The 288,358-nt window shown below is 39.5% G+C and overlaps 1 protein-coding gene and 1 pseudogene across 1 annotated transcript; both read right to left on the bottom strand.

Annotated features, from left to right (window-relative positions):
- Positions 1-57,896: 57,896 nt before the first annotated feature.
- On the bottom strand, positions 57,897-281,059 carry DENND5B (DENN domain containing 5B). The gene is made up of 21 exons (XM_068970701.1): positions 280,933-281,059; positions 170,853-170,962; positions 158,600-159,266; positions 134,001-134,188; positions 128,219-128,755; positions 125,284-125,515; positions 121,211-121,361; positions 101,821-101,914; positions 97,092-97,223; positions 95,662-95,814; positions 94,706-94,784; positions 86,335-86,416; positions 74,863-74,991; positions 72,131-72,252; positions 66,783-66,928; positions 65,119-65,237; positions 64,115-64,302; positions 61,959-62,041; positions 61,615-61,741; positions 59,585-59,759; positions 57,897-58,114 (listed from the first exon to the last, which is right to left on the bottom strand). The coding sequence occupies exons 1-21, from the start codon at positions 281,057-281,059 to the stop codon at positions 57,931-57,933; spliced, it is 3,825 nt and encodes a 1,274-aa protein (XP_068826802.1). The 3' UTR covers positions 57,897-57,930.
- Positions 77,732-79,239, bottom strand: LOC138077982 (glucose-6-phosphate 1-dehydrogenase-like; annotated as a pseudogene).
- Positions 281,060-288,358: the final 7,299 nt, after the last annotated feature.

Genomic DNA, 288,358 nt, shown 5'->3' with positions numbered 1-288,358 from the left:
TGGCCCAGGTTGTCTCGAGTACTTATTTGGTTTATGACAGATAGTCCAAAAGTTATTTTACATTAGTGTATGCTTCTGAAAGTATGGAATTTACAAGTATAGTAATATTTTTCAAACTTCAATTATTGTTTGTAGGATATATCTATATATTTTAATATATATGTTTAATATATATAATGTATATTCATGTAAAAAATATGTACTTCCAATGCCTTTTCTCTTAAAAATTTATGTAAAGAATATATATTGTAAGCCACTGGTTCGTAATAACTTGAAGCAGAGTATGATCTACAAAAATATTGAATTGCTATGTTGTACACCTGACATTAATATATTGTAAATCAACTATAGCTCAATACAAAAAAAAAGGATATACATTTTAATACAGGGATGAAATAGGTCCAAATGTGCAAGGAATGCAGGAACTACAGTATTTTGGGTATTTCGTGCTATGGAACTAATACTATACAGCAAGACTTCCTCTACTCTCAAAGTAGAGGTCAAGACGCAATCTAGGTAATTTCTGTAGGAAAGGTAGCAACAAAATTGTTAAAGAGAAATTTCAGTTCCTTAGAGTCTTGAAAAAAACCAACTACTATTTTTGAATAAGCTGGTGCATTCCAAAGGTTCTTTTGTTCCTTTCATTAGCTTGACCACGTTGTTATAGCTGGCTCTATCCAGGGCCAACTAATAGCTTCATTTATGAGCTACTTTTAAAATAACTATTTCTTAAATAGCCTAAGTAAATTTTTCATAAGGAAAGAAGGTAGGACGGAAGAAACTTATATAAGTTTAGATTATATTTGGATTATAGGAGATTGACTTATACCATGTTTGGGAAATATTTGAGTATTTTTAATGACTGTAGTGCTATTTTGAACTCATTCTGAGTTATCAAAAATATGGAAATTGAAAATGTAGTAAAAATTGAAATTGAAAATAAGTTACCAGATAAGCCAACTACCTTACTTATATGTTGTCCCCGTTGTAGGATTATGCCTATTGCCCAAATGTTTTCAATCATTTAGCAAGCACTAAATGATCATAACTATGTGCCAGACAGTAAAACCATTTAAGTAGAGAGACTTCTTGCCTCTTCTAATTTATTCCATTTTACTTGCTACTTTCTCTTCTGTAGCATTTGTTGTCTTGTTTTGAGGATTAAAAACAGTTATTATTATTATCAGCAACTTTGCAATTTATTATGATCTTGGAATGGAGGATAAATTCTATATAAATGACTGAAAAAGACAATTCATGCTTGGCAATGAAGGATATCATCAGCAATTTAGTAAGGTTTGTAATGACCACTGAAACTAATGATGATTTTTTAAATGAAAGCTGATACCCTCATCAGAGGCTGGTATGAACCCCATCAAAACATTTTTGTTGAGCCCAGGAAAGAGATGATTATTATTAACCGTTGGGTTTGGATCCTTAACAGGTAATAGCTATAAAACTAAACCTTTTCCTCACACCTAAACAAGCACAGTATTTTGTTACTCATTCATTTAAGTCTGTTTGAAGTTCAACTAGCCAGTGGACAGAGCAAGTCAGATAATTTTAAACAGTAAGTATAGAATTGGTTGTGTAATCTAACCAATCCTCCAGCAACTAACTGTTCACAGCTGCCAGAAAAGGTATCTATTACTTAATCAAAATTAACTTTTCAAATTTCTGAACTTAGACTTAAAGAACTGTCATAAATTTATTCTTAGAAAGAGCAACCTCTGAATTTATAGAAATTTTAAATATTATGATATTAGCATACTTAAAAATTTTTTTAATAATAATAATAATTAGGCTTCCCTGAGAGCTCAGTTGGTAAAGAATCTGCCTGCGATGCAGGAGACCCTCCTTCAATTCCTGGGTTGGGAAGATCTGCTGGAAAAGGGATAGGCTACCCACTCCAACATTCTTGGGTTTCCCTTGTGGCTCAGCTGGTAAAGAATCTGCCTGCAATGCGGAAGACCTGGGTTCAATCCCTGGGTTAGGAAGATCCCCTGGATAAGGGAAAAGGTAACCACTCCAGTATTCTGGCCTGGAGAATCCCATGAGTTGGACAGGGCTGAGTGACTAACCTTCAAAAAATAAGAATTTTTAAATTTAAAATAAAATTACTGGTAACAAAAGTAATTTTATTTCAAGAAGGACATTGACAAACTGGAATGAGTTCACAGAGAGGAAATCAGGATGATGAAAGAGTCCAAAAACCACAGCATAAAAGCAATAATTGAAGGAGGGGCTATGTTTTGATTGAGCAAGAGAGCAATCTTTGACTACCTGAAAGGACCATCATTAGAAGAGCAAATGGGCTTAGTCTTTTATGCTTAGGAGCCAAATTCATCTTGAAAAGCCCAAGAATGTCTTGCTAAATATAAGAAATATTTCTAAACATTTGAATAGTCCAAGGATGGTTCATGATACTTCAGAAGTCAAGTCCCCATCATTAATGATGGTGTTCACAAAAACTAAACCAAGACTTTTATTTCAGGGACTTACATTATTTATAGTAGAAAGCTTTCTATCTACTCCTACTGAATCTGTGCATCTGTGCTTCCTTAGTATAAATGAATGGCATCAACAAGATGAGTCTTAAGTTCAAGAAAGGAATTTGTCCATCACTGTGGCTGGAAAGGTGAGGAATGCCATTTTGGAGAATATGAGATTTGAGTTTGGACATGAATTCATTGATTCATTCAACAATGTAGTGGGTATCTACTAATTGCCAGGCTCTGACAGTAAAATGGTGAGCAATGCAGAAACAGTCTCTCATGGAATGTGGCAGGCATTCCAAATAACAGCACAAACATGATGACAGACCATGAGAAATAAAAGGAAAAAAGTACTATGAAACTAATCATGTATAGCAAGGAGATCTGATATAATCTGGAGGTAAAAGCATCTTTGAAGAGGGAAAGTTGAATTATCAGCAGGATTAGATGGTGGATTGGAGGGTGGAAAGAGTTGTTGAACCAATGGCAATTTTAGGAACAAGTTCTTAAAGACAGTCAGGCACTTGGGGTGGTGAGAAAAGACATGACCAGAAGAATCATAAGTTTGATTGAATAAAAATCACTCATGAATCTTGTCTGAGGGAAAAGATCATGTCAAATGTTGGAGTCTGGTAGAAATCAGAATGTAAGCCCTACGGATTTGGAAGTACCTACACTGAGTTGGAGTCGCAAAGAGTCAGACACGACTGAGCAACTGAACTGAACTGACACTGAGTTGGAAGTAGTTGCACTATGCAAGTGCAGAGACTCCAGAGACAAACCCCTGTGATTAGATTACAATTGGTATAATCAATATATATTTCTTCTGCAAATATTTTTTTTCTAAACGTCAATAGGAAATTGATCCCCCAAGCATAGAATCCACTTCCTGAAAGAATCCTTGTTCTAATTATTCAGATCACTGCTAAAGGCAAATATGCTACATCAGATGAACAACAGATGCTACAAAGATGAGTAGGTGAACAAGCAGTTACATAATACAAAAAAGTAAAAGATACATGCTGGGATGCCATTTCTAAAAACTTTGAATGTAGAAATTAGGAAGCTAGAAAATTTTAATATTTTGCTGACAGTTAATTTTTAAAAACATTTAAATATGTATTTTAAAAATTTGAATTTTGTGCATGAATAATAAAAAAAAAGAATGCAACTTCCTAGTTTAGCTCAGCAAATAAGAGATACTGGTTTCAAGGTTTCAGATGATGCAAGCATTAGTAGTTTATCCAGATATATTGCTAATTTGGCAGTGCTTTAGTGTTCCAGAAATGGAAATACAAAGCAGTGCAGATGAAACAGAGGTAATCAATGTACCATATTGCATCTGTGGCAATGGTTAGAGATGATGGTATCAGCAGAGAATAAAACATTACATACTGTTTTGCTAGCAGGCAAGGTTTAGACTTATGAACATAATTTAAATTTCTTTACAGTAATAAAATTAAAACATACCCTCAACCTTGTTGAAAATAGGGGGTATGTTAGTACTCAACTGTTGACGACTAAAACAATACTATAATGCCAGTAATGTGATCTATACTTAGACTAATAATTTACAGAATAATACTTTGTGGAGGAGAGTACAGGACTCCCAGATCTTTAAAACTATTTCTGAAAAAATGCATTCTTTAAAATTTTACCTGTCATTTCTTCAAATCAGAACAGTTGCCAGTGGGGCTAAAATAAATTTCATGTTTTGAATAATTAACTAATTTTGTCCAAAATCTTGATTTGAAAAACTGAACATAAATAAATCACATTCATTAACTTTTACCATAACTAATATAGTATAATCAGAAGATAAAATTTATAAACTTTTCCCTCTTTTTGTCATATTATGAATATTATTTTAATAGAATGTTGCAATTTAAGACTGGAATTTAAAGTGAAAGTGTTAGTTATTCAGTCATGTCCTACTCTTTGTGACCCCATAGGGTGTAGCCTGCAGGCTTCTCTGTCCATGGAATTCTCCAGGCAAGAATACTGGAGTGCATTGTCATTTCCTTCTCCAGGGGATCTTCCCAACCCAGGGATCAAACCTGGGTCTTCCACTTTGCAGGCAGATTCTTTACCAGCTAGCCACCAGGGAAGCCCTAGAATTTAAAATGTATATCATTTTTTTAAATCCTGGAATGAAGGAATTCAAAATACTTGAAAGATTAATAAATTTAACTACATAAAATTTAAAAATTTGTACATGGGGAAAGATATGACAGTGCCAATGAAAAAAAGTCAAACTGAAAAAATCTTGCAAAATAAAAATAATTTCTTAATATGAGTAAGAATATAAAAAGATAATTCACCTAAAAATATATAAATAGAAATAAACACATGGAAAGATGTTGAACTTTAGTCATACTTTATAATAAGATTGTTTATTTAAAAATCTTATAGTAACTTTATTAATAATTTTACTGTAAGGAAATCAACCACTTTTTATCTGAATTTGATTATAAATAAATTTGTTTGATAATATCCAGGGTTGATGAACATGTAGGGAAACAGCAACTGTCATATTCTTTTACTGGGAGTATACATTAGTCATTCCATTAAGATACCAGTTTAACATTATCTATTGAAATGTGGAAATTTTGTTTGGTTCCATTTCTGGGGATTTCCCCTTAAGATATATTTATACAAAGAACATAGATATGTCTAAGGATATTTATTCCAGCATTATTCATAATGGAAATAGCCAAAATGCTTATCAAAAGGTAACTAATTGAAGAAATGATGAAATGTAAATAAAATGGAATTCTATACTGTTATTTCAAAGAATGAGGTTGCTTTATATATATTGACTTAGTAAGATACTGGCACTCTATTTAAAGTGGATAAAAAGCAGTTTCCAGAACAGCAGGTAAGGTATGATTTCAAGAGGCAAAAAGAAATATATACATACTGTATTTGTATGTGCACAAAAAGTGATTTTAAGTAGACATACCACATGTTACGTCTGATGAAGACAGAATTGAGAAAGTGGGGGTAGTAATTTTTATATGATTTTTCCTCTTTGAACCTTTATGAACATCTATTATAGATACTTGTAAAATATTTTAAGGTAGAAAACACCTTTTAAAACATATGTGGCACATTAGGAATACAAGCAACATTACAAAAGAAAAAGTGTCTGTATCAGTTTAATGAATGAATTACTAAGGTGACTGTTAGCTTTTTGAACTAAAGATCTGTATCTGATTTGGCTCCAAAGCTTCCAAGTGTTTTGTATGGTGCAGACACATAAATAGCCATAAAACCATGCAGTACATAAAAACTCTTCCTTTTTTTTACTGGAAACATTTTCCCTCTCAGATCTGAATGTTTAAATCTTATCCATCCTTCAAGGCCTGACTCAAATACCAGCTCAGGTTCAGACATAATTATCATTTATTGATTGCCAGCTCTAGATCTGGCATTACTCTATGTGCTTCCACATGTTTTATCTCTCTTCATTGTTTAAAATCTTCATAAAAATTCTGTGACAGATGTGAGTCTTTGACACATTTTTATTTGCATATAAAAACTAGGCTTAGCAGTTATGAGGCTTACTAAGTGTCTCACATGTCATAGTAAGAAGCAACGGCAAAAGAGGAAACCAGGTCTCTGAGATCGAAATTCTGGATTCATTCTACTGTACTTCTTCATGGACTTCACCCTGATTCCTCAAACAGCAAGTGATATTTTCCAATATTTCAAGCCTTGCAGTGTGTAAAAATCACCAAAGAATATTTTTTCAGTTTTTTTATTGTGCTAAAATATACATAACATAAAAATTATCTTAACCATTTTAAGTATACAGTTCAATGGTACTAAATGCATTCATAATGTGCAACCATCGCTAGCATCCATCTCCATAACTATTTTCATCTTGTAAAACTGAAACTCTATACTCAAATAGTAACTGTCCATTCTTCCTTCCCTATAGCTCCTGGCAACCACCATTCTACTTCCTGTCTATGATTTTGACTAGTCTAAGTATTTCATATAAGTGGAGTCATTCCATATTTATCTTTTCATGACTGGTTTGTTTCCCTTAGGATAATGTCCCCAGGTTCACTCACATTGCAGCATATGTCAGAATATTCTTCCTTTTTGAGAATAAATAATATTCCATTATATGTATATTACCACATTTTGCTTACCCATTCATCCGTCAAGGGGCACTTGGGTTGCTTCCCTGTTTTAGCAGCTGTGAATGATGCTGCCGTGAACATGGACATACAAATATCTCTTCAAGTACCTCTTTTCATTTATTTTGGATATATATCCAGAAGTTGAATTGTTGAATCATCAGTTCAGTTCAGTTCAGTTCAGTCACTCAGTCACGTCTAACTCTTTGCAACCCCATGGACTTGCAGCACGCCAGGCTTCCCTGTCCTTCACCAACTCCCAGAGCTTGCTCAAACTCATATCCCTCAAGTCGGGATGCCATCTAACCATCTCATCCTCTGTTGCCCCCTTCTCCTCCTGCTTTCAATCTTTCCCAGCATCAGGGTCTTTTCCAATAAGTCAGTTCTTCACATCAGGTGGCCAAAGTATTGGAGCTTCAATTTCAACATCAGTCCTTCGATGAATATTCAGGATTCATTTCTTTTACAATTGACTGGTTTGATCTCCTTGCAGTACAGGGAACTCTCAAGAGTCTTCTCCAACACCACTGTTCAAAAGGATCAATTCTTAAGTGCTCAGATTTCTTTGTACTCTAACTCTCACAACCATACATGACTACTGGAAAAACCATAGCTTTGACTAGATGGACCTTTGTCGGCAAAGTAATGTCTCTGCTGTTGAATATGCTGTCTAGGTTGGTCATAGCTTTTCTTCCAAGGAGCAAGTGTCTTTTAATTTCATGGGTGAAGTCACCATCTGCAGTCATTTTGGAGCCCAAGAAAATAAAGTCTGTCACTGTTTCCATTGTTTCCCCATCTATTCGCCATGAAGTGATGGGACTGGTTGCCATGATCTTAGGTTTTGAATGTTGAGTTTTAAGCCAGCTTTTTCAGTCTCCTCTTTCACTTTCATAAAGAAGCTCTTCAGGTCCTCTTAACATTCTGCCATAAGGGTGGTGTCATCTGCATATCTGAGGTTATTGATATTCCTCCAAGCAATCTTGATACCAACTTGTGCTTCATCCAGCCAGGAATTTTGCATGATATACACTGAGTAGAAGTTAAATAAACAGGGTGACAATATACAGCCTTGACATATTCCTTACCCAGCTTTGAACCAGTCCATTGTTTTATGTCTGGGTTCTAAATGTTGCTTCCAACCTACATACAGGTTTCTCAGGAGGCAAGTAAGATGGTCTGGTACTCCCATCTCATGAAGAATTTTCCACAGTTTGTTGTGATCCACACAGTCAAAGGCTTTGGCACAGTCAATAAAGCAGAAGTAGCTGTTTTTCTGAAACTCTCTTGCTTTTTCAATGATCCAATGAATGATGGCAATTTGATCTCTGGTTCCTCTTCCTTTTTAAAATCCAGCTTGAACATCTGGATTCTCGGTTCACATACTATTGAAGACTCACCTGGAGAATTTTGAGCATTACTTTGCTAGTGTGTGAGATGAGTGCAATTGTGTGGTAGTTCGAACATTCTTTGGCATGACCTTTCTTTGGGATTGGAATGAAAACTGACCTTTTCCAGTCCTGTGGCCACTGTTTTCCAAATAGGCTGGCATATTGAGTGCAGCACTTTCACAGGATCATCTTTTAGGATTTCAAATAGCTCTGCTGGAATTTTATCACCTTCACTAGCTTTGTTCATAGTGATGCTTCCTAAGGTCCACTTGACTTTGCATTCCAGGATATCTGGCTCTAGGTGACTGATCACACCATCATAGTTATCTGGGTCATTAATATTTTTTTGTATAGTTCTTCTGTGTATTCTTGCCACCTCTTCTTAATATTTTCTCCTTCTGTTAGATCCATACCATTTCTGTCCTTTATTGTGCCTATCTTTGCATGAAATGTTCCCTTGGTATCTCTAGTTTTCTTGAAGAAATCTCTAGTCTTTCCCATTCTATTTTTTCCCTATTTCTTTGCATTGATCACCGAGGAAAGAAAAAAGTGAAAGTGAAAGTGAAAGTCTCTCTGCAGCTTCTGCTGCTAAGTCGCTTCAGTTGTGTCCGACTCTGTGCGACCCCATAGACAGCAGCCCACCAGACTCCCCCATCCCTGGGATTCTCCAGACAAGAACACTGGAGTCGGTTGCCATTTCTTTCTCCAATGCATGAAAGTGAAAAGTGAAAGTGAAGTCACTCAGTTGTGTCCAACTCTTTGTGACCCTGTGGACTATACAGTCCATGGAATTCTCCAGGCCAGAATACTGGAGTGGGTAGCTATTCCCTTCTCCAGAGAATCTTCCCAACCCAGGGATCAAACACAGGTCTCCCACATTGCAGGCGGATTCTTTACCAGCTGAGCCACAAGGGAAGCCCAAGAATACTGGAGTGGGTAGCCTATCCCTTCTCCAGCAGATCTTCCCGACCCAGGAATTGAACCGTGTCTCCTGCATTGCAGGTGGATTCTTTACCAGCTGAGCCACAAGGGAAGCCCAGAACACTGAGGAAGGCTTTTTTACCTCTCCTTGCTATTCTTTGGAACTGCATTCAGATGGGTATATCTTTCCTTTTCTCCTTTGCCTTTAGAGTCTCTGCTCAGCTATTTATAAGGCCTCCTCAGACAACCATTTTACACTTTTGCATTTCTTTTTCTTGGGGATGATCTCCTGTACAATGTCATGACCCTCCATCCATATTTTCAGGTACTCTATCAGATCTAATCCCTTGAATCTGCCTGTCACTTCCACTGTATAATCATAAGGGATTTGATTTAGGTCATACCTGAATAGTCTAGTGGTTTTTCCTACTTTCTTATATTTAAGTCTGAATTTGGCAATAAGGATTTCATGATCTGAGTCAGAGTTAGCTCCTGGTCTTATTTTTGTATACAGTATAGAGCTTTTCCATCTTCGGCTGTAAAGAATATAATCAATCTGATTTCAGTGTTGACCATCTGGTGCTGTCCATGTGTAAAGTCCTCTCTTGTGTTGTTAGAAGAATCATACGGTAATTCTATTTTTAATTTTTTGGGGAAAACACTGTACTGTTCCCCACAGTATACACCATTTTGCATCCCCACCAGTAGCACACAAGGGTTTCAATTTCTCCACATCCTCACCAACAATTGTTATATTCTGCCTTTTAGACAATAACTATTCCAACATATATCAGGTGATATCTCATCTCACTGCAGTTTTGATTTGCATTTCCCTGAAGATTGGTGCTATTGAGCATATTTTCAAGTGCTTATTGGCCATTTGTACATTTTCGTTGGGGAAATATCTATTTAAAGTTTTTGCCCATTTGGGGGGGGACTTCCATGGTGGTCCAGTGGTTAGGACTCTGCTTCTATTGCAGGGGGCACGGGTTCATCCCCTGGTCAGGGAATTAAGGTCCCACATACCACTTGATGTGGCCAAAAAGTAAAAAAAAAATTAAAACATAAAGTTTTTGCCCATTTTTGAATCAGGTTGCTTTGTTGTTTAGTTTTAGTAGTTCTCTTTATGTACTGGATATTAATCCCCCATATATGATATGCAAATATTTTCCCCCATTGTTTGAGTTGACCTTTTACTGTGTTGATAACTGTCTTTTGACGCAGAAAATGTTTTCATTTTTGTGAAGTGCAATTTGGCTATTTTTAATTTTGTTTCCTGTGGTTTGATGTCCTATCCAAGAATTCACCTCTAAATCCAGTGTTATGAAGCTTTTGTGCTATATTTCATCTAAGAGTTTTTTAATGGCCATTTTTTTTGGGGGGGGAGGGCCCACATGGCTTGTGGGTTCTTAGTTCCCTGTCTAGGGATTGAACCTGGGCCACAGCAGTGAAAGTGCTGAGTCCTAACCACTGGGCTGCCAGGGAATTCCTTTGTCTAAGAGTTTTTATAGTTTCAGGAATTATTTTAAGTATTACAGTCTTTAATGCCTTTTGAGTTAGTTTTTATGTATAGTATTGTATAAGTTCCAACTTCATTCTTTTGAATATGGATATCCAGTTTTCCCAGCACCATTTATTGCAAAGATTATCCTTTCCCCACTGAATGGTCTTGGCATTCTTGTCAAAAATAATTTAGCCATGGGTTAAATGCATCGGTTTGTTTCTGGGCTGTCAATTCTATTTCGCTGATCTATATGTGTCTGTCTTTATGCCTATAACAAACTGTTTTGACTGCTATAGTTTTCTGATGAGTTCTGAAGTCAGGAAGTATGATTTCATACTCCAGCTTTGTTCTTTTTAAATATCATTTGGCTATTCAGAGTCCTTTATGTTTTCACATAAATTTGGGTATGGATTTTTCTACTTCTGAAAAAAAAATCATTGGGATTTTTATAGGGATTGCATTGAATTTGTAGATCACTTTGAGTAGAATTGACATTTCTTAACAATATTAAGTCATCCAGTCTATAAACATGGGTTCATTCAGTTCAGTCACTCAGTCGTGTCCAACTCTTTGCGACCCCATGAACTGCAGCACGCCAGGCCTCCCTGTCTATCACCAACTCCCAGAGTTTACCCAAACCCATGTCCATTGAGTCAGTGATGCCATCCAACCATCTCATCCTCTGTCATCTGCTTCTCCTCCTGCCCTCAATCTTTCCCAGCATCAGGGTCTTTTCAAATGAGTCAGCTCTTCGCATCAGGTGGCCAAAGTATTGGAATTTTAGCTTCAATGTCAGTCCTTCCAATGAACACCCAGGACTTATCTCCTTTAGGATGGACTGGTTGGATCTCCTTGCAGTCCAAGGGACTCTCAAGAGTCTTCTCCAACACCACAGTTCGAAAGCATCAATTCTTCAGCGCTCAGCTTTCTTCACAGTCCAATTCTTACATGCATACATGACTACTGGAAAAACCATAGCCTTGACTAGACGGACCTTTGCTGACAAAGTGATGTCTCTTCTTTTCAATATGCTGTCTAGGTTGGTCATAACTTTCCTTCCAAGGAGTACATTTCCATTTATTTATATCTTCTTTAATTTGTTTCAACAATGTCTTGCAGTTTTCACTGTACAGGTTTTCTGTCACTGGTTAATTCCTCAGAATTTTATTCTTTCTGATGCTATTGTAAATGGAATTATTTTCATAAGTTTCTTTCCAGATTGTTTATTGTTTGTGTATAGAAATACAATGGATTTTTGCAGGTTAATTTTGTATCCTGCTACTTTGCTGATAACCTCAGATAAGCAGATGACAACACCCTTATGGCAGAAAATGAAGAGGAACTAAAAAGCCTCTTGATGAAAGTGAAAGAGGAGAGTGGAAAAGTTGGCTTAAAGCTCAACATTCAGAAAACGAAGATCATGGCATCTGGTTCCATCACTTAATGGCAAGTAGATGGGGAAACAGTGGAAACAGTGGTTGACTTTATTTTCTTGGGCTCCAAAATCACAGCAGATGGTGATTGTAGCCATGAAATTAAAAGACACTTACTCCTTGGAAGGAACATTATGACCAACCTAGATAGCATATTCAAAAGCAGAGACATTACTTTGCTAACAAAGGTCCGTCTAGTCACGGCTATGGTTTTTCCAGTAGTCATGTATGGATGTGAGAGTTGGACTATAAAGAAAGCTGAGCGCCGAAGAATTGATGCTTTCGAACTGTGGTGTTGGAGAAGACTCTTGAGAGTCCCTTGGACTGCAAGAAGATCCAGCCAGTCCATCCTAAAGGAGATCAGTTCTGAGTGTTCATTGGAAGGACTGATGTTGAGGCTGAAACTCCAATACTTTGGCCACCTGATGCAAAGAGCTGACTCATTTGAAAAGACCCTGATGCTGGGAAAGATTGAGGGCAGGAGGAGAAGCAGATGACAGAGGATGAGATGGTTGGATGCCATCACCAACTCAATGAACATGAGTTTGGGTAAACTCTGGGAGTTGGTGATGGACAGGGAGGTCTCGTGTGCTGCGGTCCCTGGGGTTGCAAAGAGTCAGACACTACTGGGCAACTGAACTGAACTTTGCTGAATTCATTAGTATTAACAGTTCTTTTTGTGGACTTTTTGGGTTTTCTACATATAAGATATAAATCTATAATGAGATTTAAGACACACTACCCCATAATATATGACTTCCCTGGTAGCTCAGTAGTTAAAGAATCTGTTTGCAGTGCAAGAGACCCGGGTTTGATCCCTGGGTGGGGAAGATCCCCTGGAGAGGGAAATGGCAAACCACTCCAGAATCCTTGCCTGGAAAATTCCATAGACAAAGGAGCCTGATGGGCTGCAGTCCATGGGGTCGCAAAGAGTTGGGCATGACTGAGTGACTAACACTTTCACCCCATAATATGGCACCTTGGTATGTTGGATATTTTTGGCTAAAGGAGTTTGAGAAAATGGTATGAACAGGAAAGTCATTTTCACCTTCCCCCACAAACTTTCTCCCCTGAAGCAAGTCACCTTGTTTCATGAGCAAGTTTCATGTCATGTGAGAAGATGCCCTCTGTTTACCAAGAGGAAATGAGCATGCTTATCTCCAAATAAAGGGTCACAAAGGGCTTCCCTGGTGGCTCAGCTGGTAAAGAATCCACTTGCAAAGAGGTAGACTTCAGTTCTCTTCCTAGGTTGGGGTAACGGCTACCCACTCAAGTATTCTGGCCTGGAGAATTCCATGGACTGTATAGTCCATGAGGTCACAAAGAGTTGGACATGATTGAATGAGTTTCACTAAGGAAAATCTAATCAAACTGGCCTTGCTAAGTTTCATTCAGTTTACTATACTTCATACTCTTTGAACTATGATTTCTCTTAATAACTCTCTATACTTTATCACGGAGAAGGCGATGACACCCCACTCCAGTACTCTTGCCTGGAAATCCCATAGATGGAGGAGCCTGGTGGGCTGCAGTCCATGGGGTCGCAAAGAGTCTGGACATGACTAAGTGACTTCACTATCACTTTTCACTTTCATGCATTGGAGAAGGAAATGGCAACCCACTCCAGTGTTCTTGCCTGGAGAATCCCAGGGACGGGGGAGCCTGGTGGGCTGCTGTTTATGGGGTCACACAGAGTCGGACACGACTGAAGTGACTTAGCAGCAGCAGCAGCATACTTTATCAAACTTGGCATAAAAATATTTAGGTTTAACTGTTTCTTTGGGTCTCTGTTTCTTTATGAAAGTTCTCATACCACATAAAACAACTAAGTTTTTATGGTTTTCTCCTGTTACTCTGTCTTTGCCCGTTTAATTTTCAGGTGCAACCAGGGATAAGAGGATTGAGGGATATCTTTTAGTTCTTTGCATCAGCAAGCGGAGATAATTTTATTTCTTCCTTTCCAATTTGGATATTTTGTATTCATTTTTCTTGCCTAATTGCTCTGGGTAGAACTTCTAGTGCTATGTTGAATGGAAGTGGCAAAAGTGAGCATCTTTGCCTTGTTCCTCATCTTAGAAAGAATACTTTCAATTTTTCATCACTGAGTATGATTTTCACTCTGTGATTTTCACAACATGGATTTTATTATATTGAGGGAATTTATTTATATTCCTTGGTTGTTGAAGGTTTTTATCATACTAGAGTGTTCAATTTACCAAATGCTTTTTCTGCCTCAATTGAGATAATCATATAAGTGAGGTTTATTTTATTTTTGTTTTTGTTTTTGTTTTGTATGTTGAACCATCCTCTTACTCCAGAAATGAGTCTTACTTGGTCATGGTGTATCATACTTTTAACATAATGATATATTTGTTTTGCTAGCATTTTATTAAGAATTTTTGTATCAACATTCATAAGGGATGTTGATCTGTAGTCTCTTCTTGCAGTGTCTTTGTCTGGCTTTGATATTAATAGATGTGTTAATTTTTAAAAGATGTTTAGATCACAGACCAACGGAATTAGAATTTCTGCAGCTGATACTTGCATATTAAAAAAAAAAAAACCACCAACTACATAAGCCATTCTGATGCATACCAAGGGTTGAGGACTGCTAGGCTTATCCACACCTTATTCATCTTTGAATTTCCCTAGTGCTTTGTGAAAAGCAGTTGCCTAATAATATTCGTTGTTATTCATAATCATTAATGATTTTGTAAATTCAAATGTAAAATTAGAGCTACATCTCTAGAAAGAAAAGTCCAAGTAATTTGGTGATATGAACACCGTGAAGATAAAATAGTATATGCTCTAGGGAGGTAGTGGACAATGAAGTTGAGAGGTGAAACAATTGGGGCACAAAGGTGTGCTCAAACACATCTTAGATGTTAACAGCCATAAAGAATAAGGAAAACAGGCTTATTAGGTCACTCCCTCAGACTACATTGGAGAAGGAAATGGCAACCCACTCCAGTATTCTTGCTTGGAAAATCCCACGGACAGAGGAGCCTGACGGGCTTGGAGGGCTACAGTCTATGGGGTCACAGAGTCAGACGTGACTGAACAACTAACACTTTCACTCAGGCTACATACTGCCTTTTTATGATGGCTTTGCTCTTCGTTTTCCTTTGAAAGGCACCCTTATGTTATCCAGATCACACATGCATAAAAATGTTTTGCTATCTTGGGAGAATAAGAGTTTGCCTTCATTCCTCTCCTTGTCCACAGTTGTGTCTCTTGTTTCAACAGTATTTGGTCAGAACAGACCCAGGGACACCCTTTCTTCCAGCCTCCTGTCATCCTCCAACCTTTTTTCCAGTCACAGTCTTCAGAACCAACCATTCAGCCATCCTCAACCTCCAGGACCAGCCAATGGTATGGAGCTCAGCTCCTTATTGCTGATCAACCATAAACTTCCAGATTCATAAGAATTATTCTGCCAAGGTGCAGGCCATTGCCATCCTACCTTTCTCTGGGCTTCTATTTCGAAGGCAGTGATGTGGCTCTGGAGGGTATGAGCCGCTTTTTTCGTGAATGGGCCAAGGAGAAGTGTATCTCTTGAAAATGCAAAACCAATGCAGTAGCTGACCTCTCTTCTAAGACAAGGAGAAGTGTTCTCAAGATGAATGGGGTATACCTAGGATGCTAGGTTTACAACCATCTCATGAACCAAGCTTTTTGGATTTGCGTGCCCTGGGTTCTACCCTTATAAACCCCCATCTCTGTGACTTCCTGGAGAGCCACTTTCTAGACGAAAAGGTGAAACTCATCAAGAAGTCGGCCACTATCTAACTAAACTCAACAGGCTGGAGGCCCCCAGACTGCACTAAGCGGGTATCTCTTCAAAAGAGGTCACCCTCAAGCATGCCAAGGAGCCTCTAGAATGGAGCCCAGTGTCATTTAAGGAGCCCTGGCATCCCCCTGCTTTTAGGGCATTGGCCTGAAGACTCCCTGCAGCCACTAAACAGCTTTTTTAAAAATTTATTTTATTGAAGGATAATTGATTTACAATGTTGTGTTAATTTCTGCTCTTTGGAAAAGTGATTCAGTTATACATATATATATATATACATTCTTTTTCATATTCTTTTCCATTATGTCTATCACAGGATATTGAATATAGTTCCATGTGCTATGCAGCAGTCCATTCTACATATAATAGTTTGCATCTGCTGATCCCAAATTTCCAGTCCACTCCTCTGCCACCTTCCCTCCCATGGGCAATGGTAAGTCTGTTTTCTATGTCTATGAGTCTGTTTCTGTTTTATAGGTAAGCTCACCTGTGTCAGATTTTAGATTCCATATGTAAGTGACATCGTATGGTATCTATCTTTCTCTTTCTGGCTCACTTCACTTAGTATGATAATCTCTAAGTCCATCCATGTTGCTGCAAATGGCATTATTTTATTCTTTTTACGGCTGAATAATATTCTGTTGTACATATTCCACATCTTCTTTACACCAGTCACCTGTTGATGGACATTCAGGTTGTTTCCATGTCTTGACTATTATAAATAGTGCTGCTATGAATATGGGGTGCATTATCTTTCAAATTATGGTTTTGTCTGTCTATATGCCCAGGAGTGGGATTGCTGAATCTTACAGCAACTCTATTTTTTACTATTTTTGAGCAACTTCCATACCATTTTCCATAGTGTCTGCACCAATTTACATTCCCACCAACAGTGTAGGAAGGTTCCCTTTTCTCCATACCCTTCTAGCATTTGTTATTTGTAGAAATTTTTTTTTCTCAAAATTGTCCTGAATCAGGATGGAATCCATGTCTTCTTCATTAGCAGGCAGATTCTTTACCTTTGAACTACTAAGGAAGCCCCCATTTTGTAGGATTTTTAATGATGGCTATTCTGACCCATTGTAGTTTAAATTTTCATTTCTCTAATAATTAGCAATGTTTAGTATCTTTTTATGTGTACTAGATAGCTTTCTAACCACCATGGAGCCACTCACAAGCAGTGGACCAAGTAGAAATAATATTTCTATGGAAAAAAAAAACGCTTGCCTTGACTCTCCCAAATTCCCTTAAACTTGTAAGAAAGCAAAATAAGACTAGAACATGCTGGCAGTGCTTTGAAAATGGATGAATTTGTCTAGGAGGAGAAGGGGACTTAGGGGACCACAGCAAGAATGTGGATGAACAGGACTGACTGCAAATGCCGCATAAAATATGGTGTTCCTTACCTAAGGAGTTATCTATTAAAGCAGCTCAATTTTGTTGATATCTCTGCCTGTCAGTTGGATACTTTTATAATAACACAAAAGTTTTTGTGTGTATGTATAATACATACTAACTGATGCTTTACTTTTCTCAGTCAATCTTTCATATTAACAATCAGTATAAGAGTTTAGAGGTCTTGTTAGAATCTGCTGTAATTAGATTTTCCCTGAAATGGGTTACTTTCTTTACATGATAGAGTTAAGATTGCCAGGCGAAATATCAACAGCCTCAGATAGTCAGATGATACCACTCTAATGGCAGAAAGTGAAGAGGAACTAAAGAACTTCTTGATGAGGGTGAAAGAGGAGTGAAAAAACTGGCTTAAAATTCAACATAAAACAAACCTAAGATCATGGCGTTTGGTCCCATTATTTCATTTTAAACAGAAGGGGAAAAAGTGGAAACAGTGACAGATTTGGGCTCCAAAACACTGTGAGTGGTGACTGCAGCCATGAAATGAAAAGACGCTTGCTCCTTGGAAGGAAAGCTATGACCAACCTAGACAGCGTATTTAAAACCAAAGGCATCACTTTGCCAACAAAGGTCCAGATAGTCAAACCTAAGGTGTTCCCAGTAGTCATGTATGGATGTGAGAGTTGGATCATAAGAAAACTGGATGCCAAAGAACGATGCTTTTGAACTGTGGTGCTGGAGAAGACTCTTGAGAGCTCCTGTGACAGTAATGAGATCAAACCAGTCAATCCTAAAGGAAATCAACCCTGAATATTCATTGGAAGGACTGATGCTGAAACTAAAGCTCTAATACTCTGGCCACCTAATGCGAAGAGCAGACTCATTGGAAAAGACCCTCATGCTAGGAAAGATGGAAGGCAAAAGGAAAGGGGGTGACAGAGGATGATATGGTTAGATTGTATCACCAACTCAGTGGACTTGATGTTGAGCAAACTCCAGGAGATAGTGAAGGACAGGGAAGCCTGGCATGCCACAGTCCATGGGATCGCAAAGAGCTGGAGACAACTTGGCAACTGAACAAATAGTAGAGTATATCCTTGAGGTGTTTTTCATAATCTTCACAATAATAATCATTAATGAATATCTTTAGAACATTAGCTATTTGATAAAGATACACACTATTATAAAATATAATTCCTACCCTTAATGGGCTTCCAGCCTCACAAGGGAGACATAACAGTTATATAAAAAGTAATTACCGAAATACACAAAGTAATATAAGTTCTGTATTAAATGAAATATACTCACCATATTACTTTATGAGTTCACATGGTCTGTGTCCTTAAGGAGCTTGTAAAGATCCTGGATAGGTAACAGATAATTTCAACATAACATGATAAAGTATGAACAAGGTACTAGGGAAACACAAGGCTGGAATGTTTAGCACAGCTTGTTGTTCAAAGATTTGGAGAAAATGCTGCTTGAGCAGATCTGGAAGGATGAATGTGAGACTGACAGATGAGCAAACATGGGCAGGCCTTTCAAAGTTACAGTAACTGCATAAACAAAAGCTCTTAAGTGGGAAAAAGCACGCCATGTTGAAGGAACATGCAGAATTATTACAGTGTCAAGTGCATGATTAGGATTTATGGGGGATAAGTTTGGTCAGGTCATGAAGGGCCTGTGAGCCATGCTAATGAAGAGCTCAAACTTAGGCTGTAAGCAGTGGGAGCCATTAAAAGCATTTAAGCAGGGGGATGACATAATTAGATTCATGTTTTTAAATATCTAAGTGCAGCATGGAGGACAGATTAAAGGAAATAAGGCCGCAGGCAGGCTGATTACTTAAGATTATAGTGCTGTAGTTTAGGTGAAATATCATTAAGGGCCATAATTGGATATAAATGAACTATCCAAAGAGGACAGATTGGGAGATTTCAAGGAGGAAAAATAAGAAGTACTTGGTTATTTATTGGATGTATATGAAGGAGAGCATAGAGTCTGGAATAAGTGGGTTGCTGTTGTTTTTTTTAATTTAGATAATAGTCACATGAACTGAGATTGAGAAAAGTGGGAAATCAACAGGTTTAGAGGAACAGATGAACAGATCTAATTTGAGGAAGGGAAGGAGAAAGTAGAAGCTAGAAAGGAATAAAAGCTCAAAGACAGTTTTTTGTTTATACATTTTGTTATGTTTTAGTGTGAATAACTTGATCGTGCTCGTAGGCTATGGGTCCCAGCATTGCATTTTATGCTGCATAGCACTCAATAAATTATTTGTTGAAAGCATGAAAAGAATGAGTTAAGAGGAAGATGTTGAAGATAGAGAGCATGACTGATAAAGCAAGGTCCTGGGAAAATAAGACATAGAAAACCCAAGGGCAGAGGTAGATGAGTTGGCCTGGAGCAACAGAAGGATGTCTCATCTTTTGAGATCCATGGGAAGGATGTGGCCATGGTGGGAAATGAAGCCACATTTCTAGGAGTGGGAGAAGTTTAGATATCTGGTGCTTGATGGCCTTGATTTTGTTAATGAAATGGAAGCAAGTTAGCCAGCTTAAGAGAAAAAGTCAAGTGCTTGAGTGGACTGAGAAGAATTGTGAGGGAACCATTGCTGACTGGAGTGGGAGAGAGTGCTTTCATCACAAGTAACCTTAGAAGTTGGCAGAGGGAGATTTTACTATGAGAGAGAAAGCCATTTGACAATGGCAGATGCAGGGACTAAGGTGATGTGCTTTAAAGATGGATGAAGGGGCCACAAGCCAAAGAATATAGGTGACTGCTAGAAACTGAAAAAAGCAAGTTAATATATTCCCACCTTCAGAAGAAACCAAATTTCCTGACATCTTGACCTTAGCCTAATGAAACTGATTTTTGACCCCTGACTTCCAGAACTGTAACAGAACAAATTTGTGTTGTTGTTTTAAGCTACTAAATTTGTAATAATTTGTTACAGTAGAAATAGAAATAGAGAAGGAAATGGCAATCCACTCCAGTACTCTTGCCTGGAAAATCCTATGGATGGAGGAGCCTGGTAGGCTACTGTCTGTGGGTTCGAAAAGAGTCGGACACGACTGAGCGAGAAACTAATATAAGTGGTAAAAGAAGGCTTGTCAGAAAAGCTAGACATTGGAGGGATGGTAGGACATCTATAAACGAAGACAAGGGAATGGGGAAATAGGTGATAAAAAAGGTAGATAGTAACAAGCTGACAGCGTCCACAGCGTACTCAGGACAAGAAGAAAAAGTGTGCTGGAAAAGGAGGCTGAATTGGTGGGGTCCATCAACTGCTGAGGACCTAGATTGCCTCCTTAATGAGTTGTGCTGTGCTCTGCAGGCTTAGGAGAGCAACCGAAGAAAGAAAAGTTGATGTATAAGACTTTACAGCAGAGAAATACTTCGAATAGGAAGACTACATAAGTTTCCATTAATATAAATATTAGATGATAAGATCCTTCATTAGTGGTAGTGGCACTATGTACCTCTCAGAGTTCTCCAGGGAAACAGAACCAATGTATGTATGTATATACAAAGAGACTGATTTTAAGGAATTGGCTTAATCATTTGTGGAGGCTGATAAGTCTGAAATGCTTAGGGCAGGCCCTCAGGCTGAAGACTTAGAATTTAGGCAGAAGTTGAGGAGACAAAATCACTTCCTCTCTGGGAAACCTCAGTTTTTGTCCACTCAGAACCAAACATTGGTATAAAGATTATCTTAAGCTGAAGATATTTGAAATTCAACAGATGGAGAAAAATCATTCTGAGAGCTCATCTTATCTGACTAAAAGCAGCAACTTCTGGGAAATTAGGCTACCATAAATTCTTCTTCAAGCTAGATCTATTCCCAGAAGGGAGACTATGAAAAAGAGCTACCCCTTCTACAAAGGAGGTTTCCTTATGGTCCTGAAGGAGCAGGAAAGACTACTCATACCTGTATAGACAAATATCATCACAACCTTTCTTATCTCCTGTTTGTTCTCTTGAAAATCCATTATCTTGCTTTTCCATAAATGCCTTTCTCCATCTTCCCTTCACCTAATATTAAGATGGTATGTAAATCCCAAATTCTAACCACTCCTGTGAGTTCTCACAGAGTTCTCCTGCTATATGCACATTGCATAAATAAACTCCATTTTCTCTTCCTGTTGATTGGTCTTGATCAGTTCAATTTGCAGCTCCCATTCACTTAACCTAAGAGGGCAGATAAAAAGTTTTCCTTCCCCTACAATTTCAGTTGATTGTATGAGGCCCACCCACATTAACAAGATAATCTCCCTTACTTAAAGTTAATTGATCGAAGATGTTAACACATCTATAAAATACCTTCAGTGTAACCCAAACTTAGGTTAGCGTATGATTAAATTTGGGTAGTATAGCCCAGCCAAGTTGACATATAAAACAAACCATCACACAAGGGAAAGAAAGGATGGATAATGTTTAAAAAAAAAAAAAATTTGAGAAAACATTAGGAGGATTTGGTGATTGGCTAGAATGTGGGGGTTGGGGGCTAAAGACATAGGAGGTCCAAGGTTTTAGGCTTGGATGCAATGGTTTGCAACTATCCTCACTGCTGGCCTACCCTTAAGAACAAGTACTCTTATTTCTACCCTTAACTTCCATCTCTTTTCCTACCCTGAACAATGGCACACACATTTCTCACAAGGATTGGGGTTAAGGACATAGTGTGTGGCAGTGTAACAGAGTTCTGCACAGGGAAGGTCAGTGACTGCGGCCCTATAGGAGTACTGCTTTAGGTAAAAGCAATCATGATGGGGACTTCCCTGGTGGTCTGGTAGCTAAGACTCCACACTCCCAATGCAGGGGGCCTGGGGTTCAATCCCTGGTGAACTAGATCCCATATGTTGCAACTAAAGATCCTACATGCTGCAACTAAGGTCTGGTGCAGCCAAATGAATATTATAAATAAAAAGTAATCACAATGGAAGTATTATCATGGCTGTTACAGAAAGAGCAGTCTGTTACCTAAGAACTGAATAATTGGACAGGAAGAAAAAAGAGCAAATGATTGTGAGAAAATTTTCTGAGGTAATTCTCTTGAATTGTCACTTTCCTCTGGGCAGTGACATACTGACTTGTTAATGCACTTGCTTTAATCAATTGAAATTTAACAATTAGTATAACCTTGAGCACAGTTTACAAGCTTTCTGCACTTAATATGAGATTCATTTATCTGGGTTGGTGTTTTCCTGAGTTTCATTTCTATTTTTAGGTTTGGGTTTCTTTCTAAGTGACACACGGGTAATACTTGTAAATTATAAGCTTGGCGTTTTGGCAACGGTAATAACGAAAACCTGAAGCATGGAGATTAAAAGCCCTGCCTGGCCAGGTTTTAAATTGAGTCTGGATGCACTTCACTTACTCTGTTAGACTGGTAACTTGTTGCCAACAGAAACCTAAAGAAGCGCTTTCTGCAATTAATATGTTAACTGACATTAATGGCTTTCTTTTCTCCAGACAAGCCTACAGCATAGGCATTAGTCTTTAGTCTTGACAAACTGGTTCTCAGAAATGAAAGCACCTGTGTTGGAAAACAAGCACACAAGCAACAGTGAAGCTAGCAGCAAAATGCTTTTTACCCTCCAAGGTGAGCTATAAAACCTTGAACTTAGAAGCCAATATGAAGGACTTGATTTAATGTGTCAGGAATGACACAAGCTTCATAGCCTCCAGTCCAAATCTGACTAAGCCAGCAGACCACTTTCTACAGCCCTCAGAGCACCAAGCCTCTGGCACACCCACCACCCACTTCTCCAGACCAGCCCTTCTTCACTCTGTAGCAGCTGTTCTCAAAACCTCACTTGATTCCTTATACTTTCCTCAAGATGTCTACAAACCCACTTTCTTACATTTCAGCTACAGTGTGAAAGTCGCTCAACCATGTCCGACTCTGTGACCCCATAGACTGTAGCCTGTCAGCTATAGACCAATGGCTGTAACACAAAACACCAAGCACTTTGCCTACTTTATCTGGTCTGTCACTTTATCTCTTCACTTTACACTGTTGCTGTGAACTAAGCATTATTATTGTTATCATATTCCTTGTGTCACTGAGCAAAGTGAGTTTGAGAGAAATAAAGTAAGACCTCACATCTTATAAGTGATAGAAATGAGACTGTACCCCAGTCCTTTTTTTTTTTAATTTATTTTTAATTGGAGGATAATTGCTTTACAATCTGTGCTGGTTTCTGCCATACATGAATCAGCCATAGGTATATGTATGTCTCCTCTGTCTTGAACCTCCCTCCCACCTCCCATCCCATCCCACCCCTGGTCCTTTTGAATCCAAATATTGCACCTATCATTTTACCTTCTTAGTTTATATAGGATCATTTTCTGAAAAAGGGATGGCTTTTCTCAGTTTGCCTATCAATAAGTGTGTGTGGAGGAGTCCTACAGCTTAACTACATGGTGGACATTTTCCAAAATCTTTCTTTTCTTTGCAGAAACAAAGAGTTGATTTAGGCTTCTGAACTGTCCTTATAGCTTTTAAAGGACACTGTCCATCTTCCATTTTGAATCGCTTGTGATGGAGGGGATTCCCTCGTAGCTCGGTTGGTAAAGAATCCGCTGGCAATGCGGGAGACCGTGGTTCAATTCCTGGGGGAAGATCTGCTGGAGAAGGGATAGCCTTCCCACTGCAGTGTTCGTGGGCTTCCCATGTGCTGGAAGAGCTAAGGTCCCATCAGTAAATGGAGCACCACAGTTGGGGGATTCAGGGAGGCTCCGTAGCTCTGCACTCGCTGGGAGGAGGAAGAGTCATTGGCTCACAGACCCTGAACTCTAGGGTAATGCCATGAGCTGCCAGTTACTTTCCCCCTCCACCATCACACAGCAATGTGAATGCACTGTTTTCAAGAGGATTTCATTTCCATTGTCTCATCCCAACTGCAAACACTATTCTCAGAAAATTAAGCTGTGAGAAACCTCTATTCTGCCCTCCACTTTGTGTGCTGCTACAAGAAAGGTAACAATATAAGCCTCCTCCTGATTAATTGCAGTTAATTCATGCCTGGTTCCAGGCTGATTGTCCACAGGAACCAGATCATTTCTCAATCACAGTTTTGCTTGTGAGGACATGAGCTGAATTCTGTGGAATGATGATTATCTGTGAAAGATTCCCAGGTGATAGGGTTCAGGGCACTCTCAAGGGGCTTTCAGAGCTGAACTTCAAACGTGGGCTTTTTGTTTCTACCCCCACTCCCTGTCCCTGTTCTTAGAGGCTGACAATTGAGGGCTATTGTCAGAATATCTGTGATTGTTTCATCATCTACATCTATCTCAAGGACAATGAAACTACATCTATAAAGATACAGTTAGAGCTTTTCTTGGGATTTTGGGTTTAAACTACCAAGGATCTGCCATTTATTGGCTCTAAAAAGTTATGAATTACTTAACTTCTCCTGGTCTCAGTTTCTTATTTTCCTAGTGGAGATAATAATAATAAACACTACATCAGAGTTTCTTATAAAATAGGTAAGTAATAAAGACCTGCTATCTTATTAGAGCACAGGGAACTCTACTCAATACTCTGTAATGACTTATATGGGAAAAGAATCTTAAAAAAATCATGAATATATGTATCTGTATAACTGATTTACTTTGGTGTCCACCTGAAACTAACACAACATTGTAAATCAACTATATGCCAATAAAAAAATTTTTTTAAGTGTAAAAAAATAAAAGATGAAAGCAGGGACCACTGGTGGTCCAGTGGTTAGGGCTCTGCACTTTCACTGTCAAGGGCCAGAACTCCATCCCCTGGTTGGGAAACTAAGATCCCACAAGCTGTGACGCATGGCTGGGGAAAAAAAAAAAAGATGAAAGGAGGTAATATCTGTGAAATTAAGATGCTCATTAAAGGTAACTCCAGTACTTGAGTTAATTATTATTAGTTCTTACTAAATGATACTTTGGGGCAAGGATAAATTTTACTAGGTATTCCAATCACACCACCCAGGCTACTTTGGGACAGAATGTTTCTCATTAGTACAGTATCTAAGGAAAATGGAAATTCTTTCCAAAGAACAAAACTATAAAACCAAAACACAACACAAAGACAGACGTAGACTCTGACTCACAGTTAAATGATTCACGAAAATGAAGCATTCTTCTGTCAACCAGGAGTAGGATAAGGAGGAAACGGTCATCAACAAAAGCAGCACACAGCTGGAGTCAGGTGTTACCTGCCCAGAGGAGAGTGCCTTCTCTCAGGCTACTTCCTGGACCCTGCCTCGTACCTCCCCTGTGCTTTATCTCCTGCTCAGTGGGAATAATTCTCATTTGCATTCAAATATGCTTTATTATGGAGGAGGAAATGGCAACTCACTCCAGTATTCTTGCCTGGAAAATCCCATGGACAGAGGAGCCTGGTGGGCTACAGTCCATGGGGTCCCATAGGGTTGGACATGACTAAGCGACTAGCACACATGCTGTATTATCTCTCATATTTAAATCCTGCCCCTGTTGACCCTGTATTCTCTCTTTGGTCACAGTACCATTTCTCTGCCTCCCATGGTGAAACTGAAGTGAAAGTGTCAGTCGTTAGCCATTCCCTTCTCCAGGGGATCTTCCTGACCCAGGGATCAAACCTGGGTCTCCGTCATTGCGGGCAGATTCTTTACCATCCTACCATCCGAGCCACCAGGGAAGCCCTAGAGGGTTTTGTTGTTACTGTTGTTTGGCTATGCCATGCAGTTTGTGGGATCTTAGTTCCCTGATGAGAGATTGAACCCAGGCCTCCTGGCAGTAGAAACACAGAGTCCTAACCACTGGACTGTCAGGGAATTCCCTAAAGTCCTAACCACTGGACTGTCAGGGAAATCCCTGAAAGCACTGTCTACACTTCTCCCTAACTCCATTGCCCACCTCCCATTGACCCTTCTACCCTTTCCAGTCTAGCTTACCCTCCCACTGCTCCATTGAGGAGGCTCTTGATGAGGCCACGAAATTCAATAAATACCTTTCCCTCCTCATCCTACTGGACTTCATGAGGAATGTCTCCTCGTAACACTCTCCTTGTGGAATCTGTGACACTAACTGCTCTTGGTTCTTCTGCCACCTGTCTGGTTGTGCCTTTTCAGTTCCCTTTGTTAACACGGTGGCTTATACCCAACAACTCATTGCAAAGAGTTCCTTCAGTCCTTAGGTTCTCCTCTCGCTCTATACTCTGTTCTTGGGCAGTCTCAACTATCCTACCCCAAGTGCTTTTTTCCAGTAATTCACAGATTTCTACCAGCAGTCCAGATCTTCCCTATATCACGAGACTGACTATCCAACTAGTATTTCCTATCTCCACCTGAAAGTCCTTCAAGACTCTTCAACTGAACATGTTAAACCTGAAATCACTCTTTGATTCTGCTTGCCTATCTCTTTGCAACATCCTTCTTTATTATTTCTCACTTCAGTTAGGCACTACCAACCATCAAAAGTTCAAGCCGGTAACCTGAAAGTCATTCTCAATGCCTCCCTCATGTCACCTATGATAGGTACACCAGGCCCAGACCTGTAAGTTCTGCCTTCAACAAGTGTCTCAAATGCAGACGTCTCTGCCATCACCCATAGTCTTCTTTCATCTGAACTACTGCAAACAACCTCCTAATTGGTCTCTCTTTGCTCTATGTCCTTCAATCACTTCTCTTTCTTAAGAGGTGCCTTGGAACATTAATTACTTGGGAGAGACTCTAGGATCTTTATATCAGGCCTTTGCCCATCTCTCTAGGCTCTTCTTAGGCCACGCTATGCCCACCCTAGTTATTCTTCAGCCATGCGTCTCTCTCATTTCTTGTCGAGCTCCTTCTGGACCTGTTTCCTGCATGTGGATTCTCCTGTTGTCTCCTGCCTTACCACCCTTCCCCATACCTGGCGAACTTCTATTCAAGTCTCAGTAGTCCCACAGAGGACTTTCTTGACCTTCTGATCTAAAATTCTCAATTCCCATAACTTTTCCATCACATTTACTACAATTTGTACATTTAGTAGTATATTTATTTGTTAAATATCTTTTTACCTCCATAGACTAAAAACTCCATGGGAGGGGAGTTCACATCTTTTGCATATCAGTATATAGTCATTCTTACAGCACTGCTTGGGACATCAAAGGCTCTTAATAAATATTTGTTGAATAATGAATAGATTAATATTCTTCTGACAGGTATGTGCTGTTATGGAAACAGATATCAGAGCCTGGTGCCAGTAAACAGTTAAGTCATTCAACTCATGTCAACATCCCTTGCTAGGATTCTAGGCTTATCAACCAGCCTTTTGATAACTTGGATTCTCATTTCTAATTCAAGTATCTTCAGGTCCCACAGGGTCATAACTGAGTCCACCTGAGTTTTGACACCAAGTTTTCTGATTCAGTGGCTCTCCTGTAGCAAGCCACCTGCCTCAGCCCACGAAGTGTCCCCAAGTATGTCTCAGAGTTCCCTTCTCTTCTGAAGAGAAGGGGTTCCAGCACCTCTGCTTCTCTGGGGGGTGTTATCCTTCCCAAGAGGCTCTCTCCAGGGTTTTCCCCAATGACACAACCCTCAAGGATCCACTTAATGCTCTTTATCTTTTGTCTTCTCCTGGGACTCTTTTCCTTCCAAATCATAGGTCCCAACTCAAACTTGTTTGAACACAAAGAAGGCCTGATTAGTTCTCATGACCCTGGAAGAGCTGAGGCTGAGCCTGGGGAAACTCCAAGCTCTGGCTCTCTGCCCCTCATCTCAGCTTCTTCCCTCTGGTGGCTTCATTGGCTCATCCTGTAAACAAGTTCTTTCCACTTATTTGGGAACATAGCACAGCAGGTCTAAAGGTTTCATGCCCAAGTACCACATACCAGTGGGGGAGGGCTTCTCCCACGCCGACTCTACTTAGAGAAATCTGAGGGAAGGGTGTTAGCTGACCAGCCACAGGCCTTGCTTGAGTCCTGTGTGGCCAGAGGTGTGGAATCTCAGGTTTGGAATGAGGGGACTGAAGGAGGATGGTGCACTACCGGAAGAAAGAATAAGAGTGTGGGAGGCAACATCAGAATGCCCACCATGCATTCTGGAGAAGTTGCCTGTTATGGGCTGAATTGTGTCCCAAAAGACACGCTGAAGTCCTAAACCCCAGAACCTCAGCTGTGACCTTATTTGGAAGTAAGGTCATTGCTGTTGTGTTACAGTTGATCTTTGAACAAAGGAGTTGGGATGGGGGTGGAGGGGTAGGGACAATGACTCAGTTGAAAATCTGCGTGTAACTTTGCAGTTTGCCCTCCATATCTTTGGTTCCACATCTGTGGACTCAGTCGACTGTAGATCATGTAGTACTGTGGACCCATGCAGTTTGAACCCGTGTTGTTTAAAAGTTCAGCTGTAGTTAAGATGGTGTCACACTGTGAGTCATTACCTCATATAACTTGTGTCCTTATAAGAATTATTCTCAACCTCATTAAAAAATGATGAGGGAGATTTTATTCAGGTACCATCACAGTAGGGGGTTTTTGCAAGTATGGAAGAGAGCTTGGGCTCGATTTTGAACACATCAAGGAAAAATGGAAATTTATAGCAAGAAATCAGGGTGGGAGATGGTCAGTGGATGGAAAATTAATAAGAGGAAAAGGCAACCTCTCTTACTGGCCAGAAGAGAGATTTTTGATTAGGTTCACTCAGTAACTGTTAAGTTGGGCCATTCTATTTCTCATTGGAAATGAATAATTTGGCATTCTCTTTTATACATTCCTGTTTTTGAGCTTTGTTAGTGAGTTAGTATCTGAGTTCTTTTAACTTGGGGCTACTGATTAAAGATTCCAAATCAGCAAAAGTGGAAGCCGAACTTCTTGGGCCTATATGGAAGGGCAATCAGAAAACCAGGTGATATCTGTCTCCGTGACATTACCTTATTCCTTTCCATTTGAATGCCTTTATGGATAAAATGGACTCTGCTCATAACACTCTTACTGCCCATGGACCCTGCCTCTCAGTCCTAATTGAGGATTAGAATTAAATGTGACAGTTTTTCCACTTATCCCTAAAAGCTGCTCTGATTTCATCTCTATTTTTATCCTATAAAAAGTAAAATGCTCCCAATAGATTAACTCTACTGTAATTTGGTGGTTGCATCAAATTCCCAAGGATATTTGTCCTTGGGCATAATTTTTTATACAACTAAGTAGTTATGAGCGTCTATAAGCAGGCATGGATACTTGACTTCCAATGAGATGCTTTACAACATGATAACCTTATGCCATATGTTAGGCAAATATCTTGGCTGTAATTCACAGGCAACTGACACATTAATAGATCCTCTACCGTTCTCATTGTGGAGACTCTGTGCTAGTGGCCTTTGTCTACTGTGAATCTGACAGAGGGGCAGGATTAGCTCACTGATGCTTGGAACACAGTTGACAAGGGATTTCATGAAAACAAAGCCAAACAAACGAGGCAGCTTCCACAGGCACCTGGCTGAATAAATTAAAGTTGATTGAATCCTCTGTTACAACGATGACAGAAAAGGAGGTAAAATATGCCTCTCTTAATGAGTTTCTTTATAATCATTAACTATTTAAGACTTGCTCTTCCAGGAAAGCAGCAACTTTGCACGACACTTTCTACTGATTCTGGGCCCCAGAGGTATTGCGCACGCTTTCGGCAAGCAGAGTCACTAGACAACATTGCTTCTAAGCTAGGGCTGGCAAAGAACCCAACACTCTCTTCCCCTTGGCCTGCCCTGCCCTACTGAGTGGCCACAAGGGTAGGGGCTCAATGAGGGAGAAACTAAATATGCCAGAAGGAAAAAAGACCGAATCAAAGTAACAGTCTATAAAGAACCATGAAAATAATGAAAAAAATAAGTACATCTTCTAAATGAAGAAGAAAAAATAATAGAATCAAAGTTTACTAATACAGTTCGCATTAATAAACACTCTGCCACTGGATTTAACATTATTTATAGATCTTTCATTTTCTATGAGTTGGCATTACCAGCCAGCATGAGGTACTCAAATGCAAAAGTACAAAGGAAAAGCCATTTTCACTTTGTAAAAATGAGCGCATGCAAGATTACACAAGTGCCCTGTGGAATGGTGAAAGTCTGCATAGTGTGGTTTTTAATGGAGTCACACCTATCCAGACAGAAATCCCCATCAACCTGCCATTGTGCTTGCCTCCACTGAGAATATCCACCAACAGTGTCCCTCAATAAGACAGCAAGGTCAGTTTCAGAAGAACTGGGTTCAAATACACTGAGATTTAAATGTCACCTGGGGCTGAAAGGAGGTTAGTTTTTGCCCATTAGTAAACTGTGGTTGGCCAGAGGATTAGCTACTACTCTTAGTGGACTCATGTTTGATTTTTATGTGGGATTGGGGTGCCAACCCCAAATAGGAAGTGATCAACGGTTGTAGAGAATAAACAAAGCATGTGAAACAGCAAGAGAGGTGCAGAGAGGCAGCATGTGTAGTAGGAATACTCACTAAACCAGCTCCAGAAAACTGGTATTACTGCCATTTGCTAAACTATATACTTTTTCAGCAAACTACCTTCATTTTGTGAGCCTCAGTTTCCTCATCTGTAAAACTGGTGTCATTGGACTATTGTCAAAATTAAATAGGATATATATGTAAACACAAACATATCAGACACAGTTTGCACATGAAAATACAAACTTCCCAACTACCTTGCTACAGGATAAGCAGTAATTGTCCAGGGGAGCAGGGTAGGGCGACCAGTGGAGCATGCAAGGAGCTTCTGAAGTGCGGCCAAAGTCAGAGACCACTGCTTTAACTGATTAATACTAGGCTTCATGTAACTATTATAATCCGTGCTAGACCTCACCTGGGGCTTTTGGCAAACTTTCTCTGTAAAGGGTCAGATAGTAAATATTTTAAGCTTTGCGGTTCAGGCTCTGTCTCAACTACTCATCCCAGCAGAGCAGAAAAGCATCCACAGACAAATAAGAATAAGCTTGATAGTGTTCCCGTAAAAGTTTATTTTTGGACCCTTAAATTTGAACTTCATGTAATTTTCACATGTCATGAAATACTATTCTCTTTCTGATTTGACTTTTCCCAACTATTTAAAACTGTGAAAACAATTCTTAGCTCACGGCTCATACAAAATACAAAACCAGGTGACAGGGCTGGATTTGGACGGTGGCTGAAGTTTGCTGATGCCCGTTATGGACGCTGGATTCTCTTCTTTATATTTGTTATCTTCTTGAATTCAAATATCAATCTGATGAGTTAATGTCAGGAAGGGAACTCATTTTATGGAAGAGAAGATTGACCTTGGGATCAGCTGGGTGACACTGGCAAGATTCTTCACGTTTCTCGGCCTCAGCTTTCTCACCTACCTTGCAAGCTTGGTACAGAATTAAGTGAGCTCAGACACATAAAGCACATGTACCTAACACATGGTAAGTGCCTCACAAATATTAACTGCTTTAATACTTCCTCAAGCATTGGAAACTCTTCTACAACATGATATTTAATGACAGCATAGCTTTCCATGTAGATTTTCATGATTTACTTAACAAAGACTTTAAAGTTGAACTTTTAACTTATCCTTTATTTTCTCTCTTCAAAAGGAACTCATAATTACTTTGTGGAAAAAATTTAAAGTGGAGATAAGAAAAATTAAAATTGCTCATAATGCCATTACAGAGAGATTATAACTGCTATTAAGACATCATGATGTATGTTTTTCCAGGTTTGTTTGTATTTTTAAACAAAGGTGGGGGAATTCCCTGGTGGTCCGGTGGTAAGTATGCCATGCTTTCACTCTCGAAGGCCTGGGTTTGATTTCTGATTGGGGAACTATGATCCCACAAGCCACACAGCACACCCAAAAAAGAAAAATAAATAATCAAAGTGGGGGCTACACTGGACATGCTGTTTTATAACACGGGCTTTCATTTATCACGATAGTGAAGGGCTTCTTGACCTCTCAGATCCTGATTGTGAGCTCCTGGTCTCTGTCTTCTATTATCCTAGACTAACACGTGGCTGCCCACTGCTTACGTCTATTCCCATAAGGGAGACTGGGCTGACCATTTGGTTCTCTTGGTATTACAGTTTCTTACTATGAACCTATAAATTGGCAGCTGGTTTTGCACATAAGTTTCTTAGGAGTTTAGTTACTGTTAGCTCCCACTGTAGGCCCTAGTGATTACCTCCAATACAGCAAAATAGGGAGTTTGGGGATCTTCAAAGCTGAGGATCTGGGCATTATGACTTAAATAAAGTCAGGCAGTCCTGTCTGAGCAACCAGTCAAATCCTGTCAGCCTCCTTCCCTGACATCTTTATTTTGCTTTCTTTAAGTGTCTTACCAATGATTATACGTGATGACTGGTATTTATCATTTTAAATGGCAAACGACTCTAAGTGGCTGTGGTGAAGAGCAAGTTCAGACACAGTTGCTAGGGACTAGGTGAGAGTAGATGCCCCTTTAGAGTATTATTTGAAGTGTGGACTTTATACAGAAATGCCAGATTTCCTCTCCACTGTTAAAATATCTTGTTATACTTCCCCTTCCTCTTTATGGTATCAAGGAAGTAAGTATGTTGACTTCAGGACTCAAATTTTGATCTGGTTTTGATTAAACCTAGGTTTACCACACTATGGTAACTTTTCACATTGTTGAGAAAAAGATGAACAATTACAATGAATTTTCTGTGGGTGTAGATGCTTCTATAGTCGATGTAAATATCTAAAAATCTCACCACAGTGTGTCTGACTCTTCTTCTCATCACACAGGCACTGGCATGCTCTAGACTTAAACTGGACTGATTTGAAAAGACTACTGACTTGTTATTCGACCCCGTGTATACTCTGGGCAGTGAAAAGAAAGTCGAATGCACTTAATTTTTGAAGTCAAGCTGTTTATTGATCTGGAAATTGAGTCTGTATACCTGCCTCTAATGGCTGAGTGTGTTTGCATGCTCTTAGTGACATGAGCAATTCCCTTTCATCTGTGACAGGGCCAAAGCAGAGGCACAGGGGCCTGAATACAAACACGAAAAACACCTTACCACCTGGGAGTCAGAGGCAGGTTCAGGCACATCCATTCCTTGTGCATTTGAGCAGCTGTTTCTACTGTATTGCCCAGAACAGCAGATGGGAGAGTCAGATTAGAAACCAGTAAAACAGTGGTCCCCTAACCCTTCAATCTTTTCCTACTCCACCTCCTGCCAAAAAAACAAACAGAAAACCTAAAGTGACACTTTGTCAACGAGACATCAACAATCTTCTTTAGCTTAATTTCCAAGGAAAAATTACAAGGATGGTTAAAGTCCTTTTAAAACACACAAGAAGCAATTATTGAACACTTATTACTACAGATGCCTTGCATAGTCATATTCATGGTTTATTTCATCTAATCACAGTACTGGGGCAAACAGCTTTTTAGCTGACCTCATCCAGAGTATGAGGCCTCGCTGGCTAGTAACACAATCAGGGTCAGATATCCTAAAGGACAGAATCCAGCTTTGAAAGCAGACCTGCGCCCTCAAACTTGTGTGCTTCCCATGACCACACTACCACATTCTAGAGCAGAACCTTTTTAGCCACAGACAGCAGCTAGCAGAAAGCCACTGCAGGAGGAAGGGCCCAGAGGAAAACTGCTGGGAGTGGGGCAGGGCAGAAGCCCACACCATGCATGCGTGCAGTGTTATTTAGAACCTTTTCTTTTGAAATGGAGAAGTGTTCATACCCAGGCATGTCTCTCAAACATTGATTCATCCAGCTTGGGCACAATAGAGATGTCGGCTGGTTAGCAGCAGGGGTGGGGGGCGGGGCCTCGGGAGATGCCACCTTCCTGGTACAGCAGGCATAGGGCCGGAAGTGCTGATACCTGCCCTGAGGCGGGTGCTGGGAACCAGGAACTGTATTCAGAGCTCAGGGATAGGTCTGAGATAGCGAGTGACCTGTGCCTTGAGTCACAGGAAAGTGAAAGGAGCAGGAAGCACCCTGGGCTAGTGGGGTTTTTGTTTTGTTTCGCTTTTGGCAGGGCCTCCCCACCACACCTGGAACAGTGTGACAGTTAAGTTGGCTGGAGGAATTGGGCGGCCCTCCTTCCCCACCTGCCATTTAGCTCCCCCTACTCAGATCCCTGGCAAAAGCATGGCCTGAGGCTGTGTGCGAAAGAGCAAAGAGAGACTCCATTCTCTACCCTCCTCCTCAGAGAGGGCAGTGTGCCCACAAAGGCCTGTGGGCCCAGTGTGTACTGGCCGGGAGGTGGGGACTGCAGGCGTGCCTCTGCTGCCTGAGCCTCTTCCTTGGGGCACGCGCTCTTTGTGATGCTGTGGTGTGCCAAGGTGTGGTAGGAGCAGGGTGGGATTCAGGGTCTCTGGAAGGAAATGGGACCTTCTTCCCTCCTATCCTACTTTTCCCCATAGTCTGCAGTTTGGAGGCAGAGATCAGGACAAATCCTAATTCTATTACTAAGGCTAAGTTCTGATCATGATAGGTGGAAACTGGAACTCAGAAGGACCCTGAAGTTGGTATGAAGGAAGGGCAGGGGTCCAGAGGTGGTAGTGGTTATCTATTTCTCTGTAATAAACTAACAAAAGCAGAGTTGCTTCACCAACAAACGTTTATTATCTCAGTTTCTTGGGGTCAGGAATCCAGGTGTGGCTTAGCCAGGTGCCCCCAGGCTTAAGGCCTTTCATTTATTATCTCAGTTTCTTGGGGTCAGGAATCCAGGTGTGGCTTAGCCAGGTGCCCCCAGGCTGAAGGCCTTTCATGGGGAGGCGGGGCACTACTGCCATTGGCCAAGGCCGTCCTCTCAGCTGAAGGCTCAACTGGTGGAGAATCCAGTTCTGAGCTCACTCTTGCAGTTACCGACAGGAGTCAGTTCCAGTCCAGTTGGCTGGAGCCCTCCCCTGCGTCACAGGGCATTTCAACAGGGCAACTAGCTTCCTACAGAGCAGGTAAGGTGGAGGAGGGTGCCTGAAAGGAGCAGCCTGTCACTTTGGCCATCTTCTCTTTTCCAGAATCACATCAGGAAGTCCAGCTCACACTCAAAGGCGTGAATAGCAGGAGGCCATCTCAAAGGCTGTCAGGGTCTAGGCTGGGACCTGAACAGTGAAGAGAAATTGACTAGAAGAGGGGGGGTGGGGGTGGGGAGTGGCCGGTAGGGGGTGCTGCAGCTGTAACTCAGTGTGGCTGTGGGGAAAGTGCCTTCCATGGGAGGAGAGGTGTGGTAGAGAGACCAGCAGGGCCCAGAGGGTGCGTAACCTTTTAACCCAGGTTTGTGAAGGTGAACTTTATCCTGGGAGGATGGAAAACTTAAAGCTGGAGACTAAAACTGATTACACTGTGGGGAGAATGAGGCAGGCCATTGGGGAATTTTGATCTAAGGAGTGACTGAAGGGACAAAATGGAGTCTAGAGATTCGAAGGAGCTGGAATTTGTGAGGCTGAGAGACTGACTGTCGCCACCTGGTAGGATGCAAGTTCAGCAGAGTCTCTGGTATCCCCAGGTTTCTCCTTGAAAAACTTGGGAGAGCCTTTCTCTGAGATATGAAACCATGGGACAAACATGGTGAGGAGCTCAATATTTGAAAAACAGGGAGTGTGAGGTGCTTTGTGAGAGTAGGTGCTCTCTAGGCAGCTGACGTGGGCATCTGGAGGGCTTCCCACAGAAAGAGTGAGAGATGCAGATTAGAGAACAGTAAGCACCCAAATGCTGATCAATGATCGATCGTGGGAGTGGATAATATGCCCACTAGAGTTTCCAGGATACCTTAAGCAGCAACAGTGCTTCAAAAGACAGTACAAGAAGAGAGGCCAGTGAACAACAGAAAGTCCCAAATATGCTGCCAGGAAGGAAAACCAGGAGTCATAGGAACCAGAGAGAACACAGGGCAGTAAGTGTCAAGCAAGGACTGCAGAGCCTGGAGAGCTGTAGCCTGGGCCAAGTGGGGAGAGAGGTGAAAAGGAATGTTCTCCAGAAATGCAAATTGATTTAATATTTTAGAAGTTAAAGCTGCCATTTCAAAATCCCATTTTAAAAGACAAACAGAATAGATAAACATTTAGGTATCAGTTCCCTAAAAGATCACCGAGGAGGCTTAAAAAAAAAACCAAAAACCAGTTCCAGGGGATGTCCCAACCCTATAAAATTAGTCTCTCAAAAAGGAGGCAGGGGCAACTGTAATTTTTTTTCTAAAAGTAGCGAAGTGATTTTGAAGTGTGACAAGATTTTGAAATCACTCATTTAAACCTCTAAGAACTGCTGGTTCATATTTGGCCTAAGCTCTTTCAGAAGAATTAAAGTGACAGAAAAATTCGTAGATTGCTGAACTGTGAGAAGCTGATTGTTAAATTTAAGACTTTAATAGGAAATTTAAAGCAATCAAGAAAATAAACTCCCCCACAAAGCTAATTAAAAAAAACAACCCCATCAACTATAAAACACATCTTGTATGTTTATTATCAAGAAAAATGCTAATGATGGCAATTAAGACTATAAATTTAGTTGCGAGTAAATGAGAGCTAGTTTAGTAAATAAAACTGCCTGTAAACATTTGTAAAATAGTTCTCCTCCTCCGTATGGTTTGTAAAAGAACCTGATGGACCTCTAAAGAGCTGGAGCTGGTTCCTGGCTCTAGCAGGGTGGGAAGTCCTCATTGTTTCATAAACCAAGAAAAGCTCCCCGGCTCGTGGTTGCCTCTTCTCTTGGAAAACCACAAGCTCCCTTCTCAGCACTCTGAGAGCAGCCTGGGTGCATGGCTCCCTCTACTTCCTTACCGCTTTCCTTTGTCCCTGGAGATTTAACTGTGAGCCTCCAAAGTGCTTTAAAAGCCCCTTCCAGGTCCTTTGGGGACCACTGTCCTCATAAGTTCCACAACCAAAGAGCAGCCTTTCACATACAAAGTCTCTAGACCCCACCTTGGGCCCCTCCAGACTGGCAACAGACCCCCAAGGACTTACCTCCCATCTTCTGGAAACATGTTTCACAGTTCACCACTCACCCCTCCCCTTTCTCCAGGACTTTAACTTAAAATAGTTTCCCCACTTCTACCTTCTCTTGCTGTCCTTAAAGACACATATATTGGTTTTTCATTAGTTTTAAAATATTAACTCATCAGGAAATGAAAGTAGCAGAGGGAAAGGCATAAATCGCAGCTCCCCTCCCTGGCCCAGGGGGAGCCTCTCTAGGAAGGCTCAGATGTTTACATCTTCAGGTCAAATTGCTCCAAACAATGGTTGCCCTTAGGTTTCCCCTCTCGGGGCAGAAGGTGCCTAATTTCACTGGTCGTCTACCGCACACCAGCTTGCTGGGAAGCTGACTCATTCTTGCACGGCTGGAGGGGTTCTGAATCTAGAGACTTAAATGTGTGCATACCCTTCACAGTAATCCCACATCGAGGAAAATATCCTAAGGAAATAATCGAGATGCAGCCAAAGATTTATGAACAAAGAATATTCAGGGCAAAGACATAACTGAGAAAAATTGGAAAAGACAGACGTACGTGCCTCCCAGGTGGGGCTTGGCTCCACAAACCTTCCAGCACCTCGATGGTGGATGGGGGCGCGCCCAGCCACGCGGTCATTCAGCTGGCAAACGTTTACTAGGTACTCTGCATTAGGCACTTGGCTGGGTAAATAAAACAGGTTAGGTTCCCGCCCCCTCCCCGCCCGAAGATGCACTCGACTAAAATTCATGAGCTAAAACAATTCTAAAATTATTTACACTGTGTTTTTTTGGGGGAAGCCGATTACACACTGTATCACCCCCGACTCTTTCAACCCCTGCCATAAGCAGTTACCAAATCCGAATATTTTTTCCTTCAGTGGCTCTCCCTAACCGACCTCTTCATTCCTTTTCAAAAGCAGATCCTAAGGCTCTGAGGTAACCTGATAACAGCGGAAAGAACACCCACATGGAAGTCTTCCGATTGGTTTCTAATTTCAGGAAGTTGCCGACTTTGGGCAAATCACGTCACCTCTGGGACTGTTTCTTTCTTTTTAACCTTGTATTTTGTATTGGTGTATAACCTGGTTAACAAACAGTGTTGTGATAGTTTCAGGTGAACAGCGAAGGAATTCAGCCTGACATATACATGTATCCATTCTCCCGGGATTGTTTCTAATCAAAATAAAAGGCTGGCCTTCATCTTTCTCGGAGTCCAGTAATTTTTGACTCTATGACAGAACCATCCGTAGATGAGGAAGTCTCAGCCCGTGGCTAAAAGGAGGGGGAGGCAGGGAACCCCTTGAGGATCTGCGCATTTCTGTCTAGGGAGTTCCAGAACACCGACAAGGTAAGGGGCCGCCTCCGTGGAAGGGGGGCGAAAGTCTAGAAGTAGGCGGGCCTGTGTCGGGGGAGGCCGGGAGGTTGCGCAGGCCCCGCCCAGGCCCCGCCCAGGCCAGCGCTCTGCGCGCCGCTCTCCTGCCTCTGAGCCGACTCCAGGCCCACGAGGTTGGTAAGCAGGCAACGTCCTTCCTTCCAGTTGTTATTTAATATTAATAAAGAACAGCTCATAATTATTGGGTGCTTCCAGGTGCAAAACAGTGTGTCGGTGGTTTAGTTACCTCACAACCAAAGTACCAGGTTCATTCTGCTAATTCCCATTCTTAGGGCAAAACGGAGGCTTAGGAAGTTTACAAGATTGATAGAAGTTACGCGGGTAGTCGTAGGGTCCAGGGCTCTTCACTTGCATACTGCCCAGTCTGCCTCTTTTCCCGAGAGGGCAGTAAGACAGTCTTCGTTTTACCCCTCTTTCCTGCTTGAGAAAACTGGAACTCGGGTCATTACGTTGGTGAGAATTTGTTGACTACCAACCCGGAGACTGGGTGGCCGAAGTTTAGGAAGTTTACGGCTCATCTTGGAATCTGTTGAAGCCCCCTGCTTTCAGTAAGAACCCCCTTCCTCCCGGCCCCTCGTCCCCCACAGCCTTTCCCTGTCCGGTTAAGGTGAAGGGTCAGCTCTGAAAGGACAGTCAGGAAGGAATAATCCTCATCTCTTCCAAAGGAGAAAGAAATTTGCAACCCAGAGGAGCTCTGCTCTCGCTCAGTTTGTGCTCTGACCCTTAAGATCTGGTCTGAGAAATTTCCTGTGACGTGTTACGGTTTGTTGCTACTAAGCAGTATGGAGTTTTGACATTAAGGTCTACATAATTCAGGAATCTAGATTCTATGAGCTCCTTGAAATTGTACTGAAAAGTAGCTTGTGCATAGGTGTTTTTTTCTAGGGGGAGTATTTATAGCTCTCCTTGGATTCTCAGAGGGGCTTACAGCTGCCCAAAGGTTAAGAACTCCAAGTGACATGTGGGTGCTGCTAAAGGGGAACAGTGATGCAAATCCTGCGGGAGTGGACAAGGGAGAAGGGAGGCTGGAGGAGAGGGGTATTCAGGTATTCGCAGAGGCAGGATTCTGGTATTGGGGATGGGGGAGCTGACATTTCTTGCACTCTTACTGTGTGCCAGGCATTGTTCTAGACCAAAATTTACAAGGATTAGTTCATTCTTATAACAACCTTATGAGGTAAATAAGATTATTGTTCTGGCTTTGGAGATTCATTCATTTAATAAATATTTATTGAGCGCTGTGTGTCAGGCACTGTTCCCAGAGCTACAGCAATTAACAAAACAGTCAAAAATGCTTCCTTTGTGGAGCTTGCATTCCTGTGGGGAGACAGATGAGGAAACCAGGTTCCCAGAGAGTTAAGTGATAAACAAGGGTCTTCAGCTAGTAAGCAGCAGAGATTTGAACTGAGGCAGTATGGCACCAGAAGCTGTACCACTTTATTTTTTTTAAAGGAATGGTTAATAATTTCAAACAATTGAAAGCTTAAATTTTCTGTGCAACAGAAAATCCCCAAACCTAAAAGGAAAGTGAGAAAATTCTGACATCATATAGAGCAAAGAATAGCTCCAAAATGTTTTTAAACTATAAGTCAAAGCCGCACATTAAAAATGAACGGGAAAAGGTTACTAAAATAACTCAGAAGAGGAAATACACAATCAATAATGTTGAACACTGGCTTCCTGAATTATCATCAAAACTTTCTGTTTATTGCTTGCACAGTAAGGAAGAGCTTTACTTTGGCAGAGTCTTAGTAACCTGTCAGAGGGCAAAGGGTGGAGACTGGATATTTACTGAAGTTTTGGAGATTGGTCTAAGGCAGAACTTTCCACGGGGAAAGGGGCTTGGTTAAGTTTGGGTAGGATCATGATACAGTAATTTGGGATTAATGGACACAGTCCTGCAAGGGTTTTAAGGAAAGAAGATTAAAGAGTCACTACAACATGCAAAGAGTCGGACACAACTGAGCGACTGAACTGGCTGACTGACACATGCCAGAGACATTACTTTGTCACCAAAGGTCTGTCTAGTCAAGGCTATGGTTTTTCCAGTAGTCATGTATGGATGTGACAGTTGGACTATAAAGAAAGCTGAGCGCCAAAGAATTGATGCTTTTGAACTGTGGTGTTGGAGAAGGCTCTTGAGAGTCCCTTGGATTGCAAGGAGATCCAACCAGTCCATCCTAAAGGAGATCAGTCCTGGATGTTGATTGGAAGAACTGATGTTGAAGCTGAAACTCCAAAAGTTTGGGCACATGATGTGAAGAGCTGACTCATCTGAAAAGACCCTGATGCTGGGAAAGATTGAGGGCACGAGGAGAACCAAACGACAGAGGATGAGATGATTGGATGGCATCACTGACTCAATGGACATGGGTTTGGGTGGACTCTGGGAGTTGGTGACGGACAGGGAGGCCTGGCGTGCTGTGGTTCATGGGTTTGCAAAGAGTCAGACACGACTGAGCAACTGAACTGAACTGACAACATGCCAAGTAGAAACTTAGAAGCAAAAATGCAGGTTGTCTTTTTTGAAAGAATGTATAACTGTGACTGCAATTGTATGCCTGCAATTCTTTATGCTAGTGCTTGTTGGGTTTGTCTAGATTTACCTGACCTCTTCTAGCCTTTGGCAACAATGCCTTCAGTGCTTGTGGATAAACAAGTGATGAAACTAAGAAGCTTATAGAATGAGGTAGAAGGGAATGACTGATAAATCAAGTTATTGGGTTTTTCCTTTGTTTAAAATCACATTTTAATTATATGTGTATTTTCAACTTTTCAGTTATATTTTTTTAAAAAAACCTTGAGGTGTCATTGACATTCAACAAGTTTCATATACTTAAAGTATGCAATTTTAACATGAGTATGTATTCATGAAACTTATCACTGCAATTAAGATTATGAATATATCTGTTACCTCCAAAGTCTCCTTGGGCTTCTGTCAACCCCTCCCTCCAGGCCCCTCTCCAAGCAGCAACTGATTGTCTTTTGTCCTACAGGTTATTTGCATGGCTTTTTTTTTTTAATTGTTTGCATCTGTGTTGTTGCATGTATTAATAGTTTACTGCTTTTTATTTCTGAATAGTATTTCATTGTATGGATATACCACAAATTATTTATCCACTCATTTGTTGATTATATGGTTGATTCCAGTTTTGGGCTATTACAAATGAAACTGTGATTAACATTCATGTGCAAGTGTTTTTGTAGACATATGATTTTATTTCCTTTCAGTAATTAATTACTTCTTAATAGAATGGCTGGATCATACTATTGGTATATGTCAAAGTTTTTAAGAAACTGTCAAACTGTTTTCCAATGTAGTTGTACTATTTTACATTGCTGTCAGCAGTCTATGAAAATTCCAGTTATTATACATCCTTTTCCATTATTTGGTCTGGCCAGTCCTTTTGATTTTAGCCATCCTCAGAGGCGTGCAATGGTATCTTATTTTAATTTGCATTTCTGAGATAATTAATGATGCTGAGCATCTTTTTGTGTGCTTTTTGCCATCAATATGTCAGGAGGGCTTCCTGGTGGGTCAGATGGTAAAGAATCTGTCTGCAGTTCTGGAGACTGGGGTTCAATCCCTGGGTCGGGAAGATCCCCTGGAGAAGGGAGTGGCAACCCACTCCAGTATTCTTGCCTGGAGAATTCTATGGACAGAGGAGCCTGGTGGGCTATAGTCCATGGGGTTGCAAAGAGTTGGGCACGACTGAACAATTAACACAAACAAAAAATATCTTCTTTGGTGAAGTATTCTTTCAAATCAGTTGTCACTTTTTGTTGTTGTTGGACTCTATTGCATTTTGAGAGTTCTTATGTATGTTGGATACAAGTCCTTTATCATATATGTGATTTGCTAATGTTCTCCTAACCTGTGGGTTATTTTTGCATTCTTCTAAAAGTATCTTCCAAAAAGTGTACATTTGGGCAGAGACTACTTAGTCTGGGGCCTGGCAGATTTGTTCTCATCTCCTTTCAGATCAAAGGCCTTTGCCACAAATATGCTCCTTGGTTAGCCCAAGAAACATACCGGGTTTCTTTCCTTGTATTTATTGGAGCTGGAGGTACTGTAGCAGCACTGTATGCCTTGTATCTGGCATTGTTCAATCAGTTGGAACAGAGAGAATAAGCCAGAAGAAACTGAATCCTAGTGATCAATGTAAGTTCTATTCAGTGAATGTGGATTACAGTAAGCTGAAGAAAGAAGGTCCAGACTTCCAAATGAAATGTTTGACTATAAAGCTGCTTAGAATGAAGGTCTTCCAGAAGCCATTTGTAAAATTTTCTATTTAACCAGGAAATATTTCCCCTTTAAATGTATGAAATCATGATTGTGTATTGTGTTGAGGGTTTACACTGATTAATACATGTCTGAAACTTGAACAAAAAGCATACAGACATTCTTAATTTTTGTTTAGTCAAATTTATCAGTTTTAAGGACTGTATTTATTTGTCATATCAGAAATCTTTGCCTAACCCAAGGTCATTTACTCTATATTCTATCAATTTTTTAATTTTAAAATTTACATTTATATCTGTGATCCATTTTGAGTTGATTTAAAATATATGCTGTGAGGTGTGGATCAAACTTCCATTTCTTTTGCATGTAGTTATTCAATTGTTCCAGGACCATTCACTGAAAAGACTATCCTTTCGACACTTAACAACCCTTATAACTTTGTTGAGCAATTGAGCATGTATGTGTGAGTGTGTTACCAGACTTTTTGTTCAGTTGACCTGAATTTGTCTAGCTTTACCTTAATTTCCCCCACACTGTATTAATCACTGTAGCTTTAAGTATAAGCACTAAAGGGTTCCCAGGTGGTGCTAGTGGTAAAGAATCCACCCACCAATGCAGGAGATGAATCCCTGGGTCTGGAAGATCCTCCGGAGTAGGAAATGGGACCCCACTCCAGTATTCTTGCCTGGAAAATTCCGTGGGCAGAGGAGCCTGGCAGCTTACAGTCCACTGGGCCGCAAAGAGTTGGACATGACTGAGTGACAGGGCACACACAAACAAGCCCCTACATATGAACCTTCAAGTTACAGACTTTCAAAGAAAGAGCGTTCTGTCAGCATCAGGCATGAGTGAAATGGCCCTTTCTCTCCTATTGCTGATGATCCTTCAGCTTTACCATCTCCCACCTTCTCTCCCTCCTATAGTCACTAACTCTTCTTGCTTATTCACTTAATGCCAGCCTCTGTATGCCAGCTATTGTACTGTACTACTGCACTTTTCAAAGTGCTGTACTGTAAGATTAATGTTTTATTTTTGTTTTTATGTATTATTTATGTTAAAAGTATTATAAACCTATTACAGTATAATACTATATAGCCAATTGTGTTAGCTGGGCACCTAGGCTAACTTTGTTGAACTTACAAACAAATTGGACTTATGAATGTGCTTTTAATATGGAACTCGTTCATATGTAGGGGATTCACTGTATTGAAATCAGGTAGTGTAAGTCTTCCAAGTTTTTTTTTTTTAATCAATTTCCATATTATTTAGGCTCTTTTAGGGCTTTCAAATTCCATAAATTTTAGGATCAGTTTAAGTTCTGTGAAAACGATTGCCGGGAGTTTGAATAGGTTGTGTTGACTCTATAGATCAATTTAGGGAGAATTGACATCTTAATGTATATTGAATCTTCTGATCTAGGACTACACTATAGTTTTACATGTATTTAGGACTTAAGCTTTCCTCAGTAGTTTTCAGTGAGTCTTGGCCATTTTTTGTAAAATTTATCCCCAAGTATCTCAGATTTGTAATGCTGTTGCATATAGAAATGCAATTGATTTTTGTACCTTGACTATGTATCTTCTGACCTTGCTAATCTTACTCACTAGCATCAGTAAGTTTTTAGTAAATTCCATAGGATTGTCTGTTGATAAATGGACAGTCATTAATCATCTGTGAATAAAGACAATTTTACTTCTTTCTTTCCAATCTTTATGCCTTTTCTTTTTATTTTATTGCACTGATTAGAAACTACATTACAATGTTGAATAGAAGTGTTAAGAGTGGATGTCTTTGCCTGTTCTTGATCTTATGGGGGAAGCACTCACTATTTACATAAAGGATGATGTTAGCTGTAGATTTTTGCAGATGACTTTCAGCATTTTCTAACCTATGAACCCAGTATGTCTGATGTGAGGAAGTCTGCTGAGTTTTTTTTCCTAAACCTTGAATTAACAGTAGAATTTGTCAGTTTTTTTGCCTCTATTGGGATGAGCCTATAACTTGCTTTTATTTTTTTAGTCTGTAAGTATGGTGAATTATATTGCTTGATTGAATGTTAACCCAACCTTGCTTTCCCTAATAGACCCCAATTAGTCATGACATATTATTTGTATCATAGAATTTGAATTAATATTTTGTTAAGAATTTTAACATCTACCTTCATAAGAGTTCTTGGTCTGTATTTTTCTTTTCTTGTAATTTGTTTGGTATTGGTATCAGGGCAATGCTGACTCATGGGATGTGTTGGGAAGTATTACCTTGTCCTGGGCTGAATTGTATCCTCTCAGAATTCATGTGTTGAAATCCTAACCCCCAGTACCTCAGATTCTGACAGTATTTGGAGATAAGGTCTTTAAAGAGGTAGGTTGAAATGAAGTCATTAGGGTTGGCCCTAATCCAATATGACTGGACTTAGAGGAAGAGGAAATTAGGACCCAGACATCTACTGAGAGAAGACCATATGAGGAGAGAGAGGACAGCCATCTGTAAGTCAAAGAGAAAGGCCGCGGAAGAAACCAGTCCTGCTGACACCATGCTCTCAGAATTCTAGCCTTCAGAATATTGAGAAAATAAATTTCTGTTGCTTAAGCCAACTAGTCTTTGTTATGGCAGCCCTAACAAACTAACACATACTTCTTTATCTATTTTCTGGAAGACTTTGTGTGGCATTTTCATTATTTATTTCTTAAATTTTGGATAGAATTCACTAGTAAAGTTATCTGGACATGGAGTTTTTCTTTGGGAGAAGGTTAATTTGTTGTTGTTCACGTGCTAAGTTGTATCTGACTATTTGTGACCCCATGAACTGCAGCACACCAGGCTTCCCTGTCCTTCACTATCTCCTGGAACTTGCTCAAACTCATGTTAGTGATGCCATCCAACCATCTCATCCTGTGTCACCCTCTTCTCTTGCTCACGATCTTTCCCAGAATCAAGGCTTTTTCTAATGAGTCAACTCTTTGCATCAGGTGGCCAAAGTACTAGAGTTTTAGCTTCAACATCAGTCCTTCCAGTGAATATTCAGAGTTGATTTCTTTTAGGACTGTTTTGATCTCATTGTCCAAGGGACTCTCAAGAGTCTTCTCCAGGACTACAGTTTGAAAGCATCAATTCTTTTTTTTTTTTTGAAGTATTTATCTTAATTGGAGGCTAATTACTTTACAATATTGTAGTGGTTTTTGCCATACATTAACATGAATCAGCCATAGGTGTACATGTGTTCCCCATCCTGAACCCCCCTCCCACATCCCTCCCCATCACATCCCTCAGGGTCATCCCAGTGCAGCAGCCCTGAGCACCCTGCCATGCATCGAACCTGGACTGGTGCTCTATTTCACATATGATAATATACATGTTATTATATTCTCTTAAATCATCCCACCCTTGCTTTCTCCCACAGAGTCCAAAAGTCTGTTCTTTACATCTGTGTCTCCTTTGCTGTCTCACATAGAGGGTCCTTATTATTTTTCTAAATTCCATATATATATATATGTGTTAATATACTGTATTGGTTCTTTCTGGCTTACTTCACTCTGTATAATAGGCTCCAGTTTCATCCACCTCATCAGAACTGATTAAAATGCACTCTTTTTAATAGCCAAGTAATATTCCATTGTGTATATGTACCACAGCTTTCTTATCCATTCATCTGCCAATGGACATCTAGATTGCTTCCATGTCCTGGCTATTGTAAACAGTGCTGCGATGAACACTGGGGTACACGTGTCTGTTGAAAGCATCAATTCTTCGGCACTTAACCTTCTTCATAGTCCAACTCTCACATCCATATACAACTACCAGAAAAGCTACCAAACTTAGCTTTGAGTATATGTACCTTTGTCAGTAAAATGATGTCTCCTTTTTAATACACTGTCTAGGTTTGTCATAGCTGTTCTTCCAAGAAGCAAGCGTCTTTTAATTTCAAGGCTGCAGTCACCATCTGCAGTGATTTTAGAACCCAAGGAAATGAAATCCGACACTCTTTCCACATTTTCCCCATCTATTTGCCTTTAAGTGATAGGACCGGATGGCATGATCTTAATTTTTTGAATATTGAGTTTTAAGCCAGCTTTTTCACTCTCCCATTTCACCTTCAAGAGGCTCTTTAGATCCTCTTCACTTTCTGCCATTAAAATGGTATCACCTACATATCTGAGGTTGTTATTTCTCCCAACAATCTTGATTCCAGCCTGTACTTCATCCAGCCTAGCATTTCGCATGATATACTCTGCATAGCAGTTAAATAAGCAGGGTGACAATATACAGCCTTGATGTACTTCTTTCCCAGTTTTGAACCAGTCCATTGTTTCATGTCCAGTTCTAACTGTTGCTTCTCATCTGCATGCACATTTCTCAGGAGGCAGGTAATGTGTTGTGGTATTCCCATCTCATTAAGAATCTTCCACAGTTTGTTGTGATCCACACAAAGACTTTAGCATAGTCAGTGAAGCAGAAGTGGATTTTTTTTTTTTTTAAATTCCCTTGCTTTTTCGATGATCTGGCATATGTTGGCAATTTGATCTCTGGTTCTTCTCCCTTTTCTAAATCTAACGTGTACATCTGGAAGTTCTCGATTCACATATTGCTGAAGCCTAGCTTGAAGGATTTTGAGCATAATCTTGCCGGCATGTGAAAAGAATGCAATTATAGAGTAATTTGAACATTCTTTGGCATTGCCCTTCTTTGGGATTGGAATGAAAATGACTTTTCCAGTCCTGTGGCCGCTGCTGAGTTTTCCAATTTTGCTGGCATACTGAGTGCAGCGCTTTCACAGCATCATCTCATTGTTTTCCTCTATCCCTTTGCCGTGATCACTGAGGAAGGCTTTCTTATCTCTCCGTGCTATTCTTTGGAAATCTGCATTCATTTGGGCATATCTTTCCCTTTCTCCATTCCTTTCATTTCTCTTTTCTCAACTATTTATAAGGCCTCCTCAGACAACCACCTTGCCTTCTTGCATTTCTTTTTCTTGGGGATGGTTTTGGTCACCACCCTCTGTACAATGTTACGAACCTTTGTCCCTATTTCTTCAGGCACTCTGTCTAACAGATCTAGTCCCTTAAATCTATTTGTCACCTCTACTATATAATCATAAGGGATTTGATTTAGGTCATACTTGAATGGCCTAGTGGTTTTCCCTACTTTCTTCAATGTAAGTCTGAGTTTTGCAATAAGGAGCTTATAATCTGAGCCACTGTCAGCTACTGGTCTTCTTTTGTCGACTGGATAGAGCTTCTCCATCTTTGGCTGTAAAGCATATAGTAAATCTGATTCGGTATTGACCATCTGGTGATGTCCAGGCATACAGTCGTCTCTTGTGCTGTTGGAAGAGGGTATTTGCGAAGACTAGTGTGTTCTCTTGGCAAAACTCTGTTAGCCTTTACCTTCATTTTGTACTCCAAGGCCAAACTTGCCTCTTATTCCAGGTTTCTTTTATCTTCTTACTTTTGCATTCCAGTCGCCTATAATGAAAAGGACATCTTTTTTTTGGTGTTAGTTCTAGGAGGTCTTATAGGTCTTCATAGAATTGTTCAACTTCAGCTTTTTTGGCATTAGTGGTTGGGGCATCGACTTGGATTACTGTGAGGTTGAATGTTTTGCCTTGGAAACAAACTCAGATGACAAAGATAAAAAAAGTTGAATAACAAATTCAATTTCTTTAATACATATAGGCTACTCATTTTATCTGTTTCTCAAGTGATCTTTGGTAGTTAATGTCTTTAAGAAATTTATCTACCATCTAAGATATAGAATTTCTTGCCAAAAAGATATTCATAATCTCTTATTATCCTTTTAATGTATGTAATGTCTGTATTTGCATCACCCCTCATTCTTATATGGCAATTTGTCTTTTTTTTTTTTCTGTAATCAGTCTGGCTAAAGGTTTATCAATTTTATTGGTTTCTCAAAGAACCACCTTCTGTTTTCACTGATTTTCTTTATCTGTTTTCTGTTTAATTGATTTCTGCTCTGATATTTATTTTTATTACTATTATTGTTTTTAGGTTTTTAAAGGTTGAAGTGTATGTCATTGATTTGAGATCTTTTTTTTTTTTCCTCACAGAGGTGTTCAATGCAATTAATTTCTTTTTAAGAGCTGCTTTTGATGTATCCCACAAATACTGATATGCTTTATTTTCATTCAGTTCAAAATACTTTCTGCTTTCAGTTTTGATTCATTTTTTGACCCTTGTGGCCAAAGAACATACTTTGCATTACTTAAATCTTTTTAAATTTGACATGTTTTATTGACCTGAAAATGGGCAATCTTGGTAAGTGTTCTTTGTGTACTTGAAAAGAATTTGTATTCTGGTGGTGTTGGACATTCTAATAATATCAATTAGGTCAGGTTGGTTGGTACTGTTGTGCAAGTCCTCTGTGTTTCTACTCATTTCCCATTTCTTTATCAATTATTGAGAAAGGAGAGCTTTATCTTACTGTAACTGAGACTTTGTCTATTTCTTATTGAGTCCATTGTTTTTGTGTCCAGGCATTATGAAGTTCTGCTGGTTTTGAACAGGATGTAAGTGGGAAATCAAGGAAGAGTTTTGGGGCACTTAACACAAGTAGATAGGTGGTATGAGTAGTAGATAGGTGGTATGAGTAGTAGGTAGGTAGTATGGGTAGGTAAAAGGCCTCCAGGTTATGTTGAGAATAAGGAACATCTGGCCCACATGTTGGCTCTGACTAGAGTGATTTATTTTTAGATTACTCTGCTCAGAGAGTAATTGCTCCATCTAGGTTACACTATCTATTTTCATCAAAGTAAAGCACATATCAGGATAAAGAACCACAGGAAGCATCAAAAATATTAGGTTGAATCATATGGAGTTGACATTTGTCTTTGACCTACAAAAATGGTAATTTCTCACAAAGCAAGGATGTTTATTCATTATAGTATTGTTCAGAATAGTGAAACACTGAGAGTAATGTAAATGTCAAGCAATAAATCATGTCACAATACTGGAAAATTAAAGTTTTGAGAGATTATTTAATAACTTACTCCTTTTGTGTCCTCATCCAATTTTATAAAATTAAATTCTGTCTATACATGCCAGCAACTCCAAAATGCATAAGTCCAATAGCTCAGAAGATCCAGACTCAGACATTCAGTTTCCTGTTCACCATTTTCACTCTGATGTCTAGTCAATATCTGAAATTTAACATGTCAAAACTGAACTCCTGATCTGTCTTTAAATCCTGTTCTCCCCACATCCTTACTCATCTCAGTTAGTAGAAATTCTAGCCTCTCCTTTCCCATTTGTTCAGGTCAAAATCCTTGAAGTCATTTTTGTTTTTGGTTTTCATGTTTTTATTGGGGGCCACCGGGGAGGGGCCCTGTCCCTGTCAACAGAGGAGCTCACAGTTCTTCAGCCATTTCAAGGCTCTGAAGGTCTGGGGGTGGCTAGGCATGTTGGGCATGTTCCCATCGTCTTGAAAGATCACTGGGTAAACAGATGTAGGTTGTGGCCTAGTTGATCATGTTGGTGTACTTAGTGCATGAGCTGAGTGTGGGCAGAATTAGAGTGAGGCCTCTGGTGGTGAAAGACGCCATCAGCCTGACATTCTTGAGGAAGGTGATGATTCTAGTGGCTCTCCTGGTTTCCCTTGGAGTCATTTTTTGACTCTTCCTCATCCCCGATATTCAATCCATCAGGAAACTTTCTGACTTTAGCTTCAAAATATACCCATACCCAATGCTTTTCACCATTGCGACCACTGAGGTCTTCTTTCCCTTACACTGCAAAAGCCTCCTGACCTTATTATAATAACTGCAGTTAGTCAATATTTTAAAGAGCACTGATGAAAACTGTATACATCTGGACTAAGTTCAAATGAACATGGCAGACAGTGTCCGCTCTAAATCAGTACGTCATAAAGTTTGGAGACATTTGCTCACTGTCTTCTTATCTTCTCCTGCGTTTTCCTACTTCCCTCCTTCGTTTACTCCTTAACTGAATATAAGGAACTAAACTGTTTGGAGCAGTTATCAATTTATTGCCCCATAGCAATAAAAATGTTGCTCTGCAACAATGGAGCTAGACCTTTTTGTAAACATTTCTCCTTTGACATGTGGCACAGTATTAATCTTTTTTAATAGAATGCACTGGAGAGGCACTGGAGGAGGGAGCTTCTCTTCCAGGTTCTGCTGTGCTCTCCTCTGTGAGCTCCTCCAGTGTGCAGCTCTTGGCTCTTGTGGAAAGTGAAAGTGAAAATCGCTCAGTGTCTGACTCTGCAACCCCATGGACTATATGGTCCACGGAATTCTCCAGGCCAGAATACTGGAGTGGGAAGCCTTTCCCTTCTCCAGGGGATCTTCCCAACCCAGGGATCGAACCCAGGTCTCCTGCACTGCAGGCGGATTCTTTACCAGCTGAGCCACAAGGGAAGCCCTTGTGGTCTCAGAGGCTAACCTCTTGTGGTAGGGAGGTTTGGGGGTCTCCGTAGTGAGCTTTACTGGTATCACACCTCTCCATGCAGGGCCTCCCTGGAACCTCCTTCTACCGTGGCTTCCCAGCAAGTTCTGGGCTATGCCAACTCTCCAAGGATGCTTCCCTGGCACCTGACAGCAGATTCTAAACAAGTGGCACTGGTGCAGCATCTCAATAAACTTCTCTGCCATCCAGTGGGCCATGGGTGTGGCCTCTCTAATATCAAAGTCTGAGCTCAGCCTAAGTGGGAGGGGGCTCTTTGAGGTTTACCTTACCTCAGCCCTAGAGTTAGTAGCTGCTCCCTATATGTGCTATTTTTGTATTCTTTAGAGTTCTTTTTATTGCTCAGTAGCAAATCCTTCATTATTTCAGTTTATTATAGTAGTCTGTGATGGTTAATTTTATGCATCAACTTAGCTGGGCCATGTTGCCCAGAAATTTAATCAGACATTATTCTGTAAGTTTCTGTGACGGTGTTCTTCAGATGAGACAAACATTTACATTGGTGGAGTTTGAGTAAAGCAGATTATCCTCCATAATGTATCCAATCTGTTGAAGGCCTTAATTCAGCATAGACTGACCTCCTTTGAGCAAGAAGAAATTCTGCCAGTCAGCGATCTTTGAACTTTAACTACAATTCTTCCCTTGGGTCTCCAGTCCACCAGCCTAATCTGCAGATTTTGGATTTACCATGGCTCCACAACTGTGTCAGTTGATTCCTAAAAATAAATCTCTCTCTATACATATACATACACACGCGCACACACACACACACACACACACACACACACACAGACATCTGTATACACCCTTAGCTCTGTTTCTCTGGATAATTCTAACTGTTCTAAACATTAAACTACCTCTCGTCAGATTGCTATGTAGTTTCTGTCTCTTGATTTGGATCCTGACAAATACACCATTATTTTCTCCTGAACTCCAAATCCATAGTGCAACTATCCAACATCTTTACTTCGATGTCTAACAGGCATGCCAAACTTACAGCCAAAAGTAAGCTCTTGATGTTCCTCCTGCAAACTTGTTTCTCTTATGCTTTTTCCAATCTCAGCTGAAGACAACTGCATTTTCAGTGAGGCTCTCCCTGGCTAACCCAATTTACAGTTACAGTCCATCTTTAAGCAGCCCCAACCATACTTCCCATCCTTCTTCTTTGCTTGTTATTACTGTTATCTAATTACTATATGTATTGGGCTTCCCAGGTGGCTCAGTTGGTAAAGAATCTGCCTGCCAATGCAGGAGATGTGAGTTTGGTCCCCGGGTCAGGAAGATTCCCCTGGAGAAAGAAATGGGAACCCACTCCAGTATTCTTGCCTGGGAAATTCCATGGACAGAGGAGCCTGGTGGGCCACAGACCATGGGGTCATAAAAGTGTTGGATATGACTCAGCAACTAAACATCAACTATATGTATTGTCATGTTTATTAGGTAATCTGCTCCATTAGAATATAAATTCCATAAAAGCAGGAATTTGATGCGTGTGTGTAAACTGCTGCATGGTCATAACCTAAAGTAATGCTTAACATGGTGAATAATCAATGCATCTCTGCCTTTCATTTTTAGTAAAGACTACAGTGCTAGTTATTTTTGAATGTCTTGTTTATCCCAAATTCATAAATAAATTCTACATTTTCTTTCAAAACTTGTTTTTGCTGTTTATGTTTAGATTGTTAAGCGAAGAATTGATTTTTTTGTATGGTGTGAGATAGGGTTCACATTTTTTTCTTTTCTTTTTACTGCTTCTGGAATAAGCAATTGCCCAGCAGATTATATTTCGTGTGTGTCTGTGTGTGTGTGTGTCTGTGCCTGCATGCATGTGTGTACGTTCTCTGTGGAATTCTTCAGGCAAGAATTGTAGAGCAGGTTGCCATTTCCTACTTCAGGAGATCTTCCCGACCCAGGGATTGAACCCGCATCTACACTTGTGCCTCTTGCACTGGCAGATGGATTCTTTACCACTGTGCCATCTGGGAAGCTTATATTTCTACTACATAATGGTTTCATGTAGCTTTCTCTCATGATGGTTTTATTGCTCTATTTTCTGGAGTCACTGGCCCTGTGCACTACTCAGTATTAAGGTTCTACAATAATGAAGCAAAACAAAGTATCAACCCCACAGTTTTATTTGTAAAGAACAAAGCATGAAAAGTCATATTTAAATGTACTCCAAAACCTGAAAAACCCACATCAGTTTCTCTGATACATATGTTAAAGTGCTTGATATCACAATACTTTTTAAATTTTAATTATGTTCAGATGAGAAAAAAAATCCAGTTCTGATGCATTTTGTTAACAATACAAAGAAAAAATATATAATTTAAATGCAGAAATGCTTACTTAAAAAAAAAGATACACAGGATACATTTATACATGATTCAAGTGTAACACAGAGAATTCTTTCTATATGTTTAACACCCTCATTTGATTGACAACAGGAACTCTCACCATACCTCTCTACTGTTAACAAGATCTGTCTGGTGTTTGGAATAAAGACTGGGCCACACACAAATACATTTAGGTAAATTTGTCAAGCATAATTCCCTCCCACATAACCCAACGATACCCTGGATTCATTCCAATGAGGAGAATGTTTTTGATGATTTTTTTTCACTCTGATATTAATTGCTCAGTGTGATACCTTTCTGGATCCAATCTTTATTTTGTCCGTGAGAGGACAATCAGGTCTGCTAAGATCTGAAAGGATGAGGTTCTCCTTGGATTATTCTGATCACACTCCATTGATACCCTCTTCAAAAAGCTTGGGAATCAGTTTGATTCAAGAGTTTTATAAATGGATTTTAATAGGAATAAGAGACCTAGTAGTTTATTATGTTTCTCCTTTTACACTAAAAGGTAATATAACAAATACTTATATAGAAACACTGACTTCAAATGACATGGATGATGTGGAAATAGAATTCACTTTATAAAAGTAGAGAAGATCTCAAGATTCCATTCTCAATCAATGAAGGTGTATTAATACTGAAATATAAATAGCTACGGTTCAGATTGTCCTTCCAAATGGTGAAAAAGATAGACTAGTTTCTATAAACCTCACAGAGAAAATACTCAACAGTTCTCAAAATAAAAATCTACTGAAAAATCATAATTCTTACCAGAAAGAAGCTATTTTATAATTAACAGCTACACTCCCAATGCTGTCAAATAAATATTTCCCTGGGCAATCCGAGGTCCTTGTCTGTTGCCTCATATTTCAAAGTATCTCAGAGGGGTCAGCATTTACTATACACAAACTGTAATGTATAGTCTCCATCCCTCTTTTACTTCCATTTACATATAACAGTGCTTTATTGCCAAAAAAGGAAATATGAGCAATTCAGTATTTCCCCTGTATATTCATACAGTGTGACAGAAGTTCATTAAAATGATTTCTTAAAAAGCCATGTTAAAGTAAATACCACAGGGTTATAAAAGGTACAAAATGTATGAAATATTTAAAATAAAATTGAGGGAAATCATAAATTTTGCAAGCTTTCAGTTTCTTCCCACAGTGGGAAAGAGGAAGGGAAGGTCGGGAAGCCTTCCTTCTGTTCTCAGTAGCCCCATTTTCTCCACTGACAACCCTACCTTATACTGCTCCACACTAAGCCTCGGTCATTTTAAGGTGCAGATGAGCCCCCAAACAGAACACAGCTTCAGGGTCTCACACATAATACCAACACTGGTGTAATGCTACTATATCAAAAAGGTTATTATTAGGAGTTTCAGAACGTTTGAAAAACACTTGGAAGATAAGTATTTCAGGAGGTAACATTTTTGGCAATTTAATTTTAAAATAATTTCTTCTTAAGCTATTTTGTGAAAATACTAATCATGACTCCAGACACAACTTTTAATTTATTTTGAAGAAAAAGTCAATTTTGATTTTGTATACTTTAACTTAGAAGTATGATGATATAGCAATATACTAATTTATTAACAGCAAAAAGTACACCTCTGAGTGACTTTCCAAACTTAGGTCGGAAGGCTATGAACACTTATGTACATTTATTCTAAGAATTTTGCTGCTTTCCTGCACAAAATACTTTGATACTCAATGACAATTATAAGCCATGTAAAAACTGTCTTACTTCTTTAGAACTCTATTTCTTACACGACCCCAAACTCTGCTTAAGTATCCTTTTCATTCAGCAACTTGGGTTCTAAGAACTTTTTGTTGTTTCCAAATATTAAATTTCTTCTGAAAAGCCAGCATTACCCATCACTAGAAATATTCAAAAGAATGGGCCATAGGGCATTCGGGCAGTTCATAAGGAGGTCCCCATGGGTCTGGAGCACAGGCTGTATTACTGGACTATGTATGGACTCCCAAGGTGATAACTCTATAAAGGGCACAGCATTCTAGAGGATGTGTTCATTCTGGTGTGATTTCTTCTGAAACTCGTCATTTCACTACTGTAGTCAGATAATAGAAAATGGGATGAAACTTAAGGTCAAACTCTTGGGGGTGGGTATTACTTTCTAAAGTAATGGTTTTACTCATAGGTCTAAAATCCAACTTTGCTCCTAGTTTTGTTTTTGGCTGTGCCATACGGCTTGTGAGATTTTAGTTCCCTGACCAGGGATCAAACCTAGGTGCTCAGCAGTAAAAGTGTGGAAACCTAACCACTGGACTGCCAGGGAATTTCTGCTCCTACTTTTTGTAACAGGTGTAATTTTCTATTACTTAAGGACAATTTGTTAAAATGAATATTAATCCCTATAAATTATTACTATAAATGAATATTAATCATTATCTGCTACTTGTAAAGGTGGATGGATTAAGATCCAAGGGTAGAAAAACTTATTATTAATATGAATGCCTTGAAGGGCAGTCTCATGTAGCCTGGTATAATTAAAAAATCATGAATTCTACACCCTGTGTTGCCACTGACCAGGTGTGCAGGTAAGTATTTAATCTCTCTGATCCTTAAGTCTTCCCGTCTGTAAAATGAGAAGGCTAGATGAGATGAGTCAGTTCTAGCATGCTAACCTAAGTCACCTCTCTGTTTGCCCAGAATGTGTCAGCAGCTAGGCCTTTGGAAAAGGTAACGAGACCGCCACCCTAGATTGGATCATTCGATGGTTTCTCATCATTGAAACAGTAAGCACCTGTGTGAAACAGGTTCTGGATATATCCCATAACTAGACTCTCCATGTCCCAGGGGTAGCCACACCACTGTGGACAAACGTTAGCTGCAGGCAAACAAATTTCTGGTCTACCCAGGTCACCCAGAACCATCTTAAACCCTTTCCGTGGGTTTCTAAATGCTGCCTTCAGTTCTCTCTTACCTCCTCAAGGACTCAGGCATGTATTAAAAGGGAGTGTGCCTTGGCTGAATACAGTGTTTGATAATGGGAGTGGGACACTTATTTCATTAGTTTCTTCCTCAAGAGCAAAAGGGAAGCAATACTATTGGCTAAAGCCCAGGACCCTCAGATGACACACGGGTCCTGAGAGGCCATGACTTTGCTTCTCAGTCACAACTGGGAATAAAACCTGGAGCTCTGCTAAGGCAATTTCACTGCTAACAACGTGCAAATGTCTAAATTACTTACAAGACCAACCGTAACATGAAGACTTAAGGTAACGTGCTAACACTGTATTTAACTTCCTTAAAAAACACCAAATTGGAAAGTTACTCACAACATTTGGTCTTCCAAATTGTTGCCTCTTGTTTTGCTTCCATTTTGCCAGTCTGCGCAGTACTGGCTTTTACCTTCCTGGGCCAGCAGTATTACATTTTCACCACTGCTTACAAAGGAACAGACAGCTGGCCCTGAAACACCCAGAAAGGGTTCATTCTTTCTCTTTTCTTCTGGTATTTGCATTATCATGGTCAACAAATACTTTCACAAAAACATTCCAAGCCACACAGAGTCCTCCTCCTTCTTAGACATTCTTTCCATTTCCTGAGGGGGGATGGGCACTGGAAGAGGGGAGGCGGGTGATTGGAACCAAACAAAGACAGTGTTTGTGGTTATTCTTGAGAGGTAAGGGACCACTGCAGGGTTGAGATGGCCAAATTAAAAGTATAGAATCAAACTGCTGTTTGCAGTTTTTAAGACTATGAGGCCAACACTCTGAAATTCACATCTCCCCAAAGTACCTCAAATAACAAGAATAAAAATGTCAAGGATGAAGTTAGTCTAGGCTAATCTTTCTAAAGTATAAAGAAGTTAATATAATCCCACAATTTCACACACTTCTCAGGGCTTTGTGTGTTCTCTTTTCAGTTCAGCCAAGCTCCTGGGGTCCAGTATTTAAAATATTTGAATTATATCTTTATCTTGTGCTGATGAAAAAAAATTTCCAAAAGACTGGAAGAGTGGCTCAATTCAAATTATGAAACCATCTGAAACTTAAAAGATGTAAATGAGGGCTACTCCCCTACAGTAGGTAACCTGTTTACATTCACAATATAAAGGGTAAGACACCAGGATGGCTGGCTAGTACATAACAATGCTTTCTGGATTCCTTTGTGGTACCTGGAGGAAAATAAAAAGCCTCAATGGGTTGTACTATATTTACATGTTTACTGGCTTCTTCCTGACTAGCACCACTCTCCCCACTACCCAACTCCCAATACTTTTAAGCTACTGATTTTAAGTTACAGGAGTATTCAATCTAAGAAAAGTATCTTATTAGAGTAATAGAATTTCTTGAAGAAGAGAGAATATTTACACACATCTAACACATGAAAATACTCTATTTTATACTAAATTCCAGGTTCAAATGAACTACAATACAGCATTTTGCCTTGTCTGCAGTGTGAGGACTGTTCACACTGGGGGACACACCGTGCCGCCCCTGCAGTGACTCACTGCCTTGTCAGACAAGTCCAAATCTGTCCCCATTGTTGGGGAAGGTTCAGGAACAGGGTTCTGGACTGAGTTTCTAGCTAATTGGGTTACACATCCACTCCTTTGATGAGTGAGCCTTCTAAGACTATGGTGAAGTCCTGGATGGTCTGCAGAATGCGGATGAGGGAGTTGACAGTCATGTGATCTCGCAGGAGGGCGTTCTCCTCATACATTCGGGTGATGGCAGGACACTCCGCTAACAGAGGAATCCACTGTGGGAGCAGGCGATCTCTGCAGACCCAAACAGAAACAAGTCCTGAGCACTGCTGCCCTGCTGCAGAACTACACACACACTGGAGCTTTGGACAGGAAGGTGCGAGGCTGAATGAGGCAAAATCTAGCCAAGCTCTGAGGTCACCAGAGAGAAAATCAAAGTCAAGTAGTTGGATAATTACTGGTTAAAAAGATACGCTAAGGGGGAAAGGAAACCTATCAGATTCTAAGAGTGAGTCTGCACAAGTTGGCCATAAAGACTTAGATGTGGTAAAGATATTCTCTATTCTGATTCTACCTCTTTTAAAAAGAAGCAGAATGTCATTTTCTTTGTTTAACAGAGATGTTATCCAGACATCTGTGACAAGCCATGCCACAGTAGACCTTTTGGGAAGAAAGACTCCATTAAATTGTAGGGACTAGCACTTAAAAAAAAATTTTACACAACATAAAAAGGTAAGGAACAAAATCAAAGCAGAAAAACATTAGATCTTATAAAAAAAAGAAGTGTTGCATTGATCTAATAAATCACAACAGTAAAGAGAAAAGGAGATAAGGATCATGCTCAAAAGGAACTTAAAAAGCACAGCTGAAGTTAGACAGCTTTTATTAAGAAAAAAATATACAATTTAGCTCAATAAACCAGCTGTTTCAGGAGGACAGGATCTCAATCTTTAACGTTTCCTGATTAAACTGACATTAGTATCTGCCACTAAGTTGCTTAGAGACCCTTGCTGAGCGGCTGTCAGTACACCTTCATGACAAGGCAGCTAGGCTATCCTACAAGAGGTGTTGGGGCATAGAAGAACAAACATTGCAAAGATAAAAAATCTTCTAAGGGTCTGTGTGGTTCATTTCTTACAATTCTGAGAGCTGTTTTAAAATTAATGGATTGTATAGCTCCTATGTGTCATTTTACAAAAATAAAGGGGTAGGAAACTGTCTTAAAGAGATTTTCCATAGTAAGAATTCTACAATGTCATCAAATTTAAGGCAGTATGGTACTGTATACATACCATACAAGCTCTGTACAGAAAATATGTATGTGTGAATGTGCTGGTGTGTCTATTACCTCCACCTGTCTATGGCGCAGCACTGTGTCACGGTTCAGAGCTTGGGGCTCTGGGGTGACACTGGGTATAAATCTTGGCTCTGCCTCTTTCTAGCTGTGTGACTTTGGGAAAGTCTGTTAACTTATCTGTGCCTCTTCTGCTTTCTATTTTCCCACCTATACAGTGGGGATATTGCTTGCTCCTTCATGCAGGGGTGGTGGTGAAGTGACAGGAGGGTTAAATGAGATAATACATGTGAAGTACTAAGCACAGTGCCCAACACACAGCAAACACCCAAAAAACAGGAGTCTCATAAAACCTGGAATGGAAGAAACCAACTGGAGAGCTTTGGAAGGGGCATGGTCTAGTATAAACCTTTCTAAATTCTTGTTCAACACATGACAAAGACAGGGAAAGTCAAGAACTAGCTTAATACCGTGTTCCAAGGCAAACTAAGATCTGGAATTTGCCATCCTTCCCAATATTCCGGGGTGCAGTATTAATAGCATTTACATAGTGGCAGAAGGTTTTGCAGGATGATTTCTGAATGAGGACATCGTCTTCATTATCTAGAATCTGGTCAGTGGTTTCAAAATAAGCAACTGCTCTTTCTGGGGAAGGAAATCAGAATCATATCACAATGCACATTAATACTTCATCTACAAAAAGATCAAACAATTTATTCTGGAAATACTAACAATGCTTTGCATTATAGCCAATCCTAAAACCCAAACCATTATTTTAACATTGGTTTCACAATAAATCCTAAAGGCCCATGTTTCCTGTAGAACAGTATGCTCCCAGGAATTTATTATCTAATCTAGACTACACTGTAGATGGTTGGAAAGCTTACTCTCTTTAGAATACCTTCAAAAATGGCAATTGATAGCAAAGAAAAAATAAACATGGTCTTGTCTGTTAAGACTGGATCCTTCTAGGAGTAAGCAGCAAAGACATGGTAGCCATTGAGATGGTCCCCTTTGATCTAGTTATAGAATGGCTGGCTAACACTTTGCAGCAAAATCTTGAAACAGAACTGTTTCAGTAAATCTGAGGAAGAGTTATTAATACATTTATCAGAAGCAGGACTAGTAAGATTCAGTGCATTCCAAAAGGAAAAAAATACCCCACTCTAGGGGCCTAGCTCTGTCCACTTTCCTTTCTTTGTCTAAAAGTTCAAATTTGGATAAAACCAACTATTTCATCCAGGTCTTATTTACAAAACATGAAACAATCACCCTGTTAAAGAGACTGTGAATTGTAGAAGAGGTGCATAGCAAAATAAAGAATACAAAGTTTAGGGAGCTAGAGAACCACAATCTAATCAAACTTTCCTGAAGATGGAAACATTCTATATCTGCAAGGTCCAATTCTATAGCCCCTTGTAGGGCCAGTATGACTAACGGAGTCAATTTAAAATTTGATTTATATTAAGTCAATTTAAATAGCCACATGTGACTAGTGGTTACCATACTGGATAGCACAGAACTAGAGTAATCTTTTTAAAACATAAATTATATATTCCTCAGCTCCCTGGTAGCTCAGACGGTAAAGAGTCCGCCTGTAATGCGAGAGACCTGGGTTTGATCCCTGGGTTGGGAAGATCCCCTAGAGAAGGGCATGGCAACCAACTCGAGTATTCTTGCCCGGAGAATCCAATCCCCATGGACAGAGAAGCCTGGCGGGCAACAGTCCATGGGGTCGCAAAGGAGTTGAACATGACTGAGTAACTAAGCACACCTTAGCTCCAATGACTTCCCATTCCATTCAGGATAAAGACCAACTGCTTCCAAAGACAGAAGGCCCTCCACAACCCGGCTCTAGCAATAAAAATCTTCTCTCCAAATACCCACCCTCTCTCCCTCTGTTCCAGTCACACTCACCTCCTTGCTGCTCTACAGAAAGCTAAGCACAGCCCCAACCTGCTCTGCCAGGGCACTTGTCTCAGCCTGGGGTACTCTCCTCCTGGTATTCACAAGCCTCACTTCCTCACGTCCTTAAAGTCTTTGCTCAACAGTACCTTATCAACAAGGTCTACAACCTTCCTAATTAAAAGAGTACTCCCACTCCGTTTCCTTTTGCCTTGCTCCATTTTTGTCTGCATCAATGATGACCTTCCAACATATCATATAAATTACATATCTGTTATGATTTTGTATATTGTTTGCCCTCCTGGCCCCACAAGATTGTAAGTTTGTCAGCCATAGGAATTTCTGTGTCTTGTTTACTTTTAACTTGAAGTGTATATCTTGAGCATCTAAAATAGTTTAGAATATTGTGAACACACACACACACACAGATATATTTGCTGACTGAATGAAAAGCACAGACACTGCTTATTTGATATTTACTTTGAAAAACATATACCCTTATCACTAACCCTTATTTGCTCAAATTCTTGGGTTTTTGAGTTTTCTAAGACACATTTCAATGACCTCACAACAATGTACACCAGCTTTAGTTTACCTATGAAGTCCCAGATGAAGACATTCTTGTGAAAGATGCGAGCTGATTTGAAGCCATGGTGGAAAACTTGCTCAAGTGCTGCAACTAAGCCACTCTCTCCACACAGCAACACAGTGAGGCTTCCTCTCTGTGGAGAGCAACACACAGTGCCAGAGAATAAGCTCCTGCATTGATGTTTAAGAGAAACAGTAGAGGAACAAGTGCTGAGGGTAGCTATGAAACATGTTTTTGCAGCTATTAGAAAGCTTACAAATGAAAATTAATGCACCTTTTTATTGCGTTATGTGTCATGTATAAAGGCCGCTTTAAAATCCTACCATAGGAAGTTTTATAGCCCATCATACCTCTTTTTCAGGTTTGTGAAAATGTTTCACAATGTTGTTCACAGCTTCTCCAATTCCTTCTTGGATCTGTCCTGCATTGGGTTCTAAAAAATAATGAATAATGGTGGAAATTTCAGGCAAGGAAAATAAACCAAGTACTACAGGGCATCAGCTGTGCCTGCCTGTGCAGGAAACACTTCACCAGGGCAGGCTGCCTTGTCAGGGATCCATGAAGCCTGCCTTGCCAGTTTGGTCAAGTGAGGCATATTGGCACAATGGAAAAGAACCTAAGAGACCCCCAAGACTCAAATCCCAACCTTATCACTCAAAATCTGTAACTATAGTCACCAGTTTTAAGTATGTAGTTTGATGAGTTTTGACAGATGTATAGACATTAACTACCACTATAATCAAAATACAGAAAATTTCCATCAACAGCAAAAGTTCCCCTGTTCCCCTTTTCAGTCAATTCCTTTCCCCAGCTTGTAACTTTGTAACCCCTGTCAACTACTGATCTGCTTTCCATCATTATTATATTGCCTTTTCTAGAATTTAATAAATAGAATTGTATAATGTCTGCTTTTTCTCACCTGGTACAATACTTTTGATTCATCTATGTATGATGTTAGCTATATGAACAGTATTGCTGAATACTATCCCACTGACTATATCACTATCTGCTTATCCACTTACCAGCTGGTGGATATTGCGGGTGTTTCCATTCTGGCTATTATGAATAGAGCTGCTTGCAAAATTTGAGTACGAGTCTTGGTACAGATATATGCATTCATTTCTCTAGGATATATACATCTAGATTGAGAGTTCTGGGTGAAGTGTATGGTTATTACATGTATATATCTTTATAAGAAATTGCCAAATGGTTTTTCCTTTTGCATTCCCATTGTAATATATGTGTATTCACTGTTGTCTATCCTCTTTTTTAGCTATTCTAGTGTATGTGTGGTATTAAGTTTACTTCTGGAGGCAGAAAAGAATTATGGATAAAGGGAATCATTTATTAAAGAATAAGGGAGATTGTTAAAGACCATATCATTCTAATAGTTAATATATCACTATATGCTAACAAATGGATATAGAATAATAATATCTAAGGAAATTGCTTTGTTAACTAAGGACCTCTTAGGTACCTCTTATTAATAAGGTACCTCCAATAACTCACGGTTATTGTCTATGAATTGGAATAAAACCACTTCTTCACTGTCTCTTTAGTTTTCTGTGGCTCCTATAATAGATGACCACAAATTTAGTAACTTAAAAAAAGGAGAAATTTCTTCTCTCACAATTCAGAAGAAGAAGTCAGAAATCAGTATCAATGGGTAGAAATCAAGTTGTGGACAGGGCTGTGCTTCCTCAGGAGGCTCAATGGAAGAAGCTGCTCCTTGCCTCTTCCAGCCCAGGCAGCATTCCTTGGCTTGCGTCCACATCACTCCAGTCTCTGCCTCCATCTATTTACTGTCTTCTCCTCTGTGTCTAATTTCCTTTTGCCTCTTATAACAATACATGTAATTGCATTTAGGGTCCACCTGGAAAACCCAGATAATTTCCCTATCTCAAGATCCTTAACTTACTCATATTTGCCTGCAAATAAAGTAACATTTACATATCCCAGGGATTAAAATTTGATATCCTTGGGAGACTAAAGACCACATTAGTATAAACTAGAAGTTTATTGTGCTATTAAAAATGGCATATGAACACAGTACCCTATCTGTAGAAGTCACTTTTTTATATATTTTGTCACTTCTACAGGAAGTTTGGGGGTGGGGTGGGGAGTGGAAGTTTTAGAATTCCTCTTAGAAAAAGGGGCTTTGGATAACTAGATATGAGAGTACTATAACTGTCCTTATTCTTCCTTGAAGTTTCAGGCAAAATATTATTTATTCATACTTTCAGAGCATAACTAAAACAGAGCAGGTGGTTTTTTTATTGGATTTTAACATCTAAATTCTTCAGGCTTTTAATTATTTGTAATTATCCTGCCTTATTTCCCCCCTTTTCTCTCTCCACTCTAAAGTCTTTCTCACAAATTAATTTTCCTCAGCTTTCTTTTTAATCTCCTTACCATAATTCATTTAACACAACAGTTTTTTATGAAATGACCACATGATGCCTAAAACATCTAAGACACGTTGGAAAATAAATAAACAACTAATTACTGGTAGTTTTTCCTGTCAGTGATGTGATGCTCAGCCTCCTGGCCACAGTGGGTGATTTCTGCTGGGGTGGAGTCCGACACTGCTTTACTAGATCCTCATCTGCTGCTGATGTCATCAATTCTCCAATGAGAATTCTCTCCAGACTTCCATCATCAATGCCTTTCCCCAGCCACCGTCCGCATGGGAACCTAGCAGGCCAGAAATAAACTTCAGAATCTCCAATATTTTACTAGCTTTAATCAGAATTTTAAAATGGTTCCAAGGGTGAAACCCATCATTTTAGTGGGTGATCAGCCTGTGGCTGATTTTTTTCATTATGAAAAATTGCAAACACTTAGACAAAAAAATAGACACCCATGTTCTTATGACTTAGTTATAACATTCTCCCATATACTTCATTTTTGTTTTTTGTTAAAAGTATTTTAAAGTAAATTACACACATCAGGACATTTTACTAATTACTTCAGTGAATCTCTGAAAAATAAAGAAATTCTCTCTGTATAGCCATAAATTATTTTCAAATTAAAGTAACTTTTAAATATTTTCTCATACCTCATCTATATCAAAATTCTGTAGTTAGTTTCAACAAGAGTATCTTCAAACTAGATGTTAATGTGGGAATAAAGTTCCAGGAAAAAAGAGGAGAATGTTCTCAAAGAGGAGTGCTGGCTGCAATCAGGAATGTCCAAAAGAGTCTTTTGTCTTACTGACATTATTTTAAGCTTCTTTTTTTCCTTTTCTTATCAGAGTTCCAATCTTTTTCAATATTTGTGGACTAAGTGTTAGCAGCAAACACAACCAGTCTTTTTGAGAAGTATTTTGGGGGCAATTTTGTATTTGGAACAAAATAACAGAACTTTGTTATTACATAAACAAGACAACGCAAAAAACTAAAGTAAAATTCAAAAGGCAGTGGGAAAGCTTTAGAATGAAAATAATTCTCAAACTTTTTCTTGTCTAAAAGGTATTAAAAGAAATTTGAACTCCCAAGGACATTTACTTACCTATATGTATGTCCTGTGATTTCATTTCTGACCATGACACAATCCACTAGCCATTTGGCTAACAGTCCTGAGTTATCGTGACCAATCTGGACAGTTGTCAGCTTCCCCAGGTTCTGGCACTGTAGGGACAGGACCATAGGGTACTCAGTTCCTGATCTTTTCCTGCCACCTCTCAGCTTTAGCAGTGGTTCCAAACAATCTACAAGTGCAGAGGACTGCATTATGTGTTCTGTTGTGCACTAGAGAAAAATATCCAAATAGATCCCTTCTAATGAGATAGGAGACATAGGAACATTATTAAATGAGAGGGACTACACAATGTCTGAGAGTAGCTATGTAAACAGGTGCTTGAAGAACACTTGGGAAAGAACAATGATTTCCAACTGGAGAATCCAGAAACATCACCGAGTCAGTAGATCTTTTTCCTTTGAAGGATGAGAAGAATTCCAAAAAATGGGAAAGGATGCTATTTAGATTTAGTTATAGGGAAGTCAGAAAAATAATTATAGACATAAAAATCACCAACTTTTTCTGCTTTAATAAATACTAAGGCAGAACTGACCTCAAACATCATCTAGAAGTCTCTGAAGCTACTGTTAAAAAAAGAAAAAAGCATAGTTATCGGCATCCTTCCTGACCCTTTGTGTGTAAGTACAAAAGACAGTGATGATAACAGAAATGGTAAAAATAAATGTCAACAAAATTCTGACTTAGAAATTCTGATCAAAGATCACAGACCCCAGCTGACTATGTATAGCTGGGAACCTCAGAGCTATGAGTTCTCAAAGCACTTGACATCTTTGAATCACAACGATCTAGGTGATGGAGGAGGGCATCTTGAATTAGTTGTGGCAGCAGAGATAGAAAGAAGCAGGCAAATGTGAGAGTCTAGAAACAGCAATTATGGGACTTATAATGCAGTTTATGCTCTATACTTGGTAGTCAAAGAAAAGCCAAGGATTTTAATCTTTTATATACAGATACCTGTGAGCCCACTGGTTAGATGGTGTCAAAATAAGCTCTTGGGCAGTGTCAAGATTCTGAGTGGAAACTGCCATTCTTAGACCCCAGGAACAGAATGTTCAGTTAGTAACACTTCCCTTCTGGAAGAACAGGTGTTTGTCTCCTTTCTGCATGCCAGCATCAACCAGCATGTGGGCTCAAAAGTATGGGGCCACTTCAGCAGGTAAGACTGGAAAACTGACTATCATAGTGAGGTATTTTCACAAGATCACTTTATAAATATCACCATGTGGTCTAAAGGCCAAAGCATGAACAGCAGCTCCCACTCCCTTTGTCCAGGTTCAGGCAGGGTGAATTTACAGTTTGGAAGAGAACCACTGTGGGGAAAGCATTCACCTGAATGTTCTCTACGTGCCAGGTTCTACAACACGGGTTGGGAATTATGGAAAAGGACCTGGCAAAGCCCCAGAGTGCACCACTACAAGTAGAAATACACATCTTAACAATTAAAAAAACAATAAAAATGCAAAACAAATCCATGTGTTCAAGACAACTTTAGGTGTATATTCCCCTAAATGATCCTGCATGCTTAATTACCCTCTATATTATCTGACTCAGGGAAAAATGAAAAACTGAAACTGGCATTGTTGTGTAGAACTAGTATGACACTTTGTGCTAAGAAAGCAATTAGCTGAACCTACTTCAAAAGTCATTTCAAGGAGGTTTTTGGGAATTTGCATTACTCCCGTGTCTCCTAGTTCTCCTGATACACAGATCCAAGGGTTCGACGTGATGATTGCGTTGCTCAGCTTTTTGATGGGAATGATCACTGACCTATATGGAATCACTGAAAGAAAAATGCTGAAATTAACACAAAATTACAGTGAAGTTCTCTTGAAGAAAACAAATACATATTCAGAATTCTGTTTGCTTTCACAGATAATTTGCTTTTTAATGATCTATCAAGATATACTTCAGCAACAGGATGAGATCATAACCTCCTCTAGTCTAGAAAGATGAGGTCTGGTTTATAAGCCACAAGTCCCAATACTTGTACTAGTTTCCATACTTATACATCATTATGTATACACGGCATTGTTGTTCAGTTGCTAAATTCTGCCCGACTCTTTGCAACCCCATGGACTGCAGCACACCAGGCTCCTCTGTCCTTCACTATTACCTGGAGTTTGCTCAAATTCTTATACATCGAGTCGGTGATAACTATCTAACCATCTCAACCTCTGTCGCCCTCTTATCCTTTTGCCCTCAATCTTTCTCAGTACCAGGGTCGTTTTCAATGAGTTGGCTATTTGCATCAGGTGGCCAAAGTATTGGAGCTTCAGCTGCAGCAACAGTCCTTTCAAGAAATATTCAGGGTTGATTCCCTTCAGGATTGACTGATTTGATCTCCATGCAGCCCAAGGGACTCTCAAGAGTCCTTCCCAGCACCACAATTAGAAAGCACCAATTCTTCAGCACTCAGCCTTCTTATGGTCCAACTCTCACACCCATAACATGGCATGCTTATCATTAGCACTACTTTATAAACAGTGTCAGGCATTAGCACCAGAATACCTGAGGACATAAACAGTGACTGTGTAGTATTTTCATTGCTTTGATGTTTTTATTCATTTTGTTCCAAGATGGAGTACAAATAAGCATGGTTACTGGCATGGTTTCATATAAAGAAGGTGGTTGGTGACTACTTGCCTAGTATCTGTTTGTTGCTGATTTTCTTGGGCAATGCTTCACAACACTTCACTTCAGAACTTTCTCATCCCAGTGTTACAGTCCTATATGCAAAGCCAGTAATAAACAACAGCACCTCCATTCCAGTTGTAATATGAAGTCTATTAGCTACAACTTGGAAATGGGGCTCTAGGGCAAGAGGTGCCTCAGGGAGAGACTCAGGATGCAGAAAGGAAATCTGTGAAATCGTTCCCTTTGAAGGCTCTTCAAAGGCAAGCCACTAGATGTCACTGGCCAAACACCATCGTTTGCTCAAATGTGGAGCCCACAGTTAGGCATTCCACATACCTCCCTTTCCTTTAAAACATGAGGATGGCTCAAACACATTAGCATATTTTTATCCCTCAGAGCCATACTTTTTTTTAAAAGAAAGGCAGGGTAGAATCAATATTTTGGTTGGTATTCTCTTCATCCAGTCACAAGAGAACTATTAAAAAGTCCTCTTTGAAAGAACTACACGTAGGATTAATACCAGTCACTGGACAAGGGGCTCAGATACTGCCTCACAGTAGGGGTTCATGTTTCAGTGTGCTCTTAGATGAGCAAAATGAATGGGATAAATGGCTCATTTCTCTAATTTTACATAGAGGACTTTCTTTCTGTTGGCTGAATAACCCCCCTTTCTGTCCTTTTATTTTGGCGGAAGGAAAGGAAAATGTCAGAGAAAAAGGCCATATTTTCACGGTTTAGTAATCATGAGAATCAAACGATTTTTGAAACTGAAAGCAGAAGAGGTTAGCGCAAGACGTTATTTTAGGTGCCAGAGGGTACTCATTTCTTTCACTGACAGGATTAGAAAAGATGTAGAAAAAGGCTTGTTTAGGGTCAGCAGTTCTGTTGGCTGCAAAGGGCTCACAGATACACAACAATGATTTCATAAAGCAGAAAAAGAGTAGTATTATTAAACTCAGAATATTTATTTCATGAAGTATTTCAATTCCCTAGTTGTAAGAGTTACACGGATAAAGAGAAATCTGCAGATATGGGGAGGAGCTTAGGAGTCCTAACTCCCTCTGCAATTTCTTCTCTTTCAAAATTGTATATAACACCGTAACTTCTAATTAACTAACAGTATCTTGACAGATATTACAGGCTAGCCTAATAACCATTCTAACTCCATTTTCTTTGTCTGCCTCTACCAGAGACTTAGAAGACCAAAACCTACACAACTCTGCCCAGTGAAATACTGGTCGTATTTATTGAAATTTCTTAGAAAACTATGTTCCTCTGGCACAGATTCTGACCCCTCTTCCTTGGCACTGCTTCCTTCTTCACGCTGGAGGATAAACTGAGAATAGCCATCTGACCATGAGGTGATTAGCACACACTGACAACTGTCACAGAGCTTGGGTCTGGGATAGCACTGCAGACTGCCTACCTCAAGACTTCTCACTGTGTAAGAGAAACAAAAGTACCCATTTGTTTAAACCATTGTTTTCTGATATTTGCAACTGAAAATAACTCCTAACTGATACAGGTAAAAATTCTCCAAAGTAGGAAAGGGGACCAATGCAACAGAATAAATGCTATAATTATCAAGAACACATCTTTAATCAGTATTTCCTCCCTCTTATTGTTGCTCAGTGGCTAAGCTGTGTCTGACTTTTTTTGATCCCCATGGACTGTAGCATGTCAGGTTTCCCTGTCCTTCACTATCTCCCAGAGTTTGCTCAAATTCATGTCCATTAGCATTCAGAATCAGTGAAGCTATTTAACCACCACATCCTCATTTTGCTCTTGATTGCAATCTTTCCCAGCATCAGGGTCTTTTTCAATGAGTTGAGTCTCCATCAAGTGGCCAAAGTATTGGAGCTTCAACTTCAGCATTAGTCCTTGCAGTGAATATTCAAGGCCGATTTCCTTTATATCGACTGGTATGATCTTGCAGCCCAAGGAACTCTCAAGAGTCTTCTTAACACCACAGTTTGAAAGCACCAGTTCCTTGGTGCTCAGCCTTCTTTATGGTCCAACTCTCACATCTATACATGACTACTGGAAAAACCATAGCTTTGAGTATACGGACCTTTGTCAGCAAAGTGATGTCTCTGCTTTTGAATACACTGTCTAGGTTTGTCCCAGCTCTCCTTCCATGGAGCAAGCACTTTAATTTCATGGCTGTATTCACTGTCCTCAGTGAGGTGACTTTGGAACTCAAGAAAATAAAATCTGTCACTGCTTCCACTTTTCCCCCTTCTATTTGCCATGAAGTGATGGGACTAGATGCCATAATTTTAGTTTTTTGAATGTTGAGTTTTACGCCAGCTTCTTCACTCTCCTCTTTCACCTTCACCAAGAGGCTCTTTAGATTAACTTTACTTTCTGCCATTAGAGTGGTATCATCTGCATATCTGAGTTTGTTGATATTTCTCCTGGCCATCTTGATTCCAACTTATAATTCATCCAGTCAGGCATTAACTTCTATACAAGAAGTTATAGAAGTTAAATAAACAGGGTGACAATTTACAACCTTGTCTTACTTCTTTCCCAATTTTAAACCAGTCAGTTGTTCCATGTAAGTTTCTAATTGCTTCTTAAGCCACATACAAGTTTCTCAGGAGACAAGTAAGGTGGTATGGTATTCCCATCTCTTGAAGAATTTTCCACAGTTTGTTGTGATCTACACAAAGGCTTTAGTATAGTCAATGAAGCAGATTTTTTTTTTTTAATTCCCTTGCTTTCTCTATGATCCAGCGGATATTGGTAATTTGATCTCTGGTTCCTCTGCCTTTTCTAAACCCAGCTTGTACATCTAGAAATTCGCAGTTCACGTACTGCTGAAGTCTGTCTAGCTTGAAGGATTTTGAGCATAGTCTTACTAGTATTCAAAATGAGTGCAATTGTATGGTAGTTTGAACATTCTTTGGCACTGCTATTCTTTGGGGTTGGAACGAAAATGGACCTTTTCCAGTCCTGTGGCTGCTATAGAATTTTTCGAATTTGCTGGTATATTGAATGTAGCACTTTCAAAGCATCATCCTTTAGGATCTGAGATAGCTCAGCTGGAATTCCGTCACCTCCACTACCTTTGTCTGTAGTCACATTTCCTAAGGCCCACTTTACACTCCAGGATATTGGGCTCTAGGTAAGTGACCACACCATCATGGTTATCTGGGTCATTGAGATCTGCAACATTCAGCAAGATTCTTAAGTCTTTCTGAATCATCAAAGTTTAATGATGTTCAGTTCAGTCACTCAGTTGTGTCCAGCTCTTTGCAACCCCATGGACTGCAGCACACCAGGCTTCCCTGGCCATCACCAACTCCTGGAGCTTGCTCAAACTCATGTCCAATGGGTTGGTGATGCCATCCAACCATTTCATCCTCTGTCGTCCCCTTCTCCTCCTGCCTTCAATCTTTCCCAGCTCCAGGGACTTTTTCAGTGAGTCAGTTCTTCACAACAGGTGGCCAAAGTATTGAGTTTCAGCTTTAGCATCAGTCCTTCCAATGAATATTCAGGACTGATTTCCTTTAGGGTTGACTGGTTTGATCCCCTTGCAGTCCCAGGGACTCTCAAGAGTCTTCACCACAGTTCTAAAGCATCAGTTCTTCGGCACTCAGTTTTCTTTATAGTCCAACTTTCACATCCACACATGACTACTGGAAAAACCATAGCTTTGACTAGACAGATCTTTGTTGGCAAAGTAATATCTCTGCTTTTTAATATGCTGTCTAGGTTGGTCATAGCTGTTCTTCCAAGGAGCAAGCATCTTTTAATTTCATGGCTGTTCAGTTACATGTTTATTATTATCATATACTGATTCTTTGAATTTATGTGTTTCAGATAAGACACTGCAATGTTTAATAAAACATTCCTCTTCACATCCACCCCATTTCCTACTGCAGGATGGGTTTTTTGGTAAGCAGACTCTGAGTCAGAAATTAGCATGAAGAATGCTGCTTCTGGGTTCAACATGTGAGGAAGAAAGGGTGGGCTGAGGCAGGAACTGAGCTCTGATGCTGTGAGTCCTCAGCTGATACTACAGTGAGTTCTGGGGCAGCCCAGGGATCAGGCAGGGATCCTGGCTGACTTTAGTAGGACGGACAGCCTCAGGGAAGGTAGTTTTTTTCTTTGGTGAGACATTCCCCAAATAGCCAGGGCTGTCTTCAGGAGGTGGGGCTGCTGGGGCATAACCTTTATTGCTAAATGGAGATGGGGTAGGGCAGGGAAGGTGGGGGGAGGGGTGGATGTTACAGTGTCTGTCTCACTGAACTGTGGTATGTCTCATTTTCAAAAATATAAACTCTTATTCCATTAGTCATCTGAGCAGCACTTCACTTAACATTCACTTCTCCAGACTTACTGATAGTGGTGAAGACACTGGTGAAGCAGAAATAGTCCACAGCATTGAGGGAAAGAAGATGGTAAAGAAACTGCTCTCTTTCTTCTTCACAACGGAGAAAAGCATAACGTTTATAAAGCTTCCTAGGAAAGGATAAGACAAACACAAAGTAATAGTACAGTGTATTTTTCTTTATGTCTTCCGCTAAAAAATACTTCCTCTTAGACAAACTATGAGTAGAAACTTCAATCTAGAAAGAACAGACAATTCATAAAAATGAATGTATATATGTTAATATTTTAACCTACTTAGTAATTAAAGAAACAACCTCCTGTGATTTCATTTTGTCTATCAAAGTAATAAAGATTTAAAATTATGATCAGTGCTGATGGGGGTGTATGTGGGCGGTGGCAGTGAATAACAGAAAGTGTAATCTTCTGAAAATTTCAGAAAAGCAATTTGTTGGTAATATTTAAGTAATTAAAAAATAATTATTCTTTGACTTATTAATTTTATTTTAAGGACTCAGTCCTAAGGATGTAATATGAAATGGCAAAGATTTACTCACAAATGTCCACTTGAATATTATTTGTAAAAAATAAAAATACTGAGTTGGCCAAAAAATTTCATTCAGGTTTTTCCAGAGGATGGTACAGAAAAACCAAACAAAGTTTTTGGCTAACCCAATATATCATAATTTAAAATAAAGTTTAGGACTTTCCTAGTGATACAATGGATAAGAATCCACCTGCCAATGCAGGGAACACAGCTTCAATCCCTGGGTCTGAGAAGATTTCACGTGTCACGGCGCAACTAAGCCCAGGCACCACAAGTACTGAGCCTGAGCTCTAGAGCCTGCAAGCTGCAACGAGAGAAGCAACAGCAGTGAGAAGCCCAGCCACCACAACTAGAGAGTAGCCCCCTGCTAATGGCAACTAGAGAAAGCCAGCATGCAGAATGAAGGCTCAGTGCAGCTAAAAACACATTTTAAAAAATTTGTTAAAAAAATAAAGTTTAAGAAGAGTTTTAACAATAACAAAACTACTACTCCCCACATCTGCTATTAATAGCCTATGGTGGATTTTTTTTTTCTCATCCTATGGCTGAAGGACATTACATTCACTTAAGATAAATTTTTAAAAATATTGACTAGTTGTAATATAATCATCTATATTATAGTGTTTGGGAGATATCTTACTGGAAAATTTAAACCACTCTGTGTTTCAGATGTTTCATTTCAAATAAGGATTTAATTTTAACTGAGTAAGAAAAAAACTACTGCTCCCTAAAACAGTAACTTTTTATTAAGCACTTACATTTAAGCATTTCTCAAGTATTTCATAGTTATTAATATATCTAATCCTCGTGATCACATGAGAGGTAAGTCTATTAGCATTCTCCTTTTACAGATGAGGAAAAGTGATAAAATGAAGTTAAGGATCTTGCCTAAGGCCATTCAAATAGTGAACAGTAAAGGCAGTATTTGAACTCAGGCATTCAGATTTCAGAGACTTTATGACATATAAAATGTTATGGTATAATATTAACCTGAAAAAAGGATGAACTAAATTGCAAATACAGTATAATCTTAACTAAGAGAACATGCATAGAAGAAAGTACAGTAGAAAACATGTAAGATACTTAGTAGTTACCTTTATGAGGTAACATTTTTAAACAATTATCATTTTCTCCTTTGTACTTTGGCCACAAAGGGCAGAAGACTTATCAGCAGGGATAAGGGGTGGGGAGTGTAGTCAGTTTTAAGAGGAGAAGGTCAGGTTCACAGGCTGTACTTCACATCATATACTCTTTATCTAATCCATTCTTTGGATATTAAGACTCATCCTAAAATGCTCCAAAGGATAATGAACTCGACAGTGATACATACAAATTTAAAAATCATAAAAAGAATTGGGTTATGGTACGATTCCAACACTCTCGTGTTTGAGGTCTCTGCTGAATCCTTTGCATGCCTTTGCTCTAGAGAACCCCAAAGCCCTTAATTTTCAAATTAATTCTACTATACGTATTATCTGGATGATGCATTTCATCCAGGTTTCTGATGGAGTGAAGGGAATCAATCAAAACAGTTAATAATTAACTAATACGCACTTGACTGGTTTACTGGCTCTACACTACTAAATGTAAGTATTGGTAAGACTCTCAGAGAAGCCGTTTACTATGGATCTTTTTTTTGCTACTTCTGGTTTTGTTGTGATGTTCACAATAGGATACAAGGTTTACATAAATTCAACCCATCTTTTGGATATTTCCCTTGTGGCTCAGCTGATAAAGCTTCCCTTGTGACTCAGCTGGTAAAGAATCTGCCTGCAATGTGGGAAACCTGGGTTCAATCCTTGCGTTGGGAAGATCCCCTGGAGAAGGGAAAGGTTACCCATTCCAGTATTCTGGCCTGGAGAATTCCATGGACTATACAGCCCATGGGGTCGCAAAGAATTGGACACAACTGAGCCATTTTCACTTTTTGGATGTTACCATCAACCTGTGGGACTGCTTAGCTTTTTTTTCTGAAAAAGGTAGCACCATCTGCCTCTGGCTATGAAATCTGTACCCTCCCATATACAATCAAACAGGAAGTCATGACATCTGAAACATGTACCTGTTAGAAAGGAAGACTGCATGTGCACAGGAGTGAACAACTCATGCTGAAGAAGGCAGCCTGTCAGTCTATGCAATTTATTTTGTAAGCACACAGGTCACAGAAACAGAAATGCCTCGAGGCCACCTCTTACTTTGTGAGCAGCTGGTTAGAGAGCAACTGCTTGAGATGCTGGGACAAGAGCTTCTTTTCTAGAGACAATCTTATCCATGCTCGAGCTCGTCCGACATCAGTCTTTATCTCACTCATGTTTTGAATATGCCTAAAGAATAGTAAAACAGCAAAGATGTAAATCCTAAGGCTAACGTTGAACTGGGAAAGAACTGAAGAATTACAGCACTTCGCACAGAAAAGTTATTTTCTACTTAGAGGAAACAATAGGCCACGCACCATTTATGCTGATTAAACTTTAAGTGTCCCATCTGAATCATGAAATTAGTCCCACATCAGAATTACCATTACAACATGACCATACAGACAATATCCTAAGATAAAGCATTTAACACTCATTTACTCTTTCAGGTTTTATTTTGTTCTTGTTTCATGCTTGCAGATACATATAAACTGGCAATTGGTTATCCCTGACCCTCAGAAAAATAAAAGTAATAAAACAGGCTGAATATTCATGCTCTTACTCAAAATAATTGTTCTACAGTTAAGTCTCTGCTACAACTTTAATTCACTGAATCATTTTTCAAATTGCCCTGACAACATCTGGAAAATATGAAATTTCATTTTCTATGGCATTAGAAGAAAAGCTGTATTATACTAATAAATTCAAAATTCTTCAAAATTTGAAAGACTTAGGATACTGTGTGCCCACAAATTGTGTGATCAACCTCCAAATGAATGTTACATATATGTATAAATTGGTATTCTATGTTGAAGTTGATGCTATGCCCAGCAGGACTGAATTAATCTTCCTAAATGATTCCCCTCCTAGGGGGAAAGAAGGATTGAGCAGGAAGGACAAACCTAAGGGACAGGGTAATTATAGAAACAGTACAATGAGTCACTGAAAAGTCTTTGTGATTGTGACCCACCATCCTTTCCTTTGATTTTTTTTTTTAAGTATAGAATGACTTATCTCAGCTGTAATAAATATTGCAGACTCTTTGATGATTCCAGCATTCGGAATAAGGAATAGCCTCCTTGTAAAACACCTCTCTCCCCCTGCCCAGTTTTATTGAGATATAATTGACACACAACATATAAGGTACACAACATAATGATTTGACTTATATAGATTATGAAATAATGATCACAATAGGTTTAGTGAACATCTACCATTTCTTATAGATACATTAAAGATATTTTTTTTCCTTGTGATTAGAATTTTTACGATTTACTCTTAACAACTTTCATTTACATCGTACAGCAGTGTTGTCTTGTCATGTTGCACGACACATTACATCCCTCAATTCATTTCAGTTGCTCAGTCGTGTCCGACTCTTTGCAACCCCATGAATCGCAGAACGCCAGGCCTCCCTGTCCATCACTAACTCCCGGAGTTCACTCAGACTCACGTCCATCGAGTCAGTGATGCCATCCAGTCATCTCATCCTATGTCGTCCCCTTCTCCTCCTGCCCCCAATCCCTCCCAGCATCAGAGTCTTTTTCAATGAGTCAACTCTTCGCATGAGGTGGCCAAAGTACTGGAGTTTCAGCTTTAGCATCACTCCTTCCAAAGAAATCCCAGGGCTGATCTCCTTCAGAATGGACTGGCTGGATCTCCTTGCAGTCCAAGGGACTCTCAAGATTCTTCTCCAACATATTACATCCCTACTAAGTACTTAAAACTCAGAGTTTACACTTTTTGACTGCCTTCAGACGATCTCCCTCCACCCCACGTTGGCCTCTGGTGAGCACAAACCTGATCTCTTTTTCTATGAACTTGTTTGTTTTTGCAGTATAACTGACCCACAACACTATGTTAGTTTCTGCTACACAACAGTGATATGATTTCTATACATTTCAAAAAGATCACTATAAGTCTAGCTGTCATTTGTCACCATACAACAGTATTACATAGTTATTGTCTATATTCCCCACACTACATTTCATACCTGTGACTAATTTATTTTGTTAACTGAAAGTTAGTACCTCAATCTTCCTCATTTATTTCTCTCCTCTCCCCAGACCCCTTTCCTCTTAGCAGCCACCTGTTTTCTGTATCTATGACTGATTATGTTTATTCATTCATTTTCTTTTTTAGATTCCACATATAAGTGACATCATGCAGGATTTCTCTTCACTTAGCATAATGTACTCTAGGTCCATCCATGTTATAATACACACATTCTTACTTCTCTCCTTCCCTCCTTCTCTCTCAATCCCTGGATGTAAAGATTTAGCCTCTCAATCCAGGGCACTGACATATGATCAAACACTCTTTTTTTATTCCTATTTGCTGGTTTAATGACAGGGGACTGAGGTGGGGCATCCTATCTGCTGCTTGGTTTCCAGTGGGGAGGACATTCAAGGGGGACATTTGAGAAAGCCAAGACATAGGGGGCGGGTGCTGGGCATCCTGGAAGTTCCTTCCAGGGGTGACCAGGAATATCAAATGGCACTGAGGCTGGTGCAGAAGCACTGGGCCTTCCTCCTGAGTTCTGAGGAGCCTGCTGACAGCCATGGCCCAGTGAGGCCTACCACTGCCCCTTCCTATGGTCCTCTAACTCCAGTCATCTGGAAAGAGCCAGGACAGATGAAGAGCCACTCTTCTTTCTTCCACTGGGGCTCAGTTTTGTGGACAGAAGCTGGCTCACTGGTTGCTGGGGATGGTCACAGTGTGATTCTCCAGCGCTCGTGGTTGAAGAATGTAACTGGGCCCAATGCAGCCATGGCACAGCACGGCCAGAGCCTTCAGCCGGTATTGTGATGCTGATGGTTATGGTCCCAAGGTCCTCCTGAAATGGGGTCAGACAGTGGGAAGGACAGGGAGACAGGCCAAGGTGGGTTGGGGTGGGGACCAGGTGCTCAGGGCTCAGAGCATGTGGCGTTCACCCACTGTCGGTCCCTTTGTACTGCAAGCCCACTCTCTTCATCAGCTCATCAGCCTCTGCGGGGCCTGGGCTACCATAGATGTAGGGGATGGGCTGGGGATTCTCGCGATCGATCTGGTGCAGCAGTGGGGTAAAGATGCGCCCGGCCTGCTGGAGCTTGCCACTGTGCACGAAGTGCATCTGGCTTCCACTGAAGATGTCCAGGATGAGGTGTGCTCATATGCATCAGGGAGCTTCATGTTCTTGTATCTTTTACTGTAAGTCAGGTCCAGCTCTGATTCCTCAGGGCTGAAGAACATGCCAGGCTTCTTGGTCATCACCTTGGCATACATGGCCTCCATGGGCTGCACATGGATTACCAGTTCATTGCGTTTGCATTGCTGCTAGAAGACATCACCAGCCATGTTTAGGAACTGAGACACACCTTGGTTTTGTGCTAATTCAGGGCTCTGCCGCAGCACAGTATGAAGGGCAGCCCGTCCCACCTCTCATTCCCCACAGAGAACATAAAAGCCGCAAAGGTGTCAGTGGTGGATCCACGGGGCACACTGGGGTCCTCTGGGTACCCTCTGGTGGTCTCACCTTCTTCAGTGGAGTTCTCCATATACTGGCTCAGGACCACATTGCTCACCTGCACCTTTGATATACATTTCAACACCTTGACCTTATCATCATGGATGTCATCTGAGTTGGTGTAGGCGGGCTTCTCCATGGCCACCAGATACAGGATCTGGAGGAGGGGATTTTGCATCACCTCCCAGATGATCCTAAATTCACTGAAGAAGCTCCACCAGCCCTCAGTGCCAAATGGCTCCTTGAAGGCTCTGTGCAGGCAATGTTGTCATGGTTCCAGGTGGGACCTGAAGATCCTGTTGACAAAACCTCAGCACCATGAGGTTCTGGACCACCTCCTTGCCCAGGTAGTGGTCGATGCAGTAGATCTGGTTTTCACAGAACAGGGAGGCTGTGTAGTCAGACAGCTGGTTGGAAATATGCAGGTCCCTCCCAAAGATCTTCTCCATGATGATACGGTTTTGTCTGGCTCACACAGGTGTCATGGATCTTCTTGGTGGCAGTCCTGTAGCCGCTGGGGGGCAAGGCCAGGTAGAAGAGGCATTGGCCTGTGGACCCTGGTACAGAGCGTTCATGCCACTGTTGAGGTGCTCCTAGGAAGCCACGTCATCATACTGGCTGGCCATGTAGGAGTTTGGGCAAAGAACTCCTCCAGCTTGGGCTCCTTCTCTGGAGTGGGCTCACTCTGCTTGCAGATGTTGGCCACTGTGAAGTGGGAGTGGGTGTAGCCCACAATGAAGGTATCTTTTGGCAGAAGCCATCCTGGAACAGCCACCAGATGGTGGGATAGATCTTCCTCTTGAAGAGGATATGTACATATTAAGATATATTGTCCCTGATTGATGGAAAGAATCGCTTTGGTACAGCTCTTCCCGCAGTATCCCACACGCCTGAGTCCGGCTCAGAGCCACCTGCTCTGCCATGATGCTCTCTGTGCTGGGTGCCCGGCTGTGGGTCACCTGTGGTCCCCAGTACTGCCCTTCCATGTCGGGGATGCCTTGTGAGTCCTCATGTGTTTGCACGTGTCCCTCCCCCCGCCACTTCCTCCTGAGGTTTGGTTTTCTCATGTGTCCTGGGCAGAGGGTTCCATTTCGGCAGTGTGGTCATGCCCCTCGATCCCAGTTGTGGGCCAGCCTTCTTCAGTGTACCCCCTACCCCTTGCTAAGGTCACCTGCTCAGGTCAAACCAGCCCTATTAGGCAGTCTCATGGTGGCTATTCCCCCAGCAGGGGCAGAGCAAGGGAGGCTCGCAGCTGCAGCTTCCTGTATGGGGCAGACTCCCTGGTGTCTGATCAAACACTTTTGATAAACAAAATGTAAAATAAAGCATTATCACATCACATGAGAGGCTTATAGAAGTGGCTGAAAAACACGTCAGAATGAGGAGATAAAAGAAAATTCTGTTGACATTTTCGTGTTAACCAACTTCACCTCATCTCTAAGAATTTTTTTCAGAAATTATGACAGACTTAATTTATCTTTAAAGGGCTAAGACCATTACACGTGGTCACAAATGAGGAAAACTGGGGTCAGGCAAGCTCCATTTACACCCTGATTATGGTGGTGGCAGCAGGGGTGGGCACTGGACAACCCACGTGGGCCAATATGAGCCTAGGAAACAGCATTGGTTGTTCCTCAACCCTGACATTGCCCAGATGAAACAGCTGACTAAAAGCAACACTGGGAAATGCTCAGGTATTTACTACTTAAAGTTCCACAGTACTTACAAGGTCCCTCTATGAGCTCAGTGCCAGATAAGAGTTCACAGGATCCAGGAATACCACGCTGTCAAAGTATATCCACCCAAAATGAATCTACATGAAGTTTGGTAAGTACTTATGTTGTATAATCTTTCCCTAAGTATTCTTACTGCTCTAACATAGTAAAATCTACTGAAATTAGTTTTATGATGGTCTTAAACTGCAGACATAATAGCTCAAGAATGTCAAAATGGGATATAATAATTTGAAAAACAATGTATGGTTAAGGAAAATGGGCAGGACTGGAATACATAAAGTGAAACGTATTTTCTTTAGGTGGCTATTAGCATTCCCCTCATAAAAATGTTTGCACTATTTTTTTTGGCAGGAGGCACGGGCATCAAGAGATGAGGCCACCAGACTCTTCTTAAACCCTTTGTTTACTGGCACTAGGGAAATTTCTTTGCCTAAAAGACTGCTTCCTAATGTAATTAATTGCTTTGTTGCAGAATCTTCAAAAGCTCACAGGATATCACCTGAATTGCTCAAGCTTGCATTCAAGGCCCATGAAGCCTTGGCCTCAACATATTTTCCTATTAAAAAATTCTACTCCAAGCAGTTAACTCATAGACTCTGTGTTTTAGTACCTGAAGTACTTACTTTTTTTGAGCTTCCTTATTTGATTCTATTCATGTTTGAAATCCCAGCTTCTTCTAGAAAGCTTTCCTTGACCTTGACAGCCTTCAATGATCTAATTTATGAAGTTCTATAGTCTAATTTGCATTTATCATGCACTGTCTGCTATTTTATCATTTTCTCCTGGTATACATATTTCTCATTTTGACAAAAGCTTCCTGAGAATGACGAGCCCAATACTTACTAGCCTTGCATCCCTGTTTGTTCCCTATAAGGCCTAATGTATATTAGAAGCTCAGAAAACTGTTGCTTTGTAAAAGTCTGTATCTAATTTTATGCTTTAAAACAATTTATGCTGTTATTAAACTTTAAATCTTTTAAAATTTTTTCTGTATAGTTATACCATTCGAATCTGTTTTTAATTGGAATAATTTTTATTATAGGTAACTACAATGACATTCATCATAATATTCTAGAAGTTATTACTTCTAAAATAGATCCTGTTAATTCACAGTAAAGTATATATAGTGTGTGGTTTAAATACCTTATTTACTTTATGTGTTTCCAACCCTGGTACAAAGCTTTCTAATTTTCATGTATTCTGTCTTACTTGATTGTCACAATATCTAGTGAGAGGGAGACCATCATTATTTCACTTCAAAGATGAGGAAACTGAGATTCGTCGAGACTAAGTGACCCACCCAAGACCTCAGAGGTAATACATATTATTCTATAGATGCCACTCATTTTCTACCAAGCATTTCTTCATGGTACTCACATTCTTGGAGAAGTTCTCCCTCTTCAGACCCAGAAGAAACAACTCCAGGTACCACCATGACTGGTGCTCCTTATCCGTCAGCTAGAACTGAATGGATAAGCAGCATCTACCTGATCTAAGCTGAGTCAATCAGATTTTCTCGCACAAACTGGAAAAACCAAGTCAGTCTTTGCTGAATGCTTAAAATAAGACAGGTGTCAAGGCCAGGGCTTGGGAGAGCATGTTCACAGTAAAGCAGAAAAGGAGGGAAAGGGGCAGAGGAGAGGAGAAGCACACACAAGTGGAGGTAAAAGCAGGGACAATTTACTTCCAGTGAGATGGACAAAGCTGTTTCCAATCCAGCAACAGTTCTTGGGCTTGGATTCTGGGAAATCCCTTGCATATCTCCCTTAAAGTGAAGTGAAGTTGCTCAGTCGTGTCCGACTCTGCGACCCCGTGGACTGTAGCCTACCAGGCTTCTCCGTCCATGGGATTCTCCAGGCAAGAATACTGGAGTGGGTTGCCATTTCCTTCTCCAGGGGATCTTCCCGACCCAGGGATCGAACCCGGGTCTCCCGCATTGGAGGCAAACGCTTTAACCTCTGAGCCACCAAATCCTCCCATAAATCCTCCTTTTTCCTGAAGCTAGTTTGAACAGGCTTCTGTTGCCTAAAACTGAACGATTCTTGAGAGGAGAAGCAACTAAGTTTGAATCCACATTTTCCGAATCCAAAACTGGTCTTTATTTCACTGTTATCACCAGTGAAAGCTAGTAATATTTATTAGAGAAATTAAGGAATTAGCCAATTTTAGTTTAAGCCCACACTCTGTAGTCATAAAAATTCCTCAAATATTCTTTCCTAGGGTAACAAAATTAATCATGCTTATTTTAACCTTAGTGGAGAATAAAGCTGATGCTCACAAGCACATATGCAAACATTATTTATAATAAGATAAAAGTGACCATCCAGTTTACTGTCAAGTAATTTATTCCCATCTTTATAGGAAAACCAAATACTTCTAAGATATACTTAAGATATCCTGCTCATTTGTTGACATATTCAGAGTATCTATACTTAGATAACAGTACTAACAATCTCCTCAATCATGTAATATTCTACTATACCCCTCATTATTAATTACATTTTGTCATTAACAATAAAAGTTGATTTGAATGTCTAGATGATATATGCATAGCTACTCTGGAAAGAAATTAGTAATAATGATAATGGCATAGTAATACTCCTCTTTTATATGTAGATAATCTGTATAATTATTTATTGTCCCAAGGCTTTCTCTTTGGAAGAAAAGAAATCATTCTATTATTGACAGTACAGTGATACCTAGTATCTATGAAAGTCCTGGGGAATTGTCAGAGATACTAAGATAAAGGGGATAGCCTGTAGACACATCTGTCCTCGACTCATGCCAGCTGCTGAGCAATCTGGTACCAAGACTCTTGACAACTACAGAGACTCAAAAGTCTCTAAACTGCCCATGTCTCTGCCTCAAGACAGACATTTGGGAGACAGGAGGTACTGGCAGGGCACGAGGCCAACAACGTGTGAACTCTGATATCTATGTAATCTAATCTTTAGAACACAATTTTTTTTTTTTTTTTGTTTATCTGTCAAAGTTTAGCATATTACTTAGGTATTTCTCTTTAAGGAAAAAGGTCCACATGAACTATCTAGATTGCAACTAGGGATTACAATGAAGATCTTGCCTAAGAACTTAGAAACAGAAATAAGCACATCCACTGAGATGTAAGTAAATATATTATGAATAAGGGGCTTCCCTGGTGGCTCAGTGGTGAAGAATCTGCCTGCTAATGCAGGAGACTAGGGTTTGATTCTTGGGTCTGGAAGATCCCCTGGAGAAGAAAATGGCAAACCACTCCAGTATTCTTGCCTGGGAAATCCACTGTAAACTTAATACTTTTTCCTCTGTAATTAATAAATTCTTGGGGAAAATACTTTTGAGACTATGCAAATATTCTTGTTTCAGCTTAGATGCTTCAAGCACTGATTTTTCTAATTCATTCTTCTACATTTATTAATTGGAGTGCTTCTGTAAAAAAGCTGTTCCACTGTATTCACTTATTTAACTATTTATATAGGAAAAGGCTCTTGGATATTCATTTTATTACTACTGTAAATTACTTTTTTTGCTCAAATTGTTTCAGCTTTGGCCATTTGGAGCTCTTTCAGGCTGGCTCCTCTATGTCTTTATTATGTAATCCCATACTTTCTGATGGAGAAGGCAATGGCAATCCACTCCAGTACTCTTGCCTGGAAAATCCCATGGACGGAGGAGCCTGGTAGGCTGCAGTCCATGGGGCCGCTAAAGAGTCGGACACGACTGAGTGACTTCACTTTCACCTTTCACTTTCATGCATTGGAGAAGGAAATGGCAACCCACTCCAGTGTTCTTGCCTAGAGAATCCCAGGAATGGGGGAGCCTGGTGGGCTTCCGTCTATGGGGTCGCACAGAGTCGGACACGACTGAAGTGACTTAACAGCATACTTTCTGAGCACTTCCTTACTTTTTGGCCTTACCAAAGATGCGCTTGGTTCATTCTATATTTTCCCTTCCTCAGTTCTTGGAATCAATCACTTCTCTAGATAGCCATGGTTCCTTTCATTGGAAAATGGTATCCAGAACCCAATCTGTGGGCACTAGCTGTGCTCACTATTGCTGGGGTATTACTACTTCTAGGCTCTCTCAGTGGAAAGAGCCTGGAAATATATCAGTGACTGCCCAGAGTAGGAAGCTAGGAGAGGGGCTGATGCAAAAGCAGTAGCACAAGGGGGTGATGGAACTGTTCTGCATCACAATTGTGTTTTTATGAAAACATATACGACTACACACCAAAAATGAATTTCACTGTATATACATTTAAGCAAAACCCCAAACAAAAATCACTAGGATGTGAAGGAAACCCCAAATGGAATACAAGGTAACAAATAAACCTAACACTATTACAAATGAATAATAAGACCACACTGAAGGGAGTGGAGAAAAAAAGAAGAAACCTAAGTTTTGGAAAACAGTATTCTGACTGGATACTGAAAGGTTAATGACAAAACTAAGCTGTGCAAACACTGTGCTTAGTTAGTACCTCTGTTTCTTACAGGGGTGTGAGGCAGCAATTTCAAAACTACCTTACAGGTTGCACAAATAAGTGAATATATTGCAGATAATGAGACCCAGGTTTCTCATAGTTTGAGAAAAAAATTACAAATAAGGGAGAAGGCTAGAATGATCCCTGTGGTACAGAACTGGAATCAGGGATATCATTATGCATTTATGGTCATAAAAATACACATACACACATACAAATAAATATAGAAACAGAAATAAATATAGATGTATATGTATGCATGAGTGCACAAACATACATTTATTTCCAGGACAATTTTGAGTGCTTTACATTTATTAACTCATTGAATATTTATACCAAAATTTTTAAGAGAAACACTATTATTTAATAGGTGAGGAAACTGGGAATATGAGCAATTGCCTTTGGCCACAGAGCCTAGTATGTGGCAGAGTTAAAACAGCAACCCTTGTGGGCTGGTTCCACAGTCTGAGCTCTCAATCAGCACGCTAGACCGCCTTTTATCAAATGAAGGGAGTTTATCAAGGCTGGACACCCCTCCCCAAACAAAACCAACAACATAAAGGAGATAAAAGTAAATATGCAGGAAACTGGAAGGAGTAGGGTAGCCTTATGTAATGTGATTCATCTCCTAATTAGGTTTTAGAAGTTTGGTCCTTGAGGTCACTGCTGCAAAGCTCTCAACAATCATCACCTTAAACTGATGGCTACTGTGAAATCAAGGCATAACACATGTGGTTTTATGTTTCCATTAAGAGAGGGGGAGTGCATTCCCCTCATAGAACTATTCATCTCTTGCTGACCTCAAAAGGAATCATAAGCCATATGAGGACAACTACATTTCATCTATCAAGCAATAAGAGCACTTAAGATATAAATATGGAAATGGATTCAGAAAACAAAATCCAACATTTACTGAACTCTTAGGATAAGCCAAGAACTTCTTGAAACTTTTATAATGGACTAACTTGTTTAAGTCTCATGAGCTAGACAACTGTTTTTATCTTTATTTGAGAGAAAGAATATGGGCAAACTCTGGGAGATGGTGAGGGACGGGGAAGCCTGGCGTGCTGCAATCCATGGTGTCACAAAGAGTTGGACACAACTTGGCAACTGAACAGCAACAAGAGAAAGAAAAACTGAGATAAAGAGAAGTTACAAAAAGTGCCTGGGATCACACAGCTTGTGTGAAGTCAGGATGTGCCACTACAGGATTATGATGCTACTCATAAAAGTTATGCTTTTCAGTTGTAAGCCTTTGACAAACCAAATAAACATCAATAATTAAATGTTGTAACATTAAACCCATATATTTTAAAAGTTAACTGAAAAGGACCCAAAATATTCAAAAGAAAAAACTTCTGTCTTCCTCATTCAATAAATCTATTTTAGGTATGTTGATACCTTTTAAAACTAGTAATTGCATGTGATAATTTTCAGATTTGCATTTGCTTCAGAGGAAATCTACGTGACAGATTTTTCTGCTGCGTAACTTGCTATTATTTGCAGATTTTTTGGTTTATATCTGGGGATAATAAGAATTTAAGGATACTAAAAAAGAAAAAAATAGAACAAAAGAAATTGTAAAATAATTTAGGGATATTTAAAAAACTCTTCTCAATTGCATTTTGCCTTTGGATTTAATGTCAGGAAAATCATAACAGTACAAAATTAAAATAAATGAGATTATAAAAAATGTTTTCTTCAGAATACATAGGCAAAAAATACCACAGTCACAGTTATTTGAGCAATTTATATGAAAACCATGAATATATCAAAAGTTATCACCATATGCTAGCACATATAACAAATACCTCATGTCTTGGATAAGAGAGACCCTGAGGGTTGGCAACATAACTCCTGAGTCAGATTTTCTTCTTTCTGGTCCAAGGGCAACTATGTAGAAAAATATCAGCAAAGTATTAGAAAAACAACAGTAAAGACTTAAAACAAAATCTACATGGTTCACATTCCACAAATAAGTACTTTGAAGCTATTTTGATATGAACAAATGTTAAAGATAATAAAAAAGCTCAAATTTGTTTACCCAAATATTCCTACTTTATGATTACAGTAAACCAACTATTTTCTTCCTAGTTAATATGGGGCTTTATCTGAAAATTTTAAATGAATCATAAGAACCCACATAGCAAATAAGACAATGTGTGTACATTTTGGCCAGAGGGCCAGTCATTTTCTAAAGTTATCATTCTAATAGTTCTGAATAACTACAGGAAAGCAGTGTCTGTAAATTAACCTAAGTACGTGAATCATCTCTGGTCTCGTTAGCTACAATCATAAAATTTTCCTTTCGAAAATATGTTTAAAAAGAAAAACTTGAGTTTGGATTCTTTAGTCTGATAAGTTTCTACTTCAAGTTCAGAATCCAAGTAACAATATGTTTATCATACAAAGTGAGTAACCTAAATGGACAGTTAGAAGTATAATGTCTATGAGTCATTCTCTTATGAAGCCTGAAGAGCTAACATTTATGTAAGAAGGAAAGATTATTCTTTTATATAACAATGGCTAAACAATCAATTAGTGGCTAATATATTGTAGTTGGGCTTCCCTGGTAGCTCAGTGGTGTCAATGTGGGAGACTCAGAATCTTCCCTGGGTCAGGAAGATCCCCTGGAAAAGGAAATGGCAGCCCGCTCCAGTATTCTTGCCTGGGGAATACCATGGACAGAGGAGCCTGGTGGGCTGCAGTCCATGGGGTTGCAAAGAGTCAGATACGACTTAGGGACTAAACAGTAACAACAATATTGTTTGAGTGCTCAATCTCACTGTAAGTGAGGTTCCGTGGAGTTCAGTGCCCTTTATTTCTATTTCCTTATCTGTAAAAGAAAACTAAATTGCAACATAACACTTGGCAAATACATCATAAAATGAGAATTAAGGATGAGGGTTTTCACTATACATTAAACTTACATTTTCTCAGTTTTTAGACACATTCTACTTTCGGGGGCTAGGCTACACTATCGGAACACCTAAGTTTATATGAAGCTGGCAATGAAGGAAGACAGGGAACATTTTGGTGGATAAGGATCTGCAAGATTTTGGCACTTGATGCAAGAAGCTCAACTGATACTTGGCAGGTATAACATAAGTGAACATTGATGGAGTTGCCAGGACAAAAAGAATGTAGCCGACCAACCTAAAGGCAGTTCTTTTGAGGGCCTGCCATATCAAATAGGTAATAAATAGGGCATCTGTCTTGGCAGTCTGTGGAGGGAGTTTTCGATGGGTCACTGAAAACACTGGTTGATCTCAATACCCAACAGGTAACAGACACGAAAGACACTATTTCAGAGATTTGCAGGCAATATGCTGTTTGTCTTCCTGTTTGAGACTATTACCACTTAAGTGTGTTAATTAATGAAATAACATCCCTCTTATTGGAGAGAAAGTGAAATGCCTCAGAGAATGCCTCTACACCCTAGATGATTAGACAGCATGTAAGATGGCCACACATGTGGTAAGAAATGGGTTGAGAAGAGAAAAAGAAAAAGACTATGAGGCAGGAGAAAGGAGCTGAGTTACCATAATCTGGCAACTTGACCAGAGGAAGACAGGACTATAGAAGGAATCATGCCTCAGGGGGGCAGAGAACAAGTGAGGTACTAAATAACAGAGGAGCTTGACATTTAAAAAAGCAGCAGCATCCACAAAAAGAACATTCACAGGTCTAAGCATGTTCTAGGAATCCTATTTTGGAATCCTCTTTCCAAGCCACCCTTCACTGATCAGTATTCCTTTTAAAAATATATATATATATATTTTTAATTAGAAGGTAATTGCTTTACAATGTTGTGTTGGTTTCTGCTGTACAAGGATGTGAATCAGCCATAAGTACACATATATCCTCTCCCTCTTCAGCCTGCCTCCCATTCCCGCCATCCCACCCCTCTAGGTCATCACAGAGCACCAGGCTGAGCTCCTAGTGCTATACAGCAACTTCCCACTAGCTATCTGCTTTACACATGGTAGTGTAGATATGTCAGTACCACTTTCCCCTTCCCCCACTGTGTCCACGAGTCCATTTTCTTTTTTTTCTTTTTCACGAGTCCATTTTCTATGTCTGCATCTCTGTTCCTGCTTTGCAAAAATGTTCATCAGTACCATATTCCTTAAACACACAATATACTTTTTCATGTCTTCATGCAATTTGTTAAAGGCTTTTGCTTTTACAGTGTTTCTGTATTTTTCTCCTTCTTTATGGCCTGTTTATCACCTCAGGTTGAGAGCAGTACAGCATAATGGTTAAGAAGATGGTCTTCCCAAACCCTACAGAGGAATTAATAGCTCACTGACCTTGGGGAGGTCATTTAACCCCTCTATGGTCTGTTTCATCACCTGCAAATTGCGGACAGTCACAATACCTACCTTATTCAAACAGATGTAAAACACTTATAACGGTGCCTGGCACAAAGTAAACTCTCAAAAGAAAAAAAAAAGAAATTTAGCTTTAATTTTGCCTCTGTGTGAAATCTTTCCTGACTATACTTTCTCCCCTAGGCACATTGTTAGGTAAGTTATTCCCTTTCTCCTGTGGGACTTTTAATACTGCACCTCTATCACAAACCAATCACAATTTAACACTTCTGTTACTCTTATTATTAAATTACATGCCTCTTGAGGCTTGGTTATATCCTATTCTTAGAATATCTAGCTGCTACTGCTGCTAAGATGCTTCAGTTGTGTCCGACTCTTTGCGACCCCATAGACAGCAGCCCACTAGGCTCCTCTGTCCCTAGGATTCTCCAGGCAAGAATACTAGAGTGGGTTGCCATTTCCTTCTCCAATGCATGAGAAGTTAAAAGTGAAAGGAAAGTTGCTCAGTCGTGTCCGACTCCTGGTGACCCCATGGACTGCAGCCTACCAGGCTCCTCTGGAGGCCCCCTCAAAATGCTGAGCAAATACTCACTGAGGAAGATAAGATTATTTAGGGCCAGATGGCAGAAGCTTAAATAATGAGTTAGAAACATCTAGAAATCCTAGGGAGGGGAAAGAGATTTTGAAAAGAAACGATATGCTTCTCAGTGCTTTTTTTTTGGCCACATGCTACAGCATGTGGGATCTTACTTCCTGACCAAGGACTGAACCTGCATCCCTGCAGTAGAAGTGCAGAGTCTCAATTACTGAACCTCCAGGGAAGTTCCCTACTGCTTTTTAGTCAGTTAAGCAGAGTGACAGCGTGACGGGGTGTGTGTGCACTTAGTCCCTCAGTCACCTCTGACTCTCTGCGACACCACGGACTGGAGCCCGCCAGGCTCCTCTCTGCCCATGAGATTCTCCAGGCAAGAATACTAGAGTGGGTAGCCATTTCCTTCTGCAGGGGATCTTCCCAACTGAGGAATCAAACCTGGGTCTCCTGCTCTGCAGGCAGATTCTTTACCATCTGAGCCAGGGAAGCCCAGTGTAATGGTACAAATGCTACAAGGCAGATGAGCTAGAAGTTGTTCCAGAGGCCAGCTTGTAGATGAACTAAGACAGTGGCAGGCAGTGAAAACAAAGAGGAGAAATATGCAGTGGAATTAAATAACTAGATTAAGGGTAAGCAAGACTCAAGAGTCAAAACAATATTAAGTATGAATATAAACTGTTTTACTATATAGTATTCCATAATCATAACTTTCCTTTATTTAATCTTGATTTTGCAAATAAAAAGAATGAGGCTCAAAGAGGTTAAGATATCTGCCCCCCAAATTCCATTAATTAAAAGGGGTAGAGTATTCTGATGTCATGTCCAGTGGACTGTTACATTAAGGATGACTTTCTGGCTTGCCTGACTGAGAAGAGGGTTATGATGTCATTAAGTGGAACTGAGAAGAAGGAAGAAAGTATGATTGGGACAGGAGGGAGAGGTGCTAAGATAATGAGTTTGTTTCAGGATGAGTTGAGTTTGAGGTCCCACTGGGCTATGGATGTCTAGGAACTAGGGCTGGAGATAGAGATTTATGAAAAATCTGCTAATGGGATAGATTGATGATAACAGTGCATTAGCTGTCAACAAAAAGATGCTGATGTCCTAACCCCCAGTACTTCTACAATGAATGTCTGTTGTTCAAGCCATCCCATTTGTGGTCCTATATAATGGCAACTGCGGGAAATTAATTAATACAGTATTTTATTACTAAACTTCGGAGGAAAGTTTAGAAGCCTGTGAACAAAAATGCAGATTAGGAATTAAGGAATAAGGCCATAGTTTTAATCTAGAGATCTAAAATCTAAGAAAGTTTCCATGAAGTCTCTTCTAGACAGAATAAAAATTTATAAACTATTCAAATGTATATTTCTATCAGTATTTCTTTTTTTTTTTTCTGGCTACACTGCACAGCTTGCAGGATCTCAGTTCCCACCAGGGATTGAACCTGGGTCACATCAGTGAAACTCTGGAATCCTAAACACTAGTTCAACAGGGAACTTCTTCTTAGTATTTCTTAATTCACTATACTCAAATGCAAAAGGCTACTTTCTCCTTCAATACAAATACTGGTTTAATACTCAGCCACAGAAATGTCCTTTGTATTCTGCCTGCAAGAATACTACCGCATAGACAGCAAGTAGACAGAGCATAGAGACTGCATGTATTGTTTTATAGAGTCATAATATACCCATGGGCAGGTAAGTAATTAAAGAAACTTTTGATGTAAGACCTTTAAAGAGTGACTCCAAATTCTTGGCTAGATCTAGAATAAACCATTTAAACCATAAAAACCATTTAAATAGAAACAGTCATTTCTATTCCCTTCTGCATTCTACCTCCCTCCTTGCCAACTGTTTTAAAAGTGCATTTAAAGTTTAGTTGAAACTTATCTGAGGATGCAAGGTTTGGAGACAACACCCATGTCTAAGCTGGTCCACATTTTAAAGGTAGAAACTTTGGGGTGATATATCAAGAATGGTCCTCTTTCTAGAATCAACTGCATTCTGAGATCCTCTCTCTAAAACAGGATTTCTAACTACTAGGTACAGTGACTTGGTCAAAATTTGATGAAGTCAAAATTAAGACAGTTTTAAAAGATATGGAGGGAACTTAAGCACACATTACTAAGTGAAAGAAGCCAATCTGTAAAGGCCTCATACCACATGATGTCAACTATATGACACTCTAGGTAAGGCAAGACTATGGAGACAATTAATTAAAAAGATCAGTGGTTGCCAGGGGTTAGAGGAGAGGGATGGATGAATAGGTGGAACACACGATTATTAGGACAGTGAAGTTACTCTATATTACACTATAATGGGGGATCCATATCATTAACACGTATCTGTCTAAACCCATAGTACGTATGACACATCAAGAGTGAATCCTAATGTAAATAAACTATGGGCTTAGGGTGCTGATGTGTCGACGAAGGTTCAACAACTGTAAGAAAGGTACTACTCTGGGAGAAGCAGGATAATGAGGGAGGTTATGCACGTGTTGGGGCGGAGGGTTTAGGGGAAATCTCTGAACCATCTATTCAATATTGCCATGAACCTAAAACCGCTCGAAAAATAAAATCTATCAAAAAAATTTAAGGCAGTCTACCCTGCTATGGTCCTCTTGCTAACACAGACTTTTTCCATTCTTCTACAATCCTTAAAATGTCTGATTCTTGTTTAGGGCTGCTTCCTGGCTCAATGCTAGTAAGAGCTGTGTTCAAATCCACTGTGAATCTCCAAGGACCTGGAGGATCTTTGCATAATATGAAGACGCATACTGTTTACTGCCATTAGTTAGGAAGCTAAGTAGTTGGCAAACAAACTATTTTTTTGGAAAAAAACAAAACACCAGATTTAAAATCATTAAAGTCAGGGAACTGGTAATTTTTGTATAATTAGAACATACTGTTTCTCAATAATGACTTTTATTTTTAAACTGATGTTTTTATATACATTTCACACTGTCATATTTTTAAGTCCTACACTGTCATATTTTTAAGTCCTAACTTCATGGGCTGAATCATCACAAGTGTTAGAGCAATATTTATCAAATCCACCCCTCCAAACAGACAGTAAATTTGATTTCAAAAGCTACACAGCTTACATTAATCCTACTTAGGATCAGTATAATATTTAGCTTATGTTTATTCTTAGATCACCAGCCCTTCACTGACATTTGGCAGTGCAGCACAATGACCGCATGAGGCTTTGACACATTCTGTATTTCTGAGCCCTGACTTGAGTTTTACTAGTGTCATTACTGACTGCCTGAAGCGCCCTGCAAATGGCTGAGTCTCTGGTCTCCAGCTCAACCACCCATGATTTGGTTATTCAAAGCCATGAACTTCCTGGTGTTGCCTGGTAGCTGCTCACTCTAACAGATGGACATTCTCACACGCCTGTTTAGTGGAAGTCAAATGCCTCCCTGCCTAACAAAGCTTGGTTTTTGCAACATTTCATACTACAAATGGTTATTTCTTCCTAAGAATTTATTCTAATTAGGGTAAACTACCTTAAATATGGTCTTATGTCTGAATTGCTAAATTTTCCATGAACTTGGGTAAATATTAGAGATAATTTCAGATACACTAATGCATTTTTACTTTTTCAATAGGAAAAGGGACAAATGGACACTAGAGAATGCTTTTAAGCTTGATCTCAATCATTATAAATACAGTTACATTATGGGACATTAGAACTTTGACATTCTGTTTAGAGGAGGTCCAGGGCAATGGCACCCCACTCCAGTACTCTTGCCTGGAAAACCCCATGGATGGAGGAGCCTGGTGGGCTACAGTCCATGGTGTCGCTAAGAGCCGGACACAACTGAGCAACTTCACTTTCACTTTTCACTTTCATGCACTGGAGAAAGAAATGGCAACCCACTCCCGTGTTCTTGCCTGGAGAATCCCAGGGACGGGGGAGCCTGGTGGGCTGCCATCTATGGGGTCGCACAGAGTCGGACACGACTGAAGCGACTTAGCAGCAGCAGCAGCAGCAGCAGGGCAATGTAGTATCCAGTTCCTATTCCTAGCTGTCTCATTGGATACATTGAAAAAGCAGGTCTCCAATAATAAATACCATTTTTAGAGTAGTACTGCCCTCTAGAGGCAGTGAGGGGAATGGAAATAGTGTGCTTCAATCATACTTGCAATGCTTTCTTTTCCTTCTTTTTCAAAAAATATGTATTTTTTTGGCTGTGCTGGGCCTTTGGCGTGGCACATGAGATCGTCAATCCTTGTTGCTGCACGTGGGATCTGTAGTTGTGGCATGTGGGATATAGTTCCCTGAGCAGGGACTGAACCCAGGCCCTTGCATTACGGGCATGGAGTCCCAGCCACTGGACCACAGCGAAGTCTCTGCAGTGCTGTATTTCTAAAGTTAGTGGTTGGCTTATGAGGTTTTTTTTTTTTTAAATAAGCCTTTAAAAATATTTTTTCAATGTCTAATTCACAATTTTAGAAAAGGTTCCCAAATAGCTGATTCAATATAGAATATTTTATCTCTAACTCTCTACTATCTACTAACTCTCTACTATTACTTCTTTTTATGAAATAGATGGTTATTTTGCTTAAAGAAAAACAAGCTCCTTTTTATGAAAAACATACAACAGGTAGAGCATCTACGAATCCTATATAATTAAAGAGCTAATGAATCATGACAGTGTAACGTAAGATGTCTCATAAATTGAAGAATATGATTTCTGAAGATTTTTGAAATATATATATATACACACACACATTTTCTCCCCTGAAAGATTATTAACAATGTGATAAAACTTTTATTCAAGAAAAAATCAGTATACACCATACCCTAATACTGGTTAGAGTAGGGAAACTACTTATATGATTCTTTACACTTTATTAACTCCGGAGGTTGGTGATGGACAGGGAGGCCTGGCATGCTGCAATTCATGGGGTCGCAAAGAGTCGGACACAACTGAGCAACTGAACTGAACACCTTATTAGAGGTTTTCAAATGTTATCTGATTTGATCAACATTATAGCCTTGGCATGGCTAATATTATTTTCCCAATCTGTGGATGAGGAAGCTGAAGATCAAAAGGTCAAGGGACTTTCCCCAGGTCTCAGAGTTAGTAATATTCCTCCTCCTACTCCACCCACTAGTGGCAAGATGGGGTGAGTGGCAGTTTGAGAGAGAGAGAGGTGAAGACAAAGCCATAGGGACTGATTTTTTCACATGGTCCACTGCTGCCAGTGCTGTAGAAACAATCAAGCCAATGAATTCTCACCTGGCGACTCTGCAAGGTGCTCTTGTTTCTCTTCTCTGTCCTGAAACTGAATTAAATGTGACCACAAAGCTGACTTCCCCTGAAAGTACAAGGTATATATAATTTTTCATTTTATAAGAAAGAATCCATTAAAAAATAACTTCTCATCAAAACCATTCACATTGAAATGCCAATTATGAAGCTGGGAAACTGAAGTTCATCCATTCCTAGCTATGTGACATCCTGAGCATCCTGCTCCATGTGTGGTGAGGGCCATCCTTTGCCTCACTGACAAGGCTGACAGCAGCCTGGCGAAGGTCAGCAAAGCAAAGGCCAGAAGTGCAGGCATGGAAATTCCCAACTTCAGCTGGGCTATTACTTCACTGTATGTAACTAGGGCTGTCTACACTGGCCACATTAGTAACCGTGGAATTAAAGGCTCTAGCAACCCAGAATGTATTTGTGTCTGCAAAACATGTTTGAATGTATGCAGGAGCAATGAGGGAAGAAAAGTGGGGCAGGAGGAGAAACAGAAAAGATGAGGAAGAAAGAAAGATGCACACAGCAGGGGGAAAAAAAAAAAGCAGAAAGGGAGATAAGAGGGACAAAAGCAAAGTAAGCATCTAATTTTTCCACCCTGAATTACCAGACAACTTAAAATGGCAAAGAACTAATATTTCGATTTTTTTCTTAAACAGTGATGAAAGTAGATACTTCATGGAATCTTCAGTGAATATAGTCCCTGCAGTGAATGTGTTTTGTGTTATCTTTTCCTGTACTAGGAAAGGAGCCCCAAACTACTTGCTAATCACGGGTTGTATTTTCTTTTTCTGGAATTAAAATGTCTGTGGTATATTTCTCATTATCCTGTGACAAAGGGACTTATCCTTTTATTTTCATGTTTTTTTTCCTTTTTGTTACTTTTCTTAACAGGACTTCTAACTGGTCCTGTCAGCAGGGCCTCTTGAACCTGTTACCTGCTTGACTTGCAAGCCATGGCTCCATATCCTTTCCAACAGGTCACAGAGGCTGGCAATCAGGGTGTTCTCCTCCAAGCCAGTTATGTTTGCTTCCCCATGGCCCAGTTCCACTGCTTCATGTCCCATCTTCTCCACCAACATGCGTTTCGTCTGAAAATATCACATGTGGTCTCAAGTGTTATTCCAGCAATGAGGCCAAAAGCCATCAAGTCAATTCCTGAATGAGGAGACCTGGGATCCCTTCACTATTTTTCTAACTGCAGATTTTGAATCACCTTGAGGAAAGTGTCTTAATCTCTGTGGTCAACAATGAATAATATCATGTATAACTTTCAGAGAAATAGAGAGCAACTGAAGAGAGATTCTGATGCTATTTTAAAGTATCCTCATGAAAAGGCTTATGTACAACAATTCAGATTACTAACTTGAATAACATTGGGCAATTACCACCAGATCTACTATATATCATAGAATCTGAAACTCCATCCTGCCACCACCACTCATGCTCCATCTTAGCACACTAAAGATATTCACATTTAAGTTTTGATTGCACTTAGGCAAAAACCACAATACAAACAGGCAGTTCTAAATTTTTTCAGAATTCTCTAATTTGTAAGTGAAGCAGACCTCTTTTTTTCCTTCTTCATTTTCCCTTTCATCTCTTCTCTGGAATGAGTATGTACCAGAAAATGGAAAGGAAATGGAAATCAGTTTCAAGTACGCTAACTTATAGTAGACTTAACTGTCCTCATAAAATGTAAGTGAGTGAGAATCTAGTTACTTTAGGCAAGGACCATGTCTGTGTGATTCAGCATTGCAAGCTGATGCGGACACAGTGCATTTACTCAACACAGAGAAGGTACTCAAGAAATGACTGTCAAATAAATGAATGAAATTATTGGCTAAAATGATGTTCTGAGTTTTGTCGACTTGTAGTGCTACCTCTGATAAACACAGATATCTGAGAGGAGACTCATGTACAGAACACACAAATCTACAACACAGCTAAGATCTTCTTCCCTATGGGTATATGCACACACATATGGCACAGATGAGGTTCTACACAGGTTCACACAGAGATACATACAAACACATACAAAACATGTGCTGCCTTTCACATAAGTTGACAACATCCCTGACAGAGAACTTCTGATTGGCTTAATATCTGTCCATGTTGGAGAGGAAGACAGCAACAGCTGAAAGGTGAGAAAAACTGTGCAGGGCTCCCATGTCATTGATTCTGTGGTGACAGACAGAACCCGCAGAGGTTCATGACTTTAGTAAAGAGCTCACGAGGTTTATGCCACAGTATTAAGTGTCTTTCTAATGAAGCTAAAGACTCAAGTGGGGGTTGGCTCAGTTTTTTTAGCTTCGCACATGGAGCGAACATGAATGCGCACTGTCCTGCACCAGTGAGTAATACGTACCTTCATTCTACATTCTTTTAATAAGCCTTCTACAAATTTCCAGTTGGTTTGTGCAATCACCGCAGGAGAGAGGTCTGACAATTTGGGTTGCCTCAGGTTTTTTCCTAAACTTCGTGCCTCTTGCATGTATTTCTAAAAATTAAAGAGTATTTTTAATGCATAAACATCAGATATTCTTCTAACCTTCTTAACCTTAAAAATAAGTGCAGGAACAAAATGCAAAAAAAGGCTATACATCTATATATGTGCAACAGCAGTTCAAGGTTTAGTACACTGAAAGGCAGAGGGTAGTCACACTCCCTCTACTGTTAGTCCCGTGAAAATGAGTGACACAAGCCACAGCAAATAAAAACTCATTCAGTCTTTTACTGGGAATACCCAGTGTGTGATTAGTTGGGATCATGGCTGGGATGGAAAAATTGGGGTGTCTGAATGAACATCAAACCTATGGTTTTCCAGGAACCCAGTGATTCTCAAATTACTGGTTTCCTCCACCCATTTCCCCACAAATCAAGAGCCTCGAGGTACTTCCAGCCTCTTGGGGAGTGCTGTCCTTTGTTCTAATCAAGTCACAACAGTAAATTAAGCCAGCTCTGGAAAATGGCTGCAATGAATTTTATGACCTCAGGCATACGTGCTTATTCATAAAATGGGCATAAAACAAGCCCACCTGCCTCATAACAAAGGCTAGGCGACCGCTCTGAAAAGTATCATGTACTCTCAATGTAGGAGGTGACCTCTCATTTCCAAGATACTTCGCAACATCCGTACTTTGCCTTGTTCCATGGTCAAAATAAATCAGAAATATCATATCATTTTAGGAGACATCAACGGCTCAGAGAGGACCACAGAAACTCAGACCACTGCTCTTGAACTTTGGTTAGTGAATTTCCAGTAAGAGAAGCACTACATATAATTAGTTCAGGACAGCTGTTATCTTTCTTCTTTCTGTGGCACCTGTGAAAGCTCATCCGGATACCTTATGTTGGTGTCAGGACTGCAGGGCAAAATCTCCAAGAAGTCTAAGTGTCTTAGGTCTGTATTTAGAGAATAATTGCTCTAATTATATAGTAAAACCAGCAGTTTATTGGAGTGAGAGAGACTGCAAGTCAGCACATCCTCCCACAGACACATATGTGAAATCTATCTTTACTATCTTAAGGGAAGATTTGATAGTATAAGAAAAATATGTGTAAAATCTTTTGCATTCTTTAAATAAAAGAGAGTTTTTGCACATTTAACACATTTCCCCTTTGGAAGAAAAATAACCCGCTAAATTTAGTACAATTGTTAAAAATCTCACCAATTAGGGATTCAACAAAGCCATTTACCTTCTACTTCCCAACCCTCCTGACAAAAGGCAGCATTTACAAAATAATCTCTTTTTTAGTGTACTTATTTTAAGGATGGACTTAAAAATTAAATGGACTCTGCACACGGTTAGTTGTGTATATTTCTTCCTGCTTGAAATCCTTTTTAGAGGGTAAAAGGAAGAGGGAAAATTGACAATGAGAGGCAACAATCTCCACCAGGGAAATTAAGTGTAACAGAGTTGTGTGAAACATCCTGAAGGTTAGTACACATAAAAGCAGGAAATGAAGAATTTCAGAAAAATAAACCCGAGATATAAGACAGGGATCATATATGAGACTATAATTACCTCCATTTCCTATCATTTCAGGTTGTACTAATGTTATTTGGAACATTACAACTTAGAGATAAATGGTTGGTAAAAACAAATGTTAACTGCTAATGTTAAAAGGGTTCTGTTTCTCCCCAGGCCTCAATTCCTCCATCTTTAGGACTGTGCAAATACAGAGAGAACCACTACAAGACCCAATTCTCAAGAACAGTGAAGTATCACACGTGGCTTAGGAAGAAATACACTAGCTACAATGAAAGAAGTGAGGTACATGACAAAGCAAGAGGATAGGAAGAAGCCTCAGGCATTTTCCTTTTCTCTGAAATATATGACCAGATTTTTAAAAGTCAATAATTGGATTAAAAATTAACCACTGTTTAAAGTTTAGGTTCTATTTTATAATATAAATGACAGCAAGCTAGAATGGGGCTGTCCTTTGAGTGGCCATATTCACTGATCAGCCAGCACATACGAGGCAGATAAAGTATTAGCCAACAGTGAATTCCACGGAGCCACATGCAAACTCTCCTTCTGAGCACTTTGTTGAAGCCACAAAACAAGTCACATTCCATGGACATGTGCAGAATGAATACAGGGGTGGCTAAAGACCCCTTCTCATAGCAAGAAGTGAGGCTGCTTATGTATACTGAAAAAACAAAGCAGTGCCCTTACAATAAACAAGTGACAATACAGATGTGCTTTCTTGGGGGTAACTGGAGGAAAAGGTGTATTTTAAGATAAAAAACTGAGAAGGAAGAAATCTTTCATAGGGAGTGGTTTCATAATAAAGTCCATTTTCCTACAGAGGGAAGTCACCCCAGGTTTCTTCTGAGACTTCTACTATGCTCTTCTTCATTTCTAAACCAAAAATAGTAGAAAAGTGAGTGAATAAAGTGAAAGTTGCTCAGTCGTGTCCAACTCTTTGTGACCCTTATGTGACTCTTACATGACTTAATAGTTCATGGAATTCTCCAGGCCAGAATACTGGAGTGGGTAGCCTATCCCTTCTCCAGTGGATCTTCCCGACCCAGGAATCAAACTGGGGTCTCCTGCATTATAGGCAGATTCCTTACCAACTGAGCTATCAGGGAAGCCCAAAATAGTAGGAACTATCTATAAAAACATATCCTATTATTCAACAAACACTGAAATAATTGCTCTTCAGCACAGGATTTCATCTAATAAATACCCTGTCCCTCTAACCAACGTGGAGCATGTGAAGAGCAGACCAATGTAAAGTTAAGTAAATTTATCTTACTATGTCATAATGGGATAAAATACAACCAAAAGTCCTAAGTAACTCTGGCCCTCAGGTGAGTAATGTTCAGTGCAACCTAGTTGTGCAGGGTTCCTGGCAAGAGTATTGGCTTAGAGTCAGGAGGCCTGGCATGTGGGCCTAGTCCTGCCTCTCTGTGTCCATCTGACTTTAGACAAAGACTTTTGGACTTTCTTCCCTGCTGGCTCAGATGGTAAAGACTGCCTGCAATGCAGGAGACCCAGATTCGAACCCTGAGTCAGGAAGATCCCCTGGAGAAAGGAATGGCTACCCAATCCAGTATTCTTGCCTGAAAAGTTCCACGAACAGAGGAGCCTGGCAGGCTACAGTACATGGAGCCACAAAGAGTCAGACATGACTGATTGACTAACACTTGGATTCGGTTAAATCATGTCTAGCTGGACAAAGATACCTCAACTGTTTCTTTTAGCACTAAGATTCTATATTGGTGATCTGATTTTCTGACCATATAAAATACAGACCAGGAACAGATAAACTCAGCAAAAGAAAAGTTGTCTGAAAATGAATCACTTACGCACTTTTGCAAAATGCTTAAGTAAAAGAAAATTTGAATACTTAAATATTTCCCCTTTTTGGAAGAAAAACAATGTGCTAAATCTAGTCCCCTTCTTTTCCCTCAAAAATACCACTGATTTGGGATTCAAATAATCAGTTTTCTCTGCCAAATGTAGAGAATACTCTTGTTAGCGCACACACCATCACGAAGAGGTACAAGTCACAAAAGGAAGTGGAGAGCTAAGATTTCACGTCACAAGGTGATGTGAGGCATCTAGAGCTATGTGCACTCACACACGTGGATGATTCAAGGAACACCACAGACAAGATTCAGGAACATCTGCAAAGGACTTTCAGGCAAAGAACATACCAGGCAGCACTCAGAGAAGGATTTTTTAGGAAGTCGTGCAGGAGGAGGTGGACCCTGATCCCACTCCCAGAATGCCATGGAGTTCTGACAGACCACAAGTTCCCTGGAAGGCTATGAGGATGGAGAAGTGCAAATGACAGAAAAGCAAAAGAGGAAAGGATGGGAGAAAGAGACAAGCAAAACAAGCATGCATATGATAAAGTCACAGCAGAAGGGAAGGGAGAGAAATACAGTAGCACAAAGAAAAGCAGTAGACAGGCTATGCTTCAGTTCTTAAGAAGATGCTTAAAACCATGTATGTATGAACAAATCAACAAAAAACAATATATATATTCAGAATGTTTTCTGTTTTTTTAAACTCATTTGAGTTTAGAAAAGTTAACAGATAATTGACTGCATTTTTTTGATCACAAAAAATTAAAAATTACTTATCATTATTCAAATGTATAATTACTGTTTTATTTTCAAATAGTACAAATAAAGCATAAGGATATTAATTTAAACTAATTTTAAAACACTCCTAAAAATGGTGTCAACAAGCCAAGGACACATCACAGGCAAATATATATTTACTAAGTTTAAATTATGTTTGAAACTTAGAAAGTCTATGCTTCTTATACATTTTTCCCCCTGCAGGAGATATACTGACTAAAACTTTATCCTAAGCTCAGCCTTTACTTGACGTGGTCCACAGGGAGACTTGTTTTACAGCCTTATTTTAGATGTATTAAAATTACAAAATGGGAAAAAAAAAGGTGTTTCAGCTATGTCAGTCAGCATAAGAGAATTACTATTTTAAAACATAAACTGAACAATTATTTTTTTTAGAAGAATGCAAGAGAAGCTACACAATGATACCTGCTGGATTAAGTAAGCCTAGCTTACAGTTCCGCATCAAGGCATCCCAGGAAGGCAACACACATACCTCCCGCAAATCGTTGTCCAGCCCAACGTGCTCGGAATGCTGGCGAAGGCGGTCTTTCCTGCGCTGTGCAGTGGCACTCCGACTCACCCAGCGACTGAAAGAATAGAAGGGGGTAGGTTAAAACAAACAATCAAATGAAAAAATAAAATGTGATCTCACCTGTCTTTAAAATAGAAAGGATATATGATTGAAAACTAAAGACCAGCAATACTTATTTTTCAATAGATTCTTTTTAAACAAGTATATACCAGCTTTACTGAGATGTAATTTAGATACCAGATACTGGCTCAGTTGCTCAGTCATGGCCAGCTCTTTGCAACCCCTTGGACTATAGCCTGCCAGGCTCCCCTGACAATGGAAATTTTTGAAAGCAAGAATACAGAAGTATTGCCATTTCCTTCTCTAGGAGATACCATATAATTCATCCATTTAAAGTATCCAATTCAGTGGTTTTTAGCATATTCATAGAGATGTGCAACCCTCACCACAATCAATGCTTCTTTCAAACTGAGGTTAAAAAATGTAGTGTCTGTAATGATTTTCTCCTTTCCACCTACCTGCCCAACAGAGCCCCAAGCCTGGATAGAGACCACTGTAGCACTTTCCTTTATCATATCCATGTATTAATAGATTAGTTCTTGATTTCCCTCGTGACTACCAAGAATCACTGAACCTGCTGCCCTTTTTCAGGTTCCCCCATTTCTCTTCAAGACTGTTACCAAACCTTTCCCTTTATCCTCAAGTGCCTCTACTCAACTTGATGACCCAGCCTTGCCTCCCTCCTGCTGCTCTCTACTTCACTGATACACACATACAGACCCAACCCCCACTCATCTTTCTTCTAATCCCAAAATGTAATATATATTGGCCACAGCTCGAAACTTTCTTCCACCAGGATCCTTGACCAGTCATCTCTTGCCTATTTGAATCTTCTCCATTAGAAATCTCGTGTGCCATATCTCCAATTTTTTTTTTTCTCTCAAATGAGTATTGCCCTTCAGCTTACAAGTATGCTGGTCTCTCTGACACTACATTTCAACCTGCTTCTTTGCTCTTTCATGTAAACATTCTTAAGAAAAGTTTACATGTAAGGCCTCTGCTTAATTATCTCTGGATCTTTTGTTCATCTCAAATCAGCTTCTTTCCCTGAAAATGATCTTGATGAAGCCATTTATAGACCTAACTGCCAATCCAATGGCTGTAATTCAATTTTTAGCTTACTTATACTTTCTGCTGATCCTTCTCTCTACCTTAAACCTCCAGCTGTCTTCAAATACCTCAGTGATCTCAGTGGGGTAAGATCTCTCCACATTTGAGTCTTGGAAGATGAAGTTTTCTTCCAACTTCTATTCATCTCTCAGACAGCTTTAGGTGCTACATAGAAAGTGTTCTATAATTCCTCAAAATTTAAATTAGCTATCCCTCTCATACTCTCCAATTATAGTATTTATCACAGTGTTTTTTTAATAACAAGTCTATTTTCTATACAATCGTCTCTGCTATAAATGCTTGAAGGGTCGATGTCATGTCTGTAAGCCATTTATCTGCAGAGTCAACTATATCACCTACTCCTTCTATAAATACACCCTAAATAGATGTAATCAGAGACACAGTCTAATATTTAGGGTTACAGATGTTCATCACAGCATACATGCAATAATGAATTCTAAGTTTCCTTTATTTTAAGATTCACATTTTGAATGAGTTAGCCACTCACACTTGGGGCTTCCCCAGTGGCTCAATGGATAAAGAATCTGCCTGTAATGCAGGAAACACAGGAGATGAGGGTTTAATTCTGAGTTGGGAAGATACCCTGCAGAAAGGAATGGCAACTGACTCCAATATTCTTGCCTGGAGAATCCCATGGACAAAGGAGCCTGGCAGGCTATGGTCCAAAAGGCAGCAAAGAGTTGGACATGACTGAGTGACTACACACACAAGACTCACATTTTGGCTTTTACATGTTTCTGAAACTAGGATGAATCTTCTGTGTCATATACAAGGTTAAAGTATAATTTTTCCAAAAAGCTTTTGAATTAATAGCAGATCTTACAATCAACAGTTACTCAGAATCAAGTAAACATGCTCAGTTCAGTTCAGTTGCTCAGTTGTGTACGACACTTTGTGACCCCATGAACTGCAGCACGCCAGGATTCCCTGTCCATCAACTCCCGGAGCTTGCTCAAACTCATGTCCATCGAGTCAGTGATGCTATCCAACTATCTCATCCTCTGTCGTCCCCTTCTCCTCCCGCCTTCAATCTTTCCCAGGTTCAGGGTCTTTTCCAATGAGTCAGTTCTTTGTTTGCATCAGGTGGCCAAAGTATTGGAGTTTCAGCTTCAGTATCAGCCCTTCCAATGAATATTCAGGCCTGATTTCCTTTAGGATTGACTGGTTGGATCTCCTTGCAATCCAAAACACTCTCAAGAGTCTTCTCTAACACCACAGTTCAAAAGCATCAATTCTTTGGTGCTCAGCTTTCTTTATAGTCCAACTCTCACATGACTACTGAAAAAACGACAGCATTGACTAGACTGGGTCTTTGTTGGCAAAGTGTCTGCTTTTTAATATACTGTCTAGCTTGGTCAAAGCTTTTCTTCCAAGGAGCAAGCGTCTTTTAATTTCATGGTTCAATGCAACCTAAATGTTCAACAGTAGGGGGTGATAAAATGAAAGACCATATAGTCATTTAAAAAATTAAGTTACCAGGAATATCAATGGGGCTTCCAGGGTGGCTCAGATGGTGAAGAATCTGCCTCCAATGCAGGAGACCTGGGTTTGATTCCTGGGTAGGGAAGATCCCCTGGAGAAGGGAATGGCTACCCACTCCAGTATTCTTGCCCAGAAAATGCCACTGACAGAGGAGCCTGGTGGGCTACTGTCCATGGGGTTGCAAAGAGTTGGACACGACTGAGTGACTAAGACTTTCACTTTCAGGAATATCAGTAATATGGGACAGTGGTCATGATACAATAATGAATGAAAAAGCTGGATACAATGCTGTGTAAGAAATTTTCTAATTAACAAAATAAGTATGGACATGCACACATATCAGGATCCATGCAATAGAAAGACATAATACCAAAAGTTAACATTTCATGGTGATGGCATTATAGGTGGTTTTCTTTTTATTTTCAATTAATTTTTAATTGAAGTACAGCTGATATACAATGTAAGTTTCAGTATACAACAAAGTATTCACAGTTTTTTAAAGTTATATCTCATTTATAGTTATTATAAAGTAATGGGTGCATTTCTTGTGCTGTACAATATATCCTTGCTGTTTTCGTTGTTCAGTTGCTTAGTAGTGTTAGACTCTTTGCAACTCCATGGACTGTAGCCCGCCAGGCTTCCCTGTCCTTCTCTATCTTCTGGAGTTTGCTCAAACTCATGTCATTGAGTCAGTGGTGCCATCTAACCATCTTATCCTCTGTTGTCCCCTTCTCCTCCTACTTTCAATCTTTCCCAGCATCAGGGTCTTCTTCAATGAGTCAGCTCTTTGCATGAGGTAGCCAGAGTACTGGACCTTCAGCTTTGGCATCAGTCTTTCCAATGAATATTCAGTGTTGATTTCCTTTAGGGTTGATTTCCTTTAGGATTGACTGGTTTGATCTCCCTGCTGTTCAAGGGTTTTTTCCACAATTTGAAGGCATCAATTCTTCAGTACTCAACCTTTTATACTGTCCAACTCTTACATCCATACGTGACTACTGGAAAAACCATAGCATCGACTATACAGACCTTTGTAGGCAAAGTAATGTCTCTGCTTTTTAAAATACTGCTTAAGTTTGTCACTGCTTTTCTTCCAAGGAGCAAGTGTCCTTTAATTTCATGGCTGCAGTTACTATCTGCAGTGATTTTGGAGTCCAGGAAAATAAAATCTGTCACTGTTTCCACTGTTTCCCCATCTATTTGCCATGAAGTGATGGACCTGGATGCCATGATCTTTTTGTTTTTTTGAATGCTGAGTTTTAAGCCAGCTTTTAAACTCTCTTTCACCTTCATTAAGAGGCTCTTTAGTTCCTCTTTGCTTTCTGCCATAAGAGTGGTGTCATCTGCATGTATGAGGTTATTGATATTTCTCCTGGAAGTCTTGATTCCAGCTTGTGCTTCATCCAGTCCGGCATTTCACATGATGTACTCTGCATAGAAGTTAAATAAGCAGAGTGACAATATATAGCCTTGATGTACTCCTTTCCCAATTTGGACCAGTCCATTGAAGGTAGTCTGGTATTCTCATTTCTTGAAGAATTTTCCATACTTTGTTCTGATCTACATAGTCAAAGGCTTTAGTATAGACAATGAAGCAAATATTTTTCTGAAATTCTCTAGCTTTTTCTATGATCCAATGGATGTTGGCAATATGATCTCTGGTTCCTCTGCCTTTTGTAAACCCAGCTTGTACATCTGGAAGTTCAGATACTATTGAAGCCTATCTTGAAGGACTTTTAGCATTATTTTGCTAGCATGTAAAACTGTGCAGTACAATTTTGAATTCAATTGTGCAGTACAATTTTGAGTACAATTGTGCAGTAATTTGAATGTTCTTTGGCATTGCCCTTCTTTGGGACTGAAATGAAATCTGACCTTTTCCAGTCCTGTGGCCACTGCTGTTTTCCAATTTGCAGGCATATTGAGTGAAGCACTTTCACGGGATCATCTTTTAGGATTTGAAATAGTTCAGCTGAAATTCCATTACCTTCACTAGCTTTGTTCATAGTGATACTTCCTAAGGCCCACTTGACTTCACATTCCAGGATGTCTGACTCTGTATCACTGATCACACCATCGTGGTTATCTGGGTCAAGATCTTTTTTGTACAGTTCTGTGTATTCTTGACATCTCTTCTTAATATCTTCTCCTTCTGTTAGGTCCATACCATTTCTGTCCTTTATTGTGCCTATCTTTGCATGAAATGTTCTCTTGGTATCTCTAATTTTCTTGAAGAGATCTCTGGTCTTTCCCACTATTGTTTCCCTCTATTTCTTTGCATTGTTCACTTACAAAGGCTTTCCTACCTCTCCTTGCTATTCTCTGGAACTCTGCATTCAGATGGGTATATCTTTCCTTTTCTCATTTGCCTTTTGCTTCTCTTCTTTTCTCAGCTATTCGTAAAGCCTCCTCAGACAACCACTTCGCCTTTTTGCATTTTTTTTTCCTTGGGGGTAGTTTTGATCACTGCCTCCTATACAATGTTACAAATTTCTATCCATAGGTCTTCAGGCACTCTATCAGATCTATCCCTTCAATCTATTTGTCATTTCCACTGTATAATTATACAGGATTTGACTTAGGTCATACCTGAATGGCCGAGTGGTTTTCCCTACATTCTTCTATATCCTTGTAGTATATTTATTTCATATAGTTTGTACTTCTTAATCTCCTACCTCTTTCTTATCTCTTCTTCTCCTTCCCTCTCCCCACTGATAATCACTAGTTTGTTCTCTGTATCTGTGAATCTGTTTCTGTTTTATGTTCACTAATTTGTCTTACTTTTTAGATTCTACATATAAGTGATATCATACAGTATTTGTCTTTCTCTGACTTATTTCTTGTACTGATTTCAAGCCCATCTGTGTTGTTGCAGATGGCAAAATTTCATTCTTTTTTTATGGCTGAGTATTACTCCATTGTGTATATGTACAAATATTGCATCTTCTCTATCCATTCATCTACTGAAGGACACTGAGGGTGCTTCCGTATCTTGGCAATTATAAATAATGCTTCTATGAACACTGGGGTGTATGTATCTTTTCAAATTAGCCTTTTTTTTTTCAGATAAATACCCAGAAATAGAACTACAATAAAATATGTCAATGGAACTATACAATAGCTTTTAGTTTTTAGAGAAACACCCGTACTGTTTTCCATAGTGACCTCCCTGATTTACAGCCCCATCAACAGTGTACAAGGGTTCTATTTTCTCCATTTACTCACCAACATTTGTTATTTGTGGTCTTTTTGATGACAGCCATTTTGACAAGTGTGAGGTTATATTTGGGGCTTCCCTGGTAGCTCAGCTCATGAAGACCACCTGCAATGCAGGAGACCCCGGCAGGAGACCCTGGTTTGATTCCTGCATCAGGAAGATACCTTGGAGAAGGGATAGGCTACCTACTCCAGTTTTCTTGGGCTTCCCTGCTGGCTCAGATGGTAAAGAATCCACCTGCAGTTCAGGAGACCTGGGTTGGGAGGAATCCCTGGAGGGAGGCATGGCAACCCACTCCAGTATTCTTGCCTGGAGAATCCCCATGGACAGAGGGGCCTGGTGGGCTGCAGTCCATAGGATCACGAGAGTTGGACATGACCGAGTGACATATGCATGAAGTGTTATTTCACTGTGGTTTTAACTTAGACTTCTCTGATGATTAATGATGTTGAGCATCTTTTCCTGTGCCTGTTGGCCATTTGTGTATGTCTTCTTTGCAAAAATTTCTATCCTGACTTTCTGCTCATTTTTAATTGTTTTTTTTTTTTTGATGTTGAGTTGGATGAGCCATTTATTTATGCTGGATATTAATCCCTTATCAGTCATATCATTTGCAAATATTTTCTCCCATTCAGTAGGCTGTCTTCTGGTTTTCTTGATGGCTCCCTTTGCTATGCAAAAATTTTAAGTCTAATTAGGTCTCATTTATTTATTTTTGGTTTTATTTTCTTTAGGAGACAGATCCCAAAAAATTCTGTTACAATTTATGTCAAATAGTGTTCTATGTTTTCTTCATATATCAAATTATTTTAAAAGATTTATCAGCTCTTGATTTATCATGCCCATGACTGCATTCATTGCACTATTCTAGAACTATTTACTCTTGATATATCCCTGACAGCACAGAGCTATACACAAGAAGTGAATTTATACTTTTGCCATCCAGCAAGTCACACTGCATGACTGACAATCGATTTAAAATGTATCATTAATATAGTATCCAATTTACAAAAAAGCTTAAAATCAGAGTGCTGTTTCTTTTGTTGCTCTTTAAATAATTTATGCATGCCTTTGGTTTCAAACTGATGAATCATCTAATTTCAGTCTGCTATTTAGAGGAACACTGAATAATTATGATAAAAATGGTAGCAAAGTAAAGTAGCCCCTCTTAAAATAGTTTTTTTTTTTCTTTTAAAGAATAGGTTTATATTGAGAAAAAAATGCAAAGAGCTAGTGACAGATCTTTGAAGTAGAATCCATGGAAATGTCCCTAAAGCAAAAGATCAATGTAAGACTGCATAAGACTGTAAAAAAGGATATTGAAAAGGAAGATTCAGGAAAAAAGCACATCAAGACACTGAAAAAGATTCTCTGCTTCATCAAAATTTAGTCAGACCCCTGGAACTTCTCCTAAGCCTATCTATGGATTTCTTTGTAAAATTCAGTTTTAGTAAGAAACTTATTAAGTCAGCTTAGCAGAAACCATTTTCCCTCTCATTATATGATCATTCTGGACATCCGATCAAGTTCTGAATTCTCCACCATCCCCCAGGTGATGTCTAATCACTCAGGTCTGTCTTCAGCAAGAATCCTATTAGGTCAGCTCACTCAGAATCCCCCTTTACCCCTGATGTTCCCTCTTGGTAATTTCCTACTCACTGATCTCCACTCTGCTCCTTGGTGATAAATTCCGTGTCCATGCAATATTCAGAGAAGCCTCTAATCTCCCTCTCCACTGCAAGACTCCACTGCAGTGGTCTCTATACCTTAAATTAAGGAACTCTCTTCAACAAGTGTCATGAAATTTTTTTTTTAAGAACTCGGAAGCAAAATATAAATACTAGCTGATGAATCTATGTAGTAAATAAAGAGGAAGAGTAAAATATAAGTAACATAATCTATAAAGACCTGGAGGCCTTGGAAACAGCCCTGTAGCCAGAGGGGGAAAAAAAAAACCAACCCCAAACCAAACCCTGTCATGTATGATAGTAAAATTTGCTCAGATTAAAAAATTAGGGTTACTAAACAAATAGTAAAAATATGAGGTGGATTATAAACACCAGTTAATGAACTTATATAATGAATAAAGGAAGGAGCAAAATACACATGGCTGAACATTTCTCCTGGTAGGCAAACTGGAAAAGCACAAAAGATAAGGATAAATATTAACTTTCAGGATATAACTAGCATTTCATTCTTTGAGACAAAATGCCCAGTTTAATTTTATATTCAAAACAGGGAAATGGGCATCTGCTTAAAAAATTACTATGAAGTCTACACATTCCTCAACTTGTTAAATCATTTATTCTTTATATTATTAAACCTCACTTATTAAGTATAATTTTACCAAAGAAGAGTACATTTGCTGAAATGCTAAAGACTGCTTATTTGTTTTTGTTTTGTAAGTAGTATACAAGATTCTAACAGTTGATCAATCATTTGCATAGTCATGGTTATAAATCCCTTTACCCTGTAACTAATTCTGAAATCTATTCTCTTTCAGTCAGACTACAATCTAGGTGAAAATGTAATGTTTTCACACTACAACTCAGCTGAAAATGTAATTCTTGATGCTCTGTGTGGAAATGGGAAAATTTGAGATTATATATAAGATTAAATACAATAAAATATGGCAGGAAGATTTTAAACCTGAAATCTTTCCTCCTAAGCACTCCTTGCTTCCTTTCCCTACTTTATTTTTCTTCACAAACTGTATCACTTTCTGACAGATTATTTATTTTATATATTAATAAGTTCCTTGTTTGCTTTCTCATGCTGAAAGAAGGGATTTTTGTTATTTTGTTCATTGTTAAACTCCCAATGAACAGGACAGTGTCATATATAGTATGGGTTCCATAAATATTTTCCAAATGAATGAATGAGCACTTTAATGCTATCAAAAGGAAATAAAAACCATTTAAATTAAGTGTCTGCCCATGTCACACTGATTCAAAAAATTAGGATAATTTATAAACATGAAAGAAAATGAATGAACTGATGACTTAGTCATCCACTTGTGAAAAATAAAACACTGTATCTAGTACAATCATCTGGAAAGTCTGAATCCCCATCATGGTCAACATCTCTTAGTGCATTTCAAGTTCACTGTTTATAAAAGCAAGGATAGCTCTTCACTGGAGGCTGAAACTCTACAAATTAACTAAGGTAAGTAAGTGAGTAAAAATTACAGTCATTAGCTATTTACTTCCATCTCATAAGCAGCATATTAATTCTCTCTGCAACCTTCCTCCCCAAGACTTTAGTATAAACACTTGCATTTCTATAGGAAAGGAAGATTTCATCCTGAACATATAACTTTTCCACCTTTCTAGTGAATCATCCTCTTTCATGGTCTTCATTAGAGTTGAAGCAACCTACTTAAATAAGAGAGTTCAATCAAATAAAGCTTTTTAAAAATCCACAGTTCACTTTACTGCATAGTATTCTTTTTCCAAATATGTAAAAGAATGTTGGTACTGAAGATTTTCCACACCTTTCCACAGTCCTTATGAATTAGACATCATGAACATGGTGCCAGAAATAAGGAAACCCAGGTTCTAATCCTAACTCTGCTACTAATCCAAGCTTGTACACTTACCAACAGGTAATGATGACACTGTTTCAGGGTTAGGCTCTTTGATCTCAATCTTTGCTTCATGCAACTCTTCATGAGGCAAGATGGCACCTGAGAATGTACCCTGCTTCCCAGGGTATTATCCTATCTTCTTTTGGGTCCACCCCTCTTCACAGAGCCCAGAGTGAGGCAGGGACGAGGCATCTGAGAGTTCTTTCATTCTGAAAGACCTCATCAGATTGGTGTGACAGGGTGTTGCTGAACTCTCTTATATTCAGTATTTTAGGTTATTCAAAATTTCTTAGGGGGCTACCAAAGTAAAACATCCAGCTCAACAGCAACAAAAGGCATACATCACCTTTGTATTAGAGTGACAGAGCCAGGTATATATAGTACAATGGTTAAGTGCTTGGGCTCTGAATTAGTAGACCTAAGTTTGAATCCTAGTTTCACCACTTCCTAGCTGTGTGATCCTGAAGCAAGCTCTTGATCATCTCTGAGCCTCCATCATAAAATGTGTAAAGCAATATAGGTTTATATGTAGGGATATGCTTATAATAAGGATCAAAGGACTAATATACTTAATGCAGTCAGCAAAGAAGCTAGTGCACACCAGCTTAATAATACTAGCTATTATCAGCAGTATCTCCACAACTAACACTCTCTTGGCATGGAGAAGGCTCCACTGGCAGGAAAGGCACTGCTTTTGAAAGCAGGGGAAAAAAAGGGGGCTACAAGGAAGGATAATTAAGTAAAGCAATGATGAAAATTAACAATTTTTTTGACTGAGATCTGAAAGGAGATGGATATTTATAATAATAAATACAAGCATACATTTCATTGCACTTCAAAGATACTGCATTTTATACAAATTGAAAGTAGCAACCTGTGCTGTCAGAGGGTCGTCAGCATTTTTTAGCAATAAAGTATCTGAAATTAAGGTAACTGTATTGTTTTTTTAGATATGCTTTTGCACACTTAATAGATAACAGCATAGTGTAAACATATGCACTGGCAAACCAAACTTGCTTTATTGTGATATTCTCTTTACTGTGGTGATCTGGAACCAAAATCGGAGATCTCTGAGGTATGCCTGTACTATACTCTGAAAGCAAAGGAAATGGCGATATATACAGTATTGTGACTGTTTTCCTTAATTCATTGTTGTTGTTGCTTAGTCGCTAAGTTGTGTCTGATTCTTTGCATTGGAAGACAGAGTCTTAACTACTGGACCACTGGTGAAGTTCCTGTGTCTGACTCTGCAATCCCATGGACTTAGCCTGCCAGGCTCCTCTGTCCATGGGATTTCCTAGGCAAGAATACTGGAGAGGGTTGCCATTTCCTACTCCCGAGGATATTCCCGACCCAGGGATGGAACTTTTGTCTCCTATATCAGCAGGTGGATTCTTTACTGACGGGGCTTCCCTGGTAGCTCAGTTGGTAAAGAATCCACCTGCAATGCAGGAGACTCTGGTTTGATTCCTGGGTTGGGAAGATCCGCTCGAGAAGGGATAGGCTACCCACTCCAGAATTCTTGGGCTTCCCTGTGGCTCAGCTGGTAAAGAATCTGCCTATAATGTGGGAGAACTGGGTTTGATCTATGGGTTGGGAAGATCCCCTGGAGAGGAGAAAGGCTACCCACTCCAGTATTCTGGCCTGGAGACCTGCATGGACTGAATAGTCCATGGGGTAGCAAAGACTTGGACATGACTGAGCAACTTTCTCTTTCACCAGAGAAGCCTTTCTTAATTCATACACACCCTCTTTCGTCCTATCACCATAGTTTTCCCACATGTAAACCTAAATGAATCAATAATTTGACACATTTCAGAAACATATTTAATGGGACACTTTTAGATAAGAAAACGGAAAGGATTTTATTCCCTTCAGGTTATTAAAAATAGGACAGTAACTACACAAATACAAGGATCTACAAATATTATCACATATATGCACCCCAAGAAACTCCAACAGCACAATACTTAGCTTAGATAGCATTCAGTAAATTAAACCAAGCATTACTGTCACATATGGTAATTTACCAAGGTTTTTTTTTTTTTTCCTGACAATAAAATAATGACAAGCATCGTGGGAAATAAGAAGGTAAGTACCAAAACTTCTCCAACAAATAGCTCAGCAGCTCATCTGGAAGATAGAAACATCACATTTTTTAGCCATTTTTCAAGAACCTGCATAATATTATCAATATTTAGTTTAGGTCACTAAGGTTAAAAGGCGTAATTCCGTATGTTTTACTCTCCTCAGTTCAGTTCAGTTCATTTGCTCAGTGTGTCCGATTCTTTGTGACCCCATGAACTGCAGCACAGGCCTCCCTGTCCATCACCAACTCCCGGGGTTTACCCAAACACAACTGATTCTCCACCTGCCTTCTGACAATTCTGGTGGCTCAATGCCACTCCATTTTGTGCACCCAACCTCCATCACAGTCTTTTACCATTTCTTTGCCACTGCTTGGCTTTTCCTTTTTCTTCTCTGAGCGTCTTTAAGAAAATCACAGATGTTATAGAATGTTAGTGTGTTTACAGATCATAAAAGAGGCAAATGATTCCAACTGTTCAAGCATTCTAAGTGGCCAGGAATGAACTAAATTTCAAAACTGCCAATTTCCAATTCAAAACCTTCTTTCCAACTTAACATATTCCCCATTACCAGTCTTTGAGTTCTCTTCTTATAAAATATTCCTTTATTACACACCTGTATTCACCTCCTGCCAAAGCAGAAGACTCAGATTTGCTCCCTGGTCCAGGAAGATCCCTTGGAAAAGGAAATGGCAACCCACCAGCATTCTTGCCTAGGAAATCCCATGGACAGAGGAGCCTGGTGGGCTACAGTTCAGTTCAGTTTGATCACTCAATTGTGTCTGACTCTTTGAGACCCCATGAACCGCAGCACACCAGGCCTCCCTGTCCATCACCAACTCCCAAAGTTTACTCAAACTCATGTCCACTGAGTCAGTGACGTCATCCAAACATCTCATCCTCTGTGGTCCCCTTCTCTTTCTTCCCGCCTTTAATCTTTCCCAGCATTGGAGTCTTTTCAAATGAGTGAGTTCGTCCCATCAGATGGCCAAAGAATTGGAGTTTCAGCATCAGTCCTTCCAAGGAATATTCAGAACTGATTTCCTTTAGGATGGACTGGTTGGATCTCCTTGCAGTTCAAGGGACTCTCAAAAGTCTTCTTCAATACCACAGTTCAAAGCATCAATTCTTTGAAGCTCAGCTTTCTTTATAATCCAACTCTCATGTCCATACATGACTACTAGAAAAACCATAGCATTGACTAGATGGACCTTTGATGGCAAAGTAATGTCTCTGCTTTTCAATATGCTGTCTAGGTTGGCCATAACTTTATTTCCAAGGAACAAGCATCTTTTAATTTCATGGCTGCAGTCACCAACTACAGTGATTTTGGAGCCCCCCAAAATAAAGTCTCTCACTCTTTCCATTGTTTCCCCATCTTTTTGCCATGAAGTGATAGGCCAAGATGCCATGATCTTAACTTTCTGTATGTTGAGTTTTAAGCCAACCTTTTCACTCTCCTCTTTCACTTTCATCAAAGAGGCTCTTTAGTTCTTCACTTCCTGCCATATGGCTGGTGTCATCTGCATATCTGAGGTTATTGATATTTCTCCCGGCAATCTTCGGCAATCTTAATTCCAGTTTGTGCTTCATCCAGCCCAGTGTTTCTCATGATGTATTCTGTATATAAGTTAAATAAGCAGGGTGACAATATACAGCCTTGACGTACTCCTTTTCCTGTTTGGAACCAGTCTGCTCTTCCACGTGCAGTTCTAACTGTTGCTTCCTGACCTGCATACAGATCTCTCAAGAGGCAGGTCAGGTGGTCTGGTATTCCCATCTCTTTCAGAATTTTCCAGAGTTTGTTTTGATCCACACAGTCAAAAGCTTGGCAAAACTCTATTAGCCTTTGCCCTACTTCATTCTGTACTCCAAGGTCAAATCTGCCTGCTACTCCAGGTGTTTCTTGACTTCCTACTTTTGCATTCCAGTCCCCTATAATGAAAAGGACATCTTTTTTGGGTGTTAGTTCTAAAAGGTCTTGTAGGTCTTCACAGAACCGTTTAACTTCAGCTTCTTCAGCATTACTGGTTGGGGGAAAGACTTGGATTACTGTGATATTGAATGGTTTGCCTGGGAAATGAACAGAGATCATTCTGTCGTTTTTGAGATTACATCCAAGTACTGCATTTCAGACTCTTGTTGACTATGATGGCTACTACATTTCTTATAAGGGATTATTGTCCATAGTAGTAGATATAATGGTCATCTGAGTTAAATTCACTCATTCCAGTCCATTTTAGCTTGTTGTTTCCTAAAATGTCGATGTTTACTCTTGCCATCTCCTGTTTGACCACTTCCAATTTGCCTTGATTCGTGGACCTAACATTCCAGGTTCCTAGGCAATACTACTCTTTACAGCATCAGACTTTCCTTCTATCACCAATCACATCCACAACTGGCCATTGTTTTTGCTTTGGTGTGGCGCTGGAATGGCTGTGAGGAGGTACCCCACGTCCAAGGTCAGAGAAGCCCCAGCCAAGATAGTAGGTGCTGGAGTGGTGGTTGTGCGGCGCTAGAGTGGCTGAGAGGAGATACCCCACGTCCAAGGGCAAAGGTGAAGCCCTAGCAAGATGGCAGGAGGGGCGAATTTGCGGTTAGAATCAAACCCCATTCCCGCTAGAGATGCTCAGAGGGCTCAAACAAACTATGTGCACACCAGGACCTAGAGACCCCACAGAGACCGAGACAGAACTGTTTGAGTGTTCCTGTGGAGGTATGGGTCTGCAGTGGACTGCCGCAGGGGCAGGGCCTCTGGGTGCAGCATACTTGGGTATGGCAGAAGCCCTCTTGGAGGAAGTCGCCTAACCCTAACAGAGCTGCCAGAACTTACACAAGACTGGGAAACAGACTCTTGGATGGCACAAACAGACCTTGTGTGCACCAGGACCCAGGAGAAAGGAGCAGTGACCCCACAAGAGACTGACTCAGACTTGCCTGGGAGTGTCCAGGAGTCTCCAGTAGAGGGGTGGGTCAGTGGTGGCCTGCTGCAGGGTTGGGGGTATTGAGTGTAGCAGTACATGCATGGGATATTTTGACGGAGGCCACCATTATCTTCATTATCTCCACCACAGTTTGGCCCCAGGTAAATAGCAGGGAGGGAACACAGCTCCACCCATCAACAGAAAATTGGATTAAAGATTGAGAGGAGCAACCCCACGTCCAAGGAGCAGCGGCTGCACGGGCTACTCCACGTTCAAGGTCAGGAGGGGCAGCTGTGAGGAGATACCCTTTGTCCAAGGTAAGAGAAACCCAAGTAAGATGGTAGGTGTTGCGAGAGGGCACAAGAGGGTAGACCCACTAAAACCATAATCACAGAAAACTAGCCAATCTGATCACATGTACCACGGCCTTGTCTAATTCAATGAAATTAAGCCATGCTGTGTGGGGCCACCCAAGACGTACAGGTCATGGTGGAGAGGTCTGACAGAATGTGGTCCACTGGAGAAGGGAATGGCAAACCACCTCATTATTCCTGCCATGAGAACCCCATGAACAGTATGAAAAGGCAAAATGATAGGATACTGAAAGAGGAATTCCCCAGGTCAGTAGGTGCCCAATAGGCTACTGGAGATCAGTGGAGAAATAACTCAAGAAAGAATGAAGGGATGAAGCCAAAGCAAAAGCAATACCCAGTTGTGGATGTGACTGATGATAGAAGCAAGGTCTGATGCTGTAAAGAGCAATATTGCAGAGGAACCTGGAATGTTAGGTCCATGAATCAAGGCAAATTGGAAGTGGTCAAACAGGAGATGGCAAGAGTGAACGTCGACATTCTAGGAATCAGCAAACTAAAATGGACTGGAATGGGTGAATTTAACTCAGATGACCATTATATCTACTACTGCAGGCAGGAATCCCTCAGAAGAAATGGAGTAGCCATCATGGTCAACAAAAGAGTCCAAAATGCAGTACTTGGATGCAATCTCAAAAACAACAGAATGATCTCTGTTCGTTTCCATGGCAAAGCATCCAATATCACCATAATCCAAGCCTATGCCCCAACCAGTAACGCTGAAGAAGGTGAAGTTGAACGATTCTATGAAGACCTACAAGACCTTTTAGAACTAATACCCAAAAAAGATGTTGGTTTTTTTTTTATTATAGGGGACTGCAATGCACAAGTAGGAAGTCAAGAAACACCTGGAGTAAAGGGAAATTTGGCCTTGGAGTACAGAATGCAGCAGGACAAAGGCTTATACAGTTCTGCCAAGAGAACGCACTGGTCATAGCAAACACCCTCTTCCAACAACACAAGAGAAGACTCTACACATGGATATCACCAGATGGTCAACACTGAAATCAGACTGATTATATTCTTTGCAGCCAAAGATGGAGAAGCTCTATACAGTCAGCAAAAACAAGACTGGGAGCTGACTGGCTCAGATCATGAACTCTTTATTGTCAAATTCAGACTTAAATTGAAGAAAGTAGGGAAAACCACTAGACCATTCAGGTATGACCTAAATTGAATCCCTTATGATTATACAGTGGAAGTGAGAAATAGATTAAAGGGACTAGATCTGATAGACAAGAGTGCCTGAAGAACTATGGACTGAGGTTCATGACATTTTACAGGAGATAGAAATCAGGACCATCCCCATGGAAAAGAAATGCAAAAAAGCAAAATGGCTGTCTGGGGAGGCCTTACAAATAGCTGTGAAAAGAAGAGAAGTGAAAAGCAAAGGAGAAAAGGAAAGATATTCCCATTTGAATGCAGAGTTCCAAAGAATAGCAAGAAGAGATAAGAAAGCCTTCCTCAGTGATCAATGCAAAGAAATAGAGGAAAACAATAGAATGGGAAAGACTAGAGATCTCTCCAAGAAAATTAGAGATACCAAGGGAACATTTTATGCAAAGATGGGCTTGATAAAGGATAGAAATTGTATGGACCTAACAGAAGCAGAAGATATTAAGAAGAGGTGGCAAGAATACACAGAACTGTACAAAAAAAGCTTCATGACCCAAATAATCACGATGGTGCGATCACTCACCTAGATCCAGACATCCTGGAATGTGAAATCAAGTGGGCCTTAGAAAGTATCACTATGAACAAAGCTAGTGGAGGTGATGGAATTTCAGTTGAGCTATTTCAGATCCTGAAACATGATGCTGTGAAAGTGCTGCACTCAATATGCCAGCACATTTGGAAAACTCAGCAGTGGCCACAGGACTGGAAAAGGTCAGTTTTCACTCCAATCCCAAAGAAAGGCAATGCCAAAGAATGCTCAAACTACTGCACAATTGCACTCATCTCACATGCTAGTAAAGTAATGCTCAAAATTCTCCAAGCCAGGCTTCAGCAATACATGAACCGTGAACCTCCTGATGTTCAAGCTGGTTTTAGAAAAGGCAGAGGAACCAGAGATCAAATTGCCACCATCCGCTGTATCATCAAAAAAGCAAGAGAGTTCCAGAAAAACATCTATTTCTGCTTTATTGACTATGCCAAAGCCTTTGACTGTGTGGATCACAATAAACTGTGGAAAATTCTGAAAGAGATGGGAGTACCAGACCACCTGACCTGCCTCTTGAGAAACCTATATGCAGGTCAGGAAGTGACAGTTAGAACTGGACATAGAACAACAGACTGGTTCCAAATAGGAAAAGGAGTACGTCAAGGCTGTATATTGTCACCCTGCTTATTTAACTTACATGCAGAGTACATCATGAGAAATGCTGAGCTGGAAGAAGCACAAGCTGGAATCAAGACTGCCGGGAGAAATATCAATAACCTCAGATATGCAGATGACACCACCCTTATGGCAGAAAGTGAAGAGGAATTAAAAAGCCTCTTGATGAAAGTGAAAGTGGAGAGTGAAAAAGTTGGCTTAAAGCTCAACATTCAGGAAACTAAGATCATGGCATCTGGTCCCATCACTTCATGGGAAATAGATGGGGAAACAGTGGTTAACTTTATTTTTTTGGGCTCCAAAATCACTGCAGTTGGTGACTGCAGCCATGAAATTAAGACACTTACTCCTTGGAAGGAAAGTTATGACCAACCTAGATAGTATATTGAAAAGCAGAGACATTACTTTGCCAATAAAGGTCCGTCTAGTCAAGGCTATGGTTTTTCCAGTAGTCATGTATGGATGTGAGAGTTGGACTGTGAAGAAAGCTGAGTGCTGAAGAACTGATGCTTCTGAACTGTGGTGTTGGAGAAGACTCTTGAGAGTCCCTGGACTGCAAGGAGGTCCAACCCATCCATCCTATAGGAGATCAGTCCTGGGTGTTCATTGGAAGGAATGATGCTAAAGCTGAAACTCCAATACTTTGGCCACCTCATACGAAGAGTTGACTCACTGGAAAAGAACCTGATGCTAGGAGGGATTGGGGGCAGGAGAAGAAGGGGATGGCAGAGGATCAGATGGCTGGATGGCATCACTGACTTGATGGGTATGAGTTTGAATGAACTCCAGGAGTTGGTGATGGACAGGGAGGCCTGGCGTGCTGCAATTCATGGGTTCGCAAAGAGTTGGACACTACTGAGTGACTGAACTGAACTGAGCATGGCTCCGCCCATCAGAACAAGACCCAGTTTCCCTCTCAGTCAGTCTCTCCCATCAGGAAGCTTCCATAAGCCTCTTATTCTTCTACATCAGAGGGCAGACAGGGTGAATATCACAATCACAGAAAACTAACTAATCTGATCACACAGACCACAGCCTTGTCTAACTCAATGAAACTATGAGCCATGCTGTATAGGGCCACCTAAGATGGATGGCTCATGGTGGAGAGTTCTGAGAAAATGCAGTCCACTGGAGAACGGAATGGCAAACCACTTCAGCATTCTTGCCTTGAGAACCCCATGAACTGTATGAAAATGGGCTATAGTCTGTGCGGTTGCAAAGAGTCGGACAGGACTGAGTATACATACAGGCATTCATCTAAAATCAAGAATTCCTTTAAACCCAAGTAAGTGTTTTCAATTCTAACCATATTCAAATATTTTCTGAATGGGATCATCTACCATAAAGGATGATAGGGTTTATCTTTATTTTGGTTGTTTTGTAATTTCTGCACCTGATATTTAAAAGTACTAAATGGTGGCATGGGTCGAATTGTGTCTCCCTAAAATAAATGCTGAAATCTTAATCCCAACACCTGTGAATTTGATCTTATTTGGAAATAGGTCTTTGCAGATGTTAAGATGAGGCCATTAGGATGGGCCCTGATGCAACATGACTCGTGTCCTCATAAGAAGAGAAATACTTGAACATAGACAAGCGACAGTAGCCATGTGAAGTAGAGGCAGAGACTGAGTTATGTTACTATAAGCCAAATATTGCCTGGGGCCACCAGAAGTTGGAAAACACAAGAAAGGATCCTCTCCTACAGGCTTTGGAAGGAGCATAGCACTGCCAACATTTTGATTTTGGACTTACAGCTTCCAGAACTATGAAAGAATAAATCTGTCATTTTAAGCCACCAAGTTTGCAGTACTTTGTTACAGCAGTCCTAGGAAACTAATACGGACAGTGAAGGCATAACTTTTCTAATTCCATTAGACAGTATTAGCATTATATTTAAACAGTCATTTAAAACTATTCCTAAGCGCACATTACTTCAACAAGAAAAAAATCTCTACTTTTGCATTTTCTTACATGATGAAATTAAAAGTCAAATACTCGTTGTCAATTCATATTTCAAGCAGATTAATTTGGTTTTCAAAAAAGTAATGATTGATAAAATCTTTAATAGTTAAGCAGTCCCCATAAGAGGTGCAGAGCACTGTGCTCTTCATTCACTCTTTCAACCAACGACTCAAAAGAAGAACATGCTTACTTGTTATTAGTTGGTCCTGTTGCCAAGACATCAGACTGTAACTTTGGAAAAAATCCTTGCTCATATTTGCCTTGACCAATTTTCATATCAAGTAGATGTGGGTGGATAGCAGTGTGATCCATTTTCATCAGTCGCTGTTCAATTGACTGGGCTATAAATTAAATTTATAACATGTTAGAAACATTTCATTGGCTAAACCTTAAAAGATAATGCTTCCTCTACTCATGCAGTGACAAGAAACTCAATCTTTGTGATAGTCTGAAATAGATTTTTACAAAAGCTCTTCAGAAATCAGTATAATGTAAGTATAAAAAGGTTAGTTTTAAGTAAATACTAGATAATGAGTTTTCATACTATTTTCTGCATGTGGCAAAAGCAGGGCAGTGGGGTTAAAAAACAATCTATAATTTAGTACTGAAACAGTTTCCCGTGAGTGGGAAATTCATATTCTTAATGAAAATATGGTTCTAAGTACAACATTAAAGAAAATGATGGCAAATAAAATATCTTCCTTGAGCTGAAAGACAAATTAGAGAAGGTAAAAGCAAGCACTATAGCCCTATGTTACTTTATTTCTTTGTGCAAAGATCCATTAAATATTCATGCTTTTCCACTTGTAAAAAACAAGGAACTGTGTAAAGTCTATTACCTTCACTTTTAGCAACAGTCTCATTCTCATTAGGAGTTATTTAAAAGTGTTCATTAGATCAAAATGGGTAATGCAGAGAAAAATAAAATAAGCAGGCATTTAGAAAATGTCCAGAGAATAAAAAACTGTCATTTGAAGAATAACATAGGCCAGAGTTAAAAAATAGAAACTACTCAATATTGCTATTTTAAAACCACTGAAAGTTGAGAGATGTTTCAAAGGCTCAGGAAAGAAACTGTGAACTATTTCTCTGGTTAAAAAAAAATCTGATCTTAAATGTCTTTATCAATTGAATTTATGAGAGAAAACATTAATACTCGTAACCAAGGTTAGGTTTCCCATCCCTTGCCTAGAGATTACTGCTGGGAAGGACAAACAGTAACTGTGTGTGTGATGAACAGAACACACTGTGGGCACTGCCAATCTTGGGATCTAAGAGAAGCAAAAAGGTATTTTCTTATAAATATTTCACAGAATCAGTTTACTTTGCCCTATTCAATACCAGCAGATTGAGTATTGCTGGTTCTTCTCCATATATATTCTAAAGAAAATCTTTGGGGTGGAAAGAGGTCTGTGAATGATACATTTCACTCTAGTCAAAAGAATCTACTTAAGATCATCTTATGTGAGATCAATGCTTCCCAGCCAGTGTTTGTGTTTGCAGAATTAAGAGATGTGTACAGAAGGCATTATTACACTAAACTTCAAAGTGTGAGACATCTACTTTAAGCTTTCCTAATTTTTCTTTATAACTCATATGAATTTATCCAAAACTTTTTAAAATTTCATTTTAATGTGTAACTTGTAACTTCTCTCAAAATACAGTCCATATATTCTGGACTGGGCAAAAGGGTGTCATGCTTTAATGTAGTGATATTTAATTTTCAATGATGCCCTCTGACTTTCCACAACAGTATATATATATTCTTAATGCTTCCTAATTTTATAAAACACAATTAGATTTAGGCAAATAATGCTTAGATTCATGGTGTGGAATTCTCTGAAGTCCCTGCCAATTTTATGTTCCATGAACTACTACGAAATTTCACCTCTGCCAAAAAGTGCTTCTACCCTCACAAAAGGAAAAAAAGAAAAGTAGCGTCAGTTTTTCTGTTGGATTTAAAGTGATAGAAAAACCCATCTGATATTGAGTTATTTTCCTTTAGTTAGGAAGCTCTGTAGAAACAAAAATCGTGATTCACAATTAATTATCTGGGTTTATAAGATTGCCACAGGGAGCACAATGCAATGTTACATTTCAGTGATTATACCATCAGTGAATACTGAACATTCAGAAATTATTAAATGCCTGCTTCAAGAGGTCATAGGCCTGTTGTTAGACTTTCAAGGGTTTGTGCCAAAACTAATTTTCTGTGATCGGTAAGGAATAAGAAAACTCTGCGTTACTAGCAATTTGCTGTCTTTCTGCAAAGAAATCATGAGGTTCTGGTGCCACAATATCAGCAGCAGATAGCCTCTGCCTAAAGCGTTCACCTGCAAATCAAAATTCTTTTTAGTTGAGGCAAAATAGAAACAAAAGCAAAACAACAAAGGACCAAAAAAAACAAAAGATACACAATAAAATTCAATGTCAACAACAAAATCCCAAACTCTATAGCTTCTGTTGGGGCTGGGATGGGGGTGAGGGTGAGGTAAGTCTTTTAAAAGATAAAAGTCTATTACCTTTTTACCTGATAAAAGAAATAACTGCACCATTCATGAGAGATAGATATAGTCACAGTCAACTGCCTCCCTTTAAAGAAAGTCTTTGATAAATTAAGTTCCTGGGAGACTACTCCTAAACTTAGTTTAATCTCTTTCAAATATGGTAAATCTATAATGGTACATTTTTAAGAGTATTATATAATTTTTGTGATGACAGTACGAGTACCAAACTCTGAGAGGCCAAGAATCTATTTTAATTGAAAAAACTTTCTAGAAGCATACAAATAAAGCAATCAGTACTTAGCTTCATTTAAAAAATTCTGTCAGGAAGGGAAGAATAAAATTTGCTCAAGAAGGCATTATACTATTTACATGGCTACTAAAGCACTGAAAGCCGCACTACTCTCTGAACAGGCATAGACAATTTTGATCACTCTGCTCTCCCAACTTTCAGAAACAGAGAGGCAACTGTCACTTCCTAAAGGGCTCCAAGGATCTACCCTCATAAGTGGGATATAACAGAATGATGTTTCCTCAAGTTATCAGAAACCTCTGAAGGCTACACAAGAGACATCATTTATATACTTCTTTCCTTAAAACATGCTAGTTACAGCATCACCACACTCTTCTAACTCTGCTCTACCTCAAATGAAGCGAGAAAGGCAAGCAACAGAGGCAGAGCAAAGAAAATCTATATTTGCTGCTTTTTGCTCAAAAAAAAAGAAGGGTGCTCTCAAACAGCTTTTACACTTGAAGGGGAAGAAATAAAAGGAAGGGGCACTCAAGTGATCAAAGTCAGTTTATTGGCAGAGAAATAAACTAAGAAGAGTTAGGAATTGGGTACTAAAGTATAAAACTATGTGGACTGGTACATTTTACATGTTTATTTATTGTTTATTTATTGTAAGAACAGCTTAATGTGTTAAGACTCCAGGTGCTAGAATCAGTCAAACTCTGGTTCAAATCAGGGCTTCATCAACAACTAGCTATGCAATCATAAGCAAGTGACTTCACCTCTCAGTTTTCTCAACTGTAAGATGAAGGCAGCAATAAAACAGGCAATAAAATGTGTCTATACCTCCTCATTATGATGATCAAATGCAAAACTGTACATAAAATAGTATGTACTCAGTAAACACTGTTAATATGATTATTTATTTAACTGACTATAGTATTACACTGCCAGACAAGATCGGCCAAGACTATTAATTCTCTGAGAGAAAAACTAACATCAGGGTTGGGAAGCTCTTATTTGAATACGAGAATCTAGAGGTTTAATTTCAATAGATGAAGCTATTTTAATTAATGGTACCACTAAAATAAATAGTTTTAATTATGTAAATTAGGTAGCAACTCAAATTTACTATGTTAAACTAATACTTATTTTCCTTAGATGAAGAGAAGAAAAGGTAAAAAGCAAAAAAAAGCAAAATAAGCAGCAAAACAAAAATTAATATTTTTTCATTAAGGTAATAAAGAGAATAAGACAGAAATTACAGGAACCTAATAGTTCTAATCCACTCAGCTTGTTACCGTTTTTCGTCTTCTGAGGGAAGAGGAATGTCAAGTGGGAATAGGACAGACATTAGCTCACAAAACAGAACGAAACATAACTACAGAAAGCATCTCTTGATATAGCACAAGGATTAACCAGGAAGTCTAAAACTGAAAATTAATTTTGTGGTTTATAAGGTCAACAATGTGTAAAAAGAAATGATCGTGGATTTTAAGCTCGTCTTTAAAGGCATGACAAATGTACCTGCTTCTTTTAAAGTGCTGCATTTCTGATAAATAGATGTCCTCAAGGTGGGTGCCCTTACATTATACAGTCTTATCTTCTCAATCCGAGAGTCAAAGACTCGAAGCAAAGGGTCTTTCTCTTCCCATTGAGACATAATTTTGTTATCAATAAAGGTGGCAAACATCTGTGTTTCAATGAAGCGTGAAAGAAATGGCAGGTATGGCTCTGGCTGGTCAGACAGGAAGGAAGCCTGTAGTGAGACAATCAGGCAATTATTAGTGCAAAGAGATCCTCTTAATACTACATGATAAACCTCAAAATTATCTGTTGCTAAGGTCATTCCTTTTCAATCTTATAACACGCAAAACTAATGTATGAAATTCAAAAATCCTTAAAACTTCACTCCCCCCCCCCCATCTTTTAAATTCACAGAATTCAGGTCACTTAAGTCATTAGTGCTGCTCCTACCTTTCAAAACTGATTTACATTCTGGTCCTCATGACCATCATGCAGAAAAAAAGAGCACTGTTAATGAAACATGGTGTATCAGTCGCTACACGAACATCAATTATTCTCTTCACCTGCCATTAAATTTGACACCTTTTCCCCAGTGAGCTGTAATTTTTTCCACTCTCTATTCCTAGACTATGCCAAATACCTCCAAGTCATAAGACAGCCAGGTGATTAATGGATACAATAATAGCATTAATATATGCATAAGCAATACTCTTCAAAAAAAACCCCAACAATATGGAATTTGTGTTTATAAGTAAAATCATCTGTTCTTCAAGTAGATGTTTCCCTAGGTGCCCAAAGTGAGAAACTGATGGATGAGTACTAATTCAAGATCAAACTGCATCCAGACCTGTGCTAACAGAATAGTCTGGGCCTTAACCACTAAAAAAATCACTGCCTGGAAAACCATCCAAAGCAAGCCAAGCCTGTTGAAAACATGTACAGCCAGCCACATGTCCCTGTTACCAGCTTGTCTGCTTGCATGGAATGGCTCAGGAAATTGTGATCAGCTTCTAATTCAAAGGGTTCCTTTCTTTCCTTTGGCTCTTCAGGTCCATGCATGTAGAGGAATTCTAGTCACAACTTGGCACTAGCTAAAATTTGGAACTGGACTACTATTTCACCTACTGGGATGCCTCTGCTTTTCATTCTTTTGATTGAGTGCAATGTGGCAAAAGCCAGAAGGGGAAAGGTGGAAGTATATCTTCTGACCTATTGTTACTCTCCTTAACACTCATAGCTTTCTCCCAGCATATTTATTTAGGAAACAAATTCTGATATTTAGGATGTCTTTGAAAAACTTCCTTACAGAAATCCACTTATTCAATTTAAGTGCCTTCATAGCTTAGATGTAGTCACATAAATCCAAATGGCCTAAGAATGGTTCATAGCAGTCTCCAGAAGTCAGCTCACCTCTTAAAAAGGTATTTTAGAGATAAATATCAACTTTGCTTTTCATAGAGCAAACAGCCTTTTTTCCTAAATGGACCAAAATGTCTGGCTTTTTGATATTCAGATGCTTGTGGGCTGTATCACTTTAAGTCAGCAAAGACTTGGCTTACAGGACTAGTATGTGATAGTTCTGTAAATTTTCCTAGTGAAAAATGAGATGATTACAAGCCTTCTGGAATCCAGCATGAAACTTTCATTTCTCTAGGGGTTATATAAAAAGAATTCCATTTATAGTTTAAAGCTACATAAAGATTAAGAGGAAGAATGTACCAGGGCTTGATTTAGATAATAATTTGAATTGCTCCAAGGATAAATCATGAGTATACAAAGATTAGTTCCAAGCTGGCTAGGAAAACATGTGCAGAAATGGTTAAGGTTAATGAGAAATGAACCTAACAGCAGGAATACATTTGGATAGGTGAAGGCCTCTTAATTTATTAAAGAAGTTTTCTCTAACATACAGTGCATCAGAACTTAACTGTTAAATGTGGTTTATATAACTATCTGAAAAATACCTGATGAAATCAGAAAAAAATCTTTTATACTACCCACCTTTACAGAAATTTTTGTTAACACTTATTTGGCAGATGCTCCAAGATTGTAGATTAGCCTCTTGGAACATAGTAGCTTCTTTGAGAGGTCTTCCATGACACAAAGATACCATTTAGCAAAAGGCCATAATTTATTCTAATTGCAACATCATGCATAAAGGCAAGGGACTGAACTACATCCTAGTGACCTGAAAGAGTTAATGTACACCCCTAAGTGCTTTCGTCTTGGGCAGGGGTAGGGGTGGTGGTGGTGGTGGTGGTGGTGGTGGGGAAAGGAATCTGGTGAATATGTCCAGAAAAACTGGCAGAAGAACATAGTAGACCTTAGAAAGAAGCCTCAACTTCAGCAGGACAATTAAAAGCTAGTATCACTTTCTGTCTTCTTTTTCTGATACTTCGGAACACAGTCTAACAGTCATGAAATCTCATTTTTCTCATAAAACCTCATTTTTTTCTCTTTCGATGCTGAGATAAAAATTTACCTTCTGAAAATAAACTGTTTGTTACCTTTATATGGACAAGTTGTGACTTCACCGTGGGATGAAGACAAAAATCTAAGGCTTTATCAGAAAGGAATAGGCTTCATTTAACTAGATTTGATCCTAAAATATGAGTAAATAAAACTCTTACAAGGTGAGGTAGTGTTAACAGATTTGAAAAATGAATGAAATTTAAGAGTTTCTATTTCAAGTATCTTCAAAGTATAGAAAATTTAAAAATGAGGTTAAAGGCAATTTAATACATGATTCAGTGAGCAGCTTAATGAGCTAGTTCATTTACTTTCCTGTGAAATTATTTTATCTATTATAAAATAGTGGTTAAGAAAAGTTCTTAAGGGGAAGGGTGGGGGGAAAATCTATTTTTAAAAAGTTAGCAAAATCAATAACATATAGACTATTAAGAACCACAAAAAGGGAAACTCTGGTTCTTTTTACTTTATCAAAGTTTTGCATCTGTTCCCGGTTGGTCAGCCATGATTCCAGGTCCTGGGCAGTCTGAATCACAAACGCTTCATAATCTGCAAACATCTGTGTAAAGCGGTTGGCAAAGATCTCTCGGAGTTGAACATTGAGCTGGTAGTCCCTTAGTTCTGCCTCTTCACACTGCAGTTTTAAGTCCTTTTCTTTTTCACCCAGAGAGGCAGAGAGGTCCATTTTTTCCACAGTCACACCAGTCCGCTTGGCCAGAGCCTGGAGACGAGCTATGGTTTCATTGCCCTTCAGTAACTCATACATGCTGATGCTATTTGCAGAGACATTGCCATTCTTCTTGTCATTGACCAAGTCTTTCAGAACCAGATTCTTGAGCTTGGTGGCACTCTCACTGCAATGTAGACTGCCCTCAGGAGGGATCCCAAACTGAAGAAGAACTTCAGAGAGTTCCTGGATAAAATCCACTTTATTGGGGAACTGTGGAAATTCTTCAGGCAACTCAATAAAATGGTTGTCAATATCTACAAAACACAAGTTAGCCTGAAAGAGAAAAAAGAAATACAAAGGTTTTAAAGTAAAGGAATATTGTGTTCTAAAATATTCTTGCCAGCTATTATTAACAAAACTACAGGTTTCCACAGCCTTTTATGTTAACCTTCTCAGAGTTAAGAATTTTTTGTTCTTTAAAAATAAATCTCTGTTGTCAGCATTTTCCCCTATGTAAAAGAATATATATCTTTAACATATATATAAATCATTTCCTCCAGGTCTCATCAGTCTATTATAACTGATGAGGATGTGACTCTGCAATATATGGCATCCAGTAAGTATTCCTTAAACAGGTAAAAGTGCAGAGATTCATAGCACCTTACAAATAGGAGGCACAGGGTAAAATGCTCAGAGTTTGAACTTTCTATGCCATTCCACTGCTCTAACACCATTTATAATTTAGAATTAATAATTGCTAAAACTTAGCAGCTATAGTATTCCAAAATGGAAAGAAATTGGCAAAGAGCATTACAGTTCACAGAAAATCCACAAATTTTCACTTTATCCAAAATTAGCTTCAACCTCATATATGGCAAGACCATTTCAGAAGCCAGGACAAAGAGCAGGAGACAGAGAGGGGTGGGGTTAGTGCCTTGAGAAAAGGTAAGTGACCCTTGAGTAATACAGACTTGACTTGAATATTTCTGAGTCAAGCAAAAGAAGAGGTTGAAATAAGAGAAGATGGCTTTTTTTTTTTTTTGAGTTTGCTTACACTCAAGATTTTTAATTAAAAGACTTTTAAATATCTTTCAAGTAGATAAAGAAAATTCAAGGGGCTAAGTACTTGCATAAAATTTGGATTATCCCTCAGGTACCTGATGACAATATATGCAAAAACAGCATTTTACCTTTTTTGTTCACACCCTCTTAGTCAGAACAAGGTTGTCAGAGTAAAGGAAAACTGGGCTCCTAAATTGGGGCGAAGGAGGAGGGCAAGGTAGCCCATCACATAAAACTGATCCTGACTGTATTAGTATGCATAAGGTGAAGTCAGTAAACAGAACAGGAAGTCTCAGCTCATACTTCCCTCTACCTGGCCCCCAACAATGCCCCCAAGGTCAACAAAGACAGAATTCACACTGTCCTCTGATCTTGAATGCTAACATCCTTCGTAGCTAAGTCTGTAAAGAATCTGACTGCAATGCAGGAGACCCAGGTTAAATCCCTGAGTTGGGAAGATCCTCTGGAGAAGGAAATGGCAATCCACTCCAGTATTCTTGCCTGGAGAATTCCATGGACAGAGAAGCCTGGCAGGCTACAGTCCATGGGGTCGCAAGAGTCGGACACAACTTAGTTACTAAACCACCACCACCAAGATGAAAAAAGGAGAGCAAACACCTGGGTCTCTGTTATTCTCTTTTGATCTCTGTTCTTCTTGTTAGATACTGATAAGCAAGAGTACAGCAGAGTTCCACATTAAGATCAATAAAAGCTCAAGATTTTCTGCTCTCCAAAACCAGAGAATCAACAGTGACTATTTAAGCCTAAGACAACCTTTGAATCCAACCTTTTAATTCTGTAGATGAAGAAATTGAGGCCCAAGAACGGACATGATTTCCTGACACCTGTTCCAGATATGCATCTTCAAACAGCCTGGTGGCTTAAGGGATTCTTTTCTTTTCCATTATGCTTCATTTCCAATGTTAATAGTTTTCCCAAAATAAAGTAAGAGCTGAAGTCATATCTTACTGAAGACAGTAGTGCTACTTACAGCTTTATTTAAATCCACATCTTTATATATGTTTCTACAGTCTCTAGAAAGTAGGATGTATTGTAAGGCTTAAAGGGAGAAACTAGGTCACCATAATTCAAATGGATGATTCAATATCTTTAAAAATGGAAGAAAAAAATTCACTAACTTGCTAATCTAAATGTTAACCTGCAACCTCTCACCACTTAGATTTTGTACTGTCCCTATCATTAACGCCTTCCTGTTATCTTTTTCTATCCCTCTCCTTCCCCCATCAAAAGAGAAAAATGATACGTTTGGGGAAATTTTAAAGCTTGTCATGCTCACGTAATCACTGCTGCTGCTGCTGCTGCTGCTGCTAAGTTGCTTCAGTCGTGTCTGACTCTGTGCAACCCCATAGACGGCAGCCGACCAGGCTCCCCCGTCCCTGGGATTCTCCAGGCAAGAACACTGGAGTGGGTTGCCATTTCCTTCTCCACACGTAATCACTACTGAGCCAAAATGTACGGCAAGGTGGGTGTTCCTGCACTGCAGTTATTGGCTTCTCTCCATATTCCTGCGATTCTCTCTCACTCTCCTATGCAGGCTTGCAAGGGTCCAAATTGGGGTTTTATTGCAAAGAAGAGATAGGGAGTGTAAACTTGTGTTATAAAAATTTATTGAAGACAAACCAAAGAGCCCTTTTTCTACAACAGAAAAGAACTGCATACAATAGGGTATTCTTGTAAGTCAGTTTCTCATTTTTAATACCATTAAATCTAAGAAAAATTTTTTAAACTCAAGAATGAAAAATATACTCAACATCTCAATCCAATGTTGTTTTAGGACTAAATACTTCTATAACTTTGCTAATCAACCTGCCAGAAGCCTGCATGATATGTAATTACTACCAATTAAAAACAACACACATTCCCTCGAAAGTAAGGGGACAAAGGATTGAAGCTTAATGATCTCTTTTCCCAGGAAGCCTGTTCCAATCCTAAAGGCATTCTGATTTCCTTTGTATACATTCTTCGATCTTTCATTCCTCTTTTATTTTTTTTAGCCTCTGCTATTGATATTTGTAAATGTCTTATTCTGGAAAACAGAATACCTCTTAAAGGTGACTTTTTTCCTCTAGATGTCTCCCAGGATATCACACACTAGTAGTGTATGAGACAACTGTTTGCTGAATGAATGAATAAGGCTCAAGGAGATGGTCATTTTATGGAACCTTAAAAATGGAGGCAATAGAATAAAGTATCCAAAAACATGAGGCCAGGGCAGCTCTCTCCATGTTTAGTAAGAGTTCGGCTTTCTCAATGGCTGAAGCTGGCATAAGTGTATGTCAGAGAAGAAAATTTAACAGTTTCATAGAATTTTAGGGCAAGATATGACAATAAGAAAGTAGCAAAAGCAAGTTATTAACAAAAAGAAAATAGCAAAAGCAATGCTATTTCAGCTTTTCTCTTGCTTTTTGTCTACCATTCATTGTAAAGATGTTAGAAAGTGAGGTACCAGTCTATACAACTAATTCTCAGTGTTACATCCTTGCACCATCACTTTCCCATACCCCACCAAAAACAATGTAAGAAACAGCTACCTGTGCCTATCATTTTGGAATCATGGGGCTAGTGAGTGCGTAGTTAATTATAAGCCTATGTAGTTACATTAGTTAGCTAACAACTAAAGTCATATCTTCTTAAAGTAATCATTTTGTAAACTTATTTTCACAACTATTCTAAGAAACTCTCTCACTATTTTTAGCTATTATTTTATTTTGCAGTTTTTAGGGAAAGGGGAATATTACTAGCCACTCTTAAAAATGATTATTTTTATAACCATTTCCTCTTCCAAATTATGTGTGTGGATTATTTCATCTCATTGTAAAACAACAGCAGAGCAAAGTGATATGCCATTAGCCTTTTCTTCTAAGTCAGTAATGCACACATGTATACTTTCTATACAGAAGCACTACTATTTTCACAGCTGATTCAGGTTATTTCATATTATTCTACTCTATGAATAGATAAGTATGTATACTTATTAAAGTACTGATTTAGTAAATGATTTAGAAAAATCACAGGTATTACTATAAGAGCTTTCAGAGTATGTAAGTATGTTCAGTTTTAGAGTCAGAGGATACATATAGACACATAGAACAGCAAGATTTCCTAATAACAAATACTTCAAGCTGGCATTAAAATTCTCTAAAAGTAAATAAATAAAATTTTCTCAACAATTATTACTCATGCAAAAATGGAAACGCAATATTTGTGTCTAAACAAATATAATTTAATTAACATGTAAATAGACCAGATACTCAACAAGAAACTAAAACACATCACAGTTTAAATCTTTAAATCAAACTGTTTTTGGCTAGTCTATTTCTTTTTCCTTGAAAATTTAAAGGGCTTACTTCTTTGGACCAACAAAACACTTACATTAACTTAATAACAGAGAAAATGAGAGTTCAGTTATAAGAAAAAAGAGGTATCCAAGAAAGAAGCAGAGAGCATGCACAAGCTCAAAAGGAACAAGAGAGTTTGCATGTGTATTCTACATGACCTGAATTGGCTACTTTCCCCTGAACAAAAATGTTCATTTTGGTAAGAAAACATTCATTAGAATAAAGCAAGAAATGGATGATTACAGGAATCATTTCTGGGTATAACATCTGTGGCTTAGTGTGTTATTTTAAATTCACTTATTAAAATGAGAATCTCTATGGGAAATAATAGCAAATAAAGTAAAGCACAGCATGAAAAATTTTACTGAGAAAGGTGCTAATTAAATTGCTAATAATATAATGTAATTAACCATTTTATGTTTTTTAATAGGCCATGGCTCTCTCATCAATATTTCAATTCAAAGTCTTTACATTTCAATTCTGAGTACTATTAAAACAGCTAAAAATTAGATTCAAAATGCTTTCAATAATTCCTGTTTATTTTCTTTTGAAACAACATTGGGAAATATAACACACAGAAAGTATAGTAATCTTAAGGTGGCCTAAAAGCTAAGGGTTAGAATTTTTATCTCACTCAGCTAGCTAATCTGACATTCAGAAAAAGTTGATAATTGGTCTTATGTCTGAAAACAAAGACTAAGTATTTAATATTTCCATGATCCTTAGTTTGCAGAAAGATTTTACTTTTCATTTGACAGAGGTTAAAAATCAAATTCACTTCAATTAATACAATAATTTTGAAGGATTTTAAAACTGCGCTGTACCACTTAAAAACAAAATTTAAAACATGAGTAAAAAAATAAAATACTATTAGAATAATAAAGCAACTAGATAATACTACTATCATTCCATCTTCACAAATTTTCAGCTGTGAAAATCTGCCACTGTTCTGTTTCGAACCATGTTTCATTATTGACTACGTCACATAATAACCATTAGAAGTCAGGATCTGAATGCCAAGTGTCTGCCCTAGACCTACTTGGAAGATTCAGAATAGCCAGAGATGCAGTTTGGACAAAGACAATGTTATCTAACAAAAGTGGCCCTGACCTAAATTAACAAAGAACAAATGCTGCATCATTCATTTAAAGTTTTACCTCTTGAGGAAGTTCTAGCTTAGAACGGTCAGTTCCTTCTTTTGACTGAAGGCCCATCAGATAAGGGACAGGAGCATCAAGAAAATGTAGCAGAGAAGCAGGGAGGATGGGCACATAAACATGCTGCCACTGAAATGGGAACAGAAGTGTGGTGATGCCTTCAGCCACAGTCATCAGGCGTTGATAATCTGCATAGAACAACAATAACAGAAACGGAGGGGAAGATTCCAAGTCAAAACATAATCACTGCATTAAGCTTAAAAACATCAATTTCCAGAAAAATTCTTGTGCTAAAATCCTAAAGTGCTAAAATTCTTGTGCTACATTCTTGAGCTAAAATGCTTCTTCATGACCACACAGAACAGAAGTCAGTTCTATCCCATCATAATTTAAAGAGCTGAAAGGTTTCACTTGAATGATTTTCAGGGGGGTATGAGTAGGTGGGAAACATCATCAAACTTTTTGTTTACGAAAACACTGGTATGTGAACTGACATTCCTTTAAAATGCAAAGCAAACAAGAACTAATAAAATTGTTCTTGGCATTTCCCCCATTGAAAATGTGTAAGAATACTGTTATTGATCCCTTTTTATATACATGTATTATCTATGTAATCCTCAATTCAGAGGCTCTTTTTTTCTTGTATAAATGATCATGGCTATAACCTATAGTTGTCCTGATTATATTTATTTTAGCCTTCATTTCAAGGATACAAGATATTTACAGTCACACTTCCTATGTTAACCTCCAACTGAAATTCAGAGACAAAATGGAAAGTTACTGGAAAATTAAAGGTTGCTTTTCTTATTGTTTTGTTTACATGAGATAATTCATCAAAACTAAAAACTGTCCACAATATTAAAGTGCCTCTTTCCTCCTCACAGTTTTACTGAAATATAATTAACATATAATATTATATTAGTATTAGGTATATAACATTATAATTTGATATATGCATAAACAGGAAAATATATTACCACAATAAGTTCAGCTAATATTCATTAACTCACATAGTTATAAATGAAGTGCCCTCTAAAACCACTCTGCCATGGATGCTATACATACATATGTCTACTGTTTGTTGTTTAGCTGCTAAGTCTTGTTGGATACTTCTGCAACCCCATGGACTGTAGCTCATCAGGCTGATCTATCCATGGGATTTCCCAGGCAAGAACACTGGAGTGGGTTGCCATTTCCTTCTCCAGGGGATCTCCACAACCCAGGGATAGAACCCGCATTTCCAGCAATTGGCAGGAGCCAGCAGTGGTACAGACATATGTCTATAATCCCTATTTAAACCTTTGGAGGCAGACATGTCATAACTTAATTTACAAAGGTAATATTGTGCATACAACACATACGTGAACTACCTAGGGCAGCACCCTATAATCAATTAATGTTTCTGCACCAAACTATATGAGTGTCCGAGTATACCCAAAGAATCTAAATAGGGTCATGCTGGTTCAGATCTAATTTTACTAATAAATGTGTTACCAAAAAATGTTTGGTCTTCAGAATAGATATTGTAGAATTGTAATAATTCTCTCACAGAATTCACTGTGCACAAATACAGTAAAATCTGAGGGAGTAGGCTTTGGGGGAGACTTTTTTAAAAAGTTAAGGGAAATGAGCCGATGTTACTTGGTTCATATCAAACTCAAAGAACACCCAACCACACACAAGCAAGATGTTTTCCATTAAAATTTTTCTTGTGTTGTTTTATAATCTGTAAATGACTACTTTTAATAGTCTATAACAGGATTTTGGTCACGAATTATCATCTACCCACAGCCTATATGTATTTAAAAATTTCCTTATCTGATTCATTATTAAGTGTTAGGTGAAAACCTGCTTAGAGGAGCACTTCTAAAAAATATATACCAGGCAGCTTGAAGGAAGAGGGTGCTTCGTATTTCGTGGGTTGCACAGTGACCTTGCTTGTAGCGGATGGTCCCATGGGGCTGCTTATGCTCAACAGAACTGCATGGTTCAGCTGTGAGCATCCCATCACTCTGTGGTAACAGGGAGGCTGAGCTCTGAGAGCTACATCAGTTCCTGGGCTTCAGGGTTTTTAAAATTTTTTTCTCAATTATAAGCCAGACACAGGTGAAATGTTCGGGGTTTTAAGCAGTCAGATTGTGAGCCAGTTATCTACTGATCTATTTACTGAGCTCCAAATTCACTCCGCAGGTGGTCTATGAAAATGGACTGGCCAGTTAGCATGTCCTCTTTTACAGTGAGCGCACCGTGAAGCTTTGCCAGTAGAGATAACTAGAGAGACACTGTGGAGGAAGGGCTTCTCTCAGTGGCTTTGGAGGACAGTGGATAAGGTGCAGTGTTTTGTGTGCTTTTGTTCCTACTGCATGGCTGATCAGTGGTGTGGATCTGTGAGGACGTCTGACGGTCCACTTTCCTGGCCACACACCTAGAGTGGGCAGTCTCAGTGACTAGGCCCTCCTAATAAGGATAGGGCATACTCATAGCTCACAGCGACTGCTCACTTGGACCCGGGAGGTTTGTTTTCTGCTTGTCTGACTGAGGATCAGTTCCAGGCAACCCACTGGCCTCCACCATCCAATAAGCTGTAACCACATCTTCTTCAATGAAGTATGAACCTTAGCCTTGGGAAGTAGGCCTCCTTCCAAGTTGGTCCTTCCGAGGATACCCTTTAGAGTGTTCTTCATGTCACTATGGTTACTTTCCTATTATAGCTTAATAATTCTTCATATCACATTCCTCTATTTAAATTACTGTGTGGTTTAACCTGTTTCCTGATTGGACCAATGCTGAAAGGCAGAGGGTTTTAAGCACTCAAATCAAATCCCTAGCAGCTTGGCTACTTTATTTACTGTTAATGGGAAAATGTTTAATCTCAAAGGAAAAATAACTTCTTTAAGGAATGGCAACTGGCCATCTTAGGCTATTTTCTTGCTTTAATTATGGGAAACTTTCACATGGGGAAGTGAAAACAAATTATATACTTCCCACCTTTCTAGCAGACATGAAAGACTGATATACGTAGTTTATTTTTCCTTTGCCACAATTCCGTGTGTTCCATGTCTATTCTTCTTTCTAGTTCTGCTTTCTCAAGGACAGTATAAATGCCACATGCTTTTTAATAATGCAGTTACTTAGCAGAAACAAGGCAATTCTTTTTAACTGAATCAAGAAATAAAAGTTAGTTTTCTCTAAACATTTTTTTAAAAAATTAAATAACTTAGGAAAATTATTTTTTCTTTGATACTCAACATGATGAATGTGTAGTAAGTTTCCATATTTAAGATATGTCTCAGCTTCATAATTTGGTCCTTTCTTGCCTCATTTCTTACCACCACATATGTAGCCAAATCATATGTTAGCAATTCAGTTCTGAACATGACAGGTCCCTGCGCCTCTGTAATCCTTTCCCTCTGCCCAGGATGTCTCTTTCCCTTGCAGTACCTGGCTAAGTTCCACTTTTTCTTTAGGCAGTGGTTCCTTTGGAAAGCATTCCCTAAATACTTTTTATTGGCACTACAGTCCCTTTCACATGCTTCCACAGTATCCCACCTCTATTTTCATCACAGTAATTATTCCTCCCAGTAAAACTATCAAAATTCTATTATAATTATCTATTTATGTGTCTCTCCTCTCTTCCCGGCTAAACATTATTTGTTAGAGCACCAATGACTATATTTTTAATCTCAGAGTTTCCAGCACTTGGTACATGGCCTACTACATAGTGAATGGTCAACAAATGTACACTGAGAAATTATTATGTGAACATCTAAGGCATGTAAAATGAAATAAAACTACCAGACATTATGCTTGACCATCAGTTCAGTTTAGTTCAGTCGCTCAGTTGTGTCTGACTCTTTGCAACCCCATGAATCGCAGCACGCCAGGCCTCCCTGTCCATCACCAACTCCCGGAGTTCACTCAAACTCACGTCCATCGAGTCAGTGATGCCATCCAGCCATCTCATCCTCTGTCATCCCCTTCTCCTCCTGCCCCCAATCCCTCCCAGCATCAGACTCTTTTCCAATGAGTCAACTCTTCGCATGAGGTGGCCAAAGTACTGGAGTTTCAGCTTTAGCATTATTCCTTCCAAAGAAATCGCAGGGCTGATCTCCTTCAGAATGGACTGGTTGGATCTCCTTGCAGTCCAACAGACTCTCAAGAGTCTTCTCCAACACCACAGTTCAAAAGCATCAATTCTTCTGTGCTCAGCTTTCTTCAGAGTTCAACTCTCACATCCATGCAAGACCACAGGAAAAACCATAGCCTTGACTAGACGGACCTTAGTCGGCAAAGTAATGTCTCTGCTTTTGAATATGCTATCTAGGTTGGTCATAACTTTTCTTCCAAGGAGTAAGCGTCTTTTAATTTCATGGCTCCAATCACCATCTGCAGTGATTTTGGAGACCAAAAAAATAAAGTCTGACACTGTTTCCACTGTTTCCCCATCTATTTCCCATGAAGTGATGGGACTGAATGCCATGATCTTCGTTTTCTGAATGCTGAGCTTTAAGCCAACTTTTTCACTCTCCACTTTCACTGTCATCAAGAGGATTTTTAGTTCCTCTTCACTTACTGCCATAAAGGTGGTGTCATCTGCATATCTGAGGTTACTGATATTTCTCCTGGCAATCTTGATTCCATGTTTTACAACAAAACACACTGTCAAAAATTTGCCTAGCAATTGCAAAAGCACAGACCCTGAGATGGCCTAGCCTCTGCTATCTCATCCCTGGGACTTGGCCCCTGTCTACCAGCATCACTGTGAAGAATAAGGTCAGCCCTATGGGGACAGTCAAGCAGCCTGAGGCTGGAACTGAGATTGGGAGCACAGGACCCAGGCTACAGCCTCAGGAGATGGCTGAGTGACACAGGACAGGTCTAATGCTGGCTGATGGTGCAACAGCCCATGGAAAGGCCGCACTTACTGGGGTTTACATATTACGAAGCACTGACAATGGAGGTGTGAAGATAGTTGTGTCCAGCATACCTTTGGTGAACATCCTGATGAAAGCTGGAAGATTACACATGTACTAACCCAGGGCAGTGACTGGCTACTGACTGAGCCAGACTGGCTTTGAGGCCTTGGACCTGACTAGTTCACAAAGGTATCTCAAAAGGCAGATTACAAATTCAAATGAGCATTTAAAAAATTAGCCTCAATGATGGCTGAAGAGTGAGCTATATTTTGCTTATCAGATTGACAAAGATTAAAAAAGAAAATCCCAGCAAAAATGTGGAGGAAAGAGTATTCTCATATATCGTCTTATAAAGGCAGCATAAATTGCTAGACCTTTGTACTCAGCAATATTTTTCTAACGCTTAAAAATAAAACAGATCATCTGACCCAGAAATTCTAGTTAATTTATCATATAAATAAAAATATATGTACATGGATGCTTAAAGTGTATAAAATGTTATTTATACAGTAAACTATTTGCAATATTCTAAGTAACTAACAAAAGGGTTAGATTTATGGCCACTTATATAATGAAATATACTAAAGCTATTAAGAGCATATCTATATTATTACCATGGAAAACCAAAATGTGTTTGACAGCAGTAGGAAGCAGGTAGGTACTAAAAACTTGCTAAAATTCCCCTTTGGGAATTTGGGTACTTTGGGTACATATTCCCAAAGAACCAGTTAGAACTGGAAATGGAACAACAGATTGGTTCCAAATAGGAAAAGGAGTACATCAAGGCTGTGTATTGTCACCTTGCTTAATTAACTTATATGCAGAGTACATCATGAGAAACTCTGGACTGGAAGAAACACAAGCTGGAATCAAGACTGCCAGAAGAAATATCAATAACCTCAGATATGCAGATGACACCACCCTTATGGCAATAAGTGAAGAGGAACTCAAAAGCCTCTTGATGAAAGTAAAAGAGGAGAGTGAAAGAGTTGGCTTAAAGCCCAACATTCAGAAAACGAAGATCATGGCATTCAGTCCCATCACTTCATGGGAAATAGATGGGGAAACAGTGGAAACAGTGTCAGACTTTATTTTTTTGGTCTCCAAAATCACTGCAGATGGTGACTGGAGCCATGAAATTAAAAGACGCTTACTCCTTGGAAGGAAAGTTATGACCAACCTAGATAGCATATTCAAAAGCAGAGATATTACTTTGCCAACAAAGGTCCATCTAGTCAAGGCTATGGTTTTTCCAGTGGTCATGTATGGATGTGAGAATTGAACTGTGAAGAAAGCTGAGTGCCAAAGAATTGATGCTTTTGAGCTGTGGTGTTGGAGAAAACTCTTGAGAGTCCCTTGGACTACAAGGAGATCCAACCAGTCCATCCTAAAGGAGATCATTCCTGGGTGTTCATTGGAAGGACTGGTGCTGAGGCTGAAACTCCAGTACTTTGGCCACCTCATGTGAAGAGTTGACTGGAAAAGAGTCTGATGCTGGGAGGGATTGGGGGCAGGAGGAGAAGGGGAGGACAGAGGATGAGATGATGGCATCACCGACTCGATGCACTTGAGTTTGGGTGAACTCCGGGAGTTGGTGATGGACAGGGATGCCTGGCGTGCTGCGATTCATGGGGTCGCAAAGAGTCAGAGTCAGACACGACTGAGTGACTGAACTGAACTGAACCCAAAGAACTGAAGGCAGAGTGCTGAAGAAGATATAGTCAAATGTCTGTTTATAGTACCATTATTCACAGTAGTCAAGGTGGAAACAAAATGGGTAAATGGATAAACAAAATGTGGTATATACATATGATGGAATGCTTTTTTGCTTTTCTTTTTAAAAAATTTTATACAATGGAATGTTATTCACCCTTAAGAAGGAAGGAAATCCTGGCATATGCTACAATGTGGATGAACGTTAACGACATTATGCTAAGTGAAATAAGCGAGTCATAGAAAGACAAATATTGTATAATTCCACTTAGATGAGGTACTTAAAGTAGTCAGTTCATAGAAACAAATGAAGAATGGCAGTTGTCAGGAAGGGACTAAGAGGACTAGGAAACAGGGAGTTACTGTTGAATGGGTATAGAGCTTCAGTTTTGCAAGAGGAAAAACCTCTGGAGACTGGTTGCAAAACAATCTGAATATACTTAGTGCAATGTGAATATACTGAATTTTTCACTAAGCAGTAGTTGCGATGGTAAATTCATACATCTTTTTTTTTACTACAATTTTAAAAACTTACTGAATCTAATCTACATGGAAATAATCTGTGGGAAGTGGAATCCCCTCCAAAATGGATCTATAAGAATAAATAATTTGAATCTGACTTGAAAATGATTTTTTATTTGATATGAGATGACTTTTTAAGAAAGTATATATAGGTTTCAAAGACAAATAGGCTTGCAAAATAGGTAATGAAATATATATTCATTGAAAATTGTTTTCTATATTAAAGGTCTTGTTTAATTCATAATTTTAAATATAACTTCCTATAAATATCTATATTCATAAAAATATAATTTTCTAACACTCATGAGGATCTGTGCAAAGTAGTATCTCTTATTGCTTCAACAATGGTTACAACAAAAACAAAATATTTACACACATACTGGGTACTTAAATTATTTAATGTAGGTTAAACATAATTGGTAATTGCTGGTAAAAGAAAAAAAGATCTGCATTATTTCCCTTTTTATATTACTAACAGTTATATTATACCTAACATTTGTTATATTCTATAATAACTGTCACAATCTGTTCATTTTTAGTTCAATGATCTGTTTTAAACATTTCTATTTATGACAATGTTATAGACTAGGGCTCCAAAACTAACCTAAAAATGGTAAATAAAATAACTATTTAACACCCAGTACGTGACCATATGAATTTGCAAAAAAATATAAAGGAAGTCATTGGAGGCCGGGAACAAAATGGGAGCGAGATTTCAGTGTGGTAAAGATGAAATGTCTGGCTGTCTTTGGAGTGTTTACTGAACTAAGGTGGCCAAGGCGTCAGTATTATTTTTGTGCATGCTGAGGGACAAAGTTCAAGAAGGGCTAGAATTAAAATGGTAGATCCTCTTGCAAAAAAGTCAGATCTAAAAAGGGCAAAAAACTCAGGGAAAGGAGACCAAGAAAGGAAAAAATAAAACCAAAATGATTACAACAAAAAGTCTGTGTTGCCAACGAAAGTTGTCTGCTCTGGCCCTGGCCCTGGCCCAGGGAGGAAGGTGGAAAAAAGCCTTCCTGAAAATTCCTATCTACTGGCTAGTTTTCAAAGGTGTTTAGGGCTCTCATGCTATTTGTAAGGCCCAAAGAAAGACTCACAGTGAAAACTATAACTTAAAGTAAACTAATCTGTGCTGCCAGTGAATTCAGGTAATTGGTGAAGGAAAATATAAACCCTCCCTGGAGGAATAAATCCTCAATCCTCAATTCATGAAATACTGAATTTATGTGAAAAAGAATGTAAGATGTGTATGTTTAATGTATTTAAGGAAATTAAGAGAAAAATTAAGAGTAAGACTATTTATAGGACCACTGAAATTAAAATGTCAAAGGAAGGGTTAACTAAGGATTGATTAAACATGGGCAAAAGGAGAATAAGGTGAGAGATAAATCAATCAGAATACAGCAAAGAGACAGACAGACAGAAAAAGAGGTCGAAAGATATGGAAGACTGAGCAAGACAGAGTAACACATTTAATTAAAGTTTCAAGAGGATAAAAAAAGAAAAAAGACAGATGGAAGTAAAATTCAGAAAGAAAACTGAGAATTTTCCAAAACTGGTGAGAAATATTAATCCTAGATTTCAGGAAACACAATGAATCACATTAGGACAAATAAAGAAATCCTCATCTAGATAAATCACAGTAAAAATATGGGACACCAAGGACAAACAGAAAATCATATATAGAGCCAGAATGAAAAAAGATTTCTGGCCAAGGAATTACAATGAGAGTGACTATAATAAATGACTTCTCATTTAAATGAGAATGGAATGGTTTCAAGAAGATACTGGAATATAATGTGCTAAGAGGGAGAGGAAAACAAACCTTTCAGTACAGAATTTAATATCTAATGAAACCATCTTTCAAAAACAAGGACAAATTTAAAACACTGTTAGATGAACAAAATCTAATAGAGAACACCACCTCACTTAAGGAACTTGTAAGGATAAACTTTAGGAATAAGGAGACTAATCCCAGAAGAAATATTTAAGATATAAGATGGAATGTGAATTTTCAACAAATGGCAATTATGAGTAAGTTCAAGCAAAATCAAGTAAATAAATAGATCTAACTTGAGGGATTATTAAAATTTTGAACAACTATAATAAGTAAGCCATGATGGGGGTGACTGAAGTCAAAGCATTTTTAGAGTATCTGTATTTTAAAGATTCTTATTAACATAATACTGAGTGTTCATGTTAAAACCTCAAAGCTTACCATTAATAAAGGGAAACAGAGCATATCACATCTACAATAATTAAATTAAAAAAACAAATGAGAAAAATCTTTCAATTATTTCAAAAGAAGGCAAAAAAGAAAAAAAAGGAGAAAGGCAAATGGTTAAAATAAATGAAAAATTTAAAATCATTGGAATATTGAATAATGAAAATACCAGATACTAAGACTTCATGGCAAATAGATGGGGAAACATGGAAACAGTGACAGACTTTGTTTCTTTGGGCTCCAAAATAACTGCAGATGGTGACTGCAGCCATGATATTAAAAGACGCTTGCTCCTTGGAAGAAAAGCTATGACCAAGCTAGACAGCATATTATAAAGCAGAGATATTACTTTGCCAACAAAGGTCTGTCTAGTCAAAGTTATGGTTTTTCCAGTAGTCATGTATGGATGTGAGAGTTGGACTATAAAGAAAGCTGAGCACCGAAGAATTGATGTTTTTGAACTGTGGTGCTGGAGAAGACTCTTGAGAGTCCCTTGGACTGCAAAGAAGATCCAACCAGTCCATCCTAAAGGAAATCAGTCCTGAATATTCAATGGAAGGACTGATGCTAAAGCTGAAACTCCAATACTTTGACCAGCTGATGTGAAGAACTGACTCATTTGAAAAGACCCTGATGCTGGGAAAGACTGAAGGCGGGAGGAGAAGGGGATGACAAGAGGATGAGATGGTTGGATGGCATCACTGACTCAATGGACATGAGTTTGAGTAAACTTTGGAAGCTGGTGATGGACAGGGAGGCCTGGGGTGCTGCAGTCCATGGGGTTGCAAGGAGTCAGACATGATTGAGTGACTGAACTGAAGACTTGTAGGGTACAACGATCACAGCACTCAAACACTCTAGATGCCAATATTTGGGGGTGGGGTGAGCCCAATGCAAATAAAAAACAAAACCATAAATTAATAAAGTAGAAAATAAAGATACAACAGAAAATACAGACAAAGGTAAAAGTTCTTTATAAAGACTAGTAAAACTGACACACTTTACGGGAAAATAATCAAGAGAAAAAAGAGAGCAGGCACAAATAAACAGCATGAGGGATGAAAAGGGGAACAAAACTACAGACAGCAGAGACTAAGATGATAAGGAAATATAATTAAGACTTTATGTCAATAAGCTGAATGGCAAGAGAATTTTTCCTAGATAAATAAGAAATGAACAAAAATTGATTCAAGAAGGAATAGAGGAGCTTCTAGGTTGGTGAACACACTGAGGTGGGGGTGGGGGGAGGCCCGCCCTCCAGGCACGGAAGCTATGCGTTCCTCCTTGAAGATGTTCTCCTATACATCTCCATTTGGCTGTTTCTGAGTTGTAGTCTTTGTGATAAATGGTGACAGTAAGTAAAGTGCTTCCCTGAGTTTTATGAGCTGCTCTAGTGAATCCTGAATTCACAGTTGGCTGGACAGAAATGTGGGTAACCTGATCACCCTATTTGTGGCTGGTGTCTGAAATGAGGGCAGTTCTGCAGGATCAAAACTTTAAACCTGATGTTAAATTCACGTGGCTAGTGTCAAAGTGAACTGAATTGCCAGTATCATGTCTGACAGATGTCAGGAAAGAAAAAAAACTCTCATTCAGTGTCAGAAAATGTGGGAGCTAACAGAATGACTTAGGTTTGTAGAAACATGTGGTCTGGGGAGAGAAAGGATGAGGAGCAGGGCAGGGTATGAGGAACTGGAGAAACAATGAGGAGCAGGGCAGGGTATGAGGAACTGTTGACCCATGGGAGGCCACATGGTTAATCACGGTATAGAGCAAAAGTTGTGCTGAGATAAATCACTGAAGGTAAAAGTTATTAATGGAATTTATTGATGGATCTAACTCCTGGGGAGTTGTTTCAATGGATGTATAAAGAAACCAGTAAGAAAAAAAGTGACACGTGCAATTCCTTGATTGATTGAGCTATAACAGCTAAAACAAAATTAAAAGAGACTGCAAGGTCAGATTTTGTTGCTGGGCAATCTAGCTTCAAAGCTTCCCTCAAAGGGAACAATTATCTGGGGACAAAGGTCACCAAGGTTCACTGTGGGGGTTGGGAAGGGCAAAACCAAGAAACTACCGAGAACAGGGGCTTACTGTGAAGGAACTATCATTTCCTTTGTAGACTGGCACCACCAGCTTCCTGAAGAAGCTTTACTAAAGGACTAAGAAAGAAATTTAGGAGCAGTATATTCATTTTTAAATGCTGTAGGGTGGAAGAGTTGATGCAGGACCACAGCTAACTATGGGACAATCACAGATGGCTATCCATGACACAGACATCACAGTGGGTTATTCCTGAGAGAACAGCCAGCCTAGTGAACTGGATAAAAGCTACTATGTTTACACAAAGAACAGGGACTGCCTGACTCCCTCTAAAAATGTGAAGTAGAATAACCCAGATGAATTCACCCCATGAGCGGCTAAGCTTTCACTTTTCACTATCTTGCACTGGAGAAGGAAATGGCAATCCACTCCAGTGTTCTTGCCTGGAGAATCCCAGGGGCAGGGGAGCCTGGTGGGCTGCTGTCTATGGGGTCGCACAGAGTCGGACCTGACTGAAGCGACTTAGCAGCAGCAGCAGAGGAGTGGAAAAGAGGAAAAAGAAAGGCGTCACAGGACTCATCCCCGAAGGATGGAAATCTGTGGATGGTTAAGAAATGGGATGAATAAAATGGGCATTGATGGGGTTGAAACAAAGGTCTTTTTAAAAAAATGTATATTTTTATTTATTTATTTGGCTGCCTTAGGTCTTTGTTGCAGTACTCAGGCTTACTAAACCCATGTGGGATCTGAGCTCTTCCATCAGGGATCAAAATCATGTCCCCTGCATTGCAAAGTAGATCCCTAACCACTGGACCACCAGAGAAGTCCCTGAAACAAAGGATTTAACACAGTACTATTTGAGACTGGCTGGATCAAAGGGATCCTCCTGCTGCTGCTAAGTCACTTCAGTCGTGTCCGACTCTGTGCGACCCCACAGACGGCAGCCCACCAGGCTCCCCCGTCCCTGGGATTCTCCAGGCAAGAATACTGGAGTGGGTTGCCATTTCCTTCTCCAGTGCAGGAAAGTGAAAAGTCAAAGTGAAATCGCTCAGTTGTGTCCAACTCCTAGCGACCCCAAGGACTGCAGCCCACCAGGCTCCTCCGTCCATGGGATTTTCCAGGCAAGAGTACTAGAGTGGGGAGCCATTGCCTTCTCCAGGGACCCTGCTAGTATCCCTGTATAAAATGGCGTTAAACTAGTTGAGTCTATCTACCCCAGTTTGGACAAATTTAAGACACAGGGAAAGCAAAGATTATAATGAGAAACCATACAGGGTAACAGGCAGATTATCTGAGGTGAAGACTGACAAGAAGGACCAAAGTCTCTTGGCTCAAACCCCCTGCTGGCCAAAATGATCAGGGAAGAGAAGTTTCTGGGACTCCTTTACTTGGATGGGACGGCATGCGCTATGATACCAAAACCCTCTGGTGAAGTCTTAACACAGGCTACAATTAGATTGAGAGAATATGAAAAAAGTTAAGGTTGACTGGATTAAGGTTAAAGTCTGGGTGAAAACTGGAATCTTTCAACAGGCTTTGTTGTTGTTGTTCAGTCTCTAAGCTGTGTTCAACTCTCTGACACCCCATGGAATGCAACATGCCAGGCTTCCCTGTCCTTCACTGTCTCCCAGAGTTAGTTCAAACTCATGTCCATTGAGTCAGTGATGCCATTCAACCATCTCATTCTCTGTTGCCATCTTTTCCGCTTGCCCTCAATCTTTTCCAGAATCAGGGCCTTTTCCAATGAGTCAGCTCTTCATATCAGGTGGCCAAAGTATTGGAGCTTCAGCTTTAGCACTGGTCCTTCCAAGGAATTTTCAGGGTTGATTTCCTTAAGATTAACTGGTTTGATCTGCTTGCAGTCCAAGGGACTCTCAAGAGTCTTCTCCAGCAGCAGAATCCAAAAGCATCAATTCTTCTGTGCTCAGCTTTCTTTATGGTCCACCTCTCTCATCTATACATGACTACTGGAAAAACTATATGGACCTTTTTTGCAAAGTGATGTTTCTCCATTTTATATGCTGTCTAGGTTGGTCATAGCTTTTCTTCCAAGGAGCAAGAGTCTTTGAATTTCATGGCTGCAGTCACCACCCACAGTGAATTTGGAGCCCAAGGAAATAAAGTCTGTCACTGTTTCCACTTTTCATCCATCTTATTTGTCATAAAGTCATGGGACTAGATACTATGATCTTTGCTTTCTGAATGCTGAGTTTGAAGCCAGCTTTTTCACTCTCCTTTTTCACCTTCATCAAGAGGCTCGTTAGTTCCTCTTCACTTTCTGCCATTAGAGTGGTATCATCTGCGTATCTAAGGTTGTTGATATTTTTCCCATCAATCTTGATTCCAGCTTGTGAGTCATCCAGCCCAGAATTTAGCATGATGTACTCTGCATAGAAATTAAATAAGCAGGGTGGGCTCAATGTACTCCTTTCCCAATTTTGAACCAGTCTGTTGTTCCATGTCTGGTTCTAACTACTGCTTTTTAATTGGCATTCACATTTCTCAGGAGGCAGTAAGGTGGTATTTCCATCTCTAGAAGAATTTTCCATAGTTTATTGTGATCCACACAGTGAAAGGCTTTAGCATAGTTAATGAAGCAGAAGTAGATGTTTTTCATGAATTCTCTTGCCTTTTCTATGATCCAGCAGTTGTCAGCAATTTGATCTCTGGTTCCTCTGCCTTTTCTAAATCCAGCTTGTACATCTGGAAGTTTTCCATTCATGGACTGCTGAAACAAAGCTTGAAGGATTTTGAGCATAATCTTGGTAGTATATGAAATGAGTGCAGCTATACAGTAATTTGAACATTCTTTGGCATTGCTTTTCTTTGGTATTGGAATGAAAACTGACCTTTTCCAGTGCTGTGGCCACTGCTGAGTTTTCCAAATTTGCTGGCATATTGAGTGCAACACTTTAAAGGCATCATCCTTTAGGATTTGAAATAGCTCAACTGGAATTCCATCCCCTTCACTAGCTTTGCTCATAGTGATACTTTCCAAGGCCCACTTGACTTCACACTCCCGGATGTCTGGCTCTATGTGAGTGACTGCACCACTGTGGTTATCTGGGTCATTAAGACATTTTTTGTACCGTTCTTCTGTGTATTCTTGCTACCTCTTCTTAATTTCTTCTTCTGTTAGGTCCTTGCCATTTCTACCCTTTTTTTTGTGCCCATCTTTCCATGAAATGTTCCCTTGGTATCTCCAATTTTCTTGAAAATATCTCTATTTTTTCCCATTGTATTGTTTTCCTTTATTTCTCTGCATTGTTCACTTAAGAAGGCTTTCTTATCTTTCTTTGCTAGTCTCTGGAATTCTGCATTCAGTTGGGTATATATTTCCCTTTCTATTTGCCTTCTGTTTCTCTTCTTTTCTCAGCTATTTGTAAGGCCTCCTCAACAACCACTTTGACTTTTTGCATTTCTTTTTCTTGGGGATGGTTTTGATCACTACCTCTTGCACAATGTTATGAAGCTCTGTCCACAGTTCTTCAGGCACTCTTTTTACCAGGTCTAATTCCTTGAATCTACTCAAACTCCACTGTATAATGATAAGGGATTTGACTTAGGTCGTATCTGAATGGCCTAGGCTTTCCTGGTGGATCAGACAGTAAAGAATCTGCCTACAATGCAGGAGATCCAGGTTTGATCCCTGGGTTGGGAAGACCCCCTGGAGAACGGAATGGCAACCCACTCCAGTATTCTTTTTTTTTAATCCCATATGTTTTGGGGGTTTCCCTGCTATCTCAGATGGTAAAGAATCTGCCTGCAATGCAGCAGATCTAGGTTTGATTCCCAGATAGGGAAGATCCCCTAAAAAAGCCAACGGCAACCCACTCCAGTATTCTTGCTTGGAGAATCCCATGAACAGGAGAGCCTGGCAGGCTACAGTCCATGGGGTCTTCTGCCCATGAGGTCACAAAGAGTTGGACATGACTGAACAACTCACACTTTCACATTCACTGAATGGCCTACTGGTTTTCACTACTTTCTTCAATTTGAGCCTGAAGTTTGCAATAAGGAGCTGGTGATGTGAGCCACAGTCAGCTCCAGATCTTGTTTTTGTTCACTGTATAGAGCATCTCCATCTTCAGCTACAAAGAATATAATCAATCTGATTTCAGTACTGACCATCTGGTGAAGCCCATGTGTAGAGTTGTCCACAGGCTTACTTCAGTGGTTTATAGGAATAGATACTATGTCTAAACAGGACAGATACTATCTATAGATACTATACTAAAGATAGCTACTATACTAAACATACTATGTCTTCTCCCAACATAAAACAGATGGCATGTCAAGTGCCCTCCAAACAATATTAATTGGACATCATGCTAAATGAGAACAAGACTGCCTAAGCCAATAAAGTGTTGCAGACAAGAAGCTGGAGTCTGTAGACAAACTCTGTACAGCAGCTCTACAGAGAACACAGACTGGCACTTAGGGCAAGAGCCTGTGATTGACTCCCAGTGACAAAAAACAACTGGGATTCTGGACTGGAGAACTTCCATTTGAGAGGCAATCACTAGCCTGCTACTGCACGTTAGTCTAAATTGCCCCTATAAACTGAAAGACAAAATGATACTGAAACCCTATATAATCACGGTGTCTTGGGTGATCAGAAAAACACTATAATGAGGAAGACAATGCACATAAGAGTTTATATAGAATCTTGTTAGGAGGAAAATACAAGGAGATACAACCAAGAGCTTTTTTTCCCAGAGAACTGAGTGAGGAGGTACCAGATTATATTGTCACTTGGACAGCATAAATATTTCTCAACTGACCAACACAGAGCTTCTTGGTTATGGGTGACAGATTCAAGGTGAATGGCCATTACTTTGATTGAAGCAGGTAAACACAAATGGGCTCAGTGGACTGACTTGCATGCTGTTTTCTTAGCAGTGATGGACGAACTAAACAATGGTAAAAGTTCATGCGTGTGTGTGTGCTAAGTCGCTTCAGTTGTGTTCAACTCTCTGTGGCCCCGTGGACTATAGCCCGCCAGGCTTCTCTGTCCATGGATTCTCCAGGCAAGAATACTGGAGTGGGTTGCTATGCCCTCCTCCAGGGGATCTCCTGACCCAAGGATCAAACCTGCAGCTCCTGTGCCTCCTGCATTGCAGGCAGATTCTTTACTGCTGAGTCACCTGGGAAATCCAAAAGTACATATGCTTAGGTTTTTACTGACTCATGCACAGTGGAAAACTGGACTACTAAAAGGATGTCTGTGTAAGCTGCAGCCATATGGAAATCCCTCTGGGAATCCATGGACCACATTAAATAGGACATGCTAATGCTCATCAGAAGAACCCACTTTCAGGTTTGGGAGGTAACTGTGACCCTGAAGTGGACCTTTTGGTACACTCCCTCGAAATGCCCACCTAGAGACTTCAGCAATGCAGAGATGGGCTGAATCTATACATAATCTTCTTATAGCCTCTGAGGCACAAACTGCCAACAACAACTATTTTGTCTGCTAACAAGAGAGACAGAGGCTGCAGATGGCTATGGGGAAGATTCCCCAGAGGGGAAGGCCCTGCTACACATAGCCAGCAAGTAGATTACACTGGATTAATGCCAGCGGCCCTGGTAGGAGGGCTGTAAATGGGTCCTACCAGGAATAGATGCTTCAGACTGGGCTTTGCAGTCTGAACTAGATGCAAATGCTTAAAATACTAGGAGAGGAGTGGAACAGAAGATACTCTACCAATGTGGGCTGACAAGTTACACATTTTCAGAGTATGGGACACAACATGCTTCACAGCACACAGAGTCCAACAGTGGGTAAAGAGATACCACATCAAACGGACATACGATGCTGTTTATCACCCTCACAGTAATGGCTTCACTTAGAGTTAGAACAGGCAGGTGAAACATCTGCTGTCTAAAAGGGCAAGACAGACAAAAGCATAAAGGGCTGACTTATATGCCTTTGCAAGCGTGTGATCACACTCAACTACTATACAGATACCTCTGTGCTTCCCAGGGCAATGCCCTGGGAGACATTTTCATACAACAGGATGACAGACTGAACTAAACAGTAATAACAATGGGACCAGTAATATGCCAACATTGTCTTAACTGTTAAGATCCTTGTGCTATAAGGGATCACAGTCAAAGGCCAGGGAATGGTCTGTGGTATAACAAAAATGTTTGACTTTTGTCCACAGTTGATGATAGTGACGATGATGATGATAATGATGACAGAGGAGGAGTGGGAGGGAGATGGGAGAGGAGAAATCACTTCAATTCAGTTCAGTCAGTCGTGTCCAACTCTTTGCAACTTCATGAACTGCAGCACGCCAGGCCTCCCTGTCCATTACCAACTCCTGGAGTTTACTCAAACTCATGTCCACTGAGTCAGTGATGCCATCCAACCATCTGAGTCAGTTCTTTGCATCAGGTGGCCAAAGTATTGGAGTTTCAGCTTCAGTATCAGTCCTTCCAGTGAATAGTCAGGGAATACTGATTCCCTGAATTCAAAGGAAATATTCAAAGGGAATACTGATTTCCTTTAGGACTGACTGGTTGGCTCTCCTGGCTGTCCAAGGGACTCTCAAGAGTCTTCTCCAACACCACAGTTCTAAAGCGTCAATTCTTTGGTGCTCAGCTTTCTTTATAGTCCAACTCTCACATCCTACATGACTACTGGAAAAACCATAGCTTTGACTAGATGGATCTTTGTTGGTAATGTCTCTGCTTTTTAATATGCTGTCTAGGTTGGTCATACCTTTTCTTCCAAGGAGCAAGCATCTTTTAATTTCATGGCTACAGTCACCATCCGCAGTAATTTTGGAGCCCAAGAAAATAAAGTCTCTCACTGTTTCCACTGTTTCCCCATCTATTTGCCATGAAGTGATGGGACCAGATGCCAAAATCTTAGTTTTCTGAATGTTGAGTTTTAAGGCAGCTTTTTCACTCTCTTCCTTCATTTTCATCAAGAAGCTCTTTAGTTCTTTGCTTTCTGCCAAGAGAATGGTGTCATCTGCATATCTGAGGTTACTGATATAGAAAAACCTAAATAAACCATTAAAGATACTGCTCTGGTACTTAACATCTTTCCAACAAGACCAAACAGACTGACAGGTTCCCTCAAATAGTCATGGATCAAACAATAACAATCTTAAATGAATTCTTGTCCATTTTATCTTCCAGAGCAAAATGGAATACTTTTCAACTCATTCTATGAAGCTGCTGCTGCTGCTAAGTCACTTCAGTCGTGTCCGACTCTGTGTGACCCCATAGACGGCAGCCCACCAGGCTCCCCCATCCCTGGGATTTTCCAGGCAAGAACACTGGAGTGGGTTACCATTTCCTCCTCCAATGCATGAAAGTGAAAAGTGAAACGGAAGTCGCTCACTCGTGTCCAACTCTTCACAACCCCATGAACCACAGCCTACCAGGCTCCTCTGTCCATGGGATTTTCCAGGCAAGAGTTCTGGAGCTAGAATAATCTTAATACCAAAAACCAGGTAAGATAGTACAAGAAATAAAAATAACCCAAATCAATCAAATACATAGATGCAAAACTTCTAATCAAAATATCAGCAAGCCATAAGTGAAAACCATGACCAAGGCAGGTTGGTCACAGGAATATAAGGGTGGAATGTACATTTTTCATCTTACTAAATGATTAAAGTGAGAAAAACAAGATCACCTTACTTGATGCAGAAAGAATGTTCAATAATATACAACATGCATTCATGATTTTTAAAAACTTTGAACATTCTAGGGATAAATGAAAAGTCTTTAATCTAGTACAAGATATTTACCAGAAACACCATAGCAAATGTTAAGAGTGAAGCATTAAAAGGATTCTTTTTAACATCAGGAAAAAGACAGGGATGTCTGCTACTATCAATTCCATTCTGCACAGTACTGAAAAGCCTAGTTAGGACTATAAGACAAGAAAAAAAAGGTGACAAAGATAGAAAATTAAGAAATAAAACCATCATTATTTGTACCTTGTCATTTACTTTGTTGTCATAAATCTTTACCTAGAGACACTAGAGAAAGCCCTTATAAATGGAGAGACATACCATTTTCATGAAGGGGAGGATAATACTCTAAATATGTTAATTGTCTCAAAACTAGATTCAATGAAACTTCAATAAAAAAGAGGTGGTGAAGAGAACTATCCTACAAGATTCTGAGACTTACTGTAAAGCCGTAGTAATTACAACAGTGTGATTTAGTACAGGGACCGAAAAACTGGCAGAATAAACTGACTGTCCAGAAATACATACAGGAACTTCATATACAGAAACTTATACAAGACAGAAGTGGCACTGCAGATCAGAGTGAAGAAGAATGGTTTATCTAATAACTATCATAGAATATCTAGTTACAGATATTTCTAAAATATTAAGTTTGATCTCTTATTCACAACATAAACAAAAATCGATTTCTTACAGACTAAGGCCTTACATGCTAAACGTAACTTTAAAACATTTAGAAAAAATGTAGACCATTTTTATGAACTCAGAATAGAGGAGGATTTCTTAAATAGAACACAAAGTTAATTCACAAGGAAGACCAATAAATTGGAATTTATGATTAAGAACATCTTAATCACTTACAATTAAGAGTATCTTAATTCATCAAAAGATCCCTAAAAGAAAATTAAGAACACAAACTGGAAGGAGATACGTACTAGTCATATAACTGACCAAGTTTCTTGAATATGTAATAAAAATTTATTAAGAAAAATTTCTTAATATTAAGTTTTCATTTACTACAAGGTAAAACTAATAGTATAAAGATATTGGCCTAAGCTGTCAAAATTCTAATGCTTTTTGGATACTGGGCAGGGGAATCCATTTTTTGCCATCAAAATATCAAGTCTGCTTTATATTTATCAGCTCCATAATAAATAAGCTATAAAGTTTAGTTGAGCATAACTAGCAATCTGTGTTTAGAAGGCTCCCAACTTCTTCAAGAAAATTTCAAGCAGCTTCTACTTTCTGAAAACGTTAATTCATGCACAGTTTGCAAAGGGAGGAGAGGGAGAGGAGCACTGTGAAGGCTCACAGGCAGCCAGTGCAGCGTGGGCTGTGAGTAACTGCTTATTTCCATTGTGAAAAATCAAAGGACGTAAGCAAGGTCCAAAAATGTCCTGAGACTTTAATTACTGGTATCAAAAGTTAGACCCTGCTGTTTAAATTCTTTTCATTCTTCCACTGTTTCTTTGAAAAGATGATCAGACTCCAATCTTCCCACTGTCTTGCTCCAAGTATTTGTAGGTCTCAAAGAAAAGTACTCTTTTCTGATTCGGGGTTCTAAAAAAGAATCTTTACCTCTTGGATTCCTTCTCTTAAAATGTCTAGCCAGTTACCACTGCAAAGTGACTGTGATTAACACACTTTCGAAACAACAGACTGGATAGATTTATATGGGCTGTGGACAAGAATTTCAGATCAGTCTAGAAAGACATCTTCATCACTGAAATCCATCTATACTTTTATTCACTTTGGGTTTTCATAGTAATTGTTCAACATTTGCAATGTTTTAAAATTGTATGACATCAGTGAACAGGAAATGATCAGATATCATTAAAAACCCTAAAATACAGTCAGGAGAAATGAAAAATGGCACCAGAGTACAGATCAACCCAACAACTCTTAGTTCATTCCTTTCTTTCTCTAATGGGAGAAGTGAACTAAAGTGAAGTAAACGTTGCTCAGTTATGTCAGACTCTTTGCAACCCCATGAACTATATAGTCCATAAAATTCTCCAGGCCAGAATACTGGGGTGGGTAGCCTTTCCTTATCCAGGGGATCTTCCCAACCCAACAATCAAACCCAGGTCTCCCACATTGCAGGCAGATTCTTTACAGCTGAGCCACCAGGGAAGCCCAAGAATACTGGAAAGGGTAGCCTGTTCCTTCCCCAGTGGATCTTCCCAACCCATGAATCGAACTGGGGTCTCCTACTGTTAAAATCTGCATTTACACAGATAATCTACAATTATTTAATACGGAACCTTTACAAAAGACCCTCAGAGGTGAATTTATGATTTAAAAATAAATACTGAGACACAGGGACTTCTCCGGTGGTCCGTAGTTAAGACTCCCAAGTTTCCACTGTAGGAGGCATGGGTTCAAACCTTGGTCAGGGAACTAAGGGCCCATATGCTGGGCAGTGTGGCCAAAAAAATTAAAAAAAAATAAAGTAAAAAAAAAATAATGAGATAGATAAGGAGAGGTTAAGTGCAATGTCCAATATAGCTAACATGTGGGTAAGAATTCTGGAGAAAGAAAGATCCAAGCCCATTCTCAGCTCTACCACATTACCCAACAGCTATGTGATCTTGGGTAGGTTACTAAGCTTCCCTGAGCATTAATTTCCCCCTTCATTAAAAGCATGGGCAGTAATAACTCATTGTTGAGAGGATTAAGTGTTGGGGGAAAAAATCAAAATGTACAAGGCATTTTAACATATAATTCCTAATACAAAGTGATTTCTGTGAATGATTAGAAAATTATAAGGTATGACACTTTAAAAATATATATATATGTAGAATTCTACAATCTCAGGATTCACTCTTCTCAGCATCAAAGACCAAGTTACAAAAAAAAAAAAAAACTAAACTCATTTGAGTACAAAAACATGCTAATAAATATTGTTTTCTTAGTTTGAAATTGAAATAAATGTGTAGATATTAATCAACTGTAACTTTTCAACAGACTCCATAAACTAAATGGAATAAGCTAATGAAGTAGAGCAGAAAGATAGTGCAAAAGCACCAAGACATAAAGTGCTATTTAAAACAGAAAGTGTGAATATGAAGGGTTTTTTTCTTTAAAAAACATGACTTTCAGTAGAAGAGAAAGTTTGTTAAGTTCTCAACCCTGAAACAAATGCCTGGACAATTTAACAGTTAATATTTTAAGTGCAGTAATATGTCAGAGACATTAAAAAGCAGAGACATTACTTTGCTGACAAAGGTCCATCTAGTCAAAGCTATGGTTTTTCCAGTAGTCATGTAGGATGTAAGAGTTGGACTATAAAGAAAGCTGAGTCCCGAAGAATTGATGCTTTTGAACTGTGGTGTTGGAGAAGACTCTTCAGAGTCCCTTGGACTGCAAGGAGATCCAACTAGTCCATCCTAAAGGAAATCAGTCCTGAATATTTGAAGGACTGATGCTCAAGCTGAAACTCCAATACTTTGGCCACCTGTTGTGAAGAACTGACTCATTGGAAAAGACCCTGATGCTGGGAAAGATTGAAGGCAGGAGGAGAAGGGGACGACAGAGGATGAGATAGCTGGATGGCATCACTGACTCAATGGACATGAGTTTGAGAAAGCTCCGGGAGTTGGTGATGGACAGGGAGGCCTGACATGCTGCAGTCCATGGGGTCACAAAGAGTCGGACATGACTGAGCAACTGAACTGAACTGAACTGAACATGTCAGAATTTCACAACTTAAGATGTGCATAATTTATAAAGGATTATGTAGGACTGATAAAACTGATAATAATTACAATAACACTGGTTATCGTTTAGTCAGCACAGATTTCTCACTTTGTCAGAATGAATCAGTGAGAGAGGAAGGAAAAAACCAGTTATCTCCATAAAGATGAACTGACTGACACATAGGAAGATTATGTATCTTGTCCAAGGTTCAGTTAGCAAGTTACAGAACAGAGATTTGAACTCATGATTGTTTTCACTTCAAAAATCAATATTCTTCCAATACCAAATTGCTTCCCTAGGTAGAACAGGACATGGAATTAAATGATTGGGAAGATCTCTTGAAAATTCAGGATCTAAAGTTCTTTTTACTAATAAGCTAATAAACCTGAAAGTATTAAGCTCCAAGCCCTTGCCCCTCCAAGCAACTCTCTAATCCCAATCCTTTCAGGGAAAAAAGGAAGACATTGAAAAGAAGAGAGAATTACTTAATATTAAATATTTTGGATGCCAAAGGGTGATATGCAGGTAATGACCAGCACTAAGAAAGTGATGGCACAAGGACAGGAAAGAATTTAAATTAGTCATTAGAGAAGAACTTCCCGACAACAAAAACTGAGACACTGCAACACATTATCAGAGAACATGATGAGGATAAACTGAAGAAAATGCAACCTCGTGAAGGGCTGTCAACACACAAACAGTGTCAACATACACACAAGATGGGGAAGTACAAATACAGCCTACTTGGCTCAGCCTCATTTATAATTTAAAATAGAAAAGAAAAAAAAGGAAACTGGTAAAATAAGTTTGACAGCCACAGTCAGAAGACTGCACTACAGTTCTGCCAGCCTAAATACAAGTTAGCAAAATGCTAAACTAAATATCTGTGCCACATTTTTCGAAAAACTCATCAATGCACAGGTACTATTTTACATTTTCTGTCAATTCACTATCCAAAAAACACAGCATCTCTATCTCCTCTGCAAATTCAGGTTCAGACTGGAACCAGTGCTTTAGTCTAGGCTCAACATTAGTCATCGCAAATGCACTGGTAAAATAAAACCCAAATTATTTGTTTCTAAAGTATGTTTTGGGAGAATTTTGAATGAAAAGCATCACAACGATAGCTTGCTTCCTTTGGGATTAAAAACAAAACACAAAAACTCCATATAACTTCGGTGGAACTGTTAGACCTAGGAGAACTGTGTCTGCTTCACATGCCTGTACCCCTTCTCTCACTCCATGAAATCACCCATAGGCAAAGAGCCAAAGGTAATCACCTTAGAAAGCTTCAGAGTTAACAATTCTGTCTGTCCCTTTCCAGTGTCAGCTGAGTTTTGAACCTTTACTAATCCGTTAAAAAAAAAAAAAAAAAAGAGAGAGCGAGCGAAGTCTGCACGGTAGTAAGAGGTATAATAAAAGTAAGAGGATTCTCTCACTTTTATTATAAAGAGAAATATGCTTCTTTTACAATGAATATGTATAATCAGGAAAAAAAGGTTACTTCCATTAAAAAAATAAACATATGCAAATCAGCCAAGCTAATGCTTTTATATTTCCACCCCCCCGTTTTTTTTTCTCTACAGCCACTGTCACCTAAAAGAGAAATAACCTCTTGGCATCTGGTCTGACCTAAAACCCTCTCCTTTTACACAAGACAGAAAAGACTTCTGACCATCAATTATTTGGCTCTAATAATATACCCCAGTAGCTGAGAGCATAAGCAGTTGGTTTCAGGAGACCTAAACTTTAGGGCAGACCTACCTTGTGAATAGAGAAGGATCTGCATCTCTAGAAGAACACAGGTAAACACCTGCACCAGGTTCTCCAGGCCCAGGAGCTCAAAGACCTCTCGGAGAGGGTAATCGGAGAGGGGGAGTTCACTGAGCCCCGGCCTCTGGCAGATGACAGGTTCATAAACACCGTAAAATTTCAGTGATCTCCCTGGAGGTGGAAGGGGCACCTCATAGAGAATATTATGGATGTAGCTCTCAAGAGGCAAAGGTGGTGGCTGCTGTGAGGTAACTGCCTTGTAAAGTTGGATGAGGAATTTCTTGCAGGCTTGCATGAAAGGCAGTGGTGTGATCAAACATATACTTTTTGAAACATACAGAGTGTCTCTGCTGATGTCATAGGAGTTGTATCGCTGGAGTTTCAAAAGGGAAGTTGTATCTCCTTCGTCAATGCTGCTCGCGAGTGAATCCATGCTGCAGGAGGATGAAGCGTACACACTGCTGTAATGCTCTGCATTGTGCATCTGGTAGAGTGTCTGCATTGCTGTGCAGATTTGCTTACTTGTAACTTCTTCATAAAAAGTGAGAACAAAACCGTAGGTACGAGAACCATCTTCCCGGGTAATTATAAATGAGTGGAACTGAGGGTCTTTGTTGTCCGTTTGTGTTCTGAAAGACAGCCCTTTAGGCATGCACAACTGTGGAAGAAGGAGAAGAAGAGCATCAGAAGGCAATATATGAACAAATTCAAACCAGAGGGAGGAAAATGGTTGTGAAGTTCTCTCTGAGCTTATGACCTTCATTAAGTCACGTAACTTCTCTGAGCCTTAGTTTCTTTATCTATGACATCTGTGGCATCAGTGACTTTAAGACAAAATATGCAAGGACACTTTACAAATATTTAATATTTAAGGACTATTTTTAGAGTAAAGTTGATAATGTTTCAGAGGAATACAGAAACAGGTGAAGGTTCATTTGATAAACGGAAAAAAGTTAAAACAGAATAATCAAAACAAAAGTATAATTTTTGCTCTTTTGAACAATATGATACTTTATCCTTAGAAAAAATAAATGTTGAAAACAAATTGATTTTTCTTTACTGAAGCAGAAGGGTAGAACCAAGACACTTCAGATTATTTCCAGCAGAGATTATGCCCCAGGTCTTGGGAACCACCCAGGATTGAGTCAAATTTGAGAATAAAATTACCTGAAGACTTAAAGATGCTATATTTAAGATACTTTATAAAGCATAAAAAATTAGAATTGAGTCTAAAGCAGTTTAAACAAGAAAAATTATAGAAAATTTGAAATATACTAAAAAAACAGAATTGTAATTCAACTATCCTAAAATCATGATCATTATTAATTTTTCTATTATTCCTTTCTACTTCTGTATTACAATATGCTTTCTGCATAGAAATAATTTTATCATACATTATGACTTTTCTTTTATTTCAGATTTAATAATCGATCTTCTAAAATTTAGAAGTTCTCCCAAATCCCCACATTACCAAAAAATTTAATTCCCTTTAGAGTTATGACTTTCATTCAAACTGTGAACAAACACTTATTAACCACCTTTCTGAGCTAGGCCCTATGATAGTGATACAATGGTGAGAAATACAGTTTCTGCTCCCCTGAGTTTCCAGTGCAATAAGGACAATAGACTATTAAATATATATATATAAACTATAAACTATGGGAAGCGCTGTGATAGGCTAAACATAGGCTGCTAGGAAAAACACAATAGGAGGACATAATTGAGAAGAGGGAGCTGCTGTTGCTGCTGCTGCTAAGTCGCTTCAGTCACGGTCGACTCTGTGCGACCCCACAGATGGCAGCCCACCAGGCTCCCCCATCCCTGGGATTCTCCAGGCAAAATACTGGAGTGGGTTGCCATTTCCTTCTCCAATACATGAAAGTGAAAGTGAAAGTGAAGTCGTGTCCGACTCTTAGCGACCCCATGGACTGCAGACTACCAGGCTCCTCCATCCACGGATTTTCCAGGCAAGAGTACTGGAGTGGGGTGTCACTGCCTTCTCCAAAAGAGAGAGCTACCATGGTTTAAAAGGCACTTCCCTGGCAGATCAGTGATAAAAAAATCTGCCTGTCAGAGCAGCAGACACAGGTCTTATCCCTGGATTAGGAAGATCCCCTGGAGAAGGAAATGGTAACCCACTCCAGTATTCTTGCCTGGGAAATGTCATGGACAGAGGAGCACTGGTGGGCTACCATGGGGTTGCAGAAGAGTCGGACGTGATTTCAGTTTAGTTCAGTTCAGTCACTCATCGTGTCTGACTCCCCATGGACAGAGCACACCAGGCCTCTCTGTCTATCACCAACTCCCGGAGCTTGCACAAACTCATGTCCATCAAGTCAGTAATGCCATCCAGTCATCTCATCCTCTGTCATCCCCTTCTTCTCCTGCCTTCAATCCTTGCCAGCATCAGGGTCTTTTGCAATGAGTCAGTTCTTCACATCAGGTGGCCAAAGCTTGAGCATCAGTCCTTCCAATGAACATTCAGGACTGATTTCCTTTAGGATGGACTGGTTGGATCTCCTTGCAGTCCAAGGGACTCTTAAGAGTCTTCTCCAACACCACAGTTCTAAAGCATCAATTCTTTGGCGCTCAGCTTTCTTTATAGTCCAATTATTACATCCATACATGACTACTGGAGAAACCATAGCTTTGACTAGATGGACCTTTGTTGGTAATGTCTCTGCTTTTTAATATGCTGTCTAGGTTGGTCATAGCTTTTCTTCCAAGGAGCAAGCGTCTTTTAATTTCATGGCTGCAGTCACCATCCACAGTGATTTTGGAGCCCAAAAAGATAAAAGTCTCTCACTCTTTCCATTGTTTCCCCATCTATTTGCCATGAAGTGATGGGACCACATGCCATGATCTTAGTTTTCTGAATGTTGAGTTTTAAGCCAGCTTTTTCACTCTCCTCTTTCACCTTCATCAAGAGGCTCTTTAGTTTCTCTTTGCTTTCTGCCATAAGGGTGGTGTCATCTGCATATCTGAGATTATTGATATTTTTCCCGGCAATCTTTTGACTCCAGCTTGTGCTCCATCCAGCCCAGCATTTTGCATGATGTACTCTGCATATGAGTTAAATAAGTAGGGTGACAATATACAGCCTTGACGTATTCCTTTCCCGATTTGGAACCAGTCTGTTGTTCCATGTCCAGTTCTAACTATTGCTTCTTGACCTGCATGCAAATTTCTCAGGAGGTAGGTAGGGTGGTCTCAGGAGGTAGGTAAGGTGGATATGACTTAGCGACTAAAAATAACAAATGACCAGGCAAAAAAATGAAGGAAGCCTAAGTGGAGACCTGAGGATAAGTACAGGTGTTAATGAGACGAAATGAAGACAGAGAGGGCATGGGCAAAAGCCCAGAAGACAGAAGGTGAGGTTCACTGTGGGTGGGGAGCAGAATGAAAGGTGTGGGGAGGGGAGAGTGACTGCAGGAGATACTGAACCCCAAAGGGCCTTGGAGAGTCACAGCAGAAGTCTGAGGAGGGGGATGAGAAACCTCTGGAGGGTTTTCAGCAGGACAGGGACAGAAACAGAGTGCTGCTTAGCACATCAACCTTCCGGCATGTGAGGGCGGTGGCTTCCCCAGAGGTTCTAGGGAGGCAGCAGGAATGCTCAGAGCCTCAGAGTCACGCTTGACTCCTTTCTTTCTCGCTCACTCCATTACCCAATCTACCAAAAAAGACCAGTTCTACCTTCAAAGATATATTCAGGAACAAATTACTTCCATCATTACTCTTACTACTCTAATCTAAGCCATACTCTTCTCTCATCTGGATGACTATTTAATATAATAGCCTGTTAACCCATCTCCTTGCTTTTGTCCTTGTCCTCAATAACCTGCTCCCCAGAGAGCAGCCAAAGTGATTCTTAAAAAAAATATGTTCAATCTTGCCACTATCCAAAACCCTCCAACGGTCTCTCATATTGTTAGAAGCTGAAATCTTTACACTACAAGGCCCCTGTGAGGCCCTACATCACTCGGCCCCAGCAGCTCTTGCTCCACCCTCCACTGCTCTTCAGCTCACCTACTCTGCTGTGGGCCTTCAGACAATTCTAGTCCTCAGCCTTCAATCCACCCTAACTGACATCTGCTACAACAGAGGAGGGCTACTCTGCCAAACCCTAACCAAACTGCAGATCTGTAAGCAGAATGATGGCTTTGTTGTTTTAAATGAAGAGACTACAGCTTTCAGGTCAAATCCAATCTGCCACATGCCTTGAAAATAAAATCTTATTGGTACACAATCGCACTCCCTTTAAGCACTGTCTAGCTGCTTCTGCACTACAAGAAGAGCTGAATCACTGTGACAGAGACTGCACGGCCCACAACACTCAGCTATTTACTATCTAGACCTTTGTGTGGGGGAAAGAAACCAGCAAGTCTATGTTTTAAGTCACTTAAGTAACACTGAGACGGTTTGTTATGCAGCTTACCCAAAACACTTCCTTACTTCCTGTAAGTCTCCATATAACTACCTTAAAGAGGCCTTAATTTATCTTTCCATAAAAAAATAGTGTTTTTATCCCATAAATGCCATTAAAATGTCACTTCTCCTCTAGAAAGCTTTTACTGAATGAAGCAGTTAAAGCCTTGCACCACAGTACATGTACACTGCATATGTATGACACACATGAGTAGTTTCTCTAATTTTGTTTCATCTCTAGACTGAAAAACTACTCATGGACTGGTAATAGCTTTAACCATTCAAGAGTACCACACATGGAACAATATAGTATTTGGGCCATAATAAATGGTGACTGATAAAGGTAAAAAGCAAAAACTGTGACCCTCAGCATAAATTTCTCAGTGAAAATGTCTTTACATTTCACATCACTGAACATGAGAATTGGAAACAGCTATAGTAGCTTTAATCATTATTATTATATGTATGTTGACAAAAATTAAATTACTGTGTATATTTGGGCAGAATAAGATATAGATTTAGATAAAACACATGAATATCTGGATTTGTTGGGGGGAAATTTTGCTTATTCCTACTCTTGGAAAAAAAGGCCATGGCAAGATATTTTCATAATTTGGCCTTTAGATTAAGGTTGCTTTCATTATAACAAGTCAATGAGATCCTCTACTGATTATGAATGAAAATTCATCTGACACATTTACTAGAGTCAATAAAGGTTATAGGAAGGATGATCTGAATCAGTCTTGCCTCAGGCTAAGCTCAAACCTGCACAGCACAGTGCATGGCATATATAAGTGTCTTTTAAATGAATGAATAAATCAAGGAACAAGAAAACAATCAAAAACAACAGCTCAGGGTACAGGATCAGATTTAGTTCATCTCTTCATTCAGTCCATAGTTCTCTTTATACATCAAGTAGGCAATACAGAAACATAGTGACCTCCAAAGTCAACAGAAAGACTTAATTTAATGGACAGGCTTTCCCAACATCATAAACCATTAAATTCAAGTTCAAACTGTTTTTGAAGAGCTGCCAAATATTCCCTTAATGGTCTGTAGCTTTCTTTAGCATGCATTCAAACATTTACAGGAAAAGCTTGCCAAAAGTTGTGCCCAAAGTGAAGAATGACTTTCTATGCTACAGATAACAGATGTAAGAATTTTTAAACTCTCCTACAAATAAAAAAAAAGTAAGAATTATATTTCTAATCTGGGAACCATAGTTTGAAAATGCTATTGTTTTTTCATTTTTAAAAGTGAGAATCATATGACTTGTTTATTTTTCATAATTCTAAGCTATAAATCAAGATTTGCTCACCATGACAATCAATACTTTTTGTCCTCTAATACTGATGTTTACTAACAATATCGTCTCCCCACCCCACTCTCACGACAACTAAAAAACTTAAGAGCTGTCACTGCTAACCAGATTGTCACTGGCTAGATTACTCGAGCCACAGTAGGCTCACAATGCTGTGTACCTTTCTTGGTTTGAGTGACCAAATATCCTTATTATCTCTCTGGACTCTTTTAGTCAGTGTGGCTAGAACTGTAACAATTTTTCCCCCATTTTCTATGCCTCTATTGATCCCATTCCTTTTCTCTTATGCTACAAATAAAAGCTATTTAGAAAACTCTTAATGAGTCAGTTAGTTTTCTGTTCCTTCCTTCTTTCCTTCTCTTTCCGTTCTTCATTTAATAAACATTTACTTTATGTCATATATTGCATTAAATCTTGATAACTCAGAAGACAAGTAAGATAATTTTTTACTTCTGGGAGCTTACAGTCTAATAGGAAAGAGAGACATATAAACCAACAGTTACAAAATAATGTGATCCCTATTGCTACAGAGTGTGTTCAACATGTTTCAGGAACAGAGAAGACAGAGCACCTAACTATTCCTGCTTAAGAGATGGTTTTGCAGTGGAGGTGATACCTGATCAAAGATGGGAAAGCGAAGTTCTGTAAGCAAGCATATTCTCCTTCATTTATTTAATGGTCTGAACCTAAACTATGTGCAAAGCTAAGCATATGGTGGTTTAGTCACTAAGTGGTGTCTGACTCTGCAACCTCATGGAATGTAGACCACCAGGCTCCTCTGCCCGTTGGATTTTCCAGGCAAGAATGCTGGCTGCTGCTGCTACTGCTGCTAAGTCACTTCAGTCGTGTCCGACTCTGTGTGACCCCACAGACGGCAGCCCACCAGGCTCCCCCATCCCTGGGATTCGCCAGGCAAGAACACTGGAGTGGGCTGCCATTTCCTTCTCCAATGCATGAAAGTGTAGAGTGAAAGGGAAGTAGTTCAGTCATGTCCGACTCTTTGTGACCCCATGGACCGCAGCCTACCAGGATCCTCTGTCCACGGGATTTTACAGGCAAGAGTACTGGAGTGGGGTGCCATCGCCTTCTCCTAAGAATGCTAGAGGGGAGGGGACTGCATTTCCTTCTCCAAGGGATCTTCCCAATCCAGGGATCAAACCTGCATTTCCTGCTAAGCAAGCGAATCCTTTAACTCTGAGCCACCTATCGCAATGAATAACGTGTGTTCCTGTCCTAATGGTTCTTACTTTACAGCAGGAGATAAGGATTAGGACAACCAGCTTTATAATTAATTAATTATAATTGTAATGGTGCTACAAAAAGGTATAAGGTGCCAAGAGAACTTAAGGGGACCTGGCTAAATGTTGGAAGGGTGGTGAAGGTGGTGGTCAGGGATGGCTTCTCTGAGGAAATCATGTTTAAAATGAAATTTGAAATGTCAATATGAAGAATTCACTAGAGGAAGAAGTGGAAGAGCCTTTTAGAGAGGGAGGAAAGCAGAAACACAAATTATAGTGAGGAGAATGAAAAGGATAGGCAGCAGGGGGATAGTTACAATGTATCCTTTACTCTTTCCTCTTCACTCCACTCCACTCTTCTTTGGGATCAAAGGAAACAGTAAACTGAGCTTTATAAAGAGCTATATAATAAGTTATTAGTCTTCAATTATCTGAAAATTTATATATCGGATGTTTTATTTAGGACATAAACACAAAATGGAGTCTTTATATTTCACAGAACATGCTTAAAAAGGTATTGACCACATTTTCTTCCTAAGCATTCCTAGGTTCACTACATTTTAAGTATAAGCTCTATCTACTAGAACATTACATAGACAGTCAGTCACAGACACTAATACACAGATTTCACAGGAGATCTGAAATGGCGGGGGCGGGGAACTTCAGCTCCATTTGCGTTGCTTTACTTCATTTAAGAGGAAAGGTATGGATCTGAAGCAAATTTGTCAAATGTTGAATTCTGTTATTTCTCGGTGGTGGGTTTATGATTGTTTTGTTCTCTCTGTTTTATGATACTTCCACTTTTTTCCCACAAAAATCTGTGAATCCACAACCAAAAGAGATATAAAAGCAATTAATTCAGAAAATTTCAAATGTCACATACCTATTTGCTGTTACATATGCATTGCACTCATATACATGGATTTTGTTTTTTGTTTAACAAGTTTCATTGCATTGGGGGACTTAATTTGTATGAAATTAATGTCACACGCTAGTAAAGTGATGTTTAAAATTCTCCAAGCCAGGCTTCAGCAATAAGTGAACCGTGAACTTCCTGATGTTCAAGCTGGTTTTAGAAAAGGCAGAGGAACCAGAGATCAAATTGCCAACATCCGTTAGATCATGGAAAAAGCAAGAGAGTTCCAGAAAAACATCTATTTCTGCTTTATTAACTATGCCAAAGCCTTTGACTGTGTGGATCACAATCAACTGTGGAAAATTCTGAAAGAGATGGGAATACCAGACCACCTGACCTGTCTCCTGAGAAACCTATATGCAGGTCAGGAAGCAACAGTTAGAACTGGACATGGAACAACAGGCTGGTTCCAAATAGGAAAAGGAGTATGTCAAGGCTGTATATTGTCACCCTGCTTATTTAACTTCTATGCAGAGTACATCATGAGAAACGCTGGGTTGGAGGAAACACAAGCTGGAATCAAGATTGCCGGGAGAAATATCAATAACCTCAGATATGCAGACGACACGACCCTCATGGCAGAAAGTGAAGAAGAACTGAAGAGCCTCTTGATGAAAGTGAAAGAGGAGAGTGAAAAAGTTGGCTTAAAGCTCAACATTCAGAAAATGAAGATCATGGCATCCGGTCCCATCACTTCATGGCAAATAGATGGGGAAACAGTGAAAATGGTGGCTGACTTTATTTTTTGGGCTCCAAAATCACTGCAGATGGTGACTGTAGCCATGAAATTAAAAGACACTTACTCCTTGGAAGGCAAGTTATGACCAACTTAGACAGCACATTAAAAAGCAGAGACATTACTTTGTCAACAAAGGTCCGTCTAGTCAAGGCTATGGTTTTTTCCAGTGGTCATGTATGGATGTGAGAGTTGGACTATAAGGAAACCTGAGCGCAGTAAGAATTGATGCTTTTGAACTGTGGTGTTGGAGAAGACTCTTGAGAGTCCCTTGGACTGCAAGGATATCCAACCAGTCCATCCTAAAGGAGATCAGTCCTGGGTGTTCACTGGAAGGACTGATGTTGAAGCTGAAACTCCAATACTTTGGCCACCTGATGCGAAGAGCTGACTCATCTGAAAAGACCCTGATGCTGGGAAAGATCGAGGGCAGGAGGAGAAGGGGACGACAGAAGAATTAGATGGCTGGATGGCATTACCGACTCAATGAACATGCGTTTGGGTGAAGTGAAGTCACTCAGTCGTATCCGACTCTGTGCGACCCCATAGACTGCAGTCTGCCAGGCTCCTCTGTCCAAGGGATTTTCTAGGCAATAGTACTGGAGTGGATTGCCATTTCCTTCTCCAGGGGATCTTCCCAACCCAGGGCTTGAACCCGGGTCTCCCGCATTGTAGACAGAGGCTTTACCATCTGAGCCACCAGGGAAGTCCAGACTCTGGGAATTAGTGATGGACATGGAGGCCTGGCATGCTGTGGTTCATGGGGTCGCAAAGAGTCGGACACGACTGAGCGACTGAACTGAACTGAATGATCCTTTTCAAAGTTCCACTTTGTTAGCAGAATGAGTGATATTATAGACGGCAGTAACTTATTGGAGTGGAGTTTTGCTAAAGCTAAGAACAAAGCTTTCTAACTTTAGGTGGGAATAAATTATAGCTTCATACAAATGCACTTACTAATAAATCAAAGAGGAAATAAAGGGCAGTAAATCTATGACCCAAATGCCGACTAGTTTAATGGAATGCTTTACAGAGATTTTCAAGGAGTACTAGCAAATCCTTTTAGATCTGCAGCAAAAGCAAAATGCTGTATTGTATTTAAGCATCAAAACACAAGCCTACAAGTCTATTCTTCAGAGGGAAATGTTTCCTGTTTACATAAAATAACTCAGAGACAACAGGTAAAGGAAATATTGAAGACCATCAAGGAAGCAGACAATTGCTTTAAAGATAAATGCTGCTGCTGCTGCTGCTAAGTCGCTTCAGTCGTATCTGACTCTGTGCAACCCCACAGTCGGCAGCCCACCAGGCTCCTCTGTCCCTGGGATTCTCCAGGCAAGGACACTGGAGTGGGTTGCCATTTCCTTCTCCAACACATGAAAGTAAAAAGTGAAAGTGAAGTCGCTCAGTTGTGTCCGACTCTTTGGTTCCTCTGACCACGGGATTTTCCAGGCAAGAGTACTGGAGTGGGTTGCCATTTCCTTCTCCAAAAGATAAGCGCTAGTCAGAGGCAAAGGTTAACACAGATATCTTTACTATTAAGACATCCAAATGATTAAAAGTAATAAAACACATCAAGTGTGGCATTTTGTTCAAATGACTGTGGATTCATATGAAAATAAGAATCTAGTTTTGGACACCGTTTTGACTTCTCACAGAATAATTTATAAATACTTTTAAACATATTACTAATTTAAGAAAATTAGTGTTATAATCTATTTACATTCTTACCCATTCTTCCAAATGTTTCATTTAGGTACTCTTTTATATCATTAACATCTTTCCATTAATTTTCTGACATAAGCAGCTGATAATTTTTTTTTTGGTCACTGCTTTTTGCTGACTACTTTAGTACGAAGCTTGTCTGCACTTCCCCACGTCTCATAAATATGACTAACAGTTGTATTCTGCTTAATATCTACAGCACTGTCTTCACCAAAGATGAGGCTAGGCCCTACAGTATTAACTTCTAGCAAAGTGACATCTCCTGTTACTCTAGTATAGGGCAACAGTTTAGAGAATAACTATACCATGCTCTGTAAAGAATCAAAGTCGAAAAACCATGTGCCTTAGTCATCTGTCCTTAGAAAACGTACCATGATATTCCCTTCTTGGAGTAACATCAGACTGGAATGGGTTTACTGTGATATAGAAATACCATATCACTGAGAGCAGGTGAAAACCAAGTCATTAAAAATGTATAGTTTTTCTTTGGGGGAAGTAGCATGTAGGTGGGAAAAAAGTGAACTAGAGAGTAAAAATAATCTGGATTTAATCTCTGAGACTCCCTGTATAACTTTGGGCAACTAATTTAATCTCTGTAAAATATGAATAATAATCCTCACTGGGTACATGTAAGCAAGTATGTGAAAGTAACATATATAAGGGATCTAACAGGTATCTACTAAACTTTTCTTCCCTTACAGTATCACATCATACTGGGATCTTTTGGTTCCATCTTTAAAATACTCAAAAAGAACCACATCTATGTGTCTTAGTCCACCTTTAATCATTTTTGTGCCTATGGTGCCTGATCTCTGATTTGCTCACTTTGGGGCCCCTGATCTTTGTAACTGCAGAGTTCATGGAGGTACAAAATGTTTTCCAGACTTCTAAGAACTATTCCTAACTGACCTGAAAATTATGACCGACAATTTTTAAGAACCTCTAATGGGACAATTATGACTGACTGTATTTTTAAGAACCTCTAATGGGACTTACAATCACCACTGGTAACTCATTACATCATTTTAAATTCCTTATAAACAAATTCCTGCTGCTGCTGCTGCTGCTAAGTCGCTTCAGTCGTGCCCGACTCTGTGCGACCCCATCAACTGCAGCCTACCAGGCTCCTCTGTCCATGGGAAATTTCTACTAATGTCTAAATGAGGCACTTAAGTTCCTTTCCTACCTTACTTTGTGAACATGATAAATTAAAGACCCATCATATAACATTCCTTGAAATATGAAAACTATAATCATGCACCTTCCATCAGGCTCCTCTCCAGGAAACAAACTATTATCACTGTTATCAAAGCATCTATATATTAATTAATGCAAATTCACCACACAGCTTAATGGCAGGAAAAGAAAACGGGCTGCTGAGGGTCTGTTGTATGTACTAATTAGCTATGGGGATCTTAGGCAAGTTACTTAACTTCTCTGAGCTTCATTTTCCACATCTGTAAAGTGAGGATGTGGCTGCTGCTGCTAAGTCGCTTCAGTCGTGTCCGACTCTGTGAGACCCCATCGACGGCAGCCCACCAGGCTCCCCCATCCCTGGGATTCTCCAGGCAAGGACACTGGAGTGGGTTGCCATTTCCTTCTCCAATGCATGAAAGTGAAAAGTGAAAGTGAAGTCGCTCAGTTGTGTCCAACTCTTAGCGACCCCATGGACTGCAGCCCACCAGGCTCCTCCATCCATGGGATTTTCCAGGCAAGAGTACTGGAGTGGGGTGCCATTGCCTTCTCCAAAGTGAGGATAATACTTTTTAAAAAACTTTTTATTTAAAGGGTTAAATGAAATAATGTATAAATTCAAAATATAGTCACAACTGTCATATTAATAAAATAAAAAGAGGCCTTGAAGAGGAGAAAAAACCACATACCATGTTTACTGCATCTTGATCAAAAGGGTTCCATTCTATATTCTGAGGATAGTGGGCCAGAACTTTGGATTTGAATGTTCTTCTCAAAGGACTCTGGTCAAAATTTTCACCTACAACAGATAATTAATAATTAGTTATTATCTAGAATTTTTTCAAAAGCATGTCATAATTTTGTTTTTATTTTGTAGATACACTGAGTGAAAATGTTGAAACCTGATTCAATTTCTACCTCTAATAGTCTGGCTTGTAAATTTTTTCATGGACAACTAAAAAGGAACTTTTAATAAGAGACGTGCATTTAAAACTTCACAATATAAATTTTCAAATCCTGGCTAGACACCTGATACTAAAAATCAAGATATGCTAAAATAATCCTTACTGTGACCTAATTACTGTCCTCATTTCAACACATGATGACAAAAAAATAAATCCTATTTGGAAACATTTAACTCACTAAAGAAACATCCCAAAATAAACTAACTGTAACTAAGATTCTGAAATTTTTTACATAGATAAACGTAATGGTGCAGTGCCCAAAGGAGGCAAGTTTGCTTGAGTTTTCACAAAATCCTCTGATAAATGTGACTGCATCTCCATGCTTTTACAAGAATTAATAGAATCAGAAATAACATTACTGAGTTGTCTGGTTTAGTAAACAGGACACATTAAAGAACACTAACCTCTAAAAAGAAGCTATCCTAAGCCAAATTAATCACCTGTTAAAATCCTGAAAAGGTGAAAGAATACGCTTTGATCATTACATATAACAAAATTCAGTAAAGCTGTCAGCTCAGTTCTTTAAAGTCCTTAACCAAATTAACTTCCGTGAGACCTGCTACCTCCAAATACCTTAGTTTCATAAAATATTTTAATATGGACGGATCTTAAATCGTCAGTGTCAAAAAGTTGAGATTAAGGAATTAGAAAGACCTTGGGAGCAATACCATCTGTCTCTTGTGTTTTTTTCTACTTTTTAAGTTCTAATTACAAAACACAAGCTGATATATTCAAAGATAAATGCTACTTACCAGTATTTGTACAAGCAAAAATATCATAAAGCAATTCATGAGTCACATGTGGACACCTAGTTAGATTCAGTTTCCATCTCTGGTAAAAATCTAAAATATGTATACTAAAACACCTTTCAGTGAGAAACTTAACAGATCTCAGATGGAGGGAAAAGTCACACTCTGAAATTTTGTTGGAGAATGCAATATAAAACACACAGGAGTGTTTTTTAATAAAGGCACATAATTTAAACAGATCTGTTGCAACAATTAACCTATTACTTCTAATTTAGGCCCTTGGCTAACAATCTTTTTCCTTTGGATTCCTCTTCATTCATTCCTCCTCTGCATCTATCTTTCTACCTCATATTTTCATCTTCTAAGTGACAGAGTAAAGAGCTTTCACTTCTAGAAGAGAAACTGTCAAAGGTGTCTCCAGTGAAAGTTTATCAATTTCTGCACCATGCTTCTAGGGTATGTGAACATGGGAAAAGTCAGTGGAAAATACGAAACCGTTCAAGAGTCACTATGTCCGAAGAAATGAGTCAGGGTTCACGGTTGATTTCACAAAAGTAAATGGTATCTTTAAGCTGGTACTAGATTCTTACGCAAACACTAAGAATTTTTAGATTATTTACTTCTTCATTAACAACAACAACAAAAAGGGTTATATTTCACTTCAGTTTAAGTCAGAGAAAAAGCAAAACTAGAATTCTCTCCTGGTTCTAAGGTTTATGCTGCTGACTGTGCCAGTGACACAGCAAAAGGATAATCTCACCTTAGATAATACCCAGCCATCAAGAAATCCTCTCCTTTACCTGCCCTCAAATACCAAAAATGCTTATTTTATCATTCACAAATGTAAATAAAATATGAAATACTGCAGGGGCAGAAGAAACAGCATACAATGAGGATATAAATCCTTGCAACACTTACCTTTTAATGAATTCCTGCCTGAGTTTGGTTAAAATAGAACTTTATCTTCATGCATATATCAAGTTATTAATGTGACAGGAAATAAATCAGAAAAAGTCATGACACTGCTATTTTCAATATAATTGTCCTGTTAACTAAGGAATACCACACCCTTGAGGAACAATGAATCAACCAGAAGAGAGAGAAAGAAAACCACCTTGAGAGGAAAAGAATTTCACAAAAACAAAACCCCATGAAACAGAAATAGAAATTTAACGAAAGAAAAACAGAACCATCACCAGCACCGCCACCACCACCACCACCACTTCTTATTAGCCTGCTCTAAAAGGGGGGAGATCACTGCTATATATACAGCTGTCTTGGCAAATATTATTTTGAAGAAAATTTGGAGATAAGCTGACTGGAAATTCTGGTAACACTGTTAAGGATTTAGAAGTGAGTAAGTGCAGCTATTCCTACTAATATCAGTCAAAGAAAAGAATTTTGGAGATGACTTTTAGAGATGTCAGACAGGGGAACAACCTAACCTTTGCATTTTGAACCCTTAAACCTCTAACTGAGAATTTAATGTTAGGACTTAGCAGGAAAAATGAACCAGTCTAAGAATCTGGATTCCAAGGAAATGGAAATTACATAAGGATGCTTTAATTAACCTAAAATCCACCTTTCAAACATTATCCTGAAATAAACAAGGATTATAAATTTGTGCAATTATTAATATCCCCCACAACAACTACAAGTAGACTTAATTTCAAGTAATATTGCCAAATAACCTCCTACTAAACTTAAACTACAATTAAGCCTTTCCTCCTTAGAAAATAGAACATATCTGCCAAGAGAGCTTAAAGACTAATGAATTAATTTCTTCAAGGCTTGAAGCAAATGAGATCTTTACAAAAATTAAGATGCAAATGAGAGAACAGAAATACAAAATAACACATTTTTTTGCCTAAGCAAAACTGAATAATGAAACAATTATGATGGACTTGGGGTGAGTTAAAATAATAACTTCCAACACCTCAACTTTTTATTTTTACCTGAAGTCGTATTTGCAGCATCTTGGCTCTTGCCATGACGATCTGCTTCTAGCCATTGGTATAAAACTACATAATGTAATAGAAACAAAAAAGCTTTTATGAACAAAGAAACACAAACAAAAAAGCAATAATGACTTTGAAGAATGGAAAATGAGAATTTAAAAAATTAAACAAAAGCAATTAAACATGAGACATTAACATCAACAGAACGCAACACCAATAGTATGTAGCTTATAGGCTATTAGTGATAAGAAAGCAAAGAGAATAAGTAATTGCATTTTGATGTAATAAGTGAAATGCCATTTAAACATCTGTAACAATTATTCATATGGGAAAAGGTGCATGTTCTTTTCTTAATTCTAATTTAAAAAGAAGTATCAGGAGAAAGCTAATGTTTCTATAGCCAGATATAATAAAATATGGTAGTAAGACTAAATGACGAACTATGGAAATTGCATCCCAACTTCTGTAAACCTATCAGATTGGCTGGAGTTCAAGAAACTGACTATACAATCTGACAAGTATGCAGAGAGACAGAACTCTCATAAATTGCTGGAGGTAATGCAAAAAGGTATAACTCCTTAGGAAAGACAGTTTGGCAGTTTTTATAAGGCTAAACATAGTCTATATGATCCTACAACCCTTGTCTAACCAGTAGAAAAAAGTCAGACAAATTCCAAGAGGAGCAAGCTACCATACACCTGGATGAATGAATACTTGTCAAAACTGTCAAGGTCATCAAAAACAAGTAAGGTCTCAGAAACTATCATAGCTGAGAGGAGCCTAAGGAGAGAAGAAAGGTGTAATGTGGTATATTGGATGGGCTCCTCCAACAGAGAAAGGACATTAAGTAAACACCAGGAAATTTGAATAAAGTATAGATTTTAGTTAACAATAATATTGATTCATTAATTGCAACACATATATGGCACCACCCTAGGTTGTAAATGATAGGGAAAACTATGTGCATGGATGGAGGGGTGTGTGTGAGAACTCTATATTATCTTCTCAATTTTTCTGTAAATCTAAAACTGTTTCTAAAAATCAAGTCTATTTAAAAAAATTTTTAAACAAGTCTTTAGAACTTTAAAAAACTGCAAAGTTTAAATTTTAAAAAATGATTTAATGTAAGGACAAAAACATATATTACATCTGATTTTTTAATTATTCTCTCTTTTGTAAATTACTATGCAAACACAAGCTGAAGTTTGCTCAGTAGAGATTCCATTAGTCAACTATCCTCTTAGGTACTTTAACTAAGAAATATCAACTCTTGGGGAAAAGTTTTACTACAATGAGGACACAGGCTATTAAAATATTCACACTTGGGGGTGAAGGGGGAAATTTACGGTAGAGCTCTGTGACTAAATATATACTATGGTGTTTCCTCTTTCTGGGTCAAAAGAATAACAACTACAAACTAGAGAGGGTAGTAGCAGAGTAGAATAGTACTGGACTACTCCAAGCAGCACAAAAATCTCCTTGTTTGGAAAAGCGAGCCGAACTTTACTACTGATACTGAATATCCTTCTTATAAAAATGAGACACAAAGCAGGGAAACTAATCTATTCAACGGTCTGACAATTCTGCCCAGCTCTCATCTAAAGCCTAAATCTGCCCTGATACTCTTGGTTGTGTTCAGAGTATCACTGCCATTATATTTACGAACAGTCCCAATTATTTCATATAGCCATTGTTTCTGGTTTCATTGGCCAAAAATAAAAAAATACGAAAGTTATTTCAGATCATTTTATTCTGACCAGTTATACAGAAAATGGTACATAAGCAAAAATAATGTTAATAGATGTGAGGTTCAATTATTTTATCACTACCTCCAGATCACCAAAATCCAATTAACAATGGTCTAAATAATTGAGAGAACTTCCAGTGAAATAAGTGCATCTGCTTCATGCAAAGCTATAATGAGAATCACCATTAGACCAAATTTGGATTTCGGTCTACTTTATAGCATAGATATTTTAAAAGATAATGTATAACTACAAAAGAAATGTGACTAATATTTCATTCAACATACAAAAATGTATACAGGCAGGTCCAGAAGGACTGAGCTCTAACATTTCTTAAACTCTCACAGTTTCTGAAATATGGCATATTATAAAGTGTCTGAGCCTCCTTTCACTTTGTAGATGACGTCAGAATATCAATAATATACCTCTTTCCCCTGTGGTTAGGAGCACAAGATCTGACCTTCTGGAAGTTCCACATTTCCTTTCAACTGGCAATGGGAGCAGGGACACTGCCACCACTCCAGCCACTGGTAAGGATTTCTCTAGTCTGTGCATGACATTGTAAGCAGAGAGAGATCTGTGAACCTCGGAGCTATTTCTCAGGCTGAATGTCCCTGTTATATATTTCTTCACTCATTTCCTCTCTGAACCTTCTCACTCCGAGGGCCCCAGTGAATTCCCTCGCTCATTATCCATTTCCACCACAGCCTATTTCTGAGCAGGGTATTTCTCCACAAAACAAGGCCAAGGCTCCCAATACTTCCCTATGTGCCTATCCCTGAAGGATGTCACTGAAGTCTAGATGTTTTAAAGAAAGTTTGTTGATGGGAACAATGAAAACAGAAGGGAAACTGAAACAGGTAATCTCTTCCACCCTGTCTTTTTTTTTCATTTTATTCCTTTTCTCTCTAAAGGAAAGTTAAAACATAGACACACACACACACGTGGACACAATATTCACCATCAGTAAATATTCCTCAGCATGATAACAAAGGTGACAGAAGTAAGTGGAGACACTATGGATGCTACCTGTGATGAAGCCCATGCCGAGGCAAAGAAGGAGGGATGATGTGGTGGTGGCAACTCCTCCTTCTCATGTCTGCCCCCAAAGGTCTCCAGATGTGTCTCCAAAGAGCCAACCTGAACTGGCGTAAGCGGAAGCTGGGAAGGGGAACACCAGGGCAGCAGTGGGACTTCCCTGGTGGCTCAGACAGTAAAGCGTCTGCCTACAATGCAGGAGACCCGGGTTCCATCCCTGGGTCGGGAAGATCGCCTGGAGAAGGAAATGGCAACCCACTCCAGTACTCTTGCCCGGAAAAGCCCATGGATGGAGGAGCCTGGTAGGCTACAGCCCATGGGGTCGCAAAACATCAGACACAACTGACTTCACTTTCACTTTCACAGGGAAAGAGAAGCAGGCGTGGGTGAGGAGGAGAGGGCACCATCAGGGTGATAAATAAAATAAGGGGGCACTTCTGTGACATTCATAGAAAGACATTTGCTACACATGTGCTGTCACTACACCACAGTACGCTGTCCTCTTCAAAGCAGGTCCCCCAGGAGGCTGCATATTCAATATTCATTCTGATGATCCTACAACTAAACACCTCTGAACAGGCAATGTATAAGTAGAGACCTTATGAAGTAGTGACCATCACACAAATAACACTCAGAGCTTACTACAGGCAGGTGTTATTCTAAGTGCTCTACATATATTAACCCATTTTATCATCCTAATTACTCTATGAAGTGGATCCTATTATCATTCTTATTTTACTGATGTAGAAACTGGGGCACAAAAAGGTTAAATAACTTGCTCAGGTCAGATAACAAGGAAATTCAAACCTAAGCAGTCTGACTCCAGAGTCTGTGCTCTTAATTCTATGTACGAGGTCATCTAAGGAAAGAGTATTTCTGGCAAGGGAAATAGCAAGTGGACAATCCCAGTGGTATAAGTGAGCTTGTCCCAGCTGAGCTGCAGTAAGACCAGGACATAGATGCATCTAGTGAGGTGGTAGAAGATGAAGCCAGAGGCACCCAGGAGCCAGATAAAACAGGTGAGAATTGTAAGCAATGGTGAGGATTTCTGATTTTATATTAAGTATCACAGGAAGCCCCTGGAGAAGGAAATGGCAACCCACTCCAGTATTCTTGCCTGAAGAATGCTACAGACAGAGAATCTGGTAGGCTATATAGCCACAGGGTCGCAGAGTTGGATACGACTGAAGCAACTTAGCATGCATCATGGGAAATAACTGGAGTGTCTTCCACAGAGAAGTGACTTTGTTTTAAAAAGATCACCCTGGCAGCTGAGAGAACATATTATAGTGGGCAAGAGTAGAAGGAAAATGATCAGTTAGGACCTTCTGCAACAGTCCAGGTAAGAGATGATGGCAGTACAGACTAGAGAGACAGTAAGTGCTAGGGTGGTGAGAAGTGATAAGATTTTAAATATATCCTGAAGGCATAAAATAGGTGATTTGCTGATGAATGAGATGTGAGAGAAAGAAGTAGTCAAGAAGGATATTGTGATACCATGAATTTTGGTCTAAGCACCTGGATTAACAGTGTACCTACTTACTCAAAGAAGGAAGACGGAGCTTTTGCTGGGGGGAGGATAGAGGTCAGGGAGCTGGAATGAAGAATTCAGTTTTGGATATGGTTAAGTCTGAGAAGCCTACTAGATAACCAAGAGAGACATTTTTGAGTAAGCATTTAGATATATGAATTTAAATTCAAGGGAGAAGTTTAGAAACTCAGGGGTCTACATAAAAAAGACAGTATTTAACATCACAGGGCTGGATAAGGTCACCTAGGAAATGACTGCAGATGGAGACAGAGGCTGACGTGAGAGCCCCAGGGGACTCAAGCAACATTAAGAGCCTGGGAAGAGGAAAAAGAACTGACTGGCAGAAAGGTAAAAGAGAAAAAGCAGTCAGTAAAATAAGAGAAAACCAGAAGCATCATGGAAGCCAAGTTAAAGAAGGTTGTCAACAGCAAGGAAGTCACTGTGACCTGAACAAAGAGATTTCTGCAGGGTGTGGGGGTGAAAACCTACCTGGTATGGTTCCAAGAAAGACTGCAAAAGAGAGGAAGTCAAGGCAGAGAGTATAATTAACCCTTGAGGAGTTCTGTTGGAAAGATGATAAGTGATAATACTGGAGGAGAATGTGGGGTTCAGGGAAGGGTTTCAGATTTTGTTTTCTTAAAGACAGGAGAATGTTAACACATTCAAGCAACATTTCCACTGTGCCTACACTGTGTTTCCTCCACACGGAACATACATAACAAAACACCTTTGAGTTCCTCTGCATGCACTGGAGAAGGAAATGCAACCCACTCCAGTGTTCTTGCCTGGAGAATTCCAAGGGCAGGGGAGCCTGGTGGGCTGCCGTCTATGGGGTCACGCAGAGTTGAACATGACTGCAGCAGCAGCAGCAGGAACTAAAGCCCCCACCTAGATGCAGAATGGTAACTTCAGGCTGAGCTCCAGAGTCCTGGAACACTGTCCTGTTACCTCACCACCAATCAATCAGCAGAAAGTCCGCACACAGTGGAAGACAACAAAGACACTGAACCCTTTCCCGAGTAATTCTCCCTTTAAAAAATTTCATGGTAGAGTAAAATCCCTGGAGCTGGCTTGCTTGTGTCCAAAGTTGCTGGCCTCCTGAATGCAGCAACACTTCCATTCCTACCAGCACCTGTACTGACTTTCAAGCATTGAGCAGCCAAACCTGAGTTTGATAACATTTATACAGGACACTGAATCCATAAGGGATTGCATCTTGTCTCCCTCTAGCACTCCTTGAAACAATCCCAAATCATTCTCACTGGATAAGCCATGCCAATTATCTTAGCACCAGGGAATAGCTATCACTGATCCTGAGTTTATGACAGACAGCAGGTGCTCACCAACATCCCTAGTCTCCTCTCCTTCCCAACATCCTTGCATCTGGGTGGGGGCCAAAAGACTAGCTCTTGCCAATGAAATGTGAGTAGAAGTGATGTGTATCACTTCCAGCCTGAGGCACACAATCTGTCTTTCTTCTGCGACTCACCAGCTAAATGCAAATGGAAATGAGGTTGTGAAGATGGAAGGTCACCCATGGAAGAAACCTGGGTCACTGAACGTCTCTGCAAAATAGAGCCTCTCTCCACCTTGGCCTAACAGACTAAACAACGAATGAGAAGTAAGTTTCTATTGTTTTGAGCCACTGATAGTCTATGGTTGTTATTACAGTAGTTAGCTATTTTTATGTTTCTGGATTAGCCTGAGTTTTAACTTGCATTAGTCTTGACCTTCTGACTCTAATGTCAATCCCTGACTATATACCACCTTTGCTTCCTTGGTAATGTTCTACACTGCCTGCTGCTGCTGCTGCTAAGTCGCTTCAGTCGTGTCCGACTCTGTGCAACCCCACAGACGGCAGCCCACCAGGCTCCCCCGTCCCTGGGATTCGCCAGGCAAGAACACTGGAGTGGGTTGCCATTTCCTTCTCCAATGCATTAAAGTGAAAAGTTGCTGTGTTCAAATACATGATGAGTATAGTTCTTCAAATACGGGATAGAATTAGCCCATTTTCTGTGAATGCTCTTTATCTTTCATATACCAATCACTAAGCTACTAATCAAGACCAGAGGTATTAATTCACAATGGGCCTATTAGCCATTTTAAATCTATAAACTCTAAATTCAATTTGCAATCTTGCAGGTACAGGCTGCTGGCCACAAAGAAAATCAAGCAAAACAAGGTAGAGGAGTCTCTGAAAATTCATAGGCCCTACTGAAGAATGTTCATTGATAAAGAAATCTGAATTCTGATAATCCTAAACGTTTATCTTGATTAAGAGCTTAATAAAGTACATTAACAGCAATCCAGGACGTTGTTAATTTCTAATAACAGACTCATAATACTGAAGTTTATTCACTGGGAATCAAAAGAGTACACAATACAGCAATTTTGTGTCAAACTCAACCAGAGGTATCCTAATTTAATCCTGGAGTTACTGCAGGTATTAACTCTCCAAGGGCACAGTTCCCAATAAGACTGCCCTGATTTCAGAAGTTCCCCAGGCCACCTGCACTGCTCACAGACTGGATATACATCTTGAAGTTCCCACAAATCCCTCAGATTTGGCAATTAATAACCAAAATCACTGCAGATGGTAACTCCAACCACAGAATTAAAAGATGTTTGCTCTTTGGAAGGAAAGCTATGACAAATCTAGGCAGCATATTAAAAAGTGGAGACATCATTTTGCCAACAAAGGTCTGTATAGTCAAAGCTATGGTTTATCCAGCAGTCATGCACAAATGTGAGAGCTGGACTATAAAGAAGGCTGAGCATCAAAGAACTGATGCTTTCAAAGTGTGATACTAGAGAAGACTCTTAAAGAGTCCCTTGGACAGCAAGGAGATCAAACCAATCAATCCTAAAGGAAATCCACCCTGAATATTCATTGGAAGGACTTATGCTGAAGCTGAAGCTCCAATACTTTGGCCACCTGATGCAAAGAGCCAACTCATTGGAAAAGCCTGATGTTGGGAAAGATTAAAGGCAAAAGGAGAAGAGGGTGGCAGAGGATCAGATAGTTAAGACAGTATCACTGACTCAATGGACATGAATTTGAGCAAACTCCAGAAGACAGTGAAGGACAGAGGAGCCTGGCATGCTGCCATCCACGGGGTCACAAAGGGTCAGATACAACTTAGCGACTGAACAGCAACAAGTCACAGAAATCATGAAAGCATTACACTTTTGATTACAGTTTTATTTTAAGGCACAGAAATCAGAGGGACTAGACAAATGAAGATATACACAGGTTGAGATCAGAGAAGAACTTTCATGCTCTCTCCTTGTGCAATCAGGGTGTGTCACACTCCTATTCCCAACAATGTGTTCATCAACCAGGAAGCCCCACTAAGCTTTGGTGTCTAAAGTTTTTATTAGGGCACCATTACATAGGCATGACTTGTTAAATCATAGCCATGTTACTGAAACTCAATCTCCAACCTCCTCCCCTCTGCTAGGTTGGTTCTGTGACCAAGCCCTACCTGAAGTTATCTAGGAGCCCATTAGAAGTTGCTTCATTAGGATAACACTCCTGTTACCAGGAAATCCTCAGGGTTCTGGAAGTTTTGCTCCAGGAACTCGGGACAAAGACCAGATAAATTTTTATTAGGCACTGTGCCTCCTACCACCAAGCATAGAATATAACAGTATATTATTCACCTGTAAAAAATATTAACAATGAAACCAGGTTCAATGGTCCTCTGCTAAAGATGAAATAACAAACCGTTCTGATCCTAACCCATGCTTGTCATAATATCCCTTTTGCAATAAAATTGTGAAACAAGAAAAAAAACTTTAAAAAGCCATTGAAATAGTACAACTGATATCATGAAACTCTCTAAGAGGAAAAGGTCCGTAATTATTAGGTTAATAATCAAATAAGTGTCATGTGTTCACTGCTGCTGCTGCTGCTAAGCCATTTCAGTCGTGTCCGATTCTGTGCAACCCCATAGACGGCAGCCCACCAGGCTCCCCTGTCCCTGGGATTCTCCAGGCACGAACACTGGAGTGGGTCACCATTTCCTTCTCCAATGCATGAAAATGAAAAGGGAAAGTGAAGTCACTCAGTCGTGTCTGACTCTTCGCGACCCCATAGACTGCAGCCCACCAGGATCCTCCGTCCAGGGGATTTTCCAGGCAAGAGTACTGGAGTGGGTTGCCATTGCCTTCTCCTATGTGTTCACTAGTGTTTAGTACATGATTTTTATTATTTTTATATACAAGTGATTTTCAAATAATAATTATACCCAAGAAAACAAGGTTCTAGTTCTAGTAGTCTAGGGCAAATCACAATTTCTTTGAGCAAAAAATATCCTCATACATAAAATACAGATTATTTTATTACTGTCAACACATTACTAGCATGTAGTGTTATTAGATATCTATCTGCTGTAAGAATCATTTATCCAAAAAAAGCATTTTAATGTTACTATTCATGCTGCTTTTTATTATACAAAATAAAATGAATCTTCCCCTACTGCTAAAGAACTTGTTCTCTGCTAAAGAGGCTACAAGAGCCACCCTTTGCCTTTAGGAACAAAAGAAAGTCACCCAACGTTAAAATATTTATAGCTGACAAGTAATACTGCAGAGCTAGAGGTCTGAGACATTCAAACTGAACGTTTCTACTGCATGACTCAAAGAAGCACTATCTGCAGAGAGCTAAAGCAGACCTTTCCCTCCATTTTCATTCATTACTATACTCACCTACACACACACATTTAGTTTACACAGGAGTAGCAATTAACTGTCACAGGAATACCACTTCATTCCCCCTACACTTTTCAAAAATAAAAAAATTCCTGCATAAGAAATCAACAATGTTCTCTGAAGGAGATATATAAATTATAAGACAGAGAAGGATACATTTGTTTTACTAACGCTACTGCCCCATGGTATATGAAATTGTTCTAAAATCAGCAAAATCAGGCAAAATAAGTATCAGTAACAGGATTCACTAGGAAAGAGAATATTCCTACAAGAATCAAAGAGAAGAAGTATTATTCCAACAGTTACCTGAAGCTGGTGGTAGCTAGAATGTTCCGCTGATGTGACCACCTCTGAGTCTCTCTGCATTGGTGTACACACTCACCAAAGGCCTTCCAGGCCTCCGCTAATATGCTGAGTGTGAGCTAGAACACTTAGGCTTTAAAATGAACTAACTAAACTCCATGTTTTAAAATGGTACTGAGGTTGAGCACAGACCCAGTGGTCCACATACACTAGGGGTGGGGTGGGGCTGGGGGTCAGAGGGAATGTGACCTATATGATGACTAAGACTTTCCCATTTCTACAAGGGACTGTGATTCCTAAAGCTACTATCTAGTATATTACAAAAGAAGAAAATCAACTTTGGTGGGGAAAAATGTCTTTTCAATCACTTTCTGAAGTTTTCAAAATTAACATGAAACAAAACCCACCAAGAAGGATAAAAACGGGAGAGAGGAGTAGAATTTTCCTCTTCTCTTTAGGAAAAACGGTCTCTTCCTTCCTCTCTCCACCAGAAAAACACAGGAAGAAAATCCTCAAGATGATCTCTAGCCCTGCATTTCAATTCACAAGTCTTACTTCTCACCAAGACTTTCCACTCATCTGTCTCAGTACCGGCAGCCTGAACTTCATTTTCAAAGCTAAACTCCTCCCCTAAAGGTTTTCTGCTGTTAACAGTGCCATAATCCATGTAGTTTTCCAATATTACTATCTACTATTCATCTCTGAAGAGGGATGAATTTAACACTAAAAATAATTCTATCAAAAAGGTATCACATTCACTACTTTTATTCTAGTACCTGGCACATAGCTTGGATAGCTGACTGACTAGGAGTCATTCTTAATTTAGATTCTAGATTTCTCCCCCTTCCCTCATCTGGACCCCACCCCTTTCCTTCCATATTCAAACAGTCATTAAAATTTATAATCTATGCTTCCTTACCATCCCTCCCAATCAGCCTTTCCTTTCTATTTTCACTGCCACTTTGTTAATTCTGAATCTCAAGCCAGGCTCATAATACTTACAGTTTCCAAAATTCTAGTCTCCCTGGCACACACTGTACACAATTCCCTTGTAATTCCTCCTCCTCCTCCTCCTCCTCTCTCTCTTTCTCTCACTTACTCATTTACTCAACAAACATTTATAGAGCTCTACCAGCCAAGGCACTGTTCTAGCTTTGGCGATACAACAGCACACAGACTGTATTTCCCAAAGATGGCCACAACAATATCTCCTATCCACATGCTCTTCTGAAACTCCATCAGGAGGTGGAGTCCACGTTCCCTGCTCTTAAAGCTGGAAGGACCTTAAGACTCCCTCAAACATAAGCATACCAGAGAAATGAGGTTATGGCTTCTAAGGCTAAGCCATAAAAAATGCCAGGCATTTCTACCGTATTCTCTTGGGACACATGCCCTTACAGCACAGTCACATGCTGTGGGAAGGAGAGAAACCGAGGGCCCAGCCAACAGTGAGCAACAGCCTGCCAGTCCTGGAAGTGAGCCACCTGCAAGTGTGTCCTCTGGCCCTGTCAGGCCACTCAGCCCATGCAGCATGGAGCACAGACAAGGTGGCATCACCACGGGCTGCCCAAATTGCAGATCTGTGAGTAAAGTAAATGACTGTCATTTAAGCAGAGAGTTTTCTATCTGGTTTGTTATGCAACAATAAATAACTGGAACAAACAGTGAACAAAAAGGCAAAAAAAAAATCCTTTTCCTCACAGAGTTTATATTCTAGGAGGAGATAAACAAAAATAATAAATTTAAATTATACAGTATGTTGAAAGACAAAAAGTGCAACGGAAAGGTAAAGAAAAGAATAGAGTAAGAAGGGCAGTACAGAGCACCAGTTGCAATAGTAAATAGGGAGGTCAGGCGGTCTCATTAAAATGATGATGTCTGGGCAGAGACTCAAGTGGAGATAAGTGAATTAATTTTCTCTCTCAGGAAAATCAAAGTGAACTAAGACAACAGTCTCCTGAGTTCAGACCCCTGTCACCCAGAGCCCAGATTCCTGAGATGGCACTTGAGGACAATTGTGATCTAGCCCTAGCCTACATGTTCAGCTCCAGGTTCTGAATCTCCCCACTACACACCTGCATTTAAGTTCAATGACTGGCAGTTCCCTTTAAGTACTGTGGTCTTGTGTCTGGAATGTCTTCTTCCATCTTGATTTTCTATTATGCCCTTAATCAATTATGACAAATTTGGCAACTTAAAACAATATCCACACTTCTTATCAGTTTCTGTGGGTCAGAAGTCTGGGTACAGTGTGGCCCAACAGTTCCTTTGCTCCAGGTCTCACAAGGTCTTTAAGCAAAGAAAAAGTTTTTTCAATATAAACCTTAATTAGAACAGATAAGTTTTATGGTCCAACATCTTTTAAATTCCATGAGCTTAATTTTTGAGTAAATCACTATTGTACAAACATTGTACTAAATATGTATTAGTTGATGTGTTAAAATAAAAACTTTCCTTGATATTAAGGTTCAGGACACTGCATTTTTCTTCTTGGTTGACACATAATATGTAAATATAATTTTTTTTTTTTAAGAAATAGAACTGTTTAGGTTTTGGAACTCTGTTCTCATAATTGCTCTGCATATTGCTATTCACTTAACATACTGCGTTAAAACTGTTCAATCCTATCTCCTCCTTTAGACTTTAATCTATACAACATATTATTCATTCTTACATCCTCAGCAGCTACTTAATACTGTGCCTGGTACATTTGTTCATTAATGTTTGCTGCATAAATGGATAAATGAAAATGAAAATTGTACTTGGATCTGAATCATATACTCCAGAATTTGGAAAACTTAAATAACTGATAGCTGTGAAAATGATTCACTTCCAAACTTTGACTATATAAACTGAAAAGTAATATAAGTAAAGGAATAAAATTAGTCCATTTTCTTTAGGACATTTTATTTCTTTTCTAATTTGTACCAGCTTATACATTAAAATTTGATACCTACCTTATGTCAAACATAAGACATAAGGATATTATTCTCATATCATTTGCCCATGGTGGTATCACATCACCAGAACTTTATCATTCTTTGTTTTGAACCCAGTACTTCATGGCTAACTTTTTTTTTCAAAGTAAACTTTAGTTTTTGGAATAGTTTTAGATGTACAGAACTGGGAAGACAAGTACAGAGTTCCAATATACCCTCCAACCAGTTTCCCCTATCAGTAAGCATTATGTTATAATTAGTGAAGCAATACTGGCACATTATTATTAACTAAATCTATTCATTTTTCCATCTAGTCAAGGCTATGGTTTTTCCAGTGGTCATGTATGGATGTGAGAGTTGGTCTGTGAAGAAAGCTGAGTGCTGAAGAATTGATGCTTTTGAACTGTGGTGTTGCAGAAGACTCTTGGGAGTCCCCTGGACTCCCAAGGAGATCCAACCAGTCCATTCTGAAAGAGATCAGCCCTGGGGTTTCTTTGGAGGGAATGACGCTAAAGCTGAAACTCCAGTACTTTGGCCACCTCATGCGAATACTTGACTCACTGGAAAAGACTCTGATGCTGGGAGGGATTGGGGGCAAGGGGAGAAGGGGACGACAGAGGATGAGATGGCTGGATGGCATCACTGACTCAATGGACATGAGTCTGAGTTAACTCCGGGAGTTGGTGATGGACAGGGAGGCCTGGTGTGGTGCAATTCACGGGGTCACAAAGAGTCGGACAAGACTGAGCGAACTGAACTGAACTGATTCATTTTTCAGGGATTCCCTGAAAAATGAAAACAGACAGTAAAGAATCCACCTGCAATGCAGGAGGCCTCAGTTCAATCCCTAGATCAGGAAGATCCTCTGGAGAAGGGAATGGCTACCCACTCCAGTATTCCTGCATGGAAAATTCCATGGACAGAGGAACCCGGTGGGTTACAGTCCATGAGACTGCAAACAGTCAGACATGACTGAGTTACTAAACACTTTCACACATTATTCAGGTTTTCAGATTTTTTATCTAAGGTCCTTTCTTTGTTTCAGAATCCGATACAGGATACCACATTGCATCATGTCTCTCTAAGCTCTTCTTGGCTGTGACAATTTCTCATTCTTTCCTTGTTTTAGGTATCAACTGACAGTTTTGAAGAGCAGTTGTCAGGTATTTTGCAGAAAGTCTCTCAAACGGGATTTGCCTGATGTTTCTCTAATGATGAAACTGAGGTTATGGGTTTGGGGAAGAAGACCATGGAGGTAAAGTGCCATTTTCACCACATCATATTAGGAATACACATCAACATGACTCATCACTGGTGATGATCACTTTGATTATCTGAAACATTTCTCCATTGTAAAGGTCCTCTATTTTCTTCCCTTCCAATTATAATCTTCAGAAGGAAATCACTGTAAATAGCCCACATTGGAGAAGAGAGTTGTGCTCCATGTCCTTCAAGGAAGAGTATCTACATAAATTATTTGGAATTCTTTTGCAAGGGAGATGTGTCTCTCCTCTTCTATTCATTAACTTATTGGCTCGTTTATTTATATCAGTAAAAACTTGTGGACATTTTATATTTGGGGTCATAACCAATGGGACTTCTATTTTGTTGCTCACATGGCCAATGGGACTCTTCCATTTGGCTCTTGTGGCCTTTTGACATACTCCTATTTATGTGTTTTATTTATTTTGGTTTTAGCCATTTCCTTAATTTTCAACTCTATGAGATGCTCTAAGCTCAACTTTGTTTCTTGCTCCACTTCAAGAGTTAGCCCTTTCTTCAAGGATCTCTCTTAATCCATTATCTGGGGAATCATATTAGAAATCAAGACTGGGCACTCATTTTTCTGCTGGGGTACCACTGCATCTAAGCCCTTTAGAAGTTAACTTGTTTTTATCTACCACTTAAATATTCAGAAATAGGAGATGGTTGGCAATGTTAATTTATAGGTAAAATTTAAACTTCTTCACAACAATATCTAATACAGGATTTGTTCTTTGTAATACTTTCAGCAGTTGCCTCATGGTATGATTGCACTATTCCCCTCTTCTCTAATAAGCTATCTCTACATATTCCTCAATTCTTAACCTAGAGGATCAATGGGACTTACAATTTTTAACATCTCTGTTGAGATCCTCAGAGAAAAGATGCCAAGAATATTTTTATAGACTTAATAACTGATTTTATACAAATTTACAAGTAGTTTTATACAAATGTAGTTGCAAAACAGGTGAAACTCTTAATGCAAATAATATCCTATGCTGCCCACATATGAAAAGATTTTATGAATCTCATCCATCCCAGATGGAGACAAAAATTGAGCATATTCAAGACAAGAAATGAGTATATCCATATTTCTGTGGAATTCTTGTATTTCTCAGAATTTTTTATTTTAGATAGTCTTAAATCTTTCAAATAACAAAAAATGTATTTATTATTATATAGTAGGGCATTTTATTTTTTTTTTAATTTTTTTTATGCCATACATCAACATGAATCTGCCATGGGTGTACTTAAGTTCCCACTCCTGAAACCCCTCTCACCTCCCTCCCCATACCATCCCTCTGGGTTATCCCAGTGCACCAGCCCCAAGCATCCTATATCCTGCATCGAACCTAGACTGGCAATTCGTTTCTTATATGATATTATACATGTTTCAATGCCATTCTCCCAAATCATCCCTCCCTCTCCCTCTCCCACAGAGTCAAAAAGTCTGCTCTGTACATCCGCGTCTTTTTTGCTGTCTTGCATACAGGGTTATCGTTACCATCTTTCTAAATTCCATATATATGTGTTTGTATACTGTATTGGTGTTTTTCTTTCTGGCTTACTTCACTCTGTATAATCGGCTCCAGTTTCATCCACCTCTTTAGAACTGATTCAAATGTATTCTTTTTAATGGCTGAGTAGTACTCCATTGTGTTTATGTACCACAGCTTTCTTATCCATTCATCTGCTGATGGACAGCTGGGTTGCTTCCATGTCCTGGCTATTATAAACAGTGCTGCGATGAACACTGGGGTACATGTGTCTCTTTCAATTCTGGTTTACTTGGTGTGTATGCCCAGCAGTGGGATTGCTGGGTCATAAGGCAGTTCTATTTCCAGTGTTTTAAGGAATCTCCACCCTGTTCTCCATAGTGGCTGTACTAGTTTGCATTCCCACCAACAGTGTAAGAGGGTTCCCTTTTCTCCACAACCTCTCCAGCATTTATTGCTTGCAGACTTTTGGATCGCTGCCATTCTGACTGGTGTGAAATGGTACCTCACTGTGGTCTTGATTTGCATTTCTCTGATAATGAGTGATGTTGAACATCTTTTCATGTGTTTGTTAGCCATCTGTATGTCTTCTTTGGAGAAATGTCTATTTAGTTCTTTGGTCCATCTTTTGATTGGGTCATTTACTTTTCTGGAATTGAGCTGCTTGAGTTGCTTATATATTTTTGAGATTAGTTGATTGTCAGTTGCTTCATTTGCTATTATTTTCTATAGGAGGGCATTTTAAAGAAAAAAAATTTCTTATTTCCTAGCAATCTCTTCACTACGCTCTTTCAGCAACACTCAAGGTAAATTACTATTAAAACTTATTCATCTTATCCCATTTCCTTGTCTATACTGTACAATCATTATTTAACTTCTCATGAACTCTATGATTCAAGTTGTCCAAACCAAAGAGTTTTATAGAGGCCTTTGAGTAGTTTCCACTCTAATATCTTATTTATTTACTAAAAAGCTTTCCCAGACTTCCCTGGTGATCCAGTGGATAGGAATCCACCTGCCAGTGCAGTGGACATGGGTTCAATCCCCGCTTTGGGAAGACTCCACATGCTCTGAGGCTACAAGTACTGAAGCCCGCATGCCCTAGAGCCCATGCTCTACAACAACAGAAGCCACTGCGATGAGAAGCCCATGTGCCACAGCTAGACAGTATCTCCCGCTTGTTGCAACTAGAGAAAGCCTGCGCAGAGCAACAAAGACCCAGCACTAAATAATAAATTTAAAAGAAAAATTTCTAAAAAAACTTTCCCATTACATTTCAAGTATCTTTACAATGAGACTTATCAACTTGACAAATGCGATGCTACCTTACATTATTTTTGGCTTAATTCATAACTGTCACAAAGGTCTACACAATCCTTTTCATAATTAGTAACTTCATGCAACATTTGTTTTACATTGCCACTTTGTTAACATAAAATGGATCATGTAACTTGGTTTATTTACAGAATTGTCATGTTTGGTCATTTAGATGTAAACTATAAATTTTTGAAGCAAGTGGGAATTTGAATATAAAATAATGATATTTTTAAAATAATATTATTTAAAAATTTTAGGTTTGGTAATTATATTGAAGCAATGGAAAACCAAAGAGGCCTTGTTATCTGAAAACTGGGTTTGCCTCTCAGTGGGTGTCAAGCCAAGATTGAGAAAAGGACCCACTATTTACAGCAAGTGGCGCTAATGGTAAAGAACCTGTCTGCCAATGCAACAGGCTAAGAGACAGTTCAATCCATGGGTGGGGAAGATCCCCTGAGGAAGCCCACAGCAAACCACTCCAGTAGTCTTGCCTGGAGAATAACATGGATAGAGGAGCCTTGCGGGCTACAGTCCATGGGGTTGCAAAGAGTTGGACATGGCTGACAGGACTTAGCACACATACACACAAGGAGAACACCAAGGAGCTTTCCCAACACAGTGTCTCCTGAACTTCCTGTCTCCAGAAGTTTTAAGCTAAAGATACATGCATATTCATGAAAAGGCTTGCACTTGATAGGTCTACAGAATCCAAGCTTCCTGATTAAAGTCAGGAAGGTCAGAAAAGCTCAACATATTTATCCTTTGAGTTAGAGCTGATCTAGTGGTTGAGCACTTCAGACTAATTTATCCCACTTTAACGGAATTAGCAATGTTTACAACTGATATCTTTCCAACAACAGCAAATTTACTTCTTTCGCCTGATAAATAAAATCATAAAACGTCTAGGATTTGCTTATAAAACATAATATGGGGATATGAAGAGGAAACAATGTTGGTCATGAATTGATAATTCTTAAATATGGATAATCACTGTAGTAATCTATCCACCTGCATGTGTTCAAAACTCTCCATGTAAGAAGTTGTTTTTTTTTAATCAATGCAAAAAGAAAATAGGTCATTGATGAAAAATGCAGTAAATATAAACCTAGCTTCAAAGGGCAGGAAGTAAATCTTTCAACATCTTTCTAAAAGATAATGACTCACTCTCCTCCTTTTGTTAGACAACTACAATATATCACGACGCTTAAAAAAATACAATAATTCCCTAATACCAAAAATCTAGCTGTTATTCAATTATTTCATAAATGTAATAAATATTTTTAACAGTTTTACAAAAGGCAGAGGAACCAGATATCAAATTGCCAACATCTGCTGGATCATCGAAAAAGCAAGAGAGTTCCAGAAAAATGTCTATTTCTGCTTTATTGACTATGCCAATGCCTTTGACTGTGTGGATCACAATAAACTGTGGAAAATTCTGAAAGAGATGGGAATACCAGACCACCTGACCTGCCTCTTGAGAAAGCTATATGCAGGTCAGGAAGCAACAGTTAGAACTGGACATGGAACAACAGACTGGTTCCAAATAGGAAAAGGAGTCCATCAAGGCTGTATATTGTCACCCTGCTTATTTAACTTCTATGCAGAGTACATCATGAGAAATGCTGGACTGGAAGAAACACCAGCTGGATATCAATCACCTCAGATATGCAGATGACACCACCCTTATGGCAGAAAGTGAAGAGGAACTAAAAAGCCTCTTGATGACAGTGAAAGAGAGTGAAAAAGTTGGCTTAAAGCTCAACATTCAGAAAACGAAGATCATGGCATCTGGTCCCATCACTTCATGGGAAATAGATGGGAAACAGTGGAAACAGTGTCAGACTTTATTTTTTGGGCTCCAGAATCACTGCAGATGGTGATTGCAGCCATGAAATTAAAAGACGCTTACTCCTTGGAAGAAAAGTTATGACCAACCTAGACAGCATATTGTAAAGCAGACACGTTACTTTGCCAACAAAGGTCTGTCTAGTCAAGGTTATGGTTTTTCCAGTGGTCATGTATGGATGTGAGAGTTGGTCTGTGAAGAAGGCTGAGTGCTGAAGAATTGATGCTTTTGAACTGTGGTGTTGGAGAAGACTCTTGAGAGTCCCTTGGACTGCAAGGAGATCCAACCAGTCCATTCTGAAGGAGATCAACCCTGGGATTTCTTTGGAGGGAATGACGCTGAACCTGAAACTCCAGTACTTTGGTCACCTCATGCAAAGAGTTGACTCATTGGAAAAGACTCTGATGCTGGGGTGGATTGGGGGCAGGAGGAGAAGGGGATGACAGAGGATGAGATGGCTGGATGGCATTACTGACTCGATGGACGTGAGTCTGAGTGAACTCTGGGAGTTGGTGATGGACAGGGAGGCCTGGCGTGCTGCGATTCATGGGGTCGCAAGAGTCGGGCACGACTGAGCGACTGAACTGAACTGAACTGATCAGGACTCAAATAAAGTCCATACATTGTGATTTGCTGATATGCCCTTTAAGTCTCTTTTAATCTTAGGATTTCCCCTCCACATCTTTCTCCCCGCTTAGAGTTTCTCTGTTGAAGAACCTGACAGAGTTTCCCCCAGTCTGAATTGTGCTGACTGCCTCCCCCTACTAGAGTTTAACATGGTCCTGTCTTCTAACTGGTAATCTAGAGCTGCACTGTTCAATAAAGTAGCCCCTATTAACACATGGATATCTACATTTTAATTAAATAAAATTTAATATTCAGTTCCTTAGCTGCATAAGATACATTTCTAATAGCTATCATATTGGATATACCAAGAATCATCCAAGTCAAGACCTGAGATTGACTCTATTCTCTTGAAAAAGGTTGAAAAAAATAGAATGACTATAAATAGAATTCATCTAGCATACAAAGTATTTTCTGAAATGAAGAGAGTTCAACATTCCCACAATGTGGGGAATGAACCTTAGCTTTCTGTTTCTGGAACATAAATATATATACAATGAACAAGCCATATGTGACCTTGAGTACACTACTTAAGTTTTTCTGTATTTTCCAGAAAGGACAATGCAATGATGAGTGAAGTTATATCATAAAAATTATAAATATTATAGAGGTTATTTTCAAAATCCTCCTCCAAATGCCAGGAAAAGAGAACACAATAGCAAGCATGTCTAAAAAGCATTCTTGACGTACAAAGCTAGCTCTCCCAGGGTCTTTTCTGAAGACTGTTTTTTGAAGCAGGTGGCCAAAGTATTGGAGTTTCAGCTTTAGCATCAGTCCTTTCAGTGAATATTCAGGACTGATTTCCTTTAGGATGGACTGGTTGGATCTCCACTCTCAAGAGTCTTCTCCAACACCACAGTGCAAAAGCGTCAATTCTTACTGCACTCAGCTTTCCTTATAGTCCAACTCTCACATCCATAAATGACTACTGGAAAAACCATAGCTTTGACTAGATGGACCTTTGTTGGCAAAGTTGTCTCTGCTTTTTAATATGCTGTCTAGGTTGGTGGTAGCTTTTCTCCCAAGGAGCAAGCATCTTTTAATTTCATGGCTGCAGTCACCATCTGCACTGATTTTGGAGCCCAAAAAGATAAAGTCTCTCACTATTTCCACTGTTTCCCCATCTATTTGCCATGAAGTGATGGCACCATACACCACGATCTTAGTTTTCTGAATGCTGAGTTTTAAGCCAACTTCTTCACTCTCCTCTTTCACTTTCATCAAGAGGTTCTTTAGTTCTCCGTTTTCTACCATAAGGGTGGTGTCATCTGTATATCTGAGGTGATTGATATTTCTCCCAGCAATCCTGATTCCAGCTGTGCTTCATCCAGTCCAGCATTCCTTATGAAGCGATCTCCAGTCTTTCCCATTCTATTGTTTTCCTCTATTTCTTTGCACTGATCACTGAAGAAGGCTTTATCTGTCCTTGCTATTCTTTGGAACTCTGCATTCAGATGGGTATATCTTTCCTTTTCTCCTTTGCCTTTTGCTTCTCTTCTTTTCTCAGATATTTTTAAGGCCTCCTCAGACAACCATTTGCCTAAATTGTGTGTGTGTGTGTGTGTGTGTGTGTGTGTGTTTGAATAAAAGGTAACCCTGAATAAGAGATGATTCACACATCAATAGCATCCAAAGTCCATAGTTTACAACAGAGTTCACTCTTGGTTATGTACATTCTAGGGGTCTTTATAAATTTGTAATGTCATGTATCCACTGTTGTAGTATGGTACAGAACAATCCACTGCACTAAAAGTCCTCTGTGCTCTGCCTATTCATTCCCATCTCCTCTTTAATCTCTGATAACCAACTTTTTACCATCTTTATTGTTTAGTCTTTTCAAGAAAAGTCACACAACTGAAATCTTCTGAGGCTGGCTTCTTTCACTTAGTAATATGCATTTAGGTTTCCTCCATGTCTTTGCAAGGCTTGGTAGCCTTTCAATTTTGCACTGAATAATATTCCATTGTATGAACATACCACAACTTATTTATCCATTTACCTACTTAAGGATATCGTGAATGCTTCCAAATTTGAGCAATTAAGAATAAAACTGCTAGAAACATTCATGTGTAAGGGTTTTTGTGTAGATGTAAGCCTTCAATTCCTTTGGACAGATAACAGGGAGTGTGATTAAAGAAACATGGTAAAGTATGTTAAGTTTTATAAGAAACTGTCACAGTGATGTCTAAAATGGCTATACCATTTTGCATTTCCACTGGCAATGAATGAGAATTGTCAAATGTTTACTTTCAACATTAACTTATTCAGATATATTTACGTTGTCATCCTTGTCAACAGTAGCTTTGTTATCATTTAGTTTTGGAGTCATTTGATACATGGCTATGTTGCCTACAAAGGGTTATACATAACAGTTATATATGCAACTAGACAAAATTATACACTGTCTGCTGCTGCGGCTAAGTCGCTTCAGTCGTGTCAGACTCTGTGTGACCCCAGAGACAGCAGCCCACCGTTCCTGGGATTCTCCAGGCAAGAACACTGGAGTATACACTGCCTACAGAAAACAATATTCTCTTTACCAATGAGCTCTAACAATGAATTCCAAGAGTAATTAAGGATATGGACATCTCAGGAATGACTTTTGTGTACATGGCAATAAAAATGATCTAATCTGTAGGATATATAATGAGCTTCCTTAGAAGAGTTAAGAATCACAAATTCTTAGATTTGTGAGAACTGTTCCTCACAATAGGACAATTCTTAGAGATCAAACAGGGAATCACTTCCAAAGCCCTGAGTTGTAACTTCTCCATCCCAATTAGTACAACCGTTTTAACCAGAGGCTCAAGATGGATAGCTGCAGTCATCTTTGACTCCTTTTTCCCTCTGATTGCCCACATCTAATCAGTTGCTTCATCCTATTGATTTTACTTCCTATTTTCTTAACTTTGTCTAGCTCTCTCCGTCCCCTCTGCCACTGCTCTAATCCAATCCAGTGCCATCTCTCACCTGAATTATTAAAAATGTGTTCTGCCTCCAGGCTTACTCCCTACCAACCCTACTCTGTAATGCAGCCAAGAAATCTTTCTAAATGCAAATCCAATACTTTCCTTCAATACTGCTTCATTACCCTGATGTTAAATCTCAAATTGCCTAGTATCACTTCAAAAATTTTCACAACCTGACTGCTTATGTCTTAACCCTTTCTGCAGAATTTTTCATATGCTTTGCATTCTGTACTCCAGTCATGCTGTTCACCATATTTACTATGCACTCTCACATTAGCTGACTTTTACACATGCTACCTGTCTGCTGCAAACACTGCTTTTAGTATTGCCCCCACTCCATAGCCCACCTGTAAATTCTTGACCACACTTCAGATCAAAGCTTATAGTCATTTCTTCTGGAAAAGGCTGCAGCTCTGTGGAAGTAAAAGTTGCTCGCTACTGAATCAACCAGGGCCTACACAGGGCCAAGGATACGTGAACTCAAGGATCACTCATTAAGTAAGCAAACAAGTATGAACACAGGCTAGCAGAAAGAACAGGAGTCACTACTGACACTGTGTAAAGATTTTTATCATGTTTGTACCAATTTTAGGAAAACAGTTTTGTAGCAGTATTAAAAATTATCACTACTATTATTGTAAAAGTATTTGTTTCTTTCACAATATTATGTAGAAATCTTTTTTGGGTGTTAGTTCTAGAAGGTCTTGTAGGTCTTCAACTTTAGCTTCTTCAGCATTACTGGTCAGGGCATAGACTTGGATTACTGTGATACTGAATGGTTAGCCTTGCATCCAAGTACTGCATTTCAGACTCTTTTGTTGACTACGATGGCTACTCCATTTCTTCTAAGGGATTCCGGCCCACAGTGGTAGATATAATGGTCATCTGAGTTAAATTCACACATTCCAGTCCATTTTAGTTCGCTGATTCCTAAAATGTCGATGTTCACTCTTGCCATCTCCTGTTTGGCTACTTCCAATTTACCTTGATTCATGGACCTAATTTTCCAGGTTCCTATGCAATATTGCTCTTTACAGCATCAGACTTCCATCACCAGTCAAATCGACAACTGGGCACAGTTTCAGCTTTGGCTCAGCCTCTTCATTCTTTCTGGAGTTATTTCTCCACTCTTCTCCAGTAGTATATTGGGCACCTACCGACCTGGGGAGTTCATCTATAATGTGTCCTATCTTTTTGCTTTTTCAAACTGTTCATGGGGTTCTGAAGGCAAGAATACTGAAGTGGTTTGCCATTCCCATCTCCAGTAGACCACGTTTTGTCAGAACTTTCCATCATGACCCATCCATCTTGGGTGGCCCTACCTGGCATGGCTCATAGTTTCATTGAGCCAGACAAGGCTGTGGTCCATGTGATCAGATTGGTTAGTTTTCTGTAACTGTGGTTTTCAGTCTGTCAAAATGACCAGATGGTCAATAATGAAATCAGACTGGTTATATGTTTTGCAGCCAAACATGGAGAAGCTCTATACAGTCAGCAAAAACAAGCCTGGGAGCTGTGCCTCAGATAATGAACTCCTTACTGCAAAATTAAGACTTAAATTGAAGAAAGTAGGGAAAACCACTAGACCATTGGGTATGACCTAAATCAAATCCCTTACAATTATACAGTAGAAGTGACAAATAGATACAAAGGTACAGATCTGATAGACAGAGTGCCTGAAGAACTATGGACAAAGTTCGTGATACTGTATAAGAGGCAGTGATCAAGACCATCCCCAGGAAAAAAAAAATGCCAAAAGGCAAAATGGTTGTCTGAAGAGGCCTTACAAATAGCTATGAAAAGAAGAGAAGTGAAAGGCAAAGGAGAAAAGGAAAGATAAATCATTTTGAATACAGAGTTTCAAAGAATACTGAGGAGAGATAAGAATGCCTTTCTCAGTGATCAACAAAAAGAAATAGAGGAAAACAACAGAATGGGAAAGACTGGAGATCGCTTCAAGAAAATCAGAGATACCAAGGGAATGTTTCATACAAAGATGAGCACAATAAAGGACAGAAATGGTAAGTATCTAACAGAAGCATAAGATATTAAGAAGAGGTGGCAAGAATACAAAGAAGGACCATACAAAAGAGATCTTCATGACCCAGATAATCACGATGGTGTGATCACTCACCTAGAGTCGACATCCTGGAATATGAAGTCAAATGAGCCTTAGGAAGCATTACTATGAACAAAGCTAGTGGAGGTGATGGAATTCCAGTAGAGCTATTTCAAATCCTAAAAGATGATGCTGTGAAAGTGCTGCACTCAATATGCCAGCAAATTTGGAAAACTCAGCAGTGGCCACAGGACTGGAAAAGGTCAGTTTTCATTAAAATCCCAAAGAAAGGCAATGACAAAGAACGTTCAAACTACCACATGATTGCACTCATCTCACACACTAGCAAAATAATGCTCAAAATTCTCCAAGCCAGGCTTCAACGGTACCTAAACTGTGAACTTCCATATGTTCAAGCCGAATTTAGAAAAAGTAGAGGAACCAGAGATCAAATTGCCAACATCTGCTGGATCATCAAAAAAGCAGGAAGAGTTCATGAAAAACATCTGCTTCTGCTTTACTGACCATGCCAAAGACTTGCACTGCGTGGATCAAAACAAACTGGAAAATTCTTCAAGAGATGGCAATACCAGACCACCTTAAATGCCTCCTGAGAAATCTGTATGCAGGTCAAGAAGCAACAGTTAGAACTGGACATGGAATAACAGACTGTTTCCAAATCAGGAAAGGAGTACGTCAAGGTTGTACACTGTCACCCTGCTTATTTAACTTATATGCAGAGTACATCATGAAGAATGCTGGACTGGATGAAGCATAAGCTGGAATCAAGATTGCTGGGAGAAATGTCAATAACCTCAGATATGCAGATGACACCATTCTTATGGCAGAAAGCAAAGAACTAAACAGCCTCTTGATGAAAGTGAAAGAGGAGAGTGAAAAAGTTGGCTTAAAGCTCAACATTCAGAAAATGAAGATCATGGCATCTGGTCCCATCACTTCATGGCAAATAGATGGGGAAGCAGTGGAAACAGTGAGAGACTTTATCTTCTTGAGTTCCAAAATCACTGCAGCTGGTGACTGCAGCCATGAAATTAAAAGATGCTTACTTCTTGGAAGAAAAGTTCTGATCAACCTAGACAGCATATTAAAAATCAGAGACATCACTTTGCCAACAAAGATCCATCTAGTCAAAGCTATGGTTTTTCCAGTAGTCATGTATGGATGTGAGAGTTGGACTATAAAGAAAGCCAAGCGCCAAAGAATTGATGCTTTTGAAGTGTGGTGTTGGAGAAGACTCTTGAGAGTCCCTTGGACTGCAAGGAGATCCAACCAGTCCATCCTAAAGGAGATCACTCCTGAATATTCATTGAAAGGACTGATGATGAAGCTGAATCTCCAATCCTTTGGCCACTTGATGCGAAGAACTGACTCATTTGAAAAGACTCTGATGCTGAGAAGGATTGAAGGCGGGAGGAGAAGGGGACGACAGAGGATGAGATGGTTAGATGGCATCACAGACTCAATGGACATGAGTTTGAGTAAACTCTGGGAGTTGGTGATGGACAGGGAGGCCTGGCATGCTGCAGTCCATGGGGTCGCAAAGATTCAGACATGACTGAGCAACTGAACTGAACTAATTATGCAGAAATAGGTGAGAACTAACCAGGGAAGCACATTATGGATTTTGTGCTCCTGCCATGACCATTACAGATACATATAGTTTTGCAGATATACTTGTATTGTGGTTAAATTTTACTGCCATACATGTTTGTATTTCTGTGATAAAATACAAGTCAAATTCATTTTAGGGGTAATGTTTTCCTTCAATTTTTTTATTATAGCAAAATACACATAATGTAAAAAATACCATTTAAACTATTCTTAAGTATACAATTCAGTGGCATTACACACATTTATAATGTGCAACCATCAATCCAATCCATCTATATAATTCCTAGAGGAGCTATCCCACATTGAAGATCAGGAACGGCAGCGGTAAGGAGATACCCCTCGTCCAAAGTAAGGAGCAGCAGCTGTGCTTTGCTGGAGCAGCCGTGAAGAGATACCCCAAGCCCAAGGTAAGAGAAACCCAAGTAAGATGGTAGGTGTTGCAAGAGGGCATCAGAGGGAAGACACACTGAAACCATACTCACAGAAAACTAGTCAATCTAATCACACTAGGACCACAGCCTTGTCTAACTTAATGAAACCAAGCCATGCCTGTGGGGCAACCCAAGATGGGTGGGTCATGGTGGAGAGGTCTGACAGAATGTGGTCCACTGGAGAAGGGAATGGCAAACCACTTCAGTATTCTTGCCTTGAGAACCCCATGAACAGTATGAAAAGGCAAAATGATAGGATACTGAAAGAGGAACTCCCCAGGTCAGTAGGTGCCCAATATGCTACTGGAGATCAGTGGAGAAATAACTCCAGAAAGAATGAAGGGATGGAGCCAAAGCAAAAACAATACCCAGTTGTGGATGTGACTGGTGATAGAAGAAAGATACGATTCTGTAAAGAGTAATACTGCATAGGAACCTGGAACGTCAGGTCCATGAATCAAGGCACATTGGAAGTGGTCAAACAAGAGATGGCAAGGGTGAACGTCGGCATCCTAGGAATCAGTGAACGAAAATGGACTGGAATGGGTGAATTTAACTCAGATGACCATTATATCTACTACTGTGGGCAGGAATCCCTCAGAAGAAATGGAGTAGCCATCATGGTCAACAAAAGAGTCCGAAATGCAGTACTTGGATGCAATCTCAAAAATGACAGAATGATCTCTGTTCGTCTCCAAGGCAAACCATTCAATATCACAGTTATCCAAGTCTATGTCCCAACCAGTAATGCTGAAGAAGCTGAAGTTGAACGGTTTTATGAAGATCTACAAGACCTTTTAGAACTAACACCCAAAAAAGATGTCCTTTTCATTATAGGGGACTGGAATGCAAAAGTAAGAAGTCAAGAAACATCTGGAGTAACAGGCAAATTGGTCTTGGAATGCGGAATGAAGCAGGGCAAAAACTAACAGAGTTTTGCCAAGAAAATGCACTGGTCATAGCAAACACCCTCTTCCAATAACACAATGGAAGACATCACCAGATCGTCAACACCAAAATCAGACTGATTATATTCTTTGCAGTCAAAGATGGAGAAGCTCTATACAGTCAACAAAAACAAGACCAGGAGCTGACTGTGGCTCAGATCATGAACTCCTTATTACCAAATTCTGACTCAAATTGAAGAAAGTAGGGAAAATTGCTAGACCATTCAGGTATGACCTAAATCAAATCCCTTATGATTATACAGTGGAAGTGAGAAATAGATTTAAGGGCCTAGATCGGATAGACAGAGTGCCTGATGAACTATGGAATGAGGTTTGTGACACTGTACAGGAGACAGGGATCAAGACCATCCCCATGGAAAAGAAATGCAAAAAAGCAAAATGGCTGTCTGGGGAGGTCTTATAAATAGCTGTGACAAGAAGAGAAGCGAAAAGCAAAGGAGAAAAGGAAAGATATAAGCATCTGAATGCAGAGTTCCAAAGAATAGCAAGGAGAGATAAGAAAGCCTTCTTCAGTGATCAATGCAAAGAAATAGAGGAAAACAACAGAATGGGAAAGACTAGAGATCTCTTTAAGAAAATTAGAGATACCAAGGGAACATTTCATGCAAAGATGGGCTCGATAAAGGACAGAAATGGTCTGGACCTAACAGAAGCAGAAGATATTAAGAAGAGAAGGCAAGAATACACAGAAGAACTGTACAAAAAAGATATTCACGACCTGGATAATCATGATGATGTGATCACTAATATAGAGCCAGACATCTTGGAATGTGAAGTCAAGTGGGCCTTAGAAAGCATCACTATGAACAAAGCTAGTGGAGGTGATGGAATTCCAGTTGAGCTGTTTCAAATCCTGAAAGACGATGCTGTGAAAGTGCTGCACTCAATATGCCAGCAAGTTTGGAAAACTCAGCAGTGGCCACAGGACTGGAAAAGGTCAGTTTTCATTCCAATCCCAAAGACAGGCAATGCCAAAGAATGCTCAAACTACTGCACAATTGCACTCATCTCACATGCTAGTAAAGTAATGCTCAAAATTCTCCAAGTCAGGCTTCAGCAATATGTGAACCGTGAACTTCCTGATGTTCAAGCTGGTTTTCGAAAAGGCAGAGGAATCAGAGATCAAATTGCTAACATCCGCTGGATCATGGAAAAAGCAAGAGAGTTCCAGAAAAACATCTATTTCTGCTTTATTGACCATGCTAAAGCCTTGGACGGTGTGGATCACAATCAACTATGGAAAATTCTGAAAGAGTTGGGAATACCAGACCACCTGACCTGCCTCTTGAGAAATCTGAATGCAGGTCAGGAAGCAACAGTTAGAACTGGACATGGAACAACAGACTGGTTCCAAATGGGAAAAGGAGTACGTCAAGGCTGTATATTGTCACCTTGCTTATTTAACTTTTATGCAGAGTACAGCATGAGAAATGCTGAGCTGGAAGAAGCACAAGCTGGAAACAAGATTGCTGGTAGAAATATCAATAACCTCAAATATGCAGATGACACCACCCTTATGGCAGAAAGTGAAGAGGAGCTAAAAAGCCTCTTGATGAAAGTGAAAGTGGAGAGTGAAAAAGTTGGCTTAAAGCTCAACATTCAGGAAACGAAGATCATGGCATCTGGTCCCATCACATCATGGGCAATAGATGGGGAAACAGTAGAAACAGTGTCAGACTTTATATTTTTGGGCTCCAAAATCACTGCAGATGGTGACTGCAGCCATGAAATTAAAAGACGCTTACTCGTTGGAAGAAAAGTTATGACCAACCTAGAAAGTATATTCAAAAGCAGAGATATTACTTGCCGACTAAGGTCCGTCTAGTCAAGGCTATGGTTTTTCCTGTGGTCATGTATGGATGTGAGAGGTGGACTGTGAAGAAGGCTGAACGCCGAAGAATTGATGCTTTCGAAGTGTGGTGTTGGAGAAGACTCCTGAGAGTCCCTTGGACTGCAAGGAGATCCAACCAGTCTATTCTGAAGGAGATCAACCCTGGGATTTCTTTGGAAGGAATGATGCTAAAGCTGAAACTCCAGTACTTTGGCCACCTCAGGCGAAGCGAGTCTGATTGGAAAAGAGACTCATTGGAAAAGAGTCTGATGCTAGGAGGGATTGGGGGCAGGAGGAGAAGGGGACAACTGAGGATGAGATGGCATCACAGACTTGATAGACGTGAGTCTGAGTGAACTCTGGGAGATGGTGATGGACAGGGAGGCCTGGCATGCTGCGATTCATGGGGTCGCAAAGAGTCGGACACGACTGAGTGACTGAACTGAACTGAACTGAGTAAACTGAAACCCTATCCCCTTTAAAAAAAAAATTTCGCATTTGCTCCTATCCCTCAGTCTCTGGCAATCATCATTCTACTATCTCTATGGTTTTGATTACTATTGCTGTTGCTGTACAGTCACTAACTAGCTTTTGAGTACTTGCGACCCCATGGACTGTAGCACTCCAGGCTTCCCTGTCCTTAACTATCTCCCAGAGTTTGCTCAAACTCACCACTCTTTCAGTGATGCCATCCAACCATCTCATCCTCTGTTGCCCTCTTCTTCTGCCTTCAGTCTTCCTCATCAGACAACCACTTTGCCTTCTTGCATTTCTTTTTTTCTAGGATGGTTTTGGTCACCACCTCTTGTACAATGTTATGAACCTCTACCCATAGTTCTTCAGGCACTCTATCAGATCTAATCCCTGGAATCTATTCATTACCTTCACTGTGTAATCATATGGATTTTATTTAGGTCGTATCTGAAAGGCCTAGTAGTTTTCCCTACTTTCTTCAATTTAGGCCTGAATTTTGCAGTAAGGAGTTCATGATCTGAGCCACAGTCAGCTCCCAGTCTTGTTTTGGCTGACTGTATAGGGCTTCTCCATCTTCGGTTACAAAGAATATAATCAATCTGATTTTGGTACTGACCATCTGGTGATGTCCATAGTCATCTCTTGGGTTGTTGGAAGAGGGTGTTTGTTATGACCAATGTGTTCTCTTGACAAAATTCTGTTAGCCTTTGCCCTGCTTCATTTTGTACTTAAGGCCAAATTTGCCTGTTACTCTTGGTATCTCTTGACTTCCTGCTTTTGCATTCCAGTCCCCTATGACGAAAAGGACTTTTTTTTTTTTTTGGTGTTAGTTCCAGAAGGTCTTGTAGGTCTTCATGAAATGAAGTGAGGTGAAATGAAAGTCTGTCAGTCATGTCTGACTCTCTGTGACCCCATGGACTGTAGCCCACCAGGCTCCTCTCTCCATGGGCTTTTCCAGGCAAGAATATCGGAGTGGGCTGCCATTTTCTTTTCCAGGGGATCTTCTCAACACAGGAATCGCACCCACTTCTACTGCATTGCAGGCAGACTCTTTACTATTTGAACCACCAGGGAAGACTGTAGGTCTCCATAGAAATGTGCAACTTCAGCTTCTTCGGCATTAGTGGTTTGGGCATAGGCTTGGATTATTATGACGTTGAATGGTCTGTCTTAGAAACAAACCAAGATCATCCTGTCGTTTTTGAGGCTGCACACTATTACTGCATTTCAGATTCTTTCATTGACTATGAGGGCTACTCCTAAGTACCTCATATGAATGGAATCACAGAGTGTTTTCATGCCTGGCTTACTTCACTTAAACATAATGTTCTCAAAGTTTATTTATGTTGCAGTGTACTGAAGAATCTTCTTCCTTTTGAAAGCTGAATAATTCCCGTGTATAGCATAAACCACAATGTGTTTACCCTTTCATCCACTGATGGACACCTGGGCTGCCTCCTTGTCAGAGCCATTGTGAATAATGCTGTTATGAACCTGACACAAATATCTCTTTGAGACTCTGGCTTTCGATTCGTTCAGGTAGGTATATGCCCTCTGTGAAATCCTATGGTGATTCTATTTTTAATATTTTGAAGAACTGTCACATTGTTTTCCACAGCAAGTGTACCAGTCTACATTCTAATTAACTCAATTATTCAGTTTCTCCATATCCTCACTAACATTCCTTGTTTCTGGTTTTTTGAAAGAAGACATCCTAATAGGAGGGAGATACTATTAGGATGAGTTTTAAAGGCCTTTCCATTTTGCATGAATGAATGAACACAAATCCATTAAATTCAAACTTCATTCAGTTACATATAATCAGTAGTGTGTCAATTTGGAAAACTACATTACATGGACATAGTTTTCACACTAAGATTAAACTGTTTTATTCACTAGGAACACAGTATGAAAGTGAAAAGTGAAAGTGAAGTCACTCAGTCGCATCCAACTCTTTGAGACCCCATGGACCGTAACCTACCAGGCTCCTCCGTCCATGGAATTTTCCAGGCAAGAATATTGGAGTGGGTTGCCATTTCCTTCTCTGGGGATGTTCCTGACCTGGGGATCGAACCTGGGTTTCCCACACTGCAGGCAGAAGCTTTACCATCTGAGCTACCAGGGAAGCCCAGAACACAGCATAACTGGTAGTTAATATACTGCTCACAATTATATATTGCCAACCAACAAATATATCCAGCTCTTTCTATAAAATTAATCAAGCATATTAGGAATACAGAAAGATTAAGAGTAATGGTTTTCCCCTCAATGCTTATAGAAGAAATTCCTGGGAAGGCAATAGTTCAAGCTGGTAAACAGAAACAATTATATCAGAAAAAGAGAGGCAATACAGCGTATTTTTACAGGATTTAAATATATGGTCTTTGAGGTGGGGCTGTATCATATCAGATCTTAGTTACCCAACCAGGGATCGAACCCTTGCCTTCTGCAATGAAAGAGTAGAGTCCTAACCAATGGACTACCAGGGAATCCCTATATATATATATGTATCAAAGCCAATCTCTCAAAAAAATAATTCTTATGCTTATGGTTACTTTTCATGATAAACATTCATGTGAAAACCAAATGGTTATGCTTTCTTCCCTTGCTCCTGAACTTGCTCCTTTTGATTACAGTGACTAAAATATATAATTTATTGGAGAAAGGGATGACAGAGGACAAGATGGTTGGATGGCATCACCAATTCAAAGGACATGAGTTTGAACAAGTGCTGGAAGATGGTGAAGGTCAGGGAAGACTGGCATGCTGTAGTTAATGCGGTCATAAATAGTCGGACACAACTGAGCGACTGAACAATTCACTTCCTCCAATGATACACAACGTATTTCTGTGTTAGCATACCTCCAGACCTAAAGGTGGTTAAGCCCAAGCCATGAAGATGCTTTGGTTTGTTATTTACTTTTTCATTAATTTGATCTTTCATTATGGATGATTTTGATCATTTATCAGTTCTTTGCTTGGAGAAAAATATACTATTTGTATGTTTCTTCAAGACCCTTGATAAAATGACTACCATTACCACCTCCCTACTCAAGAGTTGGTTACTGACTTGTATGTTATTTAAGTTCTTCCATTTGTCTCTTGTTGCTGTTGTTTAGTCACTAAGTCATATCCGACTCTGCAACCACACGACTGTAGCCCTCCAGGCTCCTCCGGCCATGGGATTTCCCAGACAAGAATACTGTAGTAGGTTGCCATTTCCTCCTCTAGGGCATTTTCCTGACCCAGGGATTGAACCTGCATCCTGCACTGGCAGGCAGATTCTTTACCACTGAGTCATCTGGGAAGCCCATTTTTCTCTTGTACTGCCCAGCTCTAAGGCTATTTATTTTCCTTTTTGTAATTAAAAAACATTTCAAACACAGAGAAAAGTAAAAGAAAAATAATCAACACTTGTGTGGGTATCTTCCACCTAAATTTAACAAATGTTAACATGTTGCTATAGCGTCTTCACAATGTTTTAAAAACAGAAACAAAAGCTTAGAGATAAAGGTCCCCTTTATGTCCCTCCCTGACCCCTATAGGTCTGGAACTTAGAACACTAGTCCGCCCTCGCTCAGTCATTCCTCTTTCAGGACACAGTCTAAATTATAAACTACCCTACTACAGTCCACAATGATTCCTCTTTTCTCTAAATCCAACCCACTTTATTTCCAACACAGGCAGATCTTATTTTTTCTGTGAGTTCCCTCCAGCCTGAACTGATAATGGCCTGTGAGTAGGTAACATGCTGATTATACTGCTGTGTCTTAATACTCCTGTTGCTTCCTTGTCTTGAGACATTAGGTACATTATCTCAGTGGAGGTGACGGATAGTGAAATGTACAGTACGGTGCTAGTGAGAAGTGCACAGTTGGTAAAAAGATCTCTCTCTACCACACAACCTGCAGTTTAATAGCCTTAATTTAATTAATGGTTATACTCAGGGACTGGTCTATAAGAGAATTCATTTCCCTTAGAAACAATGTTATAGGCGGTTAAGTGTCTCTCTCTCTCCAGCCCTAAACTAGCAGGAGTAAAACATCTAACAACCTAAGACAAGAACCTGGGAAGGTCAGAGTGAAGAGAAGATCTGGAGCTCTCAAACCCACAGATAATGAAGGATGAGGGAGTGAAGCTTAGCGGCTCGGGAGTCAGATGAGACACTGTACCTTTTGTCTCACACTCTTCTCTGTATGTGCCTTTTCTTCCTTTTCCACTCCTATACTTCTTCCAATCCTCAGCTAATTACTCCATCTCTTCCCCTCAACTTGCCCTGAATGTAAGGGATGGAAGTTTTGGGTTCCCAAGAGATGATCTGTGCGCAGGTTCCACACAAAAGAAAGAGGAAGGGAGTCTCAAATACTTAAGCTCTAGAAGTCATAGAGACCTCTTGAGTTTGGGTTCTCTTATTACATAGTTCACCTTGCTTTCTCATCTAGTCTGGAAGTCTGTCTGGCAGAGATCGCTTTATAAACACATAACACCTGATTCAAGTATTTCAGAAAATAACTTCATAAATGAGCAATTCATACCGCGCTAGACCTGAATAATCTTTCAAAGGTTATACAGTCCACTTGCACCCCCGCCCCATATAGAGCAAGCAAATCTGTCAAATGACTTTTAATCAGCTTTTAGTGCTGTATACTACCTTACCTTTTCAAACTAACTTAAAATCACCTGAATTCCACACTCACTGCATCCTACTCAACTAGCATAGCTAGTTTTACTTTTTTTTTAATCTGTTTTGCTTCATGCTGTGCTAAGTTAACCTCATCTTGGTAAACAAGAAAGTGGTCCGTATTTGACAGGCTCAAGTTGCAGCAACTGCAGCTGGCCTGTGTGCAAACCAATTTTGTTCATTCTTTATCCTGGCAGGGAGCGCCGCCCTAGAATCGTTTGCGCACTAATCAGCATTAAACCTGTGTCAGAGAGGTTGCTGAAAGCAGCTCTAGAGCAAGGCCGCAGTAACAGGTTGCAAGGAAAAGGATTACGACAAATGCAGCAGCTGTGTAAAGATCTATTTGAAGAGCTCTGCTTTTGACAGAAAAATTGGCACCCAGCTTCTCTCCTGTACCATGGCAGTTCTGTGGAAACGACTCGGAAAGAGGTTGTAGAGGGAAAAAAAGATGCACCAAATCCACTCTGCTTCTTCCTTTCTGAGATGATAGGTGTGTGGTGATGAGCCAGAAAATCCTCCTTCAGATGGTAGCAAGTGGAAAAGAAATAGTAAGGCATCCTCTGCCGGTTTCTGAGTTGAAAACACTCCATGGCTGTTCTCTGGGTATCTAGTGAGTCAGATGGCATGGTATTCTACAGGATGAACCAAGATACAAGAAACAGGAGACGGGCCTAACAAAATCCAGAGTACATATAAACCAACTCTTAGAACTCTGTCTAAAAACTAAGAAATTCCTCAACATCAAATGATCAAATATCAGAGTATTATCTTTTCTACTCACATCCATTGTGTACTAGAACATGAATGAGAACCAAGTGTACTTAATCTTTCACTCTCTTAAGCTAAACAATGCTTAATAGCTTCACAAGTACTCACCAAAGGAGGCTACTAGGCTTCCCTATATGCCACCAGATCTGTGAGGCTAGTACAGAAGCCAAAACAGGATAGACCGTTTTTGTCTGATCACAGTAATTTGTGAACATATGGTTGCTTTTTGTGTGTCTGCTCATATAATTCTCATTAAATGACTAGGAAATCAGTAACCGCAATAGATGTGCATGTAAAGATTGAGCTTTTTAAACAACAGCTTTATTGAGATATGTTTCATACACACTAACATTCATCCTTTTTAAGTATAAAATTCAGAGGTTTGGGGGATATTCACAGAGTTGTATAACCACTATCTAATTTTAGAACGTTTCATCATTTCAAAAAAAAAGAAAAAAAAAAACCTCTGTACCTATGAGTAGACAGAGTTTTTGACATAATAGCCATCCCTGTTAGCTATGAAAGTTTGTTACCTGTGAGGGCATTTCTCGGCCTTATCAACTGGAACATGGGAGGAAAAATTCTAAAGTGTTTAGACAACACCTAAGAAGTCTCAAAAAATGTTTGTCAGATAAACTTTTTCTCTAGTCTAGTCTTATACATGCATGAGCTTTGGAACATTTGTTGTAAAAATTATTTATTTGTAGAAGAGTGAATAAACATTATCTAACAATGGATTTCAAAATACACTGTGACCTCATCTGCAAAAGCCAGGTTCCTGCAGATACTCAAGTGCTGAGGTTCATATTAATAAAATAAATAAATTAATAAAAATATGGTCTTACAGAGCTTTTCAACCTTGTTTCCCAAATATATGAAACTCATTTTGCATTACTGCAGTTTTCAGACCTATTACAAATTAAAATGAAACACCTTCTAGTCAAACAGCTAGCATAAATTAGGCAAGCAACTGAACTGAAATAAATTCAGTCAGCAATGAAAAAGGTAAAAATACAATGTGAGCCATATATGTAGCTTAAAATTTTCTAGTAGCCACATTCTTGAAACAGTAAAAAGTAACCAGAAAAATTAATTGTACTGATATATTTTACTTAACATAATGTATTCAACATATTGCTTTAACTTGTCATCAATACACAAGAACATTCTGCTGAGACACCAAGAGTCTGAAATCTGGTGAGTGAGTGCATCTATAGCATATCTCACTTTGCAATAGTCAAGTTTCAATAGCCATGTTTGGCTAAGTGCCCCATACTCAGCAGCACAGCATTAGATACCTGAAGTTAGCTTCTCTTTTAATTCAGCCTAAGTAGTGCAGGACAGGGAGGCCTGGCGTGCTGCAATTCATGGGGTTGCAAAGAGTCGGACACAACTGAGCGACTGAACTGAACAGAAGGAGTGCCTTAGTTAAGGTATTCGTCATCTCTTGCCCAGAGTATTCCAGTAGACTCCGAACTGGCCTCCTTGTTAATCTGGCCTCTATACTGCTGTTATTATTCTAGTCTGATCGTTACAATCCTGGGCATGAAATCCTTCAGTGGCCCTTTAATGCTGAATAAAAACCCAAATGCCTTGTGTGTGTGCTAAGCTGCTTCAGTCATGTTGGACTCTTTGCAATGCTATGGACTGTAGCCTGCCAGGCTCCTCTGTCCATGGGATTCTCCAGACAAGAATCCTGGAATGGGGTGCCATGTCCTCCTCCAAGGGATCTTCCGGACCCAGGGATTGAACCTGAGTCTCTTGTGTCTCCTACAGGTGGGTTCTTTACAACTAGCGCCACCTGGGAAGCCCCAGATTCCTTAACTTGTACATCTGGTCCCTGACTACCTCTCCAGTTCTACTAACAACTCATCTTCTTCCCTCCCACATTAGCTAGAGTGAATTACTTCTGTCACATTCTTACCTCTTTCTGCCTTTACAAATATTTTCACTCAGTTTAAGACATTCTCCCCTCAATCCCTGCCAAGTTAGCAAACATCTGCTCCTAGTTCAGTGATACAATCTCAGGGAAATGCTGCCAGGGAATGTTAGATGCACTTCGCTCAACCTCCTTTTTCCACACCTATCACGGTGTGCAGTGGAGTCAAATTTTACAAGGCTTTGTCTATAATGTGATCACGGAAGGCTAAAATCAAGGTTAAAATACCTCTGGAAATTTCTCAGGATACCACAGCCTTATTGAGAACTAAAATTTGCTGTACTCTGCAGTCCTAAATGCAATTTTCTCTAGGAGTAAGGTAGATCTCCATTTCATAGATGAGGGAAATATCAAATAAGTTATGACTGGTATTACATTTTAATTAGTAAGGTTGCTAATATTATTCTTGGTGTGCCCCCATAATCATCAGCACTGCTTTTCCAACATCTCATTGAAAAAAAAAAAAATTACTGGATTACTACTATCCAAGGTGGCACTAGTGGTAAAAAAAAACCCACTTGCCAATGTAGGAGACTTAAGAAGCACGGTTCAATCCCTAAATTGGGAAGATCCCCTGGAGGAGGGCAGGGTAACCCACTCTGGTATTTCTCCCTGGAGGATCCCATGGACAGAGGAGCCTGGAGGGCTACAGTCCATGGGGTCACAAAGAGTCAGACATGACTGCATGAATGAAGTGACTTAGGAGCAGCAGCAAGGAGGTTATATTCTCTTTAATCTTCTTGCTTCTAGTTCATCTTATTCTAAGTATTAAGATGGATATTGGAATGACTGATTCTTCTCGGCAAAGTATCTCTTTTTCCTCACAGATGTCTCCTCGTTCTCCCCATTTCTCCACCCCTTTTTAGGTCAAGGGAGGTGGTAGCTAAGTCCTGAGACTATTTTAAGTGTGTAAGGGCAAGTATAGCTAAATTTTTAAGACATCTTTATATCTCGAATGACTTACTGTATCTGTTCAGGTCTTACCAGATCCCAGTAAAGCACCAATGACAAAAACATCTAAATATCTTTACATTTTTAGGGGAAAAGGTAGGAGGGCCTTTTCAAGTAAACTTTTAAGTTTACTGCAGGTGGCCTTGGCCCTCAGGACAACTGTCTGTCAGTCATTCTGCGACAGAGAAAAGGATCAGGAGAGGCTAACGATGCCCACAATCTCTGCTCCCAAGAAAACCACTTCTCTCAGATCTGGAATAAAGATCTGTGAAATTCCCAAGCCTTGTGATACAGAGGACCAATGTGGTGAATTCCCTGAGACTGCTTACTGTCCCTAGAATAAGGAAGGTAAGATAAAGTTGAACTAATCTTGCAATTTTGGAGGATTTAGGAGGCTGGCAGGAGATGAGGAGGAGATTGCTTAGGCCATGCTGTTGCTGACCAGACATTGGCACTTCAGTGGGAAGGCAGTGGTCCCAGCATATCTCTTAAAGCATTCCGCCAAAGAAGAGTTCTTTTTGAGTTAATGTTTAGACATCTTATCAGTCTGTTTTGCCCTAGTTTTCCTGAGAGTGTGCTCAACTGTGTCTGACTCTTTGGGACCCCATGTGCTGTAGCCTGTCAGGCTCCTCTGTTCTTGGGATTTCCCAGGCAAGAATACTGGAGTGTGTTGCCATTTTCTACTCCAGGGGATCTTCCCAATCCAGGGATCAAACCCAAATCTGCATTGGTAGGTGGATTAGCATCACCTGGGAGGCCTGAATTTTACTGTTCATTTCCCTGAAATAAAGGCTTCCTTTATAAAGTAAGAGGAGAGGAGACATACAATACTGTGAATATATTAAATGCAGCTAAATTGTGTACTTTTAAATGGTAAATGGTTACCTTTATGTTAGGGGAATTTTACCCCAATTTTTGAAAGTGAAAACAAGTATATGAGGAGACAAACCCTGCAGGACTCCCAAGGACATCCCCCTTTCCTTCACTGTTTGTACACGACACACTTGGCCCTATAATGTCACCCAGCATCTTATCCTGAATCCTAAGACTGCTTTGATGGGCCCTGAGAGAAAAGATTATAATGTCAGAATATTTAGCACCCAGGATGTGATTAAGCTCATTTTGTTCATCAGTAAAGTGGCATCATAACTTCTCTCTAGCATATTAAAGGAAATGAACCCTAATTAACATCCGGAATAGCTCAGTAAGCTTCCTTGTTGTTTTTTAAGTGAAAGCTACTGAGTTTTTTAAAATCATCTCCAATTTTGAATCATGTCTGAGAAACACTGGTAGCAGAGTATATGCAGTAGGGATAAATAAATGCATGAAATAAAAACAAATTAGAAAGATACTTAGAAATAAATACAGGGATAACTTACAGATTATATTTTTAATGAAATCATCTTTTACTAGGGAATTATAAACATCTCCTCCACTGTAATAAAATATCACAGAAAATGACCACCAAAAATTCTCCCCTTTCCTGAATGTGTACATGCTGCCTCTTCCATCAAAACAAGGGCTATATTTTCCTCCCCTTGAATCTGGGCTGGCCCTGTGGTTTGCTTTAACCAGCAGAGTGCGACACAAGTGTCACTATGTCAGTTCTACACCTAGCCCTTAACAGTCCTGACAGCTCCTGTTTGTTCTCTTTTAGAATCAAGCTACCACATACAGAGACTTGGGCTAAGCTACTAAATAATAATGAGAGATGACATGGAGAAGCAGAAACAGACCTAGTCTATAGCCATTACAGCCACCCAAATCAAGTGAGAGAAGCCACCCTGGGACATCAAGCCAAATAAGCAACCCCTGTAGGCACTGTGTAAAACAGAGAACCTGCCTAACTGACCCAGAAAATTGTGAGAAATAGCAAATCACTGGTGATTTAAGCCACTATGGGATAGCTTGTTACACAGCAATAGATAACCAGAAAATCCACATATCCCAACCAATTTTTTTCTGGAACCCTAGATTTAGAACTGGAATGGAATTTCTGCCAATAATAAATTGACTTTTACTCTGATGCCCAAAGAATCTTGAAACATCTAATTGAATATTTTATTAATTTTTAAAACCAAAACTCCTTATATTTAACAAAGGACTTGTTTACCAGAATATTAAAATAATTCCTATAATAATAATTTAAAAAAGACAACCCATTTAAAAAAATGGACAAAAGAGCTGAACAAGAGAATAAATTTTATATATACAAAAAGCCAATAAACAAATTAAAAGGAGCTCAGCATCATTAGTCATTAGGGCTTCCCAGCTGGCTCAATGGTAAAGAATCAGCCTGCCAAGCAGGAGACAGGGGTTCGATCCCTGGGTTGAAAAGATTCCCAGGAGAAGGAAATGGCAACCCACTCCAGTATTCTTGCCTGGAAAATCCCATGGACAGAGGAGCCTGGTGGGCTACAGTCCGTGGTGTAGCAGAGTCAGACAAGACTGAGCATGCACACACACACAACGCACACAAGATACGAATTAAAACCACAATGAATCTCTATACTGTTCTCCATAGTGGTTATACCAGCTTGCATTCTCAACCAACAGTATAAGAGGGTTCTATTTTCTCCACACCCTCTCCAGCATTTATTATTTGTAGACTTTCTGATGATGGCCATTCTGATGGGTGTGAGATGATACTTCACTGTGGTTTTGATTTGCATTTGTCTAGTAATTACCACCACTACCGCTACCCATCAACAGAAAACAGGGAACACAGCCCCACCCATCAACAGAAAATTGGTTTCAATATTTACTGAGCATGGCCCCGCCCATCAGGGGCAAGATCCAGATTCCCCCACAGCTAGTCCCTCCCATCAGGAAGCTTCCATAAGCCTTTTATCCTTATCCATCAGAGGGCATACAGAATGAAAACCACAAAAACAGGAAACTAAACAAACTGATCACATGGATCACAGCTTTCTCTAACTCAATGAAACTATGAGAGATACTGTGTAGGGTCCAAGATGGAGGGGTCATGGTGGAGAGTTCTGACAAAAGGTGGTCCACTGGAGAAGGGAATGGAAAACCACTTCAGCATTCTTGCCTTGAGAACCCCATGAACAGTATGAAAAGGCAAAAAGATATGACACTGAAAGATGAACTTCCCAGGTCAGTAGGTGCCCAGTATGCTACTGGATAAGAGTGGAGAATAACTCCAGAAAGAATGAAGAAGCTGAGCCAAAGCAAAAACAGCACCCAGCTGTGGATGTGACTGGTGATGGAAGTGAAGTCCCATGCTGTAAAGAACAATATTGCATAGGAACCTGGAATGTTAGGTCCACTCAGCAAGATAAATTGAAAGTGGTCCAAAAACAGTTGGCAAGAGTGAACATTTTATGAATCAGCAACTAAAATGGACTAGAATGGGCAAATTTAATTCAGATGACCATTGTATCTACTCCTGTGGGCAAGAATCCCTTAGAAGAGATGGAGTACCCTCACAGTCAACAAGAGTCTGAAATGCAGTTCTTGGGTGCAATCTCAAAATGACAGAATGATCTCTGTTTGTTTCCAGGGCAAACCATTCAACATCACAATAATCCAAGTCTATGCCCCAACCACTGGTGTCAAAGTTTACTTGACCAGTTCTCTGAAGACCTAAAAGACCTTCTAGAACTAACATCAAAAAAAAGATGTCCTTTTCATCATAGGGGACTGGAATGCAAAAGTAGCAAGTCAAGAAAGTCAAGATATATCTGGAGTATCAGGCAAGTTCGGCTTTGGAATACAAAAGAAGCACAGCAAAGGCTAACAGAGTTTTGCCAAGATAATATGCTGGTCATAGCAAACACTCTCTTGAAACAACACAAGAGAAGACTCTACACATGGACATCACCAAATGGTCAACACCAGAATCACACTGATTATATTCTTTGCAGCTGAAGATGGAGAAGCTCTATATAGTCAGCAAGAACAGACAGGGAGTTGACTGTGGCTCAGCTCATGAACCCCTTATTGCCAAATTCAGACTTAAATTGAAGAAAGTAGGGAAAACCACTAGACCATTCAGGTATGACCTAAATCAAATCCCTTACAATTATACAGTGGAAATGACAAATAGAATCAAGGGATAAGATCTGATAGACAGAGTGCATGAAGAGCTATGGATAGAAGTTTGTAACATACTATATGGGAATCTGTGATCAAAACCATCCATAAGAAAAAGAAATGCAAAAAGGCAAAATGGTTATCTGAGGAGGCTTTAAAAATAGCTGAGAAAAGAAGAGAAGTAAAACGCAAAGGAGAAAAGGAAAGGTATATCCATGTGAAAGCAGAGTTCCAAAGAATACAAGGAGAGATAAGAAAGCCTTTCTAAGATGGTAGCGATGACCTTATATGCGAGACAGCAAGAGACATAGATGTGTAGTCTTTTGGACTCTGTGGGAGAAGGCGAGGGTGGGATGATTTGAGAGAATAGCATTGAAACATGTATATTATCATATGTGAAACAGATCGCCAGTCCACGTTCGATGCATGAGACAGGGTGCTCAGGGCTGGTGCACTGGGATGACCCTGAGGGATGAGATGAGGAGGGTAGTGGAAGGGGGGTTCAGGATGGGGAACACATGTACAGCCATGGCTAATTCATATCAATGTATGGCAAAAACCACTACAATATTGTAAAGTAATTAGCCTCCAATTAAAATAAATAAATAAATAAAATTTTTTTTAAAAAGAAAGCCTTTTTAAGTGATCAATGCAAAGAAATAGAAGAAAACCATACGAAGGGAAAGGCTAGAGACCTCTTCAAGAAAATCAGAGATACCAAGGGAACATTTCATAGAAAGATGGCCACGAAAAAGGACAGAAACAGTATGGACCTAACAGAAACAGAAGATATTAAGAAAAGGTGGCAAGAATACACAGAAGAACTATACAAAAAAGTTCTTAATGGCCCAGATAATCATGATTCTGTGATCACTCACCTAGAGCCAGACATCCTGGAGTGTGAAGTCAAGTGGGCCTTAGGAAGCATCACTACAAACAAAGCTAGAAGAGATAATGGAATTCCAGTTGAGCTATTTCAAATCCTAAAAGATGATGCATGAAAGTGCTGCACTCAATATGCCAGCACATTTGGAAAACTCAGCAGTGACGGCATGACTGTGAAAGGTCAGTTTTCATTCCAATCCCAAAGAAAGGCAATGCCAAAGAATGCTCAAATTACCACACAATTGCACTCATCTCACATGCTAGCAAAGTAATGCTCAAAATTCTCCAAGCTAGGCTTCACTAGTACCTGAACCGAGAACTTTCAGATGTTCAAGCTGGGTTTAGAAAAGGCAGAGGATCTAATTGCCAATATCTGCTGGATCACAGAAAAAGCGAGAGTTCCAGAAAAACATCTACTTCTGCTTTACTGACTATGCCAGAGCCTTTGACTGTGTGGATCACAACAAACTGTGGGAAATTCCTCAACAAGTGGGAATACCAGACCACCTTACCTGCCTCCTGAGATATCTGTATGCAGGCCAAGAAGCAACCGTTAGAATTCGACATGGAACAAAGCACTGGTTCAAAATTGGGAAAGGAGTACGTCAAGGCTGTATATTGTCACCCTGCTTATTTAACTTATATGCAGAGTACATCATGAGAAACACTGGGCTGGAAGAAGCACAAGCTGGAATCAAGATTGCTGGGAGAAATATCAATAACCTCAGATATGCAGATGACACCACCCTAACCGCAGAAAGCAGAGGAACTAAAAAGCCTCTTGATGAAAGTGAAAGTGGAGAGTGAAAAAGTTGGCTTAAAACTCAACATTCAAGAAACTAAGATCATGGCATCCGGTCCTATCACTTCATGGCAAACAGACTGGGGAAACAATGGAAACAGTGAGAGACTTATTTTGGGGGGCTCCAAAATCACTGTGGATGGTGACTACAGCCATGAAATTAAAAGTTGCTTGCTCCTTGGAAGAAAAGCTATGACCAAATTAGACAGCATATTCAAAAGCAGAGACATTATTTTGCTGACAAAGGTCTGCCTAGTCAGAGCTATGGTTTTTCCAGTAGTCATGTATGGATGTGAGAGTTGGACCATAAAGAAAGTTGAGAACTGAAAAATTGATGCTTCTGAAATGTGGTGTGGGAGAAGACTCTTGAGAGTCCCTTGGGTTGCAAGGAGATCAAACCAGTCAATCCTAAAGGAAATCAACCCTGAATATTCATTGGAAGGACTGATGTTGAAGCTATAGCTTCAACACTTTGGCCATTTGATGCAAAGTGCTGACTCATTGCAAAAGACACTGATTATGGGAAAGATTGAAGGCAGGAGGAGACCGGCACAAGAGAAGATGAGATGGTTGGATGGCATCATGGACATGATAGACGTGAGTCTGAGCAAGCCCCAGGAGTTGGTGATTGACAGGGAATCCTGGTGTGTTGCAGTCCATGGTGTGGCAAAGACTTGGACATGACTGGGCGACTGAACTGAACTGAATTGAATTAAATGGGAAGATAAAAAGTCACTTTTTCTCCTTAATGTCCAAGGACCTGTAACAGCTTATAAGATAAATGACTGATGAAGAATATTAATTCAATGGAAGACTGAAACAGGAGATTACAGGGCCTAGATAAGGATGAATTTGGCTTGTCTAGATAAACCAGTCTCACACTTCATATAAAAATTTATTTTTTTTACATCCTTGAAATAAGTTATTAAACTTCTGTTCCAGTGACCTCATGAAACAATTCATTCTATTTTTCTATTTTTAAAGTCCTAATAATTAGAAAAAAGTTAAGATACAATCTGCTTTTCTTCCATTTATATTCTCTAGTTCCAGTTCAGTCCTAGAGCTAATGAGATCCACATTCTCTTCTGTATCACTAGGCCTCAAATATAGTTGATATATTCACTGATTTCCTCTTGTAAGGAAGCACACCCTATTCATTTTACCATTCCTCAAGAAATACTAAAGAAATGTCACTATCCTATTTTCCATTGTTTGGATTCAGTAATTTAAAATTTAAAAAACTCTGCACCTTTGGTCTACCAGGCATTAATACACTATCTTATAATGTACTGGAGATACAGCAGTACATAAAACAGACACAGTCTCACTGAATTAACTTTTTAAGGGATGTGCTCAAGTCAGTCAATATGTATCTTAAAATCTATCACCCTAGTTCAACACAACATGAATACAGTGGAACTATTCTGAATACTATAAACAACTAAGTGCAACTGGTCATATAATTGAATTATATTGTGCTTACAGTCAATTATTTTTAAAAGTGAATGAATAATTATATGCCAAGAATATACTAGAAACTATGAATATAACAACAAGAGAGAATACCGTTCCCTCAAAGACTATGAAATCCCGTAAGGAAGACAAACAAGTAGATGACTAGAGAGCAGCGTACGTGTTATAGAAGAGGTCTCCACAGAGTACTAGGAGAAACAGCGGAAGAGGACTGAGCTCGGAATATAGGAAAGCAACAATCGTAACCAATTTCTCCTTAGCCAATAGCCTGGATTGAACTAATACTGCTTGTCCTATAAAACGTTATGGCTGACGGTCACAGTGGGCCAAAATGATCATAGTCAGTAGCACTTCTGCTCCCTGTCCTTAAATTTGCTTGCCACAGCCTTTCCCAACCTGTTTATGCAGTCTTATATGATGCTTAATTCATAATTTAATCAGTAAATAAATGATCAAATAGGACTGTGAAAGGATTCAGAATTTCTATAAAAATGAAGCTAAATCATAGGCAAGTTGCTACAAAAATAATAAGCTATCTAATTAGATAAGGGTGGAAAAATCATAAAAATCTGAATAGATTTTGCACTCAGATTTCTTTGAAATGGCTTTAAATTCTCACTCTACTATAAGAAATGGAAACCAAAAACCACAATTGATTCATTTTTTATGTGAGGTTTACATAAGAAACATTATAGAACTCGCTTGCGACAATTAGACAAGCCTGTGTGCAGCAATGAAGAGCCTGTGTTCCACAACTAAGACTTGATGTTGCCAAATAAATAATTAAATATTTCAAAAAGTACATATCACAGAAAATTACTCTCAGCAGATCCTTATTCAAACGAAAAGCCTCAGTCCTAAAACAAAACACCTATGAAATACACATAGTATGTTCTAAGAGAAAATGTTAAAAATATTTATGTAACTTTTCTTTATACTTCATCAGACTTTTTGAGTAATTCCTACAAACAGTGGAAAAAAATTTCAAGTATAACACTACCAAAAAGAGGAACAAGGATGCCAGGAAGGATCTCAGGCTGCTGCTGTATAAGAGATTATTCAAAATTAAAACGTAGGTCTGAAAAAAGTGAAAGCTGAAAGGTGCTACGATCCAAGCCAACAAAATCAGCAACAGCATGAGCAAAATAGACCTGGATTTGCTTATCAAGCCTAGAAATGCTGGATAAAGGCAGCCTCTAAAGGGCAGGTTTTCATTGGTACAAAAATCGCCCCACTAGAAAATAAGGTACATGAAAAGCAAGGACCTTTCCTTCTTTTGCTCTGACATATCCCCTCACTAACAGGCCTGGAACTCCTGGAATGAAGTAAGCCCTCAATAATTTTGTACTTAAGGTTGGATGAATCAATCAAGTGAGCTAGCCACAACACTCTGACATTTACAAAAGAAGGAATAACCTTGAAATTCAACCAATGTAAGTTTAAGATAAGCAGAGGACGGAGTGACTTGACTCATCAAAAAATAAAAAGACTCAGGGAGTGAAAGTCACTTTACAATCCCATGGACTGTAGCCCATCAGGCTTCTCTGTCCGTGGAAGTCTCCAGGCCAGAATACTGGAATGGGTAGCCATTCCCTTCTCCAGGGGATCTTTCCAACCCAGGGATAAAACCCAGGTCTCCCACAATTCAGGCAGATTTTTTACCATCTGAGAAGCCCAAGAAAACAGACTCAATCATATCTAAATTTTCCAGTATTCTCTCTCACTCCCTTCATCTGGAGACCCCACTATTTACTTTTACTGACTTCTCACCATTTCTCCGGAAAAGGCAATGGCACCCCACTCCAGTACTCCTGCCTGGAAAATCTCATAGACAGAGGAGCCTGGTAGGCTGCAGTCCATAGGGTCGTTAAGAGTCGGACACGACTGAGCGACTTCACTTTCATGCATTGGAGAAGGAAATGGTAATCCACTCCAGTGTACTTGCCTGGAGAATCCCAGGGATTGGGGAGCCTGGTGGGCTGCCATCTATGGGGTTGCAGAGTCAGACACGACTGAAGCAACTTAGCAGCAGCAGCAGCACCATTTCTCAGGTCTTTGACCCTGCTGTCTTAGGCTTAAGTGTTCCCTTCCTTTCTCCTTTCTTCATCTATTAAAATTCTATGCTTCAAAAGAAGACCTATAAGTGACCAATAAGCACATGAAAAGATGCTCAGCATCATTAGTCATTATGGAAATGAAAATCAAAATCACTTCACATTCACTGTTACTATTCAGTTGCTAAGTACTGTCTGACTCTTCATTCAAAACCCCATGAACTTTAGGCCTTCATGTCCTTCACCATCTCAAGGAGTTTGTTCAAACTCACATCCACTGAGTCGGTGATACCATCCAACCATTTCATCCTCTGTCACCCCCTTCTCCTCTTGCTCTCAATCCCTGCCAGTATCAAGGTCTTTTCCAATCAGTCAGCTCTTTGTATTAAGTGGCCAAAGTACTGGAGTTTCAGCTTCAGCATCAGTCCTTCCAAGGAATATTCAGGGTTGATTTCCTTTAGGATTGACTGGTTAGAACTTGCCGTCCAAGGGACTCTCCAGAGCATTCTCCAGCACCACAGCTCGAAAGCATCAATTCTTTGGCTCTCAGCCTTCTTTACGGTCCAACTGTCACATCCCTACATGGCTACTGGAAAAACCATCACTTTGACTATACACACCTTTGTCAACAAAGTGATGTCTCTGCTTTCTTAATATGCTGTCTCAGATGGTAAAGAATATGTCTTAAATGCAGGAGACTCAGGTTCGATTCCTGGGGAAGACCCCCTGGAGAAGGGAATGGCAACCCACACCAGTATTCTTGCCTGGAGAACTGCCTGGACAGAGGAGCCTGATGGGCTACAATTCAAGAGGTCACAAAGAGCTGGACACAACTGAGCGACTAAGACACACACATTAGGTTTATCATAGCTTTTCTTCCAAGGAGCAAGCATCTTTTACTTTCATGGCTGCAGTTACCATGAAGATCTTCCCTGGAGAAGGGAAAGGCTACCCACTCCAGTATTCTGGCCTAGAGAATTCCACGGACTGCATAGTCCATGGGGTTGCAAAGAGTTGGACACGACTGAGCAACATTCACTTTCACTGCAGTTACTATCACAGTGATTTTGGAGCCCAAGAAAATAAATTTTGTCACTATTTCCATTGTTTCCCCATCTGTTTGCCATGAAGTGATCGGACTGGAAACCATGATCTTAGTTTTTGAATGTTAAGTTTTAAGCCAGTTTTTTCACTCTCTTCTTTCACCTTCATCAAGAGGCTCTTTAATTCTTCTTCACTTTCTGCCATTAGAGTGGCATCATCTGCGTATCTGTGGTTGTTGATATTTCTCCCAGCAATCTTGATTCCAGCTTGTGCTTCATTCAGGCTGCCATTTCAAATGATGTACTCTGCATATATGTTAAATAAGCAGGATGACAATATACAGCCTTGATGTACTCCTTTCCCAATTTTGAACCAGTCTGATGTTCCATGTCCAGTTCTAACTGTTGCTTCTTGACCATGTATACAGGCTTCTCAGGAGGCGGTCTGGTATTCTTATTTTTAAGGTGGTCCTGATATTCTCATCTCTTTAAGAAATTTTCCAGTTTGTTGTGATCTACACAGTCAAAAGCTTTCGTGTATTCAACGAAGCAGATGTTTTTCTGGAATTCTCTTGTTTTTTCTATGATCTCATTTACTAGGATTAGTAAATTTAAAACAAAACAAAAACAAAAAGGGAATTAATTCCTGGAGATACTAGGACCCTGCACTCTCACTGTCAAGGCCTGGGTTCAATCCCTGGTCAGGGCACTAAAATCCTACAAGCTGCATGGATCAGCTAAAATAAAAAGCAACACATGTTGGCTAGGATGTGGAGAAACTGGAATCCTCGTGCACTGCTGGCAGGAATGTAAACGGTACCTTAGAAAACAATCTGACAGTTCCTCAGCCCAGCAATTCCACTCCCAGTTTCAATACCCCAAATTACTGAAAATATATGTCCCCCCAAATTCTTGTACATGACTATTCACAGCAGTATTATTCATAATAGTCAAAAAGTAGAAACACTCAAACATCTATCAACTAATGAATGGAAAAATAAAATACAGTATTTCCAATACAATGGAATAATGTTTGGCAATTCAAAGGAAATAAATGTTAAATTATACCATAAAACAGATGATCTTTGAAAATGTTATGCTAAGTGAGAGAAGTGACATTGCTCAGTCATGTACAGCTATTAGGCTACATTGACTGTAGCCTAATAGTCATGCTTCTGTCCATGGCATTTTCCAGGCAAGAATACTGGAAAGGGTGGCCATTTCCTTCTCCAGGGGATATTCCCAATCTGGGGATCGAACCAAGGTCTCCTGCATTGCAGACAGACACTTTACCCTCTGAGCTACCAGGGAAGCCCAAGTGAGAGAAGTGAGACACATATTATATGATTTCACCTATATGGATTGTCCAGAGTAGGCAAATCATAGCTTTGTAGTCACCAGGAGTTGAGAGGAGGGGAGAATAGGGAGCCAACACAGCTATGGGGTTTCTCTTCAGCATAATGAAAATGTTATAAAATTGACTTGTGCTTATGGTTTCATAACCCTGTGAATATACTAAATGCCACTGAATTGTTTGCTTTAAATGGTATGTGTGGTGTGCATAGGGTATATGCATTACATCTCAAACTGTGCTAAAAGCTCTATGCAGGAACTTCCCTGGCAGTCCAGTGGTTAAGACTCTGCTTACATTGCAGGGGGAATAGGTTTCATCCCTGGTCAGGGAACTAAGATCCTGAATGCCCTGCTGTGTGTCAAAAAGATAAATTAAAAAAAAAAAATGTGATATTAAAAAATAAAAAAATTTAAAAAGCTCTATGTGTACTTTGAAGAAAGCTGAGTGCCGAAGAATTGATGCATCTGAACTGTGGTGTTGGAGAAGACTCTTGAGAGTCCCTTGGACTGCAAGGAGATCCAACCAGTCCATCCTAAAGGAGATCAGCCCTGGGATTTCTTTGGAAGGAATGATGCTAAAGCTGAAACACCAGTACTCTGGCCACCTCATGTGAAGAGTTGACTCATTGGAAAAGACTCTGATGCTGGGAGGGATTGGGGGCAGGAGGAGAAGGGGACGGCAGAGGATGAGATGGCTGGATGGCATCACTGACTCGATGGACGTGAGTCTGAGTGAACTCCGGGAGATGGTGATAGTAAGGGAGGCCTGGCGTGCTGCGATTCATGGGGTCGCAAAGAGTCGGACACGACTGAGCGACTGAACTGAACTGATGTGTACTTTAAGGGCAAGTTCAAATATGATCCTCCCCCATTTCTTACCTTACCTAGGAAAAATTAATAATTTCCTCTACACTGTCAAACCAGTTGTTATTACACTCCATTAGTTCTTTATTACTCATATTAGAATGAAAGCTTCTGAACAGTAAAAACCGTGTTACTCTTCTTTGAATCTTCTGCACCCACTCTCCCAAGGCCTAACACAATGCATTACAGAGTAGGTACTCAACACATCTCTACTTTAGTGCACTACAGAATTAATTACCCTCAAAGAGAGACACAGGCAAATAATATGAAGCAAGTTAAACATATTGAGTCAAATTTACCTGTTAAAAAGTCACAAATGGTTTGGATTCATCTAGGATTCATCTCTTCATAGTGATAATATGGATGGGGTGGGAAGTTCTGATGGCAGAAGAAAATGGACCAGACAGGTATATTCTGCATCAAAAGCAGAAAAGTACTGTCAAATCCTGTGATCTGAAGTTTAACAATGCCTGTGGCTACACAGTCTAGTGCTCCTGGATTTTACCATCTTTCTTTCTCTTGACATAGCCACTTGCTCAAACAATGAACAAGCTGCAGTGTTTTACAATAATTTACACAAGGTAATATTCTTAGGAAAGATTTATCTTTTTGAATCAGCCTCTCCACAGAGTAGAGCACACCAAAGAGACACAACCAAATGCAATGTATGGTATCCTAGATTGGCCCGAGGAACAGAAAGAGGAGGGTGGCGGAAAAATTAGTGAAATTCAAATAGAGTCTGTAGTTTAGTAAGCAGTATTATACCAATGTTAATTTCTTAGTTTTGATAAATGTACCATGGTCATGTGGAGTGTTAACATCTGGAGAGATGAGTGAAGCGTATAGGAACTCTGTATTGTCTTAGAAACTCTTCTGCAAATCTACAGTTATTTCAAAATAAAGGGTTTTGGTTACTTTTTTAGAAAAGCAGGCTCCATACCTATGGAGTAAGGTAAAGTTAGATACATTCATCTGAAGTTTTTTTATGTTACTGTGTACTTGCTATGAACATAAGATCATGGGATGACTCTGTGAACGAAAAATAAAGATTTCCGACTTATGGCTCTTGCTTTCCAAGTAGGAGAAGTAAACAATAAATAATCAATTTTAAAAGTAAGTTATATGATGTGTGAGAAGGTAATAGTGCTATGACAAAACACAACAGTAACGCAGTTTCAGGAGACCGGAAGTAGAGAAGGGGAGGAAAAGTTGGCATTTTCAAAACAGTTGTGTGGAAAGGCCCCTCTGAGAAGATGACATAAGAACAAGGTTGGCGAGGGTGAGGGAGGGGCGGGCAGGGCAAGGCTATTCTCTGGAAGAGCTTTCCGGGCCAAGGAGCAGATCGAACCAACGTTCCAAGACTGGAGCAGCCCATCTTGTTCAGAGAGCAGCACAACAGTCAGTGAGAAGGAAGAACAGGGAGGGAGGCGGGGGTGGGAGGGGAGAGGGTCCCAGGAGCCAGACCACAGGAGGGCTTTGGCTTCTCCTCTGAACAAGATGGGGGCCGCTGGAGACCGCACTGAGTACAATGCTCCAACTCACTGTTTTAAAACAAGGATGGCTCTGGCAGTTGTACTAAGAATAGTTTTTACACATGACCTATGTGACAGTCTTGTCAAAAAATGTTTAGCCTGAACCTGGCCATGAGAAAACAATCAGGTAATTCTAGGATATGGGACATTCTACAAAACAACAGGCCCAGACTTTTTAAAACAGTCATCGTCATGAAAAACAAACAAACAAAAATAGGTGAGGGGACTATTTTAGATTAAAGGAGCCAGAACAAAGAAGCAAAACGGAACAACCTTGACTCAAATCCTCAAGGGGGCATGTATTTGTTTCCTATGGCTGCTGTAACAAATTACGACAAACTGGGTGGCATAAAACAGCAGAAATTGAATACCTCACAGTTCTAAAGGCAGAAGTCAGTATCACTGGGTGGAAAGCAAGGTCCTGACAGGACCGTCATCCCTCCACAGGCAAATCTGCTCCTTACTACTGGTGGCTCTCACATACCTTAGCTTGTTGGCTGTATTACTGCAATATTTACCTCTGTCTTTACATCACTTCCTCATATGTGTGTGTGAAGTCGCTCTCTGTCTCCCTCTTATTGTGTGTGTGTGTGTGTGAAGTTGCTCTCTGTCTCCCTCTTATTGTGTGTGTGTGTGTGTGTGTGTGTGAAGTTGCTCTCTGCCTCCCTCTTATTTAGAGTCCACTGGGGATAATCCAGGATAATATCTCTATCCCAAAATCCTAAATGTAATCACAACTGCAAAAATGCTTTTTCTAAATAATGAAACATTTAGGTTCCAGGATCTGATGTTTTAAAAGACTATCATTCAGCCTACTACTGAAGGGAAAGGCATAGAAAGACATTTCTTAGACATTAGATGATACTGAAAATGAAGGTGAAAGTCATTCAGTCGTGTTCAACTCTTCGCGATCCCATGGACAATATAGTCCATGGAATTCTCCAGGCCAGAATACTGGAGTGGGTAGCCGTTCCCTTCTCCAGAGGATCTATCTTCCCAACCCAGGGATCGAACCCAGGTCTCCCGCACTGCAGGTGATTCTTTACCAGTTGAGCCACTAGGGAAGACCAGATGATACTGAATTAACATTAATTTTCTTAGGTGTGATAATAGGACTGCAGTTACAGGGTAATACCCTGTTCTTAGGGGTTAAATGCTGAAAGAATAAAGTGTGTAACTTGCTTTTAAATTGTACAGCAAAAACAAACACAGAGAGAGAAAAAGAGAGCACACACTAGATAACATGCAAATATAGCAAATTGTTACCAATAGGTGAATCTAGCAGGAAGGGTTTATGGGTTTTTATTAAACTATTCTTTCAACACTTCTATAGATGTGATATTTTTCAGAATAAGAATCTGCAACAAAAAAAAATTTAAGTATAGATTAGAAAGGGCAAACAAAGAAGTAGAAGCTGTAGACGCTACAGAAGCTGTAATCTAGGCAAAAGATGGTAGTAACTCTAACCAGGGTGGTAGCAGCGGAGTTAGTGAGAGGCAGTTGGATTCTGGGTATATTTTGAAGGTTGAGGCAATAAGTACTGATAGGCGAAACAGAGTGTGAAGTGTGAGAGAAAGAGAGGAATCAGGAATGACTCCAATGCTTTGAGACTGATGTCATCAACTAAGAAGGGGAAGACAAATTTTAGAGAAAAATAACAGAATTTCAGTTTTGGAAATACTGATTTTGAGATGGTAATTCAAAATGGAGATGTTAGGAAGGCAATTAAATACAAATTCAGATTTCAGGAGAAAACTCTTGAGTTAGAGATATAAATTTAATGTTTAATCAGTAGAGTGCTAATATTAGATCATATTAAAGTCATGATATTGGACTAAATCACCAAGAGAGAAGACAGTTACAGCATGCCTATAAAATCACAAAGTGGTACATATATATCAGGGCAGAAAAGAACTAAAGAAAATTTGATAACCTCAGTCATCCTAAGATTAAATGGAGCTATTAGCATTTCTTTAAGGAAACTGGATCCAATGAAGAAAAGCCTAGCTTACTTAATATCTTGGAAGATCTTCTGGTTTATCCCCAAATTTTACAATACATACTGCTACATAGCCTTCTAATTGCTACAGAAATAAATATCCATCATTCAAGAGAATACCTTTAAAAAAATATCCTACATAAAATTATGTCAATAATTTTTTTTAGAATCTCTAATACTACATTTTAAAAAGACAAAGTATATACAAATATATAAAGTATACAAAACAAGTGAAAGTCACTCAGTCATGTCCGACTCTTTGTGACCCCATGGACTATACAGTTCATGGAATTCTCCAGGCCAGAAAATTGGAGTGGGTAGCCTTTTCCTTCTCCAGGGGATCTTCCCAACCCACGGATCAAACCCAGGTCTCCTGCATTGCAGGCAGATTCTTTACCAGCTAAACTACCAGGGAAATCATATAAAATAAGGATAGCTTTATTTGCCTTAGTAGTCACTGCTTTCAATTCTGCCCCCTCCAAAAAAAATCCACTGAGCACAACTAGCCTTCCTCTTTTATTACTACTTACAAACAGACAATCTAGAACTTTTGTGTTATCCAAATTAAATACTATAGCATTGTAGTTCAATTTTTTGTAGTTCAATTTTAAAATTTAATAAGACATTAATGAAATGGAAATAGACTAGTAATATATCTAAGGAAGAGCAACAGTTTTTGTTTTGTTTTTTTTAAATCCTGGTAGAAGGAATCTTTATTTTCTTTTTTTTTTTAACTTAGGAGGAGCAACAGTTTTTAAAAACAATATATGGATAAGTTTCAGGATATTTGTGAGAAGTCTTACACTACATACAACATTTTGAATGTACATACATCTTTCCAGAAAGAAGGTTCACATATTTTATTATATTTTTAATGGGACCCATGATCTTAACATAGTTTAAACTTTCAGGTTTGAAAGTTAACATCACTAGAGATCTGAAAATCAAAATAAACCACAAGCTGAATATGTCAGGATTGAAAAAATTATTGAATTTTAGAAAAAGAATATACTTTCACACCTTTAAAAGCAATTACATTGATAATAAAGGAAATTTGTCAAGTTCAAGTCAGGTTTAGATGCCAGGAAAATGTTCTAATGAAAACATCCTCCAAACAATTTCCTTAACAGAGCAAGTACATTAACTTCTGAAAACTTTAAACCTTAAAGGAACAGAAGCCTAGGACCTTAAATTTAAGTTACTGCTCTCGGCTACCAGTGAGGTTATTAGCTAATTCCCCCTGCTTCTAATAATAAGATTCACCTCCTACTCTACTCTAGGAATCTAAAAAAAGACTTAAAATAGAGAAATAGGTAACACCGAGAAAGGTCCTCAGTAACAGGGGTAAAACATGAAAGAAAAGGAGAGGCAAACGGGCTTAATCATTGTTTTCAACTTGGTTCAACATATTCAGTGTTCAAAGAAATTGAACTTTTACTTATACTACTTTTAACATTAAACATAAAGCTGCCTTAAACTCTCTTCAGTTCTTTACACAGTACCTAACATTTATATTCCTACTATGTGGTAAGAATTATTCTAAGCATTTTATTGATATCAGTTCACTTAATCCATGTTTGTATATACAGACTTTTTGTTTTGTTTTGTCCTCTGCTGAGACTTGAACTCCCTGGACTGACAAGAATCACCAGTATCGTATCCTATTTATCCCCAAAGGTTCACTTTGGGGTTTGATTCAGAAGTGTGACTTCCCTATGAAGAGCCTTCCAAGTGCTGAATCCTGGCATCAGAGCTGTCACTTGTCTGGACTTCATAAAAGTTCAGTGTGGCTCCATTCAACCCGGGATTACATTCTTTCTCAGATGAAGATAAAAATTTTTTTCAGTTCAAAACTCAAAATATTGAATAGACCTTGCAACTGCCTTGATTTTTCCAACAGAAAATTACTTTCTATCTCCATTTCACTCATCATAATAGATAACCTAGACCTAATCAAAGTGGATCCTTCTAAACTATCCATTTGAGAGCCATGAAGGTCTTTATCCTGACCTGACAGAGAATTACTTTACTCAGGTTATATTTACAAAAGACTGTATAATAACAAAAGTGCATACTTTACAATGTTGAATGGAAAAAAAAAACAGGATAAAAGGATTTATCAAGGAGAAAAACTATATAAAATCACATTAAAAACAAAAAATCACATTAAAAACAGACATACAAAGAAATATTAACCATGGTTGTACCTGGGGTTTACACTTCTAAATTTTTTTTTCTAGTTTTTGTTTGTATTTTTAAAATTTGTGTTTTTAAAGTATTTATTTTCAAAGTATAAACTATATTATGACCTATATAATAACTAATCTAGACAGTTTTTTTATCTCATATGAACATGTTACTTCCTAAATAGGGTACCATCCTCTAACTATTTTCTGATCATTTCCTTGAAATCCTACCAAAACAAAGCTCTCATGTTCTTTCTCCATTTTGTTTTCAACTCCTCCCTGAAAAATACATGTTTAGTGGGAATCAAGTTTTTTAAAAATCACTCTAGCTTTAAAAGCAACATTATAACCCCATATCTAAAAGCCCCTGGATTTGTGGGAAACATTTGTTGAATGTGTACTTCCTGTACACTAATTTAGGTATCTTTGTTCTATTAAAAAAATACAATATTTGACTGATGTATCCAACTATAGCGACCAAAATTTATTCTGAGTTTACAGTTTGCAAAATCAATTTCCAAAAATATCATTTTAACACACTGAAGTTTAGTTGGCAGAAGCATATTTGCAATGTTTAAAAGAAACAAACAGCCTAAGACTTGCACATGGAGAATGGCAGCTCTGAGTCCTTTCTTTCTGGCAAATGTGCTTCATTAGCTACTGTGCTTTTTTTCCTTCAAAGAGCTTCTCTCACGTCACTGCCACTGTTGTTTCATATTAGACAAGTTAGTACTGAGAAATGGTGCCTAAAGCTATACATATATGTATGTATTTATATCATCAGCCTGCGACCCTGGCAAATTCAAATTTATTATTGCTTGTGTTTTCTTTCTTTTTTAAAAATAAATTTTCATACATTCACATAAGGACAGAGAGTAAGGGAAAAGTATAATTAACCCCTATGTACCGGTCATCCAGCTTCAACAATTACCAACATCTGTTATTCTGGTTTTATCTATTCCCCATGCCCTACCCTCGCAACTTTTTAAGGGAGGGAGTGAATACTGGACTGCTTGAAAACAAATCTTGGACATGATCAGAAGAAAGTCTCTCATTAGCAAACTTAAAATTTGTAAAGACACATGTCTTCTTTCACTTAAAGCTAACAATATTAAAAACACTTACATTGGGGACTTCCTGGTGGTCTTGTGGTTAAGACCCCTGCTTTCATTTTCACTGCAGGGGGCTTGGGTTTGATCCCTGGTAAGGGAACTAAAATTCTGCATGCTGTGTGGCATGGCCAAAAAAAATATTAAAATGTTAAGATATTAAACCATCTCTATTATAGCTTCCCAGGTGGTGCTGGTGGTAAAGAATCTACCTACCAATGCAGGCAATGAAACAGATGTGTGTTTCACCCCTGGATTGGGAAAATCCCCAGGAATAGGAAATGGCAACCCACTCCAGTATTCTTGCCTGGAAAATTCCATGGTCTGAGGAGCCTGGCGGGCTATGGTCCAGGGGGTCACAAGAGAGTCGGACACGACTGAGTATGCACACTACTATAGCCTCAGTTTGACTTTTGGAGCCAGAAGAAACACATATTTATTATATATTCCTTGCTACTGAAATAGACTTGGGCCAGAAGCAGTGGCGCTACCTAGGAGCTTGTTCAAAAGGCAGAACTTCAGACCCAGCCCAGAACTACTGAACTGACTCTGTCCCCAAGACAGGCATGCTCACTGAAGTCCCAGAAACTGAACCAACACTGCTCAGTTGAGAAAACTGGGGCCGAGAGAGACCAAGTAAGTCTCCCCACAGGAGTAATACCCAGAATATCTGATTCTGAGATCAGGTTTCTTTTTTCTTACATGACATACTGCCTCTCAACAAACCTGATTCCCATCACAAGACCTTCTGAGGCTTTCACATTCTTCTGGAAATTAATTCAGTTAACACGTAAGTGAATTTCCCATAGTATAGGTTTTTAAAATTCATGAAAGCCTGACATTTCCCCAAATACTATATAATATGCTACAGTAAAATCTGTAAATTAATCAAACTTCCTCCTTCTTTGTGTAAAAGAATGGACCTTTTCAGCAAGAGTGCCCTCAAGGGAACCAATTTAATTAATTTACAGTTATATATTTTTGAAAGGTCAGTACTACAGTTTCCTTATGCAGAGAATATATTATTGGGTGCAACTGAAAACTTAAGCCTTTCATCGTAGGATCAATAAGCACAGTACTGAAAGCTAAACTCATTTTCTAATGTGGCTTCAGTAAGAAAATTCAAAAATGAGTTAAAATGTATCATCCTTTCGCATCAGCAATGATAACCAAGTCTCCTCATTACACTAAAAAGGCACCAACTTCTTTTTCTTCATTATAGGGAAAGGAATTATAATTTTGACAGTTGTGCACAAAACCTAAGATTATTAAAATTATTCTAGAAGACAAATACTAATTAATGTTATCTACGTATTTCTTTAAAAAATTTTTTTTAGCCAAATGAGTTTCTTTAAGAGGCCGCTCTTAATTTTCAGAGAGAACTTGACAGCACCTGGAAATTCCAGAGGTTTTGCAGGACACTATTAAGAAATCCATCTTCTACAGAATAAAGAGATTCTGAAACCTTCAGTGGAATGTGTTTTCTTAACAAAATAAATAGTGGAGGATTAAAAAAGTGTCAAAACTATTAATATTCCTTCAAGAATACAGGTAAAAAATAATACTGATAAACAAGTATAGCCTTTATAAAGGGCAGTTTGGCAAAATACATTAAAAAATAAAATATATATACCACTGGACCCAGTAACTTCCCCCTTTGGAAAATGACCTAAAGAAATAATTTAAAACTGTGCAAAGATTTTCCTACTAGGCAGTTTCATGCAATACTGTTTTTCTTTTAACTGAAGGATAATTGCTTTACAATGCTGTAAGCAATTGTGCTGGCTTCTCCCGTACAACAACATGAATTAGCCGTAAGTATACATGTATCACCTCCCTCTTGAGTTTCTCCCCCACTCCACCCCACAATACTGTTTATAAATAAAAAATTCAAAACAACCTAAGAAGCTATTGGAAGATAATATGTAAATAAATAAGTGCATCATAAAATATATTTTGTTTTTCAGTCACTCAGTCATGTCCAACTCTGTGACCCCATGGACTGCAGCACGCCAGGCTTCCCTGTCCTTCACCATCTCCTGGAGTTTGCTCAAACTCACTTCCGTTGAGCTGGTGATGCCATCCAACCATCTCAGTGGATAGATAAAACACATGGTATTCTACTGTTAGAAGAACACTGTTAGTTGCTCACTTGTGTCTGACTCGTGCAACCCCATGACTGTAGCCTATCAGGTTCCTCTGTCCATGAAATTTCCCAGGCAAGAATACTGGAGTGGGTTGTTATTTCTCGATCTTTCTGACCCAGGGATTGAACTTGCATCTTTTGCATCTCCTGCACTGACAGGCATATTCTTTACCACTAGTGCCACCTGGGAAGCCCTCCCATTGTTTTTATATAATGAAAAAAACATTATGGAAATATATTAAATGACACATTTAAATCATATATATTAAAGTTACTATTAATATTAAATAAATAATTTATTATATGTTGTATCTTCATGTATAGAGAGTAGAGATATGATGTCCAATAAAATGTATCAGTAGTTATCGCCTCAACTGTTGGGCTGCTTTTCACTTTTATCTCTTTTATATTTCCCTGTACTGCTTGAATTTCCTACAAATCATATGTAATATATTTATAATCAGTTTAAAAATACTATTCTCTTCTTTTGGCCACACCACGAGGTATGCAGAACTTTCCAGACCAAGACTGAACCCAGACCCCCTGCAGTGGAAACACAGAGTCTTAAACACTGGACCACCAGTAAAGTCCAATATATTCATTTTTAAAGGCAAAAAGTAGAAGTGCAAATTCAAGGCTTAGAATGAATAAGGAAGCTTAACAATGGAAAAAAATAATGAAAGCACAAAGCCCTCCCCACCTCTCTACTACATTTCAGGTCTCTTGGGGGGTAGGGAAAAGGAGAAATGAGAAAAACAACTGAAAGACTGGGAACAATGAGCAACCTGTTTCACCAGAGAGATGCTCACCACTTTTACCACAGCAGAAGCAGCACAAGGGAAGCTGCTTTTAAGCCCACCACCCCATCCAAAACAAAACCCACCACAGAGATCAGTCTCAGGAGCTCACCATCACGATAATCTAGCTTTGGTTATCCTCACACACTGAACCTGTTCTAAAGTTATATGGAAACATATCACAAAGCTTTACTGTGATATTTACAGCAAAATTACTGAAAATGTATTTTCAGTAATTCCTCATAAAGGACAGTTCTAAATTTCCTCACATACAATGTATCAATGGGGCTGCCCTAGTGGCTCAGCGGCAAAGAATTTGCCTGCAGTGCAGGAGATGCAGGTTCAATCCCTGGGTTGGGAAGATCCCCTGGAAGAGAACATGGCAACCCACCCCAGTATTTCTGCTGAGAAAATCCCATGGACAGAGGAGTCAGGCAGGCCACGGTCTATGGGGTTACAGAGAGTTGGACACACATAAGCGAGCTTCTCTCTCCCTCTTCTTTTTCTTTTTCTTGGGCTTGGAACAAAAAACAATTGCAATGATACCATTTCACAAAGATTACTGCAGTGAAACTGAAGGAATAGCAAAAGAAGAAAACTGAACCCCAGCTCTTTGATCTATGGAGACTTACAGATGTCCAAAATCAGACAGAAAGTTTTCCTTAGAACTTCTAAATTTTAGATGCAAGATCCAAATTACTCCCTTCCCTGGACTTTCAGTTTGTACTCAAGTGTTACAAACTTATTTTCAAAGTTTATTCTGACTTTGGAAATAAAACTGGGCATTTTACTAAAACTTCTTTGAACTCATGACTTCATGAATAAAAGAAAAATACTTCCAATGATTTTGTACAGTACTCTAAATCACTGCCCCTCTGCTTCCCTCCTCCTAAAGGACTGGCTTAATTATAGAAGTAAAGCCCCAAAACTAATCAGCCTAATGACTAAGAATTGACTACACATTCATTTAGCAATTGAAAGTTTTAGTATTCGAAAATCTGTGATTCTTCAAACTAGAAACCTCATGAATATGGTCTGTTACTGATTTTTATTAACAAATGCAACTAATACAATTTCATTCCTCATTAGGAGTGATTAAAGACTCTTAACTGCCAACTTAATCAGCATTGTTGAAGCATTATCTGTGAGGAGAGGAAAAACAGTCTTCCCAAATATCACATGTTCAATCACCAAATATACCTTCATTCAATGGTAAGTATGTCATTTAGAACAGAAGTTTTAACAACAGGTGAAAAACGAAAAGTAAACTTTATATCATTTTAGTACTGATAATCCTTATTACTGAGTGAAGGAAAAATAATCAGTCTCCAGCCTATTTTAGCTGAACAATTAGTAGAGGAAATGAACTGATGGCAAGTCAAGCTACTTTCTGTAGCTTGACTCAACAAATTCAAAGACAAGCTCAAGAACTGGACACAGAATGGAAGGAGAGAGAAGAAAGAAGGATATGGTCTTCTAAGCCACATTATAGTTCAGAATCAGCTCCACTCAACTCACTAAAATTATCAGTAAGAATTTTCCAGCTGCTAGGTCAGCTACTTTCTATCATTCATTATGAATACTGCTTAAGTGCATAAAATTATTGAAACACAAATATTTTAGCACTCATTTCACATGCTATCAAGGTAATGCTCAAAATCCTCCAAGCTAAGCTTCAACAGTACATGAATCGAGAACTTACAGATGTTTAAGCTGGATTTAGAAAAGGCAGAGGAACCAGAGATCAAATTGCCAACATCCACTGGATCATCAAAAAAGCAAGGGAGTTACAGAAAAACATCTACTTCTGCTGTATTGAGTATGCCAAAGCCTTTGACTGTGTGGATCACAACAAACTGTGGAAAATTCTTCGAGATGAGAATACCAGACCACCTTACCTGCCTCCAAAGATATCTGCATGCAGGCCAAGAAGCAACTGTTAGATAACTGGACATGGAACAAAGGACTGGTTCAAAATTAGGAAAGGAGTATGTCAAGGCTGTATATTGTCACCCTGCTTAATTAACTTATATGGAAAGTACATCAAGCGAAATGCTGGGCTGGAAGCACAAGCTGAAATCAAGATTGCCAACAACCTTAGATATGCAGATGACACGACCCTTATGGCAGAAAGAGAAGAGGAACTAAAGAGCCTCTTGATGAAAGTGAAAGAGGAGAGTGAAAAAGTTGGTTTAAAACTGAACATTCAAAAAACTAAGATCATGGCATCCAGTCCCATCACTTTATGGCAAATAGATGGGGAAACAATGGAAACAATGACAGACTTTATTTTCTTGGGCTCCAAAATCACTGTAGATGGTGCCTGCAGCCATGAAATTAAAAGACGCTTGCTCTTTGGAAGAAAAGCTATGACAAACCTAGACAGCATATTCAAAAGCAGAGATACTACTTTGCCCACAAAGGTCTGTCTAGTAAAAGCTATGGTTTTTTCAGTAGTCATGTATGGATGTGAGAGTTGGACCATAAAGAAAGCTGAGTGCCAAAGAATTGATGTTTTTCTTTTTTTTTTTTAATTTAATACTTTTTATTTACTGAAATTTAGAAACTCTATAAAAAGTTTTGAATTTATAAAGAATTTATAAAGATAGCACAGAGGTTCCCCATATACCTACACTTAATTTCCCTTATCATTATCTGATGTTGGTAATATATACTTGTCATAATGAATGACCCAATCATGATACCTTTTTTTTTTTTTATTTTGGTTCTACTAGTTCTTTTTTGTTTTTGCTTTTTTAAAATTTTTATTTATTTTTATTTTTTACTTTATTTTACTTTACAATACTGTAATGGTTTTGCCATACATTGACATGAATCCACCATGGGTGTACATGCGTCCCCAAACATGAACCTCCCTCCCATTTCCCTCCCCCCTCCCTCCCCATAACATCTCTCTGGGTCATCACCGTGCACCAGCCCCAAGCACGCTGTATCCTGTGTCAGACATAGACTGGCAATTCGATTCTTACATGATAGTATACATGTTACAGTGCCATTCTCCCAAATCATCCCACCCTCTCCCTCTCCCTCTGAGTCCAAAAGTCCGTTATACACATCTGTGTCTTTTTTTCTGTCTTGCATACAGGGTCGTCATTGCCATCTTTCTAAATTCCATATATATGTGTTAGTATACTGTATTGGTGTTTTTCTTTCTGGCTTACTTCACTCTGTATAATCGGCTCCAGTTTCATCCATCTCATCAGAACTGATTCAAATGAATTCTTTTGAATGGCCGAGTAATACTCCATTGTGTATATGTACCACAGCTTTCTTATCCATTCGTCTGCTGATGGACATCTAGGTTGTTTCCATGTCCTGGCTATTATAAACAGTGCTGCGATGAACATTGGGGTACATGTGTCTCTTTCAATTCTGGTTTACTTGGTGTGTATGCCCAGGAGTGGGATTGCTGGGTCATAAGGTAGTTCTATTTGCAATTTTTTAAGGAATCTCCACACTGTTCTCCAAAGTGGCTGTACTAGGTTTGCATTCCCACCAACAGTGTAGGAGGGTTCCCTTTTCTCCACACCCTCTCCAGCATTTATTGCTTGCAGATTTTTGGATCGCAGCCATTCTGACTGGTGTGAAGTGGTACCTCATTGTAGTTTTGATTTGCATTTCTCTAATAATGAGTGATGCTGAACATCTTTTCATGTGTTTGTTAGCCATCCGTATGTCTTCTTTGGAGAAATGTCTATTTAGTTCTTTGGCCCATTTTTTGATTGGGTCATTTATTTTTCTGGAATTGAGCTGCATAAGTTGCTTGTATATTTTTGAGATTAGTTGTTTGTCAGTTGCTTCATTTGCTATTATTTTCTCCCATTCAGAAGGCTGTCTTTTCACCTTGCTTATATTTTCCTTTGTTGTGCAGAAGCTTTTAATTTTAATTAGATCCCATTTGTTTATTTTTGCTTTTATTTCCAGTATTCTGGGAGGTGGATCATAGAGGATCCTGCTGTGATTTATGTCGGAGAGTGTTTTGCCTATATTCTCCTCTAGGAGTTTTATAGTTTCTGATCTTACATTTAGGTCTTTAATCCATTTTGAGTTTATTTTTGTGTGCGGTGTTAGAAAGTGATCTAGTTTCATTCTTTTACAAGTAGTTGACCAGTTTTCCCAGCACCACTTGTTAAAGAGATTGTCTTTACTCCATTGTATATTCTTGCCTCCTTTGTCAAAGATAAGGTGTCCATATGTGTGTGGATTTATCTCTGGGCTTTCTATTTTGTTCCATTGATCTATATGTCTGTCTTTGTGCCAGTACCATACTGTTTTGATGACTGTGGCTTTGTAGTAGAGCCTGAAGTCAGGCAAGTTGATTCCTCCAGTTCCATTCTTCTTTCTCAAGATTGCTTTGGCTATTCGAGGTTTTTCTGTATTTCCATACAAATCTTGAAATTATTTGTTCTAGTTCTGTGAAAAATATGGCTGGTAGCTTGATAGGAATTGCATTGAATTTGTAAATTGCTTTGGGTAGTATACTCATTTTCACTATATTGATTCTTCCGATCCATGAACATGGTATATTTCTCCATCTATTAGTGTCCTCTTTGATTTCTTTCATCAGTGTTTTATAGTTTTCTATATATAGGTCTTTAGTTTCTTTAGGTAGATATATTCCTAAGTATTTTATTCTTTTCGTTGCAATGGTGAATGGAATTGTTTCCTTAATTTTTTTTTCTACTTTCTCATTATTAGTGTACAGGAATGCAAGGGATTTCTGTGTGTTGATTTTATATCCTGCAACTTTACTATATTCATTGATTAGCTCTAGTAATTTTCTGGTGGAGTCTTTAGGGTTTTCTATGTAGAGGATCATGTCATCTGCAAACAGTGAAAGTTTTACTTCTTCTTTTCCAATTTGGATTCCTTTTATTTCTTTTTCTGCTCTGATTGCTGTGGCCAAAACTTCCAGAACTATGTTGAATAGTAGCGGTGAAAGTGGGCACCCTTGTCTTGTGCCTGACTTTAAGGGAAATGCTTTCAATTTTTCACCATTGAGGATAATGTTTGCTGTGGGTTTGTCATATATAGCTTTTATTATGTTGAGGTATGTTCCTTCTATTCCTGCTTTCTGGAGAGTTTTTATCATAAATGGATGTTGAATTTTGTCAAAGGCCTTCTCTGCATCTATTGAGATAATCACATAGTTTTTATTTTTCAATTTGTTAATGTGGTGAATTACATTGATTGATTTGCAGATATTGAAGAATCCTTGCATCCCTGGGATAAAGCCCACTTGGTCATGGTGTATGATCTTTTTAATGTGTTGTTGGATTCTGATTGCTAGAATTTTGTTGAGGATTTTTGCATCTATGTTCATCAGTGATATTGGCCTGTAGTTTTCTTTTTTTGTAGTATCTTTGTCAGGTTTTGGTATTAGGGTGATGGTGGCCTCATAGAATGAGTTTGGAAGTTTACCTTCCTCTGCAATTTTCTGGAAGAGCTGAGGAGAACAGCTGTTAGCTCTTCTCGAAATTTTTGGTAGAATTCAGCTGTGAAGACGTCTGGACCTGGGCTTTTGTTTGCTGGAAGATTTCTGATTACAGTTTCAATTTCCATGCTTGTGATGGGTCTGTTAAGATTTTCTATTTCTTCCTGGTTCAGTTTTGGAAAACTGTACTTTTCTAAGAATTTGTCCATTTCTTCCACGTTGTCCATTTTATTGGCATACAACTGCTGATAGTAGTCTCTTATGATCCTTTGTATTTCTGTGTTGTCTGTTGTGATCTCTCCATTTTCATTTCTAATTTTATTGATTTGATTTTTCTCTCTTTGCTTCTTGATGAGTCTGGTTAATGGTTTGTCAATTTTATTTATCCTTTCAAAGAACCAGCTTTTGGCTTTGTTGATTTTTGCTATGGTCTCTTTTGTTTCTTTTGCATTTATTTCTGCACTAATTTTTAAGATTTCTTTCCTTCTACTAACTCTGGGGTTCTCCAATTCTTCCTTTTCTAGTTGCTTTAGGTGTAGAGTTAGATTATTTATTTGACTTTTTTCTTGTTTCTTGAGGTATGCCTGTATTGCTGTGAACTTTCCTCTTAGCACTGCTTTTATAGTGTCCCACAGGTTTTGCGTTGTTGTGTTTTCATTTTCATTCGTTTCTATGCATACTTTGATTTCTTTTTTGATTTCTTCTGTGATTTGTTGATTATTCAGAAGAGTGTTATTCAACCTCCATATGTTGGAATTTTTAATAGTTTTTCTCCTGTAATTTAGATCTAATCTTAATGCATTATGGTCAGAAAAGATGCTTGGAATGATTTCAATTTTTTTGAATTTATCAAGTTTAGATTTATGGCCCAGGATGTGATCTATCCTGGAGAATGTTCCATGAGCACTTGAGAAAAAGGTGAAATTCATTGTTTTGGGGTGAAATGTCCTATAGATATCAATTAGGTCTAACTGGTCTAATGTATCATTTAAAGTTTGTGTTTCTTTGTTGATTTTCTGTTTAGTTGATCTGTCCATAGGTGTGAGTGGGGTATTAAAGTCTCCCACTATTATTGTGTTATTGTTGATTTCCCCTTTCATACTTGTTAGCATTTGTCTTACATATTGCGGTGCTCCTATATTGGGTGCATATATATTTATAATTGTTATATCTTCTTCTTGGATTGATCCTTTGATCATTATGTAGTGGCCTTCTCTGTCTCTTTTCACAGCCTTTGTTTTAAAGTCTACTTTATCGGATATGAGTATTGCCACTCCTGCTTTCTTTTGGTCTCTATTTGCGTGGTTTATCTTTTTCCAGCCCTTCACTTTCAGTCTGTATGTGTCCCTTGTTTTGAGGTGGGTCTCTTGTAAGCAGCATATAGAGGGGTCTTGTTTTTGTATCCATTTGGCCAGTCTTTGCCTTTTGGTTGGGGCATTCAACCCATTTACATTTAAGGTAATTATTGATAAGTATGATCCTGTTACCATTTACTTTATTGTTTGGGGTTCGGGTTTATACACCCTTTTCGTGTTTCCTGTCTAGAGAATATCCTTTAGAATTTGTTGGAGAGCTGGTTTGGTGGTGCTGAATTCTCTCAGCTTTTGCTTGTCTGTAAAGCTTTTGATTTCTCCTTCATATTTGAATGAGATCCTTGCTGGGTACAGTAATCTGGGCTGTAGGTTATTTTCTTTCATCACTTTAAGTATGTCTTGCCATTCCCTCCTGGCCTGAAGAGTTTCTATTGAAAGATCAGCTGTTATCCTTATGGAAATCCCCTTGTGTGTTATTTGTTGTTTTTCCCTTGCTGCTTTTAATATTTGTTCTTTGTGTTTGATCTTTGTTAATTTGATTAATATGTGTCTTGGGGTGTTTTGCCTTGGGTTTATCCTATTTGGAACTCTCTGTGTTTCTCGGACTTGGGTGATTATTTCCTTCCCAATTTTAGGGAAGTTTTCAACTATTATCTCCTCAAGGATTTTCTCATGGTCTTTCTTTTTGTCTTCTTCTTCTGGGACGCCTATAATTCAAATGTTGGAGCGTTTCATATCGTCCTGGAGGTCTCTGAGATTATCCTCATTTCTTTTAATTCGTTTTTCTTGTTCCTCTCTGATTCGTTTATTTCTATCATTCTGTCTTCTATTTCACTAATCCTATCTTCTGCCTCCGTTATTCTGCTATTTGTTGCCTCCAGATTGTTTCTGATCTCATTTATTGCGTAATTCATTATATATTGACTCTTTTTTATTTCTTCTAGGTCCTTGTTAAACCTTTCTTGCATCTTCTCAATCCTTGTCTCTAGGCTATTTATCTGTGATTCCATTTTGATTTCAAAATTTTGGATCATTTTCACTATCAATATTCGGAATTCTTTCTCAGGTAGATTCCCTACCTCTTCCTCTTTTGTTTGGTTTGGTGGGCAAGTCTCCAGTTCCTTTACCTGCTGAGTATTCCTCTGTCTCTTCATCTTGATTATATTGCTGCGTTTGGGGTGGCCTTTTTATATTCTGGTAATTTGTGGAGTTCTCTTTATTATGGAGCTTCCTCACTGTGGGTGGGGTTGTATCAGTGGCTTGTCTAGGTTTCCTGGTTAGGGAGACTTGTGTTGGAGTTCTGGTGGGTGGAGCTGGGTTTCTTCTATCTGGAGTGCAGTGGAGTGACCAGTAATGGGTTAAGAGACGTCAAAGGTTTTGGAATAACTTTGAGCTGCCTGTATATTGAAGCTCAGGGGTGTAGAAGTGATGTTTTTGAAATGTGGTGTTCGAGAAGACTCTTGAGAATCCCTTGGTCTGCAAGGAGATCAAACCAGTCAATCCTAAAGGAAGTCAGGCCGGAATATTCAATGGAAGTACTGATGCTGAAGCTGAAGTTCCAATACTTCGGCCACCTGATGCAAAGAACTGAATCACTGGAAAAGACCCTGATGCTGGGAAAGATTGAAGGCAGGAGAAGGGGAAGACAGAGGGTGAAGTGGTTGGATGGCATCACTGACTCGATGCACATGAGTTTGAGCAAGCTCCAGGAGTTGGTGATGGACAGGGAAGCCTGGCATACTGCAGTCCATGGGGCTGCAGAGAGTCAGACATGACTGAGCAACTGAACTGAACTGAGTAGGTTCACTCTGACCTTCAGTTTACTACCAAAGGAAAATTTTTTAAGAATTTTGTAAATGAAGGAAGAGTAGGAAGAAAAAAGAACTCCTACAGTTCAGTCTCTGAGTACAGCCACACTCCTTTATTATCCTATTATTTAAAAAATATTCATAATTTTTCCCTAAAATGTTTTATATGTGCTCATTGATACAGTATTAATGTTAGAGTGTCCATGAGCTATCTTTGGCTCTTTTCCTCTTCTCTATCTATAATTCTCTCTAGGTAGTGTTATCCAGTCTCAAGGATTTAAATACATGCATAATTATATTTTAATTTCAGCTCAGTCTTTTCTAACTTCAAACTCATACCCTTAACATACTTGACCAAGATATCTAATAAGCATTTCAAACTCAGCATGTCCATGTCCTGATCTGCACTGCCACTCCTCCAACCTTTGTAACCCACAGTCTTCCCCCATTTAAGCTGACAGCAATTCCATTTTTCAAGTTGCTGAAGTTCAAACCTTTGAAGTTGTTCTTGATTCCTATCCTTCTATCACATCCCACAATTTGGTAATGAAATCCTATTGCTTCAATCTTCCAAATATATCTCAAAATTAATCGCATCTCACCATGTATTCTGAGCTACCACCATCTCTTACCTAGATTACTACAGGCTTCCTAACAGATCTTCTTGCTTCTACTCTTATACCCTTACAGTTCAGTCTTGAAACAGCTGCCAGAATGATCTTTTTAAAACTAAGTCAGAGGTCTCCCCTCTGTTCAAACCCTGCCATGGCTCTTCATCTCTCAGAGTTAAAAGCCAAAGCCCTTTCAATCATACAAGGCCTTTCAGGATCTGACCTCATATGTGACCCTTCTGGGGCTTCCCTTGTGGCTCAGCTGGTAAAGAATCCACCTGCAATGTGAGAGACCTGGGTTCGATGCCTGGGCTGGGAAGATTCCCTGGAGAAGGGAAAGGTTACCCACTCCAGTATTCTGGCCTGGAGAATTCCATGGGCTGTACAGTGACCCTTCTGCCCTCCTCTCCTGTTATCCTTCTTCCTGTTCATTCCTCCAGGCTCGTTAAGGTTCCTTAGAGTCACAGACCACCACCAGAATCACACCGAGAATCTGTGCTTTTCTTGTTCTCTCTCTCTTTTCATCTTGAAACCAATTTATTTGTTTTTCTTACTCCCAATTTCCAGTTTTGTTACTCCCAATCTCCAGTTTTGTTAAGAATTATCCTCCTCCTTTGGAAAGGCCCTCAAACATCATCAGATTTTCTATCCATCCTTAAAAACTCTTTTGATTCCTACTATGAAACACTCTGTGAAGAGACGCTCCTTGGAATGTTCATCTCAGACTTCAATGTTGGTTTTTTTTCCTTCTCCTTTTTCTTTTCTTTCTATTTTCTGTAAATACAGAAATTACCTGTCAAAATTTTGGTTGACAAAGCTTATGTTTTGTTGTACAAGAATGTTCATAGTAGTTTTTTGGTAACTGCCAAAATCCAGAAATAAGCAAAATGTTGTTCTTAAATGGGTGAATGGATAAACAACCTATGCTGCATTCACACAATGGAATACTACTCTGCAATAAAAGGGAATAAAGTGATGCATGCAGCCATACATTACATGATATTCTAGAAGAGTCAAAACTATAGTGACAGAAAACAGATCAGTTTTCCAAACAGATTGCCAAGTGCTAAGGGGTTGGGGGCAATGTTGGAACTGTTCTGTGTCTTGATTACAGTGGTGTTTATGCAACTGTATGAGCTTGTTAAAATGCACAACACTATGAGCTAAAATGGTTTAATTTTACCTTGTGGAAATATACCTCAATAAATCTAACTTTAACATAAGTAAAATGGAATAAAAATTCTTACCTGGAAGGCACTTATCCCAAACGTTCACCTGATTAACTTCCTTACTTCCTTAAGGTCTCTGCTCAAAGATCACTTCTCAGTGAGGCCTACCCTGGCCAGTATGCTTAATATAGTGGGAAGGAAGGAAAGAAAGGAGAAAGGGAGGAAGAAATTCACCCTCAGTGAACTCACTTCACCTTGCAAAGACTGTGGAAGACAGTCCTAGAACTAGGAGTATATTCCCATGAAAAAATGGAATAAGAGATTACCTGAAACCTTTTGTCAAGACTCCAGTCATGTTTAGAGACTTGAAGAACTCTGTGCAAAGGACAAAGAAAGGAGGAGTTGAGTTCTGTTACCAAGAAAGATCTACACTCAGATGCCCTGAGTCACATATATATACCTGGTACACACTAATGTAAGAGTTTCATGGGGAAAAAAAAAGCAAGTCAAATATAACTTAAAGCTTAGAAAGCATTTCCTTACCCAAACATGGCAAAAGAGAAACAGCAAGGAAATAAATCTCAATGCCAGGTAAATGCAAATAAATTAACCAATAATTTCAGCTAGAGTTATATATCTAAAACAGTTTGTTTTACCTGAAAACCTAAAGCTGAGATGATCAGCTTTAGAAACAAAAAACAAAACCAAACCAAAATGTATCACCATTCTGAATCTTAGACAGCATCTAACATTCTGAATTTATAGTTTCAGTCTTCAAAAAGGACACCAAAAGCTCTAATCTGTTTAGCATAACATAAAGTGACAAACAGAAAAACTTGCCATTTCAAGGACAGGTGAAAAATCAACAATTTATTCAAACACATCTTGGGTACCTAATATTTGTTAGGTCTGTGATAGGAGCTGATATGACCTTGAGTGTAGTGACTACAGTCAAAATAAGATACAAATATCAAATCATAAGCATTTGCTTTTCTTTTAAGAATCAGTTCAGTTCAGTCACTCAGTCATGTCCGACTCTTTGCAACCCCATGAATCGCAGCATCCCAGGCCTCCCTGTCCATCACCAACTCCCAGAGTTCACTCAGACTCACGTCCACCGAGTCAGTGATGCCATCCAGCCATCTCATCCTCTGTCGTCCCCTTCTCCTCCTGCACACAATCCCTCCCATCATCAGAGTCTTTTCCAGTGAGTCAACTCTTCGCATGAGGTGGCCAAAGTATTGGAGTTTCAGCTTTAGCATCAGTCCTTCCAATGAACACCCAGGACTGATCTTTCAAGTACACTTATCAATTATATTGACAATGATTATGCATTCTGGCACTGTACTAGATGCTGAGGGGTTACAAAAGTAAATAATAGATTATATTTACTGTTTCCTATGTATCCCAGACAGTGCATATTATCTCATTTATTAATGTAACAACTTTATGAGTTAAACTTCTTTGTTTTAGAGATGAGAGCTTAGAAAATTTAAGAAGCAAAACTAGCAAGTGTCAGAGTTAGGGTTTAATCCCAGGCACTTCAAACTCCAGAACGCATATACTCAACTGCTATGGTAAACTGTTTCCCTCAACTAGATTCAAGTCTGGAGGACAGAAAAATGAGCTTAGAAATGATGTTAATACATGTGGCCAGCTCCACCTAATTAGTGCCCAAAAGTCTACCTAGAAAATAAAAATGGCAAATTAAGTACACACAGGTAAAGAATGCATACATCTTACAGTACAGAATTACTCCCTAAAGGACAAACTTAAATAAATAAATAAATGGCTTGCATATAATGATTTCACATGAGTAACAAAATGAACAAAAATAACACATAAAAGCAACTAAGTCCTTTCTACTCTAAAAAGACTGCTCTGCAATAATTTAATTCCTTCAGTGACAAGACCTTCACTTCTTCTGTTCAACTTATCTCTTCATAACACATGAAAACCAAATCAGGTGACTTAGAATATAGAACAAAACTGAAAGTCACTTTATGTATTTACCTATAAACTTTTTTCATAAATTCTAAATACTTATGTAGGAAAGACTTCCTTCTGCCTCTAAGTAAAACTTCTTTCTAGATGTTAGCTATATAAAGCTTCCTAGGACAGATGGGCAGCCTGCAAGGCCTTCAAATCCTTTGTTTAAAAGGTGGCAAATGGGTCCTATTGACCAATAAAGCCAGCCAGGTTTCTGGGAAGCACTGACCCCAAAAAAGTCATTATGTTTCTTCATCTTGCAAGACCAGAGCAGACAAAGGAGCCAAAGCTAAAAGAGAAACCAAAGGAAGATCATACACACATTAAAATCCATCTCACACAAATTTGTGACACAAACAGCCCCTGTTTTTTAATTAACATCACTGTCATAATGCTAACCTACAAAAATGAAAAGACTGACCTCACTCTGTTTTAAAAATTTTAATCTACTGTGCAGGTAGGTAAAATCTCAGCAGTTGGTATGCATAAAAACTGACAATCTCCTTTAAAATATATACAAGAGTTTTCTTCCCATGTAAAACTGGGAGCTAACAGAAGAATGTCATGTATGACCACTGACAATATCCCTAAATAGTGGCAAGGTTTCTTCTTGAAAAAGAAGTAGGTATGTTTAGAACACCCTGATGAAGCCATCAAAATTCTATTAGAACTAATAAATAAATCCAGTAAGGTTGTAGGACATGAAATCAATATGCAAAAAACTGTTGCAATTCAACCCCCTTTACAATTGCATCAAAAACAATACCTAGAATAAATTTAACCAAGGAAGAAAAAGACCTATATATCAAAATCTTCTGTATATATCAAAGACAGTAATAAAAAAAACGATGACACAAATAAATGGATCTGTATATTGAAAACATCTGTATATCAAAGATCTGTGTATTGAAGTTTTTTTTAAAAAATTGAAAATGACACAAATAAATGGAAAGATATTCCATGCTCATGGATTGGAAGAATCAAGACTGTTAAAATATGATAACCATCTAACACAATCTACAAATTCACTGCAATCTCTATCAAAACTCAAATGACATTTTCCAAAGAAACAGAACAAATAATCCCAAAATTTATAAGGAACCACACACATAAAAAATCTGAAGAGCAAAAGCAATCCTGAGAAAGAACAACAAAGCTGGAGGCATCATACTCTCTGATTTCAAACTATATTACAAAGCTATAGCAATTAAAAGAGCATGTGACTGGCATAAAAACAGACACACAGATCAATGGAATAGAAGAGAACATGTAGAAACAAACTCACATATAAATGGTCAATTAATTTACAACAAAGGACCCAAGAACATACAATAGGGAAAGGACAGTCTCTTCAGCTAACCATGTTGGGAAAACTGAACAGCCACATGCAAACAAATGAAATTCAACCACTATCTTATGCCATGCATGGATTAAATCCACCAATCAAGGATTTAATCAAGTGGATTAAAGATCTGAGCATTAGATCTAAAACCACTAAAATCCCAAAAGAAAACACAGCCAGTAAGCTCCTTGACATAGGTCTTGGCAATGATTTTTTAAAATCTAACACCAAAAGCAATAGCAACAAAAAATAAATTAGTGGGACTATATCATACAAAAAGCTTCTGCACAAGAAAGAAAACCATCAACAAAATGAAAAGCCAAGTTACTGAATGGAAAAAAAATATCTGCAAATCATGTATCTGATAACGGGTAAATATCTAAAATATACAAAGAACTCTTACAATAGCCAAAAAAAAAAATCCAATTTAAAAATGGGGGGGAGATCTGAACTGACATTTTTCCAAAGACATACAGATAGCTAACATGTGCATGAGAAGATGCTCAACATCACTAATCATCAGGGAAATACAAATCAAAACCAAAATAAGATATTACTTCACACCTGTCAGAATGGCTAATATCAAAAAGAACAACAAGCATTGGCAAGAATGTAAAGAAAAGAGAACCCTCAGGTTCTCTTTTGCTAAAGGCAAAGGTTAAAAGGAAAGATATACCATTTTGAATGTAGAGTTCCAAAGAATAGCAAGAAGAGATAAGAAAGTCTTCCTCAGTGATCAATGCAAAGAAATAGAGGAAAACAATAGAATGGGAAAGACTAGAGATCTCTCCAAGAAAATTAGAGATACCAAGGGAACATTTCATGCAAAGATGGGCTCAATAAAGTACAGAAATGGTATGGACCTAACAGAAGCAGAAGATATTAAGAAGAGGTGGCAAGAATACACAGAAGAACTATACAAAAGAGATCTTCACAACCCAGATAATCACGATGGTGTGATCACTCACCTAGAGTCGACATCCTGGAATGCGAAGTCAAGTGGGCCTTAGGAAGCAATTCTACGAACAAAGCTAGTGGACGTGATGGAATTCCAGTTGAGCTGTTTCAAATCCTGGTAGATGATGCTGTGAAACTGCTGCACTCAATATGCCAGCAAATTTGGAAAACTCAGCAGTGGCCACAGGACTGGAAAAGGTCAGTTTTCATTCCAATCCCAAAGAAAGGCAATGCCAAAGAATGCTCAAACTATCACACAATTGCACTCATCTCACACGCTGACAAAGTAATGCTCAAAATTCTCCAAGCCAGACTTCAATAGTATGTGAACTGAGAACTTCCACTAAGCCAGACTTCAACAGTACGTGAACCGAGAACTTCCAGATGTTCAAGCTGGATTTAGAAAAGGCAGAGGAACCAGAGATCAAATTGCCAACATCTGCTGGATCATAGAAAAAGCAAGAGAATTCCAGAAAAACATCTACTTCTGCTTTATTGACTATATCAAAGCCTTTGACTGTGTAGATCACAACAAACTACGGAAAATTCTTCAAAAGATGGGAATACCAGACCACCTTACCTGCCTCCTGAGATATCTGTATGCAGGTCAAGTAGCAACAGTTAGAACTAGACATCGAACAACAGATTGGTACCAAATTGGGAAAGGAGTATGTCAAGGCTGTATATTATTACCCTGCTTATTTTACTTATATCATGAGCAATGACAGGCTGGATGAAGCACAAACTGGAATCAAGATTGTTGGGAGAAGTATCAATAACCTCAGATACGCAGATGATACCACCCTTATGGCAGAAAGTCAGGAGGAACTGAAGAGCTTCTTGGTGGAAGTGAAAGAGGAGAGTGAAAAAGTTGGCTTAAAATTCAACATTCAAATAACTAAGATCATGGCATCCGGTCCCATCACTTCATGGCAAATAGATGGGGAAACAGTGACACACTTTATTTTCCTGGGTTCCAAAATCAGTGCAGATGGTGACTGCAACCGTGAAATTAAAAGATACCTGATCCTTGGAAGAAAAGCTATGACCAACCTAGACAGCATTTTAAAAAGCAGAGATATTACTTTGCCAACATAGGTCCATCTAGTCAAGGCTACATAGTCATGTATGGATGTGAGAGTTGGACTATGAAGAAAGCTGAGCGCCAAAGAATTGTAGCTTTAGATTTGTGGTGTTGGAGAAGACTTGACAATCCCTTGGACTGCAAGGAGATCAAATAAGTTAATCCTAAAGGAAATCAGTCCTGAATATTCATTGGAAGGACTGATGCTAAAGCTGAAACTCCAATACTTTGGCCACTTGATGCAAAGAACTGACTCATTGGAAAAGACCCTGATACTGGTAAAGGTCAAAGGCAGGAGGAGAAGGGGACGACAGAGGATGAGATGGTTGGATGGCATCACTGACTTGATGGACATGAGTTTGAGCAAGCTCCGGGAGTTGGTGACGGACAGGGAAGCTTGGTGTGCTGCAGCCCAGGGGGTTGCAAAGAGTCGGACACTACTGAGGGACTGAACTGAACTGACAGGAATTCCCTGGGTGGTCCTCTAAGCCATGCAGCAAAGCCAAAAGAAAGGAAGTTAAACTGGTGCAGGTACTATGGAAAAGAGTATAGAGGTTCCTCAAAAAAGTAAAAACAAAACTACAGTATGACCTAGTAATTCCACTTCTGGGAATTTATCTGAAGAAAATGAAAACACTAACTTGAAAAGATATTTGCACCCCAATATTAATTGCAGCATTGTTTGCAAGAGCCAACATTTGAAAACAAGTGTCCACCATCGGATAAATGAATAAAGAAACTGTGAGATAGACATACACACAAAGACACATATACATATAATGGAATATTATTCAGCCATAAAAAGAATAGAATCTTGCCATTGTGACAACATGGATGGATCTCAAGGGCACTATAGTAAGTGAAGAAAGTCAGACAGAGAAAGACAAATACTGTATGATGTCTTTTACACATAGAATCTAAAAACTACTCTAACACATATATGTGTATATACATGTGTGTGTGCTCAGTCCTGTTTGACTCTGCAATTCCACAGACTGTACAGCCTGCCAGGCTCCTTTGTCCATGGGATTTCCCAGGCAAGAAAACTTACACAGTGAAAATCACTCAGTTGTGTCCGGCTCTTTGTGACCCCATGGACTACACAGTCCATGGCATTCTCCAGGCCAGAATAGTGGCCTTCTCCAGGGATCTTCCCAACCCAGGGATTGAACCCAGGTCTTCCACATTGCAGGCAGATTCTTTACCAACTGAGCTATCAGGGAAGCCCATATAGTATATATAAAAATTATATATAATATATATTATATACATATGTGTATACATACACATGCACACACACGTATATATAAACCCAAGTTCACAGAACAAACTGGTGGTGCCAGAGGTGGCAAGGGTGGGGGGAAGTTAGAGAAATTGCTGAAAGGAGTCAAAAGGTAAAAGAAAAAATAAGATTAAAACCAAAAAAATTTTTTAAAAAAAGCAGCACGGAATAAGGGGGCTCTTTAAGCTTCTCATAAGACAGCCCTTTTAAGACACCAACATTCCCTCCAAAGTTTCAGATATCCCTCTATTAAAGCCCACATTAAGGAATTTGAGATAAAGCAGTAACAGCAAGCCCAAAAAAAGAGGGAGAGAGAGAGAGAGAAGTAGAAATAACTATAATAGATGTGTAGGAAGAGCACTTTCGTGAACCTGGAGAGAAATTTATAAGACCAGTTTCAGAACCTTTTTTTGAATATTAAAAACAATTCCAACATCAATGATCTGGGGTAAAAGAATTAAACAACCTACTGAAAGGGAGAAGATATCTGCAAATGATATGACTGATAAGGGGTTAATATCCAATATATATAAACAGCTCATATAACCCAATATAGAAAAAAACAACAACGCTGAACTAATCCAATTTTGAAAATGGGCAGAAACTGTAAATTGACATTTTTTCCAAAAACATATTGATGGCTAATAAGCACATGAAAAGATGCTTAACATCGGAAATGAAAATCAAAACCACAGTGAAATATCACCTCACACCCGTCAGAAAGGTTATCATTAGAAAGACAAGAAATAAGGATGTAGAGAAAAAGGAACCCTTGTGCACTGATGGTAAGGATGTAAACTAGCACAGACACTGTGGAAAACAGTATGGAGATCTCTCAAAAATTAAAAATAGGACTACCACATAATCAAGCAATTCTACTCCTGAGTATATATCCAAAAAATGAAAACACTAGTTCAAAAAGATACATGCGCTCTAATGTTCAAGTTAGACACGGAAAGACAAATGCTCTTATCTCTTATACCTGGAATCTAAAAATAAAGCAAACAAGTATATATAACAAAAAAGAAACAAGACTTACAGACACAGAGAACTAACTAATGGTTACCAGTGGGGAGAGGAAAGAGGAGGGGGACAAGTTAGGAGTCTGGGACTAAGAGATACCAACTACTCGTATAAAATAGATAAGCAACAGAATACAGTGTACAGCACAAGGAAATACAGCCATTATTTAAATGGAGTGTAATTTCTAAAAATACTGAATCACTATATTATACCTGAAATTAATATTATAAACCAACTATACTTCAATAAAGAAGCTAATTTTAAAATATAAAAGGATTGCTTATGCTCCCATGATCTACATTCTAAATGACTTCAAGAGATCTCTGAGAAATAAGAAACATGCAAATACCTTTTACAAACATTTTTTTTTTTTTAAGTTGGGGCTTCCCTGGTGGCTCAGATGGTAAAGCATCTGCCTGCAATGCGGGAGACCTGGGTTCGATTCCTGGGTCGGGAAGATCCCCTGGAGAAGGAAATGGCAATCCACTCTAGCACTCTTGCCTGGAAAATCCCATGGATGGAGGAGCCTGATAGGCTACAGTCCATGGGGTCGCAAAGAGTCAGACATGACTGAGCGACTTCACTCACTTTTTTAAGTTTACTAATCCTATGCTCTCTAAATAAAAAATAAAATTTCTTTAATGAAAATGAATGGTACTGCTGATGATCAAGTGAGAGGCATAATTCAGAAATGCCTAAAGTATCATAGATACTTCTAAGCAAAATGAACTGTAGTGATTACTTTGTTCAAATCCTACATTATTTAATTTGGCTCACAGTTTATTTTTGAAGAGAATTTGAGTATACACAAAGTTTTCCTTGAGTGTCTATTCTTTATTGATTACATCCACAGCAACAAGGAAACAAAAAAGGGCAACTCACTGCAACTCCAGACTGGCTCCCAAGCATGAGACTGTTTGAGGAACTGATGGAAACAAGGCAGGGCTGGTGGAGCCCATGAATATTTCAGAAGAATAATGAAAAAGTGCCAGATGGGTTTGCTTGCAGCTGGCTAACAACTAAATTTCCGACCAAAGCTAAATGCTTCCTTACATAATTTATCAAGCACTTTTCAGTTCCCTTCTACTACCACCCTTTTTGTTCTTTCTTTTTTCATTTTCCTTTTTTTAAAGAGCAATACCACCACTGCTTCTCTTTCAAATGGGACTGTTTTTTGGTTTGGTTTTTGTTTTTTTTTTAAAGAAAAGAATACCTGTATCCTCTGTACTGCTGAGGCCAAAGTATGAGTCTAGGTGTTATTACTGAGGCAAAACAAAGGAAGTGCTACAAAAGCCTAACCACTCTTTTCTAAACAAGGTAGTTTAAAATAAACACTAATTGCCAAGGGTTATCAGGCATAAATACAAATCAGCTCTGCTTAGCTAGCAGAGGTGAAGCTTCATCCTTCCCAGAGCACACAGGTCCCTGCCTACCTCTCCAGACTCATCTTCCAACACTCTAACATATGTTCCAGAGACAAAACCAACCAAGTTCACTCAAGCTTTTAACAATAAAAATTAAAATTGCAAGTAAGATTTAAGCACCTACTGTGTGCCCTGCATAGCTCACTTGGTAAAGAATCCACCTGCAATGCGGGAGACCTGGGTTTGATCCCTGGGTTGGGAAGATCCCCTGGAGAAGGGAAAGGCTATCCATTCCAGTATTCTTGTCTGGAGAGCTCCATGGACTGTACAGTCCAAGCAGTTGCAAAGAGTTGGACACAAATGAGATGACTTTCACTTTCATTTTCATGTGCCACGCTGTTCTAAGCATTTGACCAGCAAATCCCAAAAGGAGTTAGAGTTCTATTATTATTAGGTAGAGGAAATTTAAGTACCTTGCCCAAAGCAGTCTGCTTCAGAGCCTGCACTCAAATTCTGCTTGCTCTGCCTCTCTGAAACAGCATATCAGTATTATCTCTTTCAAATACAGATTGCTCAAAATCCTGCACACTACTACCACAGCTTTGATACATTCTATTTGAAATCACTGCTGAAAGTTTCAAGTCCTAAATCAGAAATTTAAAGGCTTTAATATTGCCAAAATCATTGTGGTAGCCAACCTGCAAGATAGCTCAGTCCCCATCATCTGACATTCATAGCCCTGAGGATACCCTCTCACAGTGAACTAGGGCAGGACTGTGGGTCCTACACATAAGACAGGAACTGTGGTATGCCACTTCTGAGATAAGGTATAAAAAACCCCACGGATTCCATCATGAGCCCTCTCTCCATCTGTCTATCTGTGACTGTCTGTCTGTCTCTCTAATAACCTGCTCTGAGGGAAGTCTGCAGTCATGTAATTAGGACGAACAGGCAGCCTACAAAGAGGCCCAAGTGGTAAGAAACAGGCTGCTAACAGTTACACAACTGCGTTTAGAAGCAGACTCTTCAGCCACAGTTGGGCAGGGCCCTGGGGTGACTGCACTCCCTGCCAGCAGCTTGACTGCAATCTTGTAATGGATAGACTCTGAGCCAGAACCATCCAGTTAAGCTGCCCCTGGATTTCTGACCCTCAGAAAGTATGCAAGATAATAAACACTTCTGTTCAGTGCTAAATTTTAGGATAATTTGTTCCATGGCGATAGTTAAATAATACAAGCAAGTAGCCCTACTGACAGCTTACTTATAACAAGATGTTAATAGAAAGAGCCTTTTATTTTACAATACAGAGAATACAGTCAATATTTCATAATAACTATAAGTGAAGCATACTCTTTCAGGTCAGTTCAGTCGTTCAGTCATGTCTGGCTCTTTGTGACCCTGTGGACTGTAGCACACCGCCGCTTCCCTGTCCATCACCAATTCCCGGAGCTTGCTCAAACTCATGTCCATCGAGTCAGTGATGCCATCCAACCATCTCATCCTCTGTCGCCCCCTTCTCCTGCCTTCAATCTTTCCCAGAATCAGGGTCTTTTCCTATGAGTCAGTTCTTCACATCAGGTGGCCAAAGTATTGGAATTTCAGCTTCAGCATCAATCTCAATGAATATTTAGGACTGATTTCCTTTAGGATTGACTCATTTGATCTCCTTGCAGTCCAAGGGAATCTCAAGAGTCTTCTCCAACACCACAGTTCTAAAGCATCAATTCTTCAGTGCTCAGCTTTCTTTATGCTCCAACTCTCACATCCATACATGACTACTGGAAAAACCACAGCTTTTACTAGACAGACCTATGTTGGCAAAGTATTACCTCTATTTTTTAAAATGCTATCCAGATTGGTCAAAACTTTTCTTCCAAGGAGCAAGCGTCTTTTAATTTCGTGGCTACAGCCACCATCTGCAGTGATTTGGGAGCCCAAGAAAATAAAGTCTGTCACTGTCTCCACTGTTTCCCCATCTACCTGCCATGAAATGATGACAGTGGATGCCATGATCTTAGTTTTTTGAATGCTGAGTTTTAAGCCAGCTTTTCAGTCTTCTCTCTCACTTTCATAAAGAGGCTCTTTAGTTCCTCTTCTCTTTCTTCCATAAAGGTGGTGTCATCTGGATATCTGAGGTTACTGATATTTCTCCTGGCAATCTTGATTCCAGCTTGTGCTTCATCCAGCCCAGCATTGCGCATGATGTACTCTGTATATAAGTTAAATAAGCAGGGTGACAATATATAGCCTTGACATACTCCTTTCCTGATTTGGAACCAGTCTGTTGTTCCAAGTCTGATTCTAACTGTTGCTACTTGACCTGCATACAGATATCTCAGGAGGCAGGTAAGGGGATCTGGTATTCCCATCTCTTGAAGAATTTTCCACAGTTTATTGTGATCTACACAGTAAAAGGCTTTGGTGTAGTCAATAAAGAAGAAGTAGATGTTTTTCTGGAACTCTTCTTGCATTTTCGATGATCCAATGGATGTTGGCAATTTGATCTCTGGTTCCTCTGCTTTTTCTAAAACCAGCTTGAACATGTGGAAGTTCTCGGTTCATGTACTGTCGAAGCCTGGCTTGGAGAATTTTGAGCATTACTTTGCTAGTGTGTGAGATGTGTACAATTGTGCGGTAGTTTGAACATTCTCTGGCACTGCCTTTCTTTGGGATTTTAATGAAAACTGACCTTTTCCAGTCCTGCGGCCACTAATGAATTTTCCAAATTTGCTGGCATGTTGAGTGCAGCACTTTCACAGCATCACCTTATAGGACTTGAAATAGATGAACTGGAATTCCATCACCTCCCTTAGCTTTGTTCATAGTTCCTAAGGCCCACTTGACTTCACATTGTAGGATGTCTGACTCTAGGTGACTGATCACAGCATTGTGATTATCTGGGTCATGGAGATCTTTTTTGTATAGTTCTTCTGTGTATTTTTGCAACCTTTTCTTAATATCTTCTGCTTCCATTAGGTCCATACCATTTCTGTCCTTTACTGTACCCATCTTTGCATGAAATGTTCCCTTGGTGTCTCTAATTTTCTTGAAAATTACCTGAAATTCATGATACTGTAAATCAACTAAATCTCAATTTTAAAAAGAGAAGTAGAAAAAGACCAGCAAAAAAAGGTCTAAATTTCTAAGCCAGAATAACACCGGTGCTTTTAATAATCAGTTACATCTTGGGAATTCCCTGGCAGTTCAGTGGTTAGGACCCCACACTTTCACCACAGGGGGAAAAGGTTTGCGTCCTAGTCTGGGCACTAAGATCCCACATGCCACATGGTGTGGCCCCCCAAAATTTGTCACATCTTTAGAATCTATCTCAATTTAACTTTCAAAATGTTAAACGATTTACTTCTAGATTTAGTTACTGCATTTGGTTAATGAGACATTTCATATTGCCTATCCATCATATAAACTGTTTGCAACTGGGATCTGAAGATTAAATAGAAAACCAAAATTCATTTTATTAAAAGTGTACATAAAAGAGTATTAATCTTTAGAGTAACATTCTAAAACATTGTGGTTGAAATGACAATATATGGCATTTATTTCAAGTAACTCTATACTGATAGGTAGGAGGAAGGAGAGGGAAGCTAAAATAATATGCTAGTAAGCTGATGGGCACATATGTTTGTGCATTTTTAATCACTCAGTCATGTCCAACTCTTTGCGACCCCATGGACTACAGCCCACCAGGCTCCTCTGTCCATGGAGGCACATGAGGGTTCATTAAACTCCTCTTTCTTAAGTATGTTTCAAACTCTCCATACTAATGAGGGATTTATTTTTAGTTTGTTTGTTTTCAGTGTTTTTTTTTCTTTCCTAAGGAGACAAAACAAAATATACTCTACACTGCCTAATTTCCTATTTAACTACCAAAATCCACCAAAACCTCCACTCAGGATACCAACACTCCACGAAAACAAGGTCAGTTCAGTTCAGTTGCTCAGTCGTGTCCGACTCTTTGCGACCCCATGAATCGCAGCACTCCAGGCCTCCCTGTTCATCACCATCTCCTGGAGTTCACTCACACTCACGTCCATCGAGTCAGTGATGCCATCCAGCCGTCTCATCCTCGGTCGTCCCCTTCTCCTCCTGCCCCCAATCCCTCCCAGCATCAGAGTCTTTTCCAATGAGTCAACTCTTCGCATGAGGTGGCCAAAGTACTGGAGCTTCAGCATTAGCATCATTCCTTCCAAAGAAATCCCAGGGTTGATCTCCTTCAGAATGGATTGGTTGGATCTCATTGCAGTCCAAGGGACTCTCAAGAGTCTTCTCCAACACCACAGTTCAAAAGCATCAATTCTTTGGTGCTCAGCCTTCTTCACAGTCCAACTCTCACATCCATACATGACTACTGGAAAAACCATAGCCTTGACTAGTGTCACATAATTTATAGAAATGCATCTTACCAAAGAAAAAGGTTAATCAAATGTGTGTATTGTACTTCTTTAGATAATAAAGATTGTTTGCTTTGGCTGCAAGGTGTGGCTCCTGGAATCTTGGTCCCAACCAGGGACTGAACCCAGGCCCTCAGCAGTGAAACCACTGGACAGCCACAAAATCCCTGATAATAAAGATTTTTTAAAGTAAAATTTTCATTAATGCAGCATGTGCAGTTCTACTTCTGAATTATTTTCAAGTATCTATTAAAAGAAGGAATTATCTTATTTTCCAGTCCTTTGTTTTTTTGCCATACTTGGCCAGCCAGTCTCATAGACTCTGAGGCCCACTCAGGGGATATTGGTGTCAGCAAGGAAGGATGCAACTGCAGTTAGCCTAAGCATGAAAATTTGTGTTAAATGTGTTAAAGCACGGTTAATGAGATTCCAGGGATTTCTCTGTAATTTGAAATGGAATCTGAAACAATATACTTGTCTAAAACTATGCTACTGCAACTACTGAGCTTTCACTATAAACAATAAATAAATAAATATGAAGACGCTTAAAATAAAGGAAAAAAAGAAAGATTATCTATTGAGTCCTTTTACATTTATGTCATTAATCCCTTTTGACCGACATATAGCCCTTTTGACTGAGCCTGTAGCCTGCTAGGTTCCTCTGTCTATGGAATTCTCCAGGCAAGAATACTGGAGTGGGTAGCTGTTCTCTTCTCCTGGGGATCTTCCTGACCAGGAATTGAACTGGGGTTTCCTGCACCGCTGGCAGATTCTTTATCAGCTGAGCTACTGGGGAAGCCATGAAGATACTTAATATGAAGGGAAAAAAAAGAAAGGATTATATCTATTGAGTCCTTTTACATTTATGTTTTGAGCCCTTTTGACCTACATACATATGTCTTATGTATGTGCGTGTCTTTGATCAGTCAGAGGCATACCTCAGAGATACTGTAGGTTTGGTTCCAGACAATCAGCATTGAAGCTAATATTGCAATAAAGTGAGTCACAGGAATTTTTTGGTCTTCCAGCATATATAAAAGTTACAGCTACACTATCCTGTAGTCTAAGTGTGCAACAGCACTATGCCTAAAAAAAAAAAATGTACATACCATAATTTTAAAATTCTTTATTGCTGAAAGTGCTATCCATCATCTGAGTCTTCAGTGAGTTGCAATGTTTTTTCTGTGGAGGTTCTTGTCCCAAGGTTGATAGCTGCTGACTGATCAGGTGGTGGATGGTTAAAGGCTGGGGTGGCTGTGGCAATTTGTTTCAGTTTTTGGCTGCACTGCGTGACTTGTGGGATCTTAGTTCCCCTACCAGGGATCGAACCCACGCCTTCGGCGGTGAAAGCTTGGAATCTTAACTACTGGACCACCATAGATTTTCTGTGGCAACTCCTTAAAATAATACAACAGCAAAGTTTGCCCCATCCTTTCATGAATGATTTCTCTGTAGTATGCAATGTTGTTTGACAGCATTTTACCCACAGTGAGAATACTTTAAAATTGGAGTTAATTCTCTCAAACCCTGCTGCTGTTTTATCAACTCAGTTTATGTAATATGTCATTTCAACAATCTTCACAGCATCTTCACCAAGAGTAGATTCCATTTCCAGAAACCACTTTGTTTATTCATAAGAAACAATTGCTCATCCGTCCAAGTTTTATCATGAAATTGCAGAAACCCTATTATATCTTCAGGCTCCACTTCTAATTCTAGTTCTCTTGCTATTTCCACATCAAATCATCCATGAGAGCTGGAATTTACTTCTTTCAAACGCCTATAAATGTTGGTATTTTTTACTTCTTTCCATAAATCAAAAATGTCCTTAATGGCATCTAGAATTGTGAATCCCTTCCAGAAGGTTTTTAATTGACTTTACCCAGTTCCATCAGAAGAAACACTGTTTTTGGCAACTACAGTCTTATGAAATGTATGATCCATAAGTTGTAGAATGAATGTTGTGTTAGCAGATATGGAAACAACATGAATCTCATTGTCCATCTTCATCACAGTTCTTGGGTGACCAGGTGCATTGTCAAGTGAGGAGCAATATTTTGAAAGGAGTCTTTTTTTCTCATCAGGTCTCAACAGTGGACTTAAGATAATCAGTAAACCATGTTGTAAACAGATGTTGTCTTTGTTGTTCCATTTACAGAGCACACGCAGAGTAGATTTAGCAGAATTCTTAAGGCTCCTAGGATTTTCAGAATGGTAAATGAGTAGTGCCTTCAACTTCAAGTCAACAGCTACATCAGCCCCTAACGAAAGAGTCAGCCCATTCTTTGAAGCTTTGAAGCCAGGCACTGACTTCTCTCTAGCTATGAAAGTCCTACATGGTATCTTCTTCAAATAGAAAGCTGCTTTATTTACACTGAAAATCTGTTGTTTAGTGTAACCACTTTCATTAATTATCTGAGCGATATCTTCTGGATAAATAGCTTCAGTTTCTACATTACCCTTGCTTCCTCGCCTCGCACTTTTATGTTAGGGAGATGGCTTCTTTCCTTAAACCTTATGAACCAACCTTTGCTAGTTTCTAACTTTTCTTCAGCAGCTTCCTCACCTCTCTCAGCCTTCAGAGAATTTAAGAGAGTTAAGTCCTTGCTCCAAATTAGGCTTTGGCTTAAGGGAATGTTGCAGCCTGTTTTCCTATCCAGATCACTACAACTTTCTACACATCAGCAATAAAGGTGTTTCGCTCTCATGTATTCACTAGAGGAGAACTTTAATTTCCTTCAGGAAGTTTTCCTTTGCATTCACAACTTGGCTAACTGTTAGGCACAAGGACCAGGCTTTCTGTTTGCCTCGGGTCTTGCCTTTCTCACTAAGCTTAATCATTTCTAGCTTTTGATTTAAAGCAAGAGACATGCAACTCATCACTTGAACATAATGTTGCCACTGTAGGGTTATTAACTGGCCTAATTTCCATATTGCTGTGTCTCAGGAAACAGGGAGGCCTGAGGAGAGGGAGAGACACAGGGGAAGAGTGGATTTATACAGCAGTCAGAATACACACACATATTGATTAAGTTCTATCTTATATGGGCTTGGTTAGTGGTGCAATTACAATAGTAATATCAAAGACACTTATCACAGATCACCATAACAAATATTACAGTAATAAAGAAAAAGTCTGAAATATTTCAATTACCAAATGTGACAAAGGGACAGAAAGTGAGCAGCTGCTATTGGAAAGATGGCATCAACAGATTTGCTGGACACAGGATTAAAAAAAAAGTCCATAAGGTGAAAAGTAATAAAGCAAAGCACATACACACAAAAAATGTATGTCTGTATGTGTAGATAATCAATCCCTAAAACAGACGGTCAACCAATAAAATCTGTAATTCCATGTGTACAACAGCCCAAGGTTGGTCCTGTGTTCATTTAAAATGTGATTTAAGTTTAATGAGTTTATTATGATTCTCTTTAAGTATAATGTAAGTGCCCTGCTTTCCATCAGATTAAAGGGGTGGGCTCTTTTACTCATGAAAACTGTTAAGTTCTTCTGTAGGAAAAGGGGCCTGAATTTGGACCCAGAAGACCCTTTCTGGTTCTTTTTCTACCAGAAGCAATGCAAATTTAGGCACATTACTTAAAATCTCTGAACATGACTACAAACAGCAAGCTAGGGTTAGCACCTCACCTGCTATAAGCAATAAAAAATATAACTTGGGCAATATCTTTATCATTAATGTTAATAATTAAAGTGGAGTAAAAGAGCAATTAAACATGGGTAAGAGAAATATATCAAAGTTCAGAGGTTAAGAGTACACTCTGAAATTGATAAGAAACATGTCATGGAACGTAGTATGTCTCTAGAAGGATACACAAGAAAGTGATAACTAAGGTTGCATCTGAGGAAAGGAACTAGACAACTGGGAAAAGGGGACACATTATTTAACGTAATCTTTTTGTATCTTCTAAAAATGATACCAAATGAGTATATTATCTATTTCAAAAATAATGAATATGGACTTCCCTGGCGGTCCAGTGGTGAAGAATCCACCTTGCAATGCAGAGGATAAGGGTTTGATCCCTTATCAGGGGACTAAGATCCCACAGGCCATTGAGCAACCAAGCCCTGTGTGCCACAACTAGGGAGCCCACACGCCACTACTACTGAACACACACACAGCAACTAGAGAGTCTGCACAGCACACTGAAAGATCCTACATACGCAACAGGGACCCGAGGCAGCCAAATCAATCAATGAATAAACATTTTAAAACAAAAATAATGGATAAAATTAGCTGTCATTTTAAAAAAAAAAGGACACAGCCCTAGGGACTATCTTTTAATGTCTAAAGGAGAGTTCCAGAAACACCTTAAACCTCACCAGTGTCTGGGGTTTAATCCAATCTATATGTTAACAAGGGTAGCAGCTAATGTTTATTGAGCAATTGTATCTTACCAGCGTCTACAGTATGCACTATATATGCAGTTTCAGCCAACTGGTAAGCAGAGTTCTACACCAGCAACAGAGGGCCTGAATGTTCTAGGTGGGAATGCCTAGAACCCTGTACAAGTACTTACAAACTGGTGAGGGAGTTGTTTGCTGTACAAACTCCGGAGAGTTTATGCAGCATATGGCTCACTGCCTCACAGCTGAAGAATACAGATGCATTCTAAATGCTCTACTAAAGCCTGCCACAAACACTATGCATTTAACTACAAACTGAAGCACTGGGGAGAAAGGTAAATTATTTACTAATTAATGCCCAATGAATTATCCTAACTCAAAAAATAGGTCTCTCTACTTGTGTCCTGGGCAGTTTCCATATTGTCCTTAATAATAGTTTTGGTTTGTTTTGGCTGCACTGCACAGCATGTGGGATCTTAGTTTCCGGACCAAGGATCCAGTCCCCACCCCCTACAATGAAAGCTCGGAGTCTTAACCACTGGAGCACCTGGTAAGTCCCTATGGTATTTTTTATACTTCATGTTTAAAAACAGAGATTTAAATGAACACACATATATTCTTGGCTCCAAGGAAGAAAAGAAAGGAGGGAGGAGGGAGAGAAAAGGAGAAGAAAGAATGCATGAGTTATGTCTATAAACAGTGTAAGTGTGACATAATATAAAGACTATGGAATTCTGGGTCTGAAGCCCTGAATTCAAGTTCTAGTTCCAATCCTTGCACACACACACACACCCTTTAACAGTTAATCACTACTATTATAATAAGATGTGGAGAATGTGGTTTTAGTCCACCCCAATGTAAAGAAAAATAACATCATACCAGAACCATCACTACCACAAATTCAAAACTAAACTCACCTCCATCCTCTCAAACTTATTTCCTCCTGTGTTCCTGCTATGAATGACACTCTTATAGCCCTGTTGCCTGGGTGCAAAGTCTAGTCATGTGCAAATCTCACCTCCCCTTTAACCTTACATACACTAAAGCTGTCAAGTTCAATTCTTCCTATATCTATTCTATTTCCTACATCCATCCTTGCTTCTGTATTCCCATCGCCACTACCCTAATTCAGGCCCTTCCTCTCTAGTTTGTTTTGTAAAACAATCGAATTGGTTCCCCTTTTCTAGTTTCTCCCCAGTTTAATTCTATTCTAACCCCTCATCCAGAGTGATATTCCTAGAACTCAGCCCAGAAGCACGTTCTGCCTTCAAAGTCTAGCATTCAAAGAGGCTGCACTCCAGCAGCCAATCTTCCGCTCTTCCATTGTGAAGAAGTCCTGTACTTTCATCCCAAACTGGTCTCTAAACAGTCAGCTTAACCCCATTTTCCTTGGCCACACTAATGGTTCAAGGATGCCCTCTGGGCAGTGTGACCTAAAGTGGACCAGTCATAGCAAAGACCCAGATTCTTATTTCAGACATGAGTGGGGAGTGGAGGAGGAAAAGTTAAATCTCCTCTAGGGAAGACGTAAAGTACAAATGTGAAGCCATTTTAATACCATGAAGGAAGCCAAACTGAAGAGGAAGTCAACACTGGGGACAGAAGGGGCATACAGAACTGCAGTGAACTGGGGCAAGCGCTTTGTTTGAACTATACCTGATCACCTCCACCAGAAGAAAACTGCTGTGTGAACCAGCCAAATCCCTTCATTCCTTAGGTCCTCTTTGACCTATAGTCACAAGTATTCTAACTGACAGAAAAAAACTTCTAAAAGCTAGACTCATCTCCACTGCATGAAATGCTTAAAGGCAGCTAGTCTATATATCTCTTTCTAAGTGTGTAAGGTACATATCCAGTTATAGAAACAATAAGTGGGGGCAGAGATCTGGGCATAAATAAACCCTCTCTTCCCCATGGTTTGCCTCTCTGCTTTCTTTTGTGAATGTGTTAATATTCTCAGAAAAAATTTTCAAGAATCACTGCTAGACATAGATCTTAGGACAACTAAAATTCACCCCAATTCAGCCCATCCTAAAAAAATTAAAATAACTGAACCAAAACAAAAATGCAAATAATACCTCTCCAGATAAGAACTAAAGTCCTCTCTCCCTCTCCCCCTCCCGCCCTCCTTATCTGTCTCTCTCCCCTTAAAAAAATTTCTTTTGGAGGAAGAGTTTTACCTCATTTACTCATACAATTTTTAGAATGCATAGTCATTATTGACAAAACTCACATTCATGGCAGGAAACAGACAGGTTTAAAGAAAATGAGAGAAGCACATCTGTTCTTGTAAAGTTTTTTTCAGTTAGGATGACAAACATCCCCTCTTTGGTATGTTAAGGTCTCTAGTTGGTTAAACATATGACTTTAAACATTTGACTAAGTATCTTTTAGGAGGAAAGTAATTAACAGAAAGGATCTAAAAGAACTAACAGCCAAAACACTGCAAGACAATCAAAAGACTGTCCCTGCTCTCCTTATTCTGCTACATGAAAAAGGAAACAGCAAGCCCTCTCTGCATCCTCTGCAGCCACTGCCAGCGCTGCTCCTGAGATGTTTACACAGTCCCTACGTGGGAGGCAGGCCGGGAGCTGTGAGGGGCAAGTGCTGGCTCAGCAACCTGAGGGGAGACAAGCGGCTTTTCCACCAGAGGTTTCTTATGCCATCTAAACATATTTCCATTCCGCTATGTGACTATAAACAAACTGGATTCCCAGTAAGATGGAGATCAAGAGTTTATCTCATTTGTCACCGAGCCGCCTCTTTTGCTTACCAGTTTCTCCTTCCTCTTCCTATCTTATTTGTCACCAATGCTTTTCTCTTTTTCCATAATGAAAACATATATATTAATGTCAAACTCTTAAGATTCAAAGCCACTATTTCTTTTCCTATTTCATTGTAATTACTGACCTTATAGAGGATTTTGGTTTCTTAAAAATTCTGTTGTAAGTACTAAGCATTTAATTTTTATCCTTCAAAGTAAACACCTGAAGTAGACAACTCCATATTATTTATTCATTCACTCCTTCAACTAATGGTTCACAGAGGTCATCACAACTGTCTTACTAAATCAATGGCAATGACTTGGACAAAAGAAAATCCTACTGTGTTTCTCAGTTCATTTAACCACAACACCTTAGTAAAACAATCACTGTGGCTTCTACCTAGTGATCCGAAATCAGAACTTCTATTCTTATTTTAAATTCCACCCCTCTGGGATAATAAATGTTTGTTTTCTTTAATACAATCCTCTACCTACTTCAGTTTTTAAATTGAACATACATTATTTTTATAATTTAAAAGCCACATTTTTTTTTTTAAAGAAAGCACTTTTCTCTTTCATTATCTCAAGTCAATTGTTTTGCTTATCCTCACTTCTGGTAGGATATTCAGTAGCAGGAAAGTGCCATGTAAACAAAAATCCAAAAGCTTCATTATTATAAATCTTTCGGACAGCGTGTAAACAGACATTCTTCAGAAAGCCTTACAACAATGTTTGAAACATAGCAAATGCACAGTTTTCTGGATAATCTTGAAGACAGTATATAAAACAACAATAAAATACACAGACAATCAACAAACCTTTATTTTTGACACTAAATTTACCCTCTTTCAAAAAACAAAAGGAAATCTATCACATTAACTACAAACAAGTAGCAAAACTAAATGAGTTTATCTCTTTTTGTCTGTTCCTGATTTTCTTCCTTCTCTATTTTGGGCATCTGGCAAGGTGTCTAAAAAGTATTTACTGTAAGATAAGCAGGTGAAAAAGCATTGATTCTCTCTGGAAATATTTGATTTGTTGCTCTTGTATAACACTCTCTGAATACAGATTTTTAACTTCTCGTGCCTAAAAAGACAACAATGGAGAGCAAACAGCTGGGTCTCCCTTGGTTCCCTTAAGTTAGAAAACTTGAATTTTAAGTCTCTCCCTAAATACACACTGTTACTTTGTGACACTTTACTCCTAAGGGGAAAAAAAAAACCCCATATTTAGTCATATACATATCCACAAAACTTTAAAGTTCCTACTAAAAACATGTAATACTTTGGACAGAAAAAAACAAACATTTCAAGGAAAAAATATTTACAAAAGCTCATGCCCACAATTAAATCTGAATGTTCGCCTCAATTCTAAAAACACCTTTTAAGGAAGCTTTAAAGCTTTATGTTTCTGTATAACGAAACATAAGTCTGGGTGGACTGGTGAAAAGCTCAAAGGCCCATAATCTCGTCACAAAGCAGCAGGGTCAAAAGGCAGAGGTCAGCAAACAGGGGAACAGGGTGCAAAACAGTTCCCACACTTGAGAGGAGCCTATATCTCATTATTCCAGAAGACATTAAAAAACTATTCAGTCACACACACTAAAATAATACAACCATTTCTTGTAAGTCCCAGAGCAAATCTGAATTTTATGAAAGTATTCCTTATTTCTAAGAGCAAGGAATTTAAGAAGTTACTTCTTTCCCCGACACTGAAAAAAACACCAATCCCTCACACTTACACACCCACGCTTCAGCTGCCCCTCAAAGACTGACTTTCAGATAAAAGCTGTCACCTGATCTATTCAACAGGGTTGGTTCACTAGGGCACAGAAATAAATACTAAATATGCATACATGTCAACAGACATTTCACAGCAAGGCTTCTACTCCCTAATGATTCAACAAAATATGTCTACGTCTTGACCTTATGGCCACATTTTTATTTCTGTTACAGGAGATTTCATTCCAGGGAAGAGTGAATACGATTCTGTTAGACTTTCAGCAGGTGTGACATTTGTACAGGAGACTCTGTAATGACTTCTCTCACACAATCACTGTGGGGACTCCAGGATCTAGGGCATCTGTCTGGATATCTCTGTACCATTCATCACACTCTAACCACAAAGCTGTGTTCCACACAGAAGACAGGGTAACAGTACCAGGTCAGCAAGATCAGGAAAATAAGATTTTGGAATAAGAAGTACGGTTTTAACTTTTTGTTTTCCATCACCTTCCACCCTCTATACACACATACTTTACCTCTCTCCCTAGTGGCTCCTTCCACCAGGGACAAGACGGCTTACTAGTGCTTCACAGTAAATGAGGCCTCTCAACCCTTCACTGTGAGGAATACGCAAGATTTTATATTCGAGCCCACACAGCTTTCAGGTATTTATTTAAAATAGAATTACAACAGGGCTGCCAATGGAAAAATAAGCACTGCCAGACAGGAGTGAGAACAACTAAACAAAATAACCAATTCTGGCATAATCAAATCACCTCAGTGGTACCAATGCTTTTGTTTTAATAAACTGTGAAATCACAGTCATTGTTCTAATGAACAATGGCACAAAGCGAACAGTCAAGTACCAAAGCTCATTTCCGTGGAGCTGAGCCAGAATATTTTAAAATCTGGACAAAAGTTTATTTCTTAAGAAAAAGAACATACTTGACATAGATGGGGAAATATTTTTAAACAATTTATTATCTCGTTACCCCAGCCATTTAAATTTCCTTAAAAGTTAGGGTTAAACTTAAAGTGAAGAAAATTAACCAAGAAAGTAAAACAAAATGTGGTGTTAGAAGTGCATCACCCAGAAACTTCAAACATGTGTTGTTGTTTTCAGTCACTCAGTCGACACGACTCTTTTGCAACCTCATGGACTATCACCCGCTGCCCTGTCCATAGAGTTTCCCAGGCAAGAATCCTGGAGTAGGTTGCCGTTTCCTTCTCCAGGGGATCTTCCCAACCCAGGGATCAAACTCAACTACAGTCCTAAATTCCTACTGCCCAAACTACTCTTATTAAAGTCAATACCTTATTCTCATGGAATTCCAGTTGATATGTTGGTGTTGAGTCTTATGACAGGGAGGACTTCCATGTCTGGGAATTGTATGAGATTATGGGATGATTATGACAATCATGTTTCATCTGCCTATAGGGAAACGATCTCTGTTATTTTAGTCCTGGGAGAAAAAATATATATAATTTTAATATATAGAAAGAATATTGTTGATCTAGCAGACTGTCCCTGTTTTCCCAAAGGACTATGAGGGAAGAAAAAGGAGGGAAATGGAAAGGATACTAGAAACAGAAAGTATGAAACCTGAATAGCTGTGGGAAATAAGAATTCCTCCTGGGAATCCCCTGGCAGTCCAGTGGTTAGGACCTGGTGCTCTCACTGCTGGGCTGGAGTTCCATCCCTGGTCAGGGAATAAAGATCCCACAAGCCACAAAGTGAAGCCAAAAAGAAAATAATAAACACTCCTTGTTCTGCTAAGGATGAAGGTAACTGGAGGATTCAGTAAGACCTTAGAATTTCTTCACTATGAGATTTTAATGACAATAAAAAATTTTGCCAAAAAAAATCTTCTCCCCATTATTACAGAAAAAAAGAACCAAAAGAGCAGGTTCATGAGGACTAAAGTGAAAATAAGGGTGATCTCTGAAGAAGGGATTGGGGGAAAAAAGTACAAAAACCTAGCCTGTGAGCAAACTTGTGCCATGATGACTATCTGAAACTTAATTTAGACACCAGTTCTACATGATATGTCTTCAAACTATAGAATACTTTCCTATGTTAAATAAATGACAGCAGGAGTATCTTGTACTAGAAAAGAGGGAGACAAAGAGGACAAGAAAACAAGATCTTCACAGCAGAAACCTGGATTCTTTCGGCCAGAGCACCAGAAAATTACGCCAGACAGATGGATTTACATCACAAGGCCTCTGGGATATAGGAAAAAAAAAAAACTTAAAATATCTCTAAACTGGGTTTCATACTTAAAACCTAGAGGTCTACAAGCTGTATCTAAGGGTTGACCCTACTAGTCCACAGCAGGGTTGAACTTAAAAAATTCTACAACTCTAAAATTATAATTATATCTCATATTTTTATCCTATAGTTTAGAAAGCTCTTTAGAAAAACACTGTCACATTTCATAATTGAGAAAAGTATCAAGAAACAATCTAGATCAGCATGAAGAATTCAAAAACATACTCCCTTACGTGTCCTTGAACTATGAATAATTAAAAAAAAAAATCTACGGGGAAGGGAAGCAAACAGACTACTTTTGCAATGGTATTCCTAATAGAATAGAAATATGTGGAAACTATTCACAGCTCATGAATAACCAGCCTGGTGGTAGCATTAACAAGATAGATTTCCCATCCTGTGTAGGGCTATTCACAATTGCTGGTATAGCGCATGTAACGCCAACTTTCTCTTCCACCACTTAATAAAAGCACATAGGAATGGAAGTGAGAATGACATCATTAAAGGGCAGATATTGAATTAATTCCACTTATTTAAAAATACCACTTAAAACCTCAGTATTTCACCTACTTTTTATTAATTTTTGGCTACGCTGGGTCTTCATTGCTGTCCATAGGCTTTCTCTAGTTGCAGCAAGCAGGGGTTACTCTGTTGCGTGCGAGAGCATCTCCCTACAGTGGCTTCTCTTGTTGCGAAGCTCTGGCTCTAGACTACGTGCTCAGTAGTTGCGGCTCACGGGCTTAGTTGATCCATGATACATGAAATCTTCCTGGACTAGGGATCGAATCTGTATTCCCTGCATTGACAGGCAGATTCTTAATCAATGGACCACCAGAAAGTCCTCAACTATTATTAATAATTAATTGTGACCCAATCCACAGCCACCAGGCCTGGAAATATGTCACCACCCAGCAGCTGAGGACAGCTGGTCTGGAGGACTTCGAGGGGCAGCAGGGCACAGTGGAAGAGGGCCACCAGGATGCAACTCCAGCTTTGGCCTTTACTGTCTTTGTGACTCTGGGCAGCAACTCACCAAACTTCAGCCTTCTCGCCTATAAAGTGATGACAGTAATACATTCAAGTTATTGTGGGGATTCAAGATAATATTTATAAATCATCAAAGGTCATGGCCCAATAAACATTAGCTATTTTCACAGCTTCATTATATAAAGGGGATTTTCTGGAGATACTTCTGACTTAATAGTGCTAGCATGTATCTTTGAAAGTTATTTTAAAAAAGCATTATTTCAAACTTAACTTTCTACACCAGTGATGTATAAAAATTTATGAAAGGAAAATAAAAGGCACTAACTTAAGAAATCCATTAATTAAAATAGTTACAATATTTTATTCAGAATAAAGTTAGTAAAAATCATGGATTCTTGGGAAAGGTGCAGGAATGAAGGGGAAAGCAACTGTTTCATATTTTTCTAGCCTCATGATGTGCTATCTCAGCAGTACATAAAACATTTCCATTTTTATTCCTAGAACTCTCAGTTCTTATCTCCTCACAATAAAACAGCTATTGTTGCATTCTGTTTGAAAAGTAGTGTAGAAAAGTAGCTATTTGAAAAGTAGCCTCATACTGAAAATTTCTGGAATCTTTGGCTAAGAGGTTATTAAATCTTAAAAAGTCAAGTCTCAGGCAGAAGAGAACATTATACAAGGTACAATAAAGACAAAATATAAATGGGGAAAAATTACAAAGGATTAAACTTTATAGAAAAAGAGAACTGTCCTGGCTGACCAGGCCCAAAACCGATGTGGATGTCCACAAAGAAGGAAATGGAACGCAATTTCCTGAAGTATCCCTCTAAAGACACAACTGAAGTTATCAGTGTTCTTTCATACAGCCACTTTCTGAAACTTCAGGAACACTACTCACCATTTATGTGCTCATTACTTGGCACTAGTTTAGAAATAAATAAGACATGTTGTCTGCTTAGAGGAAAAAATCAAAGATTTGTTGGTATCTGCATGCTTGCTTAAAATTGGTGTTTTAAAAAAGGTTTATTAATTTTATTTACCTATCATAGCTTATTTCAAGAGGAAAGGAACAGACTAAAAATATTATAAACATAAGAAATTTTAATAGCCTTCCACAAAACTGACATAGACCTTTTAAAAAATTAACCATTCTTCTACTCTCTTGCTTTTTTATCAATTTCAAGTTTCCTATTTAAAAAAAAAACAACAAAAAACGCTAGTTGACTTTAGAGGTTAAAAAACCCACAAATAAACCAAATATACTAACTTTTATTGTTGGTAACAAAAAGAAAAGTTCTATATTTATCCATCTCAAGTGATTTCATTTATTTATTCAAACAATCTACCCACTGGGTGAAAGTGAAAGCAAAAGTTGCTCAGTCATGTCTGACTCTTTGTGACCCCATGGACTAAACTGTCCATGGAATTCTCTAGGCCACAACACAGGAGCGGGTAGCCTTTCCCTTCTCCAGGGGATCTTCTCAACCCAGGGACTGAACCCAGGTCTCCTGTATTACAGGTGGATTCTTTACCAGCTGAGCCACAAGGGAAGCCCAAGAACACTGGAGTGGGTGGCCTATCCCTTCTCCAGGGGATCTTCCTAACCCAGGAGTCAAACCAGGGTCTCCTGCATTGCAGGTGGATTCTTTACCAACTAAGCTATCAGGAAAGCCCATCTCAAGGGATTTCATTCATTTATTCAAACAATCTAGTCACTGGGTATACAAAACTAAACAAGAAAGACATGGTCCTGCCCTCCAGGAGCCGACAATTGAATGGGAAATATTGACATGTCAAGTACAATATACCTGGAAATAAATAATGTGGAAATAAAGCAGGGAGACTGCAAGGGTTGGGCAGGGAGAGAGAGGAAGGACACAACTTTATATAGGATGGGCTGGGACGGCTACTCTGAGAAGGCAACACTTGTGCAAAAATCTGAACAGGAAGAACCCAATCTTGCAAAGATGCAGGGCTACACTGTGCAAAGGTGGCTACCTGACCCACGTGGTTACTGAACGCTTGAAACACGGCTACCAAACACTTGAAATGTGGCTAGTCCAATTGAGATATGCTGTAAGCATAAAATACACACCGGATTTTGAAAAAGAATGTGAACTATCTCACGAATAATTTTTATGTTGATTATATGTTGAAATAAATAAAATATATTGCTGAAATTAATATCACCTGTTTCTTTTTACTTTTCTAAATGTGGCTTGAGATTTTAAAACTATAAACATGTCTTACATAATATTAATAATTATAACAGACCATGGTGGTCTAGGGGAAGAGATTCTAGGGAGAGAACAAAAGATAAACAGGTCATGAGATGAGAAGCTTGCCATGTTAAAGAACCTTTAAGAAAACCAATGCAACAGGAAAGACTGTTCCAATCAAAAAAGGTTGGAAAGACAGGCAGAGAGTAGATTAGGAAAGGCTCTGCCAACCAGGTGAACAGACTGAATATCTGTGTCCCACACAGAAGAACTGTACAGAAGAGATCTTCATGACCCGGATAATCATGATGATGTGATCACTAATCTGAGCCAGACATCTTGGAATGTGAAGTCAAGTGGGCCTTGGAAAGCATCGCTACGAACAAAGCTAGTGGAGGTGATGGAATTCCAGTTGAACTGTTTCAAATTCTGAAAGATGATGCTGTGAAAGTGCTGCACTCAATATGCCAGCAAATTTGGAAAACTCAGCAGTGGCCATAGGACTGGAAAAGATCAGTTCTCATTCCAATTCCAAAGAAAGGCAATGCCAAAGAATGTTCAAACTACCACACAATTGCACTCATCTCACATGCTAGTAAAGTAATGCTCAAAATTCTCCAAGCTAGGCTTCAGCAATACATGAACCATGAACTTCCTGATGTTCAAGCTGGTTTTAGAAAAGGCAGAGGAACCAGAGGTCAAATTGCCAATATCCGCTGGATCATGGAAAAATCAAGATAATTCCAGAAAAACATCTATTTCTGCTTTCTTGACTATGCCAAAGCCTTTGACTGTGTGGATCACATTAAACTGTGGAAAATCCTGAAAGAGATGGGAATACCAGATCACCTGACCTGCCTCTTGAGAAATCTGTATGCAGGTCAGGAAGCAACAGTTAGAACTGGACATGGAACAACAGACTGGTCCCAGATGGGAAAAGGAGTACGTCAAGGCTGTATATTGTCACCCTGCTTATTTAACTTCTATGCAGAGTACATCATGAGAAATGCTGGACTGGAATTCCAGAAACACAAGCTGGAATCAAGACTGCCGGGAGAAATATCAATAACCCCAGATATGCAGATGACACCACCCTTATGGCAGAAAGTGAAAAGGAACTCAAAAGCCTCCTGATGAAAGTGAAAGTGGAGAGTGAAAAAGTTGGCCTAAAGCTCAACATTCAGAAAACGAAGATCATGGCATCCGGTCCCATCACTTCATAGGAAATAGATAGGGAAACAGTGGAAACATTGTCAGACTTTATTTTGGGGGGGCTCCAAAATCACTGCAGATGGTGACTGCAGCCGTGAAATTAAAAGACGCTTACTCCTTGGAAGAAAAGTTATGACCAACCTAGATAGCATATTCAAAAGCAGAGATGTTACTTTGCCAACTAAGGTCTGTCTAGTCAAGATTATGGTTTTCCCAGTGGTCATGTATGGATGTGAGAGTTGGACTGTGAAGAAGGCAGAGTGGTGAAGAATTGATGCTTTTGAACTGTGGTGTTGGAGAAGACTCTTGAGAGTTCCTTGGAATGCAAGGAGATCCAACTAGTCCATTCTGAAGGAGATCAGCCCTGGGATTTCTTTGGAAGGAATGATGCTAAAGCTGAAACTCCAGTACTTTGGCCACCTCATGCGAAGAGCTGACACAATGGAAAAGACTCTGATGCTGGGAGGGATTGGGGGCAGGAGGAGAAGAGGACGACAGAGGATGAGATGGTTGGATAGCATCACTGACTCAATGGACATGAGTCGCAGTGAACTCCGGGAGTTGGTGATGGACAGGGAGGCCTGGCGTGCTGCGATTCATGGGGTCGCAAAGAGTCGGACATGACTGAGCGACTGAACTGAACTGAACTGAACCCCCCTAATTCCTATGTTGAAATTTAATCCCTCATGTGATGGTATTTGGAGCTTGGGCCTTTGGGATGTGCTTAGGTCACGAGGGTGGAGTCCTCGTGAATGAAATTCATACATAATCCTTATAAGAGAGATCTCAGACACACCCTCACCCCTTTCATACAAGACATTCATCTAGGAACCAGCAAGTAGGACCTCAGCAGCACTTCATCTACCAGCACCTTCATCTTGACTTTCCAACCTCTAGGATTGTGAGGAATAAATTTCTCTTGTTTATAAGCAACCCAGTATATGGTATTCTTTTATAGCAGCCTGAATAAACTAAGATACCAATAAAGAATCTTAATCTTGATCTGAATACAAAGACAGTTACTGAAGAATTTTAAAAGGAAAAAATTATTCTAAGATCCCACTGGCTATTTTGTGGAGAACTGGCAGTATCATTCACACTGCTAGAGTACAGACTTTAGAGATTACTTAACATGGTCATTTCAAACAGAGATCTCTGGATTTCTAAGAGTCCATGCAGATAACAACTGAGCGCGCATGAGCTAACATTTCAAAATGCTTACTAAAAAACTGCACAGCACAGACTAACTTATTTTTTTCCATTCCTTGTGGCTGAGATTATAATTACTCAATCCTCATGTGAAATATGGGGTATATTCAGTCTTCACGTTCTATGTCATTTAGGATTACTCTTTTAAAAAACTGATACAGTTAGTTTTTCATTCAAAAACAATTTCCAACCCGTAAAGAGAGGAGTGGTAAATTCATAAACCAAGTACCTCATTCAACCCTTCACCATATATAAAAACACTTGAGACCCAGAGCTGTCCTAAATAACAGACCCAGGACCAGATTCTGAGCTTCTGACTGTGCATACAGCTTTAACAATTGTACTGACAGCCACACCAGCCAAGGTTTCATAAGCAAGCAACATTCCTTTTAAAAAGTATAAACTTATCTAAGGACAGGTAATTTATGCCAAGAAAAGATAGGTATAAAACCCAATAAGAAGAACAAAAGGCTTAACATTTTTTGGAAGTAGTGTTTTTATTTGTGCAGTAAATACCTTATACGTCCATTATATCTTATATTCATTAATAAGAACAGGTGTAGTATCAAATATATAATCTTCTTTTTTTATTTTTGTTTTGATAAATGAATAAAAGAATGCATGCAGTGCTGCCTGCAAGGAGACAAGCCAGGTCGGGTCTTTTTTTTTTTTTTTCAGGTCGGGTCTTAAAGGTAATAAAGACTAGTTTTCTCCCTCTTAACACCTTTTTTCTACAGAGGTGTTAAACAACAATCATACTGGATTATAAGGTTATCCATGTAGGGTACTGGCAGAATTTATAACCTGTGTGATACAGTATGTATTATGAAGGAGGCATTGAATGTAGAGGTTACAAGCATGGATGGATCATGTCAGACTTTTAATTCAGGCTTCTCACTTCTTATATGAACCTAGGCAAAGTACTTAAATTCTCTAGCCTCAGCTTCCTCATCTGTAAAATAGAGAAAATAGTGCCATTTCCTAAGGTTGTTGTCAGGATGAAATGAGGTAATAGTTATGAAGCATTTAGCCAGTGCTTGGCATGCAGAAAGCTATTTTATTATTGCTATTTTATTGTAGATCTTTCAAAACAGTGACTGTCACCTATATACTCCTCAACCTGGCACACTGTAAGCATTTAACACTGAATAATTAATCCAAAGCCTAATCAAAACTGTTAAGGATTTGGACACACAGCACTTGTTTCCTAAAGTACCTATTTTTTAAAACTGAAGTACAGTTGACTGAAGTACCTTATGTAGGAATTGCCTCTACCCTCTAATAAATTATAGAAGAAAATGTTTTCTTCCATATGGAGTTCAACAAAAATTATGACTAACAATGCATTGTATTCTAGACATTTACTTCTATTACTCCAAGAGTGTCTGTGACCAGAAGTGGAAATGCAAATCAAAGAATATACTCAGGAATGTCAGGACAGTCTGTCTCAGCTCCTCAGCACTGGATACTATGTACCTGCCCTCCTCCAGCCTCCTTTTTATCTTCTCATCCCCTTTCTCTCCCTTTCTGTTACTATTTCTCCTCCAAAGACACTTATGTTCCTCGCTCCTGCCCTCTTTCCTAACCATCTCATCTTCTCTGCTCTTCTGAGCTCCCTATGCTGGTATGCCCTGCATGAACCAGTGCAGTAGATGCCTGAGCCCTAGGACTTAGTTCCCCTCACTGTTGGGACAATTTCACTACAAAGAATTTTATCCCAAGTGGATTTTTAAAATCAAGTATCACTACACCACAGCAATTAGACCTTCAATCTTCTTTGGCCCCATTCGAACGGAAGTTGATCCTTGTATTATTCCTTCCCCAGCCCCCCAGTTACCAGGGCAGACCTTGCAAACTCCCAAACATAATCTACTGTGGACCAAGGATGTCAGTAAAGTTAACAATTGAGGCACTACCAATTGTGGTCAGATCAGGGAAGCTCCTATCCCATCCATCCCTGTATACCTGGCCATGGTTTTTAAAAGACTTTAGCACAGCCTTGACTATGATATTCAGTCTGGATTGAGAGTAATCCTGAAATGCTTGCAGAACTCACGTTAAGCTCATCTTTTTTTGAGTTTAAATAACTATGCAGCTTTGTGCATTACAACAACCAAACTTGGAATTCCCTGGTTAAGGACTTGCTGCTCTCACTGCTGGAGCCCTGGTTTCAGTTCCTGGTTGAGGAAGTAAGATCCCACAAGCTGAGTGGCACGGGTGAAAAAAAAAGAACCACCAGGCTTTAGTCTGGTGACTGCTCTGATCAAATGGAATCTCTGAGATCTTAAACTCTTCAGTCTTCGTTTCTCCACTCTAAATGATGTCTACGGTCCCTTCCAGTACTACTGCAGCATGATACTGTCAGTTTTAACAAAATTTTATATCTGAATTCAGAACATGGTCTGCACTGCCTCTAAGCTCTAAACCACAGCCAAGATACCAAGGCTAAAAATAAACAGCTGGAGGCACCAAGGAAGATCTCGAAACAAGGCAAGGATCTCACCCATCAGACTTCCATATCTATCAGCATTCCTGAATCCAAGCTACCATGGAAAAGCTTTAAGAATATTCTGGTCCCACACAATCTGCAGACTCATTTGTAAACTTTATATTCACTTATTAAACACTCTGTACAAGGTACTATGAAAGAGAGCAGCAAAGACGCTTCTTTCCCTCTTGGGGGAAAGAATATTTGGGGCCTTGCATATTTACGTTACTTGAATAAAGGTCTAATTATATCCTTCATTTTTCCGCTGCCTAAAAGATCTGTTGCTGTATATCAAGCCACATAAATTCCTACAGCTTGGTCTTAGAGGAAATGAGAGACATAAAGGAAAATTTCAAAATGATACCTACTTCCCTTCACATCAACTAATTCCAGTGACTTCTATTTACACCTTTCTTCTTTATGCAATAGTCAGTCTGAAACATCTTATCTTTAATATTAAAGGAAATTTAAATATTTCTGCTTTAACATTTTAGGGACATTTTTGTTTATGGATCAAATAGATCTTGAAAATACACCGTGAGTAGGAGAAAAATAATAGCTAAGACATGGCAGAGAAGAACAACAGGCAATACTGCTGTGCGTGCATGCATGCTAAGTCACTTAGTTGTGTCCGATTTTTTGCGACCCTATGGACTGTAGCCCGCCAGGGTCCTCTGTCCATGGGATTCTCCAGGAAAGGATACTAGAGTCTGTTGCCATGCCCTCCTCCAGAGGATCTTCCTGACCCAGGGATCGAACCCACATCTCTTATGTCTCCTGCATTGGCATGTGGGTTCTTTACCACTAGCAACACCTGGGAAGCCCAATACTGCTGTATCAGTATACATATAGAGAGAGACACTTCTCTAGGACTTCCATATTTTAAATTTATATATATTTAAATTACTTTCAGTTGTTAAAAGACCTATATGAGATGAAAGAAGTCTTTTCCACTGTTGGTAAAGCAAAGCTTTACTGGAGGAGTGTCTAAAAAGCAAGGTAAAGCCCAGATCACTTTATTACAAGATCTCATTTCTCATTAGATCTGTCTATGTAACTGTTACTTCATCATATGGTTCGTGTCCTTCATTTGATAATAATGACCCCCCACCTGCAAAGTATAAGTTCTAGGAATATGTATATGTTAAGAAAAAGTCTATAAAGCAACTGGTTTATGTTTAATAGAAGTCAATTAAGACCTTCTACAGGTGGGGTGACAACTTGCTAAGAAACAGTAGGATAAAAATAGATTAGTTCCAGAAAAGTAAAACAGAAACCTAACTATCATTAACTCTGAAATTAATGCAGCAAAACAGAAACAACCTTGTGACTAATTTGCTTAACTCACCAGCCTTGTTTCCTGATCCCTAAATGTAGCTCTGTGGAAAAAGTTAAGAAGTTGGTAGTTGGGTTCATGATACTACATTCTCTTGTTTCCCTCTTGTCACACTAGCCGCATTTCTTTAACTCCTTGGTCGTTTCCACCTCATCTTTCTTCCCTCAGAATGTTGCAATATCCCCAGGACTCAAGCCTCAAGCCTCTTCTCTTTTCTATCTACATCCACTCCCTGGGTGACAACACTTAACTTCAAGGCTTTCAACTTACACCTGAAAATAAAGTTAGGGGCCCTGACAGATGTCTTGCCTACTTGGTATTTCTACCTGAATATCTAATATGAACCTCAAACTTAGTATGCCCAAAGCTAAACTAACCTTCTCCAGCCAGCTTCTCCATCAGACTTCCAATTTTAGTAAACAGGTGCTTGTAATTGTTTAGAGAGAAAATCTTGGAGTCTTTTTTTTTTAATCATTTTCTTTTATTATGAATACCATACTCAATTCATCACCAAGTCCTGCTGGCTCTACCTTAAAAATATACTCAGCTTCTAACCACATAACTTGATTCAACCCCCAACAACTTTTGCCTCAAAGAGTGAAAAAGAGCCTCCTAACTGGTCTGCCTCTATCTTGCCCTTGATATAGTCCAGTCAACATGGCAGCCATAGCCATCTTTTTAGAAAGTACATCATATCTCATTACACTGCTCAAAGCCTAGTGATATGGTTTCCCATCTATAAGTCTAACAGTCTATGAAGCCCTAACTTCTTCTCAGTGATGACAGCTACTACTCTCCTTCTTACTCAGTATTGGCCTCCTTGCTGTTACCACAAAACTAGGAAGTCTTCCACCTCAGGTCTTTGCACATGCTGTTTCCTCTGCCTACAATGCTGTTCCCTGAGACAATCCCCATGGCCAGCTTCTTCACCTCCTTTAGGATTCTTTTCAAACATTACCTTATCAGCGAGGCCTTCCCTAACCATCTTATTTAAAATCATTACAACCCTACAAATTCCATCATTCTGTTGGCACTGCTCTACTCTCATCTCCCAGATGTATTTTTCCTCACAGCACTTAATAACCTCTGACAAAACTACATATGTTTATTGTTTCTTTACACTACAATGTAAGCTCTATGATGGCAGTGATTTTTTTGACTGCTTTGATTACAGCTGAGCCCAGTGCCTAGAACACAATCTACACCTAAAGGCTTTCAAAACTACTTACTGAAGGAATGCATTAAAAATTTTTTTTACTGTTTTGTTAAAGCCATTCGCACTATGCCCAAAGAGACTCAGGTCTTACAGGTGCTGTTTTAGCTTTACTAGGCACACAGACTTGATGAAGAAAAAAATACAGGCTTTTTCCAGTCATCAGTAACCACTGACAGAAGGTCTCCAAGTGACTCAGTGTCATAAATGTTTAGGGAAATGTTTAGGGGGAAAGGGATTCTAGAAATCTAAAATAACCCCTTCACCAATCCTGAAAGAGGAATCTCTCCAAACATTTCTTTTTTCTAACTCCGTAACCCTTAACAAAGCCATTCTTAATACGTACATGAAGAAACGACAGGAATATATAATTTTACATAGCCTGGTACTCATCTCTCTTTTCAAATAAAATTTTTAAGTAAAATTAGACATAGCTTTTGTTGAAAATGTTTTGCTGTGAAACTGACTTAAGATATTCATTTAGCCAAGAGGTGAGCTGGTGGGTATTGTTCTAAAGGCTGAATAGTTCTGTTTACTACTGTTTATTATTTAATACATTCTTCACAGTCACCCCCTCCCCGCCAAAAAAGGAAAAGAAACACACACACACACACACACACACACACACACACACACACACACACTGGTGCAATCAAGAATGCTATGTCCAAAAAAGCTGTTCTGAAAGGCTATGACCTAAGTGTTTAACACTGACACAGATAAAGTTCAAGCGGTAGATGTCACTTGTCTCACACGTTAAAAAAAAAAAAAAAAAATCGAGATTCAGAACCCAAGAAGGCAAGCAGAAAGAAACAGGCGTGAAAAATGAAATCAGTCGTTTCTCCCCAGGCTCCTCCTGACACTGCGCACACACCCCTGCCCCCTCCACCACCAGCCTTTAACAGCCCCCTTTTCAGCGGCTGCTCCCCAGCTCAGCCCCGCACTGCGCCATCAAATAATGAGTCAAGAGGCCGCAGGATGCCCCTCCGGGAAAACCCAAGCAACAACACTCGGTGCACCCAACTGAGTGGAAATGTCTAACTCCTGAAACTCGGAACACTATAGGCGGTATCAACAAAGCATCGTCCTAAGTCCCGAGGTTCAAAGATCTTCGCCAGCCCCCGCGATACTGCCAAATCGACAGGATTCCAAAAGGTGACTCCACCGTCAGCGCAGAACCCGAGGCCGGAGGCGGCGCAGACCGCGAACACTCAAGGATGAAGTCCAATCAGCCTCCCGCCCCGCGGCCGCCCCGCGCCCGCCCCGCGGGCCGCCGCCGCCTGGGTGGACTCCCGCCCCGCAGCCCCCGACGCCCCCTCCCCGAAGGGTCGGGGCGCCGCGTCACGTGCAGAGGCTGAAACTTCGAGGTCCGGGCTGAGGGTGGGGGGCGGGAGCACAGCGAGGCCGGGAGTTAACGCGCCCGGTGACTCACCGGCCGCCTCCGCCGGCAGCTGCGGGCGAGGGGGCCGGCTTGCGGGCGCCCGCGGGCTCAGCACAGCACCCTGCACGCGGAATAAATAACAATGTCATTAAACCGCTGCCCGAGAGCCTGGCCGGCCAGCGAGCGAGCGCCGCCGGGAGCTGACTTTGTCTGGAGCCGGCACCCCGCCTCCCGCGCGTCCCCGCAGCGTCCCCCGCGTCCCCGAGGGGACCCCGCGCTGCCGCAGCCCGGCCTTACCCGCCAGCTCGTCCGGCTCCAGCCCGCTGTCCGCGTCGATCCCGCACAGCACGAAGTAGTGCGCGAAGCGGCAGGCGGCCGGGGAGGAACCCGAGGCCGGGCCGGGCGCCGCGCCGCTCCCGCTCATCCCGGCCGCGCTGCTCCTGTCGCCGCCGTCGCCTGAGAGGACTCGCTGCTGAGGCTGCCGCTCGGGCTTCGGTCTCCGCGCGCCCGCCCTAGGGCGATCCGGGCGAGCCCATGGCCGCACAGCCGCCGCTCGTTAGCGCAGCCTCGCTCCTCGCTCGGCGCCGGGGAAGCGGCCTCGAGCTCGTGCCCGGTCGGTCCCGCTCCCGGTGCCCGGCGGGGGAGGGGCGAGCGGGGGGAGTGTCGCCGTGAGAGGCCCGCGTCGCCGCAGCTGCGCTCGCGAGCTGGGAGCCTCGCCGTCTGGCGCCCGCCGGTCAGCTGAGCGGCGCTCTGGCGGTGGGAGCGCGGGGAGGGCGGGGGCGCGGAGGGGAGGGCGCGCTCGCGAGGGGCGGGAGCGCGCTTTTCGGCGGTACGTGCCCGCGCGTCCAGCGGGCTCGGAAGGGAGCACCGGATGCTGGCGGGATTCGTGCCAGCCCGGCGGCTGGGGCTGCGGCACAAGGGCGACCCCACACACGCGCCTCCGGCTGCCAACAAGAGGCAAAGCCGCAGAGGAAATGCTTCCTATCCTGAATTTTTAAAAAAGACATGCAGCTTGGGGAAAGGTTAACGGCTGCTCCGAAATCATTTCCCACAACGATCTGGACCATCAACATATTTTAAACTGACAAGTGCGGATGTCCATCTTATTTTAAGATCGTAGTCCTTGAATTCTTCCACCAGCCCCCAACCCTGCTCACAAGCCATCCTTCCTCACCGAATTGGTGCCTACTCGATGGCACAAAGAAAACAAAAAACCCACTCAGTATCCACAAAGCTTTAAGACTTCTACTGCTACTGCTAAGTCGCTTCAGTCGTGTCCGACTCTGTGCGACCCCATAGACGGCAGCCCACCAAGAACACTGGAGTGGGTTGCCATTTCCTTTTCCAAGACTTCTAAAATGACAATTACCAACTTCCCCTAGCCGACCCATTCCGTAATTTATCCTGACATTTTCCAGGTCAGTGTAATGTAGTCAAGGCGCTCCAGTTCCCCAGCTCTGTACTCATTTGAACTTATCTGCTCTTCCAGCAGGTACAATCGGCGGCTGATAAGGCAAAAGAAATTAAACCTTGAACTCTTCTCTTCACAAGGCTAAGGCTTTCTTACCCTGCTCTTTCCTCTGACTCTCCACTCTTCACAACGACATCACAGATCTACTCTTACTCCCTTGAAAAGTGAAAAACTAAATCCATACTATCTCCACATGGTCATTCCTTCCATACCACTTCGGTACTCTTTTTTAGGGATTTGGGTATAAGGTACGGGGTCGGGTGGGGGGAGCGTGTGGGTATGCATGGTGACATTTCCGGTAGACATTCTAGCAAATGTTCCAGGGAGATGGACTGAGAGACCAAACCTCGATTATTTGACTGGAAAATGTCCTCCCTGGAAGATATGTATGGAGTTCAGTGGGCTTCCCAGGTGCCGCTAGTGGTAAAGAGCCCACCAGCCAGTGTAGGAGACTAAGGGACAGGGGTTTGATCCTTGAGTCTGGAAGATCCCTTGAAGAGGGGCACAGCAACCCACTCTGTAGTCTTGCCTGGAGAATCCCATGAACAGAGGAGCCTGGCGGGCTACAGTTCATCAGGTTGCAAAGAGTTGGAGTCGACTGAGCAACTGAACACTCACTCACTCAGGTAGCTCAGTGATAGAGAACCTGCCTGCCACTGCAGGAGACCCCAGAGACAAAAGCTCCATCCCTGGGTTGGGAAGATCCCTTAGAGAAGGAAATAGCAACCCACTCCAGTATTCTTGCCTGGAAAATCTCATGGAAGAGCCTGATGTGCTGCAGTCCATGGAGCACATACACGCATACCATCAGGTACTGTAGTTTGTACCCTCACTTTCTCCTCAGGTTTGAAGTGTAAGAAGAATAAAAAAATCAGAATGAGCCACAGCCTGGGTAATGCACCTTTAGCTCCTACTGCACCCTGCACTTTTCCTTCAAAACACTTACAATGACCTTTCCTATGTCTGTCTGCTCAACTGGATTGTAAGCTCCACAGAGCAGGAGTCAGGATCCTGCTAGGTTCAGCCTATTTCTATTTTAGTGTCTAGCAGAACCCTGGTCCACCTAGCCCCTCAATTCATGTTTATTAAATGAATGAAAGAAGGGTGGTTATATCGGTAGTAACAAGTTGTTGATGCTACTAGGAAAATACAGAGATTCTATCTGTGACATATTTATGAACATATGCTAATTTGCTATTATGAAATATGATTGCTTTTTCTCATATAGACAGAACTGAAATATGTAAAACAATTTCACTAATGAGGGGAGAGAATGACAGGATGTGTATGTGTTTCTCCTATCTTTGCTGGTAGATCCTTACAGAATGTTTGTTTGATTCTAGATTAACAAAGGACAATAGAAAACTAATTCACTGTTTGAACTAGCCAAGGGATATGGTACTTTTGTTGATTTGAAAAGTAACTGACTTTAAAAAATGTTTTATTTGGCTGTGCTGGATCTTAGCTGTGTTATGTTGGGTCTTTTAGTTGTGGCTAAAATCTTGCCTAAAGCTTTCAATAGAATTATCACACGTTACAAGGTTAAAACTCTAATTTGAAAATACCTGGGTATGTTCCTAATTATCACTTCAGAACAACACTGTGGTATATCCTGCATTAAGCTGCAATAAAACAAAGTTGAAAGAATAACCAAGAGAGACTTCCCTAGTGGTACCGTATTTAAGAGTTTGCTGTGCAATGCGGAGGAAGCGGGTTCAAGTCCTGGTCAGGGAAGTAAGATCCCACATGCCTTGGAGCACCTAAGCCTGTGTGCCACAGCTAGAGAGTCTAAGACAACAGAAGATCCTGCATGATGAAGATCTCAGCAAAAAAAAAAGAAAAAGAATTAACTATACATCAATGCACATGTTTTCCTCTAAAATGATGACACAGAAATAAATTAGCTAAGTGAATAAAATGACTTAAATCTTTTTTAAAGGACATTTTTATTTATTTATTTAAATTTATTATTATTATTGTTTTACTTTACAATATGGTATTGGTTTTGCCATACATTGACATGAATCCTCCATGGGGGTACATGTGTTCCCCATCCTGAACCCCGCTCCCTCTTCCCTCCCCATCCCATCCCTCTGGGTCATCCCAGTACACCAGCCCCGAGCACCCTGTATCATGCATCAAACCTGGACTGGCGATTCATTTCACATGTGATAATATACATGTTTCAATGCCATTCTCCCATATCATCCTGCCCTCGCCCTCTCCCACAGAGTCCAAAAGACAGTTCTATACATCTGTGTCTCTTTTGCTGTCTCGCATACAGGGTTATCATTACCATCTTTCTAAATTCCATATATATGCGTTAGTATACATTAATATACTAGCGTTAGTATTAGTGTTTTTCTTTCTGGCTTACTTCACTCTGTATAATAGGCTCCAGTTTCATCCACCTCACTAGAACTGATTCAAATGTATTCTTTTTAATGGCTGAGTAATACTCCATTGTGTATATGTACCACAGCTTTCTTATCCATTCATCTGCTGATGGACATCTAGGTTGCTTCCATGTCCTGGCTATTATAAACAGTGCTGCAATGAACATTGGAGTACACGTGTCTCTTTCAATTCTGGTTTCCTCAGTGTGTATGCCCAGCAGTGGGATTGCTGGGTATCTTCAGTTTTTAAAGGAATCTCCACACTGTTCTCCATAGTGGCTGTACTACTTTGCCTTCCCACCAACAGTGTAAAAGTGTTCCCTTTTTTCCACACCCTCGCCAGCATTTATTGCTTGTAGACTTTTGGATCGCAGCCATTCTGACTGGCGTGAAATGATACCTCATTGTGGTTTTGATTTGCATTTCTCTGGTAATGAGTGATGTTGAGCATCTTTTCATGTGTTTGTTAGCCATCTGTATGTCTTCTTTGGAGAAATGTCTGTTTAGTTCATTGGCCCATTTTTTGATTGGGTCATTTATTTTTCTGGAATTGAGCTGCAGAAGTTGCTTGTAAAATGACTTAAATCTTACAAGGTATTTAAACTGTGTTGAGAAGGGGAGAGATCATATCTCTATTCCCATGCTAAGATAACTGTTGTTGGTACCATTCTTCCTTTCCACCATGTCGTCTACACATATTCATAACCAAGAGAGACAGGATTGCTAAAGAAACTACTCAGAGCCCTACACATTCCTTAGACCACGTTTTACTAGTAGTCAGAGTCAGGTTAGCAGTAATGCCAGGTTAGCAGTAATCAGTTAATTCCTCATTCCTGTGCCTCCTGCAGGCAGCAAACCCTGGCATGGCTGAACCTCTCCACACATAAGTCATCCCCTCCATTAGAGGTTTTACCAGAGAGTCCTTTAGAGATCATTGCTCAAACACTTAACAGCATTGCCTTCCATTCTGCTGCTGTTCCTGGTACATATGCTGCCCACCTGGAAACCGACAGTGGAGGCAACAATCCCATAGCACAAAACATGCCAAATAATCGCAATTCCAACAAAAGATTCTCTTTTGTGGCAGAATTTTTTTGAGCAATGTTTTCTTCTGCCAATTAAAAAGCTTTCTGGGAAAATCTCACCACTATTAAAAATTATTTGGAAAATCAATAATCATATTCCCTCATCATTAGTTTCAGAAAAAGCATTAGTTTATGCCAATAAGAGTTTGGTGGTAGAACTTCCCTGGTGATCCAAAGGTTGAGAATCCACATTCCAATGAAGGGACACGGGTTCGATCCCTGGTTGGGGAACTAAGATACCCCATGCCTCAGGGCAAGTTAGCCTGTATTCTGCAATTATTGAGCCCATGCAAGCTGGAGCCTGTGTTCCACAACACAAGAAGCCCAACCACGGTAACCAGAAGTCCCAAGCAAGGTACAACTAGAGAATGCCCTCATACTGCAACGAAGATCCAATGCAACCAAAGAAAAAAAAAGAGTTTGGAAGCTAAACAGCCAACTCACAGTTTTACATATATCTGTTTCCACCTTAAACGATGGGTCTAAGATTATAAAAAAATCTTTTGTCTAAGTCATTATGCTAATGATCTGAGAATATGAAACTAAATAAGACACAGTCCCTTTTCCTCATGAGTTTATAGTCTAGCAGGAAAGAAAATAGATGGGTAAACTTCATGGCAAATAGATAGGGAAACAATGGAAACAGTGACAGACTTTATTTTCTTGGGCTCCAAAATCACTGCAGATGGTGGCTGCAGCCATGAAATTAAAAGATGCTTGCTCCTTGGAAGAAATGCTATGACCAACTTAGACAGCATATTGAAAAGCAGAGACATTACTTTGCTGCCAAAGGTCCGTCTAGTCAAAGCTATGGTTTTTCCAGTAGTCATGTATGCATCTGAGAGTTGGACCATAAAGAGGGCTGAGTGCTGAAGAATTGATGCTTTTGAACTGTGGTGTTGGAGAAGATTCTTGAGAGTCCCTTGGACTGCAAGGAGATCAAACCAGTCAATCCTAAAGGAAATCAATCCTGAATATTCATTGGAAGGACTGATGCTAAAGTTGAAACTCCAATATTTGGCCACCTGATGCGAAGAGCTGACTCATTAGAAAAGACCTTGATGCTGAGAGAGGTTGAAGGCAGGAGGAGAAGGGAATGACAGAGGATGAGATGGTTGGACGGCATCACGGACTCGAGGGACATAAGTTTTGAGCAAGCTCCAGGAGATGTTGCAGGACAGAGAAGCCTGGCATGGTGCAGTCCATGGGGTTGCAAAGAGACACGACTGAGCAATGGAACAACAACAAGGAAGGAAAATATTTTTCAAAAGTAGTTAAAATACCATTAGAAATAGTAAAATGTAAAATATTGTGTGTTCCACATTAAACGTTCTATAAATATGTGGGATATAATGAACAGAAGTCAGATCTTATTAAGGAATCCAATATGACACCACGAACGTGGTCATATATGAGATGATCTCATAAAAGAAATAGGAGGTAGAACTGGGAGGGAACATCCGGGCACAGAAGAAATGACTGGGGTATAAAAGTGTATAGAGGACAGAAATTCAGTTGGAGCCAGAGCATGAAGAGCCTTGAATGCCAGGCAGTAAGGGTGACTCACTTTCTTGGTTTTGCTGATACCTGAGAGCTCGGCTTAGCTAGCTTTGAATGAGTTTAACCCAGAATATTTGATATCAGCAAAGCTAGCTCCCTCATTTTACAAATAGAAATGTCTTAAGTTCCACTGGATTTTCGTGACTTATCCAAACACACACTGTCAGTGGTGGAACTGGGAACAAAACCAAAGACTGGATTGTAGACTATCTAAGGCCTTCTCAGCTCTGATGTCTGTGTGTATGTGTGCACACACACTCAGTCATGTCTGACTCTTTGCAACCCCATGGACTGTAGTCCCCCAGGCTCCTCTGTCCATGGAACTGTCCAAGCAAGAAAACTGGAGTGGGTTGCCATTCCCTTCTCCAGGGGATCTTCCAGACCCAGGGGTTGAACCTGTGTCTCCTGAGTCTCTTGCATTGGCAGGCCAATTCTTTACCACTGAGCCACCTGGAAAGCCCTCTGATGTCTGTAAGTCTATGAAATCTCTCTACCTAAGTTGACTAATCTTTTCCCTCTGTGCTGCTTATGACTTCTCATCTTAGGTTCACTTCAGAATTTGATTATTTTTTCTTTTGTGATGAACATTTTTCAAGCATACAGAAAGACTAGAATAATGGACACCTGTCGGACACGACTGGAGCGACTTAGCAGCAGCAGCAGCAGCAGCAGCAGCAGTATACCCACCACTTAGTCTTTAAAAATTTTTTGTTATGGTAAAGTCACATTATATAAAATATACTATTTTAACCATATTTAACAGTATAGTTCAGGGGCACTAAATACATTCACATTGTTGTACCATCATCCTCCTGAATTTTTCATCTTCCTAAATTGAAACTCTATCCTGATTGAACACCAACTACCCATTCTCCCTCGCCTATCCCAACCTCCTCCCCTACCATCTACCAGGGTACTTTATGATTCCATGAATTTGACTATTCTCCCATCACCTGGTTTGAATATTAACATTTTGCCATTTAATTGTTTTTTTTTTACTGAAGTGCGTGGGTGCTTAGTCGATCAGTCATATCCAACTCTTTGTGACCCTGTGGACTATAGCCCACCCAGCTTCCCTGTCCATGGGATTCTCCAGGCAAGAAAACTGGAGCGGGTTGCCATTTCCTCCTCCATTTTACTGAAGTATTTGAAAGTAAATAAAGCACAAGATTAGTCAGCATTTTGAGTATGTCTGTCCTATCTAAAGTTTC

The sequence above is a fragment of the Capricornis sumatraensis genome, chromosome 4 (assembly GCF_032405125.1).
Source record: "Capricornis sumatraensis isolate serow.1 chromosome 4, serow.2, whole genome shotgun sequence".
In the NCBI taxonomy this organism is placed as follows: Eukaryota; Metazoa; Chordata; class Mammalia; order Artiodactyla; family Bovidae; genus Capricornis; species Capricornis sumatraensis.
The sequence above is the reverse complement of the archived record's forward strand: the minus strand, read 5'-3'. Positions and strand labels throughout refer to the sequence as shown.

Coding starts and splice junctions, on each gene's coding strand:
- DENND5B (XM_068970701.1), bottom strand. CDS start 281,059: ATGAGCGGGAGCGGCGCGGCGCCCGGCCCGGCCTCGGGTTCCTCCCCG. Junction 97,224..101,820: donor TGGACAACGATTTGCGGGAG/GTATGTGTGTTG, acceptor TTTAATTTTTAG/AAATACATGCAAGAGGCACG. Junction 58,115..59,584: donor TTAGTTTGCCTTGGAACACG/GTATTAAGCTAG, acceptor TTGGGTCTGCAG/AGATCGCCTGCTCCCACAGT.